At 40.7% G+C, this 288,358-nt stretch overlaps 1 protein-coding gene across 2 annotated transcripts; it reads left to right on the top strand.

Annotated features, from left to right (window-relative positions):
* The first annotated feature begins 60,721 nt into the window (after positions 1-60,721).
* On the top strand, positions 60,722-197,122 carry zfhx3 (zinc finger homeobox 3). 2 transcript variants are annotated; one of them, XM_039610654.1, is made up of 11 exons: positions 60,722-61,142; positions 106,042-108,555; positions 108,672-109,251; positions 111,880-112,373; positions 137,336-137,567; positions 169,346-169,453; positions 179,414-179,550; positions 180,122-180,322; positions 183,438-183,561; positions 183,938-189,469; positions 189,969-197,122. In XM_039610654.1, exons 2-11 carry the CDS (start codon positions 106,057-106,059, stop codon positions 191,711-191,713), a joined length of 11,652 nt encoding a protein of 3,883 aa, XP_039466588.1. In that variant the 5' UTR covers positions 60,722-61,142; positions 106,042-106,056; the 3' UTR covers positions 191,714-197,122. The 2 variants fall into 2 exon arrangements, with proteins under 2 accessions (XP_039466588.1, XP_031613926.2); XM_031758066.2 differs by having other exon boundaries at positions 111,877-112,373.
* Positions 197,123-288,358: the final 91,236 nt, after the last annotated feature.

Below are 288,358 nucleotides of genomic sequence, written 5' to 3'. Positions count from 1 at the left end.
AGATAGATTGTTTTCAAGACAGTCCCTGCAGACAGCGAGCAAACACTCTACAGCTTCATCAAACAGAACAATCTTCAACTTTCCCCTTCTGCAGTGTGCAGGGAAATGTGACTGAGAGGAACATCATAATGGAATATGATTGAAAATGATCGTCATAATTTTGCTGTCTGAGTCTGTAACAATATGCTAGCACTGGTTTTTAGAGGATTTATTTAGAACCGTGTGTAAGTGTACACTTACATGCACACACACACACAAACACGAAGCACACTGATGGATGAAAACATTTCATTTTCATGTGGCAAACATTTGCAAGTTGTGTTATTAATGGATACGGGCTTGTGTGATTGATTGTAGATATGTAGATGGATTGTTTTATTTCCTCACTAAAAAAGCTTCAGCAGACACTGGGCCACATAAAATTCAACCTGGGATACAGAGAGGAAGCTAAAACAAATCTTTGTGAGCTGTGAAGTGAGTTTAACCCCGTATGAAATGAGCTCTGAATTGAGTTCATTTCACATTTGTGACTCCTTTTTGTGCAAATGTGAACCTTTGAGGTTTGATGGTGGCACTGTTAAAAAAAAAAATTAAATACTTTTTTTTTAAACCAGAAATGTCATACTCAATAATGCATATTGATATTCAAAGCCTGGTTGGGACAGTCATGAACCTTTGCGGCTGTACTCATTAAAATACATGAAACCAAGCAAACACCAGCAAACACGCAAGCACATACAGTATGGGGACTGTGCCGTTGTCCCCTCTCCGTCTTTTCCCACCCTGCGTCTCTCATTGTCGTCTTCCTTCTATCTCTACTTTCCACCATCTTTTTGCTTGTAGCAGGCTTGATTAATATTTTCCACTGTTCCGTAACCATGGCAATAAGGTCACTGCATATGATACTTAATTGAATCTTCTCAGTGCTTTTGTGTGCTCCTCCAGTGTCCGGACAATAAAAATCTTGCACTGATGACTTCAAGCCCCTTCTTTTTGCTCCACTCCCCTCCATCTTTCTTTTCATTTTGTGCCCCATGAATTTATTCATTTGTTTCCTCTGCTACCTCTTTCTTGTACTCCCTTTCTTTCCTGGCCTCTCTTTGACCTAGTCTTCCTCGCCCTGTCATAGTGTTTTACTCAGTTTTTTTCTCAAACGTTGTTCTTTATGCTTTGTCCTTCAGCAGGATAGTGACATTGTTGTGGTGTAGAGCTAAATTCAGCTTTTTTCTTCCTCTCTCTCTCGCTCTCGTTTTTTTTTGTTGTTGTTCTTTCTTTTGTTTACACCCACGTGCTGGAACAATACTTGATGAATTCGTGCTTTTTAGTGCCGGAATAATGCACGGTCCTCTTTTCTTGGCCTTTTTGCCCCACTCTTATCTTCTTTCATTGTATATTGCTTTCTCCTTTTTTTCCCCGTGCGTCATTTGCATTCTCAAATCAGTCTCAGGCACAATCATTAAATTGATTTCAAATGACACTGATGGCTGAAGTGGGGAAACAAAAAGCCTGGCAGTCAGGGAACCACTGGGACACAAAGTGAGCCACTGACACAGGCAGCTCTCTGAGCAGGTGTTCTGATTAATGCCTAACAAATTGGGGTCCTCTAAGATCTGGACATAAGTGGGAGACACATTTCCTCTTCACACAACACATGGACCAACACATAAACACATGCTGACTGAGTCTTTGTTCATGCAAGTATGGAGGCTAATCCATGACAAGAGGGGATACAGGTTCGCAGGGAGAAAACACTGGAGTGGATAAAGAGTGGAGCGGTGAAGAGGAGGTGGTGCTCTGTTTGGGGAGCTGGCCTTTCAAAACACCACCGCGGACACAGAAACACACTTTATCGATGTTCGATTGCCCCGAATTCGCTGCGGTAGAATTTAATTTTTTTTGCACTTTATTATTCAGTTTTTTACACAGCTCAGTCTGGGACAAGAAGAATCATCCATTAGTTTTATGTCGCAGAGTGCAATAAATATTATGCCACTGCTAACTTGAATGAGTCATAATATATATTTTTTAAAAAAATCTGCGATCAGTAATATATTCAGGGACAAAAAGGATGTTTTTGCAGCTGTACTTCACAGGTCATTTTCCTGAAAGGTGTTTTTTTTTGTGAGTGTTACTGCATAGGAAGAATTCTTTAAATAAAAGTATAAAAGTGATCTTGAAGTAATAATTGCACTCAAATAAAACAGGAAAAGACACAGTGGGAGAGAGGACGAGAAAGAATGTGCACATCATACTGGACACATGCACCATAAAACAACCATTAGCAGTTACCTACAATCTGAAGAGACAGGCTATCAATAATGTCACTCTGAAAATTGGACAGGTTTGTTGCTGTGTTTAAATCACCAGAAACTCCATATAACAGACGAGCATGCAGGTATAAGAAAGGCACCATGGCTTGATGTTAATGGGTTTGGTGGGAGCAGTGGGACACCGGGGGCACAAGAGGACATTGCTCTCTTCTCAATGAGCTACCAGCCATCCGCGTGGTTGGTAGCTCGGTCAGCAAAGACAGTATCGACAATGACTGAACTCAGTTTATCCAGTAACGCTGTCATTTACAGTCTGCTTTGATAAAGATGTGTTTTCATCTCCAAACTCTCCAAAAATTAATCAGATTTACTCGGTTTAAAAGTGCTGTATCCCAAATAAGCTCAGAATGCACAGTATGAGCATGCTAACAAACAGCAGCGTAATCTCTGTAAAACTCTTAAAAAAATCTTCCATTAAATTTTCTTTTATCCCAACCCAATTTAAGTGTTCAATCTCCAAACTCAACTCAACCTAATACAATCCTTTTAAGCAGACGCAAAGCGAACGCTGTCACTTTCAAAGATATGCAAACACGTATGCAAACACTCGCAGGCAACTGCCCCCTTCCTCCCTAATGGGGCATTTGTGTACAATCAAACTTTGTGTTGCATATGAATGGCCCTATTAATGAATGGGACATGCACACAGTGTCTGCCAGTTTTGAAAGCTGAGAGCAGAACACGCTTCCTTTCTGCTTCCGTGTTTAATCTGGAAGCACGTGGAGACTATAGTATGCCCATCTGCTCCTCTCACACGCCCCTCGGCCGCCCCAGTTCTGCCATGTGCTGGCGTAACAGGCGAGCGTTATAGCAACAAGTGTCTCCACATTACCACGCTTGCCAGCTCCCCTCACTTGGCAGCGAGCCTGCTAAGCTGCCCGCCCCCTTATGAGAAAAAGACTTTATTGTGCCAGGGGAGAGAGCTTAGGGGGCAGAGTGGGGAGAGGTGGGGGATTTGATTTACATACTCCAGCTTATGTGACACTCATCTGATTTTAAACAGCTCCAGAGCAATTAAGGGTCATTAGTCCTATTGTTTTTTTGTTTTTTTTGTTGTGGTCCATGTAGCACTGACGGCATCTGAGGCGAAGGCCCCCCTGTGGAGGCTGCCTGTGGGAATGCCAGCGCTATACAAGGTCTGTCTTCCATCGTTCCTCCCCCGTTCGTGTCTGCTTTTCTGCCACCAGCACAGCGTTCCTGTGTGTAAACAAACATCTGCACCAGCCTGGTGCTGCGAGGAAAGCCACTTTGGCAAAGATCCAGCTCTGGAGTACGCAGCTGCCAATGGTGGAAACTCTGGGGGGCACAGGCTGCTTATCCTAATTGTTCTGATCATGACGACAATTTCTTTCATATGACATAATCAAAATAAATTTGCAGAATTCATTTTTTTTTCTCCACTAGAAAAAAAAGCACACAGAAGCACATTGTAAATGGGAACGTCTCTATTTGAATTTTTGCATGTTTTGGTTTTTCGAGCTACTTGCAGCATGTTGGGTAACGTACTACTAATCAATTGGACGCAAAAATAAGATTTAAATGCAAATATCTACACAATTTAACACAAATAATGATTTTGTTTCTCTACGTAGACGCAGCAATCATGTCTATTGTGATTGCTCTCTTTATGCTGACTATACGCTACCCTGACAAGTGTGTGAGAACGAATACTGTGAAATAATTCAAACTGTGTTCCTGGATATAATAGCGTTCCAAAGTGTGGATATAATGAAGCAGGTATTTTAAATAAGATATAGTGCAGAAAATAACATTGCCTCAAGGTCAATCGTGCAACTGTAATGAAGGCTGGGATGTATTCTTCAATATGTTTATGTCTCACCTGGCAGGCAGTGCTGTGTTAAGCACCCCCGCTACCGTGGAAAAGGCATCAAAGGCAGCAAAAACATGTATGGTATGGAATGTGAATGTTCACATGTCCATTTGTGGGGCTGTAAGACCCTCCTCAGTTGGTATAGAAAAACACTTACTGCTAATGTAAATAGCAAGGCAGCATAAATCAGAAGACACGTGCAGCCCGGGAGAATATCGTGTAATAGTTATTGCGAAATGAAGTGGCATTGGGATCAATATCCCACTATATCTCACTCTGGCGTAATGGCGCAGAGGGAAGCTGGAGGCCAAGGGAGTCTGGTCCCTCCACCCCACCATGGGCCCATAAATCTGACTGACCTGCAGCCTGCTTATTAAAGTACATACACAATCAGCAGCCGGCATCCAAAAATACAAGCTTACTTACTGACCTGGAGTCAGGGGAATGGATGCCTTTACCTTGTCTAAGGGCAAGGGTTAAAGGCTGATTGGCATCATCACACTGTACTATACATAGAAGAGGGCAAGTGTTAGTTCACTATTGATAATGTCTAATAACATTTAAACATTTCAAGTAAACTTTCAATGCCTCGACCGCAGGGAATTGTTTAGATTAGTTTATGACCGTTGTAAACTCAGCATGTCGTGTGTAACTTTTAATATTAAGTTTATTTATAAATTAATCTGTTTTTATTCATGGTATCTTAAGGCAAAAACTTCTGCTGCCAGAGAGTGTAGAGCAATTATGCTTTCTAAGCTCTGGCTTGTTCACCAAAATTAAACTATGGTGTACTGTTCACTGAGGAATCTGCTGTGCTGTCAGTAATTATTTCATAATAAATGAAAGGAGAAAGAAAATTGTTTTCAAGGTTGCGCTTCCAAGGTTGAGATTTCCCTGCTTGAAAACTGTCTTTTCAACCTCAAGCTTGAATTTCATGGCCACACAGACACAACTAGCAGGGTTTGCTTTTGGCACAGTGCTCGGGACGAAGGGCGCGTGTCATTCTCGCAATTACACAACACGAACACAAAGGGAAAGACATATAAAAGCATAATGAAGATGCAATTTCTCTGATACCAGTGGAGAAAAGGCTTTATTCGAAACTGTTTGCATTTGATTGCGCAGTGTTTTGTGGGTCCAATCGAGTACAGTATACACTATAGTATGCAGAGATGAGATTATTTTCTCTGCTCAGAATTGCTAATTACGAACGGTCTGAATAGGAGACCTACATTTTGGATGAGCAAGGAACAATGAGCTGGAGTGTGTTTGTGGTTTGGATGTTATAAGAAGGCGATTGGTGTATAAAAAGAAGAGTAGTTTTTTGTTTTCTCTTCTCTGAGACTTCCTCTTTTCTGAGAAAGTCTCTTAGATGGCTTTTTCTGTATTTTATGCAACACATGTTTGCATAGTGTCCTTTTCTTATCCCTCAGGTTGTAATATAATTTCTTAACAAACAGTACAGAGCCTGCAGACAAAAATGAGTGCAACATGACAATGTAATGATAATGGCTGTCTGTGATTTCCCAGATTATTCAGTTTTTTTTCCACTCGCATATAAGTTGCAAGCTTAGTACAGCCTTGGGCAGATAATATTGGTCAGTAAGAAGGATGCTGGCAAATGCTTATTGATAGTAATTGTAATAAACTAATGAGGACAGTGAACAGTGTGGTTAACGTTTGATCCTTTACAGATATCTGTTTGATTGGTACACAACTGAAGACTGTGAACAATGATGCATCTCTCTTCTGTTTTGCAGGACTGTGAAGGAAGCTTCTCTCTGCTTCACAGTTGGTAAGTGTTTCCTTCTAAAATTGTTTTTCTTCATTGTAGTTTCAGAGCATGTATGAGACTTTAGAGGGAGTACTTTCTTTGAGAAAAGTTTGAATTTTTGTTATATGAAATCTCAGAGTAACCCCTTTAAAACTTGAGCGAAAAAAGTATCAGATAAAGCTTTATGTGTTTAAACAATAAGAGAAGGTATGCAGACAATCTTGTTGACACACCCATTATAGCTACATCTTTAATTAATTCCAACATGTAATGTGTTCTTTTGTTATTGGAAATGATGTTACTTGCGTAAACTCTACTGTGCTCATAATAGATTATATTGTATGCAAAAGATTGATGAAACTACACATTTTGCAACCAATCCAGTAAAAAGACATACAACTGACAAAAAAGGAGAGAAAGAAAAGAAAAACTGAACAAATATGTGGCACATTTAGAAAGTTCAGACTCTTGTAAACTCAGACTTCATAAACTTGTCAGGCCTTATTTGACTCGTTAGGACTTGTAAGGCAGGTGAAGAGCTGTCCTTAGGAATTGTCAGCTGATGACAGTACAGAGCTTGATCAATTCTCTGACTCTTTAGACCTTGTGGTAACAGTCAACAACTATGGGCTCCTCTAAGCAACTGACTGAGGATCTGAAAATGAAGCTATTTGATGTCTACAAAGCAAAGGAAGGCTATAAAAAGATATCAAAGCACTTCCACCTTGCAATTTCCACTGTCCGAAATGTCATTAAGAAATTGCCGGAACTGTGGAAGTAGGAAGATCTTTAAGACCGAGAAAACTTTCAGATAAAACTGCGTTCCTGCTGGGCAGAAAGGGAAAGCAAAAACTTTGTATGATTGCAGAGGAACTGCTAAAAGGTGTAGCTCCTGACACGGGAGTAGTGATATGCAATTGTGCTATGGAGCAATGATACACAAATAGGGTCTACTAAATCTTAACAGCAACCTGTTCAAAAAAGGTATAATTTGAAATATGAAAAGCATCATGTGAAATAGCCAGAGTCATTTGAGAAATAACTGCTGGACAAAAGACCTTAAAACTTAGCTTTTTAATGACAATTACCAAACGTGTGTTTAAGGAAAGGAAATACTAAGCTTAATACTAAGCTAAATATAAAAACATGGCGCTTTTGGATAAAAATATCATGCAATTAGTTAAGAAACTGAAACTAACTCGGTGATCTAAAGTGTACCTCAAAATTCACCATGAACTACTTAAAAATTATAAGCAGAACCGTTTGGACTGGCCCTGACAGTACCATGACATGAGTATCATTAAAAATCTGTGGCTAGATCTTGAACATGCTGTGTGTGCCAGACAGTCTAAAAAATATGTCAGAGGTTGAACTGAACTGCGAGGAAGAGTGTTGAAAATTTCTAATTTTAGAATTGGAAGGTTCCTAGCTTGGCTCAAAAAAAAAATATTTGAATACTGCAGGCTTTCCATTTCCTTTTTTTCACTCCAAAAGTCAAGAAATCTACAGTTTGACCAAAGTTTTGCATAAAACTACCAACAGGTAAACTATATACATTCACCAGCTTCTTCATTAGGTACACCAGTTCAGTTGGTTGTTGATGCAAATATCTTATCAGTCAGTCAAATGGGAGAAACATATGTATGTATACATGGATGCATACATGGTCAAGATGACTGGCAGAAGTTTAACCAAGTGTCAGAAAGGAAAAATGATGATCCAAGTTACTTTAGACGTGGCACACTTGTTGGTGCTAGTCGGATTGATCTGAGAAACTGTTGACTGTTGACTCTATGTTAGAAACTGTTGATACACTTGGATTTTCCCACAAAACTATATGTAGGGTTTAGAGGAAATGGTCTGAAAAAGAGAAAATATGCAGTGAGTGGCAGTTCTCTGGGAAAAAATGCAAGAGGTTGATGCCAGAGGTTTGGGGCGAATAGCCAGACTGCTTTGAGGGAATAGGTAAGCAATAGCAACCCAAATATCAACTCGTTACAACCAAGGTAGGCAGAAGATGCATCTCTGAACACACAACACGTCAAACCTTACACCATGAGCTACTGCAGTAGAAAACCCCTCAGGGTGCACTCCTGTCAGCTAAGAACAGAAAAGTGAGGCTACATTTCACACAGGCTCACCAAAATCGGTCTGACGAGTCTGGATTTCTATTGGAGCAGACAGATGGTAGGGTCATAATTTGGTACAAACTGCATGAAACCTTGGATCCATAATTTCTTGTATAAGCGGTTCTGGCTGGTGGTAGTGGTGTAATGGTGTGATATTTTCTTGGCACAATTTAGGCATCGTTTAAACACCACCGTCTACCTGAGTGTCCATCCCTTTATGACCATCGTCTACCCATCTTCTGATGGCTGCTTCTAGCAGGAAAACTCAAATCATCTCTCTGGTTTCCTGAACATGTCAGTGAGATGACAATACGTGCTCCATTAGAACACCTTTGGGTTGACGGTGGAAAGGAGAATCACATCATTGATGTGCAGCTGACAAATGTGCAGCAACTGTGTGATGGTGTCATGTCAATATGGACCAAAATCTCTGAGGCATGTTTCCATTACCTTGTTGAATCAAAGGGAGCTCTGAAGGAAAAAAGGTACTGTTACAGTGTTACTAATGAAGTGATCGGTGAGTGTATCTGTCTGTATTTTTCCAAGTTTTGAAAAGAAACTAAGAAGCAATGAAACAACACAGGTAATGTATAGCCAATAAGATGCGAAGCTAAGTCTAAAAAAAGCCATTGTCCTCACAAATCCTAGATACATATTTATAACTTTAAATAACTCATTTCAGAACTGGACTGATGTTAAGGCAAGCTGATAATTATATTAAAACAACTTGTTGCTATGAGATTATATTATAGGGTTGTAATGTAAGTGGTGATTTAAACAGTTGCTTCTAATTCAACACCAGTAAAATTGTACTTAGTGTAATTCAATAATCTGCTCAAGTGTAATTTTATAGCTGGGAAGAAGACTTACTGTATTAACATGATCATTTGTTTTGTTGCACATGCATCATATAGATTGGTTCTTTGTACATGTGGATGAAAAACCATTACAGAGTTATTCGATCATCAGCATCTTCAAGTTTGCATGCAGTTCTTTAATAAACTTGACCTATTAAAAACACACACACACAAACACACACAGTACACCTCTCTTGAACCCTGAGTTCTATCACTGCCCTGAACTTGAACCTAGAAGGTTTACTGTAGCACTTCATTGGTCTGAAGGATGGTCTGATTGTATAGAACAGGGAAGAGGCTAATTTGCAAGTGTGACATCATGGAAAAGGTTGAGGAAATGACTGGAGCCAGATCGAACTCCACTACAAGTCTGTACCACAGGTGATACTATTAACAAGAGCCGATGTGTGTGAATAACATGTAAATGAGCAGCACAGACTGACCTTTGTCCTGTGTGTGTGAGGATCTGTGACCAGTGGCTGACCCGTAATCCTCTCCTAAATGATTTGACAATAGAGAGGTGTATTGATCTGGCGGGTCTTCAGGCAAGAGGGTCAAGAGCCTGACAGACAGCCTAAGTCTTCTTGTAGGCAGAGCGGCGCTCCTTTTCTTTTTCTACAGACTGTAGACATGTGCTGGTTCATGTGTGGATCAGTCTTCTCTTTCAGTTCCCAGGACAGACAGGCTTCGCACAGTACGTCGGATCCTACGTCACTTGCTTTACTACCTTAATTAGGATTACAAAGAGGCTATGTGTAAAAACAGAAAAAAATAACACATTTGGGGGTCATATGACAAGCTCAGGAAATAGTTTCAGTTTTTTTTCCTTTGAGACAGCACAAACTGTTTAAAGTAAAGCTTTATGCCTGAGAGCTTTGGTTACCTACACCATGAAATACTCCCCCCCCCTTTCAACAAAATAACACATGCCTGCAAACTCCCCCTCAGAGCCCCTGGATTTCCCCACTGTGCCTGGGCGGTTGCTGTCTTCTGGGTTCACCCAGAAAGGATTGGCCAGCTCCCACATCTGCACAGACACAAGAACAGAGAAAACAAAAGGAAATTCTCCTGCTGACCACTAGTCCCACCATCTTGCATAATCAAACCATCCCTCGCTCTCTCTCTCTCTCTCTCTCTCGGATTCTTTCGGAGTGACTGGTTTTAGAGCAACATCTGGAAGGAGCAGCAGTTTTCTTTCCCTGTATTTTTTTGGGGAGATTTAGGCCCCCGATAATCCGTCTCCCTGCTCATTAAAGGAGCTGAATAAACACAGGCCTCTTCCAGTTGTTCCTATGAATTTCCTCACCAGGCGTCAGGAGACCCAAGCAGGGGCTACTGGATCAAAGCAGCCGGCAGCCCCATGTGTGCAGAGAGTGAGAGTGCGTTCCGGGTTGGGCCCATTACCTTTCTCCCTTGGAACCTTGAAGGCTCCTAGGTCACTGCCTGTCAGCTCTTTGGCCCAAGCTCAGCAGAGGAGGAGAAAAGAGGAAAAGACAAGAAAAAAATGAGAGTCAACCAGAAGAGATCATTGTGTGCGTGTGTGTATATATAGATAGGATCAACACACAACAATATTTTTTTGTTGTCTCGGGTGAGCGGGTAAGCTTTTGGTTTCTGTTTTAATCTTTGCCTAACGGGGTTGTGCACTTGCAGTGTTAGTGAGACATATAGTCATTACAAGCGCCTATGTAAAGCTTTAGTCACAGGTTTTCCAGCAATATGAAAAGAGCAAGCCCATTTTGAGAGTATATGTGCATGCCACTCTGATGCAGTGACCCCTGTGTGACATTAATTTTCTAATTCCCTGCACTTCCTGGCAATCAACTTAGAGGGGCAGTGGTTCGCTAGAAAAGTTTGTAGTGGAAGCAATTAAAGACCGAAATCCGAAAAAAGTAGCAGGAACAAACAGCAGGAGCAAAATCAACGCAAGAAACAGGATGAAGCTATAATTGTTGCTCAGAAAGATGATAAAAAATTTATCAAATTGTACCGGTTGCTCACCAAATAAAAAAACAAAACAAAAAAACACCAATTTTAAATGGTTAGTGTAATTAACTTGCTAGGCTACTAGCTACATGATGGTTACAGCTGCGCCTGGAAATTGCCAGTGTTTGTGTTTGTATATGTGCACTGTGTGTGTATGTGTGTTTCTGTGTGTACACAAATGGCCCTGTGGTCGTCATCAGGCTCCCATCAGCCCCTCCATTAGTTACTGAGCTGTGGGTCCGTGCTGGAGCCTACCTGCCCTGAATACAGATTAGGGTAAGGGTGTATGGACAGCAAGCACAATGAAGACAAACACACATGCACGCACATGCTCACACAAAAGATTGCATTAGCGTATTATCTACTTTGACATACAGTGGCATATTTTGACACACACACACTTACAATCAAAGTCACTGCATTTCACACAGCTAAAGACTGAGCTTTTGGATCATATCCACAGAGTAATAGGAAAAGCATTAAAACATTTCAGTATATTTTTTTTTCCTTTGGCTGATAAAAGCATGATTTATATACTGGACACTGAAACACCAGCTCCTGTAGCGTACACTTCATCTGGTTCAGGCACATCATAGCTTAGACATTCTAAAATAACAGCACACACAGCAGAGTACACACACTGTCAGCCTAGCACAAAGGCAAATACGGTTGCATACGTCTCCTTCTCGAGTCGCAGACTCACGTGCTCATGACAAAAAGTCTGCAGTCAATCATTACAGCTGGCCAACCGAACACACAGCCGCCATGCTTAGTGATAATGTTTTCACATCTGCCACTGCTATCATAGAGACAATGACAGCCTGAAAAGATTTGGTTCTTTTACATTTATTTCAAATGAATTAATTTTGCTTTTATTGGTTTGTTTTGTGGTTAATATTTTTGTGTGATAAAATGTTAAAAACAATGTTAATTTAAAAAAAAAAAAATTCTTCTCACCTGTGAGATTTGGACAGAGAAAGACGTGATGGTTTAGCCACATTAGGAATGATGCTTGTGCTTTTAAAGAGAAAAATAAGAAGTGAGTTGTGCAGGTTGAGGTCACGGCTGAAGACCAGGCCAGTGCTTTGGAGTTAAAGCAGGAGCTGTAGGGCATAAAGGTTGAGGGTAGGGGAGCGGGTGTGTGATGGCTTCTGTGTGTCTCTCTGGCAGGGCAATGGGACTCTTGGGAGACCTGGGTCATGAGGCCTCCCTCCAGACCCCGCCCCATGCCCCCACCCCACCGCATTACTGTGCCATTTAAAGCCACCCAGCATCTATTTCCTCCAATAAAAACTAATAACCTTTTCTGTCGGAAATCACGGCAGCTCTTGAGTGCTGGAGCAGAGGCCTGACTGGATGGCCTGTAATTGCGGTCCAGTAGTCTCCCTTTAGTTTATTTTTTGCAGTGTTTTGGATTTGATTTTTTTTCCCCAGTCCTTTTGGTCCTCTGCGCTTTGCGGCTGATTGCCTGCGCAGCTCACCCCACACTCAGTAATCAGACAGGAGCTGGAGAGGGGGCAAAACAGCAACTCAAGGACCTTTTATAATTGGGAGGGATTTGGAGGGCAGTTGGACTTTACATTTGGTGTCAGAATAGGTTGTGATGGTGACTGTGCCAGATGAATAACAGAGGTGCCAAAGCCCCCACCGCAGTCAAGTGGTTCATTGTGAGGCGACTATGAATAGTCTGCATGTATATCTGCTCTGTTACTGTCCATTTGTCATCGGGAGTGTGGAATATTTTTGGAATTCAGCTTCTCCGTCCACCATATTTTTAAAATAGAGTTTCACATACATTTTCACAAGGGCTTGGATAAATATTCTTGCTGTGTTATTAGCTGTACCATGTAGAATATTTATCAGTCCAGTTTGGTTTTTTCATTTAAAAATTAATGGACTAAAATGTTCTTTGTCAACTGGAATAAACATTAAAAGTCTCTATTTTTTAGTGTAAAATATGGCATTTAAAATATTTTTCTTTCTAAATTACAATAACACTGAATGAAGGCATGTAGAAATGTCTCAAAGCATTAATTAATCTCTAAGAACATGTTTCAAGTGTAGAGTTTATGCAGTTTATCTAAAAACTGACAAATATGTTTTATTTCTTTTTTTTCTTTGCTGTAGACACAGCTGTAGACTATCAACCACAAAGTTACTCTCCTGTTGGGTCACTTACATGCACGTGGGTATTTGATACAATATTTTAGTGCAAATGTTAGATAAATCTAGGCCAGTAGCACAAACAAGAAGTTAGAGGTCATGGGGTCTTGGGAGGTAAAGAAACACTACATCTGGGACTGGTAAAAACTCAAAGGGTCTAATGTACTGATCAGTTTTGTAATTACATTAGGAGAAGTGTATGCTTCGGCAAGCTGCTGGATACTAATTTAAGACAGCCATAAACACCCTCAGGTTTACAGTTCTTCCTGTGGGTCTCTTCATGCACTCCACTGACAAAAAACAGCATGATATCTCTGCTACAGGGAGCCACTCCCCTTCAGGACACAGAGTCCAAACCCCAGGCTTGCTCTCTCACAGTACAAACAAATATCTCTTGTCCAAACGAACTAGCATACTTTTTTCTACAGTACGTGGCCTTGAATGTGCACGTCTTCTCATTTAAAAAGGGATGCTGCTGTTCATTTGTTTTACGATGTTTATTCTTCAAGATATTTCTGAGAATTAATAAAGTTACAAAACAGTGTTATACTTTGATCTCTTAAAGGCAAATAAGTAGAAATGGTGCATTCATCCTGCATATTAGCAGTTTATTATAAGTGAATGTGCCATCTGGAAACATTTGTTATGTTACAAAGCTAATGAAATAGTGTTGCACAAAGATAAAAATAAAGCAAATTATCAAAAGACCACTAAATATATGTGAACTTTCAAAACAGTCTTTTAAGACTGCATTTTTTTGTAGTTGTTTATTTTATCTGGACCACATAGACCATAATAACTGCCTGGAATATTTTCAAAGGTAAAACATTTTTAAAATATTTTATTTATTTATTTCTTTAAACAAATGAATGCCTGCTTTTATGGGTTTTTTTCTTTCTTGCAATAAGGCAGGAGGTGCTTGGGGTGGATGGCGAACACTTGTGGTTGAAGAATTGTGAAATTTTATTACTTCTCAAGTTTGTAGCATGTCTGTAGCAAACGAGTTTTTTAGAATCATTCCTTTATCAAAAGTAGCAATAAAATACTATAAACCCCTAACTACACATGAAACTGTATTATATATAGCACCTAACTATACATGAAACTGTATTATATATAGCACCTAACTATACATGAAACTGTATTATTGGCAAATTATAAATAAAGTATCAAAAGTTAAAATAATTTTTCTACAGAAAACTGTTGCCCATCAGTAAATAGATTACTATTACTGTTGAAGATGTTTAAACAATCACCGTTGAATTATAAGGCTTGAGCAGTGTGTAGCATGGTTATTTTATATGTTAATATAATACAGAAGGATTAAAAAACAGTGAAAAATTAAGGTGATGTATTAGTAAAACAGCTTGTTAAATTGAGTACATTTGGTCAGTTAAGTGATTTTGTACATGATGGTAGTGGCTTCACCTTTTCAGCTAGCCTGTTTTATTAAACAGGAGCTGACATCCCCTCTCCATCATCCCAGGCTTCATTGCTAATGTGATAAACGAAAGCTCTGTATATCACACATTAGGTGGTTAGCAAGAGAAAGCTCATCTTTTACAATGGTAAAAGAGAGTGCCCAATTGCTTGCTAATATTAGCGCTTTCCAGACAAAGCACAAATGGAAACTGATTTGAAAGCTTGTCCAGTATGCTAATGTCCTGTCAGAATAGCAGTTTATCCACATACACAAAGTGCAAAAAGTCTTTTGGACACTCAGCTTGACAAGCTCCAGCCACAGTTAAGAGGACACACCAATTAGAACGCATACTCCATAATGTTTATAGGGGCTCCATAATCAAGCAGTGTTAATTCTGTTTCCAGAGACAATAGTCAGCTGCAACCACAAGATGGGAGTAATGTAAAAGATGGACGTAAACAGGCATGAGAGAACACTGCTTCAGATTTATTTTGGTATGTTTTGGTTCTATTTTTATATTTCACTGAACAAGCACTGCTTGCCTTGCTTGCCCTGATTGTGGGCGTACAAAATAGATGACTCTCCCACCAGAATATCAGTAACATCTGCCGGTTAGGTTTAGACAGCAAAAGCACTTTGCCTTGAATTTGAAAAAAATGTCAAGCAAATGCGTTTGTAATGTCTCAGTTCACTGTGGACTTTTTCCGTACAGAACCAGATTATTGCTGTATCTCAAAACACATACTTCCCCAGATAAAGCCTTTTAATGGAATTTTCTGACTATCATTATGGCTTGTTGTGCGGCTCAGATAATCCAAGATTATTTCAAGTATTGAGGTAGCCTGTTTGTATCACTAATTAGATGATATCTGTGTCTGTGTACTGTACCTTTACAGTTTATGGATGCAGTGTCATAAACAAACTTACATCTTACCCTCAGTGGTCTCCATCTTGGCTTTGTGGCTGAAAGGGAGTGATCTCTAATTTTCAGCAAGTAAGAGGGACACACCCATGAGAGGTTGTCAGAACTGATGGCAGTGCCAAAGCTAGCCAGCAGTAGCAACACCTCTCGGGCACTTTATGTTTGCTACTTTGTTTGATGATTCTCCTCTTCCTCTACTCTTCAAAAGAATACATCAAATGTTGGCGATTGTTATTTCCAGTAACTTCTTGGTGTGTTTAATTTAAGACAATACTAGTCTATCAAAATTAAAGCACTATACAAGTAAAAAGTCTATCAAGTGTTTGCAGTGTACTAGCAAAATTATCCCAGCCTTCCCTAAAATAACCAAATTTTCCTTAACCATGTTTGAAAAATGTAATTTTGCAGTCACTAAATGTAGATTTTGTACTACATAGTTTACTTAGAGATTGGCTACATTTAACAAAAATATTTACAGTTTACCGTGTATAGTATGTCATTTGGCAAATTTCCATATTGGGCTCGTCATCCTGAATTACCTCTGATGGTATTTTTGATCATTAATGTACATCTGGATAATAACTATATGCTTTTGGTAACAAAGGGCAAAATTAAAATAAAGAAAGAAAAAATGATTAGGGACTGTCAACATGAAGATGACTATCAGGTACAATGTTCTTGTCAATACTGGAATTTGGATGTGAAAGCTTACGCTGTCCTTTGTGTACTGTGTAATCTATGTCCAATGGTGACAGACGGGCAGATTCGGTAAAATGGGACAAATTTGTTGTTTGTATGACTTGTAAGGCAATAAGCATGGCTAGAAACTTCGGTTGCTGAGTGTTACAATGTGTGCATACCATATATTTACCTGTGAGCTATATAACCAATGTAAATGCGATTGCATTCTTTTCCATTTTGAGCACATAAATCGTAATACTACATATTTGTCAGTTTCAGTGTTTTTGTTCATTATTATTATTATTATTATTATTATTTTAATTTGTTCCTGTGTTAGATTGTTTAACCTCCACTGACTGGGCAGCTTTTAGTCTGTTCTGGTTTGGGTTGACTTTGGTTTGCCATCCCACAAAATATTAATGAAGGTATTGGGAATATTAGCCTACCACACAAAGCGTAAGATCTAGAAAGCAGTGGAAAGTTATCCTAATATGTTCTCTAGCCCATCTCAGTAGGGATTGTAAAATAATCTTTGCTGCCTTAACTCAAATTAAAAGTCTCTGCTATCAAAATAAAAAGAAATAGGTGGAATTTACCCACAAATAACAAGGCAGCTGCACATGCAAAATGACTGTACAAACATAGGCTATTCACTTCTGAGCACGGTTTAAGTTTGCAGTGTTGTAATGAAGTCTTTCTTGATTTTAGATGATCATACCGTGCTTGCAATTACATACTATATGCCAGAGGCTTGGGGTTAAGTGTTGGAGCGTGACTGTTACACCGAAAATATCCCAGTGTGTCCAAAGGCCTGTCATTTTACCTTGTGAATCAGAGGCAGCGTGTGTCTGTTTTCATTTATACTTCAAGGTGTGTGTTGTTTATTACATCAAACTATTTCTCCCCACATGAAAAGAAAATTTCAGGCTTATTTGGGAATGGTGTTTCTACGTCTAACTATGGCACATGCCTGTAATAGTTTTATTCTTCCTGCTGTGCTCTATTCAAAGGTAAACACTCAAAAGTGGTTTGCATGTGCGTTTTTCCAGGCTAAGCCTAATAACTAAAGATTGGGAACTCTGCTTCCTAAGTATGCTTTAGACACAGAAAATGTACGTATATGTACATTTTGCTGTATTTACATTAAGATGCAAGGTTACAATCTGTAGTGAGAAAAGGGATTTCAGCCTTTTATGTTTATATTTTAAAATCTTAACATAAAATAATGGCACCAAAAGCTAGAGTATGAAATGGAATGGCATATATAAAACAACTAAGCTAAGAGCTTGCATTGCCTGATAATTTAATGTTTTCCACTTGCTTTTTTTCTCTGTTCTATGTGTTCCTGTTTTTGTGTTTCAGTCTGTTACTGTATGTTTGTGTGCACACTTCCTTAATTGCATTAAGAGGATGACGCACTTTCTTACTCTGTTTAAGCTCACTTTAATTGCCTCTGAATGGTGCACTAGGGAAGCAGGGACTGACGGTACAATGTGGACATGCAATTAGCTATCTTTCATAAGATGCTCAAGGGAAAAAGAGAGGGCTCCAATTCATAAAGGAATTTCACACAGAAGGCAACAAATGCTATTTTGTGTCACTGCTGTGGTGGCATCTTGATGGAATGGCATTTCATTCATTAAAGAATCAGACTTTCAGAGAAGGCAAGACAGAGATATCCATTCAAAGGGGAAAAGGAAGGATAAAAAAAAATCTGATGAAAGGGAAAAAATGTGCAGTGGTAGCTGGAGACACCAAGATATAGGTGAGGTGCAAATAAAAAATGAGAAGAGAAAGAAAGCATTACAGGAGACAGGAGGAGGGGTGAGGAAAGAGTGATTGTCAGAGATTGCACTAGAGACAGAGTGAGATATGTGTGCCCTGGTGACTTTTCACTTCAGAATGAGTGCACCACTGATGGCACAATGACAGTATGGCTCTAGAAACCAGAGACTGACACATTTCACATATAAGATGCCAAATGTTTTTAAAGCCAGTGTGAGGTAAGTCATTTACAGTATACGACATACAAAAAACATTATTTTTAAAGGAAATGCATTACTTATTATCAAGCAGACGATAAAAACCTTGCAACCTGGCTTTGTTCCAGAGAAAATGATCATAAATGTGACCTCCTTCTCTTCTTCTAACATGAACTTTTCACCAGTCATTATTGTGGGCCTCGGATCCATAAAGCTGTTATACATTGCAAATATTACTTTACGTCATTTTTGAGGTGTATCTGAAGTAGATTGACAATAATATGGTAAGCAGCTCTTAAAACGTGATATTAGTTTATGATCCTTTATCTCAGCGGAGACAGGCCGCACATGCATTTTTCATGTGTATAAATTTATAAGTGTAAGGCATTAAGTAAATTACGTCATGCATTAAGTTAATGGCATTGTTGCAACACATATCAGACGCATTTAATACCATGCAGTGCATAGGTAGCTCAAATAGCTCTATCTCTTCCTGCTGCCCCTCCTTTTCCTTCTCCCTCTCCTTCTACTCATTTTTCTATGTTTTTTTTTGTTTTTCCCCTCTTTTCATTTTTCTATGCCCCCCTCCCCCTACTACCCCACCTCTAATACCCCTTCTCCCATCTTGGACAATCTCTCCCTGTCTCTTCCCCTCTCTCCGGTTCTTCCTCTTTCTCGCTCTCTCTCTGTCTCTCTCTCTCTCATCCCAACTCCATTCTCCGTATCCCTCCCTCCACTCTTCTTCATTTAATAGTGGACCTCAGAGTGGTTGCCATGTCGACCAGCTGGCATATTACTATGGCAACCAGTCTGAGCGAGACGAGGCTGCTGATTAGGGAGAGATGTCTAGTGTAGCCAGGCCAGCGGAGGGTGGGGAAGAAAAGGGGGGAAATGGTGTTGGGGTGCTAGAGGGGGGTTGTATATTATAGGTCTGAGCACTGTGTGTATTTGGGTGTGTATGTATTTATATATATGTGTGTGTGTGTCATGTGCGTCTCAAGAAAATAATAATAATAATATGTTGTGCTTGGTCAGTTGTCTTGTAGTAAACCAAATGACATCCTACCCCAGATTTAAAACCACTGAAGGTCTCTACTGTCTGTCAGTCTTTTGTTTTATTTATTTATTTTTTTATTATTATTATTTTTTTTGACAATAAGTGTGAATTAGATAGGACTTTCGTAATCCTCTCCATGTACTCACCACCATTATGTAGGATTGAAACGTATAGTTTCTGACTTTCTTAGCTTGGAGATGGATACAGATTTTTTCGTCAAAAGATTAATCATGAAAAAAAAAAAGAGAGTACGTTTCCATGCATGTTATATGGGAACTACCTTTACATTTACCTCAAGGCCCACAGTCCTGAGCTACTTTGTTATGGCGTTTACATAGGCAAAACAGAACCAGGCTGAAAATGCTGCTCTTATTGTATTTGAGCAGAATCATATCTGGTGTTATGACATGTGAGGGACGAAGCAGGCAGAGCTTTTAAAAAGCTGCACCCTCCTCCAAGAACACTAATGAACGCTGTAGAGGATGCCTCAGACCTCCCAGATCCATCAGAGAAACTAATTACAAGATCCAATTAAAGAGAGAGAGGGAGAAGAAGGGAAAGAGAAGAAAAAGAGAGGGAGAGAGAGAGGGAGAGATGAGGAGGGGGGGAGTGGTGTTTTTGGGGGTGTCTCTCTTTACCGTTGACCTAGCCAAGCCGTCAGCTCATTCAAGACAGTAATTATAGCTTATTTATTATTCATCCTTGAGCTAAATAAGAGCGTGACATTTCAATAACAATAATAAGGGCAGAAAAAAGGCAGCACAAACTACAGACTTACTAATTGCAGTGCTCAGAGATTAAACGACTGGAAAAATGTTGTTATTTACTTATTCATAACATCTAGACCAGTCATAAGAGCACAGCAATTCACTTTGCTGTAAATGAGTCTAAGGGGCTCTTTCATGAGATCTCCCTGGTGGACGTAATCCTCAGCAAAATCAGGATGCCATGCTTCCCTTAACAAGTGTTTTTGGGGGTTTGTATTACAGGGCATGGCCATAATGACTGTCTCTGACTGTTTTTATTAGTGACTATGGCTCATTAGGATGACCAAAGATATGTAGTTGGTTGAGCTTAACGCTTTACACAACCAAGTAACTTATTCAGGTAGTAATTTAGAAAAAATTACATATATATATATATATCTTCATTTCTTAAAACTCCATTATTATCCAGCTATGGCCTAAATTCCTTTTCTTTCCATCATACCATCTTCCCACCTCTCCTCTCCCTAAGCTGAACTTTGAGGCACCTCATTAAGACTGCCAGCTCTTGGCCTCACTGGCTATGGCAGAGGTGAAGAATATCACATAATCATGAAGTGGAGATGGCATTACACTCATCACAAATTATAGATGAGTTTTACTGTGTGGTGTCCTGGCAGACTAGTGCTTAACTTAAGTGACTGTTACATGGGATCTACAGGCTGTGTTTCACCTCCTCTTTGAAACACTCCTTCCTCTTGGAAGTAACATTTATTGAGACTGTCTGTACTAGCATCTGGAATTTGTGTATTATATCACACATTACTGAATATTTTCTTTGATTTTTTTTCCTCTTCAAACTGCTCCTTCCTGCCTTGCTTCACAGAGGCTTAGCCAGATCAAAAGTCACAAGTGGTTTAGTGTATTAATACTGAGACTTAAAGATGAAGTGCTATTTTATCCAAGTCTGATCATTAAAGGGCACCTATCCTCGATACGCATGGATGTTTTTTAGCGGTATTGACCAGGCTCAATGAATATCCGTAAACAAAATCCATGACAGTTACAGCTGATTGGTTGATGTATACCTGTATCAACCATATTAGAGAATATTTTGTTGTCTTCTGTCATTTCCTTGCTTGCTCGGCACTAAGAATAACTGGCTTTCATCATACAATTCGTATGTTGGGCCTTATGTTAGGGCTATTCCATTTTGGCACTTAGCTGAGGAATAATAATAAAATTTACAGTGATTTGCCTTTGATTTTATCTATTTGCATTTATATGTTCCTCCAAGCCTCTCTTGAAGTCTTAAACCACTAACGGAGTAATGTATAATAGTACAATTTAACGTGAGCCTGCAGTTCACTCTTGAGTCCCTTGCTTCCTTTTCCTCTTAATGCCTTTGTCCTTGAATCCCTGAGGAGCCTTGTTAATATACTTCTGTTAGGTGAATCAGGCAGCCACAGACTTCAGTGTAGATGAATAGTCAATATTTAGAGTTTGGTAAAAGCATGTAAACAGACAAATTCATATGTGCAAATTGGTGTTTTAACTTACGGTGTTTCATCTCAGGTTTAATAAGAGCATGCTGCAATACCGTGTTCCTTATACTTTACATACGTGCTGTTGCACACAAGCAAAGCTGGGCAGAAACCTTGACCTTGCAGAATCGAAATAAGGGGATTGCAGCCCAGTGACCTGTGGAGGATGGGGGTTTTCATTCACATGGCTGGAAAGCTAAATCTCACCCCACCCGTCTTCGCGACTTTCCTCTTCTCCCTCTTCCACTTCCAGTCGTGTGCTTTTTTCTACCTTCCCTGTGTATGACTAAAACAAGCAGGGGGGAGGCTATACCACTTATCAGCTGATATAGGACATGTCCTCAGACAGTGCCATTGATTGTATTGACTGATTAATTTGTGATTTTCCCATACAGTTGACTGCTTGTAGCTTTAGATGACGGGACTGGGCTTATATGGAGTGATGAGATTTTCTCGAAGGGCTTGGCGTTTGCTGTAGTTCATAAATGAAAAAGTTAAGAAAGCCCAAGATTTTATCTTGTATATTTCTTTTCTTTTCTTTTTGTGTCACAACAGACTATTCAGGATTCACAAATAAAGAAGGTAAACATCAGTTCTTCTTATTCTTTATCATCATGACCTTCACTTTGACCTCTTTACCATGCAAATGATGCGGAAACTGTCCACATGATTACACACATAGACCATACTTACAGGCTCACATCAGATACACAGACAAATGCACTGCCCTCTTGCTCTCTCAACACACTAACAGAAACACATACACACTGACCAGATCACACCCCCTTGGGGGTGTGGGGCAGTGCTTGAGTGATGTCTCCCCAGGGGGCTGATATTTTATAGTTTGTGTCCATCAGTGCTGTAGCCTGGGGCACCAGGGTTGACAGTAAGTGCTCTCAACACCGGTGACACTGATTCATCTGAGCTATGACACAGATGAGAGGGGAGAGATGAGGGACAACCAGAAAATATTAAACACATAAAGTAAAGTTTCTGTCCTGTGTTTACATGAGTGCATACTCTGTGCGCTTAATCAGAATCCAGTACATTTCAGTGTTAGTGAACACCAGACTGACTTCTCCTTTGTGATCTTTGATTGCAGGTCGATCGCAACACACATGGCTGTACTATGATATGGCGGGCTAATACGGGCTAGACTAGGCTAGACTAGAGTTATTGGCTTGAGGAAGGGACGGCAATCTAACATGGCATTTCAATTTCTCATTCTCCCTCATGGCTGTGCTGTGCACTGCTGCACCTCTTCTACATATATATAGGGAGGACGCCTCTGAACCCCAGCCTTCTGGATGCGCATACTAAGCAATCAATGTGTCACCTCTTCCTGACAATCCTATTTTTTCATATGGGGGCCATGCTCATTTTTTCTTGTCAGCAGAAGGTAATTTGCTGTATTGTGATTCAGTCCTAAAACTTGGTGACGAGGTGTCTGATAAGTCTCTATCTCCCCTCTGTCTCCCCCATTCCCTCACAGCATTCCATGCATCACCCATGCTAAGGAAAAAAAAAGAAAACCAAAAGAAAGCACCCCCAACCCCCATTCTGTCTACACCCAACTGCACCCGCACAACCCCGTCCCTTCTTTCCACACCAAGCCGAACATAGTTGTATCTGAGGCGGGCTGCTAAATTAGATAAGCGGGGCTGTGGCGCAGCGCCCCTGATTAATAAAAGATGCAGTGCTCCCTAGGGATGGCCCCTCTGAGGGCCAAGCAGAATCTACCCACAGACAATGGAGTTTGCTGGCACACAATGAACAGGAAATGGAGAGAATAAACCAATCATGGAAATATAACATTTAAAGCAGGACTATCCTGTGACCCTCTCTAACATTATGCATGCATCATAATAGATAATAACAAATGTTGGAAGTGAAAAAAGAACAAAATATTAATATATTCATTTATTTTGAAAGCATATCCTTCAATTGACATATGTTGGATAGACAAGCAGAGGTCCTGCTGTTTTAGGATATTCAGGAGCGTTTCCAAGTCCTTTAGCAGAAATCCTGCATGGTCAGCGTTGCTCTTGCCACAAACAGTGCACATTTAAAAATATACTTTTTAAAAAATATTATTTTAAGATGACCAAACTATGAAATATGGGACAGAACCTTAAACGCTGTTGTCATTTGCCTTCAGACTCTTATTTGAACACTGATAACATTGCTTTTTTCTATGTGTAAATCACGAAAGACTCCTAATGAATTCTGAGACAATTCTGAAACAAGCTCAGATGTAGACAACTAGAACAAATGGTTACTTTATTTTTTACATTTTATTTTAAGATTGATGTTTAAAAAAAACACAGTCTAAATAAAGTCAGCCAATTAATGAATGTTTTAAAATCCTTTGTTTTTCAAGCCTTGTCTGCAGTTCACACTTGTCAATAGTTGGATATAGTTAAGTTAAATTTAAGCTAAATATTAAACGTGTTTTTCTTTCAGTCATATGAGGTTCTGGTTATTTTGCTACTTTTCAAAAGAGCAACATCTTTTGTAGCTCTAGTCATATCGTTGGATATGAAACAAGTGCCTGCCACATTCATATGTAGGGCTGTATTTTGATTAATTTACATGTATTTTAATTGTATTTAAACATATTTTTAAATATAGCAATTGATTGGGTGTGGTTAACAGTAAAAATAGTTATATTAAGTCTAGTTATTTTCATAGAATACATTTAGAGAATTTGCTAAATGAGAGAAAACAATTTATACTACTACATGTAGTTAGTTGCTACAGTTAATACTTAGTACATATATTTTCACATTTCATGGTTTAAAGAAAGACTCTCTTCTTGGATTTTAGTTTTTGCGCATACTGCTGGTCCACAGAAGTACTTCTTTATAACAGCACAAGAAAGATATGAATGCAAATGTTGTTTACCTGCAGGAGAGTGTGCAAAAAAAAGGCTAACACATGCTCAGCTACCTTTCACACCCACATCGTGTTATCATGTCATTTCAGTCTTACATCAATTCCATTCGCATTAGCCATCTAATCGCTTTGTTACCAGGAGAATATTATCCCTCTCACTACTCATGTTTATAAGACAGCCAGCAGTGATCCTGTTGCCTATGGAGACCACTGAAATCAAGGCTATATAGCTATCAGTGTTTCCTTTCAAAATTTGTCCTCTAAATTGTGCATTTAATGCTGTTCATAAGAATACTTACATAATAATACGAAAGCATCCCCTTAAACTCGCCTTTCTAACGCCGACAGACGGGTTTACCAGGCGAATGCGGGGCTACATCAGCACTAAACAATCAACATGAATTCATCAGCACATAGCCTCTTATGTGCGCATGTGCACTCCTGCAGCCACCGGGCTTTAGCAGACGTGTTTCTCCTTTGCTCTGTGTTAGTGGTGATCCATGTGATTGCAGCATGGATCATGAACACTAAAGCATTTATCTTTAAATAACCTCCATCACCCCCGTCGCTACTGAACAATAGCGGGACGCTTCTAATTTTCTGCACTGTAATGGTAGTCATATTGAGATGAAAAAGGTCAGGGGTTGGCTTGCGAGGTTCTGATTGGTTTGGCGTGTCACAGTTCCCCCGGAGGAAAAAAAAAGTGGAAAGTGATATTTCACTAATCGAACTGTCCTGCAAAAGACCGCTTTGCAATTTGAGGTGGTGAGTAGAACCAGTTCTGTAATGATCCACCAGTAAAAAAGACTAAACAAAAAAATTCGACTGTGAAGTCTTGTGTCAGCAGTTTGTGCTGCTTTTCCATGATCAGTGACACACAGCCTATAGTTTCCCACAAATTGTATTTTAAAGTTTAGTGATTCAAATGACCTCCCACCACCTAAAACCAGCATGGATTGATGGGTTTTCTTTGTGCATATGTATGTGAATGTGCAGTTTAACCTGCCTTTGACCTTCATGTGCTCACATGTATTCTCTGAGCTACTGTTATAACACTCTGCATTGGGCTGTTTTAAAAGGGAAAACTATTTCTTGTTGAAGTAGATAATGTAAGGTATTATGCACTGATTCTCCTCAATCCTCAAGCTGTTAGTGTGGCTGCTCCAGTCACATGCACCTAATTTAGGACATAACTCATGCATTTATATCCTGTTTGATATTATGTAAATTCCCAAAAAGGGTTATGGATCAGCAACAGTAAGGAAACTTGCATTTGTTTGTCATTTTTTTTGTTTTGTTTTTCCCTGCTTGTCAGCTTTTGCATAATCTATTTGGTGAGGTGTCTACATATTTTTTTTATTCCAGCCTGAAGACCAAATGCATCACACATTATGCACTGACCCAAACTGCATTTGCCAAACAGCGATTCAGCCAGTGGGAGTGGTCTGATCTTGTTGAGGAAGCTGCCCTTTAAGGTCATTACAATGGTCATGTGATAGGCTAGCAGAGCCCCCTGGGCCATATGACAAACCGAGCTGCCAGGCCGAGGTGTGTGTCAGGGGTGTTTTTCCACAAAGCATTCCATAAAAGTGTAACTGGGCTGTATTTGCCCTTTCCTCCTGCTATGCGTTCAGCCAACAGGCCCCTAAAGATCTCTTAAAAAGTGCTGATCCAGAGAGCTGGGTTGGTGCTCTTGTAATCCTTCTAGCTCTGCTCCACCTCCCTTCACATTCCCACCCTCTATAGCTCCTGCATCTTCCCTCACATTCCCTCACTGTCTCCTGTGGATGCATTGCTCTGGTGTGAGCGAAATAGGTGATTGGATGACGAGGCTTGCTTGGGCCCCAAGCTAATTACCACACATGAGAGCATGACTAAATAAATCTTAAGTGCTGCTAATTGCTTGGCAGTGAAAACAATAACTGTGGTACTTGCCCAGAGGCTCTGGGGTAGTGAGGGGCCGGGGCACTGGGGACCGGGGGCCCTGGCACCGGGCCAGTAGAAGACACCAGTCGAGCGCCTCACCCGCTCTGCCGTCATGTTAAAGTCACACACCACTTGGCACTGTCGCTACATGCGCCATCTGCCCCCACACCCACCACTGAGTCTAACACTAACACACTCCCTACAGCCCTCATCAGCAAAGAATAATGCATACATGACAGGCACAGACAAACTCAGTCTGTCTGTGGAGCCATCATACATCACTGCATTAATAAACATGAATTAGTAATGGCACAATTAGATGGGGTTGTTCTGACATTTACTGGTACAATAATGGCGTTCTCCTCTCTGCAACCCCCTTTAGCCTGTAGTGAAGCACCATCAGACGCAGACATTTAGATGTGAGGGGTTAAAAGGGTAGAAAGGTCCCTGCCTGTATTTTTTTTTTAATCAGAAAGATCTCTATCAATGTTGTGTGCTTATATTTTTATATTTATGGTCAGCTAATGATACTGGCAAAAAAACTGAATTCAAATCCTGCTTTGGTTTGGCCTTATTCTTTCTTGCTCTCTTGCCACATGTATATATGTATTTAAACAAGTAATTGTGTGTCTGTGTGTGTTTCCCTGTAGGTTGCATTCTGTGAGTGAAGAACACGTTTGGTGTGGCCCAAAGGTACGTTCAACACAGACATACTGCCAGACCTAAAATACCGAATGAGACATGACAAAGTTTTTAGCTTTGTCACACCACTCAGCAAAGATAAATGCCGCAGTTAGCACAGTTAATTTAGCAGATTCTCTGCACTTTCTGACAAATGTTGTGTGACTGTGTTTTGAAGTAGTCTTCATTTAAAGTCAGTAAATGTTAAAACGCTGTCCCCCATAAAGAGACTGAGCCAGTGCAGTCACTGAGCACCACTATATACTGTTAAATATGTACACTATCGAGCTGTTTGATAAAGCACTTTTCCAGGTTTGATACGTTTATTTAATTAAAAATTATAAAACTGACAAAACATAGCTTAACATGGATATTATGAGCAGTTAACATGTGTATGTGCAGAAGATAAATATGCCTTATTTTTTAAAACATTTCTGAAATAAAAATATTGCTTAGAAAGACCTGAAAATATACCAATCAAAACACGCAGTCGGTTGCAGATCTTGTAAGTTCGTAGGTATCCACATCTTTTTACATTTCCTTTGGTACTCTTTTTCTATGGACACTTTATTCCATTTTTAATTATTTAATTTGTTTTGCTCAAAGATGAATGGGGTTCATTGTGATTTTAGTGCCACATTTACCTTCTGCCACTTGCACATCCTCCTTTTCCCTGCTAAACAAGTCTCTTCTCATTTGTACTGTCACTCTTCTGCAGTGTTTTACAGCTTTCCCAGGGGACTCGTGCGCTTTTGTTGGCTTTTCTGTGTACACACACAGCCTAATTGGTTGATTAGTTCAGGTTGACTGCCTTGTTAATTGAATCGTAATTTAGATTTGATGTGTCTAATGAAGACCCTAATTTATTGTTTGGCATTCTTCCAAGGATTTGTTTTTGACAGTAGGAATCAAACGAAAAGGATAAAAGGAAACAAGGAAATGACTGCAGCACCCCAGTCCTGCTTTGATAGCGCATGAATTATATCTTTGAGAGAGTTGATAAGGCTTAAGTGTTTATCTTCCTGAAACTGAGCAGATGTGGACAAAAGGAGAGTAACAATATAAGCAAAAGATATTGGTTAATTGTTCTAACCAATAAAAGAAGATGGATGGATGGATAGATGTTTATGTAATTATGATGAAACATTGTTTAATGGGTAAAGCTCTCATTTTGAGGCTGTATCGATCAACTCCTGGCTTAAATCTCTTAGGTCTTAGGCTTTGTCGGTTTATGGCACAAACTGATTTATTTGACAAGTAGGTAATGCAAATGTAAGTGTGCAATTTATAACCTTTGCAACTGCTTTCTTTCGTCCACTTTTTTTTAGCCAGCCAAGGTTGTTGGCTAATCAACTTTAGCTTTGCATGGGCAAACAAGACTTTCATTCATTTGAACGGTGCCAGGATAGCGTTTCAGGAAGGATGCCAACATAACAGAACAGGGCTGTTTGCTGAATGACGACACAGTCATCCAACAAGGCATTGCACTGGCCAGTGAAACAAAGGCAAGCACACAGTCTTGTTGGAGTACTTCAAAACATGCAGCTTGTAACTGTACTGTAAAGCCTTTCTTTCCTGTACAGCGTTTTGCCACCTGATATGGTACACCACCTGCATTTGCTGTATTGTAGTTTCACGATTATATTAGTGCAGTAGTACCTTAAACATGCCCCAACCAGTGCAACCCCCAGTATTGTTCTAACACAGGTCCTGAATCTTTGCTGTTTGCCACTCACAAACTTCATGTTAAGAATATGGACGTTTATCTTGAATAAATAGATTATACTAGTTTGCACTGTAGCTTTATATTTCAGATTTATCTGCGTCTCATGATAATTAGTCACTGTAGGGACATTTGTTTATATTAACACATATGTCAGAGACCCGTGACTGCTTTTTTTGTTGTGTTTTTTTCACCCCTCAGCTGATCGAAACATTTTTACTCTAAGCACTATGCATGGCAGTGGCTAAAATTGCTTGCTGCTGCTGCTGCTGCTGGACATGTAATGTCTGCATTACGTATATTGACAAAGTCTGATACAAGTATCCTCATCCTGGTGTTGCTAACTTTCCTCTCATCATCTGAATGTCCTGGTTACCAATACTCCATTTACTTTTTGAAATCCAGTTCAAGTGTGATACAAGTAGTAACTCAGAACGAAACTCTGCCACAATATATAATCCCTTAATTGTGCTTGCCAAGAAGTGTAATCTGTTTAAAGTCATATAAAGTCAGCACAGTGAAAAAATGTATTCATTCATACATGAAAAGTATAAAAGTTTACAAAATATAAGTTTATACATTTGTGATTTAATTTTTTCCCTCATTAGAAAATGGCATAGATTCATTGAACTCTGTTGGCAGCCACCCTGCTAACCGATCCAGAGCAGCATACTGTTAAACAAATTTGTTTTAGTGTGAAGTGCTGCCACAGCTAAGGGGAAATAGTCCCACAAACATAGAGAGACTTATATTGTTTTCTATGTTTTTAAATTCCTTTTTGCAGTTTATTAACAAAATTACATGTGCCTTTTCCCTTGGTACATCACATTCATTTGTCAAGTCCAACTGATTTTTCACAAGGAGTGAACCTGTAGAGTGTAGAGGCCTCTTTCTGTTTTTCCACATCAGGACTCCAGTGTATAGTGAGTTCATGAGTATCAATGAGCATTTATCTCCTCTCAAATACTCAGTTATGTGCAAGATAGTCACATTTAAAACCAATCAATGGAAACTTAATTTCCCTTTAGACTTGGAGGGTGATCCCAAAAGCTTTTGGCTCCTCCTCCTGCGGCGCCGTTTGTGGCCTTAAATCGATCATTAATTTTCGCTGGTGAGCTCTGTCGACTAAGTCCTCTCTTCTGTAAAATTTCCACATAATTCAAATATTTAAAAAAGTCTATTTAATCCAATGATCTGTCAAAATGTGAAAACTAAAATCCCAAAGACCCAAATCCGTACCACTTAAAAATTGCGATACTGCAAACTGTTTTCCATAGCATACACTATCTTCATTCAGCCATTTTGATTTTTAGAACTGCATTGTTTCTTCCTATGTGGGTGTGTCCAAGTTGCAGACTTTTACTTTCCAAGAGGTCCAGGATTTCCCAGGAATATCCAGTTTTGATTTTGCTCTATCACCTGAATTCATGACAGCTCTGTGTGCTGGGCCTTCTTTGTCACCAAGGAAAAGTGCAGACCATTCCAAGTACTACTTTTTTAAAGAGGAAAAAAAGGTAGGGTGTTCCTGGAAAAAAACCAAAGAAAAAGAAAAGAAAAATACAGTTAGTAATAAATAAACTAAGCTCATCTTTTCTTTGTGGAACATCTAATTAACTTATCAGCAAGATTCCTCACTTCTCCACAAACTCAGTCTCTTTGAACCTCATGCAGTCATGCACACTTATACACATGCAACAACCTTAAAGTGCTACATACTACAGCAGGCCAAACTAGTGCAGACATTAGCCATCTCAGGTGTTGGAGTCACCCCCTTTCGTCCACGCATGTACACATTTCTTCACACTATTTCTACCCTTCCGTCACTTACCCGCAGTAGTCATTAGTCGCCCTTATCCCCTCCCTCCCTTCCCTTAATGAGAAAGCAATTACCATTGGTTTCTCCCCAATCCCAGCGGCCTGGCAGCGTTTTCCGAAATCTTCCTTCCACCTGCCTTCAGCTCTGCATCTGCTTCTCTCTCAGATTCCCTTCTCTTCCCTTGCACCTCTTCTCCCTTTCACTGTGGCTGCAGACTCTCTCTCTTTCTCCATCCTCTCTGCAGCCTCTCTCTTTCGCTCCTCCCATCTCTGAGCTCTAGGCTGCTCTGGGTTTTAGACGGATCACTCTCACAATGGTTGATCAATACAGGTATTGATCCACTGGCAAAATGTTTATAAAATCATTCTGGGCAGCTGCGGTGCAGCGGGGAGGGTAGGCGGGGCGACAAGAGGGCCAGCGTGCCATGCCATTCGTCTACAAGAGAACCAGCGTGGACCTGATTGGCTGTCTGTCTGATGCCTTGCCAGGAAGAAGGCTGGCATAGTGTGCATTTGTGTGATTGTTGCTTGGTATAACACAGCCTTCCCTAGCTTATGCTGCTAAACTTCCCAGACCACCAAAGGAGAGAAGAGCTGTTTAACCCGTTCGGCTTTTGATGTCGACTGCTTGGGAAGCATTGGCATCAGCAAAGAAATTAATTTGCATAAATTAGCAAGCTGCAGGCAACACCAGTCTAATGATCCACTGTCATCTCACTCTTCCATCCTCCCTGGGGAAAAGACTCTTTCTATTTAATACCACCCTGCTTGTCTGCATGTCCACATGCCCACTCTGGGAAATATGCCAACACAGAAGCCTTGTGTCTGTTTCCCTTACGCAGAGCAAAACACTTACAACGCCACAAATCCAAATATTAGTAAACACGAGGAACTAATAGGTTGCCGATGTGGGGAACACCTATTCACAGCATGTCCCTCTTCTACTGTGAAGAGCATGATGTAAGCCAGCCTGGGGACAGGACTTCCCCTTTGATTCCCTCCAGACTCTCACACTTTGATAAATAAAAAAAGTTTTCCACTCCTTGTCGATCTTTAGCAACATTAGCAGCGGTACGTCAACCATAGCAGGCTTCTGTGTTTTTGCATTTAAAAGCACGCTGTGACTCAACTGGGGAACACTATACCGTTAGACCGGCCAGCTCAAACACTTAAATACTTCAGCGCATTGCAACCGTAGATTCAAGTAGCATAGTTTATCAGTGACTTTGTAATCCAGGGAGGGGCTTTTGCTTATGTCTTGTTAAATGATGATATATGAGATGTTTCATTGCACAGAGAATAAAATTTGCAGTGGGGAGCACAGTGCGGTGTAACTTTTTCCAGAGTCGCAAATCTTGTTGAATCACACTAACATCTGTCAGCCATAAGACCAGGCAGTCGAAGTGACCGAGATTCAACCTCACATCTCTGGGTTGTGCGGCTTTGTCTGTCCCCCTCCCTCTCTGGCAATAACCCTGGACCCAGATACCCAAACACTGGCCCAGACCACAATGCCTGGGCCTGCCCAAACTCATCTTCTGGTGAGGAATGGTGTTAAAACTAATTGTGAGAGATTATTCTTGCCGCATTGCATTTTAATTAGCTCACTTCTATTTGGTTCAATGTGGAAAAGACCTCTTGGATATTTTTAGGCCATATCCAGTTGACTAACCATGGATTCCCGAGATTATGATGAGCACACATGCACATACAGACACATGGCGTTCGCAATCAAGTGTCACTCACACATATGCTGGAGAAGGGTAATTACTCTTAACACATCCACAACTAGCCACAGCCCATTCATTGCCATAACATGTTGTAATGAAGTTTAATCCCTCATCATGTTGTCTGTGGTCGGAGAGTGGTGTGTGGCTGTTATCCTCCACTCCAGATGTCTTCCAGGCTGTCTTTTTCAATGCTGTGCTAGACTTAAGACATGGCATTCAGTCCACCACCTTTAGACATTCCCTTCATTTTTATCTCAGCTCTTTCTTTCTTTCTTTTTTTTTTACCCCCTTTTACTGTAAATTCATTTTGACCTCATCCATCTTTGTTTCTTCCCTCCTCCGCAATCCCATTTTTCACCTTCTGTTCCTTCTTCCACATACCCTCCCATCTCTACGAGAGTGTGTTATTTATTTCATCTGAATGCAGGGGCTCTTTGGTGCATGCTTCTCACAGAAATCAATTTCAGCTCAGACAGCATAACCAAACAAAGCACTGCACTCATTTCAGCACGGGCATAGATGTAACCCATCTCTCTCATTTTCTCCCTCCTGCTCCTTTATTGGAAGACATTTTGTTCTCACTCTGATGCCATTATGTCAATCACTGCAGACATGTGGTGATGTGTGAATGCAGCTGCTAAATGAGTCATGGCAAGCAATGATCATTAGAGACTACAGAGTTTATATATGTGTTAATATATATGTCAATTTTGTTGCATATGATTGTCACCTTTCAGTCTATGTGAATAAATGCAGGTTTTCAGTTTTTATTTAGTTTTTATGACTTTTAGGGTGTGCGTATGGGATGGCGTAGCAGTGGATTCTTTTCATTCATCATTCTCAGAATCTCCTTGTTCATACCAGATGACAACGCCGAGTGTTGGTAATAAGCAGATTTCTCTCAGTGTTGTATGAATGAGAAAGACTTGAGCTGCCCGCTCTCCTGTTTCCTTTTCTCTGCCAGCCATCCTCTTTGTACAGCCGTTGAGACCACCAGTTAATGCAGCTGCTGGATTGGCCTCTTTCCTTGCTCTGCTTTTATTGATTTCAGCCAGGCACAGAGACAGACAGAAAGAAAGGGCCTTTTCAGGAAGAAGTTAAATGGTCAAGTAGCGGGTGGAGGGTGGCTTTCACCACTTTATTGACGAGGTGGAAAAATGTCACTATTATGGAGGCCCTTGCAGCAGATAGCGAGCTGATTGGATGAGTGCCCCCAGGTCAGAGTGGAGCACGTTCCCCCTGCAGCCAAACGAGAGCAAATAAAAGGGCAGAGGAATCCGCTTGAACTGGAGGTGAGGTTTCTCTCTACCAGGCCTCTCTTTAGGCAACGTTTCTCAGGGTGTATGAGGCAAAGTGCTTGGAATTTGGACTGAGGGCCGGTCTCTGGTGAACTTCTTGCCTCTGAACTCTCTTCTCAAAGCGTTGTGGGTTTGCAAGATTTTATAGCTCTTGGGAATTCCATGTTTTATGTGTTACACAAGGCCGTGATACGCACAGATGTTCAACCTGCACTACACTGCCAGGACTGCAGCTTCATAGCAGGAGTTTAGAAAAGAGTGAGAGGGATGAATTGATGAGAAATGCTTGACGATTACATGGGTCACACAGAGAGGCGGTGTGCGAGGGCAGCCGCATCCAAGACACTGAAATCAAAAAGAAATTTGGCACAGTTGCTTATGGGTGCCCTACTGGCCTGACGTGAGTCTATATTTGACCCAAAACTGAACATAGTTAAAGTTTTGCTTAACATACACGGGGGGCAGGAACACTAGACTCGCTGTATCACAAGAGAACAGGCAGGTGTCGCTCTTTTGACTGCCTCTCGTGTCAGACAAAAAGGATTATTCATGTATGAAAATTAAAGGGAAAAACGTGACGGGAGATTTAGAAAGAGTGACTTGGTGTACAGTAGTGCACTATACAAATGAAATTAGCTGTTGAATCTGACTTGTGACACTGAGAGCCCTTGACAGAGATGCGACTGTGAGTCCTGACAAATGGCCGAAGGTTCAAATACAAGCCACTTTCATGCCAAGGCCTGCTGACGTCAATCAGTCTAATTAGCCTAGCACATCATCTGGTTGGCTCCTCCTAGCAGCATAAGACAGACCTCTGGAAAGGTCAGCATGCCACAGCAGAGACAGAGCAGTGCTTAATCAGAGGTGAAATGGTTTCTTTCCAAATTGATTCCAGTTAGGATCAGACAAGAGTGTACTGTGTCGAGCCACTTAAAGACTTGAGGGAAAAGCGGCAGGCGCTTTTAAGGGGGCTTTTAAAACAAGACATTAACAAATAAAAACTGTTCTGGTGACATCTGGATCAGGGCCCAAAGAGCAGTGGGCCATATGAAAGATCTGTCTGTCTGTCTCTATCTTCATCTCTTTCTGGTCTCTTTCCCCTGTTTCACTCAGCTCTCTCTGTCTATCTCTTTATCGCCTTCTCTGCATGAGGCACAGTATACATTCACATGTGGGTGCACATACTCAGATGAACTGAGGAAACTCATTCAGACTCTGCAGGGAACTTTGTCCCGCTAAACTGTAAAACTTGCAAAATCACTTTTTCTAATGTTGACACAAATAGTATGGAATAAATATTTTGTCTTGGTGCTCACAAAGTAAACCAAGTACCATTAACGCTTCACCCCTGAGGCATTATAACTTTTTACACCCTCTTTAAAACTCTTTTTACAACAGGCATGTCACAGCCATGTATACATAGAGGGAAACATCCGAGCCTGCCCGCACCCACACACGCATCTGCACACTGCACATTCACCAGCTCTCTTATGCTGAATGCATAATACATGTAATGAAATAATGTTTCCAGTGGGGATGGCTGTGGCTGGGGGATGGAGATGCGCGTTGAATATCAATGTGACTACCCCCAGACTCGCTGGTTCAATTGGTGTGATGGTGGGGGGTAAATGAACATGTGGGAGTAGGAGAAGCTTTATCCCTTTGCCCAAAGCTAAAGTGAGAAGTCCACACAGAAAGAGGATGGTCTCTTCTCTGGCTCAGTCAGTCATTATGAACTTAAGATTCATATGTTCTAGCTGGTGGTCTGCATTGGGTGGGATTAGTCAGCTGGTCTAAAAGGTAACTACCAGCTCCTCCTGAGTATCCATTGCCAACTAATAGCACAAAGACAAATACACAAGCTAATGGCAGAGAGGAAGGTATTGTCCTTTATATCACGGTCAGTCCTTCCACATAACATATTCAAGCTACACGATTTTAACCTATTCTGAACCACATACTCTCCACAAAATCTCGATGAAAATCAACTGAGAGACAAATTACATTTTCCCCCGTGCCTCACCTTGACTGACTCAAGTGAGCTCATCTGTTCCAGCTTGTCAGAGTGAAGATGCTGTGTCTCTGTCAGCCACGGCTTTGATGTTTTAAACATTACCATTAATAATGTTTTCAGGATCAAAATTAATTTCTTCGCTACTATGTCCTGCTCTCTTCATTCTGCGTTGAAGCATGCATAAATCAAGACCAGCTACCTTTGTCTTGAAATTTTGAGGTCAGGAATTTGGGATGAGACCAATCCCGAATGTGGCCAAGTAGAGTATTCATTGTGCGCATCTCTCAGTGGCTTTGTGCGTTTGGGCTGTGCTTTTCGCAGCTTCATTACGGGACTTAAGTAGTCATGTTTTTGATACTTGCAGCACAGAGTGTTACTGCATAGTGCAACAGTCTGTGTGTGAGTTCATGTAAACTGTTGGTGCTTTGAGGTACTTTTCCGTGACCTTTCAGTGTAACGCTCAATTTTAAGGAGAGGCTGCTGTATGGTCTAGAAAGCATGAACCTTTGCCCAAATTACTCAAACGTCATTCAGAGATGTCTATGTTTTTTACTACAAAAGTTGTAATATTGGAACTGTCACTTAGTTGGCTTTGGGTTGTCGTTCAATGCAGGATGTGGCAGCTTTTGAATTAGTCTGGATTAGACGCTAGAGAAGTATTTTTGTGACTTCCAGATGTTCTGTTATCTATAATTCCCAGCTGTGTTCTGAGAAGTTAAATGAGCTGCAAAGTTCCTGTCCAAGTTCTGTTATACTCATCAAACTCAGGGAAATGTAATTAGTGCCTATTTGAGTTCCCATCGCCTAGCAACTCCCTCCTAAATAAACACAAAAAAATTCCCTTCCATTTTCATTTAGCCACACCTCTTATTTGCCAAGCACCTCCTCTCGAGTGGCTCTGGCCATACCCTTACTCTGGGGCCCTGCAATGTGAAGACAGGGTGAGGAATGTGTGAAGCATCCAAGGAAACATGAACTGCTATTTTCCCACAAGTATGAAAAAACAGAGGCTATGGTGGAATCTTTCTGACGCAGTCAGCTAGTGGGATGGCTGCTGTACATTTGGGATTTGGACAGAGGCTCAGGTCAGGGTGTTTTTAAAGCGGTAGTCTTAGGGCTTAAAGATCTAAGCTGAGACTGTGTAGGTGAGAGAGAGCTGCTGAAGAGGTTAAAACCTGATGAGTAAACCTGGATGGAAAGATAGCAGGAGTTGCTGGATGGCTTCTTTTGGGAGCACTCCTGCTATTTCATTTTTAACAGCCTCTGTGGGGCAGCCTATTAATTGTTTGTTGGCCAAACCATCATTAAAAAAGCAGACAGCAGGGTGGCTTTTACCGAGATGTGAGTGGGAGCAGAGAGCTAAAACAGGAGAGAGGATCACTGAAGAGGCCCCAAGAGGCCCTCATAGAGACCCACATGATTACCACGCTACCGTTGGCTCTGTAATTCCTCATACATTAAGACACAAGGTTGAAAGGAATTCCCAAACACAAAAACAGAGAAAACTTCAATGAGTTTTTCTTTCCTGATCTAATTATCGCTGCCCCCATAATCGCTGTTATATTCATCATAGTGCTCCGTATTTATGGGGTCTGTTTTCATCATAGTAATAATGTCACTCTGGAATTCCCATCCAAGGAGGGAGAAAGAGAGAGAGCGATAGAAAGAGATGCACATCAGAGTATGTAGTGGATGCAGCCAGATATCGTTTGATGTTAAGGAAGCCACAACAGGAGGACCACTCCACCTCCCTGCAAATGTCCCTTTATTTTGTCTGCACTGTCCCCCTGCTGTGGAGTCTACATATAATCTGTGTTGAGTTCAGCCACCACTGATCCCGGTCTGGGTGTAGACTGCATCCTGGAGCTGGCAATGAGCCTACTTGTGTGTCTAAGGCCCATTTGAGTTTGGAAGCCCACACAAACTCATTCGTCTTCCTTTCTTCTGTTCACGTTTTGCGATTTCACTACATCAAAAGCCAATTTCTTTCTTTCTTTCTTTCTTTCTTTCTTTCTTTCTTTCTTTCTTTCTTTCTTTCTTTCTTTCTTTCTTTCTTTCTTTCTTTCCCCACAAATCAGACTTGTTTTCCCAATCCCTCTCTCTCAGCTCTCCATCTCTCACTGCACCCCTCCACCCCCATCTCCCTCCAATTCCAACGGAGCCCACTACCTTCTGTTCTCTGCCCCCACAATGCTGCTCCCAGTATTTGGATATATATTTAACACCCACATGTGAGGCCTGGTGAAAGTGCCTGGGGAATGGAAAGGAAAACAAGCATGCCCTCTCTCCCGGCCTTTTAGTGCTGGCCTGCTATAAATACCTCCGGGTGGCGCGCCAGTTCCAGCACCAGTGGCATGGGAACCTCTCTCCCTCCTGTAGTCCATTGCTTGACCACTCAAGTCCAGTCTGGGAAGGCTTTAGTCGGTAGGCTGCCCCGAAGGGTGGGTGGGTGGGTGGATGGGTGGTGAGGTGTGTTGAGTGTGAACGGTGTAGGGAAACCGTATGGATCTCCGTATGTAGCAGTGATGGTCTTCCTGTTTGTTTTGTCTGCATCTCTGAGGAGTATCCCTGTGTCTCTTCCCTTTCTGCTGCACTGTCATCTTCCTTTTCAAAAGGCTTCATGTATACTGCATTTATGCTGTTTTGCCTTATGAAGATTGTATGAATATGTGCTTTTCAAACTGTTAAAAAAAGAGATCCCCTTTTCTTCACTGCGCTGAAGCGTTTGTTATGTTACTCCCCCAAAAATTGATTTAGACTTTTCAAAGGTTTGTTCTTCACAGTGCTGTCTCCCTGTGTCGATGCACGACAGGCTCAGCTCATATTTTCAGAGTTTGAGGTAATAGTTTTAAACTGACAGACTAAACATCTCTCTCCCCAGCTGTTCCACTTCTACAGAGTAAATAGTTTTAGGTGCACAAACGCACACGTGCACGAGCTGAATGACTGTCTCAGTCTAATGATTATTTATTTTTTTTGATTTGGGGGGTTTCTGGAGAATTTGCTGGATTTTCACTGAAAGGATATGAATGTGGGCGCTCACGGGTCACTTTCTTATCATTACAGCCTGTGCGTCTTTGAAAAGCAGTTAGCCATTATAGATGTATACAGTAGATGCAAACAGGGAAGCTGATACTGTGCTTGTGCTGTGCTAGTTCACATATTTTTGGGGGGGTGTTTAGGCCACTGAGAGCTCATGAATTCAGTTATCAATAAATGCCTGTGCTGACTTAGATTGGGCCTGTTCCAGCATCAACTAAAAAGAGGTACTTGAGATCAAAGCTTTTTGTTTGGTCATTTAGCATGCTGAGTCTACAGATTAAATGTCTCTGTTGTTCCTTTTTCCTCCTCACACCTCTTAACATTCTCCCCGTGTCTCTTTTTCTATCCCTCTCTTAATACTCTTCTTTTCTCTCTCTCTCACCCCTACAAGGCTCACTTGTTATTTTTTCGTACAAGGTCCTGTAATTAAGTTTGACATAAGCACAGGGATTAAATATGCGGTTGAGGAGGGAGAGAAAGGAGCTCTGTTACAATCTCAAGGCCAGCTGTAAAATGGAACCAGATTGCGACACTTGGAGTTGGAAAGTTTGGGAAAGGAGCTTCAGAGCACAGCCAAGAGACTACTGAACTCTGGCCAAAAAGGCTAATATTAAAAATCCTTAGGCAGAAGACTAACACTCAGTCCGATCCAATGATAATTTCTTTTTCAGCTAAAAGACTGCCATCACCTCCAGCTAAACCTTAACTGTTGTCTGTCCAACCAGATGACTGATAATTTCACCCCAGCCAAACTCTGCTGCCAAAATAACACCAGAAAACTAAATACTACCTAGTTAACTGCACATTTACGGCCTATGACCATAATGTATTGTTTCCCTTAACAACAAAACAACTAATTTGTCTGCCAGTTTATATTTAGTTATCAAAGCCAATAAACTACACATTGGTATTAAAACCAGATGGTATAGTCACATGTTTTTATAGGTGCATAAGCAGCCAAATGAATTTTACAAGTGAAGAAAAAGGAGCTCACCCGTTACCTTTTAATTGTAAGAACGGAAAAGTGATTGTAACTCTAAACCATAAATGCAGCGGGGGAAACTGTTTCACATGCTATCACTCAATCACTGACACCAAATATAGAAATATAGGCTAAGATCAGCCCCCAGTGCACCGAGCGTGTCAATAGGATTTTCTTCTGTTCTGAACTCTGAGAGGTCTCACATGGAACTTTGCATTCTTAAATAACTCTGGCAAAACGCTTTAATCTTAATGAGTCTGAACAGCAAATCTCTCATCTGCAGCAAAAAGGATTAGGAATGCAGAAAAAAAGACTGCCGTTCCACTTTGATGAATTGTGTTTAGAAAATCCCTGGGCATGAAGTTCCCCCAATGAACAAAGCGTTAGGCGAGAACGGATGCTTTTAAACAACACAACTTATCTGGGAAAAACAGAACATGTATTTAAGTGAAAATACAAAAGCAGAGCTGATTCGACTCCTCTGCAAATGATAAAAGTGACTAAGTTTTTTCTTTTCTTTTTTTCTCTGCTCAATCCACTCAGCTACTTTTGGAATCAAACCTGGAGTAGCTTTGCACAAATTACGTGTATTGTGTTTTCAGTGCTTCATCAGTGTTTATTTATTCCACGTGATGCCTTCTGACATTGTTAAGAGTAAATAAATGAATTCATAATTTTTCTTTTGCCTCTTGGTAAAAGTTCTTGAAAATGGCTGATGCGCTGATGAAAAAGGAAGCTGATGAACAAAGACAGTTAAGTGCCAAGAGGTATTGCTTCCAAAGCCGTGAGACTCTGCTGCTTCCACTGTAGTTTGCTGTGGTTTTCCTCATTTGTTAAACAACAGCAAACTTTTTGAGTTAAGCGTGGAAGCGTAGTTACTTAAGTATGCTATTATGCAGAGGTGTTTATTTGTACTTGATTAATACATTATTGATAATATGTTAATGTAATCCAAATCAAAGCAGTTCAGCGTTTACTTGATTAATTATTACTCTGTGGTGTAATTCCCCCAAACAGTCTCTCTGAGTGGTATGGGTTAGAGCAGTAAGCCTCTGGCTAGTTCAGACTGCTCAAACTACAAAGAGCCTTACTGCACTGGGACCTGCTCTGGGTTCCCCCTTTCCAACTCTCCACCCACCACCCCAAATGCCCCCAGGCCTTTGGAGATCTACCCTGGCTGATTTTTGCTGTATTTATTTTACCTTTCCGTCCAAATCAACGCCTCCCTTTGTTTCTTTTAATGGACGTAGGAAGGAGATATTGCTGATCCAGGTCAAACCTAAGCTCCATATTAATGAGAAAACACCAGATACAGTAAATAGGCTCTTGAAACAAACATATCAGAAGGCTGTGCTTTTTTATTTTATTTTATTTTATTTTATTCCAAGTGCATAGTTTTCTTCACAGCACAAGTCTCTCTGGTGTAGAGACATCAGCGCCTTGTGTGTGTGTGTGTGTGTGTGTGTGTGTGTGTGCGTGCAGCGTAGTGATAAATATTACCATGTACTTGACCTATATTGATCCCCCACTAGGATGTGTACCCACTCCACCACGATGAGCCTAAACATCTGGTCACCAGAGTGTTTCTTTGAATGACAGATAACATCTGGGAAGACTGCTGCTATCACAGGAAACAATGTTCCTATCTCCCCCTCCCCGCCCTTCTGCCTCTCCCCCCTGTCCCTCTTTCCCCTTGTCCTGCTCATAAGCACATCCCTCTCATTGATTTCCCATTAACCCCTTCTAGACTGTGAGTATCTGCCCACCCAGACAAGCAGACACCAGTGGATTGATTAACGACATAATGGCATCACTATTGCTGCCTGTTCTCATCAGTCTGACCAGGTCTGCAGACCGGCCCGGTCCATGTCCAGCTGTCTGTTGCAGTCATCCACGTTTTTCTCCTCTTGTTATATTTTACTTTCTTCAGTCCCACTTTCCTTTATTATTGCTCCCTTTATGTTCCCCTCACTTCTCATCCACCTCAATCCTTCTGTTGTTTTTCTTCCTTCTTCCTTTTTTTTTTTCATCTCTAACTTTGTCTCCTTGTGATCCTGCGTCCTATGCATCTTCTTCCCCTCACGCAGCTCGCTGTTAATATTCACCTGGCATTCAGCCTCAGGGCACATGTGTAGAACCACCGTTCGAAACACGGTACTCGACGCTCCCGTTTGCTTTCACGATAGCATGAAAAACACACGTGTGTCTGTGCACAATACATCTCATCCTATGAACTGGCAGTTACGTGCTGATTAGTGTCATTGAGGACAGTGTGTTGGAGCTCATTTGAAAGTCTGAGATGAACTGTGGCGCGCACATTTAGTGGCATCAAAAAATAACAGTACAGCTTTAGCTGTGTTCGCCGTAAAAATGGAACGCTGTTTAAAAATTGCCCACTGATGCGACTGCAACGGATGGGAAAATAAATCGTAATATGTGTGGGTGGGTGTTTTGAGATCTATGTATGTTTAGATTTTTTTCCTTTTGTTTTTAAATAGACTGTCTGCTATGATATGCACAGTATACATACATGAAAGGACGCAGTATCTGTTTCAGCATGTATTTCCTCCTTCGCTTTGGCAACTGCTTTGGTGGCAGAAATAAAGTAAATGTGTGTTTGTTAAATTGTGTTTGTGAGCCACAACGGAGGCAAGTTAGAAAAAGCCCTTCATTTAAGCATGGCGTGCCTCCATCAGTCCCAGCCTCTGATGTACAAAGAGCCCAGAGGAAGGAGCTTCACAGCTGTTTGTAAACTATGAGAACAGGAAAGGTCAACAAAGTAATGCTGTGCGTTTTTTGTAACGCATTTTCATCTCTCTCTGTTCCATAGTGAGACAGCAGGGCTGCGCCCTGCTTCAGTAGTACTGGTGCATTTAAATTACTGTTCTTGCCTGGAGAATAATGGTGAAAGCATAACCCCATTGTATTCTTTGATAAACTCTGGAAAATGCATGGTATAAGCTGAGGAAGAGGCGCGGTTTAAGGGCACAATTGCCTTGCAAATCTACCATGGCAAAGTTTTTCTGGGGGAGAGAGAAAGAGACGGGGAGGAAGAGAGTGGTGAGAGGAAGGGGAAATGTGGAATTGAGGGTTGAAGGAGAAAGAAAAGTGAGAGGGAGATGGTAGGATCCAGCACATGGGTAGAGTTGTAGTTGGAGGCGGGGGGGTCTGCATTGCAGGGACATGTGTTATCTCTGGGTGCAGAGGTCTTTGTTTGCAGGGCAGAGAGGTATAGATTTCCTCTCCATGTCAGCGCCTTTATTTAGGGCTCAGCACAGAGGGGACAATGGCAAACTAATCCACTACTGAATCAGGATTAATATTCAAGCTGCAAATATTAATTCACAGCCAAAAGGAGGAAATGCAGAATGTGTCAAAATACTCAAACAAACAAAGAACAAAAAAGCCAGAGATCCTTGACCAAAAATTCCATCTCGAGTGCATTATTTTACTGCGTCCTGCAGTCTCGTCTCAGCATTCTGTTTGATTTCTGTATTAATCTTCATAATGATTTTCTATAGAAGAGCGAGAGCTAGGGGAAGCTGAAGAGCTGCATGTTGTTTTTGGCTATTCTCCTCACTAAGCTCTGGATTTAAGATCTGGATTTGAATATTTATGATAGAAAATAATGGAGGTTATAAAAATAAGTCCCTGCAGAGCTGGGCTGTAAGTTATAGGGGTAAGCAATGCCTCCCACATCAAAGAAGCCTGGAGATGTTGGCCAGTAGTCTGCTGCCTGTTGAAGCCTATAGCTCTTCATCCCGACCAGCGGAGAGTCTGGTTCTGCTGAAGATGAAGGATCCAGAAGTGTCGCTCAGCATCAGAGTCCTCACAAGTCTCAAAACAACAAGAGAAAAGAAATCTGCCATTAGGGTGACATCATTTGACTTGCTTCAAATATAGTTTCACTTTTTTGGAGATTGGAAACAAGTGACAGCATTTTTTCAGCGGCAGGTTCTAGTTTCAACATAATATCACTTGATCCGAAAAGATGTTTTAAACATGCTGGTTTGCATTTGAAACAAGTGACATTTTGCCTTCCATTTCCAGTTTATCCTTTTTTGGGGGGAGGGGGGAAACTTAGATGTTAACATTGAACACTAATGACAACATTATTTCGGAGAACTGTGGAAATAAAATGTTCTCCATTGTTCTGTTTTTCAGTGTCTGTGCTTGAAAGCTTAGCATGAACATTCACAGGCTGGGTCTGAACTGTTTGACATAAACCGTATATTCAAAAACAGTTTATATACATTTTTTATATTTTATTTTTTATAGTCCTTTACATATACCCCGTAGAGTATTTTTGTATTGTTTTAGAACATTAACAGTTGTTATCCAAACCATAACCCAAACACACACACAGGCACAGTAATCCCACACTGGGGGGTAGAGGCCTGTTGTAAACCAGCCTAAAAAAACCATTGTGATGTTCAAAGGGACTTCACAGAGGCTCCAACCATTGATAAGGCCTAATGTAATGAGGCACTGTAAACTTCATCTTTTATACATGGCAACATAATGTGAAAGGTCATCTTATCTTAATCCTCAAATCTGCAGCATCCAGGCCCGTGGCCCCATTTCATGAAGTTAAAGAAATAATCTTAGAGACCACTCTGAAGACGGCCCTTATTATCTTCTCCGCAAGGTCCAATCAGAAGATGTCATTAGAGTGTACTATGAATGCACTGTAAGGAATGATTATTTCTTTTTTTTTTAATCGGCCCCAATCATATCATCGAATCAGCTGGACTGTGTGCTCATGGGGAGAAGCTTTATTATGTCCAGTGATTAATCATCAAGCACTACCTTATCCCCCTTAGACACACTTGCACACTGCTGGCGTGGTTCATAGAGGGAAGATGGGGATGCATCACCTTCATCAGCATCCTGCTTACCTGATTTTTCCGTTACTTTCAGTTCACCCTGTTCTAAAGTAGCATACCGTCATCTTTTGCCCAATTAATGCTTTTTTTTTTTACATGCCTTACAGTCGTGATTGGACTCTGGATTCTGGTTAACTTATTGATCTGTTTCGGGTTTTTTTCCCTTTTGATTAATCACCAACAGAAGTAACAATATGTCGTTAAATTCCAAACAAATTGAGGACCAATTACATACCCAGTCAAGCTGAAGTCACTATTGTGTGAATTAATTCAGGTCGAAAAGGTTATTGTCTCAAGACTAAGTTTGGGCAATTTGTTGTTTCAGAATCCTTTGTTCTCAAACTGAAAGTGTGTCAAATGTAGACAGATTGTGAAATATTTATTCCTTGACTGCAGATCATATTAGAGTGTTATTGTTTGTTTCGTTTTGTATTCCACCCCTAATTTGCCAGTGGTACAGTTTTTTGGCAAGTCTAACAAACACACATCAACTTTAACAAAGGTAGAGCCTATCCTGTAGCTTTAATTAGAAGGAAATTGTAAACAGACGCATGCCTTTCTTTTACGGATTATCTATACTTTATGACTGAATGTTTGAAGTTATGAGGGATTCTGAATCAGCAGTGCTCGAGTGGTGCTCTTATAGGACATTGTTGTCTTCAATTATTTTCAGTTATATTCCCGTCTGTAAGAGGCAGAAGATCATTTATTATTTAAAGATGCAATCGTTGCTGTTTATCTGGGATTTTTAAAACCGGGTTATCTTTTCACATAGTTTTTTTTTGATTAAATGGAACAAAGTGTAATAAAATGCAGTTTCAAATAGATGCTTGTCTCTCTAGTGCAAGAGCTCATCTGCCATTATTGTGATTTAATATGAACGGTGCCAAGCAGCTGCCGAGAGACGGGATCTAACGAGCATCAGGGATGCTTTAGTATGTACATAAAGGGTCTCACACAGACAAGCTGCCAAAGACATGCATGCAAATACACATATAGGTGCTGACTAACAATCTCATATATCTTCATCCATATGTAGTAGATAAACACGGCAAACTGAAAGACTTGCAGCTAACTTTTGCAGGTGGATTAGTTCATTTTCTTTGGAAAATAATAATGATTTGAACAAAGATTTTAACTTAAGCACACTGAGATCAAACAGCAGATTTTTTTTCCACATGCTGTCCATGTCTGTTTGTTTATCAGACAGCAAGAATTAACAGGCTGCAACACTACCCTACTGTAGTTGTACAATACATTTTCCTACTTAATTCATTACTCCATAAAATTGGCATTCGCAGAGCTTCATCCCCAAAGAGCAATGCAAAAATATAAACTTTTTCCCCATATTTTTTGCATACCATCACTGGTATCCAGTAGCTTCCCTCTTGTTACTTTTAGTACTTAACTTTACACTAAAGCCCCTGAGACCCTACTATCGGGAGATTAGGCTAGCGTCAGTTGAAGTAGACAATCTGCAATCAATACCTGTGATATAAGCAGTCTGCCTGGGTCAGGCGACCTTGCTGTACGGGACCCACAGCAAGTCTTGTAACGTCCTCATAGATTCTGGGTGACTGACCCCTGACGACCTGGGCAGATAAGGTCAGTCTGACCAGAGTGACCTAGAGCCAAGAGGCCAGTGTCCAGTCAGTCTGGCTGTCCTATAATGAAGTGGTCAGTATTGCTTTTCTGTCACTCAGCAATTACAGGAAGAGATATGGCGCCATAGATAGGTGCTGAATGCACATGGAGGCAGTAGCCACAGAATTACATTCACGAGGACCGGTAAAGTGACATGTAAACTACTCTAATATGGGCTGGTAATGACCGGGAGCAAGATGGATCAAAAGGAGTCTGACAATATCAGTACAGCTGCATTGCTTCCATGTACGCGGCTCAGGAAGCACATCTGTACAGCTTGTGGTTATTACCTGCTTTTAAATATCTAATGAGTTTTTGTTAAGAAGCATAAAAACTACAAGTTTTCTTCATTGGAACCAGTATTACTTACAATAGCATATATATAACAACCACTGCAAATAAATTATAAATTAATAGCTTAACTTTGGTAAATACTAAATTTACTGTCAACAAACAATAAAATTATAATTAAAATAGTTTGCTAAAATGACCCAAAGCTATAGTTAATTGTAGATTTTCTGAAAATAGTAACTTTTACTAAATATCTCAATGTATAATATCAGTGACCAGCCCTTGATTAAAGATGTTCCAGATTTATTAATGACACAGGTGTAGCTTGCCGAGTGAAGAGAAACCACAATGAAAGACAGACAAACATATGTCACAGTGTTTCAGCCCTGGCCTTTTGTGCTCTTCGACACAGGTCAGGGGCTAGGAAATCCCCAGCCATCCAGCAGCTGCCATCACAGACTCATAGCATTCTTCTGTGTGCTAACTATTTAGTTGTCAGTGATTTGGTTAAGTGGAATTGACTTTTATCTGCGGTGTGCTATGGGGCTGCCACTGGCAATTCAGAATCCCCCTTCCTCAGCTCCCATCTTATCCTGGTGTCACATCCAGCACATTGCTATTGGCAGCTGAGCCAAGCCTAATCAATAGCCCAGGTCAGGGATGGCCCGCGGCTCTGCTGTGGGTGGGCTATTGATCCGACACATACACTCCCACAGGTCGCCCTGACAAACCGGGAAGTCGTGGCGTTGGACGAAGTGAGAGAGCGGGGAAGAGGGAGATGACAAATTAACAGTGCTGCTTTCTGACTGCTGTAACCGCTGACAAAATCCTGTCATGAAAATAATTTATTTATTCCCTAGTAAGGAGTGCACTGTGTACTCTCGATTTAAGGTGGCTCGAAAGGATTATTATTGGATTTGATATTTCAAATGGAAGTGATTGGATGCCGTGAAAGGCTGACCGCACATTAAAATCAAGACCAGGAGCAAAAAAAAACCCCCGATAAAACATTTCAAATGCAAGCCCATCATAACCGCACAAGATGTCTGCCCCCGTCTCTCTTTCTTTCTCTTCTCTTCGCACCTTCATTTCTTTCTCTTTGCTTTGTGTATCCTCTGTTGACACTCTATCAGACCTGTGGCCAATGAGCAAGAGTCTAGTTATTTTTGTTGCAGTTTTAAATGTTGCTCCCCAAGCTCCTTATCAGCGCCACACTAAGAACTCTTGGGAACAATTAAACATGGGCTTTAACTCAAGTCTAACCACAGAGGTAAAAATAATCGCACAATGTTTCCAAATGGAAGCGGCTTCAAAAGAGCTATTCAGTTATCACAAGCTGTCTGCCTCTCCCGCCTGTATTCCCAAACTAAATCTCTGTCGCTGTGGAACTATTGGAACATATGACAAGCATATTTACTCAGCTTCACAAACCAGGCCCATGTGGAATTCAAAGGCATTTTTTTTTTAACATGTTCCTTTTTTTCATTGCTGGAATTGACAGTTGAATAAATATGTACTGTCTATGAGACTTTGTTGTCGTATACTGGAGATCCTCTGCAGAACAGGCAATTATATATGCTATTACAGGAATATGTCTTGTTCCGGTTACAGGGAAATTAAGTTTCTCAGGAAATCTTTTTCATTTTTCATTTTAAAAGTCTTCAGTGGTATGAGAACAGAAATTACTCACAGCAGTTCATTTGCTATTAAATGTAATCTTGAAGTCGTAAGAGGCTGTCCTGCAGTAGTAGCATCCAAATAATTATAGATTAATTTTGTTGACTCTAAAAACAGCTGATTAATTTTGAAGTCTTGATGGAAGTCATATTGCTCTGGTCTTTCTCTCTTGAAAGACATTTATTGCATGCTCATATTTCCGGGATGAGGTAAAGATATTGTCGCTGCTCTTAGAAGACTGCACTGGAACTCTTTCATGGTTGTTGTGATTTTTAATTGCGTTCAAAACATGCTTCTGATGTTGTCCTTTTTCTTCTTCTTCTTCTTTGTTTCACGTTCCAGGTGATGGCGTCATCGTGAATTGCTCTTCTTGTGACCCGGGAGTCCCTAAATCCCGAAATCCTATAGCTTTGGAAAACCCTGGAAATACCTGGAATTCTAGGAGTAAATCACCAAAACTTCTTCAGGTGCCCAGGCACCAGATCTATAGCTTTACATTCTCCTTTATTATTTTTGTGAATACAAAGAGAGAAAGCCTGAACATTAGCAATAGCGTCTGGCCATCCACCATTGCTTCGACAAACCTGCTGTGACCAAGAGGGTGTGACCTTTCTGCCTGCTGACTTCAAACGGACACTTGAAACGAAAACACAGTCAGAGAGGCTTCTGTGTGTTGGAAACTCAGACCAAAAACCCCATCAGGTAAGGCTGTGAAGTCCCCCTTGCTCCTGCTGTCCAAGCCCAAAGCCCTTTAACTTCTCCAGGGCTTTGAAGCTAACTTGTCCCCTCTGTATCCCCCACATGGTTAGCTCTCCCTCAGATTTGGGGTAAAGGAAAGTCTGGCTGATAAATGCCCCGCTTTCATGCTCTGCTCACCTGTTTATTCCTCTCAGATTAGAGGATCGGAATAGATTGTGGTTGTTTGGTTGATAGATGCTTATCCAAGGTTCTTCACCGGCCCCTTGCTGACTGGGCCAGTGATCAGCCAGAGCTTAGCGTGGGTGGCGTGGTTATGTGTCACACAGGCATGCTGTACAGATACATAAACTTGCAGACCAACATATGGAAATGTACAGGCCTGTGGACGGGAAATATACTTTATTTTTTACACTATGACACACCTACAGTATACTCTCTCTTGCTTTCGATTACAGTTATCAGTATTCCTGTCAGTAATGGGATGTGCAAATATTCCAAGATGTGGGTGTTTTGAAGTTTAAAGGGACAAAAGTGATTTTCAGGCTGATAAAATGTCACCGCTGTGTGTGTGTGTGTGTGTGTGTGTGTGTGTGTGTGTGTGTGTGTGTGTGTGTGTGTGTGTGTTTGTGCGTGTTTATTGGTGGTTGTATATTGTCTTTTACTGCATTAGACTAGGTGTGTGCAAAAAAGATATACAACATGCTTTTGAATCTTGTATCAGAAACATGCAACGGGGCACATTTGTAATGCATGTATGCATTTTTTGGGCTAAAGAAATAAGCATTTCTTTTTTTGATTGACTTTAAAAGAAGCTTTCCTCCCAGTTTCATAAGGGCTCGGTTTCCCAGTTGTTTTGTAGAACACGGACAACGGCTTCACACATTGATTAAGACCTGATCCCAGGTTATCTGGACTATATTAAGTTATTCTGCTTGATAAGAAAATATGCAAACTTCTCATTTTACCACTCAGTGGCTGAGGAGCATAGCATGAGTCAAATAGCGTCATATGTAAAGTAAAGATTAAGGTTAAGGTTTTGCACATATATAGCAAACAATTTCCTTACCATCGTGCAAAAGGCAAATATGTTCATCTTGGCTTGTCAACCAAAAATTAATGCATTATTTTGCACTCTGAAAACAAGCGAAATTGAGAATATAATTTGTTTATGCAATCAAGTGACTGTACTGGAGCAAACATAAAAGCAACAGGACACGCTGAGTGACATGAGTTATGTCTTAAAAGATCTCAAAAGATTTGTTTGAAAAGTTCAAAGTCATTTAGTAAAATTTGGGTCACTGAAATTGAATACTTAACAGCAAGTTGTTGTTTAAAAAAAATGAAGAAGGGGAAAAAAATAAATACATGAACATTTTTTTCTTCTCCTGCATCTTTAAATGATATTTTTAGTGCAGGCAAAAATAATACACTTGAAAGCTCATGAAACAATATTTATCATCTTGGACCTAATTAAGGACGTGATCTGAAATGTATTTTCTATAAAGTCTGATTTAGGACCCACAGGGTCAGCTGCCTCACAAATAGGGCAACAATAATACAGCAGGAGTCAGGAGTGGAAAGGGCTCCAGTCTGGGGGAAAGCAACTCCCCTCCCTGGTCTGTGTGCTGATGGAGCTGTGCTATTGCCCAGGGCTCCACAGCTCCAGGGCTCCGACACTAGACCTTATTTTTCAAGTGGGCAGCACACTGTTCTGCTACTGTTGGGGTTGCTCCCTTTGTGCCAGCCCTCCCCTTTTAGAGAAAAAGACATGCATGATTTCATACATGAAAGATATATGTAATTGGACGGCGGGGCCTATGCAATACATTTACAATTCTAAACAGCATATGTGAAAACCACCTTCCACTTTCTCTCCCCGTTTCTTCCTGAGGAAATGTATTTGAACGTATCAGAAATATAAGATCAGAAAACAGACGCGACACGGGTTACCATTCTTGTTACGTGCCTTGTATTGCATGTGAGTGCGCTTTGTCGGTGTGTGGCTCAGGGAATTGTCTCGTAGCTTTAAGAGAAACACAGCGTATTGGGGCATCTTTTGCAATAGATGCCTATTGTGACATCCTCAGTAGTAAATCCAAAGCTGCCATTAGTCGTTCGCTCTTTTTGGCTTGGGTTAGGGGTTAATATCAGCCTCGCAGTAATAGGGAACTCGTGTCAGGATGTGATCGTTTAGTTGACAATTTTTTTAAAAATGCAATCAGTCGATAAAAATATAGACATAAAATATACACAGAGTAATCATTTTAATCTATAACTGTAAAAGAAAAATGCAGTATATATGTAGAAAATGTGGGGGTTTATACATTGCTTAGATTCATGTTTTAGATGCTGGTTATGTTTTTTTAGTGAATGTATTCAAATGAACTCTTAAAATACAAAAAGAAAGGGAGTTGTAACACTGTGACATTTAAACATTTCATTGTGCAAAGCAGTCCATGCTTACTTTGGGATCTAAAAATAATTTTTAAACAGTTCACAGCCCCATTGTACAGAACTCAGTTGATTGGACTTAGTGAACACTCAAAGATGCAAAGATTTACTTCTATTGTTTAAAACTGGTCATTGAAATGTAAAAGGATTTATTATAAGCTTGAACTTTACTTTAATTGTAAAGTTCAAGCTTGATATAAGCCAGAGACTAACTTGGTGATTCCAAGATTAATTTACAAACAGCCATGAAGTGAATTAATATGTGTCTGTGATTCAACGCACTCATTTTATCCTCTAAGCTATGAAACAGAATATCACATCACTGTCGCTCATTTGACCACAGGGAAGGTATGACCTTTTGGAACACAAAGACAGTTTTTCATGTTGATATCTTTTTGCCCTTATAAGCAGCAAAACAACTGTTTAAGTGGATCAGATTCAGCTGATAACACCACAAAGTTGTAGTGATGCCCAGCGTTACAAATGATTTAGTAACTACTTATCTGACAGAATTAGAAGTGTTACTACATTGTTCCTACTTGGTGCTAACACATCTGTCACTCTCTTGTCACTGTTTGTGTTACTGCCTGAGTGTCTTTTAACACAGTAAAAAAAAAGGAAGAGCCCTTTCCTGCCATTGTTCAACCCCCCCCCCCAAAAAAACCTCCAGTGTCACATATGCAATAGACACACAACAAAAATAGAAGTGCTTGAATTAGGTAAAGGGCATTTCTGTCACCGCAACGTGGTCAGTTGATTGCTGCACAGGCACTAAAATACACAATACAGAAGTGATCTTAGCACGATGGCAGGGCATGTGAGATGTGTGCTCCTAGTAGCAGGGATACAGGTGTCATTACTGAGCATCATCCCTGTGCCATATGCAAGGCTTCTGACTGTCTGCGTGAGAAGCTCCCAGTCCAAGTTGAAAAGTTCAACTTGTGAAGTTGATTTTCCTCTGAGGAATTGCTTTTATAAGCCATCTTTATGGTCATTGCATTATTATACATATATATTTGCATTTATAGTAGTAACACGACACCGGTGACAATAGTGCTCGTGCAGACCTCCTGGTTTAAGGTCTCAGCCCCGTGCTCCTGTAATTTTTCTGTCACTGCAAAAAGTAAACACCTTTGCTATTAAATCCCTTAACAAGCTAACACCTAAAAAAAAAGGAACAGCGCCATTAATCACGGGTTTTTATTGGCTTCAGGAACACTCACCTCCGCTGAGGTATTTAGAGAACATGACCACAACCCTTCCAACTCACCACACACAGCATATAGGTGGGGCTGCCTGCCACCAAGACGAGGTTTAGGAGAGCTGATAGGGGTTAAGCATCCATAATTCTCCCTCTGTTGCTTTGACCAGCTTAAATTGCTTTCACACAACCAGAGGGCTTCTTCACAGTACTGGAGGTTTGATAGCGTGGGGTTTTGGATGAGCCTGTTGGCTTTGTTTCTTAACTAGATGCAGCACAGATGCTGTCTCTGCATCAGTAGGGCGTTGTGTGGAGAGGTATGATATGGGTAGTTGATTTCCATGCAAAATTCCCTACGATCCCAACCTTGTTTGTCTTCACTTCTCTCACTTGTCTGAGTAGCAGCCTGCTGACTGGGTGTAGTAAATAGGTCCTGAATAGCCGCTGAATATGTAAAGACAAATCAAAAGCTGTCTTTGTGTTCATTTTAGATTGAGCTACACCTGTGCATTATATCCGCTATGGATCATTATTCTTGAATTGCCATCAGTGTTGTTATTACCTGTCATTGATTTGAATTGATTAATTCTCACTTCAATAATCACCAATTGTGTGGTTAATTTGGCATATTTAAAGCCTTATAATATAAGCTGGTGCATGCTCTGTTATTTCAAACTCTGTTTACTAAGTCCTCCCTTGGTGCTTTTTAAAAAAAAATTTATGCATTCTACTGTTTCTGCAAGATGATTATTACTGTTTTTATTCTCGTGAATCAACGGTAGGCAAACTTGAAACTGTGTCTGTCCCGTGTGACCCAGGCCATTGTCTGCAGAAATATGGTGCAGCGTCCCAGAGGCTGCAGGTGACGCAGGATTTGGATTTGACCTCTGGCGACAGTCCTGGATCTGTGTGTTTGCCTTCCATGTCGCTTCCACCTGTCATATTTTATCTCGTTGTGTTGTTAGGGGGTACTGCTTTACATCAAGGAAAATTAACTCGAAGTTTCTCACGTTCGATTGAAAATTCAGCGAGCACCAAGTGGCATTTAAATAAGTTTTGCGCTGTGAGGATCTGCGAGTCTTCTGTTTGGGTCGGTTTACCATCAGCTAGAGTAGCTGTTGCCTGGAGTGGTCATATGGCTCTGATTTGGGATCCCTCTGTTTCAGTGAGCCTCTCTAAAGCGCGTAAAACCCCACGAGTCCCGCCTGTCTCACACCCAGTATCTGTGACAGCAGCTCTAAGGATTTCTCCACCATTCACTGTATCCCCCGATGTGAAATATGCATTATCAGAAGGCCTAGTCTGCGCTTATTTCCTTCCTCCGTTAACAGTGCGTTTCTTTAAAATGATCTCGACATTAAGTACGAAATTGATCACATTTGTCCTTAAAACTATGTAGATTGTAATATTAACACAAGCCTTTGCCTTATGTTTTGTTTTTAGCTCAACGCGTGTTCTTCCTCGGCTTTTTTTGTTTTGTTTTGTTTTTTTCAAATATATATTTCTGACTTGGAATTTATATCTGGCAACACTTGCAAGATGTTTAGATCCGCACAGAACGTGACATCTTCTTTAGAAAAATACGAAAAGAGAAAAACATATATGTATATCTATATATATATGTGTGTGTGTGTGTGTGTGAGTTTGTGTGTGTGTGTGTGTGTGTGTGAAGGCAAACATAACGTCGTTTTATGGAGTTGATCGCTAATATAAATCATTAGTTTAAAAGAAAGTGGCTGAAAATGATTTTATGTACTTGAAGGAGGTGAGGTGTGATGAGGCTGGACTGCCGAAGAATATCACTGCTCACACGCACTTTTGTGCTGTTGTTTTTACGGTGGTTTGTGAAACATTTGTACACTTGCAATTCGCCACTATGGCGATTACAACAACAACAACAATTATTATTATTATTATTATCATTATTATTATTTTTTAATTTTCTGCCTGTAAAATATGATGCGACAGAGTGATGCCCCCACTACCACCACACACATACACACACGCAGATACACACGCTCATGTAAACCATGCACAGAGGGGAAGGAGGCAGAGAAACAGGGAGAGTGAGACAAGGAGTCACGCTCGCTGATTTTTGGGGGAACGTACGTGTGTGTGCGTGTGTGCGTGTAAGTGTGTGTGTTTCTTGATGCGATTCAGTCGCAGTGGTCAGGGGGAAATAATCTGTACAATCAAGCAAAGACAGCAAAACATCGGGGATTTTTGAATGTTTTACGCCATTTTTCGAATATTGACAGAATAATTATGGGTTAACACGACCGTCTTTCCAAAATCCAAACGTCAAAACTGTTTCTGAATAATGCATTTGATCATTAATAAGGCAGTACTGGCAGGGCGAGTAAATGGATGAGAGAGAGGAATTGATATGCCTTCTTTTTTCTCATGTAAATGAGGCAGACTGACCAGACGGCCGCTCGTCATTTATTCTATCCCAAACTCTAAAATCACAACACCAGCAGCAGAAAGCAGGTCCTCTTTTTTTTTTTTTTACACTTCATGCTGCATTCAGAAATATGATGTAAGCTTTACCCCCGTGTTGCTGGTTTGCATGTATCTATCGTTAACATGTAGGTTAAAAAAATAAAAACAATTTTACATTGTCATCAGACATATTTCAGATAGAGCATGCAATCTTAAAAGAGGTAAAAAAGAAACGTGCAGAGCAAATTTGTCCAAGGGAATTTTTTTTAATATTAATATTTTATTTCAGAAGCATTGGATTAACAACCTAAAATAAAAGAGCAATATTTAAAAAAATAAATAATTAAATAAAACATCAAATCACATAAAATAAACAAGCAAATACAACAGCAGGTAGAATATCCCCTTATAAGACATTACAGAAAAATACACAAGCAAACAAATAGATCCATGAAAACACTCTAATAAACCTAGAAAGCATGTGAAATATGAATAAAATGATCCAACACACTATGTGATATGTGATAGGCAAGCGTGTAAGTGAAAGAGCAGGAAAGACGAGTCCAAACGTTGCATTTGATTTTGATAAACAAAAGATTCACCACAGTGATCAGCTGCATCCAGTCAGGAATATTCTGGGGGTGCCAAAAATGGAGGGGAAAAAGGGGGGAGGATGGGGGGCTAGAAAACTAGAGGTCACAGGTGTGTGTAGGTTTACCTTTTTTTAAATTGCTGGTTTAGAGAATAAAGCCGAGGAAATAAAATAGTTATAAGTAAAGGTTTGCAAAAATATGTTTTTCCCCTGTCCACAGGGCACGTGGCACACATCCTTCAAGGATAATGGTTGGAAATCATGTGTAGAGTGCAAAGCATGTTACATTTATACCCCCCAATTCAAAACGATTGTGAAAAGTTAATTTAGAAGCGGAATAGCTGCACTTTTAATTATTTATTTTTTCTTTTCTGAAGTTGTGTATCAGCAGATTTCTGCAGGACGCCCCGCTAATTAGGCCAAAATTTCGGTTTGATCCGAGCTGGGCATGTTGTTCTTTGTCGCTCCCGGTCAGTCAGAGGCTATTTCAAAACTAGGATAATTTTCGGAGTGCATCTCGTGTCCTTAATGATCGGTTAAAAAAACAAAACAAAACAAAAAACACGTTTGACTGAAATGTCTGTGATTTCCGACGTTGAAGTCCCTCGTCTATTTTGTCCACGCCATAACCTGAACGTGTTTGCGTGCTTCGTTTACATTCGAGTCCGTTTTTAACATGCAACCACAGACTCAAAGGCAAAGGTGCGCTTTTGCAAAGACCTGGGTCCGCAGGCGCTTGGCTTCTGTGAAAGAGCTGATGCGCTACTTGATCCCAGTGGTCAGGCTGAACATAAGAGGGCGCTCCCATTGCACCTGGCTGTGCTGCCCTATCCACCCTAGACACACGGAGAGCCGGACACCAGCCTCTCTCGTGGGGTCTGCAGCGGTAAACAGCGCAGGCTCAACTGTTACATTCGATTGATTATTGAGAGAGAGGAAAAAAGGGGGGAAAGAACGATAAACATGATTTTAAGAAAATTGTATTTTCTCGAAATTTCAAATTATTCCGCATCAGTAAGTTGTACCTTTTTATGAAAAATAAGAATCTATTGAAAAGTTTTTAAATGTCTGTATTTACAGTTAAGATGGGTAACCTGGGCTCCAGTCTTTCTAGCCTATTATCAGCCCAGCTGGGGTCACTGAGCGGAGAATCGAACCCGCGGGCCGTGCGTGTGGCGTCTTTTAAATGTGTCATTAACATCTTCACTTAAAAGCAAAATCAATTTGATTTTCGTCGTTAAAAAAATATTTGTGTTGTTTCCCTTTGTGTCTCAGCCTGAGCTTCGAGTCCACACGCAATTTTTATTTATATTTTCACAGCATAAGCTCGCTCAGGCGGTTTCCTTAAGAATTTCCTGATGCCCTTTTCATATCTGTTTACCATAGCCTGAACACATGACTGACACTCCTCTTGTTAATATTGCAGCCTATGAACATCTTAAATCCCCAAATCCTTCGGAATATAATGGTCGTTATCTCTTTATAAAGTTATATGACTTTTCTCGATAGCAGCTTTCATCTTTAAATACTTTCACCCCTGCTCATTTCCTCTGTTTCCCTTTGTGCTTTGTCTGGGATTCCGAGTGCATGGCGTACACGCGCGGGCACGCGTAACACGCGAGCACGGTAGCCGATCTGTTAAATAAAGTAAATGTAATTTAATTTGAACACATTAAAGTAAATATTTCTAAAAGCTGACAAGTGCTACACGTGGGTCTCTGACAACCATCACAGAGTTCCGGTCCAAGCACGTTAGTGACGATTATTGGGGGGAGGGGGGCTCTGCCCTCTGAATGCACAGTTTTGTTCCTTGCAGTCCTTCATATGGTCAAGCACTTTCATGTGCTCCGCATCTACGGAGAATTTTGCATTTTTAAGCTCCTCTGCCTTTCTTTGTCATATCCACGGGCTGTCATAGCCACAGGTTGTGTTGAATTTGCAATGCCACTCATCGATGTATGCCTATTGAGGCTGGCACGTGGACAGTTATCCTTCCCACTGAGAGGCGCAATTGAATGGTGGTAACACAAAAGCTTCAGACCCTGTCAGTTCCCCCTTTTTCTCTTTTCAGTGATGCATAGGCCCTAAAAGCATCAAGGCCTCTGCCTGGCTGCTCTGCCTTTGATTTAGCCTACACTATACTCAATATGGTCGCTGATGGAGTAATATCAATCAGGCCTTTGCATAAATTTGTAAACTGAAGTTTGCATTGTTAGGCTTTAGGCGACTGACTGGCTCAAAGCTGCCTCCTACAAGCCTCAAATTACACCACACTCTTTTATTATCTCGTAGCCCCTTTAACTCCTCTCGCACGCTGTTTTCAACCTATTCATTTTTACAATCTCTTCTTCCCGAGAGAGCAGACACGTCGCAAATCCTCGAGATTCCTGCAGACTGCCTCTCACACTGCAAAAATGCGAGCTGTTCGAAGGGGCGATGCAGTTGTCTTGTTTTTCTAAGAGGGGCATGCTATACAGGCGATGCCGCATTGCTTAAAAACAGGTATCAGTGCCTGCCGTGGCTTGTGGAAGGCAAGTGCTGAGGAAATGCCGTGTTACAGCACACCATATATTTTACCAGCAGAGAGAGAGAGAGGGGGGAGAGACAGACAGAGAGGGAGGGAGGGAGGGAGAGAAAGAGAGCGATGGAAGGGGGGAGTTGGGTCTTGGCCATATAGGATACAATGTAAGAAGTTTGATTTTCATAGGCTCTTCAAAGGAATATATGCTATTGGATCTGTAGAAACGCCGGGTCCCATGGGGGTTTCATAACCTTTCTAACCTTTAAGTCAAAGGCCCCTGGAAAATATAAAATATGGTCTGGCTATTTCATCTACCATCTTCGCCACTGCACCATCACAAAAGGCTAAACACATCGGCTGTGTGAGATCCTCGAAAAAAATAAATAAAAATGAAACAGATTAGATTTGTCTGTGCCATGCATTTCTATCCGACACACGCGAAAACAAGCAAACAAACAAATACATGTTCGGTAGATTTATTAACCCGGTTAAAAGTCGTTTCTTACCACAGCTTTGTATACTGGGTACTTTGAATCTGTATGATTGGGCAATGTTTCGACCGGGCTATGTTTGCCTTTTAACTGTTAACTCTGCGTCTGAATTCACCATATAGACCCAGACTAACAAATCCGTATTGTTTCAATAAACATGGCACGTTGTGTTATCAGGGAAAGCTACTGCTTGTATTCAGTGGACCAGGGACTCTATATGGAAGTGTTTGCACAGAAAGTGTGCACACTGAGAGTGAGGGATTGTCCATTTCCTCGGAGAATCAACAATAAAATTATCATAACAAAGAGCACTGAGAGACTCAAAGGTTGATTTTTTGCAATGCGGTCTTTTCATTCGGAGGAAACGATGGGACATCAGTTACAGAGGAGACGTGCTTTACGGAAATATTATTAAGACAAACAAACGTAGAACCTCAACAAATTCATGTTCGGATCGATCATAAAGGCTTTCAGAATTTCCTGAACACGAAACACCTCAGGATGAGATGAGACACTGACCACCTGGGCTTCCTGTCATAATATCAGTGTAATTATCACAGCATAGCAAATTCCATGCATACAGGCCGGAGTGGACCAAAAAAACAAAAAAAAAAAACGCCTGACACAACTCTGTCACCTTGTCACACATTTATAGTGTTATTATTATTATTTAAGAGAAGGTGCACTTATTGAACATGATGCTGCCAACAAACAAAATCAGTTTAGTAATAGATGTCTTGATAGCCTGTTTCCCCATCACTCCTCTGTGTTTCAGCAAGCCTTTCACTGATGTGCTGGGTAAGAAAAAATATATGTATATTTTTTAAATAGCTGCTGCAGGCTTATGCATATTATAAATATCCTTAAAAATTAAAATAGATATCATACACATGTATAGGATAGTTGTGGCTTCAACAAGTTCTTTATTTGGCTGGGTTTTTTTTAAGAAGCTGAATTTTCTTTGCATACTGTACGAATAAAAAGGAGCTCTCACGAGTTTGCCAGATTTACAGGAAAAAAGAAAAAATATTTAAACCTTTTATGGGGTTCTCCTAATATCTTAAATAACAAATTCTTTTATATTCCAATACTGCTATAAGATATTGTGCTGAATTTTATTTGGACTGCAATTTGGAGCTGGCTGTAACTGTAAGGACGACACGTCTTCTCCGTCAAACTTGCATTTTGCTCTGTCTTATTCTATAAAACCGAATTTGACAATTTCACATTTCCGTCAGGTGTCATGGCTTTGTTGCTTTATTTCACTTAAATATACGCACACATATTTTTATGCGACTTAAGAAACACCTCATTGCTCTAAAGTTGCAGTAGACTTTCATATACGTCTCACCATTAAGCCAGTCACCGTTGTTTTAATTTGATTTGATTTTTAATTGAGAAATAAACGCAAGAATTCAAAAGGATTCCCTTCCATGTTTTTGCAAGGGTCGATCTACACGAAGTTGATCAAAGTTTGACATTTTTGAAGGCGCGCAACACCGCAGTTTAATGCCAACTTCAGTCTCTGGGCAAGTGGCTTTCCTCTTAATGCTTCAAAATTTATAAATGTACACGTACATATAACCCGTTAGTTCTAATATCCAGGGAACTAAGCAAGCTCTTTTTTTCCCTTTGTTTTTTTGCGGGTTACAATAGTAAGCTATACCCTGGCATCCTGCATGCTGCTGTTACAGTACACTTTTGCATAGATGTGGAAATCGCTTTGAAAAAAATAATCATTTCCCCCCCGCAAATGTTTATTGTAGTTCTTTACAAACACGACAGCTCGCTGAATGGTTACAGGTACACTGTGCCGATGACTAGCAGGCGAACTTTTCTGGTCATTTCAGCTGCCGAGAGTCTGTTTTGGTTTTCAATAACTTCTTTAAACGTACAATCTAAACTCACTTTTTAAAAAAAAAAAGAAGAAACATAACCCTCTGTGCAGCTTTGACGAGACCAAATTGGCTCACATGGACTCAAAAGAGACGGAATAAAATAAAGCCGGGCTGCTTATGCGCTTTAAGTGACCGAAACATGTGCATATCTTTCATTTTAAAAAGCAAAAACCGCGACAAGAAAACGTTTCAAAAAAGTGGAGGAAAAAAAAAGAGCGGAAGAAAAGCTGCGTCCGTGGCACCGGGCTTTGCCTGCTACGGCTGCCTGCTCCACTATTAACTTTCGCTGCCTTTCCTCTAATCAAACTCTTACTTTCCGCTGTTCTTAATTCCATATTTTCAATTCCTGATCATTACTTTCCTCTTTTTTCTACTTGTATCTATCCATCCATCCCTCCCTCCCTCCTCTTTCTCCCTCCCTCCCTCCCTCTCTCTCCCGAGCTCTCTCCTTTGCTGAATCTTATTGATCCAGAAGGCGGCTAATTAGCCCTTCCCTTCGTGCCTGTGTAATGAAGCACATGCGCACTGAATTAATCACAGCCATTTTTTGCAGGAAACTAATTAGCAGGAATAAAGATCCAAAGAGTTTTTTCTTTTCAATCATCAGATCTCACTTTCACCTCTTCCTCGCTCCCTCTAACACAAGACTCATCGCCTGCTTTGCATCCAAATTATTTTTATATTGCCTTTAACAACTAATAGTACCTACTTCGTTTTTTACACTCCGCAACAACAATGATCTTTCTTTTGCCACCCTAAGCGCAAACTGACCAAAAGGGGACTGCCTTGATGGGATCTTTAGCTAAATCATCTCAATACTGGATTAAAAAGCGAGGATCACAAACCGGCAGCGAGAAATTGTAAGTTTCAACTTTGCGTTTGTCTCTTTTCCTCTCTGTTTCAGCGATCCTATTCTTTTCGCTGTCTGACTTATCTGAATCTCTCCTCTCCTATCTGTTCGTAGTTTTTTCGTGTAGCGGACCTGGCTATTCTCACGTTGTGAGAAAAGGCTGGCGATCACAAGTTCATTTCATGCAAGTAGTTTGGTTTATTCTCGATTTTTATTCGTATCGTTACCTGTGTTTACATCAGCGTCCGTCCTCTCCTCCTCATGAATGGAAGATAAGAAATAGGCAAGACAGCGATCCACTCCAAGCAGTTGATCGTGGAGAGAGGGGGGGGATAAAAAAAAGCACGGTTTTAAAACAAATGTGTGCTTTTCGGTGGGATCGGGGAAAGGTGTAGAGGGTTTGTGGTTGTCGAGAAACGTGTTTTGAGGCACAAATGCAATGAGAGAGGGCTGTGCTGAGCGGCGGACGAAGGGCAGCGGCAGCTCCACATGAGCGCTGCCCAGAAAAGGAGCTCCAAGTCCAGCTAGTGGGGTCCGTGTGTGTCCGGCAGATGGGAACATCTCTCGCTTTCTAAATTTTGACAGATTTGACACTTGCCACATCCACGGGGTTTCACCAACGTCGTGTGCTTATAAAATCCTCTTCTGGATAAAGACATTTTTGTTCTTCTCCGACACGTCTCTGTCTGAAATGGGCAATCCCTCCGCCCTGCCTTAGTTCCTCTAGCTACACTTTCCCCCCTTTCCCCCACTTTGTCCATCTTTTCTTTTTTATTTTTCATAGCGGTTTGCCTCTTTCAAGCGTTGTTTTTAAGTCGATTCTCGCTCATTCACTGACGGAGTCACATGCAAATCGATCGACGTGTGTTGTGTGTGTGCGTGCGTGCATGAGCGGGTTTGTGTTTGCGAGCGCGGTGTGTGCAATGAGAATGTGGTTTGTTGAGGGAAAAACGGAGCCCAGGGTCTCCTTCGTGACAGGAGCGGATCAGCAGGACCTTGTACACGGACAGCCTGAGAGTCTGAGCAGCGCTGCACAGAGCAGACATGCATTTTAGGGAAGACGGAGACAGCCTGCGACTTCTGCCTCGAACTACTTGGCTACCGTATCTTGACTTTCAAGAAAAGACTTTTCCCCGAGAAACGTTGACCAGAATGACAACAAAACATTGCCTTATTTGACTGACCTTAAGCAGACACTATCATTCCAAAGTTACTGCCGGGAACTTTAAGCGTGGTCCAGGCTAAACCTGCAGGTCACTGAATGCATTTAGTGGTCGCTTGTAGGAATTAAAAAAAAAAAAGAGTGATAGAGAGAGAAAAGAAAGTCAAACTGGATATCTTCAAAATACAGACTGCACTGTTGAGTGGAAAACACACGGCTTTAGAAAGAGATGGTCTCAGCTGAAGAGGCCTTTTTTTCCCAATACAGTTGATTATAGCTTTGATAGGCCAACTAATCTCCCCCTTCCCAAAAAACATGAATCTGATCGGAAAAAATAAAGAAATCGGAAATTCTGTTGCCTTGAGTGTAATTGAAAGATGAAAATTTCTGTAAATATCCTCAAACATAACGACTACTTTTCAGGAGGACTTGGTCTATATACGGCTATTTAAAAAGCGGCGAGAATGATTAGGTAATCTGCGATATATTTCGCGACACAGAGTCGGGAAAAGAAAGAGAGAAAAAGGTTTTTCCGAGCGAGCAGAGGCATTGATAGGATATGTGTACCGTTTGGGGAAGCAGAAAGGGGGGTGAGAGGCTGTGTGTGTCTGTCTGTGTGGGTGGGGGGGTAGGTCAGACAGCAAGAAACGGGGGGAACAGGGGTCATGGAGTGAGTGCAGAGATAAAAAAGACAGAGAGGAAACCCCCTCGCAAACAGCCGAGGGATAATGGGGAGAGAGTGGGTCTGGCTGGGAGAACAGGGTGATGGTAGGCTAGTTGTTGGCATGTTTTGGGAGTCACACAAAGCGCGTATGGTTGTCAGCATCTGCAGGATTAAGACTTATTTTAGGATGGGAGAAACGAAAATAGATCGGTAACGGGTTTAATAAAATTAAACGTTCATGCAGTCAAGAGGTTGCAAGAGAAAGCCACCCCCCCTTTTTTTTTGAGGTGGGGTGGAGGGGTGGGGTAGGTGCTGAGGGTAGGAGTGCAGAGGGGTCAGATAGCCATGGGCCATAGAGGAGCAATCAGAGGAAGAGGTCAGGTAAACAGATCCCTACCTTTCAGGCTTTAGAGGAGCAGGCAGAAAGAGATTAGCACTGCCAGAGAGAGGAGAGACCAGCATTCTTATTTTTCTTTGCATTTTTATTGGTAATCTGATTCACATTTAAGTCATTTTTTTCTTCTTCTGTACTTTGTATTCCAGTGTCTTTCTGCGACTGCAACAGTAACTTTTATGTGCTTCGAATTTTAAAGGTGTTAATATAGGACAGGTAGGCTGCTGTGCCAAAACATGAGTGATCTCCCTTCCTCCCCTGCCTGACAGTTAACGCTCCACATCCTCCTCCTCCCTCTCTCTCCCTCTTACCTTACAAAACAAAGACAGCAGAAATGTTTACTGTCATCTCACCTGTCTGATTTTCCTGTCTTGCCTCATTGTCATATTTATGTTTAATTATAACAGTTCTAGGAAAAGGTATAGGAATGTCACTGGTTTTATTTTGGTGTAATCTATTTCACAAATTGTCAGGAGCTGTGTTTGGTGTCGCTAACTGTAGTATCTCAAGCTCATCTCTGACTGTGATAGTGGAAGTATTCCGCTCAGGTTTAAAGTGCTACCAGAGAGATGTATTTACCACAGACAGCTTGTGTAAAAATATTTGAGGCCATCGTATTTATTTTGATTTCATTTCTTGTGATCAGAGTTATTTCTCCCTCTCCGTTAATATCTTTCTCAAGACTAGGTTATCATTTTTGTTTATAAGAGTGTTTTTTGCCAAAAACTCATTTTTAATATTTCCACAAATCCAAAACATTTAAACACAAATAGGTATGGCAAATCACCTAAGCAAAATATGAATGTAGTATATTATATATGTTGACAATAAAAGAAAAAAATAGCTTATGGATTTATTTCCCAAATTTAATTGTAATTATTTTTATCAGAATTTCATTAGTGTTATAATTTGATCTTTTCGACATCACACGGTGGTATTGTTATGTGAACGTGATGGACAAGTATCTAAATTCTTTTTCTTTTTTTGAAATCAGCTGGATTTGATTTTCTTCTCCACCCCAATAGTACTGTGGTGCATTTCGTTGTGAAGCGTGATTCTGGTTGTGATTTATCGTGTACTCGCACCTGGTTATTTCTGTGCTCTTTGTGTTGCGATTGTTATTCATAACATGAAGGCAATGTTTGGTGTCGTAAAGCTCTGATATGATGTCAGTATTTGCTGTGGAGATGTGCAGTTGCCATTGATCTTGCACGGCAACAAATCGGTTGTCCACTGTTTGCACTTAGCCACCCCCTCATCTTCCATTACAATATTTGATGACAGGTATATTCAGAGAATTCAGGTGTCACTTGACCGAATGAGTGGGAACAGCAGGTCCAGTTTTGTAAACGAGATAAAGGGGAGTTGCAGTCATCACAGATGGGCTTGTTCCATGGTTTGGGGGGGTAGCACAGAGAAAGGGGAGACAGCGCCTCTGGCTGTCGTAACCCCTTCTCCTCCTCTCCATCTCCCCTCTCTCTCTCACTCTCTCTCTCCTCCCTCTTTCACTTACCATCCTGTTCTCTGTGTTTTTGCGTTTCGCTCTCCTTAACTCCCACCTTCCCGTGCTTGGGCACCGGTGCCGTGGGAGAGCTCGCTGCCATGTCCTCTGTCGGAGAGAGCCCTCTTTGGGTTAACAGTAGGCTTGGGCCATGTAGGAGACATTCAGCACAGTTTCACTGGTGTGCCAGATAAAGTGTGTGTATGTACATATAGAAAACAACAATCCATACTGATTTATGCAAAAAAAAAAATCTCCATATTATTGTTATTATTATTATCATTGGACAGTTATTAAACAGTCACCAGACAGTTATTTCCTCCTTTCTGTGTATTGTCTGCATGTAAGTCAGATAGTACAATATATGTGACTGGGGGAGAGCAGTGATCACAGACGATGGCTTTTGAATTTGATGTGTGATTTTGATGCATGGTCGTGCAACAAAGACCAGTTTTTCCAGGTGTCCTGCAGCCGAGGCCAGTATTTGCAGTATTTGTGTCATGCTATCATAAAGAAGCGGGCAGGGGGAGGAGGGTGTCTTAGTTAAACACAGATAGTGAGAAAGTGGGATGGGAGAATAGAAGGGATGTCATACTCTAGTGTGTGTGTGTCTGTGTGTGTGTGTGTGTGTATAAGCATGCCTACAGTGTAGTGTGCATGAATTCTCTACCTGATCCCTAATCCCAGTGGCCCCCAGTGTCCAAAAAGAGTTCCTCTTTATCCTCAGAAAGCCATTCCTTTTTTCTTTAAAATTCTCTCCCTGTCCTTTTTTTCTTCCGAGCCTTTCTTCATCTTCAGTGTCATCCTTTTATCTTTAAGTGAAATTGGTTGGGTTTTTTTTTTTTTTTTGTGGTTTACTCTTTCACAATATGTTATCGTGTTAACAATCTTGGTTAAATCATTGTGGTAGACTAGATTTATGACTGAGAAAGAATTGCACGTGTCTGTGTGTGTGTGTGTGTGTGTGTGTGTGTGTGTGTGTGTGTGTGTGTGTGTGTGTGCGCGCACACCAGTGTTCAGATTTGTGGGCATACTGCCATTCTGAAAATCTAATATCTTTTGAGTGTTCCCCATCAAGGTCTTTATATGATACCCTTTTGTTTTTGTAGTCGATGCTTTTATTAATTTTAAACAGTTTCCAAAAATCTAAGCCAGCGTTCAAATCAGAGCAGACCTGTGTTGTGAGAACGCAACATCGCTCTCTTATCATACAGACATTAGAAAGACGGGGAGAAGGAGAAACATCCCCCCTATGTTTAACACCCCCCCTCCTCCCCCTATGTTTAGGAGCAAAGTGTGACGTCTAATTTGACTTTCTCCCCTTTAGTGAAGGGTATTCACTGTCTGCCATGGAACAGAGTACTAAACGTGTGACACAAATTTATACAAATTTTCATTCAATTCTAACAATAAATTAGTGCCGTGGAAGTCATGGAAAGGGGATTATAATGTGTTTGTGCATCTCCGTCCTTGACTAGAATCTCAGTATTGCTTCTGTAGTAAATGTACAATATCACTTTTGCAGCAAATAAGGCTGCTTGATAGATAGCAGTGTTGTAACAGTGATAAAGACTGTTTTATTTTTGGGTTGCTGTATCGACTGTGAGTGGAAAAGCTGTGTGATGCATGTCTGTCCCGGCAGTATACTGGCAGTATCGTAAAAGGTGTGTGTGTGAGTGTGTGTTGTGCATGTGTGTGTGGTAGCTATGACTGACTGTGCATCCTATCTGAGGCAGCAGCAGCTAGCTCTTGCATTTAGGGATGGGAGGAACATCGGTTTTGCGTCGGCATAAGGCTACATATGCCTACACGCGGGCAGGGCAGGGATGACAGGGAGGACTCAAAGGGTTGCAAAATTGAACTGAGCGGCACCCCAGCCCCCCATGAGCCCACCCTTCTCTTGGACCCTGGAGGCCAGCATTCCACCCTCCACGCTAGTGCTTATCATCACAAAGGGCAGAATGCATAAAACATGGAGGACGCTTAGACAGAGGCAGCCCAGGTTGCCTTTCTCTCTCTACACTGAGCCCTGGAACAATACATGGGCCCCTCTGGCCTGTGACTCTGACGACACACACGCCGTCTTTTTTGTCCTCCCCTATTTCTTTGTCATCCTCTTCCTCTTCCTCTGTGTTACTGTGCTCTGTGGAGTGATAACTGCCCTCGCATTGTTTATCTGTGTCTGTGAAATCTACTTTGTGTAACTGAAATGTAAGCGTGCGTGTGTGTGTGTGGGTGTGTGTGGGTGCATGAGGGAGAGGGAGTGACAGGTTCAGAAAAGTGACAGTGTATCAGCTGCATAGCTCCTGCTTTCAGTGCGTGTGTGCGTGTCTATATATGTCTAATAAATATACATATATATATTTTATTATTATGATATTATTATTATTATGTTATTCATATAATTTACCTATTGAATAGATGCTAGCATTTAATAATAAAAGAAATATTTTATATAAAAGAAGCCATCAGCACGCCATTTTTTCTTGTTGCTAATTTATAGCAGGGTCATCTAATGACCTAAAATCATGGCTTATATTAATACCAATTAAAGTGTGTGTGTTTTAAAATAACGGATCAAATACTATGTGAAAGTGATGCTAATATTTGTTCCTCCATGCAAGTCATTCTCCTCTGCTACTGTGCCCTGTGTTAACATTGCTGCACGTGCATAAACAAACTGTATTTGACTTTTTTTTGTATTTATTTACTGACTGATTCTCTAATACAATGAGGTGAAACTGCAATTCGAGTGTTTTTTCCTAATGCAGTGATATTCTATTTTTTTTTTTCACTTCCTGGTTGTAGCTTTAGTTTTGATTTCGGATTTAGGTCATAATGATTTTAATTCCCTTTCTGTGTTTTTGCATAGCATCTACTCTGCTCTGAGACTGTGACAAACAGTAGTTATGTCTGCCTAAGGAGGTATTAGTCTGTATCTGTCTATGCATTATGAGTGTCTGATAGCTGGGCGGTAGGAATGTACCGCTGGGATGTGCTGGACCCCAGCAGGTCTATGGCACTTCCTCTCTGTGTACCTCACAGCTTATCCTCCTCAGGATTACAGAGAGAAGAAAAGAAAAGAGTGATGGCAGGAGCACCCTTTCCCTCTCACACCCGCTTTCCTATTTTTACTCACACGCACACACACATACACACTCTCATACAAATCCCAACAAAAAGTGTAATTCACTTGCAAATGTGTAGTATCCCGACCATGTTGCACGTTGAGGGGAGGGGAGAGAGAGAGAAGGCGAGGGAGGGGCGGAGATGGAAAGACTGTAGTGTATTTCAGCATTAGACAAGGCTGAAGTGAAGCTACAGACTGCTGCTTCCTGTTCATAAAAAGCAGCCGGCTTCATCTGTTCGCCGATAGATTATTTAGGAGTTTGCGCACATCATCTGTTGTTTTGTCTGTGTGAATAACTAAATGTGGACATGTGTGCGCTACGAGATGTCGTACAGAAAGCATGCGAGTCGAAACTTGCCATTTGTCATTCCCCTGGTTTCTCCTGAGGTGGCCTGGTGTTGCTTGCTTGGTGCCCTAGGCGACTGATCTGCCAGCAGTGAAGGGGTTAAGAAGCAGGGATAGCCCTCTTTTGTCTCTGCGGCCCTCTTTGCCATTGTTGTGGTGGAATTGAGCTCAGTGCACCTCACTTGACCACAGCAAAGCAATAAAATGGCCTCTAAGTGCTGTAGCCTCCATAGTCTTCAGATGTCAGCTTTCTTTCAGCTTCTGCTTATAGTTTCCTTTTTTCCTCGGTGTTCACTGTACGGTGAATGCATACCTTCTGTGTATTATATTTTTAGCAATACATTTAACATAACATGCTGACGCATTTTATTACTCCTACATGACTATATTTTTTTTTACTGCGTAGTGAGAAGAACTTTATCTCTTTGTGTCTTTTTTGTTGGAAGGTGCATGTAAATCAGAAACTAAAGTCTTTAATTTTTTTAGTTGGTGATTTGATTGGTTGGATTATATAAAAGAAAATAGCTGTGATGGTCCTGTCCTGAAAACAATATTAAAATATATGTTTTCTTTATTAGCTTTCAGTGAATATAAAGCAGCATGGAGCTTTATTGTATGATGAATTTTTATGGAATTGTGCTTTTTTTTTTTAAATATATACAATCTGATCACCACCTAAGTCATTATCAAATGAAATGAATAAATTAAAGCACCAGCTGAATAAATGACAGCAGACTTGGATCCCTCAGTTTTTAAGCTATACACGTTATTTTATTTTATATCTTCAGTTATAAAACTAGTAATACTGAAACAAATGCAGGTCATGATATACATATTTCATTTGAGAATGTATTATTATAATGTGGTGTTATTGTGTTCGAATGCACAGATGATTGTTTATAGCAAAGTCCCACCTTGGCAGACGCTGTAATTAAAAAGAAGATATACTGCATGTGCGTCTGTCGCCGTCTCACCTCGTCAAATAAGCATCTACCTCTTGCAGTGAGCATGTCCATGGATTTATGAAAGATTTCTGATTGGCTCAATTATAATTGCCACTGTCCCGAGTTAAAACCATTTATGGCAGGTGTCACACACACAGGCAACGTTATATGTGACACCAACCTGCAATTAAACTAGCAGTTCTTCAAAACCACGATATTACTGCAAGCCTCTACGTTATTCTGAATGGTGTCTCTGTCTTGTGTGCCTTTGCCTCTCCCGTCTCCTCTCTTTGCTTTCCTCCTCCGAAGACACGTGTGGATTTCACTCTGGGTCTCACTGTACCAAAAACAAATGCTGTTTCTCATTTTCCCTGTGTTAAATGAACAAACATAAGGACTTCAGTGCCTCATAATAAATTGATTAGAGAGTGCAGACTCCCACACAGCAACACCGAAAACTGAAGATGTACAGTGTGTGTGTGTGTGTGTGTGTGTGTGTGTGTGTGTGGCCAGCAGAGGAGAAGGCATACTCTCGTTTCCTCCCTAAGCAACTATAAATGTATATTTATCCAGTTTCATGGCATTTGTTGTCTCGTATATACCTTATACTTCCACATATGCTTTCAGCGCTGTTTTGCACCCAGTAGCTGAGGTCTCGTTATGACAGTGCCGTGGCGTTTATGTATTTGATGTGTAAATCTGGTAGACTGTTTGGCTTTCATTCTGATGTTTGGTGTCACAGACCTGAGATCTGGCCTAAGCTGGAGGGGGTGGGGTAAGTCCCATGGGGCTGAGACAAGGCTACAGGGCCGTAACAGACCGGTGACCTCGGCTTTGTGACGTCATTCGCCTCGTCTGGTCACCATGGAATTCATTTTCCCCTCTGTTTAATGAATGAAGATGGGGGCCCCGGCTAGTTTATGGAGCTATTAGTTTTTCTGCTGAATATGGAGACCAATGTAAGAATAAGACAGCATAATGGCAATTTATAATAATGACTTTAGCTTAAAACATCCCTTTTATAACCTCTTCAGGAGCTCAGCGTCTGCAAGTCTGTTAGACTTTCATTTTGTTTTAATCAAAGTTTTCTTTTCCTCTTTTATTGAACTTGTGACTTTTCAGTTTTACTCAGGTGGCAACATGTTGCAAGCATTGTTGTACAAAAGAGTAAAACAAAACACACCCTGACCACATATAGGAAGTCAGGCTGAGGTAAGAGCTAGACTCAAAACGGATACTGACTGTTACAACAGTTTTTCTCCTCTTTACATGCTAGTGCCAATTCTCTGACAATAAAAGACTCTACTTTCCCCCTTTCATGCTACTGTTTTCTCCTTCCTCTGTGGAGCCTTAAAATGTCTTTTCCCCTATAACCACTCTATATCATGCAAATTTGACAGAGATTTTAAAAAGGCTTCATTTGTGTAATTTGGGCTGTATGTCTTATGTAAATCCAGCGCCGTCCCTGCAAATCAGACGAGGTATCTGTACGAGGACGAGGAAGGCTGTAAAAAAGGCTCCTCTTACTGCCTGCTTTTGTTAGAGCCAGGTGTTTCCTCATGTCGGATCATGCCCTGATGGGGAACAACAGGCCACATGGTAGGTGAGAACCAAGTGTTTAATGCTAGCGGATAGCTTTTCTTTCTGTGGTCTTCCTGTGCCACAAGCAATGCGCAGAAAAACTCTTGCAAACAAGCAGAGTAGACTGGTAAAACCGCTCTCTGTGCTGAGGATTAACACAGGAAGTAGCCCTTGTATGGTGCAGGAGCTGTGTGGATGAACTCTTTCCCTCCCAGCAGCACCAGGAGCAGGACAAGTGTGTAGATGACACAGCTTTTGTTTACACTGGAGAGAATATGGGTTTGGAGGAAGGAGAGAAAAGAGAGAGGCGGTGGTCAGGGCAGGGGGAGGGCAGACACCAGTCTCATCACTTCCTTCCTTTCTGTAGTTTTTCATATTTTTTTTTTATTTTTCATAAGTTGCCATTGTCAGAACAACAGCAGACAGAAGAGGAAGTGTACAACTGAAGCACATGTCCTGTTAAAACATTTTGCATGAAACATAATCATGGAACATAAATGCGTGAAAAGTTTTTTTTGTGTTTTCAGGCTCTGTCTTTGATCAGTCAGCTTGGTCTCTCCTGCTACATCTACTTTTTTTTCTCTACCAGACCGGGAACATTAAATAAGGCTGTAAGTTTTGACCCTGATCAAGACCAAACACTTGTTTCCTATGGGTTTTGTTTTTTTTAACAACTGCACAATCGTATGTGCAGATGTTCATGGCTGTTTAATTGTACATGGAATATCTATATGAGTTCTTTCCTGCCTTGTTATAACAAAACAGCAGATTGACACCTGCACTCTGTGTCTCGTTGAGCCCTGTGGTCAGGGTAAAATGTACTTTCACATGACAGATGGGTATGCGGGGCCTTCAACAGGAAGCCTGGCTTCAGTGTTTCACAATCTCGCCAGAAACAAGAACTGAGTACCCGCACTATGGTGAGCCGTCCGCCTTTTTTGTAATGGATGCCAGCTTGCCTGTAGTGGGTACAAGCACGGGGTGGAGGGAGGGGTACCCCAACATAAGTGGACCCCTGAGACCTCCTGGAGGGTAGAGGTGTGGCGAACGTCTGTTTTGGGCATGGCTTGTGTCAGCGTGTTTAGCGTTTGCCTGTGAGGGCATTTATATGCAAATGCTAAACAACCTATTGGGGTAGCTAATTACAGCAGGGCCTTTGTGTGTGCCTGGCAGTGAGAAGCAGGGAGTTTCTAGCACGCCAAGCCTGGACTTCCCCTGCTTGTTTACTCATTGTCTTTCCTTATTACCCCCTCATTGACACTCCCCTTTTGTGTGGCTGTGCCGTTTGCCTGCTTGCTGGCTCCTCCCCTTGTGGTGCTGGAGTTAATGTAGCAGATTAAAGAGGCAGCACTCTGGCCCTGTTTATTTCCTCTTTCATCTGGTGGCCCAGCTCTTCTTTACTCTGTAGCCATCCCTCCCATAGCTTTTGTTTAGCCACCACCCATTCAGAAAGGATTCAACCACATAACACTCTCGCTCTCCTACAACTAATGATCAGCTAATTACGTTGCGTGATAAAAATGCATTTAGGTCAGGTTTTAATGCAATGCAAATTTATGAGCAGGCAGAAGCAAATATTAACTTGTAGAGCCACTCATAGTCATTGGTTGGGGACAAAGGTACACCTCCCTTAACTGCCAAATATGAAGGTTTTTTGTGTGGTTTCACTGTCACTGCTGCTTTTTTTTTCTCTTCTTTTTTTTCTTTGTTGTCGGGGACTTTAGAGCAGCAGGATGCACAACAGATTTTCCAAATGCGGAGTCTCCTCCTAGACACCTGTGCAAAGATGTGCTTGCTGATAAAATCACAATGCCCCAAAGAATAATCAAGGGTAGTCCTGTTTGTATGACTGTATACAACTCAAGTTTCAAACATGAATAAAACAGCCTTCTGAGTCATTTGTTGCTATTTGTAGTAATGGGAGTACAACAAGTCCTTGAATTTAAAGGTAAATGCTGTGTAATTCACAATTAAAGAAAAAAAAATGCTAGACTTGAGGTAATTCTCACCAATTCATAAAAGTGTTGTGTGTGTGTGAGGACACACTTTAGGATCACTTGGTGTTTGTGACTTCACGGGATCATCATGTGCTCATGTGATTTAAGAGTTTTGAAAAGAGAGGCTTTATTTCCTCTGCTTTGTAGGTCCAGACATCTGGGTTTTCTGCAGTCATGATACTTTTATTTGCTTCAGAACACGATATGGGTTATTGTTTCTTTTGAAATAAAAATGTGTGCATTAGAATATCTTATTCACTTTTCTCCATACAGCATGCAGCTACATCAGACTGGCCTTGCTGCATTCATGTGAAAATGTTTTGTGCTAAAACGAAGAGAGAGGAAGAGAGTAAAAGACCTGGTTTAGAGCTGTGTCTCACTTCATTTTACTACCCAAGTTTCACTGTTCGTTGCACAGTTTGCCACCACCTGCACCCCTTACTCCCACTTTCATTTGCTGACATACACTTACTCTCACACATATATATATAATGATAAATACATGCATATTCAAGGGGGCTGCTTGGTTGGCGAAGGAAGTCAAAGTGGATCAAAGGCCATGTGTGAGGAAGCCGGACTACCTCATAGAAAGCAGCTGCCCCTTGCTGTCTCTGCCTCTCACCCTGACCTGACAGCAGCCAGAAATATGAGGCCTCTCCAGACCTCTGTCCTGGGAAAGAGGGACAGGACAGCACACATACACTCTGAAAAGCTTTTGTTTCTGCTCTCTCTCTCACTCTCACTCGCTCTCTCAGACATACAAAGAAGAAAGAAAGCCGTTTGTCTATGCTCATTCACTCATTCAGCCACAAATAGAAATCTTCGTTTCATATATACACTCCCTCTTCCATCCTCACAAAACCATTAAATTATCACATGCTTGATTTCTCTTTATTGTCTGTTTGTTAAACTGTTTCATTAGCTGTTTTAGTCAATTTGGCACAATTTGTCTGTCAATCTTCCTCTTCCTGCAACTGCCTTTCTTTCCAATTCTCTCCTGCCAGCAACATTGTGCCTGCTCTTTCTGTGAGCCGGGCCTTCCTCGACACTGTCTGAGAGTGCTTTTCTTCCCCTATGCTCTTGTCTCCACCTTTCATCACCGCATTTCTGGGATTTCTCTCTCTCCCTCTCTCTGCTTTTCTGCTGTGTTCAAACTCTGACTGAGTTGAGAAAGGCATTCAGCTCCCTAATCCGGGCTCCCTCTATCAGGAATGCTAATACGTGTGATTGTGTGACCCGCCGAAGCCCGGCAACATCTGCAGGAGCCAATGGCGAGCCCCTGCCCTCCCACACCCACTGTGCCCCCTGCCTTTGAGCGTTCACTCACTGCCATTATTTCATTGTTTCACTTCACGCCTGTGACTGGGCAGTGCGGTTAACCCTCTGCTGCTCAGACCAGGCTACATACAGTCCCTCACACAGGGCCAGAGGGGAACTGAGGGGGTGTATGGGTTTGGGAAAGCCCTTTCCCAGGACAAGTCCCCCTGTCAGCCCATCTGGTCTTCTACATACAGCCCTACCCCTCGCACTGTTTACTTACGCATTCCACTACTAGTCAGTGCACATTTGTGTGTTCATATGGTTTGTTTAAAAGTATGGTCACTTGTGAGTTGAGCCACAATGGCAGGAATTACCATTTGCGTCTCACTACACATTCTCCACGGGTCGATTTTGCTCTCTCAGAGACATCAGGAAATGGAAACTTACTCTTGATAGGGTGAGATCTGAAAGGATTGTGGTGTTAGCCAATAAAAACCTGTTATTAAATTTTCAGGCACCTCTTTGCCAGGTATCAGAGTTGAAAGAAATTATTGTTGAGATAGTGTCTGTTTTCAGAAAGATGAATTACTGGTAAAGCTCAACTGACAAAGTGAATCTGTGTCATGCAGGAATGTTGCTGATTGAATTACCCTTTTCTTCAGCCCTGGCTGTACTCCTGCATATGTATTCAAGCTACGCCGTACAATAGACAGGCAGAGCAGTAGATTGGATTTCTGTGTGCTTCATTCACATTCAAACATTTACCTGTTAAAGCTTTCAGACCGTCAGACCTGTCAGAATTCGGTCGATGTGACTTGTTTGTGCTAGATTCTAGTCAAAAAGTGCATGTGTACATCACACACAATGTAGTGTTAAGGCCGTAATACTAAAAAAAAGACAAAAGAAATATTTTATACTTGAATTAAACTTTAGCCATTAAGCTGCTTGTTAGCTTTAGTGCACACTTACTGATTTTAGGTGCTGCTCAAGTTTCTCAGTGTCAGTTTATTGATGAGTGTGATTATAGTGGACTTTTAGTTGTGGCTGTTTTTATTTTGGGTTAAAAAAAAAAAAAAAAAGCCACAGCAGTAGTAGTAAATAAATATTGCATTTGCAGAAGTCTATACCAAATGAGAGGTTTTAATTGTCTGTCAGCTAGTCCAGTGTGTTTGCTGTCTGAAACTGAAAAGCAGCTACAAATTGTTTCCAATTTAATAGAGAAAATCAACTTAACAAGTAAAAGAAGTACAGAAATAGTGTAAGCTTTGTACTGAGCTGCAGTATCCAGAAAAGACTGAAAAAACCACTTGAAAACACACATTAACATTGACACATGTTCAAGTTGCATCAATGATTTTGTCCTTTGTTATCAAAAGCATGATTAATCATTACATTTTTGCAAAACAGGGGTACTGTTACCATGGGGACATGAAATTGTCCATGCTGCTTTGCATATCAACTGAAAAGTTTGCGATTGTTGTACAACTCTGGGTGGCGTCTAAAGCTGCTGAAGGCTTGCATAGTTTTAAAAGAGAGTCCACTCTTTTGGCATTCTTTCACGCCTCCTGTGAGCTCTGTACTTTAGCTCAATGTGGTGCTTGTAGTGCACTTAAACACATTATTGAGCAATTCAGCAGGAATGGAGGTTTTGATGTTTTCCTGCATTTCCTTCGGCATTGAATGTCAGTGTAGATGTTCAGCCATCACTTTCATAAATAAGGGGAAAAAATTGTATCCGCATGAGTGTGTAAATCAACCAAAGTGCAAATGAGAGGAATCACTTTTTGTTTTCTATCAAATACCTGACATAATTATGATGATCAAATCAGAGCTCCAGAATGTTAAACACTGGGTCAAATTAAGTTTGCCGTCTTGCTCTTCACTGTTTCGGTTCCTGCAAAAATATTTAAAATGATTATAAGCCTTAAGGAAATACATGTGGGCCCGCTATTCCAGTTGTGATGGCTCACTGAAACCAAAGATGGAAGTGTGTCATCCATTTATAATATCAGAACTTCAGATCAACTGGGCCTTCCTTCCTGCCTTTATCTGAACCAACACCCTCCTCTTGAATGATCATCCACTTTTTGTACGTACATGTTTTATTTTTTAATTTTTTTTGTAACCCCTTTCATTTTATATCTATGTTGTATTCTACCCATCGAATATATAAATGTTTGACTGAACTAATTGTAGATTACAGCTCCCTTATTCCTTTGTTTACGGGCATGTTTCAGGGTTTCAAGACGGTTTAAAAGGAATGGGCTCTACAGAGCCAAATTGGATCTGGGTATGTAAATACTGCTCTGATGTTTAATGAGAAACAAAGTTAGCTAATTATAGCAGCTCGGAGAAACATGAGGAGGACAGTGGGAAATGTTTCCATCACTCCCTAGCTCTATAGATTACTGCCTAATTGCCTCAATCGAATCAGGCGGAGACATTAGCCAGAGAGGCAGAGAGTGAGAGAGAAAAACATGGGGATGGGGCTGATTACACATATCCGTCGGTGGCTCTTTAGATAATCCAGCAGAGGACCAGCAAACCGGGCTCTCTGACTTGGTATGAGCCCGTCTGTCTTCTTTAGTCTGCATGTCTCCCGTGTTCTGCTCCCCTCCCCCCGCTGCAGTTGTGAAGGTGAGGATAGCAGGGTACTGTGTTCTTTTCTTCCATGAAAGCCAGCTGCAGAGGTGATTCATGCTCCCATGCGGAAGTTTTTCAACTATAATTACGAGTAATTCTGACACATGTTTATGCCTGATTTTACCAGACAGCTTCTCCGCTAATGACAAAGTAGTACAGAACATCCGCCCAAACATTTGTTACAACAATATTTTTCTGCCTTATTATTGTATGTTGTCATTTTAAAAACACGAAAAACATGCGGCGCCCCATTGGCCAACCTGTTGACAAACCTGGAGAATGGTTTCGCACTCATTTTTTTTTTTAAACAATAACTCAATAATATCAGGAGTGTGAGAGTGTGAAACTTGAGCCAGATAGAAAATGAAGCCAGAGAGTTTTTAAGAAAGTCTTATTGTGGGAAGCCCAGTTTGCCTACTTGTGTTTATTTTATGTCTCACTGAAAATGATGAGGATGGAGGAAAATGGCCCGTTCGCCCTGTTTATGTTAATTCCGGTAATTCCAGTTAATTGTGGCGCAGGAATAAAACTGAATATGAACTGTGTCCCACTTATGTTTTGTAGGCAGGGTGAGCAGAATAAGGCGCTCCACTGGATCTGTTTCATCAGAGCACAGTGATATTGAGGTCAGCTGTCCAAAATGATCTCATGTTAAGGAATCGGCAAGTCAGCAGGGTCAGAGCAGAACCGCCATGACGACACTTTCTCCACGGTGATAACGCTGCCCTCCTTTCCCTCCCCTTCACTTCCTCTGCATGGGAACAGCAGAGAGGAGTCTGAACTGTATCTGTGCCCTTTAGCTCTGAGCCAGAATGGTACTACCATTGCCTTCTTACAAAACGTGCATCAAAAATCAAGTGAGGAGCGTTATGATTAACTGGATGTTTACACTTCTGATTATTCATCGCTTCAGCATGACAAATCTTTCTGTCCTTAAAGTCCTCAACAAATATCCCAGTACCCAAAAATAAAGAAAGGAAAATAGTTGTTTCTGGATGTTATAGGAGTGTAAACGGGTGCCTGTAAAATTCTTCCCTCAGTTTTCCCAGACAGGATGCTTAGCATAGAGAAAGCATGTAGGAATTCTGTGTGGGGAGCCCAGTCTCCAGCAGATTCCTTTTTAAAGTTCCTTTGGGAAAAGAGGCACTGTAAACAGATAACGGCACTCATGCAGAAAGGGTCGGAAGTGGGAGGTCTTACTTTTTCAGGCCTTTGATATGATCACTCTGGGTGCCGCTTTTTGGAAGGTCGTGTGAGAGTAGGTGAGCTGGGCATTTTTGCTTAAGCATTGCTGCTCATTTACAATCCACTCCTCAGCACATTAAGCCCAATGTTGTCAAAGCATATTAAGCTGAGTTCTAAGTGAGTTTGATCGGGTCTCAGGTGAGGTTGCAGCTCCTATCTTTATCCTGTCCTACAATTGGTCAAATATGACCTAGCTCTTTAAATTTCTCACTCACAGACTACTTTGGCACCCTTACTCTCTGTCTCCCCCTCTCTCACGCACACATGTTCCCATAATTTATGGCTGCCGGGTCCTTGATCAATTGATAGCAGGGAATCCTTTGGTAAATAGAGTTTTAGACACATTGCCAATAGACCTGGGCTATTGATTGGAGTGTAAATTAAAAACTTAATCAGGTCTCCGAGATAAGATTTATCTCCGCTCCAAGCAAATTACAGGGCTGACTTGGAGACATAAAGGCAGGCCGGTGGGCAGATGAGCATTGCCCCTTCATGGGTGCCACGTCTGGCCACAATTCTCTGTCGTCTTTCACTGCTAGTGCCACCCACCTCCACTTCTAGGCTCGCTCTTGTCTTGTGGAATAGAACATGTGCACTTTTGTGTTGACATAATGGATAAGTGCTATTCTTGAAGTCTTTAATTAGAACTAAGACTGGCTTGGGCTAACAGACTCTAAAGCGTACGGTGGACATATTTATCCAGCATGTCCTACTGTGCCATTATGCACTTGGGAAGTAGTTTTATTTCTTTATCATTTTGTTCTGTTTAGCAGTTTATCTTGTTCGCTCTTCTCAATACCGCCTCCCTTCCTCTCATGCTCTGTGTTTAATCACTCACTTTCATTGCTGCCTGTGATGAAATATGTAAATCATTACACCCAGCTTTTATTTCTTCAATAATATTCTCATCTTGTTGAGGTCATTTTACGCTACAATAAATTCATGCACATTCATACGCACACGTGGTGTTGTCTATATTTTATATGTATTAAGACAATCCTTGGGATTGCACATTGATCAGTCTATGGATTTCTGCGATAATTGCTGAGGGAAATTTTCTCAGTCTCTACTCTTGTTCATTATTAACAATGGGAAATGGGTATACAGTCAAAATGTCTCTGAGTATAATTTCATCTTAAAATAGCGAGTACTTCTAATTCATGCTGGCTAATGCAGAGCATAGTGCATACATGCAAGGTTTTCCTCAGGTTTCACAGATAAGACCTGCTCACTGAGGATCCTGGGATCGGTACCTCATAGGTATCTTTCTAGATCTTTTAGTCCGTAATTAAAACATATACTTTTTCCCCCTTGTGATTAAGGCTGGTATTAGGCTCCTCTCAGGGATTATAGCACTTCCCATTATCTCTGGTTATAGTCTTCATATATAGAACCCACAGAAATGACATTGACCCAGAGAGAGGCAGACAGTGGAAGAGAAAGATGGAGAGCAGATAGTTGAGGAGGTCATAAGTCCATTAGTAGATAACCGTAAATATACATAAATATAATAAAATGTGCAATACCCCTAAGGAGTATTATGCAGTGGTAATATGGACATCATTTTGGGTTTGCAAAGTGCTGGATAAGTGTTAGAGGTCTCCAAAAGTGCCATGTAACTAAACCCATCCAGTAGGTGCATAATGGTGGTCACCCTTCCTCTTTGTCTAGTTGTGGGGGAGGCTGAGACCATCAGTAATAGGCTTTTTGCCTGATAAGCCCGGAAAATACTCGTTTAGTTAGTGAAAGTGCAGAGGGATCCTGGCCTGATAAACCCACTGTTTCCTTCTGTAATACCCAACAGCTAAAATCAATAGTTGGGATAATTCTCCTGCTAGTCGTCCAGTCTCCTTTATCTGCAGCCTTCTTCAACCCATGTACATGGGGGTGGTGGTTAGCTGGAGTAAACCTCTGTGTATATAATAGGTTATATAGTTATACTTAAATATGACTTTGCTTTGTGAATATATATGTTTTTAAAAAGTCTCTTAACTGCCACATTCAGGAGTAGTAATGGAAGTAGTACTCCAAAGTGTTTGTCCATTCATGCTAAATGCTTTTAGTTAAATGCTTTTAGCAATTAACTACAGTTTTCAAGGCGTGACACTGGAGCATTGGGTACCTTATTTCTTAATTTTATTTGTGTAAGGCTTCTCATGATAAGGGTACAACTTTCAGCAATCACCTCAGGTGTTGTCTAAGCTTGAGTGCTCGTATAAATCTGGAGAGAGGAAGTGGCTGTCAGCACTAAATTCACCCCTGAGAAGAGCATTGTGCTCTGTCAACAGAGGCTCTATGTTCTGTCACAGGTGCTTGATTAGACTTAAAAATACAGCGCAGGTAGAGCATCAAACAAAGCCACAGGATTGAAAGGGTTCTGAAAAGTGGCAAGAGTTCTTATAATGCACAGTTCCTGGAATTTTCTTCTTCGGGACTGCCTCTCCTCTCCATGACGCTTGCTCGGCGGTGAAGTCGTGCCACAACATTTGATCAGAATTCCTAACGTGTCATTCCAGCGGCACACTTTTTTCAGCATTATCATTTCCTTGGCAGACTTTCCCAGAGTTAGTTTCTCAGTAATCTCACTGGCCATCACAGCACCGCTGTAAAATACTGCCTCAGGTGTTAGCAGCAAGGGTGGTTAGCCTGGGACACTGTTACCTAAAGTGCAGTGTATTAAAAAGCAGTCAGGGCCCTGGATCACAGTATATCACAAGGGAGAAGCAGTGATAAGGCCTGCCTGCCTGGCTGCAGATCAATGAAGGTTACTGACATCATATCACAAAGTGAAAGCAACTGCTGCACCCCTAGCTATTTATCAGCGGCGGATCGGACATGGGGGGGTGGAGGGGAGAGAGAGAGGATGACATGAGACTGCTCTGCCCCAATGTTCGGGGGGGGGGGGGAGTGTTGACTCCTCCTTTTCTACCCTGTCACTAAATCCTTTCCTGGTTCGCCGTGGCACATATGACATTTAGCCCATATGGTTAGGAGGGCAAAGAGAGAAGGTGAGTATGGTTGTAGTTAGACTGAGAATTGGTTTGTCTGATAAGCACAAGCTCAGGCAAAAGTTAGTTGTCGTCTGTGCTGAAACGTGAGAGAAAGTCATATCAGAGACTTTTGGGTGTGTTGTTCACTTACATTGTGTCTTATTTCTGTATTTTGGTTCATAAAAGTACTTCCTATGTCCTTGATTACCAGTTAAAATAATTTTTTATTTAAGAGTTTCCAAATTGTAGAATTCGGATAATCTGGTTGTCTGCGACCTTCTAAGGCACCAAAGGTTCGTGAACTTAAGTTCTTGTGTCACAGCTTATGAAGATTTAGACGCTGTAAAATTATTTGTAACCCCCCTTTCTTTTTCTCTTTATCCTTACACACATTTATTCGTCCATCGTAATGTGTGTCATAAAGCCCCTATAAAGCCCCCTATTCTCCTTAATTAGTGTAAGTGTGGTAGTAGTGCGCTGTTTGTATGCATAGATGCACTTTGTGTGTCCGTGTGTAGGAGATCATGCTTACAGGTACTGTATGAGTTCCATTTATCAGCTGCCTGGGGCACAATGTGGAGGATTTCCCCCAATGGGTTAGTGTGTAACTACTCTGTCAATACATGCTTGTCAAGGCTGGGAGAGTGTGGAGGAAAAAAGGCCCCTCACTCCAACGCACTGAAGCCACTTATTGAGCAGCCAATAGCTATTTACCTCTTGATGGTGGCAGGCAGAGAGAGGGGGTCCAGCCAGCAAGAGGAGCTCTGCGAGCGAGGAAGCAAAGCCAGTGGCTCAGACAGAAGACAGGGAGGTCTGTGTTTATATGGAGCAGGTTGTCCTCTCCTGGCTCCTGGTCTTTGCAGGTCCTGGCTGTGTGTACAGCTTGCTGCTGTAAAGCCCTGCTTCCTCTCTGGAATCTTGGTGTTGACAGAGAGCATCTGGGCCCTGGGAGAGCTTCCAGCCTGCTGGGCCGTGTGTGTGTGTGTATGTGTGTGTGTGTGTGTGTGTGTGGAGACGGTGAAAGAAAGAGGTATGTAGAGAGGGTATGTATATATACTCTATATTTCCCTGCGTATTCTAATTGGCTCTGCCCATTGAACTCCCATGGACTTATGTCTTCCCTGGTCTCTTCACCACAAGCACCTAAACGTGGTGAGTTTTATGAATGGGTGTTTTGATGAGTGTATCTTTTATTCATGCGTTCTTTGATTAGACAAAGAAAAGAATGTTGTAAAATACATGTGTTCATCTTTCCTCTTCTCATTTTGTTTTCTTAGACCTTCTTGCTCTGGTGAAAATAACCTTTTTTTGTGGGCTATGCGGTACGAGGCGCTCGATTTGTGAGTCGCCTGTTAGGACACGTCCCATGTACCTGAGTCACAGGCGGAAAAGTTAACCCTCACAGTACTATTTCGGAAGAGTTAGCCAAATCATGCACAGCTGAGGCTTAGCTGGGAGACGGAGGAAAAGGAAGGAATGAAGTCAGCCTTTACTGGGATACACACTGATTAAGTACCCTTGTTTATATCACAGAAGGTTCCCCCGTCACACCCAAATCTGTACATGTATTTCATGTATATCAAACTGAAATGAGATGTCAGTTTTGCACAAAGTAAGCCATACAAGAGCAAACCAGTGAGATGACCCGCTGTTGAAGAACAGCTGTACAAACAAAGAGAGGGGAAAAAAAGAACAAGAAAAACACATCATATCATCATTTAACAACAGTTGCTCTGTAATCTGGTATTACTTCCACAAGCAAAGGAGGGGCCTGTGTCAGGCCAAAATGAACTTGGATACTTTTGTGGCAGGACGAAGCCAAGTGCTTTTGAGAAGCTAGCCCGAGATGTGAAGGTTTACGGACTCATGTAAATCCACAGGGCTTGTACTTAATCGCGTTTGATGTGCATGTGAATATGACTGCTTCAGCATTCCAGCCTTGACCATACCAAGTTCAGAAGCACCAGGGCAAAGCTGAGCGGGGGGGGGGGGGAGGCATTGAGGGACGAAGGGTGGTAGGGCTGGTATCTTGTATTAATTGGCTGCTTTGCTTGTCTATACGGCCTGGGGCAAAAGGAGAACCCTGCCCTTAACCCCCGGAGTGTTTTCAAACCATCTTTGTCCAAACTTGTTCCCTTTTCCCGGCCCTCATGGGTCCCCATAATTTTGTATATTTCCGTGTGCGTACTTATTCGTGCACGTGCTACACCATATAAGCTGGCGCAATATTAAGGGGGAATTCCAGTGAAAGAGAGAAGTTGAACAGAGAAGGGTCTGTCTTATTGGTCTGTGGTGGGTGGCATCCTTGCATTCTTCTTTGTGTGTGATTTCTGCCCACAGTGGCCCTGTGTATTTCTCTGGTCCGGTCAGTGTTGTGTTATTCACTGATGGCACATAATACTCTTACAAGGAGCATGAGAACATCCATCTGTCTTATGTTCACTGAACATCTTGTGGGGGTTTGCGCAGACCTGGAACTGTTGTCAAACCAGACTTTCGACAACTAAGTTAGAAAGATTTGGCTGAGGCACGCTAGGGCTTTGCAGCCAGGCAGTCATCCAGAGTGACAGAGCACAAAGATGGAAAGGGATAGACAAGGGGTAATAGAAGCAACAGGGGATTAACAAATGAGAAGTCATGACTTGGCATCTGTGAGTGCAGTTCACACACACATGCACGCATGCATACATGCACACACACATGCACGCACACAGAGGCACACACACACACTCTTTGGTATATAGAGGAGAATAAGCTGGTAGACTGTAATGTCTTGCCAAAGTATTGGAGTAAAGTGCAGGCTGTGTGCATGCCTCTTCCTGTTTTGTCCCAGTGTGTGTGTGTGCTGTGGAGTGGTTCAGGTGCGGTTAATGTTGGCACCAGATCTTCACGCCGGCGGCAATAAACAACAGAGCAGGCAGGAGGCCAGATGCAACTCCACAAACTTTTAACCTCTCCCTCAGCTAATCCCTTGCCACACTAGTAACTCTTTCTTTTTTTAACTCATTCTTTCACCTCTTACTCTCTCTCTGTTCTTTATTTCTCCTCCCACTGCCTTTTCTTCTCTCTCTCTCTCTCTTTCTCTCTCTCTCTCTCTCTCTCTCTCCTTTAGTCCCACTCTCCTTTTAAGTGAAGTCAGCGTGCTGACCTCTAAATAAAGGCTGGAACACTACAGCTGTTGCCAACTTCAAACAGCCAATGGCTCAAAGTGGGGCCTGTGCGGGTGTTAGGGGTAGAAATAATGTGCCTATTAAAACTAACTTAGAGCCCTCTTTACTCTTACGGCTCCCTGTGTGTAAGTTAGCCACAGCAAACTAGACTTGATGCTTACTTAAGCTCAGCTGAGACAAAACCCACCCTATCCCAGCCTATTTGCACTCCCCCGTACCTGTATGGGATCAATTCTTTGATATGATGTTTTCATGTTGGAGAGCGGTAACAAAGGATCACCCACACTTCCTCGCTTTAGGTGCCAGTTACATCATTTGACTGGAAATCACCTAATCTGGCCTCATGCAAATCCGTTGAGGCCCCCAAATGGTACGCTTGTGTTTAGCTCTTTGTTCAACACTGTGCTTTTATATTTCTTTTTCCTGGCACTTATAATTAGTAAACTCAAAAGGAGTCGGGAACAGAGAGGTTCACCAGGCCACAGTAAAGTTTGTGAACAGATAAATGTGTACTGGTCATAGTTGTTAATTGGATAAATATTAATGGAAAAAGTTAAGGTTTGTATTCATGGAACAAGTAAGGCTGAGAAAATCCAGGTCTGGTTCACAATGAATCATCCACCTCAGGCTCATATTAATAGAACTTGTAAAAATGGAAGCTGTCGTTTATCCAAACACTCCCAGAATGTCTTTATGAAATAAAGACTGAGCCAGAACTAAAATGGAAAGCATCAGGATTAGTCACCCCTCTCCCATGTTTGTTGTTTCTTGTTACAGAGTAAAGGGTTTTGTGATTTGTATAAATGTACCTGGACAGATGGTTTTCATACCTTAACATAATCCCCTAAGATATCCTACAGTAAGTAACTTTTAAATTTAGTTCATTCTTCAGAGTGCCAAGGTACCCTGTGGGGATGACTAACCTTTTACTGGGTTAATGTGGTTTCAATAGATGCTTCCTAAATCCCAGTAAAGCTTGTTACTTACTTGGGGAAGAGACAGCATAAAAAAATAAGCAAATGAATATCAAAGGGCAGTTCAGTAAAGTTGCATAAGGCATATTTACACTTCTAATTTGCTTAAAACACAGCTTGAAGTGTAAGTCAATAATAAAATGACTATGTAGTACATTCAGAAGTAAACATTAACCCATGTTCAAAACAGCAAAAAAGTGGCATGCTTGTTTTAATTACGCAGCAGTGTTCCTGTGCAGTAAACCACACTCACTCTGCTTTAACATAAACAATATTTAAAACTAGTTGTTGTGATAATTGTATGTGACCAGTGTTGCATATTAGTTACTCCTCACCTTTTCTTTAATGCTGGGGTGTGTGTGTGTGTTTATAAGGTTTTTTTCTTTTTTTTTTCTTTGGCAGGTCGTCCTTTTGGTGTGCATCTCAGTGTTTGTCCTTTTGGGAAAAAATAATTATAAGTTGTAAGGGTTGTTATTACTAAACTGGTTGTCCAGTCTTGCCCCTAACTGCATGGCGGCAATAGGTTAATTACATGTCTGAAGTTGATGATGTCACTATGTTGGGAACTTTTCCTAGGCTTTTAGACACAGACTTTCTTAAACCCAACTGAACTCGCTTTAGTTTCTAATAATGCAAGTTTCTCCTTTTTTAAACCCCCCCCCCCCAAACTTCTTGCACAAATAGACCACCACAATCTAATGATGTGTTATGCATGGCTCATAGTGAATGCATTAGTACTATGCATGTAGTTATTTCAGTTTCCAGTTGCATGATTTTTTTTTAAATATTCCCTTGAATGGTACAGGTAATGTAAGACAGTGTTTCCTATTGAGTATAATAAAAACGTATGTGTTAATCTTGTTAGGAAGACAGATGAGTAGTATTTGTAAAGCAGAGGAAGTGCATGTATAATACATTCCAGCCTGAAGCAGGTGAAGTATAGCAGTAAGTATAGGAATGGGCATAGCATTCCTGCTGAAACACCTGAAAGGGTAAGCAGATGGTTGCTGCAAGCTAAGAGAATGTTGAGTGCAAATCTCTGTCGACAAGTTGTGCCCCCTGCTCTGCTCCAACTGGGGAATGTGTTACTTAATGGGCCACAAAACAGCCGGGAGACCGCAGCTCTCTTATCGCTGATATTAGATGACCCTAAAAAATCCGAGATAAAGAAAAAGATCCTGGAAAAAAAAGTAGAATTGAAAGCTTTTCTCTTTTTCTGTGGACAGAAGGAAAGAATGGTAGGTAATGTTATCTTGTTCACAGTTACAAGAATCCTGCTTGCAAAGGCTCTGGGTTTCGAGTTTCTAATATGTATATAAAGTTTCACTGCACAATGGATCTTTTGTCTAGAGCAAACTGAACACTCCCCCTCCTTCTTTTCCTCCCTTCTCTTGTAAAAAAAAAAAATGCATTCATGTGCTTGTGGGGCTGCGAGGACTCAGGTTTCTGCTATCTTTGTGTGCCATGTCGTCACTCGCCCCCGCGAGCTGAAATGTGCATCTTGCACAGACAGGCGCACTGCCAGGGCTGCTTCCAGCCATGGATTAGGGAGAATCCAGGAAACAACGAAGTCCTGACAAAACAGCAGCATGACAGGTAACTGAAGTTACACTGGGGAGAGAGGAGACAGACGATAATTACAGAGCTTTTTGTTTTCTGGGCACTCTTAGCTGGCTACTTAAGTGCCTGATCTGAAATCTGTGCCTTGTAATTACAGTAGTGGGCCCCATTAGGGCAGAGGTCTTGGTAGGGATTATTCTCCTTCTCTTCTTTCCTCTCTGTGTGTATATGTGTGTATGCATGTGTGTGTGAGAGAAAAAGACCTCCCCATCTCCTAATGCGTCATGTTCAAACCACAGCAGCCAGGGCAGAAGGAGGAGCAGGAATTAGCCTTCCCCTTGTCTGACTGTCCTGGGTGCACAACCACATTCACACTTGCTGCTTGATCCCAGAGCCGCTGAGACTGTATCATGACCTGTACTTAGTGTTACCGCCTTTCCTTCTACCTCCTCTCTCTCCCTTCTCTCCACCTCCATAATACCTTTACTCCTCATGCTGACGCTGAGAGATTTGTGTTGATTATGACAGGGTTGTCACAGTGATGACTGTGCAGGGTGGCGTGTGTCATGTCGAGTTGACAGGGACTTTTGGCATCGCATCTGCGGAGATGGGTTGTGGCTCTAGGTGAAGCTGGCCTAAACACCACAGGAACTGTGTCACTAGGTTGATGGAAGAATGCCAGGAGATTTGCTTGTCAAGTTCAGAGGATAAGCCAAGCACTGTCTTGCCAATACTTTGGCATGTGAATTTACTACTATATCACTCAACAGAATAAGACGGATATATGTGGGGAAGATAGGACTAGTAGATAGGGTAACCACGCAAAAGGAATCATCAAATGCATCCAACATCTAGGCACAAAAACAGAGATCTAGCAGTCAGCCATAGATAGATCCTGCCTCTTTAAGCTGCTAGCCCTCCTAATAGTTTCTTAAGCACTGGCTTTAGTGCATGTTAAACCAGGATTACCCAATCAATTATGGTCAGTACAAACAAGGATTACTTAAAACAGTACATTTTTCACATTGAGAGGCTAAAAGCAGGGTAAATGGAAGAAAGAGCACTCAGAATGGGGTCAGGGGGACCCCAGAAATGGGCACCACATGGAGATAATTCCTCACTTTTAGTTGATAGTTTAAGAGATCATTGTAGATGAGCTCCTTAATTTTTTCAGGCATTTTTTTTCCTAGTTAGGTAAACTTAGGCTTCCATTTCTTCATTTCCTGAACTTCGAACCGAAGTAAGGTCATTGTCTTTATTTTCCACTATGTGCTTGATGTCTTTCTGACACTGCCCAGCCATGCTGGCTAAGTGAAGAATAAGAGAATTTTAGAGGGCGTGGAGAACTGTGAGAGTTGATCAAGCTTCAAACTCACATACTCGCCCTTTCTCTGAACTCGGCCTATGTTTACATTTTAATCACAATCAACAGCTGTAACCTCCTTCACAATACCCAGCAAGTAAGGACATATATAGTTGCCAAACCAGATCCCTGCACTCATGTGTGTCTATGTTTACACATCTGATTCGCTCCTGCTGAACCACCACACACCCTTTAGATACAGAAAATACATGACCTTAGAAGCCGGCATTTTAGAGCAGTAGTTTGCATATGATTGGTTTACTAGCTGCCTGCCATCTGAGTCAGTGCTATTTTCGTGGAGTCCTGAGACAGCAGTAAATATGTGTCATTTGAAGGATATGGAAGGGCTATGAATTGGGTTATGTGTCATCATAACCTCCACGTGTGTTTGTCCATCTTTAGACAGCAGCAGCCCGGGATGTGGAGATTTCTGCGAGATCTTACACAGCCTGAACTTCCTGACCCTCTCTCTCTCTCTCTCGCTTTGTTTCTCTCTCTCTCTTTCTGTTTTTTTCTCTCTCTTGCTCTGTCTCTTTCTCTCTCCCAACATGTGTGCACACACACACACACACACACACACACACACACACACACACACACACACACACACACACACACTTATATCTCTCGTTCAGTTTTCCCCATGTTGTCAGTCAGTGCTGAGTGACTGGTGACTAACAGTCCTCTCCTGTGTAAAAGGTCAGCAGGCTCCTTGGAAAAAAAAGAAAAAAAGAAAAAACAGACTCAGCTGTCTTTTTGGAAAGCAACTGTTCCCACAGTATTCAGCGTGTCAGTCAGTCAGCAATTTCTAATCAGAATATGTTTTTAATGGTGGAGACGGATGTTAAAACATCAGGGTCTAGAGAGTGTTTTTGTCAAAGGAAGCACAAGGCTGGTAGTGACTGGAGCTTTTTAGAACAAATCGCTTTGTGGCCACAGATAAACTGGAAGAGCAAGGTTGCTTCTGGCAATACTGCTCGTATGCAAAGCTGTTGTTTAAAAGAACATTTCTTTCTCAATCTGAGCCTGTGTTCATATTTACGTTGAAGTCAGTCGTAAGTATTAGATCACTACTGAGCATGTGTTTGTTAAGTGTGGCGCAGCTAAGTGGCAGTTGTTTAGACATGCGAAGCAAACCTCAGCAAGTAAATTAATTCAAACAAAAGTCAAAGGCAAAGCTCTCCTTTCAAAAAATGACTGTCCCCATTTTGAAATGAATCTTACTTAATTAAGAAGCAATGAGAGTCCACAGATAGCATTCGTTAATTAGCTTAAGCTGGCTGCTGTAACCAGATCCACTGCATTAATGACAACACAGCCCCTGTGAAAAGCATCATTGTTCTCAAGATAATTGTCCTTTTAGTTAACGCGGCCCAGGAAGGGCTCTCCTTGTTAGAGGAGCTGGCTGGGACCAAGGACAGCCGGAGGCAGGGAGGGGACCAGGACTGGCCCGGTGCCCGTTGTGACAAGCCCACTTGTGCCCTCTGCTGAAATCCCCTTGGTATGCAGTGGAATTAGCTGTCCCCGGGGTGTGGCACCAGGGGGTTGGTCATTAATTATATGCCCTGAATCTTAACGAATGAGAGGCAATCAATAAAATAAAACAGATGTATGCAAATAGGATGCTGATTATACTGCCTAATGAGATGTCATGTTGTTGGCAGGAAAGAGCAGAGGGGGGAAAGGAAAGAAGGAATGAGATGGAGATAAGAAATGAGTCCAAATACCCGTCTCATGTTAAAAACATGTATGTGTTCAGACACTAACTTTTTACATTCTTCTATTACATTTTTAATCCAGCGCATTTGCTGAATAGTGGTGTTTGACTGTGAACATGCACCTTTTCATCTTCTTGTTAAGCTGTGTTTCAAATGTTACTGTAGTTTTATATTTCTTTATGAGAAAGGGCACACAGCCTGGCAATGGTGTGAGACTTAAGGGTTAAGGTGACTGGAACTTGAGAAAGAGTGGGTCAGCTCTGGTGGAGGTGTAGGGATGTTAGTGGCACTGCTGTTGATATGGCTGATAAGGCCTATAAGGCAAAGGAGGAGAGGTTAGTTCACCTGCTTGGAACTCTGCCTTTGCACTGAGATCTCCATTGTATCAAGCCAGCTGGAGCTGTTGGAAACTCTATACCTGCCTTTAAGCAAAGAGGGAGGGCAGCCAAGAATTAACTGCTGCCTCATCCTGGCAGGAGCCAAGGATGCTGTCTGTCTCCATTCATGGCAAGCGTGAGAGGCCAAAGAGGGAAGAACAGAGAGAGAGCAGTGCTGGCAATGTTTGTCACAAGACACTGAAAGAAAGTAAGATTAGCAGTATTAAGGAAAATGCATTCTGGCTAGTCACCATACAGTGTATGAGGAGGGTTTTTTTGCCAGTGCAATAGGAGTGCACTATAAAAAGGCATGTCTGCATTTTTTTAAAAGGATACAGTTCATGTTGGTGAGACGTGTCAATTTCATAGCCTAGCTCTGTCTCTGTTTAGGCTGGACTCTGGTAAAGCACATTTTATTCTCTACTAGAGGCATCCTGAAATGACTAGGTATTTGTTGGTGTGACGTAAAGTGTGACCTATAGACAAAGAAGATCCAGATTTGTTACCAAATGGATATTAACTGATAGCTGACTTAACTGCATGAACACGCAGTAAAATAATTACAACCAAACTATTCCAGTTGCTGTCTACTGAGAGCTTATACATTTGTCATGGTTTTATACCATAGTGCTTAACTATATCTGGGCTTTGATTATTCTCTGCACCAGACTTCCGCTTTTCCTTCAGGACAGTGAAATCCAAGATCTAGGCACTTCAGGAGGTCCAGGACAGTCCAAGGAGAGGCCAGGGAACAGGTGGTGACCCTCCACAGCCTGGGAGTATATTATTGACCAGGGTCCAGCGGCCAGATTGATTACTTTTATTGTATTGCCATGAACCTCAGTGGCCAGAGACCTCTGGTTGACCCCGACTCGGACAGACCATCGCAGTGACCCTCACCTTAGCTAAAGAGTTATGTGGCTTTGACCTGCTCCCTAATGGGGAGGTCTTGACCTGTTCAACCACTGGCCTGAGTACAGACCTAAAGTGGGCTCCTGACTCCTCCCCACCAGTGTCAGCCTAGGTAATTTAGAGGCTGGGGGTGGGCGAGGGTCTTGTGGAGGCCACCTTGTTTTTGGACCGATTGGGTCCTGACTTTAGACCTTCCTGTGACCCATCCCTGTTCATTGTGTCAGCAAGCTGAGCAGAGCAAGGCGAGATGTTAATTAATCTTCACCAAATTACACCAAAATGGTGGAAAATCAATATATCTCTATTGGATGTCCTCACTTCTAGCAAATAGCTCGGATAAGTGGCAACCATGTTGTTCATGGTGAAGAAGATCGACTGATACATGAATTTATACCGTTATAGTGCAAGTGGTAGCAGTTTCTTACTGATGTCAACGAAGGTAAAAAGAAAGCAATCTATTTTTGATTGTAGGTATGAGACACTTCCTGTAATAAGTGAAACTTCTGAGCTGTTTGTGTGGCGCAGCCCTTTTCTGGGATGCTACACTGACTAACCTCGAGACAACAGGCAACACAGGGGAAACAGTTTGTACTGGTGGAGGATGTTTCCCGTACCATCACTTCCTACTTCCATTTAGCTGACAGACAGAATATCTGTCGGGCAGGTTTTTCCTGTGCTCTACATATACTTTTTTTAGTTGTGAGCTTCTCATCAGAAATAAACAACCGTACACTAAACAAGCTGGGTAAACATTTGACTCTGTAATGCCTCCCTTACTCTCTTACTCCCCCCCCCCGTCTCGCTGCTTTTGTTTAATTGGAAGTTTCTCATGATTTCCATGAAAAGACACCTGGTGCCAAAAGCATGCTTAAATGTTTGAATATGCCAGTCTTATTTTTAACAATGTATGATGTACCACTTCTAAGCTGCTCTACCTATGAACCGCAAAAACAGCTTCCCACTTTACAATGCAGATTTGTTTTCATTGTCATCTTCACCCTCTCGGTTTTCACCCCAGTAAGTTTGCGGCATGGCTGTTGAGTGAAGAGAAGATGATCTGCTTTCTGCTTGAAGAGGATACTGTAGTTCTTTTTAAGAGCAGGATGTGAAGGGCACTTTTCTTTGGAGCGAGTGTCTTCTCGCAACTGAGCTCAAATCCATATGTTGGATTATTTCCTGTTTTTATCTGAACATTCACGAAAGTGGATAATGCAAACTATACTCAACTTTTACTAATTTTATTCGCATCCCAACTTCAGCCCTGTTTTGGGTTTGCCTCCGTTTTATCTATTCAAAGTAACTGCAGTTTAAAATGCAACCTTGAAGTAGAGAAAGTGATTCTTTGGCGAGGTGCTCTTCTAGAATGTAAATGTTAAAGAAGAGACTATAAACAGCAAAGTGTAGAGACAAGGTGGCAAGTTGAATGGGAGCTGTTTCTACCCAATAACAGGAATGTATGACCTCAGATACACAACTACAGGGGTTGGCTAATTACTGATAATCACAAGGTGATAGGCAAGACAAACAGATGTTCCCTCAACTACTTCCTTTTCTTTACTGCGCAGCACTTGAACGCACACTAACCGTTTCTATTTGTTATACAAAAATAGTTCTTAAGCAATCAATTAAACAAGCATGCTGACGACATTAAGCAGCTTTCTGCATGACCCTGTTCAGCATTTTTGATGCTTCTGCAAAAAGCACCATGTGCTCCATCACCCACCCTCCTCTTACTTTGTCCCAATTAACACTCAGCCCCCATTACATTGATTGCTAGAGGTGTATTATTGGCTAGGTGGACCATGAGCGCATTGATCCCATTGACCCACCATGCGAGCCATGAGAAAATGTTGAGCTGCAGATTTCTTACAGTCAACAGCGGACTAAAAAAACATTGCCGGTGGACATGAAGCTGTGATATAGTATGTACGTATACATTGTTTGGCTGTGTGTACTTTTATATGTGTGCCTGTTTGCCATGGGTGTGGTTGTGTTGTTTCAAGTTTCAGCTCATGGACTTTCATGTGGTTTTAAGGACCTAATAGGCACACGCCACACCTAACGCATATTCTTTGGGGACCCTTGCTGCAGAAGTGTCCCCCCCTCATCCCCCATCCCCTAACTCCAATCTTTGCTAACCCCGTGACATGCATGAACACGTACACAAACACACACGCAAACACACACACTCACAGTCAAAGGGCAAACCACTGCCCCACCTCCATAGTGTGCACCTGGCATCTGTGAGTCCACTCCAATTACTTCTCCACAATTACAGGTTATGAACCAATTAGGTGCCCTCTCGTTTTACACAGCCTCTATCACTCTCCTTCCCCAAATATGGGGGCATCTGCTAGACATGGGGCAGATGATCCTACCATAAGGAACATTGTTGGGGCGTTTGTTTTTTAGTAGGTTTGGAGGGATATTCTATACCGTTTTGGAAAAGAACAGACAGAATGAGAGTAGTAACATAAACTACAAATAATATAAAACAAATTTATAGTTTTGGGGGTTTTTTTCGTCCAAGCTTTAGAGAAAAATGTGCTCGCCATCATTACACTAAACCAATCTGAATATAGCTTGTTTACCTACTTTTTTTGTGTTCCTTCTTTTTTAAATGAAGAGATAATGGAGACATGTAAATATCTTATCCAGAACAGATGTCTAGAGGCACTTTCAGTAGCAAACTCCAACATGCATGTACGTTGTAAGAAACACATACCAGGGACAGTTAAAGCTGTCAACTTGTAATTTGTAGTGGCACTCAACTTGAACTTTCAGGGTGAGCCAGTTGGCCCTGCTCTAATTCTTGCCTCCATGCTAACATGTTTTTCTTTCTGTCGGTGTGAAAGGAGGGAAGCACAAATGTGGGTAAGCAAGCTGGCTCATGCACCCATGAATGAGTTGTTCTTTTGTTGTCGCCTTATGTCTTAGATGTAATGTTGTTGTCTTTTTGTCTTGTACTTTTATGACGTCTTTCTCTTTCTCGCTTTCCATATATAAATAATGTGTATGTGTAAAATATACGCTTGTATATGTGTGTAGTGTATACCTGTCTGTCTTGTTCTAATTGACATTGGCATGTGTAAGCACACTCAGCTATCTCCACCACGCTAGTGTTACGCAGTGGTGAAACTCGCTTCGCTACTGAGAGAATCCATTCACAATATTGCAGCGTGTCTGCCTGCTATTTAGTCCAACATACATGCATATGACCTTTACACATGAGTGCTAGTGAGTAAAATATTCTCTCATCATATGGAGGATTGAATGGAGTCAGCTAAGCACCCAGGGTTAAGATTCAAAGTGCTTTGAATGTGATCTCTCAGCTTTCTGTTTCCCTTAGTATTCTGATAGCACTCTTCCCAATGCTAGACCTTGTTTATCTTGTTTGCTGGCATGCACTTTCAATGTCAAAACAATGACATCATTAATTAAATGTGTATTAAATGTCCCATTCTCAAGGCAGTGTGGAATCTGCCGCCATGGACTGAGGTTTACTTTCCTATGAAAAAACAAATAATCTTAGGGGGGTTTTATTCCTTTATTCCTTCCTACATTTATGTTTAGCCTTATTAGCCTTATTTGTGAGACAACTCTGGTCCTTTTTCACTCGTTCCCTAAACTCTCACATTTTGATGTAATGTGCCTCTTATTTGTATTTGTATGCATGTTCGCATGGGTGCATGGGTGCACCAGGGCAAAGTAAACAATGTAACCAAATGAAGTTTTCACTTCACATAGCAACACCAATCAGAAGTCACATGTAAGACCCAGTTTTTTCTACCCCATATATGTTTTATCATTGTCTGTAGTGTACTCAACAGTCTTTGTCCCCTTTGCATACACTCCCTCCAACATGCTGAATTAATAAATGTTATGTGTCATAAACCAGTGTTATTGCTGCTGTTCACATACCTGTTTTTTTTTTCTTCCGTCAGGCATCTTTCTTTAGCTTGAGCCCCTCGATCGTGAAGATAATTAATTGTTAATGGAAATACTTGTTAAACTGGGTAGTTATGTAGTCCCCTCATTCTTTTCTCTGTCCATTTGTTTTTCTTTTTTTTTGTAGTCATCTTTTTGCACCACCTCAACACTTCATAGTGACTTATGGAAAATAAGAGCAGGATGTATCATCTATAAAAGCCCACAACCAAATCTCTAACAGATTTTTTCCCCCCCACACTCATTAGCCCCTTTTGTCACTTTGCACTCATTTTCATTTCTCTTTAAGCGCCCTGTCTCCATGTGCCGTGTGTGTGTGTGTTTGGAGTTATCCCATACATCTAAAGCTTGGTGGAGAATATTTAATATTCAAGTATAAATCTCTAGGGTATACGGGTGGAGTGGCGGAAAACTGGAGCTTTGGCTTCTTCAATATGCTTATGCATGCATGCATCGCAGTTGATGCAGACCTACAAATCTTCATGCACTGAAGATGTGTGCCTGTCCTCTGAGGAATGTGTGGGTTCTCTTACAGTCTTTGACCTTCAGCCTCTGCGATCACGTGACAAAAATTCCACTCAAACACACACACGCACATGTAAGGGTACATACAGTATGCTTGCAGGCGCTCAGCTACTTTTTATCTCCTTGCTCAGAAATAGATCCTAACCACTTAAAACCTGTAATAATACCCACAAGCCCACAGATAAGAAAGCCAAAAGATAAATGACAGCAATCAATGTCCATTGAAATTGTCACTTTTTTTAAAAACTATTGATGCCTTTAAAAAAGAAAAAAAGGATTCTTCACCATGAATACATGAATATATGTAATATGGGTGCTACAGGGTTTCTTGACATTAGCCTTACTTAGTTGGGCTACACTGTGCTCAGCAGGCTGCCCAGCTGGGGCCCAGATGTGGCAGCCATGTCATGCAGAGCTGTGAGGCAGAAGATAAGAGGCCGATGGTAGGCCTGCTTCTTGGTCTCGGGTCTGTTCTACAGCAGTTCAACTAGATGTTGCGGTCGGTGCGATCTGAACTTTGACAGCCCATGTCATGCTTAATGCCTCACTTCCCAAATACAGCTCAGTGAGCCTGATTTATATCTACCAGGTGCTACAGTGTGCAAGCAACTCTGAGATGAGAGGAGGCATGTGGCCATTTCATTAGGAAAGATGAACAAGGGCTGCAGTGTATATGCGGGGATGAGGGGCAAGGGGCTGGTCTTTCTCAAATATAGCTCCACAGCACTGTAGCTGTCACAACACTCAGACCAGGCCAGGCGAGGACAGGAAGAAGAGGAACTTATTAACACACTCCACATTTCTTAAAATATCACTCCAGTTTTTGCTTCTCCCTCTCCCTCTCATTTGTCTGTTTCCTCTGTCTCTTCTCTGTCCCCACAGGCGTAGGATATTTTAATGTCCTGTTACCACTGAGCATCTGCAACCTCAGCACCAAGTGAATGGACACTTGTACAGTAGATAGCAGCATGCCAGGTTTTGGTGCAAGCACTGTTCTATCACCCTTCAGATCATTTGTTAATTTTATTTCAGTAAGCTTTGTCTTTACCCCTTCTTCATCTTCTTCACAGCTTCAAACAGAGGGTTCATTTTACCACCCGATCCTTGCGTCTTTGGGTGTCACACACATACACCTTCTTGCTATTCCAATGGCAGTAGCTTTCCCTCATGTCAGATAGGTCTCCCAACATGCACTGGGTTCAGATTTAGTGCATATGAGCACTTATTACTATTGCAGAAGGAATTGTTGTCTTTTAGTCACATTTTGCCTGTTTATTTCCTGACAAACTGAAGTGTTTCTCTTCACACAAGGGCCCTCTGAACACTGTGGTCGGCTCTGTCAGTGCTCAGCGTTGTTACAGAAATGCTGTTTGATGTTCCCTGCACACTACAGAGTCAAGTGCTGAGGTGTCTTTCGGCATTGCCCTCCAGGCCACCTTGTTATACACTTAACAAGTTGTTTTTCTTTTGTTGTTTTTTTCTTCCCTTTTTCTCTGTTGACAGTTCCTCATCACAGCTTTACTCAGAAGAAATGCACATCACCTTGCAAGGTTTACCTTGGAAGCTGTCCTTGTAAACTGTAGGGCAAGCTCTGCTCTTCTTTTAAGATGACGATTACATCTAGATCTGATTAATGAGTGTTTTGTTTATAAACTGGCAGTGTAAAGATTAGACATCTCATCGGCATGGAAACCCTGCTCGGTGGGTTCACCCTTTATTTGTTTTTTGGGGTTTTTTTTTTTTAAATGCCGAATGATTTTGCTGCTGTATGCAGTGGAATTTAAAATGCACACTGGTGAGTGGATTTTCTTTTGTTGGGAATTCTACTTGTCAGATTCTCCCCCGCTTTGATTGATCCAGGTTAGCCACACAGCCCACTGAAGACGTGACACATGCGGTGACTAAGCATGAGGACTAACGGTGGATCAGTCAGTTTGTTCATTAGAGCATGGTTCGTTCTAATCTTGCATTCATAGCGGGCTTGTTATTACGCTCTTTTTTCATTCTGAAATATAAAAGTCTTTGTTGCTTTGATAATATTGTCTGCCGCATTGAAACATTTCTTGTCCACTTCCCCTTTTAAAACACAGGGCGCATTATTCTTTTAACTTAATCAACCCTCATAATTCAGTAGGGAATGGGGCAATAGAATTCACTTTTCCCTTGAGGTTTATTGTTTAAAACGCGTGCAGTTCTTTCCCAGGATAAGGGCTTCAGCTAAGCGGAGAGGAATTTGGGCCAGGCCTCATAAAAAAAAAAAAAAAAAAAAAAGTATTTGTGTACCAGAAAGATTTTCGCTTTTCCTTTCTAAATCTTTGTCATTAATGACTTTAGCAAATGTGAAGTGGGGAGTGAATGGTTCAGCTGTGCAAGGTCTTCAAAGCAACCCTCTAATTATTTATCCAGGATATCCTACTCTAGAATTAGAGGCCAGGTCGCCATTGGCTTTCATGCCTTTTTTTCTGCAAAGAAATAATTTCCACAGAATGGTTTCACTGGGACACTCTTTAATCCCTGCTTTGTGTGTGTGTGTGTGTGTGTGTGTGTGTGTGTGTGTGTGTGTGTGTGTGTGCACGTGCGTGTGTGTGTGTGTGTGTGTGTGCTTACACATGATATGGTATATGCACATACAAGCTTATGCGAATGGGACTTCAGTTCTTCTCAGTATGAGGTGTGTAAAAGAGATAGTAAGTTTCCATTTTCCACACATAACGCTGCATGACTTTCCACGTCTCTGCTCTCACCCCAGACAGCTTTCACCCACATTACTCGGGTTTCCTGGTCATTTGGCCTTCACATGTCTTCTAAAAGGGATCTTATCACCCTGCTCAGGTTTAGATACTTAACCGAACACTGGCCTCTAACTCGCGGGCTTGTGGCACTGGCTCAGTGTTTTACTTCTGGGCCTTTGTGTCATTTAACTCAACTGCTCATAGTCTTGCTCACTGTTTCATGTCCTAGCTTAGCCTTAATACTTACCAATATTTTAGCGGGAAATTACACATTTGCTGTTTCTCCTCTACATTTTATTTCTTTAAAAAAGCATCTTTACATCATATATTCATACCTTCTAAATTACCTTAAGTATTTTTGAGCATGTTGCTTTAAGAATGCTTAGTGAACAGATATTTGTCTAATTCCAGGTGCTGGTGAAGCCTGTGTTTTACCAGGTGCAGGACTGGGTCATTACTAAGGTATTTGTTTTCAAGATTAGACAGAAAGGCCCAGCATTATAGACATGTCATACCTGTCCCCGATCTGTCTGTCAGGGCGTGATCCTCGCATAGAGTCTGAGTCCTGTGCTCACCTGCATGCTTTGCCTTCAAAGTAACACCAGCCTGATGTCCCTTAGACTAGATCCCAGAGCTGCCAGGTTGTTCTAGGGGGCTAGATCCCTTTTCTCCTCTCTCAGTCAACAGAGGCTCAGTATGCTGATCAGTGTCAGTTCACCTTAATGGATGCAGAAGTAGTGGTAATGACAACTCCCTGTCCGCCCCAATCCCTCCAATCCCTCAGGTTTTAGATGGCAGGGTAAAAGAGCAGAGCTGAGTGGGTTGGAAGGTGTGTGTATGCGTGCACATGTGCCTATGTATATGCTTATGTGTGCGTGTGTGTGTGGTGGAAGGTTCATATTAAGCCAGTACATGGTGGATGAACATTTACATAAAGCCCCACAATTGTGATAATAAACCATTTTATCATTGGGTCCCAATCAATAATGTGGCTTCTTAAGGTTTAATATTTCAATGGTATTGATCACTTTAACAAGTCTGTTTGTGGTTTCCTTAGTTGAAAGCTGCAAGAAGGTGTGTCTTCACACATTTGTGCATACTGTATTTGGACCACATCTCTTTATAGCACCATGCAATGACAGATAACATTTCCACCACTGAAGAATAGCATTAATAAAGTATTTTTCAGTTTGCTCAGCCTTGCAGTCCACTATAAGGTCTATTCACAACATTTAGTTGTGCTCAGTGGTTCTCTTAGCTTCTACTGCCCTAATCCTGGTACCGTAGAACAAATGAAATGGAGTGAGTGCACATAGAAGCTTTGAAAGCACTGTAGTTTGCAGATTTCACTTCCATCCTCTCTTTAGAGACCGTCTGCTTCCCACAGATATAAATAGGGGCAGATTTGATAATTAGTAGAAATGAAGGTCCGGGGGCTCAAAGACTTTGATCAGCACATTTCCCCCTTGTCCCTGACCTTTCAGTGGACACGTGTCTTTAGCTCTCTCACTTTCTCCCTCTCTCCTTCTCTCTGTTGTGCTAAACTGCAGGAAACGCAGTTGTACATCTGCAAATATCTATCTGGGGCATTCTTTCTTTTTTTCTTTTTTTTAAACTTGCATCTTCCCCAATCTGATCAGCGTGTACAAATCTGATTGATTAAACCCTGAAAGACCAATGCACAAAGTGTTATCTGTCCTTTCAGCTTTTCTGCATTCCACACTATGGGAAAGTCAGATCGGCGTGCCAAAGTATGTGAGGTTGCATTTCAGACTGTTACAAATCATTCAATATCCATGTCTGTTAGTCTAAAATTGAGCAGAAATGGATAATGTATATCAAACTTATCAGATAAGTGTTTGGAAGATACTGCTGCAGAGCTTCACTCTGTCTCATTCTCACAGTCTTTCTTGCGATTTTAAAGACACCCTATTGCTCTGCGCACTGGGTTGCCTGGGGGTGAACATTAGTTTGTGCCCAATAGCCCTTCTCTTATTATACATCAATATCTTAATTCCAAGGATAATTTATGCGCTTATAAATTACAAAGCTTTCTTAACAAACCACGTGGGACATAACAGGAAAATAATGCAGTGCAGCCTTTCAAAATGAAGAATGATTTTGTTGCTGTAGGAAGTAGTTGCTTTTGCAGTAATTATAATATTTCCCACTCACTCTGTGGACTTAATGGCTGTTGTATTATTTGCATCACCTTGTCGTCTAAAATTCCAACGTACCTTGCCACTTTTTCTATCCCCCCCCCCAAAAAAAAGAAAAGTACTAAAATGTTTCTAACACCATGCAAATTTTATCTACCGTCGCTTTCTCTTCCCTTGCACAGAGGTTTGAATGAAATGATTCTTACACATTTGTACTCCGAGTGCACCAGAGAAGCTCCCCTCCCCATGCTGGTTGCTAATTGGTGGGAGACTGGGAGCTTCCTGCTGTGTGTTCGCTGCTTCTCTTTGCTTTGCCACCCCACCAGGTCTTTCACTATCGCTCTGCAGAACCCAGTAATTAACCCACAGCTAATTAACTACTTCTAATTACACCAGCATGCTGTTTCTATCACACCCTCCAAAACTGAGGAAACACTCTAGTACCATGTGTAAATCCCTACTGAGGGGTTTTGGAATTTAGCTGAGCTCAAGTCTGATCATTTAATCAGACTGCCCTGTGTATGATCAACATACCGTTCTGCGCTGTGATTTCACCGCTGATTTGTCTTAAATAACTTTTCTTCCGCTCTGCAACATGGAATGGATTAGCACGATTTGATGGTGTTGCATAAAGGGTAAAATCATTTTCAAGGTTCTATTTCAGGTCTATTAACAAAGGAGGCAATTGATACTACAAACAAATCAATTTTGCCTTCACTGGCCAGTTTTGCTAGTGCAAAATGATTACTAAAATTGAGTACTGTGAAACTAAAACAATCAGCATATCACCTCCTGGGTATTTGAGTTTGCTCATATTGTAATCAGCAAGGATTATTTTGGCTGTAACTTATACGTTTGGTCCAGCGCTAGATTAACGCATAAAGTACACAAAAAGAGCTACAGTAATAAAATCTGTGAGTTGTAAGCCTTGTCTAGCTGCATGCGTGACAGATCTACATGCCTCAGTTCTACTGCCTTTGAGAAATACTCCCAGACAGGCCAGTGATCAGCCTCCCTTACTCTCACACACTGATGTAAACACACAGCGCTGTTCTTCCCTGCCTTAGACTCAGCACAGCCATGGCTATTTCTGTTAGACAGACTGATAGCTCCTACTGAAGATCATTGATTTTACGGGAAGCCCTGTTTACAGGCCGAGTGCCATCGACCTGAGGTGACTTTTTGCCTCCTGCAGTTGGAGCAGTACTGGAGCACCTTTATGTCTGCATTAGCACAGGAGTACACTGAATATTTACAGCACATAATAAATTACTGTGTTTCATTGTTAATTGTTGCTAATTGAGTTAAAGTGATGGGGATCAAGGAGACCAAGACTTCACTTCCACACAGTTAACAATGAATATTGACTGTTGATGTTCACAGTGACAGTATGAAAGTAATCTTGGATTTTTTTAAATAAAGAATGACTAAAGTATAAGAGGTATATTTATATATTTGTTTATATTAATTGATGATTGGATCTTCTTCCTATGACAGTGTTAACCACTGCACCACAGTGCTGCTCTACTGATAATGCCATGTATTTATTTATTCTTGGTACCGTACAGTTAAGCTTCCTGTGACACCATATCAGTCATAAACTCACAGCTTGCCTTAGTGGAGTATAAGGTCTTTATATGGAAGCAAACATGCAGTTAAAAAACAAAACAAAATAGGAAAAAGGGGGAAGAGAAAAAGAAAAAAACACTTGTGAAGTTTTAAAAATATCAATTCAGTCACTAAAAGATGAGGGCTTTAAAACCAGACTTTTCTAAGCCATACCAGACATTAAAGTAGACATATGTTAAAAAGTGCAATGCATGCATGCCTTTATTGGTGATTAATTGAAACAAGCTTACAAGATAAACCCATGCGCCGCTCTGCCTGAGGACTACAATGGTTTCCCCATCAATGAGCATGTCCCTAGTGCAACATCAAAAGCCTTCCCTTGCTTTATCAATAAGAACCTTTCCTTCCCACATCTTCCTGTAACTTGCTTAGCGTTCATGCCATTGATTTTCCAATAACCGCCCCTTACCCTGCGGTGGCTAGCCAGGCTCTGTGATGGCGCAGAGACAAGACACAGACAAGGAACAACACTGATGTACGTTTGAAAATCAGAACTGGTGTATTGTGTGGGGTCTTTCTTGGCAGATTAACAAACTTGTGTGCCCTCACAACTCGTGAGTATGCGTATGTGCAGTAAGAGTAAGGGCACCTAAGTAGCATTATTTACAGTTTGGACAGAGTCTGAGCCAATTCCCCCAGGAAACCCTAGAGACCAGGGTCTTCTAAAGGCAAGACCAGGCCTTTGGGCAGGTGATCAGGCATGCTTATAATCAGATGCTTCTTTAGCCTTTAATTCCTGCCTCAGTTGGCCAGTAAATCCCACCTAATGAAAGGACCCATATCTTAAAACTTATCTCATTTTGCATCCCTACAAAATGACATCCAGACCCACTCTCTGACATTGTTCATTAAAACCAAGGCCTTTTCACAAGGTTCAGTCTTATCTGCTTTGTGGTTGGGAGGGGGTTGAGCATAACCTTTTTTTTTTTGCCACAGAGAAAATAGAAGAGCGAAGAGACTCTGGCATAAAGTCTTTGATGGCAGGTGGCAGTAGGGGGTGAATGCTGCAGTTAGGATCTGTGCATCATCATGCTTTCCCTGAGATCAACTCAGGAATCCAGCCTTTTCTTCCCTGTGATTATCTCTTATTGTCAACTAAGGCTTGTTTTGGCTGCGCACAGCCTGCTTATTGTCAACTCAGTGGACCCACATTCAGAATTACAAGGCAAAACAAGGGCAGACGCCATGACAGAATCACTTTTTGTAATGCCAGAATTCAAAAGGCAAGTTTTTTTGTTTCTAAATATTGCAATGTATAACAGTACATAAAGGTAACTAGTACATAATAACAGTACTAGTCACCTCTAGTGGTCTACTCCATCATTTTTATTTGTGGTTATTAACACAATCAACACACAAAGACACCAGCCTCCTCCACTTCCCCTCTACTTTGACCGCGTCTCTTTGTCTCCTGGACTCCTTTAGTGCCTCCTAGAGATTAAAGCTTTTCCTACTTTAAACAGGTGTCGCTGAGCCAAGCAGACCTCCTAGAGACAAACAGCATTATATCAGTTGGCCCATCTGCGACTTTCCGACTCCAGACAATCCCATTGCTCATCAGTAACCACTGCAGGTTATTGAATTACACCATCTTGATTTTAAAGGGCAATCCTGTTTTCTGTAAGCACTGGACACACCAAACTATCTCAGAGCTCCAGCACTGATCAAGAGTCATTGTTTTATCCTGTCTGTTGCTAATTGCTTGAGGAATCTTGAGCGGTAATGTGAATTGATGGGTACTGTACTCACCTTTTTTTTAAACCCAAGGAAAAGAGGAGACTAGAGAAGTTTAGAGGTCGTTGTTGGCCTTATCCCAGTCCCTCTGTTTTACACACTGTTGCTTGGCTAGGGTTTCTCCCTTCTTTGGGGGATCGAGGTTTACTGGTCATCTAGTTTACCAAATGAAGCATGGAAGATCATTTAGAGGGACCTCCACAAAACATGAAACACATGAAGGGTAGAGCCAGGTTGGGGGGGGGGGAGATTTGAGCCGGGTGCTTAAAAACTAGTTGTGCATGTGGTCCTAGTGTTCCCAGGCCTGGTTGAGACAGGCAGTGGAATCTGAAGGAGGGGCTTAATAGATTACAGGAACAAAGTGTGAAAAACTCCATGTTCTGACAGGACACATGGAGATGTTTTCCTATGAGACAGTCCATTTAAACGAGTCACTCCCCCCCCCCCATTTCATTTCGTACAGTTTATCCACTTGCTTTTAGTCTGAAGAATCACTGTCTGTTTGACATGTGGCGCGTTTTTTCTTGCATTACTCTCGCTGCCCTCAGTCCATTTGTGTGAAATGGCTGTTGAGCTCATAGCCTCTTATTAATGGAGCAGATAATAAATACAGACCAGTAAGGCTAGTATCCCCTCACTCAATATGGCAGCCATCGCTAAATCATGTCTGGCTGTATAAAGCAATCATGTTAATAAGCCAGCCAGTCTAATATCTTTCATTTTATATGCAAAGTAACTTAAGGGTCACTGAGGTTAGCTTTTGTTGAATGTAAACAAAATAATCAGACAGACCATGCTCGCAGAAATTTATTTGTGTATTTATGGTTCTCTATTTAATTTTACTTAATTTTACTTACTGCCCACAATTGACTCTTCATTTAACAGACCAAATACAAAAGCATCTCTTTAAAAATGAGGGTCCTTTATCGTGATTTTTTTGTTTTGTTTTGTTTTTTGGAGTTTGAGTGCACATAGGCTGGGGAGGTCTCAGGTATGTTGCGTGGGAAGCAAGCCTCATCAGACATTCATGAAGAGGCAGACAGACATTATCAATCTCTCCTCTCCTTCAGTGCTTTATATGTTAGGGTGTGGGGTAGACTCCATTCTGATCACAGCTGAAATTTGCATCCCTAAGTAAATAAGTAAATAAATCAAGTGCAAGCAGTGAATGTGCTAATCAACCAGGACATGGCAGTGAGCTCGGTGCCGGGAAACTTTGCTCATGTAATATTCAGTACTGTTGGGTTAAAGGGCAGCCCAGAGTTATTGGTTTCAGCGCGATTGCCCCCTTTAATCAATGTTGGCTGCATCCCTTTAATAAAATTATTAGCTCAGCAGTATCTTGCGCTATCATTTTATCTCTTCTGCGCTCTAAATTGCAGCCTGCGTTGAGTCTCTCAGATGCTCGGGGCATGGCCAGCTCCCGAAAGCTCAGCTCCCATTTATTATTTCAGAGGCAGAGGATGGCTGGAGTGTTTGAAACCAGGCTAAGCGTGGAGGTTATTGGATGCAAGATCTAAACACAGCTGCAGTGAAGTCCCAAACCAGCTTATGTGTTTTGGGTTCATAGAAAATACTGACTTTTATTGCTCATGTTAGCGTCCAGACGAATCTATCTCAATAATGCACATGAATTACATTCTTCTTCTATGTACACCACTGGAGATGGAGTGGTAACAGTATTACTGTTAAGAATGTCTTTCTTTTTTTAGATACAGTTTTCCCTTTTTTTTTTCTTCTAGTTATGTAAATGTACGACGTGCTGATGGGTGGCTTCTCAATGTCTAATTATCTCACAAGGAATCTATTTGATCCATTAAGTTAGACTGTTGCTGCATTTTTTCTGACTGCAAGTTAATTAAAAACGGATGTAGGATTTGCAGAATATAAGATTAGGGGTGTTGTTTGGAAGGTGAAGATAAAAGATGGTACCTTTGTGATATGGCAGGAAGATGAATCATGGAAGTCTTATTAGTGCTTGTCTCAGGTATTGTGTTTAAGTGCCTAATCTAGCGTAATGAGCATGGTGTCATTTTTCCAATTATATCTCAGACTTTTGTCTCTTACGATACATCGCCATACATTTGCTTGTTTTTTCTTTCACACTTTTTTTTTCCCCATTGTCTTCCTTTCATATTTATAAGTCTGATCTTTCCCTAATATGCATAGCAAATAAATTATGTGCTGTGTGTGTGCTTACTGTCCCAAATACAACTTTAACCTCTTATCGCAATCATTTTGTGTCTCTGCAGGCCTGGATGCGATGAATGCCTCATGTAGGCATCAGCATGGACAGCTGTGAGTCTCCCGTGGTTTCTGGGACAGACGATGGGCTCGGCTCCTCCCAGCAGCAGCAACCACCTCAGCCCTGGAACGATCACAATAGCTCACAGGTCACCTGCACCAACCAGGCACCTTCCCTGGACCCGCTGTCTCTCTCTGGTCCCTACCCCTCTCAGTCCCAAAACTCTATTGCACCTCATGACAGGGTAAGAGAACTACAGTCTCAGCAGCAGCAGCAGCCAAAACAGACATCACCGAAGACCCACCGTGATAGCTCTGCCACAGGCCAGCTGCATCCCAGAGGAGACGGTCTTGACGAAGAAGACCAAGAGGGAGTGAGCTGTGGAGAAGAGGAAGAATCTGAGGACTTAGATGAAATGGAGATTGACAACTGTTTCCCTAGTCTTCAACCTTTTCCTGGGATGCCAATAGCTTCAGGGGGAGGAGGTATGCCCACTCTTCTGCGGCATCAGCCCACACAACAGCAGGGACCACCTGAGAGTGGGAGTGAGGAAGGGGAGGAGGAAGAGGAAGAGGAGAGCAGTGATGTGGAGAACCTGGCTGGTGAGATAGTCTACCAACCAGATGGCTCAGCCTACATTGTGGAGAGCCTCAGTCAGTTGATCCAAAGTAGTGGAGGCATGGTACCCAGCCTGCTTCCTACAAACTCTCTCTCAAGTGGGGGGAAACCAGGGGAACCTGCTGGGACTTCGTCCTCAGTTTACCCACAGATCATCAACACGTTCCACATAGCCTCGTCCTTTGGAAAGTGGTTTGGTCATTCAGACCAAGGTTTCCCCAATACCTCAACAATGGCAGGCCTTAGCCCTGTCCTGCACAGTTTCCGTGTCTTCGATGTGCGGCACAAAAGCAACAAGGATTACCTGAACAGCGATGGGTCTGCCAAGAAGTCCTGTGTATCCAAAGATGTTCCCAACAATGTGGATTTCTCCAAATTTGATGGGCTAGCCCTATACGGCAAGGGTAAGCCCATTCTCATGTGTTTTCTCTGCAAGCTGTCCTTCGGCTATGCCCGTTCCTTTGCCACTCATGCTGTCCACGATCACCGCATGACACTGTGTGAAGATGAGCGGCGGCTGTTAGGAGATAAGCATGCATCTGCCATTATCCAGGGCATTGGGAAGGACAAAGAGCCCCTCATAAGTTTCCTGGAACCAAAAAATAAGAGCACTCCTCTGCCATCTACGCTGCTCCCTCTTAACTCTGGACAGAGCTTCTATGGCACATTTAGTGGTGTCCATCTAGAGCCTGGAAGCAGCAGTGGGGGCAGTGAGACCCTCCTGAACAAAGACTCTGACTCTGGCCTCCACCAACAGCAGCAGCAACAACCCCCATTAGGCTCAGTGCTTTCTCTTGGAGGGCTGAGCATTCCCAAAGTGTCCACTCTTACCTCATCCCCAGGCTCTGCCAAAGACTCCAGTGCCCTGCCCAAACAGGGAGGGAGAACAGAGGAGCCTGCTGGGAAAGAGTTGGCTTGCAAGGGAGAAGATGGGAACACTAAGGGACATGAAAGCAAGGCACACTTATCCAGCCAGACCGGGGGCTCTGAGGAGGACGAGGAACTGTTATTAGGGGCAGAGGAAGATGAGGCAGAAAGCACTGCAATGGCCTGTGGTGGTAACAGTAGCAGCGGTGGGGGTGAAGCGGGGGAACCAGCTGTCTCAAACCAAAGCATTTCCAAATCTCCTTTATTAATGCCTAGTAGCACTCTCCAGCCTTCTCCCTGCACCTCTGCAGTCAGTTCCACACTTAACAGCAAAGCCCTTGCTTCCATTTCCTCCTCTGTCAAGGAAGAGGGTTCAACTGCAGATGGTGGAGGGAGGACCTCAGAGCTCCCTCTGAGCTTTAACTGCCAGGGACCTACTGTTCCCATGGCACTGGTGACAGCTGCCGTCAGAAGGAGCGAGGATGAAACTTCTGGCACTTCCTCCTCGCCTCTGTCCACCAATGCTGCTGCTGATGAAAGTGCCAATCGAGATAGTGCCACAGCTCCAGAACCAAATGATTGCCCTGCAGAGGGAGAGGAGGAAAATGGAGCCCTTCTGCATCATCACCACGTGCACCACCATCATCATCACCTCCACCCTTCATCTCATGGTCACTCCCACCCCCTCCCAGGGGGTTCCTGTGACATAACAGGAATGGGTGAGTGTTCACAGAACCATGGGCCCAGTGGCAGTGGAGGTAGTGGGGTCGAATGCCCTAAATGTGACACTGTTCTGGGTTCCTCACGTTCTTTGGGTGGTCACATGACCATGATGCATTCGCGCAATTCATGCAAGACACTCAAGTGTCCCAAATGCAACTGGCATTACAAGTACCAGCAGACTCTGGAGGCCCACATGAAAGAGAAGCACCCAGACTCTGGAGGCTCTTGCGTATACTGCAGCAGTGGTCAGAGCCACCCTCGTCTGGCTCGTGGAGAAAGCTACACCTGTGGATACAAGCCCTTCCGGTGTGAGGTATGTAGATAACTTTTTGTTGATTTAGGTGCATGTTAGATAGCAGCTAAGGATATTAAATTCGTGTCTGTATGATTTTATCGAGGTTTAAGAAAAACTTATCTTGTATTTTGTAGGTTTGTAACTACTCCACCACCACAAAGGGAAACTTAAGCATCCACATGCAGTCAGACAAGCACCTGAACAATATGCAGACACTGCAGAATGGAGGCTCCATTGGTTCTGCACAGGACCAGGTGTTTGGACATACCCCAGGAGGAGTGGTGGCTGTCCCGTCAGTCACCCAGGCCAGTAGCCATCACCCTCCCCACCACCATCCTTCACAATCCTCCACTCATATGTCCGGACCTTGTGGGGTCCCCTCCCCAACCAAGCCGAAGAGCAAACCTTCTTGGAGGTGTGAGGTGTGTGACTACGAGACCAATGTGGCACGGAACCTACGTATTCACATGACTAGTGAAAAGCACATGCACAACATGATGCTGCTCCAGCAGAATGTGACTCAGATGCAGCACGGGCGACTTGGCTTGGGTGCTATGCCTTCGCCCTCTGAGGCTGAGCTCTACCAGTATTACCTGACGCAGAACATGAGCCTTCCACCAAGCCTCAAGATAGACCCAACTGGAGCTGAGGCCCAGTTCCTGATGGGGAGCTTTCACCTTGATCCAAACATGGCTGCCTTGGCTCCTGCACTTGGTATGTCCCATTTTGTTCTCAAAAGCATTTCCCCACAAAAAAGAAAAAACAATGAATAGACCTTTTAGCTGAACTCTATCTTGATTCCTAATTTATTCATTTACACGAACACAAGACAATAATGCAAACTTTTATCAAATGAAAAACAAACCAAAGCGATAAGCTGCAATACAATATGCTATACTCCGGCATATCACTGATTTGTACTTAGGCAGCTGCCTTGTTCTCATGCCATAAGATATGGGTTTACCAGCAATGCTAGAATGTTCTAGTGCACAAGGCCAGCATAACAATTTTTTTCTTATAATAAATGTGCCAGGCAGCATACAGAAAGCAAAAGATTATTTATTTCCCTACTCATACAATCTTTTACAGGGCACTCAAATGACAGTGTGTTGATATGATTTAACAGAATTTTGAAGCTCACTGTGTGATATCCATACAAGGTGATTTAGAAGGCCAAACTTGTATAATCTATGCTTTCCCCCCTCCTTTCCACACAGCCAACCAGCCTTAGCTTTTTACTTTCAAACTGCTGCTGAACTTCACCACTGGAGTTCTCCGTTTCTTCCAAGTCAGTAATTTCAGCTATAAATTTAATCTTGGTCAAAGAAGGGAGGTTAGAGGCCTCAGCAAGGGTAATTCAGCAGCATAGCAAAGTGTTTGTAGGACCAGTTACAACCACACAGTTTGTACAGACTTGTTTCAACTGTCACCAGTTTGAAGACACAAACAAGAATTTATTGCTGTGACTAATTTTTTTTTCCCTCTTCTGCCATCTGGTTCATTTTCCTGTGAGGTGAGTTGTAATAAGCATATTGCAAGAGAGGCAATAATTACACAGTCTGGGCCCATAAACTGCAGTAGTGTTATCCATGGTCACACTTTAAGGAACTCTTAACGCTATCATACACAAACACTCTGATATTAACGGTACCACCATATAATACATAAGGCTCAGTAAGGAGATCCCTAACCAAACAGACACAGAGGTGCACTTTTTATGCTCTCATTCTGGATTTCTTTTCCTTTTTTTTTTACTGTAGGGTGTATTTCTAAAGAGGTACAATTTATGGCAAGTGCTGACCTCAGGTTATATCAGCTTCTTTCTTATCCTCGCTCCCAAAACTCAGGACTACAGTCCTGATAAAGACAATACGAGATCAAGAGCAGGAGTTAAAGAGAGGTGCAACTTTTACTTCTCTGTCCTGAAATATGGTTACAGCACACTGTGGAGCAATACAACTGTCAAGTCAGATGGTTATTTAGCTAAAACATTTGTCTTAAAAACTGTCTGATCAAATGGAAAGATTCTGTCTTTTACCTTTTTTTCTTTTTCAAGAACCCCCTAGCACAAAAAAAGAATTTTAAAATAAAGGAAGAATATAGAATCATCACTCTATTTTCTGTTCATTTGTCTGCTCCAAGTCATGGGAGTAGCAGCACTCGTCTCCGTGTGTACATGTTCCCTGTTTGAACTTCTTGCAGAGAGATTCACATTAAAATAGTTTGAATATAAAGCAGCCTACATTAAACAAAAGCTTGGTCTGATGACATGCAATCAAAATTCAGTTGTGGACAAGAGGTCTATGGTAAATAATGAAATCTTGATAGTAACAGACAATGAGGGAAAAGGGAAGTGCAAGGTGCAAGAAAAAAAAGCAGATACAGAACAGTATAATGACATATGTGTGCATCTGTGGTTTTGTATGATTGAGCATAAAGAGCCATGACTGGGGAGCTGGGTCTGGGAGTGATTTCACAGGGCTTCTCAAAGGTCTCCCTCTCCTGGCTATAAAAACTCAGGTAATGGAGAAAAGTCCAAGAACAGGCTGCATACTGCAGCAATAAATAAAAAGGAGCTGCTGGAATTAATTTAGTGTAAAGCCAGGCAGGGTCAAGCCTGCATGCTCAGTCTGGCCAGTGAAAGATTAAAGATCAGCAAGCAAAGGCAAAAACACCGGCTCTTACCTCGTTTTTTTAGCATTCATTTTTAAAGCCAGCTTTCCCAGACTCTACAGACATCAATTATGTGGTTGGTGTCATAAGATATGTGCTTGCTGTGTTTTTTCCCCCTCTGCTCTATGGTTCGACTCGGTACCAAGCAGACTTAATCTGTTAGGTGTTAGAGGTAATCTGAAGAGAAAGGTGGAAAATAATCCAAGGAAAGTAGTGTAAATTAAAAAGAATAAAAAGCGTCATTATGTGAACAAGGGGAGTGGGGTTGATTCGCAGTATTTTGAGCTTGGAAAGTCTTTACTGTAATTAGAAAACATGTTGCTTTTTTCTGTTGACCTCATGGCTTTTAGAGTTGATTTACAGGCAGGAGATGAAAGAGCATCAGCTCAAACAGTGAAAATGTGCATGTTCATTTTCTGGCATTGGAAGGCTTTTGTAGAAATGTCCAGGCACTCTTGTTTTCTAGCTCAGAGCTATTTGTTGGCTAGAGACAAACAAAAATGAGCATTATCCTTCACATAATATCATACCTACCAGACACATTCTTTTAAGCATGTATTTACTTGAAATAGTGATCTAGACTGTATGCTTTGAATAGGTCTCAGCTGATGATACTGTTCTCTTCTCTTTGTTTTGTTTTCTCTTCGTGTGTTTGCTTTGTTCTAGTAGGTGGGGAAATCCCTATGGATGTGCGGCTAGGTGGTGGGCAGTTGGTGTCCGAAGAACTGATGACCCTGGGAGAAAGTTTATCGCAGACTACAGATCCCTCTCTCAAGCTCTTTCAGTGCGCTGTGTGCAACCGCTTCACCACTGATAACCTGGATGTGCTTGGCATGCATATGGGAGCTGAACGGAGCCTGCCGGAGGAGGAGTGGCGTGCCGTTGTTGGAGACTCGCATCAGTGCAAGTTGTGCCACTACACTACTCAGCTCAAGGCCAATTTCCAGCTGCACTGCAAAACAGACAAGCATGTGCAAAAGTACCAGCTTGTGGCCCACATCAAAGAAGGGGGCAAAGGCAACGAATGGCGCCTGAAATGTGTAGCCATAGGCAATCCGGTGCACCTAAAGTGCAACGCCTGCGACTACTACACTAATAGCCTGGAGAAGCTGAGGATGCACACTGTCAATTCCCGCCATGAGGCTAGCCTTAAACTGTACAAGGTCAGTGATCCACAAGTTTGTTTTTTATTTGTATTTTTTTATCAAACCCATTATTCAGCCTTGTCCTGTTCATGCAACACAACTGCCGACTTACAATTCTGTCATTAATGCATCATTTGAAGTGTTTTAATACAGACTCAGTGTCACATTTGACATTATTTTTAGTCTTTGAACTTCGGAACTTTGTTTTGCTAAAAATGCAAAAGAAATCTTAAAAACGAATCCCCGTTAAAGCAATGCTTCTCTGCAACACACAGTACATGTTTTAGCTTTGCACCGTTACTCGGTGCACTCCAGAGGCATGAATGAAAGCTTTGTCGTGTAGCTGTTGCCTTCCCAGTTGTCATATAGAAGCAGGGCCCCACTGCTGCAATGAGAAGAACATGCAGGACAGAACAGGCGTAGCTGTTTTGGAAGCTTGGGCCTGAATCACTTGGAGACGAATGAAGAAGTGTTAGGAGACAGAGGTTTGGTGCTAATACTCCTCGGAGCGGGAAAGGCTGAATTGTTCTCGACAGCCGTATTGATTTTTGCTGGACTTGGAGCTTCACCTTCTCCTCTAATCATTCCATAATAGCCAGTGGATGAACACTCTCCGAACAAATGGCCATAAATCTAACAGGCCTGATTCCACTTAGGTACCTATCCTGTGTGTCTGCGGCTTCGGCCACTCTGTGCTTAACCCAAACTGGCATAGTTGCACACACACGCACAGATAACAAAACACATACCAACACTGACCAAACATACTTGCTATAAGCATACACTACACACAGAACAGGATCCAACACAAAGCACTGAATGCTGCCTTCTAATAGATGTCATCCTTATTTGTAATCCAGCTTCAGCACCCTTGTTTGAGTATTTAAAGAACTCAGTTGACAGTGCAATGGAGGTATTAAAAGGTATGTGAAAAATGTGCTACTTCACGCATGGTGTTTTAACCGCATTAAAAACTAAGGTGAAGTGGTCATTTTGAACCTCTTCAAAAATCTTGTCCATCTGAAAATCATCCACCATTATGAATGTTGTGTCAGGCCAGCTGGAATGACAGCCCTGTTTCCTGCTCACAGCTTCTTTGTATTGAAATAACAGCAAAATAAAAAATCAATTTTCATTTTTTCTTAAAGGGGAAGGTGTGAAGTGAGGCTTCTGTCGCTACTTCTAAAGAGGTCAGGAGGTGTTTAGCTTGTCATTCTGTGGTTTGCACCATGACAAGAGAGATCACAGGGACATTTTTAGATTAGCGTTATAGCATTATAGCGTAATTTCCAGCTTCATATTTATATTCTTGCACTATATTAAGAATTATTTTAATCCCCTTCAGTATAATCCTTATTTATCTTAAGGGGGTTCTGTTGCAGCGTCCTCTCCCTTAAAGACCCTCCTTATTTTAAGCCACCTTTCTTCTGATTGGCTGCCCCTTGCAAACTCAAGGTTTAAACTGCAGGAAGGCAGTGCTGCTGTGCTCATAGCCAGAGCTGGCTACTTTAAGGAACTCTTAATGCTATCATACACAAACACTCTGATATTAACATTTTAATGTAAACACATAGTCTGTAAATTTGTCAGGTCAGTGCGTGTGTTTCCCAGTCTTTGGTCCTCCTCTCTTAACCTTAGCTTCTGGACTTACTGGGCCAATTTCCAATAACAGTCTCCCATTAGAACAATGGACCGGCTCTGGCTTACTTTCTCTCATCCTTACACCTTTTTGAGAGAGATCCATGTTTTGCTTTGCCGCATAGAGTTTAACTTCTTCTACATTGTCTTTGTGCTTCAACTGTAGTGCGAACCCCCCAAAATCTCCCCTATTTCTTTTTCTGTGCAAGTTTTAGGAGAGAAGAGACATATGTCACACTGCTCTTTGGGCTGTGGGGGATTAAATATGTACAACACATCCAGGCATGATCATTTTTTATGACTTAAGCCTCTTAAGATGGCTCCATATTTCTTAAAACCAATTGATCTTCTGACTGAGAGTATGTGCATTTGTCCAGAAATTACCTGCTCTCTCAACCAGAGAACATAGTGGTCTTTTTAAGCTCTTCTCATCCCAGACCTTACTCCAAAACATAGATGTTCATGAGTCAACAAGAATTAATACAGTGTTTTACGACTCATCGACGTTTAACGGACAAGCACATGGTTTTAAGGTTTTGTCACTGTACTGGCTCCCCACTTGACAATGTCAGTTTTCTTACCATTTTGGATTTACTGTCCTGGTAGAGATACTGACAGACAGAAAACCACAGCGCCCTAAAAGCCTGTAAAACCAACTTGGTATATTATGCATGGGCAAAAAAAGAAAAATCACCATTCATTTATGCTTCCCCAAAGAAATCTGATGCAAATAGCACCATTTTTAACCTTTTTGGGGAGAAAATAAATCATCAAGTCAGCATAAACAGGCTGTAAGATGTGGGAGATGCTTGGGACACTTCACCCAAATCAAACTGGTTTGCATTAAACAGGCCCTTTGTGTGCACAGCTCCATATAAATTGGAGCCTGTAATTACTGGAATTAAAAAGGAAGGTTTAAACTGAGGGCTAAGCTGGATGGGATAATTTGAGAGTCTGTGGTATGCGGCCCATATTAGGGCTTTCTAAAAATATCACCCCCACCACCCCATGTATTGGAATGTTCCAAAAGACCACAGAACGATCCAGCAAGTCATCCTGACCACTAGACCACCACACAGTGGGGGGTGATGCTCTTTTCCCCTGTGTACTGTGCTCTCAGTTCAGAGATACCAATTCTGAAGTCTGTGAGTTCTGCTTCAGTCCCCTGTGCACTGAAACGAACTTATACCTTCTCTTTTTCCCATGGATCATGGGGATTTTGGTGGCTCTGATGACAGCATGCTGATCGCCCATCTGCTCACAGGATGGTCACTCCTAGAGAACCCTCCACTTGCTAATGTGATATACATACAGCTCTCCACTCAGGCCTTGGGGCTTCACTGTGTTTTAGTGTGGAGGTGAGAGACTCATCTAGCTCCAGGCCCGACTGCTTTGGCCAGACAGAAAGGGTGGGGACTAACCAGGCCAAGCCACAGGCCTCAGCTTCCAGTCAAGGGTTGGGGGAAAGGGGAGGAGCATGGGGGGTTAGCTGGCTACCTTCCTTGTCTCGGGGGCCGGTGCAATCGGCGGTAATTGAGATTGATTGGATGTTATTTTTCCTCTTGCAAATGTAGTCCATTAGCTTGGCACATGCATAATCAGTTTAGAGCGCAGTTAGCCGAATGTAATCATGTTCCTCGGTGTCTGCTAGCACAAAATCCACTCCAGATGCCGCTTGGCCATGGAAAGACGGGGGGAAAGTGCCGTCACTATCAGATGGGGAATCTTTAACCAAGTAAGTCCTGAAATCCCTTCCTCTGTTCTGCTCCTTCCCTACTGAGCACAGAGGAGTGTTAAAAAATTCAACTCCCTCTTTTCTGCCTTACACAGCGGGTTGCAGGGACTGTCCCACGCCTTACCGTTAAGAACAGGGCTTTTGATCATATGTTCTGCCCATTAACGGACAGAAAACATCTGTAACTTGTGTAGAGTTACTGCTCTTATTTTACCCCTCAGTGCAATCCAAAAGAATCAGTGAAGACTGAGGAAAGAATATGTCCACACTCTGCAGAGAGCAAATAATCACGATGAAACATAATAGAGGTAAAGAGGCCGTAATGTAAATGAAGGGATTAGTGGTTACATGAAAAGGCATTAAGGTGTTTCACTGATGATGCTACTCAGCAGAAGCACTGGCTTCTCAGATGCGGGAATCCAAGCCATGATGACCGCTCCCTGTTAATGATCAGAACTACTGGGATTGACTCGAGTCTTCTTGGACTATGCATTGGAATGCAGTTGGAGAACAACCACAAATAGGTTATGGATTTGATTCCAACTCTGGAAAAATGTTGTAGTTTTGCAATCAAATAATGCTGATGTGTATTTTGGATGTGTACAGCAGTCTGGTTGATTTGGTCTTGGGCCAAGAGCTCTCTAGCGGAGAGTAAGGCAACTTATGGCATCCTACAGTAGGTAAGGTGGGTTTTTTGGGGGTTTTTAAAATTGTTGTTAAGTTCTCGCTTTACTTGCCGACTGGGCTTGTCGTGATTATATCTTTCTCCCAGCGTCTTAAACTTTTCTCACGAATCTGCCCAAATTCTTACTCTCATTGCCATTAAGACAAAATTATAACAGGTGATCTTAGGTGTCCAAAACTTGGGCGAGTGGGTGCCTCGCTTTACCCTCTCATGAATGACGCATTTCTCTATGAGGGGGACTGGTAGGTGGTGGATGGAGAGACAGACAGGAGTGAGGGTGGTGGATGGGGGTGGGGTGGAGTGGGGTGCTAGAGGATTGGAAGCATAGATACACTGCTAATTATCATGGCTAGCCTATGATTGTTCAGTAATAGTGCTCAGTGGGAAAGGTTGCAGCAGTTCCAGGAAGAGCTGAGCTCTGATTTACTGGTACTACCACTCTAATAAAGCGCTCACTGCACATCCTGGGAGACAGCCCATTCTCTCCTTTCACATGCACAAGTGTGTGAATGCACACACAAACAGACAGACGAACAGGCAGGCGCACACACAGAGCAGCCGTGTCATCTAAAATGCCATAGGGCACATGAAAGGTATCTTTTCAGTAGTTCATAGAGAAGTTCTGTGTCGGCCCCTGCCTCTGTTTACTCCCCAGTTAACATTGTTATGATCCAGAACCCTGGTTACACTCTTTGTTTCAGTAGTCACCTGCAGGGTCTTAAACTCTTGCATCTTACTTCAAACAAATCTCACTTACTCAGTGGTGGGTGAAACAAGGAAGGAGCATTACAGCACAGAGAACCAGGGTGGATTTAAGAGAGCGGCTGTTAGGCATGTAAGGGGGGCTAGCAGGGGTTAGTGTTTGGCTGTGTGCAAAAATTTCACAACTCTTCTAGCTCCCACCCCTTGAGAAGGCCAGAGAAAGGGTCAGGCTTTGACCCGTGGCACAGCTGTTGCTGCTGGTGGTGTTGATTGTATGTGCACAGGCCCTACTGTGGGTGTTTCTGGGGCTTACTCAGTGACAGTGAATTAAAGCAAAAAGGGAGGAAGGAGAAAGCTCCTTTGACAGGGGAGGATAGACTTTTCCCAGCTCTCAGCTTTTTTTCCGCAGTTGCGAGAGTTAAAAATCTGGTGGATTATAAACCAGGTGCTCAGTCTGGGGTTTGTTTTAGACATAGTGACACATTTTCTGTGTTCTTTGGTAATTTCCTGTTCCTAAAGCTCTTTGTGTTTTGATTGTCTGCCATTATGTTATTTTTTATTTGTTGTTATATGACTTTTTTTTTATGTGTGTGTTTTTGGGCAAGAGAGAAGTGCATAAAGTGTAGATTATGGGTTTGTTAAAGTAAACAGATATGAGACACAGGTTTCTGTGTCTAGGTTCATTGGTTTCAGACAGAGATAAGCTCCACTTTGCCTCACTGTAGATTTACACCACAAAGCACTTGCATAAAGTGACAAAACCGCTGTGCATCTCCTACCAAATTTGTAGGTTTTTTTTTTTCAATTAAATACTTGTTTAAAAAAAAATGTTGTTACATTTACTTTTCTTTCTTTCTTTCTTTTTTTTGCTTTTTTTTTTTCAATTCTACAGTGGAAATCTTTTTTCCAAAAATAGCCCAAAACATGGAGAGTGAAACTGTGGAAATGTGGATTTGCATAAGGTTTTATATGTGCTTTTATTTAATTTAAATTTTATTTTTGGGGGAATTCCCAGCTAAGTCCTCTTCCTGCCTGTTAGAAATTTCTTGAACCTCACTGCAGAGCTGTTAACATTATTACCAACACACTGATTCTCTCACTAAATCAAAAGGTCAGGCTCCCAAGCCCATAAAGCCTTCCCGGCTTCAATTTATTTTAAAATTTTCCAATTGTGACAGTAAAACAGTAAAATGAAGTTCTTAATTTGATCGTAGGAGATGGAGAGATTATTGAGCGAGCATTTACATCTTGGACAAACTTCTCGCCTGCTAAAGTTCTGTAAGGATGATATTTCAAGCGAGTTATGTTTCTGTCTTTCTTTACTAATTCCACAAAACCTTACTTCAAAGCTGCCTGGCAATGGTATAGCTTTTTGTTTTTAAAATGACCCCCTTATCAGTCTCTATAATCAGCAGTTTTTACAGTGTCTTTGAACATATATATTTGATAGTCATATTTTTTCTTCAAAAGGACCCTCATATCAGTCCATGTAATCAACAGCTTTTGCAGTGTCTTCGAATCTATAAATTTGATAGTCAAACTGCAGTAAAATGAGTTGCCATGTGGACCGACTGTCATCTGAAAATAAGTAAATTGCTGTAAATCCCCAGCTTGAAGTAAAGACTTTTCGCGTTATTCTCACAATCAGGATTCTGCAATAACCTGAAAGTATTTATGGTTTCCATCTGATTTCCACAAGACATTAATAGTAGTGCTGACATTAATTCTCTTCTATTTTTGGAAATATGACTAGCCTAGACAGCAGTTTAACTGAATTTCTTTTTCTTAAATGTTGCTGTGTGTGATTCAGAAACCAGAATTTCCTGCTCATATACTTATGATGTATTGTGAGTGCATGCAAAACTGCTATGTGGCTCTTAGCTCGACTCAGTTGAGTTTCAGACTTCAAGTTCATTAAGCCCAGTTGGTCAACAGATCAGGTGGTGTATAGCCACCACACCTGAAAGACCAACAGTGTCAGTTTACAGGTAAATGCTACTCTGGGGCGCCACACCAGGGCTTCTGTGAATCTCTGCAGTGTAGCTCCTAAGCTAAGGGGATGGAGAGACAGAAGCAGGCAAGCTTACTGACTCTGTGCCATCAATACATCAGTGGCTTAGCCACCAGATTAATGGCCTCCGTGTGGTCTGGGCCACAAAACTACTCAGTTTTGAGGTCTGTGTTTAGTGCAGCTGTACATTAAAGTGGGGTAAAGAGAGATGAGAGGAGGGGGAGGACTTAGGTGCCAGGATGAGCACACAGGGACTGGTATTCTGTTTGGGTTTGGCCAGCAGGGCAGAGTCATGGGACAGCTAAACTCTACAGAGGGATGTAATATTTCCCTTGCCTTGTAACCTTCCCGTTTTGACTAAAAAAAGATGTTTGAGTACCAAATGCATTGTTATTACTAAGTAAGTATTTTTTTTATACTTGATATTGATTTGTATACACTTCATAACATGTCTTGTGAGACCCTTGCTTTTTTTCCTGTAGAGCAATTGCTCCTAAGTTGTTTCCCAGTTTTTATTTGTCTTAACAAATCATACCCTAAGGTTTTTCCATTTTGCGATGCATTGATTACTGTTGGATTTTAGAACTTCAGCAGTGTGTCACCTGGATTTCTGACAGGTCATAGGGATAATGCTGATAGACGCTTTCCTCGAGGCATCCTATTTTGTATGGATTGTGTAACACAAAATTTGATGTGTTGTCCTCAGTGCATTGGAAAGTCCGTTTTACCCATCTGTGACTACTACTGAGGCTTCATTAAAAAAAAAAATCATCCACCAGTTTCCTGGGACTACAATTTTTATTTGGAACTGTGGGACCTCAGGGGTTTTTTTCCCTTGTGTCAAGAGAGAATAGCCATCTCTTCCTGAAGTTCATGGCTCTGGTTGTCCATCCATGTTTTGCCTAATTGCTGTGTGCTGGAGTCCAAGGTTAGAACTGGGAGCTGTAAATCCCTCAGTCTTATGCAGCCAATGTTTTCTCCAGATGTAGAAGAAAAGATTTCATCCTTTTGTAATTAAGCGGTGCAGCCCAGGGTGTAATGCGGTTTTTATTAGTGGTTCTGGAAAAGATCATTTTGCACCTTGTTTTCTCATTATGGCTTTTATTCTTGAATACAAAAGATGGATAAAATGATGGGATGAAAACGAAAGAAGCAGCAGAGAATAGAATCCCCTGTTTAAATTATTATATGGAAATTACAAGGTAGTGATGTAAGGGGTAGCTCTATGGGTGTGTGGGGGTGCAGACACAAAAGGAGACAAAGGCATAGTTTTGAAACTCAACTTAGTGCCTCAGATGAAAGATGCCAGAAAAAAAGTTTGTATTATTATTATTATTTTTTTAATCCCAGGAATTTTCCCAAACGTTATCTCTCCCATGGGTGCCATCTTCTACACCTGTGTTCCACTTTAAACTTACTTCTGAAATAAGAGCGAAGGGTGTGGGTAGTGAGTCGTTAAAAGTGATAGTAAGTGAAAGACAGCTTTAAGAGTTGGGGACAAGAATGCTCTTCAGCTTCTCAAGGGCACTGATATTTTATGGCCCTCACATTCCTTCATGACACACTGATGCCCAGAATAGACAGAGAGAGAGTGAGAGACAGAAAAAAGTTTAACTACCGTGCCTTTTAAACCCCGCCCCAGCATATCGTCTCTCTTGCCTATTCACCTTCACCTCACCCTGCTTCGTTTATGTGGCAAACCTCTGGGTCACCCTCACACTTTTCTGCTACTTGGCAAAGCTAATGAAAGCAAGAGATTCAAGTGCAGGCTTTTGTTCAGCATAAGTACTTTCACACGTTTGTGTTTTATAATTTTCTTTTCAGTCTTCACATGGATCTACAGAGCATTCTTTCCTCTGAGATCTCTGAGACAGCGGAGGAAGTCCTCATAGCCACTGAACTCTTAAACTCACAGATAATATACTATCATCCTTCACTGCCAGCCCCACAACTTTTTTTTTAATAATTTCACCACAGTCAACAGTACCCGTAAAATTAAGGCCTGCTGAATAATTCAAACTCTGATTCTTCCTTCAGATGGCCTATCTCTGTCACAAGATAGGAATTTACTTAATTTATGCTTGTTAGGTTGGAATAGTCATGTTAAAATAATTTGAACCATAAGGACTGTCTGTGTAGCTACTGTTAAAACGAGAACTCCGGGAGCCGTTAAAGTTTGGACATGAAATTGTGAGATCTGGAATGCAAATGATTATTCAAATGATCAGTGTATTAATTTGCATGCTGAAAGCATGAGGGAGAGAGAGAGCATCTTAATAAGTTATGTAAAGCAAAGTATTTTATTATTTGTTGATGTTTCAGGAGTGAGGGCATATTAATTTTGCAGTTGTAAGTCCCAGTGTGACCTAAATCTCTCTCTTTCACTCTCACTTTCTCTAACTCTCGCTCATTCACGTGCACAAAAGCAGATACACACACTGTTGTCATTATCATAATAATCACACACTCTTTCCTAACAAATTTACTCCCTACTCTATATATCAGAAAGCCTCCCTATTCTTCATAGACCCATCAAATAGACTGCATATAAAAGACCTAGCCAACATGATGTCACCAGTTGGTTTGCAAAGCCTCTGTGTTATTTTGACTGCTGCCATGCTGGGGTTTTTTGGAGCCAGAAGTGAACATATTGGTACAAGAGGGTGAAGTGCTACATTATTAGACAATGCTAAACCTACAAATTAATGCTATATGACCTCGGTCTCACAGCGCTGCAGACTGGTTTGTGCACATATGACAACTACTAGATGCTAGGGAAAAATGTCCATGGTGAGCTAGGTGACATCTGTGTGGCGCAACACACAGTGCTGCACCAAAAAAACTCCCTTGTGACTGCTTTGGTTGCTAGCAGATTGCTGCTGTCATCAGTAGTTTGCATGGAAGATGCAGACTTGCTTGGCAAGTGTTTGCAGGTAAGTTGGCATCATCCATGCATCCATCTACGAGCAAGTGCAGTAATTTCTTAGCAACCAAATCATTCGCAAGGATAATTTTCGTGCAGCACCATATATGCCCTTTGCACCCTTTGCAACCCAGTTTTACGTAGCGACTACGAGCAACTTCCAGCCACCGCTTGCCAACCAGTTGAGAATGACAGATTTCCCCAGCAACCTGTGGTTACTAATCATTAACTAGAGTGTCACTGTTTGTGCAATAAAGCACACAGCAAACTATATTATTGGTCAGATAATCGAATTAAAAATGCTCCAGATGTCACCGACAGCACTAGCATAGTGGAATTTCAATCACTGAGACTGAGAAGATGAATGGCAACTATGATCATAAGTGGCTACACCCCAAACTTTCAGCCCTAATCAAATGAAAGGGTTTAAAAACCAAATGCCTCAGTACAATTGAAATGAAGTTAAAAATTAACTATTGAGACTGTGTACATGGCTATTTCTGGTCAGTTTTAATATGGGAATTTTGGGGAATTGACTCACTTTTGGATCATTTTACGAGAACTGCTTTTTTTTGGGCACATCTCTCTTTTTTTTTTTTTAATGGGAGATAAAATGTCAAAGCATCTGGAGTTGTGTTAAATGGTCTTAAACCATAGAATTACACTTTAAGCAGTTCCACCTTGTTGAGTGAGGAGCTAAATAATGACAAACCCATCAGAACATGAGATTATGCTAAAAAAAAGAAAAGAGAGAGATTTCCGAACCTGCCGTTTGTACTTTCTTATGGTCTTCTCTTACACATCAAATAGAGCTTATCATTCAATTTTCCTCCATTTGCAACCTTTTCTCCTTATTCGTGGGCTCGATTTCTAGTCTGTGCCGTCATTACCGTCTAGTTGGGTGAAAGGACAGAATAATTTGGTAATAGACTTTATGATATTTAGGATTATCTTTGATCTTAGGGGATTTTTGAATTTCTTAGAGTCATCACATTAGATTATAAGTGTGTGAGTGAGGAGCCTGTGAGGATGTATTTTGTAAAATGAGACCAGGGACTAAAATGTCTGCATGATATGAAATGGAAAAAGCATGTGTGTTGTGAATTCAGTTCAAATAATTTATCACTGAAGGAATGAGTGGCTTATAGCAGAATACTAACCATTTGTGGTGCATGTTGTTAAGAGAGATCAGTCTTTACATCTGGAAGGGAGGTTAGGGCTTTTTAAATGAGAGAGCCAGCATTGGAGTATTCCCAGTATTCAACTTAACTTTTAAATCATTAAACATGATGAAGCCATCTCCACAAAGTCAGAGGTTTATATACGAAAATCAAACACCATCTGCCATCTCTGATCAGAAGCAACAGCCATCAGGCCAGGGTTACCAAGGCAGAACAGGAAAAGCCATTAACTGCCAATCACTGCATCGATCGACAAGCCAGTCCACCACTACCCCCCCCACCCCCTCACCCCCACCCCCTCGCCCTCACCCCCGCCTGCCCCTACCCACAGACACACACACATATGGTTCATCAGCTTTTTACTGTACAGTGGACACACGCACGGGCATAGTTTTGCTCAAACCTTGAACTTTTCATGCACTACATGATGGTAACATTTGGTCCAGTTTGTCTCTTCCCCGCTTTAGACCGCATTATCTTTCTAATGATCTCAAGTCTAGATTGCAGGATCAACATTCTGTTCAGTTTAGATAAAGGCAGTCTGACTATTTCCTTCTTTTTTTTTTGTATCAGATCGGTAAATCCAATGTGTTACGAGAAGGACAGAGGAGATGCTGTTCAAAAGATATTTCTTTCTGACCGTAGGTCTGTAATCTCCTCATTACTGAAATGCATCTCAGTAAAGTCCATTGCCCTGTCAAAGTGAGAGTGGACACTCCATTCTGCTCGATCTACCTCCACATTTTTTGGAGACAACCGATAAAAAAGGGAACTAATAGAGTCAGTGAAGGGCAAAAAGGAAAGAAGATTGATTTTTTTTTTCCCCCCCTCCTTCCATTTTTAATGGTGTCGCTAGAACTAAGGGTCATTAGAAAAATATTTACCTACTTCCCAATTTAATGGAGATACTGTATATCAGAGTAATCTGGATCAGGGGTCAGGGCTGGGGGGAGCAATTAAAGCATAAAGATCCAGAAGCTTAGGGCATGTTGTGTGAGTGTAAAACACACAAGCAGACAGGTTAGCTAAAAGGAAGCCAAAGGCAGCACAGATTGAACATGGTTGTATTAATTTATTGAGTTTTGTTACTGATGAACTAGCGAAGCGTAAGTTGGGGGCGCAACTTTGTCCACACAGCACAAAATCCACACACGCTGACATTCATTGTTTTGTTCATGGTTTGGCTCATACGACTCATTCAAACATAGCAGTTACAAGCCTGTGATAAGTGAGATATGTGCTACACGCTGCATTAGTCTCTTATTCATAGTAAATTTGCCATCTTTTCTTTTACCCAGTCTGGTTGGTTCAACCTTCTCTGGGGCCACACAATAGCCAGAGACAGAACAGATATGATGGATGTGGCCTGGGGCCTATATGCTCGCTCTGCGTCTGCGGTGGCCTCATCTACACATCAGCCACAGGGGGAGGGAGAGAACGCAGTAGGGAGGGAAGGAGGGCAGAGATACAAACCAGACCAGCCATTTTCCTCGTTCCGCTCATAAATATTTGTGTGGCTGATTTATAAACAGTGGAGCAAGAGAAGAGATCAAAGTGAACTGTAACGCTTATATATAAAACCAGAGGCTTTTTTTCATGACACTGTTCTACACACCATGCTCATACCTATTAAAGACAAAGCCATATATCACAAAGTATATTGGCAAGAGTACTGAATGGCCAGTCGCACTCTAGGGCTCAGGCTTCTTCTAGTTCAGACTCTAGTTCTTATAGCGTCGCCCTGCAAAACACCAGTGAATAGACTTCAGTGTGTGTTGTAGCTAAATTTCAACCTGATCCCAAACTGTATAAACTCTCTTGAAGTTAGTGACCTCTTAGAGGGAGTTTAAATGGCTGCAGTAATGCTGGGAAGCCATAAAAAAAAATCATAGCAATTCTGAAGACTCACAGTGTCTTGGTAATCATAAATAGCCTTCATTGGCTACATGTGCTGATTCAGGCAACCAGCTGGTTAGAAGCAACACAAAAGCCAAGTCTCCTGTTAGGCAGAGAGGACGGATTGGGGTGGGGCTGGGGCCCATATGTATACATTTGGTATATACATTGTGTATCTGTTTGCTGGGTTAGACTACAGACTTTGCGTAACTTCTTGTATTCAAGCGCTAGCAGAGACGGATAACTCCCCCTATACCCCCTACCCCCTTTGTGCAATCGTATATCTCCCGCCCTACCATAGTACCCACCCCCACCATTCATTCTTGGCCTAGTGCAAATGTGAAGGGCAAGAGGTGCTCTCTTCTGCCACAAGCTTTCTCCCTGATTAATAACTCTTCTAGCTGGCAGATGCAGAGGAGCACCATGTAGATGGCTGCTCTGTGACCTCTGTGGGAGGGAGAATACTATGGGTAATAGGATAGAATAGACAGCCCCCCCCCATTTGTTCACCAACAGGGAAAGATGTGCTCAATGTGGTGAATCTTGGGGATAGTTGTTGTGATATAGCCCGTCTCTCTGACAGTATGTCCGCATGTGAGTGCCTGAAGTCATCAGGCTTCTGTGTCTTTGGCAACACAGCAGCACTTTACCCAGTACTTGCATAAAACAGTTTCAAGTATGGAAGTGTTCTCTTTTTTAAAGACTCCTTGAACATTTTTACACTTGGTGTGTGTATTATGTAACGCTGTTTTGTGGAAGCTTTTTTTCTCTGTGTCTATAGCACTTCTGTGAAGTCACCTGGAAACTATATGAGGGTGATCTTTTCCCACCCAGTGCTGCTATCTTTAACAGCAGCTAGATAAAGAACACTTTTTCCTGTTCATCTACCTAAATTCTGTATATACACGCTTCTTATCAGGTAAGCACTGGAGGAGCCTATAGAGAGAGTATAGTGCAGAATGCTTTACCCCTGGTGTGTCTGAGTTTCTGTGTGGGGAGTTCAAAGTCCTGCTGAACATCAGATCAGAAGGCTGATGCTGAGTGAGGCTGACTAGCTACAGCCTGTGGTCTGGGAAGGGTTACTGAATTATTACTGATGGTTTCAGGGGTAACTGTCCAACCACAGGACTGGGGAATATTAATCATTTATTTGATTGTCCGCATGTGCTGATTAATCAATTTGAGTAGGATCTGCAGGATTAACTACCTTATTATTCCCCTGTAAGAACAGATAAGAGATAAGGCTTTAAAATATCATATTCCATTTATCATTTATTTTTAGATCCCTGCTGATGAGGGTGAAATAAAAACTGGGCTGAGATTAGGCAGAACAGCAACATGGGGAAACTGTTGGGAAGAGAATGAGAGAAGTAAGGGGAGGGAGAAAAAATCCGAACTGCAGCGTTGATTATTTTTGAAAATGGGTACGAGACGTGGCTTTGTATTACTTCAAAAACGGCACAGAAAAAAAGTTGTGCAGTGAGCGAGAGAGCAGAGAGAAAGAGGGGCGGAGAGACAAGAGGAACAGGAAGTTGATGGGAAAGTGATAGCTGTCTCCACCTGGGCTCTAGCCTGAGCTGTGTGGTAAGAGAGAAGGAAAAGCAAGAGAAAGGAGGGAGCTTCTGCAGTTGAAAGTGTGCTCTGGTCTAGGTAAGTTTCACTCTCATACCAAGTATTGTTAGCTAAGCTGATCCAATAAGGACACTATTCCTGTTTACCCCACTCAATATCTATTCAGCATATAAATTCTCAATCTGCCAACTGTTTAATGTGTTATGTCATGTGGTAATGCCTTTGATTCCAACATGCCTCCGTTTGTAAATACAAGAGGCACTCAAAAGGCTGTGGTTTTCCTTACAAGCATGGCGCCCCCGGCGCTTTGGTTGGGAATGCACTGAGAGGGAGAGGGACTGAAAGAGTAAAGGAGGGAGAGCGAGAGGTGGTTAGAAACTGTACACACTTCCCGTTGCTCTTCTGCCAACCCCTCTCCCTGCTGCCTCTGGTTGCACAGGCAGGCAGAGAGTGAGTGAGAAATGTGAGAGGGAGGAGAATATCCTCTCTCCTGGCTGCACACAGCACCATAATTATGCACTTTTCAGCAGGTTTTACCTTTAACACTTTCCTCCCGGGGTTGAGATTAGTGCGCACCATGCTTGATTTACTGCACAATTACTGAACAAGAGCTCTGTCTAATCAATAAACAGGAAGGGGAAAAGTGGTAGGCTTTGAAGTATAGTTTGAGATTTTTTTGCACGATTGAGCAGTGTATATGGTGTGGAAAGTAAGGACGGCTTGGCAGCGATGCCAGGCTGTGAAATATCAGTTATATCAGCCATGCCTCTTTGCTTTACCCAGTCTGCAAGGGTCTTTACAGTGCTCAGCTACTGCAGTGGGAAACAACTTTTTATGGCACAGGAGGTCAGCAGCAAATTGTGCTGGTATAATAAGAATGTGCTTCCAGAACAATATATCAAAATCAAGTCATCTCATAAACGTATGAACGATTTTCATTTTATACCCTATGTGCACACATGAGAAAGGAGATCTTGTGTGGTATCTGGCAATGCCCAGTATTAGATGTCTGTGAATGGGCAGCCAGCTCAGTGACCTCCATGATGACACTTGCTAATGGCACACGAAGTTATTTTGGGAAGCGCCAAAGACCGTTCATCATCAGGTCTTTCTGGGGCTTATAAAGCTTTCTTGCCAGCATGACCAAAGCAATAGGGCTCTCCCAATTAGTCTGGGCCTTGTTTGATTTTCAGTGATGACAACTATATCTCTGCTGTAATTATGCTGTGCTGAAAATGATGAAAGTTTAGGTTATTGATCCTCAATTGATCCCACTGATCGATGAGCACTTTTGTTTCTTTTTCATGGAAAATGGAGTTATTTTTCTCCCCCTCTCCCCTTTGGCTAATGAGCGGCAATAACAGTGACCCTGTTAAGAAGTCCGTCTTAGCAAGGCCACAGGAAGTACAGATGGCGCTGGCTGTGTCCTTGAGGTTGGGGAGTGGGGCCACCGTATTAAGCGCCACTTTGCTTAATATTTTCCTACTTTAAAAAGGTAACAGTTTAAGCACTGATTACTGAACAATGGAGAGGAAAGTTAAAAGGATGTATGTGGCGACTCTGTTAAACGCGTTTTATAAGTGCAACTGAGAAAGTAAATATCCCATATTATGGAAGTGATGGTATTGCCGTTTAGTGTTAAGCTTTCGAGTATCTACATGCAAAAAAAGTGAAATGTCAGGCTTTCTCTCATTAAAGTTTCAGCTTTTAGTTGGCAGGTGAAACTGGTGGGTGTTTGGTGTATGAATTGCTTGAAGAACACTCAACAGCAGTTTCACCGCAACAAGGTACTTCATGTTCCATGCAAATAGGCCCACATATAGAGCTATTCTGTATATTCACCTCCACTCAACCCCACTCATTAATTTTCATTTTAAGACGAGGACCTCTCAAAAGCCACATTGCTCCTTTTGTTAGTGCGGTGCTACTAATAAAGATAGCTGCATAAGACTGGGTTAAATATTGACACGGGCTGAGCACATCATCACTGTTCTTAATTAGCTGGTGTCTCTGCTGAGCTTGTGTGAGGGCAGTGCATGAACAACCAAACATTTCCCCTTACGAGATCTCAAACACCCTCTCCCCAAAACACATTTTCTATGAATTTTACATTAAAAAGGATACAGAGAAGCCAGATATATACAGTGTTACAGCTATCACAGCCTTATTGCGTAGCCTGAAGCTGCAACCAATTATGTGTTAATGAAATATTTACACTACCAAACTGAGAACGCCAGGGGTGAAAGCTAGATAATACAAGCCTGAGGAGACTTGATTCTGTGTCTCGTCTCTCCCATTACGTCAGTGCAAAGGTGCTAAAGGAGATCAGCTAATGACAATAGACTCGGCAAGAAGAATGTCGGCACACCTGCAATTTAGCGAGCATGGCCCTCGGTCACCTGTAATGCTGTGAGGATGTTTAAGGCTCTTTTTCTGAGTCACAATGGCCGACAAGTGGGAAAAAGGATACATCACTAACACTGACACGAGATGATGGCCGTGTTTAATTTCACCACCGGAGGTCTTTATTTCTGCTGGATACTCCCTCGCCAGATCTGCATACGCTGCAGAGTGTGATGTTTGTTCTCGAAGACTAATTGTATTTGGTACAATCCCATCCTGCTTCTCGCCATTTCCTTCATGTACTCATACAGGGTTCATTCTCCAAACTCTTTCATCCTTCATCTCCATCTAACAAGCTTTCTGCCTCTCGTGTTCAGAGCTGCTCCTCAAGGCCACGCTGCCATTGTCTGGCTGTCAAGTGACAAATGAGTAGCAGGGAGGTGTTTGAGACTTTTGTCAGCTGGACGGGTGCAGTCCTGCCTCTGCCTTTACGTACTAACACACCAGTGACCTACAGTACAGCAGAGTCCAGATCTACTGTAGTCAGTCATCTTGTTCTCATCTAGTATTCACACTCGCTTCCATTAATAGGTCTGTATAGCTCTCCTCAGACAACCTGAGCAGCACCTTTCATAAATTCCTGAGATATCCCTCTAAATCACACGGAACTCGTTCTATAGGAGTGCAAGGGGATTCTGTTTGATTGATGGCTTTGCTTGTCTGTAGCCTAGCTTCATCAGGTACTCCTGTGGTTTGCATTGCAAACATTCACAGGAAGCACTTGAAAAAGCTGTATACGCACGGGGGTCCAACACTTGTGTAAAGCTAGACATGATTCAGATAGAAGTCTTTCATGTTGGCCCATTTTCTTAGCCAGAAGATAGGGAGTGGTTTATAGTTTAATATTAGTGGCCTCAAGACGCAGTTATTACTGCTTGCGAAGAAAATTCAAAGACTGGGGTGGGGCATTAAGTTGTTGCTTTGGGTGCCGATAGCAGGTGTGTTTCTTTTTATTCAAAATACCTGCCTGTTTTCTGTCTCTCGTATGAAAATCACATCGCAGCCTTTTTGGGTTGCTTTAGAGATGAACATGTTCAGGTTTTGTCTCATCTTTTGTCTCACCGGCACCTGTCACAGTCAAAAGACTGAGATCAACACAAAACTATTTCTCTTCCACCCGAATGTCCTGAGTCTTTATTGTAAGAGAGTAACACTTTACGCAGTGAAACACAAAATCTGAATATTGCAGCCTGCTGTGTGCCTCCTGTTTTGCTTAAATGAAAATCAAAAACATGTTCTTCCGCAGCCCTGTACAAGTAATTATTCTCACCGCTGTCCAAAATGGAGGGTTGTTATGTTGACACAGTACTCTGGGTAATGGAGAGAAGGGCCAGGGCAGGTCCTGATTTGCCCCATTCAGCTTCCAGATGGTACCTTGCCAGTACACATGTCATCAAGTGGCTGTAACAGTTGTTTGGGTACCCCCGTAGCTCCACCCTGCTCTCGCCTCCTGCAGGCAGACTTATTGTACTGCAATTTTGGCAAGCTCCTCCCAGCATGGCTTTCATAAAAGCACCAGGAGGTTAAGCTGTTAATTAGCTACTGAAAGAGGAGGCCAACAGCTTGCTGTTAATTTGCTTTACTCTTTTTTTTTTTTTCTTATTTGGGGATTGACATCATTTCCTGCCTGTTTTGGAGTCATTGCTGTGTGTCACAAAAGCAGGACCCAGCTCATTAAGAGGGGGAGAAATGTGTTTATCTGCCTATGATTAGAAGTGCATATTATGTATGTATAGCCATGCTTATCCAAATGTTCTTAATGAGAGAGACCCTGGACGCCAGAGTGGGGCTCCTGTGGGCATAGGCCCAGGCTCGTTATCACCGCACAGGGCATTGATCTCTCTACTGCCTGCCTGCTTGCTTATCCTCCTCCTCCTCCTCCTCCTCCTTTTTCAAAGACAGTGAGTCGCACATGAATTATGTGGACACATTGATCAGCTGATTGAGAGCTATTGTTTAGAGCCCTGGGTCATTATTGAAGGAGGGATTACCCGACTCTTGTTTTGTGTGTGCATGTGGGAGAGTGTATTACTCAGCTCCTTGTCACAGCACATACTCCCCTTGGCTCACCTTAGATTTGCAATGGCTGCACAAAAGTGCACACACTCTTACACACAGAGCACATACAGCAGCCTACATAATCAACATGGCCCAAATGACTGCCTGCATTGATTGCCTTCCCTCTGCAATTATGTTCCCATTGTTTACTTTCTAGCATCTTACTCATTCAAATGGAATTCAATAATTATTGCTTTATTTAATGTTAAAGTAAGTAAGAGTGGTGGGTGTGGAACACCAGTAGCTGCATTGTCTTTAAGTGTCTCCATGACCCCTCCCAAGCTACTTTGTTTTATAGGCCCATGTTAAGTCATCCTCTCCAAGGACACCTACAGTGATCCATCTTTACTTTGCTGCCCCCACTTACGACACAGAGGTCCGTTTTGTTTCTCCCTTCCCTCCCAGAGACAAATATGCAGCCTGGTTTTATTCACCGGTAGTGATGGATCATTTCTACAGCAGGACAGTAGAGGAAGCAACTTAGCACATTATGGGCTTTGAGACAGAGGGACAGGATGCAGACGAGGGTTGGCAGGTATTAAAGAGTAAAGGAAAAGAAAGGACGAGGGTGGAGATGAGGTTCAGGAAGCAGTAGGTATGCAGTTTGGCCTGGAATATACAGTCCCCTTAAGCCACAACCTAACTCTTAGGCATGTTGCAACTTGCAGTGGCTAATTCAAAGCAGCCACCACACTTGGCACCCAGTGGGGCCTGTGGTTGGAGCTGTTGTTCGTGCTGCTGGCAGTCGGGGAATCACAGGCCAAACTACGAGCACTCGCTGACTCCAGTCACAGTCACTCTCCTTTTCTTTGCTGAATAACCTGCTTCTATTCTAGGGGAATCCCAGAATGCAGATTCATGAAGTTCCCAACAAATCTGCACATGTACAAGTATTCTTTGGCTTCATTTACATAATCCGTTTTAAATTTAAGTTAAATTAAACTTTAAGGTTCAGATGTCAGTTTTGGCCAACTGCTTTTTAACTAATCACTTCACATATTTACACATTGAGATGGCCTGAGAATATCTTGAAACACTCAGCCTTAAGTATTGTACAGCTACAAAAAACTGCTTTGTCTTTACACATTCTGACATGAAGCGGGATTTTGTCATTCCCAGACTTTGATATTAAGAAGCCCAAATGTTCAGTGATTCAATATTGTCAGCCTGCATTCATAAAAATGCAGGTAACAGTCTCCATTTTTCTGCCATTTACGCATTTCCAAGAGTTGCAGTTCAAGATGACATTTATAAACATTGTTTGACGTTTTAATATTGCCAGCTTGAGTTTATGTACATTGTTGTAAACACCATTTTTAAAACAGATTGCACCAGCAATGCTAAAACATTGAATGGCGGAGAAAGCGACATGAGTATTGACCTAATCGGCTTATACACTTGACATCCATATTGAAACTTTATGTATATTTTTCTTTTTCTTGTCTGCATTAGGCATACCAGATGCTAAGATTTAAAAAAAAATTAATGGTAATCACAAAGCTTTGCTTGGTCTGTTTGGACACAAAAATCCTACCTCCAGGCCCAGACCAGTTTTGAGTCCAGCAAAGTGTTTGTGCTGCTGTGCAACACTTTTTCTCACTAAGAGCAGATTCTTTGGTTGTCAAAACATGTGAAACTAGTTGAAGATTAGGCACAGGTTATCAAGTTGCCTCGATGAAGAAGCGATAGCACAAGGTGATTTTATCATCCCTTTGCCTTTAGTTGCTTTTTCAACCCAAGCGGCACATTTCATTGTCTCCATTCAGAGTGTAATACAATTACTTCACTGATTGGAATTTTTGCATTGATTTTGCTATATTTGAATAACAAAAAAAGCCCCCCAAAAAATAAAAAAATACCCCAATAACAACAAAAGTGCTGCCTCGGCTTATTGTAACACTTCTAAAGTGAGGAAGACAAAACCGAACCTCTACTTCTGTGATTTAAAGGACGTAATCTTATCATAGATCTGCTCTGTTGGAGTGCTGTGCACTGCATTGCTTCAGGTGTGAATTGCAGTTTAAGCCATGAAGCACGCACGCACACAATCATGCATACACACACACACACACACACACACACACACACACACACACACAGACAAGAGCTTTTAGTACAGAGAATCAGGGAGACAATTACAAAGCAATATCCAAGCAGATACTCACCAGCTCTCTCACAGAGGGAATTTGGCAGCTCTCTTAGAATTGATAGCTATTTAGCTCACAGATAGTCATCTGTTTTAATGCATTAATTTTGTATTAACAGCACTGCCAAATTTAATGTTGGAAATTAGGGTATGATCATAATGGTACACGGCTGTGTGTGTGTGTTTGTGTGTGCGTATTTGTGCGTGTTTGTATGCATACATTTTTGATTCTCTTTTTGTCTATACTTTTGTATGTGTTGTTACGTGTACATGTTGTATTATACGGCTCCTTTGGGAGCCATTCTTTGGAATTACCGGCTTTCTGTCTCCCTTCCACCCTTCCAGTAATGCCCACCTCCATCTTCTGCTAGCTGGACTCTCTCTGCAACCACACTGTTTTGTGTTAAAGGTCCACTTTTACTTTGCATTTAAGTGGATGGAAATGCAGATGTATGCAGTGCTCTGGGTGGGTGGTGAAACTGATACAGGCATGCGTTGCCCACTCAGAGGGCAAGGTGCACTGTAGAGTTGTGAGAGAGAGGATGGGGTGGTGCTCACACCGCCCCTGTCCCTCTTTACCTGAAAAAGCACTGAGCACTGCTTCAGCCTCCACAGCAAGAGGTAAGGTGCTCCATCGAAGAGAGAGGCTTAAAAAAACTATGACTGCATTTCATTTTTTACTGTAACAACTGCTACTGTACAATGTGAAGCTTCAGAAAGCTTGTTTATTTAGCTGTTTTATTAGTCGCAGTTTTGTAGCACTTTGATCGCCTTTAATTGTGTTTAAAAATCTCCCAGTCACTGCTGCAGTATTTTTAATATGTTATTATACAGGCAGCCACCAACACTCGCCCAGCTGAATCTCCTATATAACTGCTGTAAATTCCTAGACAGTTCAGTGGTATTGAATCCATGCCACTGACCCAGCCAGAGTCCCCCCATTATGCTCCACAGCTCCCCTGTAGTTGGGGCCTTGATAGGGCAGTTAGAAACCTAAGAGCCAGGCAGACCAACTCCTCCCAACCCAACATGACTTTTTCATTAAGCTGCCAAATTCCTGCACTCCAGTTGGAGGTGATTTATCAACTGGGGGCTTCATTGCAGGTTCATAGGAAACAGACATAGGCCCTGTCTCATACATTATTATGTTTCACATTCAGAGTGTATATGCATGTGTGCACACAATCGGAAAAGAAGCTGGCCCGCAAGCGCACTTTGTCCAAGCAGTTTGTACAGTTGGATAGGTCATAGTCTATCACATAATCAATATTAGAGAACGTGTGATATGATCAAATGCGCATTGTTGTTCATTGGTCAAGACTTTTTTCTTTTTTTTTTTTACACCATCGTCCTCTCCGTAATACTGAATGAGCGGCGACCACCTCACTCTCCTCTCTCATTCACTAGCTCTGTAAAGGGCTCCAGACTGCTTTGGGTCATGGCCAATATAAGAGATGGTGAAAGTGTTGGTTTACAGGTGTAACCATTTGACATTGTAGACAGAGCCACAAACACTGGGGCAAGCCAGATCTGGCCCTGTTGAGGACATCTTCCTGGCCAGTCGAGGTTTATAGTGAATTATGGCTGATTCTGGGGCAGGCAGTCTCAGGTTCGCTCCTATATAAACCCTGTGCTTTTTATGGGAAGCTGTAAAACTCCCAGGACTTTTTTTTCTGCCTCATGAGACTAGCTTTGAAGTCTTGGTCAGGTGCTGTCACTTTTTTTAAAAACTGGTTTTCTTGCAGATTTTTGGAGCCTTGAGTCATTTGCAGCAAGAGCTCCTTTTTTAAATTTCAAGACATCTGCTATGACTAAAAGAAATTTGATTGATTTGATGTCATCTATAACCAAATCTGTCTCTCAGATTTCTCTCTGCCTTAGTCCTGATGCAATATTTGTGCACAGAGGAAAAGGAGGAAAAGGAGGAGGGCTCCCCCAATATCCAGCAACACCTATTCATGACATCATGGATGGCTTAAAACGAGGCGAGAAAGGAGAGCACACAGAGCTTTTTACAATCACCTAATAACTCTATTACACTGAGCCGTGGGGCTCACAAAGAGGAAAAAAAAACTCCTATTCCTTTTCCTGGAAGCAGTGTCTTAATGCACATTTTAGGTGTAGAAGTGAGAAATATGAAGCCAAAGAGAATGAAACACAATAGCTCAGAAAACCCCATAGCAATATTAGAATATTGCCAGAAAATTAAACATTAGGAGAAAGGGACAAGAGCTTTTTAGGGAGGCATAATATTGTTATGACTTTTTTTTCACCAGCCTGTCAACACCTGATTTAGAAGTAATGTTGTTAAATGTGTAATGTTTCCATTGCTTTTATGTCTTCCAGCCAGCCAAACAGGCCGTCTAGTGCAGGAGAGGATAGCTCAGTGTCTTCTTGATGAATGGTTTATAAAGGCAAACTGACACATAGAAGATAATACTGTTTGAATGTATAAAAATTGTATAGGTCAACGTTAAGGTTAAGGTTCATTTTCTTCAGTGCATTTTGCCTTGTTAAAGGAACAATGTACAGGATTTTCTTTAAAAATATATATAAATAATCTCACTTGTGTGATGGTGGTGTTTTCTTGCAAGAAGAGATGCAACTAAAGCCAGTAAAAGAAGTATAAATGTTAAGCAATAGCAGTAAAAGAATCATTCCTATCTATCTGGGTCAGTGATTAGTTTTTACTAATACTTCTTCCCCTCTCATCCAGTTCCAAGCTTGTTCAAGGGAGTGTTGTGTTTACAAAGTAAATGACAATTGCTGCATATTATAGCTTTAAAAATGAGCAGAAATACCTTTCAGTGTATCCAGTAGTGTTTCATCCTTATTTTGGCTTTTGTCGAACAGCTGTTTCACTTGTACTGTATCTACAAAAAGGTATATATTCATCCACAATCTCTCCGCATAAGACAATCTGCATTTTACACTTATTTAGTCGTACTCTCTCAGCATGCCTCACAGGAGACACAGGGGCCAATAAGATCAGAGGAAAAAGAGGAAAACTTTTGGTGATTGACATCGATTGCAGCCACAGAAATCCACAGCGAGACTGCAGAGTCTGATATAAGAAACAGCACGTGACAGGCATGACACAAGTAGCCATGCCCGGTCTGGGGCTTTTATTGTAAACATCCACCAACAATCAGTGTGATGCTTTAGGATAATGGTCAATAACTCTGTTGCTCGCACCAGGTTCAGACATATTGTGTTGGCATTGCATCATTGATTGAGCCATGCAGGAGGTAATTAGACTGGAGCCTGGTGGTGTGACAAGAGGTTGTTGTGGCATGGTGTCACTATAGGGTGTTGTGCATGTTGTGACTCTGTGGAGAGTGGGTGAAAGCTGGACCAGGCGTGCTGTGGAGCCTTGGAGGAAGTGCTGGGGTTGACAGGTCAATACTGATGCTGATTTCCTGTCCTCTGAAGGTTGTCCTCCTGTTGTGGAATGTTCCATTTTCCCTCAGTCCCCCTCCTGCCTCACCACTGGCTGGCTTTGCCTCTCTTTTTCTATGAGAGAGTGAGGATTTAACTCACCATGATCAATATTTAGTATCCCATGCGTGAAACAGGCAGATGTTTGGAGTTTCCTTTTCAGAGACGGGAAGCTTCTGTTGAGTGAAGGGGATCAATGCTTCCTTCCGTCTGTGAGGCTGTAGACCCGCGGCTTCTGAAGGGTGGCTGATGCGATTCCTGCCCGCCCTTGGGCCCCTGAGATTTGCATGCCTCCCAGGCCTCTCCTGTCCTGTTAGCCCACTGATACAGACACTCACGCAGACAAGTGTGCAGTCCAAACAGTTGTCCTGAAGTGGAAGAGGTCTGGATGTTAAACAACAGGGCTGTGATTGGGAATTGATTTGTTCATTTGCCAACTGTGTGAGTGAAAGTGAGTCGGTGGTGCCTAGCCAGCTATCTGCCATCTACAATAACTTCTTTCTCTCTCTCTTTTCCTCTCGATCTCTCTCATTCCCTGTGTTCCTTTCCATCTCTATCTTTCCCCTCTCTCTCGCTCGTTCGCCTCCCACAGCACCTGCAGCAGCACGAAAACGCGGTGGAGGGTGATGCCTGCTACTACCATTGTGTGCTGTGCAACTACTCGACCAAGGCCAAGCTCAACCTGATCCAGCATGTGCGCTCTATGAAGCACCAACGCAGTGAGAGCCTCAGGAAGCTTCAGCGCTTGCAGAAGGGCCTGCCAGAGGAGGAGGAGGACCTCAGCTCCATCTTTACCATCCGCAAATGCCCTTCTTCAGATACAGGTCAGAACATGCCCCTGGGGCTTGCTTTTAGTGTCTCTTTATGGTACATATGTTTTGTTTGTTTTTTTTAGTTTCTTGATGTCTTTGCCTACGCAGCTGTGTCTCTTGCACACAATTACGCATTCGCATGCTCAATTGAGAAGCTTTATTTACCTGAGTCATTAAAACTTTGCATTCACAATTGTTCAAAGGCTTCCCACTTTCACGCAAACTTCATCATAGACTAAATGTGACCATTAATAGATATGTTTCCAAATTAAATGAAGTTTTGTTTGTTTGCCTTCTTGTTGCATATGCTCTTAGTTTACTCTGAAATGATGAAGACGCTCAGCCATAACTTATATGCATGGGCACTACACTTGTTTGTACATTTGGACTTTTTTACGTGTACAGAACTGTGTGACACAATACTCTATAACTTTTGTCTTCCGTTGTAGTTCTGATTTACTATGCTTTATGTAAAATGTTCCTACTAAGCCAATGTTGTGCAGCGAGAACAGAAACCATTAAAGACACATTGAGGCAAAGCATTAGGGCGAAGGAAGGAGGAGCTGAACAACAGGAGCAGATGCAACAACAAGAAGAACACCCCCCAAAAAAACACAGACTCCGCCACAACAACAGTTGCACGGCTGAAACAAAGTGCCTCAATTGGCCATTTATTATGGACTGATTAGGAAGAGTGAGCTGTGGTCAATTAACACTCTTTCTTAGTAGAGATTTGGTTTTCTAATCACTTTAACTCCTGTGCCCTGACAAAGGGGCTCTATTGTGTGTCCTTCCAAGAGGGAACCATTACTTCCCTCGCACACATACTCGCTGTCTGTGTTATGTAGGAGGAAAAAAAAAAGGCCAGCCTGTGAAGACGCTTTGTTCCAAGGAGGCAGGGATAATGAAGCCAGCAGCCGGGAAATTGCGCAAAAGGCAGTCACAGATCTGAAGCAAATCATTAGAGAACATATTTAGCCGAGCAATTAGGGACAATTAAGCTTTCTGCTCGCTGCACTCCAAATATGTTAATGACTACAGTACAGTGGACAAGCGAACATGCAAGGCAAGAGGAAGGGCCATTTAGGTTAAAAGGGGTGGGGGGTTGGGATCTTTTTTTCTTTCTTTTTTTTCCAGACAGGAGGAGTTGTTTTGCTCTTTGCAAATAAATGTGTTTTCTGTTTTTCAGTAGATGCAGTGTTTATGATTCGTATTTTTTTTCTTCGCCTCTTTTAAGCTTTCATGTTTCAGATGCCCGTGTTTGTGCCAGGATGAAGGATCTTAGGTTAGGCAAAGTGTCCCTGCAGCGGGGCTGTGTGTGCACGGTATCATTACATGTACACACACGTCAGCAGTGGTTGCCGCCTTGCAGAGCTTCATCAAATTACAGCAACTCTCACTTACTCAAAAAGACCACTGGTATTTAACAGAAGAATTGAAAAACAAGAGCAAGTTTTTAAAAAAGTTGTAGAGTGTGTTTTGGTGACGATGAAGCTTGATTATCGGGATGGATGTTAATGCAATTTCTTGTTATTATTTAGGCTCTAACGTTGTATAGTATTGTTGTTTAGCTTGTGGGATGTTACTCGTTCTATTCCTTGACAGCTAACCGTGTACAAACGAGATCTTTTAAGTGGAAGGCAGTGTGTAAAAACTGAGCATCTTGATCACATTACTACTTTAATGATCAGAGCTCTATGTCTATAATCGTTAACTCTAAAATTGCTGACTCCACACCCTTCACTTCTGCCGTTTCACACCGCAAAAGCATCAGCTGTGCTGGACCGCCAGCCCCACCTCTCAGCTAGGATTGAGCCATTCCCAGTGTAATATTTAATTTCCTCTTCTTTAGCTCTTCTGTAGCACAGGGCTCTTTTTGTGGTTGAGGCATACTTGCTAAAGTGGTGGAACATTCCCTGGTTTGTTAAAACAAAGTTGCCCCTGGATTTCTGGGTCACCTAGACAGTAATTCCCTGGCCTGCTGCTGTTCTGTGATCCTGCGAGGGCTTTCTCTGCTGTTAGGTGCTGGGCTTGTTGCGTTTCTGGGTTTGTTGCCAGAACATATGAAATTTGTCCCACCTCCCCCGTTTCAAAACAAACAAAAAAAACCCTCAGTTCTGTGATCAAAGACATGTCAGCGTTACACAAAGGTGGGATGCAACGGTAGTCTCACACAACTCTTACATAACAATTTCTTTTGGCTAATTATGTTGAAGTTGCCTGTTAAGTTGCTATGACAGCAGTGCAGTAAATTTAGGGTGCCCTCACATATGATCTGGAGTGTTTTACAACTTTGCATATCCATGTTCTTTATGAGGATGCAGCAAACACTGACTGCTGGGATTTATTGCCACAAATCTCCTCCGGGCTGAATGTCCAAGGAGAGCAAGGGCAGCAGAAATTAGGTTTCTTTTTAATTAGACTAACACGGGGATAAAAAGCCTGCATTGTTTTAATTCTTGCCCATACTATAAATGTGCTGCTTAGGCATTTTACTCTGTGGCCCCACCTCCATTTGTCTTCTTTAACCCTTTATGTATGGCGAAACAAAGAAGGTCTCAGAGGGACCCCAACCCCACACAGCTGCCCTGTGTGCAGAGAACAAAGCTCAGCACTGACTTGAACTGGTGCACTACTTTCTTTTTTGTAAGAGTAGCAGCTGGCATATTTACATAAAGATAAAATAGAAAAGATATAGGGATGAAACTGAAAACTGAAGATGTTTAAAATTCCAATCAAGTGTTCAGTTATGAGGAGAGTTATAACAGCAAATATATGTTATGATACTACAGAGAAAAAGGTGAAACCAAGTGTAGTTTGCAGGTGTTTATAGTGATTGTTGACAGCTGTCAGTGTAAAGAATCAGGTTGTACAAGTGTCCAGGAGAAACTAATACACAGAGGAAAGTCCCAAACGGATGCAGAGGAATTTGGGGAGCTTGTGTTGGAGAGACATGATGACCCTATTTCTTATGAATGATGTTCACCGGGGCATGTAACTCAGTGACACATTTAGGTTTCTCATTTTTAACAACTAAAATTATTTTTAAGCATAGAGCAAAATGAGATCATGCCTTTTAATAGGGGCAAAATTAAATTGAGCTGATGGGTAAATGTCCTTCTGTGCAAGGGGTTAGTGTTTGCTTAAGGTCTGTGCATGGATGGAAGAGATTCAGAAGAGAGTGTTTTATAAGGGTAAAAAGTGAGTGTTTCTCACTTGTAGAGAGTTTGCAGTGAGTTTATGTATGTGCATGGTGGAGGCAGAGATGGAAAACAAACGTAGCTGACAGTGTGGATTAGCTCCTGCTGTAAATCTGCTTCAGTCACAGATGGCGGGCCCTTGATCGCTGGGCTGTGACGGCTTGGCTCTCATCGCAGGAGGAAATCCCTGTCTGTGAGCCTAGGAGGCTGAGAAGGAGAAGGCTGGGGCTGGGGCCACCTGGGCAGCCACCAGTCATTGTCTCCTGTCTGTTTGGACACAGAGACCTGGGTATTCGAGGGCGAAGACTGGTTTGGGGAGGGGTTATCTCACTCTGACTCTGCGGTTGTTTTCTCTGCCACTTCATAACTGCTCGAAAATGGTACATAAACCTCCGGGCTGGATCAGCGTTACTTTCAATGACCAGTTTGAGAAACTGGACAGGGAGCTGTGTGCTTTAATAAATGGAAATGAGACGAGAGGATGCATACAAATTACTGCATAATAGTGGTATCCAGTATGAGATCCATTGCTTGTTTCGCTAAAAGGGGTGCACTTTCAGGGTCACACACCTAATAGCAAGGCCCATCCTGACAACAGAGGCATTTCTCTTCCCTCCCCACATGCCTCCCTTTCTACCTCATGCATAATTCTTGAGACAGTCAGAAAACGCTGGAAAATACACAATGGTGTGGAAAATGCTCTGATAGAGCAAAGTTGCTCATATTTTAGGGTTTGCCAAACACTGTGGAGCTCACCTTGAGATTTAATGATGGGAGATAGTGTGTTGCATCCTGTCTGTCAAATTACTACCATGTTTTCAGAATGCATATTACTGATCTTTATATATATATATGTATATATTTGTAATCGGATTTTATCATCTACTGCTATCAAACTATAACCATCTTCACGTCCAGCGGTGAAGTTACTGCTATTAAAGCTACGTAAAATCAGAGGTGAGCCCGGCCACGCTCTGATGGCATGCAATGGCTATGGTCAGAGCTCTTGCTCCCCACAGGCAAGAGCAAAACAGACGGTAGCCATTTCTGGAATGTCCTTCTTTATTCATACTTGTTAAAATGCAAAGTAAACCTTTCCAGAAACAGGATATTATAGCCCCTAACCACCAGACCCTTTCTACATGCCACATTATGGCCAATCTAAAAGTAAGTTGTATAGACAGACACTGCTGCAATGCGCTTTTAATAAAGGCTGTTATTGCCTGGTGATGCAGAGTGGATATGAGGATGAGGACTGTGCAGGCCTGGATGAGCAGGGCCCCAGAGGGCCCACAGCTCAGTCAGGCCTCTGTCAGTCGCCTGCCTTCTAATCCCTGTCCGAAGGGCATCTAGGCAGCAAAGGAAATTGTTTGCTGTCTGCAAAACGTGCCAGGAAATTCATAAATGCATTACTTTTCATTTTGAAAATATTACAAAAGACTAGACATTTATTAAAAAGCCAAAATGACGGCTTTATAGATTTTCCAGTTGTATTTTAGAATTCATGACCCTGCTGCTCAAACTAACACAAGCAAGTCCTTTCTTTCCCTGTGCCCCCTGCTTTACAGGCTTGGTATGAATTCCTCTCCTGGCTCATCCTGTAATAGCAAATTGACCAGAAAGCCGCCACTCTATTCTGGGATAGGCTGCGAATAAAAATGTCTGGTGACTGAACCATCGTTCGTGTAAATACTGGTTAGCTTTCCCCTCAGGCTGGAAGTTGGGTAAAGTCTGACTCCTGGTGTGCCACTCGGCCCAATACATCTGGCTTTGCGGCAGCATAAAGTTCAAAGATGAGCGTTTACATAAAAATGAGATTATCAGTAAAGTGATGAATCCTATTAGGACAGGCTGAGTCATGTTAAGACACCAAAAGCAAGTGGCCCTCAAAAGCGCAATGCAAACCTTTTAATGAAGCAGTCGTACTGTGAGACTTTCACACATTAGTTCACTTTAGTCCACCTTGTCTGTGCTGTGTATGTTTTGCACCCTGCATGTTAGTTATGTTACGTGAGTGTAACTATGCGCCAGATTTTATTTTGCAAACTTGCATACCCATAAACGAGCACACACATAGGTGTCCACACTGAAAGTCAGGCCGTGTGGGTGCAAGAGGCTCTCCCTGTCATCAAGCCCATTTTCAGAGCAGGCCGGCAGCACATTATAATATTGGTTTCCCTCTCTCTTGTCATTACCACACACTCTCCTTGAAAGCTGATCCAAAAGATAGACAGTCCATCAGGAGAGAGTCATCTCATTTGTACTTACTAAACGTGTTAATGAGTTCTATTTTCAGGCCTAGAGCCTTTGCTGCTGGATATTGGAGCAGAGGTGACGATCGGTGGTGTGAGGTGCTGGATTGCAGGATCAGAAGGCACTCAAAGGGAGGGGAAGGAGGTAATGCAGTAGCCTCGCTGCCCCTCGTGTCAGTCACACGGAGTGACCACAGCCTCCACAGGGTCTGTCAATCAGAGCTGAGGGCGAGAAGTCTGTGGTTACAGACAGACACACACGAAGGAGGAGGGAATAGATTAGGTGCCAAAGACATAATGGTTGTGATGGGTTTAATTATAGCACCAGTCATGTCGCTGCCATAGGTACATGAGATGAAGGAAAAACAGGTTTACACCCTTTAATGACCGAATTATATGAAATCTATTTGATTAAGTCTGTCTGGCTTTTATACAGAAATTATTTTTAGTGCAGCCAGAGGTAAATGTGAGATAGCGTGGGTGGATGACTTTTCTAATTAGACAATTTAAAAGAAACCTATACAGATAAACAGTATGATTTAACTGTTTTAAATGTGATCACAAGCTTTCTTTCATTGTTAAACCTTTTGATGGTAAATAGCATTTATCAAGAGATGCATATATAGTTAGTAAAATAACTTTTTGAAATTATTGGGCAATGTTAATACACTGAAAGCAATACAATACAAGCAGGTGTGAAATTAAAGGGAAAAAACAAATAAAATGAGTGGAGAAACACAACAAATGCAGACGCTTCCATGCAGCTGCAGAACATAGAACAATTAAGCAATTAGCATCCAATTATGCTTTGTGGTGTGTATAACAAAAATAACAAAAATGCAAAACAAACCCTGCTGATTTTGTATTGAGATACCAAGACAAAAAGATTAAAATGACTTTGTTCATTGATCATTGCTGTGGCAGAAATGGCTGGAGCTTCAGGAGTTTCAGTCACACAGACTGCTCACTGTAGGGACAGCGCATAAATTGACATCTGCATTTAAATCTATGTGAAAGGAATAAGTTAAAAGAATTGTGCACATTCGAAGGCCAAGATGCTTTTGCTTTAGTTAAAAAGAAACACAAGAGCAACTCTCATGAGCAGCTCTTTCTTAGGGGATTGAGAATGTCGATGCAGAACATTATCAGAGCATTTGAGCAAGAACAGAGAGAGGAATATTAGAATAGGACTGCAGTGTATAAGCCTGTCATTATAAAGATGAATACACATTTGAGTGTTTAGTGGTGCAAACCATTCTCTGTAGAGATCTGGGAATGAGTCATCCTTTAGCATGTTCTCAATAAGTCTGTAAGTGCATATGTGGGGAGAACGGTATAGGCCTGAATGCTTGACCCCTACTGGTAGGTGATCTGATAGCTCTGCTCTGCTGTAGGCGGCATTTGGCTGGGATGGTTTGGGTCCAGTTATCCCCTTGGAGGAAAGGGTCACTGCAAATCAATAGAAAGTTTTCACCTTTATCCTGTGATAAAACATTTCTATCCTAATGGGAGTGGTCTCTTCCAGGATGATTCAAAAGTAGTGGTTTGATGAGGATAGAAAAATGGTGCCAGGGCCTTTACGGTGACCAGACGTAGCTGAACACATGTTGGAGGTTTTGGATTGACGTGTTGAGCTCCATCCCTCCAGTAATGAATAAACTTGTAGAATCAATGAGTACAGACGATTGCTTGATAGGCACATGGTGGCCCAATAATTAACTACATCTACTACTACTCCTATATTTTTTTTTTACCTCTTTGTGTGTAATAGTTCTAATATTTAAGCTTCTTCCTAAGTTTCTGTTCACAGTCCTCACTTAAACGTTCCCCCTAAGGCTCGCATTATCGTCTTATACCCAACATTCTTTTGTCTGTGGTATTGATTGCAGTGCGAGTGTAATGCCAGGTAGTTTAGCAACTAAAGGCAATAAATTGTTAAAAACTTATATGGCTTCATTTGTTTCTGTGTTTTGGTATCGGGTGAACAGTGCGGCTCGCTGTCAGAATTAGGCTGCTCAATTTGACCATAGGCAGCATCAGAGAGGAAGCTGGGGTAAAGTTTGGGAACTATCGAGTTGAGGCTAGGAAAGTTTTATTTAGCCATTTTTAATAAGGCTGTTTGTGCCCCCCAGAGGGAGCTGGTGGATCAAAGGGCATGATCTGTGCTATGGATGAGCTCACCCTGGGTCCAGCAGAGACGATCAGCCTCGCTGACAGCAAAACAAAACCAGAGAGTGAAGGATGCCCTATCCAACAGCATGTTGCCCTCACACTCTGAAGGCTCCATTAGAATAAAGGCACATGAAACAAAGACTAGCTGAAAGCACAGATGTTGTGATTCATTATCTACTGTCTGATAGATAGGCATGAGTGGCGAACAGAGTGTGCATAATTGTGTGTGCGTGTGTGCACGGTCATGTGTGCAAAACTCATGTTATGTTAGTTACATGTGAAGAAAGCATCCTTACAAATAAACCAACATGCAGACTCACACGGGATACACACAAAAACGCACACATGCATTCATGTTTTGAGTGCATTAGTAAAAAGGGTCCCCTCCAGTGCCTTAACCGCATCAACTAAAAGCAGCCAGGCAGATGGCAGCAATGAGAGAAGTGCAGAAATAATTCAATAGTGAACCTTTCTAACCTTTACCTGTGGGCGTGAGCACCAGTCATTGATTCACGCTGTGCTTGACAGTACACTACACACCACCTGAGGAGGGGGGGAGGAGGGGGTAGAAGGGGGGGGTGGATGAAGAGAAATGGATGAGTTTGATGAAAAACACAAAAGGATATTATGTGTGGGAGGGAGGCTCTACTGTATATGTGTGTGTGTGTGTGTGTGTGTGTGTGTGTGTGTGTGTGTGTGTGTGTGTGTGTGTGTGTGTGTGACATTAGAGGGAACCTTCTACATACGGATATTGGGAATTGTGCTGGATTTGTCTAGTGTGCACAAATATCCCCCTCACCCCTTCCCCTCTGTAGCTGGCTATCGGCAGCAAACAGAAATTCTCACACCACTTTGAGTGTGATACCACCAGTGATGCTGTGGTAAGTTCCCATTGATTACAAAGCACGTTTAGGTCCAGAGCCTGTGGCTGCGTACTTTCAGGTGTTTTTCCCAACAGGCCCGATGCATGAAATAAGATCATGTTTTGAAGAACAATGCGATTGATTAGCAGAACACATACAGAAGAGTGTATGTTAGTGGGTGGTGTCTACTAGCTAAACAATAATTATTCTGTGAGAGCAACATTTGTTAAAGAAAGCTTCTATAGATTTCTCACATCCCAACTCTGCTTAACTAGATGTGAACACCTGCCGAGTACCAATCTGGAACAGAATGCTTTTTGTTTGCCTCAGTCATATTTATGGTGTTCCTCTTCCTCCAATAGATAGCCAGTCCCTCTCAGTTTCTCTTTATCTGGCTGGAAATGCTGCTCTGCCGCTGTTGTTTTGTGAGTTGACCGTAGATTTTCTTCCCACTGTCTGGAGCAAAGGATGGAAGAGCAGAGTAATGGATGATAAGTAAGAGACTGTAAATGAAAATCCTGGTATATACACAAATAAATACAAGCTGGTGAGAAAAGGTTCCACCATGACCCTTGACATGGAGAAGGAGTTACTGCAACAACAAGATTTCAGCTAATTACCAGTTAATCAATGCCTAACAACAACAAATTTATATATACTATAATTTGTGCTTAATTACTTACTTCTGGTGGAACTGTCAGTGTTCACCCTGTGACACAGACATGAATAATAAACAAGTTTGCACACTTGTGTCTCTTGCTGTCATATTTCACACTTTTTATTTTACCAACAGTAAAAATGGCGCAGCGCTAGGAAAAAGTCCGGCACGCTTTTTCTAAGCAAATTATTGGTCTATTTTTCTCATTTCATTTACACATAGCCTTCATTTACACATCATTTTACACAATAATGTTGATCATCTGTTCTTTAAAAACTTTGAGACTATGATTTTGGATTAATCTGTTATGTTAAACCAAGTTCTGCTATAGAGAGGGGAAGCTTTTTTCCCTAATATTATACGCAGTGTTCTAGATTGCAGTAGTACTTTAATACACACGCATATTAGTCAGTTTGTGCAATGTGTTGCAATTTCTCCACAAATACAAACTGTGTATATTCTAAAATTATTAAGTATATCACCATCGATTTCAAGTGAACATAGCATTCTCTAATGGTGAACTTTTTCCCCCCTTATGAAAATACATTGTTCATAAATCCCTGAAGTTATCATTAGCGACTCAAATCATTATACATATATAGGTGTTTGTTTTTATAGGACCAATCGATTAATTTTATATGTAAAATAAATGTGTTTGCTAATTACATTTGGCTGAACCTTGACAATTTCAGGACATCTGTGAGTTTTAAGCAATGGTGGTGGGATACTTTATGGATTTACCAACAGAAAGATCAATAGCAGTGTGGTGTCTGTTGTTTCTTGTAATTAGAAATGACCTCATCTATTAGGTTTAGCCTTGTGTGGTTTAACACTTGTCAGAAATGATAATTAAGTATGCTGTTCTAAGGGCTCTATATGTTTAGCCTCTAACAGTCCCTGTAAAGAATAAAACAAAAAACCCAGAGTTGATGGATCTGTTCAGTGATACAGATGTTTGTATGGAATAGAATTATGGTACTATTTGCAGCACAATATCGTACTGTTTTTAGATGAATTTGAGGGCCACGCTTCATCAGTTCATTTGTGTTTTTTACCCCAGTTTGTCATCTCTTTAGCAGAAATGCTGAGCAGTGACTATCTCAAGAGTACCTTTATATTCCAATCTGTGCAGAATGGAGGAAACACATCAATCTTTGGTTGCATCTAATCTAAGATCTAGAGAAGAAAAAAAATAGTTATTTTTCAGTTAAAAAATTAAAATGTATAAGCTTAGCAGCGCTTGGTGAGTGAGGTTTTTCTGGAAATCGGTCCCTCTCATGTATATGTTGAATATTTCACCTACCTGGGAAACCCGAGATGGGGCGCATATTTGTGTGTGAGATGTAGAACGGAGAACACAGTGGATGTGTTTGAATCCATGTCACAAGTTGCTGTCAGTCTAACAGATGGGGCCACATTCTGAGGTAGGACGAAGTTAAGGTAGGACAGGGGCCGGTGTAGCAACAGGAATTAGGAAAAATTGACTGCTTTTTGTCATGTTAAACCCGGCAAAAGAATCTAATTTGGTGGGGGAGAGTGAATGGCAATGCCTTCTTTGTTTAAGGGCCCTCTGCGGTCACTTTTCAAGACCATTGTGACTTGCCCACAATAGCATTAGTTTGTGCTCTTGTTCTGAGCTCTTCTTTTCTCTGACTCTTTGCGCTGAGCTCCTGTCCGTTCCACTATGTCTCCATGTTCACGTCTGTGCTCCGGCAATACTCAGGAAGGGGCCCAAAAAGCCACGCCCCCCATCAACACCCTTCACGATCCCCTACCATCAATTTCCTCAGCTCTTCTAATCTATCTTTCCTATCCAGACATTTAAAAAGAAAAATGTAGACAAGCTGCCCAGAATTTGATCAGTTTAAGAATTATCAAAATCAATAGCTAAACCAGTTAACAGTCCTGCCGCAAGGTCATTGCAACATGTGAGGAATGATTTGTAGTCATGAAAATACATTTCTTTTCTGACATCATCAAATATTAAGAGACGGTTAGTATTTAAGTTGTTTTTCTTATTCTGCTGCAAATTTGTCTGACTGATTAATCGGTAAATCTTAAAAGTAGTGTAGTATTGAAAATTCCATTCAGTAGGCAATCAGTGGAGTATACCCGACTACTTATAACGTTTCCTCTCAACCCAGAGTGCTTTTTTCATATTAATATTCCTAAAGATGGGGACCATCTTTAAATTAGTGTTTGAGCCACATTACGACAAAGTGCACTTACCTTTCATGATGCCTAAGAGCAAGCCAGAGCAGTTCTCATGTTGCTTGGTGACCAAACCTGCTACTTATAGCGGATTATAATGTGATAGGTATAAGTATGCGAGGCCTTGGTGTAATGCAGAAAGTGGATGTAGCTCTATGTGAAATATTTCTTATGTCATACGTCCTGAAGGATATCCAGGTAGGAGATTGAATTAATAAGGCAAGAACTTTGGCTTATAGTATTTTACTAACTCCAGTAAATTCATGTGTAAATTGTATAACAACTAGCCTCAGTATATTTAGTGCACTGTTAATGGCCCTGTGCCTTGCAAAGGTGTAATCATGGTGGTAGAAACCTGGGCCAAGTTACTAACCTAGGAGCAATCTTGTGTGCATTTAAGTGTCCTTTTTTGTTGCAGAGGTCATTCATAACTTGGTCGCACTGTTGATGTACAGTGAGAGATATTGATTGATTAATGCATTAAGTGCTCACAATCCATTAGGTTCTGTGAAAGGGACTGGAGAAAAGACTTCTCTCACTATGTATTTTCACCTCTCCCTGTTGTTCAAAGGGCATGATTTTTTGCTGGCAAAGTTTAAGGGACAAAAGCCTGAATATCTGCCAAGTAATGCATTTAAAAGAACATTGGTTCTCATAAGTGTCAGTTCAATTACTCTGAAAAGCTTGACAAGGAATTGCTCTTACATTAGCCTTCTGCTCATCCTGACCCAAAAGGAATATGTTGCTTCTGTTCTTCACCTATCGTAAAACAGCATACTTCAACAGTTAAAAAAAAAAGATTCACTGTCTTCTGTGTAATTCAAAGAAAGCGAAATGTTTATTTTCAACATCCAGTCGCTTCTCTGAAATTATGCTATCTGCCACTTCTCATTGTTATCACAGTGATTACCATTTAGTTGCGGAGCAGCAACAGACCACAAGTCACATTCAGGGATGATGAGTAAGATTATTTTCAACCTTGCCACTAGTTTGTACTGATTATGTCAATCCCTTCACCGAATCAGAGTTGATGCAGATGTGCTTTTTCCCCCTCACTAAAACCCCGTATACCTTCTTAGGATAGAGTATAAATGAGAGCACGGGCCGTGCCTGGGGTTTCTTCCTTACTGCTTAGTGACAAGGAATAAGAGACCTTTATCGCCCAGGCCTTAAGCAAGTAAGCCTATGAAAGGGGCCTGAGAGTCAGTCATTACCTTAGAAACATGGGCTGCATTAGAGATTCATAACAGTGTGCCATCTCTGCACCTTTCATCTCCACTAGGGCCAGCTCCATTAGGATCTTTTATCTTTGTGCTGATGGCTGCTCTTGATAATGGGGCTGCCGAGAAATCCCAAAAAGTAAAGACTCAACTCTGACACTATCGGCCCTCCTTTTCTTCAAGCAGAGTACATCAGCTTACAGTAGTAGATATATGTGCTCTCATTTGCAGTCACATAACCTGATTTGCTAGATTTCTTTCTTTCTTTCTTCTTTTTTTTATACTGTTTTCCTTAGAAAGCTGATATCCCATACTGAAGTTTATTAAATGCTCTGAAACTTCAGCATGCATAGAACTTGCTTTCTCTCTCACGTCCCACCGCCTTTGAAACTACAACGTAATGACGGTTACGATGATGTGTGCCTCTGCCACCCATTCAACTGGTAAAACCTTGTAAGGTTACAATTTAATAAAATAACCAGCATTGTTCCCGCTGATGCCCCCATGGAAGTGCATTAATGATATCCCATACAAGCTTCAATGAAAACTTTGCTTTTGGGCAGACAAACACAACTTCATAATGTTATAGTAATTCATGCAAGCCAATGTTTTTCAAATGTTACAGTAATTATGAAAAATATTCATACTTTCCTCTACATAGCCGCAGCATTGCAAATCTCATTTCCAAGGCAGAGCGGAGAAGGAATACACTGAATAATCATTGTGTTTAATGCTCTGGTCATAATCCCAGGTTTTATGATGGTTTTCTAATGATTTTCTAATGATGTTAAATATTAGTAGAGAGTACAGCCATAATTTGAACACAGCGGTCCCCCTTTTTTTTTTTCAGTGCTCCATCAGCACACCCAATTGCAACTACAATGAATATTGCACTGGGAATGAGATTTAAGAGCCATCCCTTTTGGTGTTTTATTTTGCCGTCTCCCCATCTGCCATAAATCCTCATTGCTGTGCTCTTGAAGCCTCCGCCCTTGCCTGCCTTCCCCAGGTGGGAATACAATTAGGTGCAGGGGCCATTTCATTCACTGCCACTGTCCGTCCACCGCAGTCATTCGTAAAAAAAAAAATGCTCTATCTGTCCCAGAGGAGAAAACAGCGGACTCTTGGGAAATTTAAAAAAAATGAGGAGAGAAGGAAAAAAATGGAGAAGAGAACGGCGGAGAGACGAGCAAAATTGCTGTGGGAAAAATCTCCAGAGTTGTTGTCAGAGGAGATACAAACTTAGCCTCTGATGAGTGACAATGTTGTGGAAAATATGTATTGGAGACAAAGGCTTTGTCTCCTTCCTGTGCCTTTTCAATGAATTACACCTCTCCACCCCCTACCCCCAGCTTTTTAATTAAATGGCTGCAGCTCCATCTCTCTATCCGTAGCTCCCCATTACAGAGGCTAGATAAGGGATTGCTATCTGTAGCATGTTAAGAAAGGCTGCTGGGCAGCCAAGCCTCATGAAATTTGTCACAAGATCTCATTTTCCTCATTGCCAGACGTGATGCTTATAATTGATGTGGAGGCAGCAGTAATTTATTGGCCGTCCGCAATTATCATCCCCTTCTAGCAGGGGGATGTGACTGCAATTTATAAGTGTATGTGTGTGTTGTTGTGTGTCTGGGGTGGGGGTGGGAGGGTGTCATTGTATCGTATAAATTAACGCAAAAACATGTTTCTCCTTATCGAATGGTAAGTGTGTATGTGCGCGTTGGCTCCTTCAGAATGCAAATTAATGACAGACTCCATGTCATAAACAATATGGGGCCTGTAATGCAGCTATCTTCAGCTGAGGTGTCGAGGCTGTCAGTCCACCAGCTGGACTTTCACACTCAGCTGGAGGAGGGGGGGGGGGCAGCCAAAACCCAGTGAGGTGTGTGGTGCTTTGGGGGTGTCACATATAGCGGGCTAACAGGGCAGAGTGCTGGTGCCACAACCCTTTGTCCACTGCCTCTCCTTATGTCTGTGTGGCTTCTTTTCACATAGAAAAAACAGAACGCCTTGGGCTACACTGTTAATAATGTGGCCTTCTGAATACTGAGAGCACCAGACTTAATTCAGTTAATCATTTAGTTTTGGATTTTAATCAGAAATATTTCTTTTTAACGTCTCACCTACATATTCAGAAAAGGAAAGGCACACATTGGGAACTGAAGTAATGGTGCACAAAAGAAAGCTTCTACATGTCTGTGAACCATCCAAAATGTTAAGTGTATAGTTCAAGGGCATGTGAATCTTTCTTTGCTGTTCATACAGTTAGTCTGAAATAATCAGAAAAAGAAAAAAGAGGTTAGCCATGCCATTGCTTCTTTGTCCTATGCAGTTAATAATGTGAATTCACCAGGCTGTGTACTATAACCACTGTTGTCCACCAGCGGTAATGGTGGCTGGCGTTCTTGTTTTGTGTGGGTCAGCCTGTTTCCCTTCATGCACGGTGAACTCTTTTACAGAATAAATATAAAACCCTTTACTTATACCCAAATAGATATTACAGTTCATATCATTTTCATCTTTACGTTCCCTGAGATCACCAGCATTTTAGCTTTACACAACTACTGTCTCATGCGTTGCACTCTTTACATGTTATATATTTTATCTGCACAAATAGGAGGCTTAATGGTACACAGATTTTCCTGTTGCACAGCGGTGAGCTCCATGGTCAGAGTGGATTGCTGTCATGCCGTGGCAGGGAAGAGAATGAGGGAGATGAGGGCTGTCACCAGTAGCCGCTCTGAGCATGCTCCGTCTGTCTAGGGGAATGGAATCTGTTTGTTTTGTCTACCTGCACGCCTGTTGTGTGCAGTTGCCAAATTAGACTTTCAAATCAAGAAGCCAGTGGGAGACCAAGACTGTAGTTTTCTCCTTCCCTTTAATAATCATCCCTGTTTACTCTTCAGGGAGTCATCTTTATATATTTTTTTTCTTAAACGCGCCCTCTAAGCACGGAGAGTGCCTTTAATAAAGCAAGACGGCAGAGCGCCATTCCAACATGTGAATTGCACAGGAGAGAATTGAGAGATGGAAGCAATAGAGGAACACCGGAGGAGGCGGGGTGGGGGGGCTGCTGCCGCTGCACCCTTCATGCTATTATCTTTATGGCATAGCAAAACATGCTTCAGGCAATCAGCATGAAATTGTTAATTGCTCAGCCCACTTGTGTGCCGCTCAGGGGACAGGGGCCTTCAGGAGGTCCGCGTCGAGCGAGCAGGGGCTGTCCGACCAACTGCCTGCGCATGTGGTCTCCCGCTTGACGCAAAACACTGTCCAACAAGCGTGTTGTCTTTTTTAAGTCACTGCAGAGGTGCAGTGGCAATCATCAGAGGCCCAGTCTGCATAGTGTATTTAAAAAATGATTACAGCTAGAATAGAATTTGTGCTTGTTGCAGTAGAGCAGGACATATTTAGCCTCTAATACGTGAACCGATGATTCTGTGTCATCATCCTGCCCATGTCTATATTCTTACATAAAGAGTTTGAGAATCTGTGGATCCTTTTAGAACCCAGCTAAAGATTTGTCTGTTTGGATAATAACGTCTGTTTTTGTGTATTTATTGCACAAGCTTAATTTTTCTATTGCTTTTTCTCCTGCTATGCTCTCTTTTAAACACCATGTTGCATTTACTCTTAAGTATTGTACGGTGTTTAATAGCTTTTGTAAAACACTTAAAAAAAGAACACACACACACAATATAGAGAAATTGTGTGCTTTGTATTTAGATACAAGTGTATATATATATTTTTTTTTTAAATCTTGTTTAGTCTGTTATCATTTTGCCAGTGGCTCCAGGTCACTATTGTCTTTGTGTGTCAACCGATATGTGGTTGTTATTGTCCATGTAATATGTGATTCAGGCTGGTAACACAGCTGTACAGGATAGTGTGAGTTACAGTTCAGAAATGAGGAAACCCTGGAAAAAAAAAACGGGCATTTTTTGTGATTAGACACAAACTAAATGCGCTTTGCTCTTTTTTTCCTGTTCGCTAAATTTCTCCCACCTTTAAAAAGGTGGCTCCACTTAGCTCAGAAAGAGGATATGCAAGATATCTTCTCAAACTGAACACCACCCCTCCTGTTACATGCTCAGTTGGTACATAATGCCCCTCCTCCTTGGCTATCAGTTTTGTTCCTGTTGGAAGAGAGGGAGAAAGAGCAAGGTTACACAGGGCGTCATATTAATGGGGCCTGTCATGCGCGTTGATCGTCTTAGGCGTGGAGGAGGATGAGCGCTCAAAAGGTGTTGTCTTCAAATAGGATTTCTGCAAGTGAGACATCCTCGTTGGGTGATATCCCCCTCCGAGCGCCACTTTCTTATAGAATGATCTGTTATTAAGCAAATGAAGTGCTGTGGGCCCAACGGTAAATCCCTCCACTTTGTCATGGTGTGCTCTCAGTTATCGCACCCTACTCTCTCATTCATTCCTTATGTTCTACCCATTTCACCATGTTATGCCAGGGCACGGCAGTCTCGTATTTGAAGTCAGTCGTCCCTTTGGAGCACACAAGGCACAGAGAGGATTCCGAGTTGTAATCAATGGCTCCTTAAAAGGCACATTGATCTTAAATAAGAAAAAGGAAGTAGGCTTTTCCCCCTGAGTAGAATAAAGTAAAATGGGCAGACCTACTACAAATCTGCCATCACTCTCATATTTGTTTAAAAAGGGGGCTTGGAACACAACAGAACTAAATCTAAGTCTTAATGTGCTCAAATCCATTTATTCTTAGTCATAATGTCTTCAGAAGCACACTAATGCTAATTTTCTTTAAAATTTTAATCCACACTTACCCTGCTGGACTTTTCAATTGAAGCTCAGCAAGAATATCAAGTCACTGCTGCTACAGCACTTATGTCAGATCAGTTAAAATGTCTTTTCCCAGTATTGTGTAGCTTGTATTTTGCACCTCTCATTTGTCAAAACACCCTAACATTAGTAATGTCAATCTGCTGTTAAATGACCTCAACCGTAGAAACAATTAGGAAATCTTTTAATGAACTTTTGTTTGGCATGGGTCTTTTGTCTCGGTCATCCAGATACTTGATAGAGGAAAAAAGAAGGGCCGATTGTAAGGGGGTGGGGTAGACGGGGGAATGGCAACTGCTAGACAGGAATTGATTGCATTAATTGATATGCCAATATGTAAGCTTGTTACATCCACCATTGCTTAGGATGATGGCTAACAGGTCCGGCTGATCAATGGAACCAATAAAGGCTTCATCCATTAATGAGCAATGTGGTAATTAATGTTATCCCTAAACCAATTACCTCAGGCAGTGCATCTACAGGAAAGAACACCAAATTGTCCGACCAGGTTATCTCTGTCATACTCTTGGCAATATTCTCATGCAGTCTTTACTGTTCTGTGGCTGTGAGGCTGTCCCAGAGTTTTCACAGGCCATGGAAAAAAAGAATAATTGTGTGGTCTTTCAAGAGGCTATCAAACAAATCTAAAATATTTAAAACATGTTTAGTAAGAAAATTTACTTCACCTTTTTTGTCGTCTTTTCTTAGTTAGTTAGTGTTCTTACCTTATCCATCATGTCTTGTTTCTTTATATGGACATTCAATAGCTGAATCTTTGAGCCTTTTTGAAAGAAAAAAAGTTTCATAATCTTTGGAATTAACAGGATATTTCTTACAACTTGGGCATTTCTTCATCTAAAGCAAAGTTATGGACAAACACAGAACTAAAAACACACAGCCTGTTGTACTTTTCACGTCTTGAATGCGCAACTGTAAATCTCTAGGTTTTCTCTAGTCTGTACTGTAAACAAAGGTGTTCAGAATCAGAGTAACATTTCAGATGCCTCTTCAGACATTCAAAGAATTAGCCGATACTGATGTTTTATGACTCATCCATTGGCCAGCAACTACAAAACCGTGCAATTATTAACTGTCTAACTGTGTGTGTGCGCGCACTGAGAATAATGCACGTACACACAATATAGAATTTGTCTATATTGCATGTAAATGGCCACAAAAGCCTGATTTTCTTCATGGTTACAAAGAGCAAGACAAAGAGTGAAATAACAAACTGCAGCTCTCTCTGAAATACGCAGACTCTGTACATAAATATAAGCAGCAGTCTTACAAATCAATATTTTCTGAGTTATAAAGTAAGATTTTTCTTACCTGGAATGCCATACCTCATTCTTTGCTCATCATTGAATTAATCTCATATTTGTTTGGCATAAATAAAACACACTTTTGTACATTTTACTGCGTGGTTATTGTTCAGGAATAAAAAGAAAAAGTATAGTGGTTGGAAAAGTCTGACTTTAAAAACATCAAAGTGTTGAACAGGTCATTCATGCTGAAATGCCTTATATTACTCATTTACAGTAAATGATTTTCACTCACTAAGCATTACATGGCTGCTACATCTGGCTTCAATTAATTATGGGGGGTTGTCCAAAAAGAATGCTAGTTGTGCCTTACAAGACTAAACAGTTACTTTAGCTTGTGATTTGTTATATATCAAATAGGTAAAATCAAAGTGTGAGAACTGTATACTGCAAGTGTAATGTCTGCATTCACAGCACTTGTTTACTTTTATGAACGCATAAATTGAAACTACCTAAAGTGATTTAACAAAACAAGAAGGAGAACTAAGTGTGAAATGATGACTTATTAGTTGGGACAAGCCCTTTAGACTAAAATCCTGTTTATGTAATGGGTGTTGCAGAAGTGCGGAAAGGCCCATCTGTCTCTCTGCCTATTATCTGAAGCCTTAATCGGGACTTACAGCAGGGCAGGGTAAATAAACAGTAAGTAAGTTGTCTTGGGTAGAGGAACGTCAATGCCTGCAACTTGCTCAAGCCTTTCCTCTGAATGGTTCTGTATTGACCCCTGAGGACCCCCCGAGAATTCCCTAATTGAAAATTAATATTGAATCAATGCCGCAGGCCATTTGCATATTGATTATAAACATCCAGGAAGGCACCAAGTATGTCTGGGATCAATAGGGCCCTTCTGCAGCAGGCCGAGTGCACTACATCACATGGCAGCTGCCTGCTCCTGAGGTTAATGACTGCTGCTTGTTAAGAAGCTCTTGTCAGGTAGAATCCAGCGGCAGGGTTTTTCTGCCAAAGCTGGCAGCAGGTGAACTGTAGAGGGAGGAAGAGGAGGTATACATGAAGGGGCGAAAGTGAGGTATTTAGGCATCCCCACTTATGTTTTAGGCAATATAAAATCCAATACAAACGTCAAAAAAAGTCTGACTTTAAATGCGTTAGCAACTTTTAAGTACCATTGTTGCCACTAAAGTTAACAGTCTGTTTGTGTACTCTGTTAGATGTATTTTTGGAGACTTGGCAACCTATTGTTGAACCCTGACCGCTCCATAAAACAGCCTATAAAATATGTGTGTGTTTGTACTGTATACGTGTGTGTGTGTGTGTGTGTGTGTGTGTGTGTGTGTGTGTGTGTGTGTGTGTGTGTGTGTGTGTGTGTGTGTGTGTGTGTGTGTGTGTGTGAGAGAGAGAGAGAGAGAGAGAGAGAGAATTGGGAAGGCAGGCTGATCAAAGATAACACAAACCATTTCCTGCCCCTAAAGGGAGAGAAAACAATATTAGGTAGATCAAAAAGGCCCCTTTTAATTTGAAATGAAACTTTCACAACATTACAAGACAAAGGAGACCCAGAATCTCCTACTTTAAGGCACCGATTAAGATTCAACACATGCATTCCTCTCCCAAACTCCCCATAATAGTTTCCACATGTTGAGGAGATGTTAAGAGGTGGAGGCAGGAGAGAAGGGAAGGGAGTGGAGACAATGGAATAAAAAGGGTTTGATGCAAATGGAGGAAGATGAAGAAAGAGATTTCCGTCAAACCACCTTCACGGGTAAATTAAGCGTACGATCCCACAGAAACCTGACTGGCTGGTTTTGTGGCGATATTGAAGCTTGGTTAAACTAATGGAGCTCTCTAAAACCGGATGATTCCCTAAACCCACGGGAGACAGCAGACCTGGTGTGAAGCACATGTGAGAGCAGCTTATTCTCCAGTCTATGAAAGACAAGGTCTTGAATTAATGCTTCCATGCAGTTTATGTCCATTCTCTACTCGTGATCGCCCCCAACCCACACCCTGCACTGGGAGCTAGAGTCTGGGAGCTGAGAATGGAGTGCCGGGCCCAGAGAACCAGGCTGCATCTGATTGCTTCATTACAGGCCCTTTCATTGACTTGGTTGCACTGAACTGATGAACTGAGGCAGTGGACAAGGGCACATAATAGGAAGAAATGAATTCTTATCACAGCCTTCTCAGGAGGCCACTGGTCCTGACTCCTGGCAGGGGCCAGCAGAAGCCATGGCTGAATAAAAAGGAAGGGGCTTTATCTAGGTCCATTCAAAAGCCTGAAGCAGGATGTAGACTGCGGACATGATGGAGCTTTAGGAGCTGGATCAGTACACAGGAGAGGAACCACAAATCCACAGAGAACCATATTATTGTAGGGAGCTTGTTTTAATGATTAGTTTGGTGATTAGTGTTTGCTTTCTCCCAGTAACTGACACCCACGGCATAAAATTCTTTCACTTGTTTATTCCAGCAGTCCTCCAGAGGCAGACCTCTGCTAGTTAGAGTCCCAGCTTTAGGCTCCATAGCTGCACCCAAACGCCAACAACTGAGATGAATAATTAATTTTGTACCTTATTGGGCTATAACCCCTAACTCTCCAACCTCCAGCTAATGAGTGAGAAGAGTCTTCTGCAGCGAGGACAATAACAGCACCCATTATAAAAACAAGTGCAACACTAACAACCACACATGCATACAATAGAAATGCAAGATGTGGTATAGCACAGTATCAATTTAGCAGCAGGCCAGGTCTCTATAGTGAAGAGGTTATTAATCCCTGACCATGCCTTAAGAGGCTAGAGACTCACACAGACCCACAACTCAGACCTTCTCATTTCCATAGTTATATGCAGAGTCAGCGTTACGCTGCGGAGGAGGCGGGTAGGGAAACCCGATGTTTTACAAATGCCGCTCTGTGATCTTTAAGGGGCACCCACACAGGAAGTGAGCAGAAGCGATCTGCCAACCAGAAATCATAGAAAGTCAATGTCATTCAGCGACTTCAAGTGAGGACAGGCTCGCTGCCTGGTGGGCGAGTCCAGAGTTAAACTTTTCGACAACTTCGTGGAGAGTGACTGTCAATGAGAGCACCAGATACTGTTGAGTGACATATGAAAGTGTGGTAAATACATTAGTGGGTTATCTAAGCAAACGGAGTCTGGAATGTCCACTAGCGACCAGCTGTCAGATGAAAAGCGGTGCGCGATGAGTGAATTGCTTCCTGTGTGGATTCCCATTTAGATCCTCATAAAAGTTAAGTCACCTGACTTTATGTGATATTGTGTCATCGAAGTATTCGTCAAACTTGAATATTGGCGAAGTTGGCTGATAGCAGGTCAAGACATCTTCCTGCCCCCCCTTCTCCCAGAAAGAAAAAATCATACCGGTTCTCCTGGCAGAAAATGGATACTAGGGAAAGCCATTTAACTCTCCTCCAATTCAGAATCCAAGGACATTTAAAATGACTGTTCTGTGACAGTGTTTGCTAAAGAACTGTCTTGTAGGCTATGGTCAGTCTGACAGCGCACATCCTAAACATCATTTGGCCTCAGTGATTGCTGCTGGGGTATTGCGGGTTTTCTTTTTTAGCATGTTACAAGAAAAGCATCAGACGCTACTAGTCACTCTGGTCATTTTAGAACAGCTGGCCCATGTTTTAGCCACATCATCAGTTTAATTTTTTTCCCTCTTTGCTGTCTCGTCTTCTCGCTCTCCTGTGGCTGAGCCAAAGATAACTGAGTAGCAGTGTTTGACTGTAATCACTCCAAGTCTCCTTCTCTGGAGAGCAGCACAGCGGGCAGCACAGATCCACCCTTCTAGGAGCTCTCAGCCCACTTTCTCAGTGCTATTGCATGTTCATGAAGAATCAGCCATTCCAACTTTGCATATGTAATGCATAAGCACACGCAAACACACCCATGCAAATTGTGTTTGTCTTTAGATAAATATATAGTGTAGTAATGCAGTTAGGAACACAGACCATCTGACCCTCTAAGAATTCATTCAAACTGAACCAGTAGCAGCAGCAGTCATTTGAATAAACTTTACAGTAAAGAAGCTTCCATCCAAGGTAAACTGTGTAGGCCTGTTCTGTCATTCCGAAACGTTGAATTTCGGATAAAATTGAAAGCCTAAAGCTGTTTGGCTTACTAAACAGAAACAGATTAATGTGAGCTAAACATACCAGTAAGATTAGAAGGACGAGTAGCTTAAATGATGGTTAAGTTAGTGCGTTGCATCTCATCAGCTGGCCACAGTTGTGTTTTGTAATTAAGGCTGTAAGGTGTGTTCATATTCAAATAAATAAAGAATGTTGCCTGCATTATGTGATTAATAAATTAATACATTACAGGAGGTGCATAAAGAAGCAACTAATTGCACAAGATGAGTCTTTCTCATTATGCTTTTGAGGGGAAATTTCATTATATGCTTCACAAGCCAGATGAAATCCTGTTTTTAAAGTATGCAAATAAGGATAATACCTTATGTTGGGAAAATCATATGAGTCATAACAAAGCATTTAAATAGACACAACGCTATGATTTTGTTGTCTAGTCTATAGCACAGTTTATAGAGCCTTCATTTATCCTCGTCTCACAGGAGCAGAACACGGTGGCATTGAGTATTTTAAGAGAAAAGTCGCATAACTCGTAGGAAGGTGCATTACCTGTGTAATAGGACTGAGCAGTTTCACTTTGTACTGAGAAATAACCATATGAAAATTTTCTGTGCGATAATTGCTAATCGCATATACAATATCGACATAGAAGGTTTATTACTTGCAAGATTTTGTGTACGTGCAATACAGCTTCCAAGATTAACATGCGGTCTCGTATTACCTAGTGCTACAAGCAAAGGAAAGAAATGCATCTCCCATCATTGTACTGCAAAGTTGGTAGATAATTTTGCACATAATTGCAGTGGAAAACAACCTGCCTATTAAGCATTTAATGGCAGTAATATAGAAAGCAATTACCGTTACTTTGCTGCTCACACTGAAAATAAAGATTTCTCTAAATTAAAAGGATCCTTAGACTACAGCTAAGGCTAATTGTGTGGGGTCTTGTGCAGGCATCTAGTTGTACATCATTTGTAAGGGCTAAATGCTGATCAGTTAGGAAGGCCTTTACACGCTGTGTCCTGAGTGTGTGTTTTTGGGACTGCTCTGCTGCCAGGGAGTCTGATAGCTCTTGAATTATTTATCTCTCAGGCTGCTGGACGGTAGTCACGGCGACCTAGGCCCCGTAGTGGTTGTCTGGCGACATCTCCCTTCAACAGTAGCCATTAACAGACAGGGTTTTGGGTGCTAATGAGCAGGGTGCAGTGTGCAAGGGACTGGAGTTTTCTTACCCTCAAACTCTTTCTAACATAAAGACTCGCTGCACGCTGAATAAAGACGTAGGAATGATTTACAAAGATGTGAGTGCAGAACTTTTTAATTAGGTAAAAAAAAAAAGAGGCAGAAAAAGATTGGGGGAAAAAGATAGGAACAACCACCCGTTTTCCTATTAAGGAGAAATGTCAAGCGCGGTGGTGAAGCAATAGTCTGTGTGCATCCCTTTGTTGTCCTCCCTGACATTGAAGGCTAATTTTTCATGGTTATTTGAACTGGAAAATGAAAGAGAGGTTTGTGATTATTTCCTATAAATGACAACACAATTGCATTACGCTTCAGTACAAACACAGAGAGGATATTGCCTTTTCATATTTCATGTGAAAGTAATGGATGGGCTATGCAAAGAGGAATAGAAAGAAAGACAAATGGTGAAAGAAAGCTCCCTATGTTTGATTTGTATTAGAAACTGAATGGATAGAGGTAGGGAAAGCTTTTTTTCAATAAGTGATCGCACTCTTGTGGATGTTTTAAAGTGCCTGCACAGCGTAATCATTGGTTTTCTTTAGCAATTAGCTTTGAGCAACCAGCTGGGTGGTTTTCGAGAGAACAAGTTACCCTGTGTATTCACTGTAATCTCTAGTAGAGAAATATAGATCAATGCTGAGCCCCCACACGGTGTCCCATGTATATCTGTACAGCTGCATGATGTAATAAATAAAAGTAAATGTAATAAATAGTAGGATAAAGCACACCACCCTCCCCTTATCAACTATCATGAAAGATCTGAACTTAGCAGGCCGTTAAAGCCTTTGAGAGCAAACACACATCAATGATGGCCTATATTTTATATTTTAAATAAAATTGATTAGCAAAATTGGTATTCATAACCTTGTCAGATTCTGTTTTATCTCTGCACACGCTTTCATAAACAAACAGACGGTCAAGCCCAGGGCGGTGGTTGGAGACAGGGAGGCAGAATGACCACAGAGGAGGAATGGCGAACCAGCCCACTCTAGAGGCGCATGCTGTGTTTGTGTACTTTAAGTTTCCAAAGATTGAAGAACTAGCAGGAAAGCCTCTGTCGGCAGGACTCATGTAAATAGGACCCATGTGGGAGCTCTGAGCCGGACTCCTAACACGCGCCGAGGTAGGGGCTACATACATCCAACCATGGCAACATTGATTTTCTGAGCTAATACCTCCACAGAACGGTCCACAGGCAGATGGAAGCACTACAAAGATATGCAAATGGTGCATTCGATAAATCGACAGACAGAGATCTTTTTCAGACAGTCCACTGTACCGGTCTGCAGTGCCTAAAAGGAGAGATAAACAGATAAGTACCTGTTAATGGACACACAAACACAAGTGTGTGCACTCAGACAAACATACAAGCACCTGCCCGTTACCTGGGAAAACTTAGATCGATAATAGAATTTCGTGTTAAGCAGAGGTGCTTCAGAAAAGCACATCAAATAAATGCTGGGACTAACCGTTGCTAGCTTTTAATATGAAAGTGCTATTTTTAATGTGGCACACAATATTTTTTAATTTCCAAGGTTTTTGCACTGTATCTTGTGTATAATAACAAAACAAACTGTGGGTATAGTCATATTCAGCACGCTTATTAGTCAGATATGAAACAAAAGCTGCTGGGTGTATGTCATATATAATAGATGTGGGCTGTCTTGTTAAGCCCAGCAGGCTGTATGTGGCTGTGTCTCTGTGGAGAATGGCTCTGAAGCTCACTGTACCTGGTAATTAAAGAGAGTTTGTGGCAAAAGCCAAACATCAGGAGAGATGAGCTATGAACAAAAGAGCTGTGACAGTTTCAGGTTATGTGATTTTTGTGTCCCTTTTTGCCAAATGAAAAATCAATACATTTTCCGGGTTATACATATTCAGAGTGTCCACCATGCTTCCGCCCTGATGGAGAAAGGGGCGGGGGACTGCGGGCTTGAGTGGGGGAGTCGCCTGTTCGCCTGTCATAACTGTACCATCGCATTTTCCAAGCCACTGGTGAATATTTCAGAGTTGATGTGATTGCCCTTCATGACAGCGGTGATGCTTTTTTCCCCCCCTTTCTTTATTTAAGGCACCCCTTCAGCCACCCCCACACTCCGCATCAACCCACCCCGGTTCTGTTTGGTCCTTTTCAATAGCTGCAAATAGGTGAAGGCATTGTGGTGTGAGCTGGAGGAAAAAGAAAAAAAGATGCATTAATAAAAAGGAGGCTGATTTAAGAGGAGGCAGCGGTGGAAGACGATAAGCATAAATGCATGGTGGGGGGTGGCAGTCGCAGCTAGGCAGAGTAACTCTTTGTGCAGGACATTGTCCCTGAGGCAGAGTAGATGGAAGAGCACAGCCCAGTGATGCTTTTGCCCCCATCCAGGCTTTTAGCCCTCTGTCCTAGCAGGGAAAAGTACAGCCTGCATCTTCCATTGTGGACATAATATGTGTTGGTTAGTAACCGTCATTTTGGGCATTCAAGGAACCCAGTGGTGTGTGTGGGGGGGGGGTGTGTGGGGGTGTATGTGTCAGATGGGGCAGAAGAGTGAGCAGTCCCTGAATGCTCAGTCCCTGTGTACCCACATTAACCCAGATCCTATTCTCCTTCATCACTCAAGAAAAACACAAAGAGAAAAGAAGTAGAGCAGCACTCACTTTATCCACTTTATTTGTAATGTATCTAAACATGCCATTATCATGAGAAGAACTTCTAATTAGTATGATTTCCCATGAGATAACACTTTAGGGAAAATATTTAATACATTACGTGGTCTCAATAACATTTCCTAATTTACTTTCATACCGAAAGCACAAAAAGCAAATTTTGAGCCTTTTCATGCATTTTTCTGTTCTTTTTTTCTGTTAGAAAACACTTTCGAAAAACCATGACCTGATTACCTGAAAATGGCCCGGGAGTTTGAAACGCAGGGTTTGGGGGTGGGTCAGATAAAATGCTCTGTGGAGGACCTATGGGCTGTTTTGATGAGCATGTACTAGGGAAGTTCTGGAAGGATGTAGGAGGGGTTGCTGTGATATAGCCGGAAGGCAGTATGAACTGTCACTCCTGTTTGTGATTAACTTGCTGTTTAAAGTTTCTTTAGTTGTTAGCTACCGATGTACCCCTCCTCCATCGCTCCTCCTTTCTGCTACCCCCCACCCCAGCCCTTCTTCCTCCTGCCCTCAGCCCTTTGGAGACACAAAGTATTCATTCACATTTAGATCCCGAGGTCACAGCAGGGCCAGCAGGGAGAGAGGCCAGCGAGTCCCCCCCCCATAGACAGGTCAGGAATCTAACATGTAACTCTGACCAGCAGCGCTGAGCTAGCTTACTCTTGCTTCCATGTGAAAAGGAAAGTGTGTGGGAGAGGAGGAGTGAGAGCATGAGTGAGAAGAGTACAGGGACAGATGAGCTTTCATTTTGTGCACAGTGCTTGGTGTATTTTCTGGCTTTTACTACATTGATTCTTTCGTGGATTAATGTATATTTTGGTACACTGATCTATTTTTGAATGCATGGCTAAATTTTAAATGCATTTCATAACTGAGGTCTATATGACTCATTACAACTGAAATACTACACAGAAATCAGTAAGAATATCTTGCAACTCACTTAAAAAGCAGTTGTTTTTTTTCCCCAGTATTGCATGTGTCCACATTTTAATTAAGCCCTATGTATTGTAGTGCAGAGGCCATTATGGTTACTGATAGTACCGTGTTGTGGTTTATTGGTCGTTCATGAGCAAAAGCCCCGCTTGTGTCTGACAGTGTTGTGGGCATGTTTTGCTCAGTTGTGGTTTTATGAGGTGTAGCTTCAGAGCTTCTGCAGTATGTGTTGAGAGGGGAGTTACGAGGGGTGGGAGTGTTTTCCTGTGTGTTGTGCTTTTTGGGGGGTGGGGGGGCGGTGTCTTGCGTATGGGGCACAGAGGTGCTGATATGAGGAGCGGACAATGCATGAAAGCCCTCAGCATGAGTCCTGTGTCTCATTGTCCCATGGTACCCTCCTGTCACTTTCATTTTGCGCCCTCTAGTCCAGAGTCAGGCTAACTTTGATATGAGGAAGGGGTGCAAGGGATGCTGGGGGAGCATGAGGGGGATTTTTAAAAGAAGGAGTAGGGGAGAAAGATAGAGTCTCTGAAGTGTGAAATAAGATTGCTTTTTATCCGACAGTGCAGCGCTAAAGAAAAGGAAGCTGTCCGGCTCTGGATAAAGCGGGGGAAGCACACCTCTCTGATTTACAGTGCAGTCCTGTGACACCTGGTTAAAATGATAACAACAGCCTCAATAATCATAATGAGAGTAATGAGAGCTTAGACGCACGGCTCCACACAAGAGCCCAGAGAGAAGCACAGCTCAGCCCTCGCTCCCAGTACTCGAGAGCCGGGGAGAGGGAGAAGCTGAGCTCTGCCCCCGCGCTGGTGCTCCATGACTTACGAAACCCAAGCGAGATAAATAAGACAGTGGAGTGACTGAGATGCTATATATGCAACTAAAAATGAGCAGACTGTCACTGCTGTTTGAGGAACACTGGAGCCGTTCTCAGGTAGGACTGGAATTCTGTACTTTAAGAAAGGCAGTTATCACAGCATTATATTCTGCTGAGGCCGAGGATGGAGGAGGAGCCTGACCTAGTGAAAGATATCTAGAGTGACTATTATTACTTGCTGCTGCTCTTCTCCACAGTCTGGGAAGAAATACTGGAAAGTGCAGTGGTTACCATCAATTATTTATTAGGCCGTTTGTGCTTGTCAGTCTGATTAGCATTAGTGTAATCACTGCTCTTCAGGGGAAAAGGAAGGCTGCTCTCTCTCATCTGAAGGTAATCTTGCCATTTTCAGTGTCTCATCTTCACCAGACAGCTTTTGCATAGCATCTGCTTTTGTCATCTCCACATATTTCTTCCCTTTCTGTTTCTGTCTGTTGCTGCTCGGCCCCTATCCCCCCACCACCACCCTCCCCTCACCTCATTAATGTGTGTGTGAGCAAGTTGCTCTCTCCCAGCTTGTATAGAGTGACACCTATGGGTCTGATTAAGCCTCTGCACTCACTGGCAAAACACAAGAGAGGAAGACGGCTAAGCACCTACACGGTGTAGGAGTGTGTGCGTGCGTCTGTCTGTGAGGGAGCCCATGAACTGTCCCCACTGAGTGACTGGGAGAGCAAAGCTGATATTTTTCATGCTCAGAACAGATGAGTGTAATCTCTGTGTCGGCAATGGGTTTATTCAGCTTGCATGATTAGATTAATGGAACTGTTTCATATCATTGTATTAGGATGGTTAATGAAGACAATTAATTAGAAGACAACCTTCAGGCTATTGTCCTTTACATCTCTCAGATTTGGGTTAGAAATGGCCTGCTGCCATAGCTTTGAGTGTTTCTCCTAATCTATTTTCTGAGTTAATCTATGGCTACAGTTTTAGTGTCTCTTCCATTTGCATCCTACTCTTAGGCCACTCGTGACCTTTCATTAATTATAGCTGGCCCTAGCTTTAATCATTCTGTAATACTTGTTGTAGATGAGATGAGAAATGGGCAAAGCCATTTGCCACTTAAAGATGTAACGGTACTCTTGGAATTAAATGTCTGCATTTCTGCATGAATTATAAATGTCTTCTGTGTGCCAAAAGTGATATGATCATTAAACATCTAAAAAGAAAGTGTGAAAAACATGAGTGGGGAAAAGGAAAAAAATCAGTACCAGCGTGCGCATGTATAGCATGTGTGCAGGAAGTTGGGAGTAGGTGGGGCGGTTACAGAGAAGCTTAGCATTAGAATGCTGGCTGCCTATCAGAGAAATGTTTAAGCACAAAGTGTGTATTAATGTGTAGGTGGGGAATTAGTCTCACTACAAGTGTCACATAGCTAAGAAATGACACCTTGCCCCGTTTTTAAAGGTGAAAAAAATTTACCTGGGGATTATTTTGTAATCTGAGCACCTATGCAGCTGTACAGTATCCTAATTCGCAGACTGTTGTAGAGATTTATGCAGGTAGGAGTTATAGGATTTTGGGACTCTGCAGCAGATCTCTGTTTTTTTGGGGGAATGTTTAAGGTCCAGCTCACCAGTACGGGATGGAATTCATAGAGTCCCTTGGAAGCATAATAGAAACACAGTAATGCAACTTTTTTGTTGTTTTGAGGTTTTTTTGCAGCTGATTTTGATTAAATAAAAGCTTATTCTTAACTGTGCATTTGTGCTTAGAATAATAAAATATCACAGTTGATATAAGCACACCCTTATGGTTTTGTAGCTATGGTGTATACTTAAGAGAACCGTAAAAAAATGGCGTTAAATATAAATACGCGATGAAGAAACGTGGCAAAAGCTCCTTAAGCAACTACCCAAAAAAAGAGGAAAAATGTCATATAACAAAACGATAATTTTTTTCTAATGTATTTTCCAGTTATAAATATGACTGATTTGCATAAGGAATTTCAAACCCCATTCAGCAGAATAAATTAAGATCTTTCTGACTATTTTATTTATGCGTCATTGTCATCAGTAAAGGAACAAGCCACATGGTTCAGAGATGTATGGTTATTAAGTGTGTCTCTAATAATGATACATAGTTTGAGTCGGAGAAATGTACCTGTTGTATATACAACATAGGCTCTGTTTCATAACTAACAGGCTAAACAGTGAGTGTTGGGGAAAATGTACTGTCATAAAAATGGTTTTGGCTGTGGGTACTCATGTGGTGAGCTTAGATTAGATGTGTGATGACTGCAGGGCTGAATACTTGAACAGGATATTTCAGTAGCTGTTGTAGCTTTGTCAATATATCAATAGCTCATAGAGTAGAGACCTATGCATGAAAGCATTTTCAAAAGAGCATTTAAGTACATTTGCTGAGAATTAGCTGACTTGTATAATAACTGATAGGGCCTATTGACTGCGGCCTAGTTTACTGTTGTCAAATCAATGCTATTCCATGCAAGTCACACTACTTTTAAACAAACTTAACAGGCAAAGGGGATGTTCAGGGGGCACTGGAGGGAAATAAACAAGATTGATGCCCTTTTTATTATCTGTTTTTGCTATCTTTTCCTCTGTGTGTTACTTACAAATGGCGTTATTGGATATCCATTGTTTGGACTTCGATGCTCTAAATGGCCTGATATATCGAGCTGAGGCTTTTAAGGTGGTTACAGGGGATTTCTGCCTTTGACTTGGCATAAAAATAAAATGAATTGTGGCTCTGAAAGTTTTAAATATTTATGATTTATTTTTTTTGCTATAGTGGGATAGCAGAAGTGAAATGAGGTTTGTATTGGTAAGTAACCTAACAGATTGCAGCAAGCGCGTGTGTGCGCGCGCGTGCATGTGTGTGCGTTATGAAAGGAAGCAAATGGGGGTCTTTTTCTTGAACTATACTGCTCAATTATTTTTCCATCTGGCCATTTGCACCCATGTGCTTGCTTTTAGTTTTATCTACACATTAAACAGAGAATTTTGCTTGTGTCTTTTGTTTTGAATACATACACACAACAATAGCAATAAAAAGAAAGAGTGGATATTCGACTTTCCTCCCCCCTTATAATTCAGCTCTGATATTTATTTATTTTTTATTCAAGTTGGAATTATTTTTTAACAGAGATAATCAGACAGCACAGGACAGAAAGCAGATTCTGCCCTCTTTGTCTGCTAGCCTTGCAACTGTGTGTCAGCAAATGTAATTGTTGCAAGCTCCTATAGAAAAAAAACGCTACCGCCCCTTTAAGTGCTTCCACCAATTCTGATGGCGTGGTGATTTACATATCCCGTTCTCCCTCCCCCTTCAGGAGAGCTGAGCGAGGATGTGGAGGCTGCTAGTGAGACCACCACAGACCAGGAGGACCAAACCAAAGACAGAGAAAGTGGGGGGGAGAAGGAGCTCACCAAAGGGACAGGTAAGGCTCATATTTACACACATTTAGGGACTACTACTCACATGATTCACGTGGCCATGCAGCTGAACATTGCTAAACAACATGCCTTTTGCCAAATTAAATTAAACATATTTTAACAAAGGTTTCAAAGCCTTTCTAAGCATTGAACATACTCTCAAAACTCCCTAATCTAGTTTTCAAAGGCTGCTCTTTCATGCTGCATGTTCCCAGGCATCTCATCAGCTACAGTTAGAATAAGCTGTCAATTTAAGTAATAAGTTCAGGTAACATGTGACCCATGTTTTGTCTTTGATCAGTGGGTGATGTGAAGAGCAGGGCCCGCATGTGTAATTCCCAGTGTGCCATGTGCACACACACATACACTTGAATAGCACTGCCCCCTTCTCAAATTTGCTGTACACACAGAAGAACATTGACACCACTTACCTGTGTTTTGCCTTATCAGATCAGGATGGTTTTATCTCTGGTCCTCTTTATTGATAGGTGCTGGCTCCTAAGCAGGGGGCTGGGTTTAGTGTGAGGGGAGGAGCTTTGGGCCTCAGCACTCTCTGATCAGGGGCAGGTTGCATTTATCTGCTAACTTTTCAAGATGCATTGGATGTTCTACTATAACAAATGTTTTCACATCAGAGGGCATTACTAGTGTAAATACAGTTCACGATAATGCATGTGCTTTTATTTACTTACCTACTTACTTATTTATTTAGTCGGACCACCAGTGATCATGCCGCATACTGAAAACAGCATTGAACCCTAAACTTTCCATCATGTAGAACTTGTGGTATAGTTGGAGGGATTTCTGGGAAGCACTATATTATTTTGACAGATTATTGACCATAACAGATGATAGCACTCATAACAGAAGAAGTTTATGTTCTTGTAGCGGTTTTGATTTTTGTTTTTTTAGTGCTGCAACTGGAAGAAATAGTTTACTGCTGAAAGTTACTGTAGCTGTACTGAATGCACTGCTATAGGTGCTGAATTAATGACACTTGGAGTGTGTGTGGAATTAGATTGGTTGAAATAAGAAATGACCGAAACACTGTCTCAAACACAAGTTTTATGACGAACAAGCTTAATGTAAAACTACACCCCCCATAGCGCGTTCTGTATGTGCATCACTGCATCTAATTATATATGAAAAGCTCTGTTTACTGATTCTGCTCCGGTTCCTGAGAAGAAAAAAAAATGGCCCGAGTTTTCTTTTTTATGCCCAGTTTATTTCACTTTAGTCGTCTGTGTTCAGAAAACAAGGCTGGCAGTCAAGACATCTCCTATTGAATAGAGAGATTTCTCATAATCGTGACACTGAGCAGTAACGGGCTTGGATAGATGCTTTTCACTTGTCTAACTTCTTGTGTTACTCCAGGATGTTTTGATTTACACTAGTCAGGTTAAAAGCTGGAAAACAATTCAGACCTTTTGCATACCTAAGTTTTTATAAGGTGCAGCAAAAAAAAAAGAAAAAGAAAAAGAAAAAAAAAACTCATCACAGTGTTTGAAGCCCAGGCTTTGTAAAATGTCTTTGATATTCGAACTTCTATTTTAAATGAGGCTGAGTTGTTTGTGCTCTTTGAAAGGGCGACACTCTTCTTTGATGGAAGAAATAATGATATGCATGCCTGACTGAATATGGCTAAAAGTATGTTTTAGCACATCAAAATAAAGCACTTTAAAAAGCATTAAAATGAGCTGGCCGATTAATAATTCACTCATACCTGTGGTGCACAGGAAGACGACTCCTCGCATTAGGATTCCTCCTTTTTGAAAGGCATGCAATTTGATACAAGCATATTCAGTTCCTTTCCTCCCCTCTGTCAGTCGCTAATCACCAAATAAGTGTGTTTCTGTGTTTTCACAAAGGAAATATGTGCTTGCATATGAAAAATTTACAGCTTCCCAGCAGCTTATTAGAAACGCTTAGTTAAAAATAGCATTGCATTAGGGAACCAGGTCTGAGGTTCTGTTTGATGTCAGTGAAAAGGTGGGTGGGTAGATTGGGATGCTGGGTTCAAGGCTGTGTTGTCAGCAAAAGGTAGACAGCTGTAGTTTAATGGAAGGGTCTCTTTTTGTGCTTCAAACTTTTTGTGATTGATGAATACAATGCCCATTCAAAGCGTGTGCAGAAAACCTATCTTGTTGGGGGGGGGGGGAGGAAGACCTCAGAATGCATTTGGTAAACACGGGAGCTCTTGTTTGGGCTGGTGATTGTCTAAAAATGTTGTGCAGCGCGTACGCAAGGGGGTGTATATGTTAAAATACGGCGTATGAGCATCTTGGCCAACCTGTTATTTATATGAAAGGTGCTCAGTCTCCCACTGTCTGAAGCTGAGCTGTTTCTAAAGTCCATCATTAGAACTACTGAAGTATTTCTTCTCATCGTTGTCATGTAGCTGTTGGAACAGAGCACAACATTGTTCCCTTACAAATGACAGTCACTGTCAGACAGACGGCATTAGCGAGCACAGAAAAAAGGCTTCCTCCTTTTTAAAGCCTCTGTCAATCTTATTTTTTCTTTCTTGTTCCACAGCTCCTCAGTATTCATTAAAATCATTTAGAGGTACATCAGAAGCCTTTGTAAAATGCATATGTATTCGGCATGTCATCTCTTGAAAGATGCCTTCATTATTCTGGTGTTTTATTTATTTATTTATTGCAGAGATAATTCATATATGTGCACGTGAATGCACATATGTAAATGCCATATGCTCGCGAACTCTGCATACATGGGGCAACTTTTAATGATTAAACAACTGACTGTTGATCGTGTACACGGAACTAATGCACATTTCAAAGTAAATCCAATTAATACATTTAATATATATATATATATATATATATATATATATATATATATATATATATATATATATATATTTCAATATGATGTTCACATTGGTGCCAGCTACAACTGAATCATCTGGCATGATTAGTAATTCAGAGGGTCATTTTTAATGCCAGGTATGAAATATGTATAAATGGATAGCCATGAGCCTCTTTCCTCTCTGTCTCTCCACACTTTCTTCACCTAGCTGAGACAGCACGAGCTAAAGGAAAGAGCTTCTGCATAGGAATGGTATCCTTACCTTCATTAAAGCAGGTGGTGTATTTATGCAGCAGCTGAATGTATAGGAATGCAGCAGGGCGGGAGGGTGGCAAGTATAGGGGAGACAGAAAGATGAAGAGAGCATGAAGGTGGGTGCAGGGTGGGGATTGGGGGGTGATAATACACCGGCCGACTTAGACACAATGTGGTTTGACAAATTTAACATAAATGTATGGGCAGGGCTGTGTCAAAGTGTGTGTGTGTGTGTGTTTGAGGGAAGGTGAGAGGGGTAGAAAAATAGATAATTCTGTCAATTCTGGGACAGTCTTCGAAAAAAACTCTGCTTGATAGTATTTTATTCTTCATATCTGTGCTTAAAAAAGTTTATAGGAGCCGGAGCAAGGTGGTGAAGGCAAGGGGTAAAAAACTATTTCAGCTGGATCATCCACATGCAAATACCTGTGACACAGAGAGCAGACACGCCTATGAAGGAAATGTTGAGCATGGAGATACACTGCACTTATTGCATTATATTGACATTTTGTAACCCATCGTTTGAAAAATTCTGGTTAATTCAGATAATTTAATGAAATTTTTGAATATATATATATTAATGTTTTCCTCAAACTTTCATCCTTGTCATCATTTTTAACAAGTGATGAATGAAATCTTGAATCTGTAAGTATTTGCAGACATTCTTCTAAGTTCTTTATTTCTCTTAACAAAGAGCCCAGTGAGTGATTTTGACACAGTTTATTGGAGCATTAATTAAAGGTGACATACAGGTTCCTACCAATTTGAACTTTCGCACGCTGTTTTTACACTACATTTGTACAAATAGTCACGGTATTTTATCACTTCATGATGCCCAAAAACCTACTTACTCGACTAGAAGCAACTCAGACATTAGTTTGTGCCTTTCTCTGTAGCATGTGCCAATCCTGTGTCATTTTTTTATCCTTAATGCTTCTCCAGCCAGTTTTCTCACATATGTGTTAAAAAAAAATTGCTCAAGCATTCTCAGTTAAACATTGACATTAAACCTGTGGAATCTGTCAAAACAAAGACTAAGCCGCTAGAGTTTCCTGTAATATGCATTTGTAAGTGCGTGAATCTGTGTGCGTTTTGAGCTCCGCATCCACCTGTTTTTATGTAAATGTGCAGCATGTGCGTGTGCACTCAGCTCTGCTGTGTGTAAGAGAAGCAGATGTTGTGTTCCGCACCGAGGCTGCTGCATTTGATCTGTATAATGAACTAGATGATTAGCATCCCCTAGACGCGGCACTGTGGCATTGCAGTCTGCTCTTCTTTTTTCTTCTTTTTTTTATTGAGCTCCATATAATGCTGTTAGTCTTGTGCTGTTGCTGCCTCACAAACAGACATGCTAAACGTTATGAATTGTTTCCCAAATAACACTGGAAACACATAGACTTAATGCTGGCTGTGGTTGAAAGTTGAAATTGCAGCCTTATGGTTAGTTGCAATCAAATTACTCACGTTTATGTTATTGTTACTCCAAACTGTGAGACGTTCAGTGCGGTGGTGATTTGTTATTGCTTTTAAACCTTGAGTAGCATGAGAAATCAGGAGACAGAGCAGCGGAAATGTTTACATATTCATAGCACATCCTTTCAGTGTTTGTCATCCCTGAAATTATAATTCCTTTTGTCTTTGAAGATAATAGGCCATAAATTGTCCTTGTTTGTGAGCCACCTCCCTGAAAGCTCAGTGTTTATGAGTTTTACCACAGGCTGTCTAATAGCCAAGCAGTACTGTGTCATTTAAAGGTGAACAACTCGTCATCCAGTTGTGCAGTGGTCTATAGATGAAAAGAGCCGCCGCTAATTAGCATCTCCTCTCAATTTAGACTGCACAACGCATGCTATTCTCACTCCTTCTTATACAGTTTGTTATAAGAGGGACTTTGTTTTGTTTTGTAAATGAAGAATGGTTTTATATATAAATCCAGGTGTAGCCTCAATGTCAGGTTTTTGTCGAAGGTCCCTGTGTCTCTCTCTTTTTCTTTTTTTTATTAATGCAGAATAATTATCTCGGAAATATAAGGTGAGATGGAACACTGCCCTTTATTGCTCTGTGCTCTGACGGGGGCCGTAGATTAAAAAACCAGGATAGAAATGGGGAAAGAGAAAAGACAATATTCAGGTATTGTTTGCATAGCGGTGAAAGAAAATGACTTGTAGCATGGGGAGTTGAATCATCTCCATATTAATGGCCAACTTGCTGAGGGAATAGAGGTGAGGATTTTCTGCGGTGCAAGAGGCAGAGAGCGGCGGGTGCATGAAGGTCCCGGCACTGTGAAGGTGAAAGGTTTCTGGGTGCTGGGGATCAGAAGAAACGGTGTTCGGCAAGAATCATTGAGTTTCACTATGCTGAGGAAATTGTCGACTGAGCTTAAGTTTAAAATGATTGGCAGACTCTGGCTGTTCCGGGCAAAGTGACAGTAAAGTTATATGACCTTGTTGGCATGGGCAGAATGGATAATAGGCTATGTTTTTTTATAACTGCTGCCTAAAACTGATGGCGAGAGAGGAGCTATGGTAATGGGAGAGGCTCTAGACATGATGTGGAGCTCGTCTCATTCCTCTCCTAAACACAAGAAACATTTTTCCTGTCTCCGACATCCTTACATACTGTTTACTGTAACTCACATTTTAGAATATGGATAACCTTTCACAAGGACAAAGATTAATGGCAGCTGTGATTGCACTCCTGCAAGAATTCAATGGCAGATGACCTGTTGTGGTTAATTTAGTCTGTGCTGTGTCAGTCACTCTGTCCGGCAGCCATCTTTTTTTTTTCTTTTTTTTTCCCCCTTGAAAGCACAACAAGGCTGTGATTGCTCCTGAGACTGGTGTAGTGTGCTGACAGCCCCTTTGCTGCTTGAATAATACAGTCCAGCTATGGGGGAAAGACAAGGTGCCAAAGTCCAATTCACTTACGGGACTCGACAGCACAAAAGCCTCTGGTTTACGGAAAAGGGGCATGAATTAATAATCACCTAATTGACTCTTAGTTTTTTTTTTTCTCTACTCTTGCTCTGGCTTTTGTGCTTTCAGACAAAAGCCCACTCTATGTATCTGTCAGAAGACGTTTGCTGCGGATGGGGGCACTGTGCCTAGAGACTGGGCAGAAGAGGTCAGGTTGGCAGGCAGACTCTCGGGTCACTGGCAGACGTGGACACTCTAGTTTTCTCTGTGTGAACAGGATGGACACTGATGATCTGAACGAACGCTGAGGTTGCATAAACGCACTGTAGTTTTAGGAGCTTTTAAAGCTTTTTACAGCTTTTAGAAGTTCCACCACAAGACATAGAGGGCCCAGTAATGAAGATGTAGCTCCACGACTGACTTTTTGTAATGACTGCAGTATTATCCTAGATGGAAATTTAGTTGGGGTTTTTTTTTCTGTGCTCCTATACCTACTATTTTAATACCACAAAGTAACACTAGACTTTACCTTCAACTGCCAGCTCCTTCTGACATCGGTAACATATCTCACCATGGACTGTAAATGCTCCATCGGGAGGCAATGTTTCGGTCATTAGTTCGGATCACCTGTTCACACTGCAGATACGTGTGTCACATGTGTGGGCTTCGGACAACAGTGTCCAATCTAACACGTCAGACTATACATGACCAAAAAAAAAAGTTTTATCTCTATTTCATACTAGTTTGTCAATGTTTCGCTCATTTTTTTTTTCATCACCCTTGAAGAGGAAAAAAATCTGATACAGTAGTTGGATGTTAGTCACGGTGCCCGTGAAGGTGTTGGGGTGTACTAGTCTTAAGAGAATGGTATTGATTTATGGAGTCCTAACTGGCCGTGACGAGAGACTGCATCACAGTAAGCCTCCCCTGCCCTCCATCTGTCCTGCTCTCACTTTTACACACTCATGAACATAAAGCACCTGAACTAGAAAGCGGCTGTGCTTTCAACATAAACTGCCACTTGTTTCACCACTCCGGTGCTAATTGAGCAATTAATGAAAGCAATGTGAAAGTGGAATTGACTTAGTTATGTTTGTCCTCTTAATGATAAGAGGGGGATGGATGCGTGATACTTTGTCCCTGCTTACTTGCTGTACTGTATGTATGTGCTTTGCTGCTAAGTTAACTGCTCTTAATGCTCGCGTGAGGTTTTTTTTTTTTCACACTTTCTAACTCTCCCTCAGTTAAAGAAGTTGGGTAATTCTCTGGGAATTTCAATTACATTATTATCTAAATTGTAAGAGTTGTTTTTATGTTTCTTTATCTGTCCTTGAGAAAAGTTATCTTGACGTATGAAAATTATGGTGGAATGCCAAGGAGCTGCCTATTGTATTAGGCCTTGGTGCAGAAATGGTGTTTATAAAATATGACATGCAGTGCTGTAGGAAATATAGATAGCTGTGTGTCCTTAAGGAAAAAGTATTACTATTAAATAAAATTATGAAGCCATTTCCTAAAATGTTGGGGTGCTGTGTAAAAAGGTTTATTTTAATTGAAAATAGTACAAAAGACAGTTTTTTAAAAATATTTTTATGCTTATTTAAAATTTGATGCCAGTGGGTTTGCTAAAAATATAGATAATTGAAATGTGAAGGTGACCGGAGACCATCACCCCCTTTTTTTTCTTCTTCTTTTTTCTCCTCGAGAGATGAGTTCAGGGGAAGTAGGAGTAGACTGAAGTGGAGTTGAGGATGAATTGGTGAGGACAGTGCCATGACTGAGAGGTTAATGTCAGGGAATGGGAGGTTCCTTTTGTTTAACATTCCCTTTGTTTATTGGCGGATGTGTTTAATAGGATTGACTGTGACTGGACCCTAATAGGGTCTCCTTTGCTGATCCCGGTGTCTCTGGGAGATCTTGCAGCCTGCTCTGGCCAAAACCAGGTCCCCCACTGGGTAATCAGCTCAACTGCCCTCGTCCTGATTGGAGCTGACATTTTAATGTCTGGAGCAGGAGCGTGGTCAGCCCTGCTTAACCTGACCCCCTGCCAAACTGACCCTCCCCTACCAATGCCCTCTGTTCTCAATTTGCCCTTCCAGGACTGTACAAATCAGGGCAAATTTAACTCTTTATGGGCTTGTTAGGGGTTCAGCAAGACAACTCCGATACTTTCACCATGAATTCTTTCCACTGGTGACAAAGTGGGGTGCGACTGCAGCTCCCCCTGTACAGGCTCTATGTGGATTTAGCTCCTCTCTGAGCCCACGCTAAACCGCTCGACTACAGTCGTGACTCTCTGTGCATCACCTCTAGTTTCTCCTTTCCTTCATGAAGTGAAGTAGTCTAAAGTGGTTTGCAGGCGATGTTGTGTGAGGCCTTGCTGTACAGAAATTGTATTTTGGTGATATTAGCGTTGTTTGCATTCAAAGTTTATATATGGATAGATAGGATTGCAGTGGAAATCACATGACATTTCTATACACCAACACGGAACAATCCAAAAACATACAATACATAAAAACATACAATACAGACAGACATTTTCATTGCGCCTTAGGGATGTTTTGGCGAGACTGTTTGGACCTATTTTTGTTGAGGGGAAAAAAAGGGCAATAGCACCGTGGAGATGGCAGCACTTTAAAAGAGGAGGAAAGCGGATGCCTGTCGCCACTCGCAATAGTGTTTGCTTTGCTCTTAACGCGGTCCCGATAAATGCATTCTAGACTTGGTAATGCAGTTCGCAACAATTTACTGTCTGTTGTTACTGTCTTTGTGTTTGGCTCGGAGGCATTTCCAAAACAACCAACAAGCCAACTTTGAACCAACATTCAAAGAATGCAGTAAGAAGAATTGCCAACCAATTCAGAATGGCTGTAGCACATTTTGTGAGCACCAAAGTGTAGTTTTATCTTGTAAACATACTTAGGTATGACTAATCATCAGTCTCATGCCGTCATTGTATCTAGCGGCAGGTTTTTTGTTTGGTTTTTTTTATCTTTGAAAGCTTTTTTGTTAAATGAGAGCTTGTTATCGTATGCATCTGAACTTTGGGCGTAGTATCAGGATTTTGTCAATGCTTTAAGAAAAGGTTTTCCAATGTTGCTGCTCCATTTTCCTCTTTGTCACAGACTAATCGCGCAACCTACAATGCACTGAAGACATTTGGTAGCAGAAATACAAAAAATCTTATTGGAACAAAACAGCTGATAAGATTTCCCGGCTTTGCCAAGCTGTAGAAATTGCTTGATTGAAATCTTCCATAAAATGGTGTGATCACTCCTTAAATACATTTTCATTTGAGGCAAAACTGTGACTTAATGGATAGGTACCTGAATTAAAACTCCCACCTCAGCTCTCTCTATGCAGTTTGTCTATGAAAGTGCAAAAAGTATAGTTTAAGCCAAAAAAAGATAAACGTGTTATTTTCTTGTTGCACTTGTTTTTTCACTATCCAAATATTGCAAAATTAAAGCCATATAATAAAAATCATACTATAATATATATTTTGCATTGCCTCAAATTTGATAGTCACATGTATGTTGCACATGAGCTCTCATGGACTGAAGCGTAATCACAGAAAGAGTCAATGTTTAGAGTAGTTTAATACTGATTTGGATCATCAGCCTTCTCTCTGTGGAAGAAAGACTTTGTATGTCTTGTCTCAGGTTTTGAACCTCATATGGACTGAAATTGTGGGGGTATGAAACCTAAATCTGCAACCTGCAGAAAGCTAATATTTTTATTAGCACTTTCCGGTGTTGTATAATATTCTTACAAGCCAACACTGAAGGAGACATTTATCGCTGAGCAGCAGCAGCAGCAGCAGCAGCAGATTTGAAAGACAAAATGTGAATAATTTTTGTTGTAACAACAACCCCTCTGCTCATTTACCATAAAATGCACTTATAGTATAATTAAAAACTCTCCTCCCTGTTTGCGTGTCTTTGTGAATGTGTCTCTCTTCAGCTTTGTCCGGCCACTTGGAACGGCACCAGTCAGGTTCCCCAATTCCTTCCAAAAGGCCCTCTTCACGGTCAGAGGCCTCAGATAGCCCACTCTCTTCGAAACGACCCAGGACAGCTGAGAAGGGTGCTGCGGAGCAGGTGAGAGTTCCACACCACAGTATTTTGTGAATATTGATGCCCTCAGATGTTCATAAAACTATTTTTCAGACTTTGAATTAGAGGTTTCTTGCTAAAGGTTATATCATCCTTAATTACCAAGCCCTCATTAAAGTCTAAAACTTGCACATCATTTAAAAAAAGTACAAAAATATACTGATAATTTTCAGTTGGTTATCTCACCAACCTCTTTTATATTATGCAGAAATTTTCTTTTCAAATATACTCAAAATTATATTAGGCTTCCTGCTGCAGTTGTGCTGCTAATTGTGTATAAGGTGGAAAATCAATATAGTATTTGACAGATGAGAGCACTTTGAAGTGGGTGCCAGGACTCAGTGGTGCTTGGTATTACACACTTGTCTGTGATCAGAGGGATCTGCCTGCTTCAGGGAAGAGGCCCCCACTCTATCCCTGATCCACCGCTTCTCTTCAAGCAGGCCCACCATGATCAGTGCACCCATTTCACCCCATTAACTCTTTGTGGATCTGTGTTTCCTCTCCTCTCGCCTCCCTGTCTCTCTTCCTCTGTTCTGTCTTTACTTTCACCCAGATGTACCAGTGCCCGTACTGCAAGTTTACCAACACGGATCTGAATCGCCTCAGAATGCACGTGATGACACAGCACTCTGTCCAGCCCATGTTACGTTGCCCGTTGTGCCAGGACATGCTCAACAACAAGATCCACCTGCAGTTTCACCTCACACATCTCCACAGCGTGGCACCCGACTGCGTTGATAAGCTCATTGCCACAGTGAGTTCTGTATTCGGTGTATTTTGCATGTGGTTGGACACAGCAGGGGTTTATTACCATGTCTCTCCTTGTTTCAGTAATCTTTATTTTTCCAGGTATATTGAAATTGGCTTCTCTTTTGTTAGGGTGGCATTCATTAGCTTGACTATAGGAGTGTTTTTTATTACTCTGGTCATTTAGCATTTAGCTCTGCCATAGCATTGGCATACAAGTTTACTACAGCAGCTGAGAAAAATAAGTGGATGAAAAAAAAATGTCCTTCCAACTTTCACAAGCTTTATTGCATGTATAGCACCTAATTTTATTCCAGTTTTCTATCCACACAGACCAATCTCTTGGAGTGTTATTATCTCCACATTCTTTTATACTTAGTGGTGAAGGCAAGAAAGCAACCACTAATCAAAGCTCTTGGTCGAGAGTATTGCTACCTACTTATATCATGGCCAGTCAGAGGACAAGCAGTGTCAGGTGAAGGACTGTGGTAAGGATTCATTATTGTCAAAAAGAATAGCAGCTCACTGCTAATGAATCCCCTTCCACTGAAATGCCTCTGTATCTGTGTCAGTCTTGCCCTCACTGCTCTAAATTGCGAGCACTCAGTCAACACAAAGAATGCTGTTAATTGTGTAATGGCTACAGGCAATCCCATTGGCTTGCTGCAAATCATCAAACCTTTTAAGATGCATACTTTTCTTCTGTTGTTTTTTTCTTTTCTTCTTCATTGTCTTAATGTACCCATCATCAGAAAGGCTTTTCCAGCTCTCTTCTAATCAAAGTCATCTGGGGAGGGGAGCTTGTAATCGGTTTTTGTGTTTTTTAATCATTTCAAGATGAGCGGGTCTCTTAGCTCGCAGTTCATTTATTAGTTCACTGACATTATTGCCATGTCTATGATCACCTGTGTGCCAGTCAAAACAAGGCCTTTTACAATTTGTGGTGAAACAAATGTGACACTGCTTAATCAAAATATAATGAACAGTCAAACCACTTCATGGAATTTTAATAAAACCAACTGAAATGTTGTTATTCACCACTAATCTGACTAAATTACAGCTTATGGAGTTCTTTTTGTTTTTGTTTTGTTTTGTTTTTTTAAGTGCAAGTGTGCACCCTCAGTAATATCAGAGAAAAGATTTGGCTGGTTTGTGCCATGAGCCCTGCGATCCTCACCTGCTGCAGTGCACTGGTACATAGTTTTGTACCTATGCAAAAATTTCCTCGCATCTTTTAATGCTCATCAAGGAGAAATAAAATTTTATTATCCCCGTTTTTATGTAAATCACTGAGCAAACCTTTTTTCTCTTCTATCTTGTGAAGCTAAATAGCTTGCTGGACAATCAGCGAATAAAACATTGCTCTGTCTGCTGCCTAACCATCTTCATCTCCCATCCAGAAAGTAAATGGCAAGCACATTAGTATGGTAGACGGCAGTATTTATTTCTTTTATAGAGGTAGTAATGTACTGAACCACTACAAGAAGAGATAGAACAGAGGTAATATAACACACATTAAAGCCAGCACCTTTTTATAACTAGTGAATGCAGATAGAAAGGTACTTTATCTTTTTCACATGTCTACTGAGAGGAGCCTGATTAATTTTGAAATAGGTGACTTTTATTTCTTGCCAAGCATGCATAATGATGCATTCACTCTAACAACCTTCATCCCTTCGTCCACTTATCGTCTTTCCTTTCCTTTCAGTTAATTTCCTTTCTTTTGCACGTCTGTCATGCTTTTCCCTGACATTCAGTGGATGGATGGATGGATGGATGGATGGATGGATGGATGGATGGATGTAAAGAGATGATAGATAGAAAACTATATGTATAATATATACATACTCCTCCAATCCTCCCTCTCTGATTTTATGTCTCATTTTCTGTCTGTGGAAGATAGGGGTAATGAAAATAATTGTGCTTCATTAATTCGGAGTCTGACTGGATGATAGCCATTTTGAACTATGTTTGGCAATTAGGCTGTCCAAATTAAAAGTGACCTTGGGATACTCTGCTCTTTCCTCTAATCGGCTAATGAAGCAGTTGTCTAGAAACAGTCCACTTTGTAATGTAAATTTTTTTTAAGCGTTTCCATGCTGGTTGCACTAATTTTCTATGTTTAATTTTTAAGAAATAAAGAGGTAACACAAACAAAGACGGGAATATTGTGGATGTCTTCTGGTAAATGTGTGACCACAGTTGTCATATAGTATTTGACTTTGGGATATAAAGGATTACACCAGACCTCAAATATCTTGTTGCTTCAGGGCAGATTCTGCTCTATTTCGATCTCACCCAGAGGTTATATGACATGCTACGGTACTTTCAGTTTTGTTCTCACTGTTATTAGAGGAGTAATTAGAAAGCATACAGAATATGTTCCGTGTATAGACCAACATTTATACTTGGGGCCCAGCAATATGCAAGATCCCTTTCCACTTTCGTGTCCCTTATGCAAGGCACCTTTAATTGGTATTACTTGAAAGAACTACCAATAAAAAGTCTTAATATAGAGGCAACACAGAAGGAAAAATGTGAGAGGTGATGTAAACTGAAATGCAACTCGTAGACTGAAGATTATTACTCTGTTTGTAAAGTTAATTGAAAAAAGGATGACAAAGGTAGAGTCTTATTACTAAATTAAACTCTCTGGAATATTGCTCAGTGGTGACCTGTTTAATGAGAATGTTTAATGAAGTGTCAGGTTTGGGGGTGATGAGGGGCAATCAGAGGGCGAAATATGAGCTAAGTTAGGGGAGAGCACCAAGAATAAACAGATGTTGTGCTATCAGTTACTCATGATTGACGATAACCCTCTGAGACCAGGGGGAACCAAGGTTCATCTTTCTACTTTATTAGTACGTGCTGTGTTTTGTTAAGTAATTAGCAAACAAAAACACTAGTACTCAAGAAATCTATCTCATTTCTTAAGGAATCACACAAAAGTAGCATTTCTTCTGTCATGGGGAATGTGTATGTGTATACGTATGTATGTAAGTAGCTAAGTAACGTCTTTGTGTGTCCTCTTGTTTGTGCCAGTATTCTTTCATGTAGTCGTTTAAAATAAGAGATGACATTACCTCACCTGTTTGCTCATTCCTTTACAACTGTTTTTCCAGGTGACGACAACTGAAGCACTACCAGCAAGCATGTTCATACCTGTGCCGAGTCCAGACAGAGAGCCGCAGAGCACCCCTCATGCTACATCCAACTCTAACGCTGAAGATACAAAGAAGCAAGCTGGTTAGTATCTGTTTGTTAAAAGCTATGTGTTCTGTAGTGAGCATATTAATGCACTTGGTATATATCAATGAGATTCAGCGACATTCTACAACCTTATACCTGTGTAGTTACACTTTGGAAAAGTCAGCTTTTATTGCATAGGCTGGAAAAAATTGTCATTTCACAATTTTGGCCTGCATTCACACCAACACATTATGAATGATTGTTGGTGTTTGCAGGTTTTGTAATTAGTCAGTGCGTGGCTTGTTTGTTTTTTTGGCACCTTTCCATGTCACTAACACACCGAGTGTCCTTTATTGATATTACTGGAAAAATTCCACTCAGCAAATGTGGAATCTGATGAATGGCTATCTTCTCTTGACTTATTTATTCACAGATGCATCAGATGCTGATCCAGAAAAAGGGGTGTCACTCCCTAGTGAAATAGCTGAAGCTCGCAAGTCACCTCTGGAAGATCAACAATCAGAACGGGAGGATGCCACAGGATTCCTGTGCTGGAAAAAAGGCTGCAATCAAGTGTTCAAGACCTCTAACTCCCTACAAATGCACTTCAATGAGGTTCACAACAAAAGGCACCAGTTGCCTGTTTCAGATCGGCATGTCTACAAGTACCGCTGCAACCAGTGTAGTCTGGCCTTCAAGACTGTGGAGAAATTACAACTCCATTCACAATATCATGTGATCAGGGCAGCCACCATGTGCTGTCTTTGCCAGCGAAGCTTCAGAACACTACAGGCGCTGAAGAAGCATTTAGAAACCAGCCACCTGGAACTGAGTGAAGCTGACATCCAGCAGCTGTATGGGGGATTATTGATGAATGGTGACATTATGGCAATGGGTGATCCAAGCCTTGGTGAAGAACATGGAAGTCTGGGAGAGGATGACAAAGATGGAGATGAAAGTGATCCAGAGGAAAAACAAAGCCCGACAGGCAGTGACTCTGGCTCACTGCAGGAAGATTCTGGATCTGAACCTAAACGTGCATTGCCATTCAGAAAGGGCCCTAACTTTACGATGGAGAAATTCCTAGATCCATCTCGTCCTTTTAAGTGCACTGTATGCAAAGAGTCTTTTACACAGAAGAACATCCTTCTGGTTCATTACAACTCTGTCTCCCACCTACACAAGGTGAAGAGGGCTCTTCAGGAGTCTACTACCGGTCAACCTGAGCCTACCAGCAGCCCTGACAACAAGCCATTCAAATGCAGCACTTGTAATGTGGCATATAGCCAGAGTTCAACTTTGGAAATCCACATGCGCTCTGTTCTACACCAGACCAAAGCTAGGGCAGCCAAACTTGAGGCAGCAGGGGGGATCACTAGCTCTGCAAGCGCTACTGGTTTAAGCAGTGGAGGATCCGGCATGAGCACATCAACATCGAGTCCAAGCCCAGCCAGCAACTCAAACACTAGCTCCACCAACCACAGCTCTTCTGGGAGTCAGGCAGCCCAGAATATTCTAGGAGGAAACCACACAAGCCAGACTCACAGCACTGAAAACCAGGGGAATTCCTCGATGAGCTGCCACTCCTCACCATCTGAGAACCACGAAGTGAAAAAGTCCAAATTTTCAGACATTCTCTCTGCAAGGGGGCAACAGCAACAGCAACAGCTTCAGCAGCAACAGCAATTGGCTCAGGCTCAAGCCCAAGCTCAAGCACAGCTTCAACAAGAGCTCCAGCAGCAAGCTGCTCTTCTACAATCGCAGCTGTTCAACCCAGCACTTCTGCAGCACTTCCCGATGACAACTGATGCACTTCTGCCTCTGCAGCAGCAGCAGTTGCTGTTTCCTTTCTATATCCCTGGAGCAGAATTTCAGCTAAATCCTGAGATCAACATCAGCAGCTCAGCACTTGGCTTAGCTGGATCCCCCAGCTCTTCTTTGCTTGAAGATCTTAAAAACTCAGCCCAACAGAGTTGCTTGCAGCAGCAATTGATGCACCACCACCTTCAGCAGCAACAGCAGCAGCAACAGCAACAACAACAACAGCAGCAGCAACAGCAGCAGCAACAACAATCACACTTGCAGGTTCAGAGCCAAATGGCGTTGCTGCAACAGAGTGCATCACTCCTCCAACAGGCTGAATTAAAGCAGAAACCTCCCTCCTCTCAGAATGACAAGGACAGAGAAATACAAAGGGAGAGGGATGCAAGCGAAAAAAATGAGGACTATGTAAATAAGGATTCTGCAGACAGCAAGCCAAAAGAAAGGGATAGTCAGCATATTTCAATAAACATAAACCATGATACTGGCTTGCCTCCACCAAGGATTGCTTCAGATGCTCGAGGAAATGCAACTAAAGCCCTGCTGGAAAATTTTGGGTTTGAGTTAGTAATTCAGTACAATGAAAATAAACAGAAAGCTCAGAAAAAGACAGCTGGACCTACTGGATCAAGTGGTCCAGGTGGAATAACAAGAGTCATAGATCCCATTGGGGGATTGGAGAAGCTGGAATGTGAAGCCTGTGGCAAGCTGTTTTCAAACATACTGATTCTGAAGAGTCACCAGGAGCATATCCACCAGGCTTTCTTTCCATTCCGATCCCTTGAGAGGTTTGCCAAGGAATACAGAGAACATTATGATAAGCTCTACCCACTGAGACCGCCTACACCAGAGGCTGCTCCAGCTCCACCACCTCCTCCTCCTCCACCCCCACCTCCTCCTCCACCCCAAAGAGCTCCCACACCAAATATACCTGTGTCTAATGCCTCACTCACACCTCCAACCGTGCCACCTCCACAGGCACCAGTTCCGATGACACAAATACCCATGCCAATGGATTTGCCACTCTTCTCCCCACTTATGATGCAGCCCATGTCTCTTCAGTCCCTGCCTACTCAGTTGCCTCCCCAGTTGCCGTCTGTTGAGCCAAGCCTGGCCTCAGACCTGGCCCAACTCTACCAACAGCAACTGACACCAGCCATGCTGCAGCAGAACAAGAGGCCACGGACACGCATCACCGACGACCAGCTTAGGGTCCTACGACAGTACTTTGATATCAACAATTCACCAAACGAGGACCAGATCAAAGAGATGGCAGACAAGTCAGGCCTTCCACAAAAAGTGATAAAGCACTGGTTCAGAAACACCCTTTTCAAAGAAAGGCAGCGCAACAAAGACTCGCCTTACAATTTCAACAATCCACCAACAACAACTCTGGAAGATACTAAAATTGATTCCAAACCTCCTTCTCCTGAACCTCAGAAACACGAATACTATGGAAGCAAGAGATCATCCAGGACTAGGTTTACTGACTACCAGCTAAGAGTTCTGCAAGATTTCTTTGATGCCAATGCTTATCCGAAAGATGATGAATTTGAACAGCTCTCAAACCTTTTGAGCCTCCCCACCCGTGTTATTGTTGTGTGGTTCCAAAATGCGCGTCAGAAAGCAAGGAAGAATTATGAAAATCAAGGTGATGGAGGGAAAGATGGTGAAAGAAGAGAACTGTCAAACGACCGATACATTCGCACATCTAACCTGAACTACCAGTGCAAGAAATGTAGTCTCGTTTTCCAGCGTATATTTGATTTAATAAAACACCAAAAGAAGCTGTGTTACAAAGATGAAGATGAGGATGGACAGTATGACAGCCAAAATGAGGATTCAATGGATCTTTCCCATGAATGTTACACTCCCTCTGGGTCTTCCTGTCACACCCCAATGCCCTCCTCTTCAAGTCTCTGCCCACTTCCACCCACGACTTCAGCATTCTCACACCTCCCTTCCACCGAGAAAGAGGAGGCATCACCAGCAACCACCTCAAACCTCTATGATGAGAAGCCCAAGCAGTTACCAGAAATAACCGCTGATCCGCGAGAAAACCAAATCTCCATTAAGCAGGAAATTGTGCACCAACCTCAATCTGAGGCACAACACCAGAGACCACAGAGAGAAGAGAAGATCCAAAATGTTTCTAAGCCCTCCAAGCATTCAACTCCTTCCTTTTCTCAGCAGCAACAGCAGAGTGGTCTGTCAGCCTCACAGACAAGCCAGCCTTCATCACAAAGCTCTCACATGGGCCTCAATCCACACTTGACCTCTGCCACACAACAACTGGCACAGCAGATGATCCCATACCAGTGTGAGCAGTGCAAAATTGGCTTCCCTTCCTTTGAGCACTGGCAGGAACACCAGCAATTACACTTCCTTTCTGTGCAAAATCAATTCATCCACCCGCAGTTCCTCGACCGTCCAATTGACATGCCTTTCATGCTTTTTGATCCTAGCAATCCTCTCCTGGCAACCCAGCTAATCTCTGGGATGCCACAAATTCCAAGCAGCTCTGCCACCTCTCCGTCCACCCCAACCTCCACTATGAACTCCCTGAAAAGGAAGTTAGAGGAGAAAGCTAGCACTAGTCCAGGAGAAAACGATAGCACAAATAGTGGAGAAGAGCCACAACGAGACAAGCGGCTTAGAACCACCATCACACCTGAACAGCTAGAGATCTTATATCAGAAGTATTTATTAGATTCTAATCCTACGCGTAAAATGCTTGACCACATTGCTGTTGAGGTGGGTTTGAAAAAGAGAGTTGTGCAAGTGTGGTTCCAGAATACCAGAGCCAGAGAGAGAAAAGGCCAGTTTAGAGCTGTTGGGCCAGCCCAAGCTCATCGTAGGTGTCCTTTTTGTCGAGCTCTTTTTAAAGCAAAGACTGCCCTTGAAGCACACATTCGCTCTCGTCACTGGCATGAAGCCAAACGTGCTGGATATAATTTAACTCTCAGCGGTATGTTACCTGAGCAGGAGAACCTGCAAATAAAAATGGATGCTCTTGATACATCAGGTTACTCCCAGCTACCCCCTACTACAAACAGTGATGGACAAAGCTCCTCCATGTCACCCGTGAACAAAGGCTTGGACTTGTCTCCAAGGGGTCTACTGAGCCCTTCGTCCATCAAAGTTGAAGGAATGGAAGACTTTGAGAGTGCCACCATGTCCTCTATGAACCTGAACTTTGATCAGAGCAAACTCGATAATGATGACTGCTCTTCTGTGAATACAGCCATTACAGACACAACCACAGGTGATGAGGCTAATGCTGATAATGACAGTGCTGATGCAAAGCACAGCCAAATTAGTGGCGATTACCTGTCTAAGTCTGGGGGCACCGCTCCCATCCTTGAAAATGATGACCAGATGTCCTCAGGGCTAGTAAGCCCTGCAACAAGCTTTTATGCTAAGGACTATGAAAATGAAAATATGATTGACCACAGTGAGACGTCCAGTCTGGCTGACCCCTGCTCACCAAGTCCTGGAGCCTCTGGTAGCAGGAGCCTTGAAGGTGGAGATAGACCTGGCCAAAAGCGCTTCCGAACCCAGATGACTAACCTCCAGCTGAAAGTGTTAAAATCCTGTTTTAACGACTACAGGACACCTACCATGCTGGAATGCGAGGTACTTGGCAATGAAATTGGACTGCCAAAGAGAGTGGTTCAGGTGTGGTTTCAAAATGCTCGTGCAAAGGAGAAAAAGGCAAAGCTCAATATGGCCAAGCACTTCGGAATAAATCAGACGTCTTACGAGGGGCCGAAGACTGAGTGCGCTTTGTGTGGTGTTAAATACAGCGCTCGCCTCTCTGTTCGTGATCACATTTTCTCCCAGCAACACATCTCTAAGGTGAAGGATACCATTGGCAGCCAGATCGATAAAGAGAAAGAGTACTTTGACCCAGCTACTGTCCGCCAACTTATGGCCCAGCAAGAAATGGACCGCATTAAGAAAGCCAATGAAGTTTTAGGATTGGCGCAGCAACAGGCCATGCAGCAGCAGGGGATGTTTGATAACCCTGCAATGCAGGCTTTAAATCTCCAGTCGGCCTATCCAAACCTGCAAGGCATCCCACCTGTCCTTTTACCAGGGGTTGGCAGCCCCTCTCTTTCCAGCTTTAACTCATCTAATTCAGGTACGTCACTATTTTTTTCACTACTAACATTTCAGGTTTAGAGTTGCAGATGGGTTTTCTCAACTGAACTAATTTAATAAATGATCATCCATTGCTGCAGGAAGTAGTGTGTATTTACAGGCATCAGATCTAACTATGAATCAGTCTTCCACATATATTCATTAACACTGATGCAAATATATATGACTTAATTTAATTGCCATTGTTGCCATTGTTGTGCTATTATGTACCCAACCTGTCTCAAATGCTAACACTTAAGCTTTAGACCAGAAAATACCACAAAGTACAAGGCATTGATTTTGTGATATTTGTAGTCATTTCACAAAGCTTTTTATGATTCACATAAAGATAATCGTTTGCCTCTTTTGCATCACCTTTCAGTATTGTTTAATTAATTAGTTTTGTTACAGCTGAATAATCTTTTAAAAAGGCACTGCACTACCATGAAATAAAAACCTATTAAGTCTTATTTTCTTGTCTGTATTTGACAAATTTCCAGCTTTAACTCCTCCAAAACCTTCAAACCTCCTGAACATGCCTGGTGCCAGTGTTCCCTCACCTAGCCTCCCCACGTCTGGATTGCCCAACAAGCCTCCCTCCTCATCGTCTCTCACTGCATCCAGCCCAGCCCAGACCAACACGTCTACTTCCCACTCAAACCCCACCTCCAACTCCACGTCCTCAACCAGTCAGTCGCGACCTGAACCCCCCAAAGAACGAGATGCTGAGAGAGTAAAAGAGAAGGAGAAGGCCAAGGAAAAGACAGACAAGCCCTCAACTCCATCATCAACTGGAAGCACCCCTGCCCCTTCCACTTCTGCTGCCAGCGCCAAAAAGGAGAAACCCGACACAGCTGTTCCTGCCACTTCTATGCCCACACCTGGAATGGAGTATGTGGTAGATCCTGCCCAGCTTCAGGCCCTCCAGGCTGCTTTGGCATCAGATCCCACAGCTCTCCTCACAAACCAGTTTCTACCCTACTTCATGCCTGGCTTTTCCCCATATTATACCCCTCAGATTCCTGGGGCTCTACAAGGGGGCTACCTGCAACCAATGTATGGTATGGAAAGTCTCTTCCCTTACAACCCAGCATTGTCACAAGCACTGATGGGCCTGTCTCCAGGGTCCCTACTGCAGCATTACCAGCAATATCAGCAGAGCTTGCAGGAGGCACTACAGCAGCAGCAGCGGCAGCTTCAGCAGATCCAGCAACCCAAGGCGAGCCAAACTTCAGTTCCCCCTCAAACCTTGGGGGATCGCAAAGATTCTGCCAAAGATTCAGCGAAATCAGAGGAGCAAAAGGGCAATCCACAAAGTGAACCTCCCACTTCCTCCTCGTCCTCTTCCTCCTCGTCCTCCTCCTCCTCTTCTCATACTACAGTACCCTCCGAGCAGAATGAGATGGATGGCAAAGCTGTGGACACCCATCTAGACCAGTATATCGTCCCCAAGGTGCAGTATAAACTGGCATGCCGCAAGTGTCAAGCTGTTTTCACCAAGGAAGAAGCGGCTATTACCCACCTTAAATCGAACTGCTTTTTCGGTCAGTCTGTGGCAAACCTGCAAGAGATGTTGCTGCGTGTCCCCGGTGGCGTAGGTGTAGGGGCTGGAAGTCTCTATGACTGCCTGGCTTGTGACACTACGTTGGATGGGGAGAAAGCACTCAGTCAACACCTAGAATCGGCATTGCACAAACACAGAACAATCAAGAGATCGGTCAGAAATGCCAAAGAGCACGCTACTAGTTTATTACCTCACTCTTCAGCCTGCTTCCCCAATCCTAACACCGCATCTACCTCGCAGTCTGCCACTCATCCCATCAGCAGCCCTCCTCCCCCGCCAACAACATCAGCCACCATGCCATCCTCTGCTGTCTCCTCATCTTTGTGCTCCTCCTCTACTACCCAACTCAACACCACAGCTGCCGGAAAACCCTGGCCCCAGGCCCCTTTCCCCAGAGCTTTAGCTGGGAAGCCCAATGCTAGTCCCTCCTCTTCTTCCTCCTCTTTTCCTCCAGTGTCCTCACCTTCAACGGTTACCTCAAGTTCATTGAGCACCTCAGGAGTTCAGACCTCGATACCAACAGACGTCTTTACCGACGAGTCTGACTCTGACAGCAGTCAGAAGTCAGCAAACAGGCTGGGCAGGACGGCGGAGGAGCCGCAGCAGCCTGGCTTTGTCAAAGACAGTAATAGTTGTAGTAGTAATCTTGCTAGTGTAGGAACAGACTCCATCAGATTGTAAAAGAGCTTTCAGTGATGGACGATATTTAAAAAAAACTCCCTAAAAGACAAAAAAAAAAAAATCCAAAAATTAAAAAAAACCATAAAAAGCAGCAATGTTAAAAATACATTAAAAGTATACAAACCAATTTCAGAAAAAGATGTGTAAAGACTAACTGCAATTCCAAAGCTTGTAACCAAAAATTTAAATGTTAGTGGATTGTTTTCCCATATCAACATGCTGGTTTTCATTTTTGTATTTCTTTGTTTTTCTTTTGTTTTTGTTTTAACTCAACCGAAGCGCACCGATCAGCCACAACATTAAAACCACCTGCATTAAATTGTGTATGTCCCCATTGTGCCAGCAAAATAGTTTATGACCCATCAGGGCACGGACACTTGACCCTTCGGTGTGTCCCGTGGTTTCTGGTACTGGGATGTCGGCTGCAGACTGGGATTGCGTTGAGGTCCAGGGAGGTTGAAGGAGGTTAACGCCTTAGGTTCTTTGTCGTGTTCCTTAATCCTGCTGTGCGGTTGGTCAAAATACCATCCGCATGAATGCCAAGGTTTCCCAGCATCACACTGTAACGAGGTGAACAATTTCTTTTTTTAATCACCTGTCAGTGTTTTTAATGTCGTGGCTAATCTGTGTACAGGCATACTAATATGTGAGAACAGAAAAAGATCGCTGCAGTTACGTTTTGGGTAATGGTGGAGGAATGCTGTACTGTATGGCAATGGACTGCCTCAAAGTTGACAGATGGCCCAAGAACCCTTTTGAAGAAATGCAAGTCAACGAGCTGTCCCTTTGTTTTGTAATAATTTCTACTTAATAGCACAGCCACAAAAAGCCAGTATGTACTGTATGGGAGAATAGTCTATCAGTTTTCTTGCTATTTAAGCATTCAGATACCAATGGCTTGCAAAAGTGAAAGAATAATGTAATGTCTATTTTATTCTCAGGTCAACAGCTCACAGATGTTTTTCTGTTACAGAAATTCATGTTTTCACGTTGTGTTTCCAACAGGAGATGAGCATTATTATTGTTTCCTTTCTGAACTTGATTTACTAATAGAAAGTTTAAGTTGAATTAAATCTTGATAAGGCATTGTTTCTGGGCATTCAAATAGGGTCAAACGATTTGCTGATTTCAATATCAGAATTCCTTTCAAAGTGGGGAAGTTACAGTCTCGATTATCCCATACAAGGAAAGCATTGCAGATGTGATAACGGGCGATGAATAGTTTTAATTAAAAAAGAAAAAAGAAAAAAAAGAATCAGCCTTCTGTATTTATGATAGATACAAGCATTTTTGGTGTTAAGTAGAATGTTGCATTGGAAACGAATTTAAACAGTATGGTAGGTTGGAGGGAAAAAAAACCTTTATGTACATTTAGCTTTTGTATTGTCCAATTTTATGACACTTCATTTGATGTTGTCTTGGTCATTCCGATAGTCTAGATTATGGACAGGTAATTTATCGAAACTTTATTTCTGTCTTATTCTTAACTTCTTGGGAAACGTGAACCCAAATGCCCCTCCTGACAAGGCAGGATCCTCTTTTAGCATTATTTAAATTTTATGATTTGGTTGGTATTGCTCTAACCAAAATGAAAAAGATAATGGGTGAAATATTGAAAGTTTTATTTAATTTAATTTTTGTGTTACCTTTGTGCACTTATCACTGTCTGACTCCTATTTTTCACTCTTCGTTTTCCTCTCTCAGCACTTATTTTTCTCTCTCGCTCTCCTGTGTTTGTAGATATGTATACAAAGCAGGTCTTTTGTTCTTCATGTAGTGTGGCTACGGTCTTTTTTTTTTTTTTTTTTTTGACATTTTTGTTGTCATAAGTGAAAATGAAAAAGAATACTAATAATAATTCTCACGCTTTAAGACAAAAAGAAAATCCAAAGACTAAACACTTTCACCATTGGTGCATAAAGATGAGAAAAGAGGGTTCTTTATACTTGAGAATTTGTTGCTGTTTTTAGAGGAAAGAAACAAAGTTTTAAAAGATAAAGGAGTACGCATCAGAGTTGCCGATTCTGCTTCTTTGCAAGCAAACAGGTGGCTTTTTTACGTAAATACCAAAAACCAAAAAGGGCCCTTGTCCTTGCATTGTGGAGTAGCACCGTTACAGAGCCATTGCAGTTTGTAAGATAGAGGTTATTAATCTTTGTTTGACTTTTGTCACATTCAAATGTCAATTTTTTTAAGAAAATGTATAAGGTCTGGTCTTCAAGGACATACGTTTTGCTGCTAATGTAGAATTTTGAGGAAAAAAAAAAAGAGTACCTAGATGCATGCTCATTTTGCTTTTGGCTAAGCTTTAAAACAAACAATAAACCAATTTCTTGCCTCTGCAACACCTTTTTTTTTTTCTTGTTGCAAAAACGGAACTTTGAAGACTGTGAATATATGTTCCAAAGGACATTTTGCCGATTTTCTTTTTTTTGAATAGACCAATGTTTAAAGCCAATGATCTATAACGTTTGTAAAGAACAGTGCATTCCAAATATCACAATGGATTTTTCTTAAGCAAGGACTGATCCTGTTTCATTTGATTGCTTTTAATTGTCACAATCTATTTTTTCCTCATTTTTGAAGTGACTGTAAACTGTTGTGTACATTTTTTGCATCATTGGTTGCTGAAGAAAGCGACCCCCATATGTCATTTTGTGCTGGCATGGAACGTTGCTGAAAATCCCTCCATCCAGTCAAGGTTGTTGCTCACTTGTTAAGCAAGTAATAGTGGTTACCAAAAAATGTATATAATACATCTGGTACTGATGCGTCTCATAGGTTTAGTAACATTTATACCAGTCGACCTACAACTAGTCTCAGAGGGGAATAACGGCCGTTTTGCTGAGGTGTTGTCGCTCAGTCACTTGTTGCATGTGTCTGCAGGGTGCCACTTCCACACATAGATTACAGGTAGAGACATCTTCATTCCAAAGCATTATGTCTGGAAAAAGTAGGAGGTTATTTTTGAAGATGTCTCTTGTTTTCAAATTGTTAGGATGTTTTCATGTCCAAAGAAGTCACTTACTTCATTTTGTTGCAATGGAAATGGATGTGCGTAGGTACCGCGCCCTTCTCCCTTATGATATGAACACATCATTTCAATTTTTCTTTTTTTTTTAAACCAAAACCAAGACATATTTAAATTTGTGGAGAACTACTTTTTTGGCCACTATTGTATAGTCAATATATTTTGCCCTAATGACTAAAAAGGCACAATCGCAAAGGTGTTTAAAAATGCTACATCTTGTAGAGAAATGGTATTTGGTGTTAATACTACAGCATGCTGTTGGAAGTCAGTAGATCTGGTCTGCAAGCTTGCTACTTCTCAAGTCCAGTTCCCTGAAATACTGTTCACGTGTGCTTTCTTGTGTTGGAAAAGAAAACAATCCCTAAGTTGTACAGTTTTTCCTCAAAATATGTTTGCTTTATTTTATTTTTCAGATAATGTCAGACATGTATTATTTTCTTAGAAGTATTTTATTTTATTTTCCGTGTATTACTTTTTTATCATAAATTAACACTAGCTTTAAATTGAATTGCTGAAACTGAGAGACAAAAACAAAACTTATGACCTGGCCACTTTATATTCATTGTCTCAATGATACTTTTTGCTCTTTTTTTCCAAAGTGTAATCTTTTGGGCTCTTTTGTGGAAGACACAGTTGAGGTCTTCACATTAGATTCAGCCAGCATGTACTCTGTATGGGTTTGTGTGTTTGTGTAAGTGTGCGTTGTACGTTTGTGCGCGTGTATGTGCGTGCGTTTCATAAGAGCCAGCATCAATTCAATTTTTTTTTTCTTCTTCTTTGCCTTTAATTATTATTATTTTTTGGGTTATATGTTACTCACCAAAACAAGCTGAACCACGAAGCTGGATTGTGAATAACTGAAATTCAGAAAATCAAATTTAAAAGATAACGATTGGAAATGAGAATGATGATACCGAAGCACTGAGCAGTTTTTACTTTGATTGAATATATGAATGTGGCCAAAGCTTTATGCAGTTGAAACACAAAGGAAAAAAAAAACGTGCCCCGGATAAGTGTATATTTTATTGCGGCACACAATGCTATTGTGGATACAGGGATCCACCTCCTTACATTTGGGATACTTGATTTTAATGGACAATTACAAGAGAGGGATAAAGACAAGGTCTTGCTGTAGAGGTCATCTTTTGCCCACTGTGAAAACGAAAGTGTACCTGTATACAGATATAGATATATTTAAAACCAAGACATCAACTGTTTTTTTTTTAATTTGTTTGTTTGTTTTTTGAGATGAAGAAGGAATAAAAAGAAATGATAAAGGACTCTGGGAAGCTTTGGAGATCTTGTTAGGAGGACAAGAGAGGCTCTGGGCACACAAAACTGGGCATGGGAGCCAAAGCTAGGCTCAAAACAGCTTTAAAAACCACCTCCTTATTTGATTACTGACAACTCTGTAATGCGAATGGACTCTGGAACCAATGGACGTGTGTCACACACAGAGGAAAGTCTTTAGAGGAAACTGAACTTAAGTGGCTCCAGCTGCCTCTTTCTCCTTTCTGTCTGTCCTTTATTTCTCCAGCTCTGCCTCCGCTTCTGCTCTTTGATGGACATTTTCCAAATTTCAGGACAGGATGGACAGAGATGCTTGCTTCATATCTTCCAGTTCATGTTGCTACCCGTTTCATTTCCCCGTGCTTGTCTCCGGTTGACAAGTAAAGCTCTCCAGTCAAATGGCGGCTCACCCCTCTCTCTGTTGGTTACATTATCTAAACAGAGAAATTAACAACACAGAGAGGGGATGGGTTCTCAAAGCTGTCATTCTTAAAGAGGCAGTTACACTAAGAAAAAGAAAAAAAAAAAGCATATTAACCAAAATTAACAACCAAACTAACAACCAAACAACCATTTGCTCCAACTTCAAAGATGAACTGTTACTTGGAGCTCTCTGTTCCTTTTGTGACTTCTGGTGCCACAATGTTTTTTTATCCTTTTATTTTTTTTTTCTTTTTTGTTTTTTTTTCTTTTTGTTTCCTTGAATTACTCCTCCTTCGAGCCTCATAAGCATGGCTCTGTGGCTCCAGGCAGCCCATCTGAGGGTAGAAAAAAACAGCCTTGCAATGTACAAAAAAGAGCAAGTTAAACCAAAAATGTTGTTCTTGATGTCTTTTCTATACTGTAGTCTTGTTAGCTTTTTTGTTACTGTAATTATATGAAGATTTCCAAACTGTACCAAATTACATGGAAACTAACATACATACAACCACATGGAACTTCAGACTTTTAAAGAAACTTTTGTCACAAAAACTTGTTGTCCTAGTTAAGTTGATTGTAGATGGTAATTGAATATACTCCTTTGAAAATATTTCATCAAGTATGTTTCTTGCTCATTGTGATACATTAAAAAAGTATGAGCATAAAAACGCACTCGTTTGGTCTCCTTTCTGATTGTTGTGGGATTTGATTGCTTTGCTTTCAGCGGACTGCTGTTCGGCAGACCTCGGCACAAGGTTGCAAACAATTTTCATTTTCTCTTGTGTACTGAAAAGATTTATGCATCCCTTAAAATACAGACTTTTTGTTGTTTAAGAGACCATATGGATTAGATATTAGCATGAATTTCATTAAAACATAATCATCTCCTTTTGATCCCTTTTACACCAAATGACCAAAGTTTCAGTTATTTCAATAACTGTGTGTGCGTGTGGGTGGATGTTACTAATTTAAAAGTGCCATCTAACCCTAAAGGATAAATCCACAAAAAAATCCCAAACATTAGGAGAAATGAACTTCAAATGCCTTTTGTAGAAGCCTTTTGTTTTTTACATGTTGTATTCTGTTTATTATTGTACTATTACTGTAGGGTCTTTACTTTACAATGTACCTTTAAGCGGCTGTTGTGATTTAGCGCCATATAAATAGAACTGAATTTATAGACATTGACCAGCAACAAAAGAACCTCAAATGTATTCTCATATTCATATTTGCAGTAATGAGCATCATCAAAAAGAGTTAAAGATTAATATTTCTGTTCAGCCACTCATTCACAATTTATATAGTGCCAAATCACAATAACTCGTTGTAATAATAGTACAATAATAAACACAATACAAAATGTATGTATTCAGAGAAAACCCCAACAATCAGATGACCCCTATGAGCAAGCACTTTAGTGACAGTAGGAAGGGAAAACTCCCTTTTAACAGGACGAAACCTCCAGCAGAACCAGGCTCAGGGAGGGGCGGGGTGACTTATAAAGAAACATTCAATGCATCATGGGAATCCCCCAGCAGCCTAGACCTATTGCAGTGTAACCAAGGGATGATTCAGGGTCACCTGATCCAGCCTTTCCTTTTTTGATAAAGCATATAGTTAAGTTTTAAACCTAATCTTAAAAGTAGAGATGCTGTCTGTCTGCCGAATCCCAACTTGAAGCTAGTTCCACAGAAGAGGGGCCTGAAAGCTGAAGGCTCTGCCTCCCATTCTACTTTTAAATACTCTAGGAACCACAAGTAAGCCAGCAGTCTGAGAGCAAAGTGCTCTAATGGGGTAATACGGTAGTAGAAGGTCATTAAGATAACATGGGGCCTGATTATTCAAGACCTTGTCTGTATTCATTGATTACATGTACAAACACACTGCATTTAGCACAAACTACAATGAAAGGCATCAGTGAATGATTCGCCACTGATGTTGATGAATGAAGTGATTGAAATACTGTTAACAGGCCTATGACATTAATCAGATGCTTCTACATATCACTGCAGTTTTATTATGCATAGTTTTATAAGGCAGTAGGCAAAGATAAAAAAGGTGCAACATCTGAGGCCTTGCCATTATACTGTCATATACACAACATTATAGTCAAGTGGACACATTATAAGAGTTTCACTATAGGTTTAACACTCAGTTCTATCTTGTGAAATAAAGCCTATTTTTTAATACAACATACATTTTCCTTATGAATTTAATTTTAGTTCTGCAAATATTGAGTCATTTTACTCCCCACTGACTAAAACAGGCGCCTTCTCTGAAAAGTTTTAATGTGAGCAAAATGGACGCGAACCTGTTGACGTCAACTATGCAACAGTTTGTTTTTCAGCGAGTGTCTCGTAGAGTAGTTAGCCAGCACAGCAGTGTTTTAAATTATAGTGTTCTATATTGTGCGTTCTTGTTTTGAATAATAATTGGTCTGGAGGGGAACTACACTCTTGCACCTTATGTCTGGCTTTAGAAAATCGAGACAAGGATCGGAGACTTTGGCCAGTCACACATCTTGTCTGACCAGATCAGGTGAGTAGTAAAAAGAAAAAAAAGTCTTCACAGAAAATAACATATGCGCCTTCAGAGTCAAGTATGAATCCATGTGTGTAAAGATAAAAGTCAGCAGTGTCTGTGGGTGATTATCTGGTGGGAGGGGCTTAGAAAAGATGAGAAAAGAAAGAGAGGAGCTTGTTGTAAGCATTATTCATGAATTATTAATTATTATAGTTCTCTATGATAGATTAACTTATCAAATAATAACCTCTACAACATTTTTATGCTCATTTCTGCATTTGTCATCTCATGTTTTCTGCTTTTTTTTTAAGCTGCATGATGTTTTTCCTAATTTTGCCACATAGTACACAGTATATTTTCTGACCCAGTATCTGTATTATATCGTCTTTTATCCTGTTAAAGTTGTAGCTTTATAAAGTTTCCCATCCTCCTTTTTAATCTCTTGCACCTTTTGAACCATTTAATTTTCAGCCTTTTCCCTTTCCCCATGTTAGCTTGGACTACTTTCAACGAAAGTTCAACTGTTTGAACTTTTAACTTGTTTCCAGGTGGTACAACTGAGTCCTGTGCTTTTATGAGTCTTGAGAGCAAACACATTGTGCAAGACTAGGCCCACTAAGAATACTTGTGGATATTCTGTATCAGCATATGAGCCGTGGATACATGAGCTGACATTTGTTATATCACACAAACAACCGAATTTAGACTCGGCAGCTAATATTCACAGCACTGCAGCTTATTTACCTGCCCAACAAATAAAAACTAAATTTCTCTTCCCTTTTCAATTTCTGCAACATATGATTTAAAAAAAAAAGAAAAAAGAAAGGCACAGTACTGAATGTGAGTGAAGTTGGCTGGGCGGGGATACTTCAGGAAGCCTGGGAAATTGGGACATTCCCAAAGAAGGCAGAGACAAGCTCTACTGTTTCAGGAAAGCTAAATTCTCAGCCAACAGAAACAAAGGCGCTACAATGATAAGCAACACTTGAGAGCCTCCACGCATGTGTTAGGTCAACATGTAGCAGTCAGTAAGGCATTTCTGACCGTAGCTCTAAAATTATCTGAGTTATAATTCTTATATCTTTCCAGTTTTTAATTAATTAATATTTTGAGTGATCTTGTCAGATTACTTTAGCCACTGAAAATCAGTGTGCCCACGCATTATATTAAGACTTGCTGTCGGGATTGTTAGTGCTCCAACCTAATTAGTGCGTGTTAAGTTACAACTGTGAACTTCTTCCTAATTAGAGGTGGCTCTGTGCTGCTAATGTGATCAGCCAATCAAGCCCAGAAATGTTTCCGAGATGCTCTGTAAGTAACGAGAATGAATGCAAGAGAAAACTGTTTTTAAATTATATCTATCAGTTAATTATGCATCAGAATTTGCATTTGTATGCCTGAAATAGTGTCTTCATGACAATGGCTCTGACAAATGTACATAAAGTGTTTTTCATGAACACCAAAATAAAAATAAAAAAATTCATTCATTCACTGAAAGCCCCTTTTTTTAGTCAGTAGTGAACAGTGGATTGCTACTAGCATTGTGCTCATCAACGACTGTTTGATGAGCAAATCAGTGCAGACTCTGATGGAAACAGTCTCATATTTTTATGCAAATTTTGCCACCTTGGCAATGAATTTAAGGCATCACACTGAGTTGAAGCATCCAGCCAGGAAATACCTGCCAGTGATAGATAATAGCAAGAAATTATTACCAAAGGGCAAGGCCATGAGCAAACAGTTCCTACTGAGCTAAATTACATCTGTGAACTGATCTGTTTTAAGCTGTCCAGCTTAGTGATTCTATAGTTCTAGTATAATTCATTTATACTAGAACCAAGTGGCAATGGTTCTGCTGTGTGGATGGTTAGTGCAGGTTCTTCTGAAGAGGATCTCAAAGCAGCTCATTTAAGACTGTCAGGAGTTCATTCTTGGGATTCTGACCTTGAAACTGTAAAATGCAGCTACTTTAGTTTAATGCAAACTGTGTTAAATGAAATTTTAGGCAACACTGTAGAAGGTCAAGTACTTTCTGTAACATGTTTCCAAAATTAACAAATAATATTTCACATTTACCTCTGAACTGCTAAATGGCTCAGACAGAATAACTAAATTGCTTTTTATACATTAAACATATTCTCAAAAACATTGTTAAAAACCTGCCTCTTCTTTGGGGGGAAAATAAATTCTAAGGAGAATCAAACCTCTAAAGTACGTTAAAAGACGAGGACATCCTGTAGCAGCAACAGGCGCGATTCATTGGCCATGTTGAGCCAATTAACACGCAAGGGCACATCTCGAATGAATTAAAAACACCCTAATCCGATCAGTGTGAAAAGCAAGGCCATTTCCTTCACAGCCCTGGACCAGATGGCACTCACACTCAGTTGCTGCATTGAAACAGGCCAGGCCCAGTCACACAGTGTGAAATTGGGTTAGCGCCTGATTCTAACATAGGCCCTGGGCAATGTGAGCTCGGAAACCCACTCTCGCCTGGCCCTAAGGTACAGGGGCCACCTTGCCAATCTTTGGCCCCATATTTAATTATCATTCTCAATGCACCTCACTAACTCAGTCATTTCAGTCCGAGGTGCAGCTGACAGCTTCCTAGAGTCATTTGTCTCTTTAGACGATTCAGCCTTTTACATGCAACATCCCAAATAGCCCCTGACATACCACAGAAATGTTCTCTTTTGTAGCACAGAAGACAAGCACTGCTCCACTGGATAGAATATCACAGGCTCAAATTGTATACTCTGACCCAAGCTGGGTGGTGTTACCATGCTGAGGTCCAAGTTCTTGCTTTGTTGGAATAATAGCTTGCTGGGGTTTCCAAAGCTCTTCAGTATCACCTTTCAACCTTTCCAGGCAGTAGATGGAACAAATGTTGGGTGATTCATGTCAGAAATGACTTTAAAAGCTGTGGTTATGCTGCGTCAACTCATGCATTGTTTTAAATTAGAAAAGAAAAAAAAAGCTCACCAAGTGAGGAGCATCCCACATTCCACCCTCTCTTTTCACTAAAACAGGACAATATGTTCTTTTACAGTTTTCACAAAGATCCTTAAATTACATTAAACTTTATACTAGCGTTATAGGATGTGAGGAAAAATTCGACGAGAAATGCCAAAGGCTGTAGGAAGTTTTTCAACATGAAATCAAGTGTAAACTGCATTAAAGTAGCAAATTTAAGTGTGTCAACAGCAGGCCGTGGAAATTTACAGCTAAGCCTATGAAAGACCTACCAAAGCTGAGCTGTTTTACACATGAGCAGTTTGCACTGACACTGTCAAGGGTTAACCCCTGACAGGCAGTCAGGTGAAATAACAGTTAACGGTGGCGAACAAGAATTTTAGAATTTAAACCCTGAAAGCAAGCCACATAAGCCACACCTACAGCCCTTTCTGGTTTTCCACCTCCGATGTGTACATCTGCCTTGTGACGTTGTCTTCATAGACAAATTAAACTACAGCCTTGAGGACAGGTCAGACTCATTCAGCCTGACTTGCCAGATAAAGTGAGTGAATATCAAAGCGAAATGAAATGCAATACAAAATTTCAATATAGCTAATTTTCTAATTTTCTTTGAAAAAGGGGGAAATTCTATATTAAAAATAGGTTGTTATATGTTTATATCACACTGTACACCCCAGGAAAAAAAGACTGTGTCTACTACACAGCATACACATCAGTGTTGACCCCCACCTGTCATGGTTTAGTCAGTGGCCTACAAACTTGCTGGCATTCAAACCCCTTGGGATTCATGATGGGGTAGGTGTGGAGGGTGTCTTGGCAGGCTCTAGGCATTTCTGAATCATTTCCCATTCCTGAACACAGGATCAGGTGTCGCCATTTTCACAGCACCTTCTGGTTCTGTTTAATGGGAAATGAGGTCCATCAGAAGGACTTTGACCAAAACTGAGCCCGAATGGGCCCTGACAGGCAGGAATATTAGCCTGTGACGGCAGTCAGTAATTGAATGATCGGCTCCCACCCCCCAACTGGTAATGAAGAGAATATGTGCTGGGAATGCGTTCGTCCTGCTCTATCCTTCATCTGCCCTTTGCCTTTCCTTGCCCCCCCACCCCCCCCCACCCCCCACCCCACCCTTTTTTCCCCTTACATGTTAATAAATCATTTGTTGGGGCAGAAATAAGGGATAATTTTACTTTACTTCAAAGTGCTTCTTGTAGTGTCATTTCTGTAACCTCAAAGTGATGATGCATTAAGAAGTCTTCGGGTGAGCTCTGCCTGAAAGTGTTTTCGTCTCGAAACAAAGCTGCTGTGATAGTATCGTGAGAGAGTGAGCCGGAGTACATGAGAGATCAATTATCACACCTCATTTTGTTCTCATATGCAAAATGATAATGGGTGGACCATGTCAGACCTGAACCATCAGGTGGTGTATTCTTTCTCCATAAATGTGTTTCGCAGATTGTCTGAGGGGGTCTGTTAAATCCTTTTAACAGTTGAATAGCTGAAGGAAAAGAATTTGGCTTCTCCTTGATCTGTCTTCAAATGTCCCTCTGCGGACAAGATTTAAGAGTGTTAAAGCAATAGAGTAAACCTAACACTCAGCATGATGTCACCACACACTTGTAAACACTGCTTTTATATTGAAAGGTTTGCTAGAGAAAAGGAAAGGGAAATAACAGGATCCTGTAGTCTTTCCGTTGTGTTTGTCAGCAAATAGTAGAACAGCTCTGTATGTGTGTGTGCTCCAGTGAGACAGAGTGCACCGACCACAAAGGAAGCTTGTGTTCAAGGCACGGGTGAAGGAAAGGCAACGCTTTGAGATGCAGCGTCACATTTCACGAATCACTGGGGAGAAAGTGTCAACTCTGAGGAGAATTCCTAATGTAATAATTGCTTTGAGATTTGTCATTAATATTTCTTTGGCTTTGGTTTGGTACTTTTTTGTTCTTAACCAAAGTCAGTTGTACTGTATTGCCGCTGGAATGCCTGTCAGACTGGGCCCTGACCCTGAGCTGGCTGCTATAATGATGGGAAGATGAAAGAGCCAGGCCCATTCCCAGGCTGCCCTGTTAGGGGGTGCGAGCCTGTGAAATGGAGAGATAATGGAGACCAGGTGTGCTGTAGATGCCTGAGACAGCCCTCAGTCAGTATGAGAGCTCCTCTCAGTGAGAGGGAGGGCACACTACCACTGCTGAAAATGGCCCGGGCCACATCTTCTTCACACCACATCTCACCTATACATACTATATCTACTGAATAATACATATGCAAAACAAAAGTGTAGTAATTACTCCAGTAGATAGGCATACGTTAGTGGAGCTGGACACCTACCAAGCAATGCACTTGTATTCAAATTGGTGCCTTTCTGTCTTTCTTCCAGCTCATAAAAAATACATTGCGGTTTGTATTCATAAAGCAAGAATGTTGGCTGAAAGTCAGTATTTTTGCATGAATTGTACGCTGGCCCGTGTCTCAGTGGTACTCATGAGCATGATAATTTGAACATTCAGAACAGCTTTTCTTGCGCATTCATTACTCGTGTCAATTCTTATGATAAAGAAGTTTTAAAAGAAAGGTCAGGCAAACTGGTGTTTCGCAGGCTCGCAATTTAATAAGATGCATGCTAATTAAATTAAAATTTAATCAGCAGGCATCTAGCAAAATCCAACAAGTCATGTGCCATTAACAATTTAACCCTTTTTCAAGAAACCCCCCGCCATGAACACATTTCAGAGATTCTAGCAGATCCAGTGGGAGGAACAGTCTGCCCCACGTCTGTCCTCTGCGGGAGGTCAGTAAATGTCAATTGGAGAAAGAGCTGAAAATGTTGAAGAGGGACTTACGTGAAGACAAGTCCTCATTAAAGCCTTCAGCACCAGAGCTTGTTGAGTGTTAAATATTAAACATTGATTACGTACAAATAGGAATGACTCTGTTCTCTTTGCCATATATTTTTGTCCTGTGATTATCCCATGATTAATATTCCATAATTACCGATGCGTCTTTTTTTAAATGACTGAAAAGCTCGCTGTTCCCACAGGAATAAGGGGCAACGACAGCCATAAGAACAAGCATGAGAGTTATTCTACAGAAAGGCATTTGAATGGCAATCACTCCAGACGGGTTATCTTCTAAATTAAATATTTTGGCTTTGTGTAAATTCAGCAGCTGTTATCATAACATGTTAGACTTGTAATGCTCCCAAATATTTAAAACGTACAAGAGACATTGAAAGAATGTGTATACTTCATGTTAGGGCAGTATGAACATAGACATCTTTACTTTGTTCTGTCACTTAAGTGGCTGGACTTTTACATTTGAATGTGCGCTGTGGTTGAATTCTTACAATTGTGAATCATTACCCAATTAATCTGCAGCATACTGCCCGAAGCCCATCGCTACCCCCAACGCTCACTAAAGCAAATACAGCCCATCTTTTGGTCTCTTTATCCGTCTCTCCGTCTTCCTCCTGGAGACACGACACTCTCAACGTACCAAGCCAAGGTCACTGAAAAGCCATTTCGGACTGTTGCCTGCTGCCGCAGCTTGAGATTAATAAGAGCAGCATTTAAATGGTACACTTATCAAACTCATATAATAAATGCTGGGCAATCTTCCCACAATGCACTCTTCTCCTCTCCCCTTCCCTTGATATCCAAACGTCCCCGCTTGACTATTGTAATAAGGTATGATGTATCGAGCCTTGGCTGTTGCCATGGAGACAGCAGTCCCCTTTTACTTGTCATTAAAGCACAAACAAGCACTGGCATCTAATGTCATTCCAGTCAACATAAGGCAGAGCCATGAGAAATGGAGAGATTGTGCCGGATCCTTTACTCTCTTTCCACCCAGTTTGAACTGTTTTGTTTTGTTTTGTGGACTGCTTGGAGTATGTGGGATGTTGCCGGGCCAGTTCACCCTCAGCAGGATCACTATTAGGTCATACATCTGGGAAAAGGCACATTTATTGTTACCCCTGTGTGATTATCACATCCCTGCAGTTTGAGCTTGGCCTGCAAGTGGAAATAGGTGTGTAGATGCTACGGAATAATTAACCAGCAAAGGAATGCCTCCTGCTTGCATTGTCTTTTCCTTCGTCTTGGCTTGCAAATAATTAGAAATTCAATTCAGTCTGGATTCATTCGACTGTGCTTTAGAAGGCACAGTGAGAAATGTTCATTTTTGTAAGATATTTATAATAAATATCCTTCTCAAAGGAAGTCAATTAGGACAGTATTGATGAAAAGTAAGATAACGTCCTGGGGATTCCCATTTTCTATGATAAAATTACAGGCTGATTGGGTTGGGAGAAAAGAAAGAAGACAAATTCACAACATCTTCAATACAGAAGAGGGGGGGGAAAGGAAAATGAAACAAATGAGTCTCATCATATTTGGGACAATGGAACACAGCTTTCTCTCTGCTAGTATCATTTTAAGCTGTGGTAAGATAATGACATTGTAACTGAGTAATAGTACTGCAGCAGCTTTGGAATATTCCAGTCTATTTTATTTCCATTTAAGATAAAGCTTTCTGCGTGTTGTCTCGGTATGAAAGCGTGCTTCATTTTCAGATGTTCTTTCTCCCCTCATTTCAGTTTTAATCAGTGACTACTTTCTAGTCCCGTTGTTTGAGGTGAAAGTGTAGCCGCATGCCTCCCTGTCTTTTCTCTGAACATAATCTCTTCCTCACACAGAACAATAATCCTACCTTATTTTCTCTCACAGTGTTGGTCTTTTATTACTTCCAGGTGTTAAGGCTCTGTCTCCTTTGCAAGCAGATGTGCTGGGAGAAAAAACTGCCCTTTGTTTCGAGTTGCGCTATTTCAAAACCAAATATTCAGCAGGCAATGCTCTCTAATGGAAGACGACATAAAAAAAAAAGACCAAAATAAAATCTTGGTGAATGAGATATTTGCATTAAAGAAAAGCAATGAAAGATGTGGGAGACTGAAAAAAACAAATGGAATACGAATCAAACCTGCGTGCTGTGTACAGAGAAAATATTCGCAAAAGAAGCCACGAATTGCCGGCAACTAAGTTAAAGAGAAGCAGCAAAACTTTTTTTTCTTGTTTTTTTTTCTTTCTTTCTTAAATCCTTATAAGATTCAGTGTCTGTTGTGTATTTAATGTATAGATATATGAGTTTCATCTGGTCTAATCTTCAGTTTATTTGAATATCTTCTTTTACTGTATTTGCTTTCCTACACTGACGATTTTGTTAGGCGCACAATAAGATCTTTAAACTGGTTGTTTTTTTTATAAAGTTGATGTGTGCTGAATAATAACAAGTGCCTGATGCCTTTTTTTTTCTTTATATGCAAAAAACAAAGCACATGAAAAAAACCCAAAAGGGTCTGCAGGAGTTGTCTTATAGACTCTGGAACTTTCTCCTTCTTCCTGCAAGCAGCTAAACTGAGATCACATGAAGTTGCAATAAAAAGTGACGGGAAATTGACTAAAGCATTGGAAATCAATGGAAAGTAAATGTGCTCCCTAAGTACAAGTGAACAGCTCAGAGCTGCTTTCTGTCTTCCTCTCTTCCTTTGCCTTTCTATCTCTCTCATCCTCTCCCCTTCTCTGTAACTTCTTACCTCCTTTTTTTCTTTTATTCATTATCTAATACCCCGTGTCTCTGTCTCTTGAGCCATTAAGTAAACACCAAGTAAATAATACATGCCAAAACTAATAAAATTTCCTTAGTTTTTTTTTCTTCTAAAGTTTGACGTTCACCAAGCTGTAATTTGTCTCTGTGTCTTGCAATAAAACCAAATTTTATATCACCAAGTGTCTCATATACAGACTATTAAAATCAGAAACATAGACTAGCCTTTGTTTTTCAAAGAGAGGGCTGGACTTGCTCTATAGCACATCATAATGTTTTACACAAAACAGAAAAAATATGCAGGACTGTCCAAATGTTTGGAGTCACCCCTAATTTTTTTATATTTTGCTTTGAAGGAGTTAGACTCTCATCATTTTTCAAAGTGGTCATGATCAGAAAACATCACACCTTTTTGGTTTTTCAATGTTTTGTTGGATTTTTCATTCATTTTCAGTCCGGTCCTTGTACCTGACCTTTTTTCTTTGGGATGAACCATTGTTGCCTATTCATGGGATACAAAAATAAATTGTATCATTAGGCACTCTATTAATATAACCTATCATATTTTGACGTGTGAAGTGTGGCCTAAAAGAAAACGAATGAAACAAGTTTTAGTTTAAACGGAACTAAGTTCTAGTTTAATTTATATTACAGAAGAAGAAGAAAAGAAGAAGTGGCAGGCCAGTAGATGATCCATCTACTGTTCACTGAAGCCTCATCTGAAATGGTTTGTGGAAGAGCTGCTATCAACGTTACATACTTAAACAAGATGCACAACAGTGTCTGAAGCCATCTGTAAAACATGGTGGAAGCTCTGTCATGGTTTGGAGCTCAGTTTCAGTCAGTGGAATTGATGGAATAATGAATGCAAAAAAAACTACTGTCAGATTTAGATCATGTGGAAACATCTGATTGGCAACAGCTTCATTTTTCAGTATGACAATGATCCCAAACACATTGCCAATACAGTAAAAGTAGAATTGGATAGAAAAACACAAAACAGGACTTTATTAGTCATAGACTGGCCTCCCAGAGGCTGGACCTCAGTGTAATTGAAGCAGTGTGGGATCATCTTTACAGACAACCAAAATTCAGAGAAGAGCTTTGAATTCTCCATTCAAAGCTCTTCAAAGCTCCTGGAGAAATATTACTGAAGGCTACATAAAGAAATTACATGAACGCTTGTCTAAAAGAGTTAAGTCTGTTTTGAAGAATAAAGGTGGTCAAACGAATATAATTCCTGGCAACAGTTTTTATTTGCTTAATTAGTATTTTCATCATCTAGTTTTTAAAGCAGACCACAGCACATCTGCTGTATCAGCACAGAGACATTTACTGTGGTGTATATGAATGAAATTGGGATGGCAATGGATATGGTAAAAGAGAAATATTGAATGCATTTTCATATGTTTGTATGTTTTGTTTGATCTCGTTTTTATGATTTTCTTGGTGAGGTTCATTGCTACGTTACACGCATTTTCCCTTAGTAATCCCTCTTTATTTTAGTTTTTGGAAGACTGGGAAATCAAGTTGGGGTAAAACACAAATGTATGAATACAAACAACAAACACAAAAACAAAAGCTTTTCTGTCTGTCTTTCCACCCACACCTCTCACCCACCCTCCTTCTGCATGCACAGGCTGGCGTGAGTGTGACCAGGCAGGGGTTAAATCCATTGCACCATAAAAAGGAGCTGTTCATAAAATGGTGGAATAAGAAGCAGAAATAATATTTCAAGTATGATTAGTTCATCCGCAGGGCACCTTGTGCGATTGAGAAAGGGGGTGAGAGTGGGAGGGGGCATTGTGCACGGCAAGCAGTAAATTATATCTAGCCTTTGAATGATTCCTGCAGATCCTATTACGACAGCGAGGGGGACGGGGGAATGGTGGGGGGGAATGGGGCAGTTGGGAGAGAGAAAAGCAGCAGAACGAATCGGATGAATTCTGTTTCCAGCTGTCCGAATGATGTGGGAGATGAGGAGGTGTGTGGTTGGGGTTGGGGGGCGGGGGGTGCAGATAAAGGACAATAAGACAATCATTCGTTCTGTGGGCTAAAACACGGTTATGTAGACATGCAAACATACAGATTCTGAACACTGCTTCTGTTTTTTTCTCCAACTTTTACTCCAACCATTTCTCTGAACACATTTTACACCATGTCCTTTCCCCAAATGGAGGAAAACACTATATCCCATTACCACCCCTGCACTACTCCACCCTGCCTGAATATTTGAGAGGCACTTGTCTACCATTTGTCACTTTGACTGGTGATATAGTAGCTGATAGTGGCATTAATGTGCTGCAGCAGCAGATAGTCCTCACAGGGGAAAAGAGATTCTGAATTTATTTACCCATCACCTCGTTTTTTGTCAGTGGATGCCAAATATTGTTCTTTTTTTCCATCCTTTGGTATATGTTGGAGGAAAAAATATATAAAATAATTTTCACAAGTTTATGCTATCATCATATTATCGAACATTTCAAAGCACAGGTTTAATGCAGGAAGTCATTTCTCTTTCTTTGTTGCTTTCTTTCTTTGAATTAATGTAATCGGAGGCGTGTCACCATTTAGATGGACACAAAGAAAACAGCTTTATCTGAACTGCTGAAACATTTAATTTAGCAAATCTTGCTTTATTTCTCAGTTGCATCTTAAATAAACCATTGTATAAGCAAGAAGAATGTGATGTGCAATATTACACCTGCAAACTATATAATCCATAGCAGGCGGGAGAGGTTTCACTTTATTGACACAAGTGTCGACATATGCCATCTAAAGTTTCATATTTCTTGGACATGAGCTATTCAAACAGGTGAAGTAAATAAACATTATTTCCAACAGTCACTCACTTATTGGCATTAACTTACAGTGACTGCCCTTCACCACTCAATTCAGCCTTCTTTAAAAAACAAGTTTCAAGACAAGAAATAATAAAAAGTAAATTCATCAATGATTACACATCTGAGGCCAGTTATATTCAAGCCAGAATGCTTTTTAATATTTTTTTCTCAACACAACGAGACGTTTCAGTGATCGCATGAAATAGCCATCTAGTCCTGCATGAAACATCCAGCTCGTCCAGCATTTCTACAAAGACAAAAAAAACTATTTGATTTACTGTATGTTTGAGTTCATTAATTAAGCCTCATTTTGGCAAACTGTGTTAGATAGTGGGTGAGTGCCGAAGGAGAGAGCCTGGACATTCAATGCAGAACATTACTAATAACAGGGGAGAAGGCAAGAGGGAATTAAAATGAAAGAATTCTGCACCCAGCCTCCCACTTTAATTGCAAATTTAAATTTCCTATAATGGATTCTGACATCTCAAGTCACCAAAATCCATCATTCTGAAGGGTATTATTCCTCAATTAACCTGTCACCCCCCCCCACCACCACCCTGTGTCTTTCTGCAGGGCTTCAAAAATGAAGAATTCTAATTACTTTCAAATATAAAGCAGATTGATAATCTACCCCTCTATCACACACACAGGCACGCACACACAAGAACATATCATCCTACAATATGTAAATTAGCACTAAGCACAAGCAGGCTGAAAGGACAGTCAATACAACTTTGAAAAAAAAATGTTTGCCTTGCTCTAATCCGATGTAGCATCTAATTAACGTATACGTGTGAACACAGGATGAGTAGCACTCAGGGTTCACCAAGTGGGACATTTTTCCTATAACTCCCAAATGTGTGTGCATGTGTGTGTTACTGGTGATGTGTCTTGGTCCAGCTCATGTCCTCGATCAGAGGACCAGGAAACAGAAGGATACGTGCAGCATCCACACTGTTTCTGGGACCTCTCTCCTCTGAACAGAGACCTCTGGTGCATTCTCAGGTCACTCTTCCAGTTTGAGGAACACAGCCTGTATACTAACATCACCACTGGGACTGCTTCGGGCTTTACTCTCCACATCTGTTCCGGATGTTCCTTCAGCGCCTTGATCTCCTCTTGCTTCTTTTTCTGTTACTCTTTGCTAGGACTGCTACAGCTATCACAACTGTCAGTCCAGCCAATGCTTTATTGAGTTTGTAAGTCAAGACTTGGCGTTCTGAAACTTAAAGTCCCACAGGAACTTAGAGAGAGTATAGGTGGTGACATCTAGCCATACCATCTATGTGCTGGCCCTGAGATACTTTGCATAGCATGCACCTTGATTACTTTCTCCCTGGGTTACACCCCTTTTCCTCTGGATCTGTTGCTTAAGACGCGTTACTCCACTTCTATCATCAGATCTCTGGCCTTTAGCCACTGGTAGGATTTCTTAACACCAGCCACTTCATCTAATCTCCTAATTTACAAAGCACAAGGGGGTTGTGATATTCCATAATGCCCCTCTAATGTCCCCCTCATCACGAATTTTACTGTTAATCAAATATTTGTGAGCTGGCTTTTGGAAGAACCCTCTGTTAAGTTTTGTGTCTTGACATGGGTAGCATCTTTTTCCTCCCACAGCAGCAAGTTAGGAAAACCTTCAGGATAAAGGTGTACATATATATCCATAATCAAAACAAAACTTCATAATGAGACTCTCAGAAGACTCGCTGTGGGATGCAAGGCCCTGTATGCAAAAAGAAGTGGCACATGAACAGTGTTGGGCAAGTTAGTTGAAAAAAGTAATCAGTCCAAAAAGTAATCCCGTTACTTTACTGATTACTTATTTTCAAAAGTAATTAATTACTTAGTTACTTAGTTACTTAATTACTTTTTAAAAACACAATGTACAACCTGAATAGGTGATAAAGCGATACATCTTTCAGCCCAATTCTACTTTTTCTGCATAATCCATCATACAAAATGTAATCAAATGGAAATGTCTCTTTTTAAAACTTGTTTTATTAGTTTTAATCTTTTAACTTTATGCATCAAGCAAAAATTAAATTATATGCAACATTCTCTGACTGGAAGAAATTTGTTTAACATTTAAACCTATTTTCTGCACATTCCAGCACATAAAATAAAATATTTTTTTGTGTTTACACTCACTCTTTCAAATAGATGCAAGTAAAACACAGTGGAAAATAAATAAAGTCAAAGGCTAGTTGCTCTATTTTCACCTGTAAAGCAGGACGGGGGTAGGCGGAGGTTTACCCTGGTGCAGGTGTGCCGCAGCGGTCAGTTGGAGACTCCGCGAGTTTCTCTGTGAATTTCCCATTACAGTCGTAGCGCACTTGGCGCTTGCTTGGAAGTTAAGGGGGTTTTTTTTGCTGTAAAAAGAAGTTTTCTTCCCACGCACAACGGACGCTAATGTTTTTGTCACTTTTTATGGAATCAAACTCAAAGTAAGGTCAGTACTTCCACGCTTTAAACGCTGCACGCTCATACTCTCTCCCGTACTTGATATATTATCCATTGTTGATCTGCAGACAGCTGTTGTCACGAACGTCGCACTCACTTATGTCACTATCATGAGACATTCTCGCAAAAAACTCACGGTTTTAGTAACGCAGTAACGCAGCGTTCCTACGGGAAAGTAACTGTAATCTAATTACCGTTTTTGCAATGGTAATCCCTTACATTACTCGTTACTTGAAAAAGTAATCGGATTACAGTAACGCGTTACAAGAAACGCGTTACTGCCCATCTCTGCACATGAATGTTTTAATATTTGTCCAAGGTGATATGATGAATGCAGAGATAAACTCGCAGACTCAGCCCAATCCATCGAAATCATTTAGACAACCTTTTATGACTGAGGTGGACAACACATGACCAGAGGTTTTAAGAGCTGAATAGAAGACATCTTCTTGAGTGACCAAGTCAGTCATCGGAATTTAATTTGACTTGAGTTACAGTCTACTTGCTCTCTCACAGCTTTTTCTTTCTCTCACTGAAGACTTTATTATTTCACTTAAAATCAAACATTCTGAAGGAAAAAGGCCAAAAAACAAAATACAGAGACAAGACCAAACTTCCTACAAATTGGACTTTCCAATCATGAAATGTCAGATTCGTGATAATGGCAGCTGCAACCACATTCCCAACTGTGACAACTGAAGCCACATCTAACACAGCTGCTGCTTATGTTGCACCCTTCAGCTGTGACTTATGTCATGCTCCTCTCTGCTCACCACAGCCCGATCTCTCTTATAAGCAGCCAGAGGTTTGTTTGTTATAGCTGACAAGCAGCAACCACCACAGCTGAGGGCTGCCAAAGTGCCCACAGATGCCGTTTCCCAATTGGCAGCCGGATGCTTGCTCTCAAAACAGTGACTATATTGAAGTCTAGGAGAGCAACCTAAAAACTTTTCTCCTTATCAAGAACATGAAGAAATCTTCCAGTGATGGCGTTTAAATTTGTTTTCCATCTTACTAATGGAACGATTTAGACAAAGATTTATTTTGGAGTCTGTTTAGAGGATTTGCAGGGTTTCTCTCTCTCTCAGCTGTAGTATATCTCAACTCACGATCTATCCCTGCTTCCAAAATATGGCCCATTTAAATGACTACAGTTATTGAGCATGTAGTCATGACAACGTAATTTTTAAACATTACAACAGCATTATAGGAGGTGTCACTATAGCAGGGCACTCCTTCCAAAACGTGTACTCTGTTACACAGCCTCATCCTTTTTCCCATATATTTAAATTCCCAAGCTAATTTCTGGGCCCTGTCAGGGATTGCTGTAATCGTTTTGTGGCACTCCACTCTATCACAAACCTGAACCTCAACAATCCTGCTACATGCCTGTGTGTATATGTATCTTCTCTTTTTTCACTTTACATTACCTCCCTCCCCAGAAATCAGGGAGGAAGCTGGGAGACAACTGTATTTTAAAAGTAGTGTGGACTGAAGAGAAATGTTCAAACCAATTTTCAAACCAATAAATCACCATGTAAACAAAAGGTAGTGGTGGAAAAGCAGTGTTTCGACAGAGGGTACCAACAGAGGGCAGATACTGACTGTGGCGTAGGAAGCTGTGTGAACAAGGTGGGCACAAAACTACAGCTGAGTGCATCTCATAATTGAGCATGACCCACAAAGTCACCTGCCTTCTACTTGTATCGCACTTTTTGACCATCGACAGAGCAAAACAGTTTCCCTCCTCATTAATGACACAAATGTAAGATTTTGCTTGATCTGAGTACAGATACTCCTTAATGTGGTAATTTCACAGGAATAATAGCCCACTTAAAACAGTATCAACTGTTAATTCTCTTAACTGTCCATGATTGCGATGGCCCAAGGGAACAAATGGCTTTCTTTATTGTACGGTGTCTGTAGCACCCCGTGTTCTATTCATTTATGGACAGAATGAGGAATATAAGAGCTTTTTATCATCTTAGCCACATACAAGCATATAGAGAGATGACATTGCAAAGCTCGGGGTCCACAATATGTCAGTGAAATGAAAATAAATTATGTGATTAAAATATATTTGTGAGATATAAATGACACATGTTATACAGTTTGCAATACAGTTACGAGATGTGGAATACAGAGGAAAGAGGACCTTAATCTAAATTTATAGTACAGGATTGTAATTTCTGAGAAGCTCATCCACTGCTTCAGATTTGTTTAAATAGTAAATCCTGTTTACTACCCAATGACCAGTGAGGTATGTTCACTATTTTTGCATATTAGATGAAGATGACCATTGTTGTGTCTGTCTTATACACACTGTTCCAGTGATCTCAGTAGAAGAAGAAGTAGAAAAATATCTACCTCTTTACATTATGCCACTGCACAGTTGAAGTTGAACAAGCAAAAAATATAAAATAAAATAAAAAAGTTTAAAAATGTAAAGAACAAGACTGGAAAAAGATTGGAAAATAATCAGTTCTGGTTCTCGTTGTTTCATAAATATGATCAATCTAAGTGTTCTGATTTTTCTAAATAAAAATAACCTTCAGAACTTTATTATTCTGGATAATCTTATGAAGCCTGAATGTGTTCCTGTGTGACTCATAGTTCATATAAAATAGGCATTTTGAGACTGAATGACACATGCACTGATGTTTGCACCCTTTTCCTTTAATGCCCAGCTCTAATTAACAAAAAGTGTTAAAATCCCTAATTAACTAATACTATAATTAGAGGGTTTTTGTTGTTGTTATTGTTTTCACTGCAGGAACTATTAACAGGAATTCCGTGGGAAGAACAACCTCCAACCTTGTCTTTTGTGACATTCTTTTCCTTATTATGGCAGTACAGCTGACACACTGACTTCTTTCCTAATTGGACTTACAGTTAACTTTTACATGTTAATAAATCAACATAACTGCATGCAATGAGCAGGCCTAGTTCTGTTGCATTGTAAAAAATAGTCCAGAGTTATGAATCTACAAATATCTATGTTATATCTTTTAAAAGACTTCCACCTTCATAAATTTCACAAAACACTTTTTGGAGAATCTGACTTATAAATGCATCTGAAAGACGTAGAGAAACTGAGGCACACATAAAGAATAACTTGAATACACAGAGAAGTAAATGTCAACATTATAAAGTCCAGGAAGCATGCCAAGGAGAGCTTAGAAAAAAATATATAAAACCGACAATAAGTCATCTGCCTGCTGGCACAACACAGTTCTAGCTCAAAGTCATGTAGCTGTTGACTGTTCTGTACTTTTGTAATAATTCAAATTTAATTAAAGGCTTAAGGAGAAAATGGCCTGAGCTGATGGTATAATGAGTTGCCAAGGGACATATTTTTAATAATCTTATTTTGTAACAAAGATGTTACCAAGTCACATTCGTATTATGAGAATTGCTTAGCCACTTTCACTGGACGGATAATTCACACCAGCCCCGAGGAGTTCAGTCTTTTCTACAAGATGTATGACTAAACTGATGATTTTAGTTCACTCATCAGTATTAATTAACATCAACAAATCAAACTGTTCTTAACATCATTATATCCTACTCTAGTTTGTCTCCTTACTTCTAAAAACAAATGTTTTAGAACTTCAGAAGCTTTATACTCAAACTAAAACTCAGACCAATACTATGTTTAGATAGTTCTTGCACTGATACAATGTAGATTTTATACAAGATATAGTATTACATTTACGAAATAATTCTTTAAATCATGAGAGATACTCAAAAAAATGTTGGATTCTTAAAATTTAGTCTCTGTGGGCTGTTTCTATTTAGTCTCTGTGGGCCAGTGGACTGGCTAACTTACATCTGATGATAACTGCCAAAGATGTGATCTTTGATTTAATTATGGATCCTCACAGATGTAGACTGTGATGTTAACATTGCCAACATTTGCGTAGATGTATTTATGTGTATTAAACCATTAAGCTGTCAACAAACCAGATCTGCTGCGCATTTCTAAAACATGAGATTAGCAACCGCCCTTTGGACATAATTTGCACTATTGAAAATTGCATGGTGCCAGGGCAAAGAAAAGGCCAAGAAAAGAAGGACTGCTGCGAAACCAACACAAATAAAGAAAATTGTCCTCTGAGTGATGATTACAGTCACTCTCTCAATCTTTTGCCACAAAACCCCACAAAAATAGTCCGCATTCCACATTCCATCTCTTGTTAATAAAGATTCATATTTTTAAATAAATGCTACATAATCACTCAGCCTTGAACAACTCAAGAAATGTTTCACATGATCTAAACGAAACATAATAAAATAAGTGATGTCTGGTGCATTCCAGTGACTTATTAAAATAGTTTTCACAGACTGTCATAATGTTTTAAATAAATACTTTCCATTAAAAGCTGATTTTGTATAAAATAAAACACTGTGTCATTCTGTGTAAATATAAGGAATAGCATCAGCAAAATCCACTTTTCTGGCAATTTTACTCTGTATTGATGATTAACGTAGTATTTCTTGAAAATGCACCATTGTGCAGCTTACCTATTCTTGAATACATACAATATATTATTCTAACTTTTCAATTAAAATAGAGAACAAATTTTACTGATGAAAGTTGCCCAACACTTCTTTAATATTAGAATACAAAGAACTTCAGGGACTCCTTAACAAGGCCTGTCATTGTTCCCCTACAAAAAGAGTGCTGTTTGAGTTTTTTCCAAATTGAATCCATCTCAGACAGCAATTATTAGCATTTTAACCCAACTGCTTTATACCCGCACAGTATCTTTATATTTATAATTTTTAAATCAAATTTCGTGTGGCAAAATCGTTAGAAAAAAGTAAATCAAAGTAATGATAATTTCATGTATTGTATATATGAAAGATTATTTCTGCTACTAGAGCCATTGGAGATTATGAAATCACTAAAGGATAGTGCTGTGAGATACATTTTAATGAACACCAACCAGACAGTGTTCACTCTTTCACTATGTACAATAACTAGCTAACACAGTAAAAAAAAAAAATCTTTCAACTTTTCTTGTATATTGACACGTTTTTTTAGTGACCTTCAATGGGATACATACTGGACTTTGAGAATAGAAATAAAGTATTGAGCGAATTGCATTAGTATGGATCCGATACTGATACCAGTGTTGGTATCGATACTATCGATATTCGGATCCATCTGCCCACCTCCACAAGTGTCAACCAATCACTTAAGAGTATCCCTAAGCTAGCGATAACTTGTCTCTAAAGCGACTTTCTCCACTGTTGGCTCATACAAGCATTAACCAAATAGCAGGTAAAAATATTGCATCTATTTTTATATTTGCTTATTCACCCATCATCTCCCAAGCACAGTTTTAATCTAAATCAAAGGCAATTGCAATTATGTGGCTAACATGTGCAGGGTAAGTCGAGCTAAGTTTTGTATGTTTTTTTTTTTTGTCCATCCACACATACAACTGACCTTGCAATACAAAGAAGGTATTTTGCAGGTTAATCAAAGGCTTTATGAGAAACTTTATTATTGCCATGTGTTTTGATTTTTTTATTTTTATAAAGGTACTTTTAATGGATTAAATTTTACTTGAGACATTTTGTTAGGTGATGGGTCCACCTGAAACTAGTTTGTCTGAAGTCTGCAAATGCAAACTCCATGATTAAATTTTACCTCTAACACATTAACATCTCTTCACTATATATCTACCAAATACTTATAACTAAGTGTCCCTGGAAGCCTGTGCTCTTCCTGTTACTATTTCAAAGGGCAGTTTCCAGATGTAGGCATGTTTGTAAAGATGTAGGCAGTCTTTGATTGAAGTTTGTAACTTCAGGCATGTTAGTTTATAGAATTGCAAAGTTAGTTTTCTAAAGTTAAATGCTTCCTTATAATGATCCTAAATTTTCCAAGGTTAGGTGCTGATGTGTTGTTGTTTGCATCAATTCTGTTGGTCTGCACACCTTGTCACCTGTCAGTACCTTCTTCTCTTACCCTCTCTCAGTGGGATCACTCTAATCCAATCCCAAATATATTACTTGGTCCTCACTGAGATAAGGCATTCTGGGGGAAGTTAGTGTATCCATATGAATTAAACAGACAGCAACTCTATCAAAATCAGGCAGTAGGTCAAGACTACTCTGCAAGAGGATATGATGCAGTCAAACAGATTTTTCCCCATATAGCCTCTTCTTTACCCCCAGCCTGGGTTATTATCACTCACCCACACCGAAGACAATAACAACACCAGACACCATCATCTGTGCTGTCTGCATCTCCATCTGCAGCTTTATAATGATAGTGGGTGATGAGCCTTTGTCCCCCCCCCCCTTTTTTTTTTTTTAAGTAATTCAGTGATTCTTTCACTTGAACACCACTCAGATGTCACCACAGTACTAAACATTCAGATAATTTGAACTTTAACCAATGTCACTACTGAACTTTTAAAACCTACCAATAAGAAACTGGGAAGCTGTACATGGATAACTTGGATGTGATTTTAGTGTATGCCCTTCTTCATGTGCTCATGGCAATGATTTGTCTAAACCAGAAGCTAGTAGAAATGTGGATATTACGTGGATAGTTTTAAAAGAATGTAAGCAGACCTCAATAAATTGTCAGATTTTCAGACTGTAGGTTTGGTGGTTTGGTTTATGATGTTTTCAGGAAAGTTGTGCCACACCTTAGATTAATTGTTGCCAGTAAAGAGGATGCCAAGTGAGCTTGGAGTGTGCATGGCTCTTAGAAGGTCTCGGCATGTAATTAAAAACAATGGCGTGTAGAATAATGGCTGAGGCGAAAGTGTGTTATTAAGGCCATTTATTGCAACAGATTCAGCTTCTTGGGACAGTTGAGAGTCCCAAAGAAAGATTCCTAAGCATTTTCACGCCTCTGTAAGTACTGCTATTGACAAAAATATGTTTCACATTTTAAAATATTAATGTTCACATGTGTGAGATGTTAATGGAAACATTTCTTTTTATTTCAGTAAACATCACTGATATCCTAACACTATTTTAGTGAGCCCCCATCAAAAAAAGCAACATCCTGTGCAGGATGGTCTTTGGCATGTTGACCATAATAACCACATAGATACTTCACAGTTAATCTCACACAGGAATACGGAAAGACTTCACACATGATTGATTGAGAGTTTGAGAGTAATATAGATTTGAGCTCAGCTTTCATTTGGAAAAGCATAAACCCAGACTTTCAGTGCTCCGTGCTTTAACACAAATTCCTATTAGAACGGTGATGAAACCTTAATGGCTCAGCTGGGGTTGTTGTTGTTGTGTGTGTGCTAACAGCATAAAAAGAAAAAAACCCTAAAAAGGGCCCTTTGCAACAAAGATTGGCATAAGAATGTAAAATAGTAGCGCTTTAACAAAAAACATAACAATGAAAGTTGACATATTTTTTTGCAAGATTAATGAAATAATGATGGTAGATTTCATAAAAAGTGGGCAAAAATACAATTGCGTAATGTTCTTTTGTCAAAATAAGCAAGTAAAGGCAGAGGAAGACGCTGCCATTCACTGCGATTTCTGCTAAATAATGCAGTGCATAGATAAAGCTGAGGTGACGAAATTGAGGCTGCAAAGGAGCTATGTGTACTTTCTGTTTTGTGTGGGATGCTGTGCTTGTCCACAGTGCTGCTCAAAGTCAGTGTGACACTGTGGTTGTTGCAGACTTTCTTTTTTTGGGGGGGGCAGTATTACTATGGTAGCTTTGAATTGGGTTTGAGGGTTATTCTGCCTCCAGAAACAGGGGCACGAGCATGGAAGAAAGTGCTGCCTTTCAAATATATTAATCTAGCACATGGTTACTAAAAGGTAGTGTCTCTTGAAAGCATGACAGTTTCATCAGTGTTGTTTTACGAATAAGCATTGCTACATCAAAAAGCTTTTTGCCATTAGGGAAAATTCATTAAATATTTTCAGCTGTGAGGAAAACGTCCATTTTACCAAGTGCTTATCGGGGGAAAAAATAGAAACATGAAATATTAGTGATGGCAAAAAAAAGTAATTTAAATTTATGTCTTCGATTTATTCATTATTACTTCTTCATATATAAATGTACAGACAGAGAGAGAGAGAGAGTAAAGATGTCTGATGGCTTGTGATTGTTTACAAACAAATGACGTCATAAATTGATAGACTTAAGTAATCGTGAAATGAAGCGATTTAATCTGTAATTACATTTGATCCCAAAATGAAAGCTTTGCTCAACATTATGTTTGTTGTTCTGTTTTTTTTTATTCATTTTTTGGCACATGTTTTGAGTACAGCCAGAGATGGCTAAGATGAGAAGCTGTCTGTTTGTGGTCAGAGGATGTGGTAGACTGCTTGTGTTGTTTGATACTTGATCTGATGTTAATGTGCTGCTGTGTGTGTGGGATGGAGTAAGTTGAAAGAGGCAGAGGGGAAGATGGGCAGATAATCCCGTCTGCCTGATGAGATTGAATGCTGAGATTGATTGATCGCCTAATCATAGGAGGAAATGGGCCTGAAAATGAATGGGACTCTGCCCCTGCCTTGCTGTGGAGCTGGGGAGTTGGGTTGGAGGGGATGTTAGCTGCAGAAAGACATGGCCTTAATGTGCATGAGACCTGATTTCATTTGTGTCTGATATACAGTTATATGATCCTGGCTAAATGATCAAATAAAAAAGGAAGAGGGAGAACAGTGAAGGGGATGTAAATCAAGCTTTATTGCTGGAATATTACTTTTTCATCTCATCTGAAATGGATGCATTGAGAAAAGAGCAAGAATAAAAATTCATCATCAATGTAGAATTGATGGAACTGTGTGTCGGTGTAGAAACCCACTGTTGTGGATCTAGTTGACTGGCTAGTAATAGGCATTAGATTATAGGATTATATGAGGACTATATGATTGGTTTTCAGTATTTTTGGCTTGGATTGAAGATTTGCCTGGTCGAGTTGTTTACAGCTGGATTGGAGGTTTTTAGAATATTTAAAAAGCTAACATGCTTCTGCATGTGTCACTCTCTCTTTGTCCTCACTGCCACTTACTAGCTCAATTGATGGCAAGACTACTTAAAAGTAGAAGTGGTCATTGTGTCTCTGCTTGAGAGCCTAATATGTACTAACCTACATTGCAGACACAAAGATAGCCACTTTAGATCAGGACAGAGTTATTAGCCCCCCTATGAAAAAATTAATTAAAAAATATTTCCTAAATGCTGTTAAACTAAGTAATGCATTTTTATGTTATTTTATTTATTTTGGATGTCAAAAACTACTAGGATTAAAATTATTAGCCACTATGATGCTAATAGTCAATTGTGTATCATTCATGCTGGATAACAGTCTGGAGTCCTTTGTTGTAGTTCCCAACAAGTCTCACAAATGTCTCCTGAGCAGTCCTAGCTCATTCTTCTTTGGTGAATCTCTCAAGGGTCTCCAGATTTTAGGATATTCTGGCATGGACCTTGGTCTTCAGTTCACCACACATATTTTTGATGGAATTCGACTCGTGACTTTGTGCAGGCCTCTCACTAACTTTCACTGTGGTCTTCTGGAGGTAGTTCTTCATCAGGAACGGAATATATTTTGGGTCGACCAAGTTTAGCTGCTGCCTGCTTGAGGATTTCTTTGAAAATCTTCACATATCCTCCTCCTTCATAATTGCTTCCACATTGACGAGATTTCCCTTTTACAGATACACTGAAGCATCCCCACAGCATAATACTCCCAGCACCATGTTTTACTGTGCTGACAGTGTGTTTTGGGTTATCCAACTCTCCCTTCTTTCTCCAAACATAATCAGCGCCTTTATGGTCAAAGAGGTCTAGTTTCATCTCATCTGACCAGAGGACGTGCTTCCAGTATGCATAACCTTTCTCCAGGTTGTTAAAATCTTTCTCTTCCTACCTCTGCCAGGCTTGTTCTATACTGTGTGGCTCTCTTTGAATTTCCTGATGATGTTTCTCTCTCCTGTTCTGGACACTTAGGAATGCTGTGCTAACTTTGTATATCCATCTCCTGCTTTGTGAGCATCCAAAAAAGTATAAACTGATATCTTGTTTTTTGGCCTGATGTTTTCTTAAGTGATACCTCAAAACCTTCCTGAGGTTTTAACACTATGTGCAAATTGGAAGATGACCCTCACTTTTAACTTTTAACTTAAAGTACATCCTTGCACAGCAGTGATTTCTGCTGTGGCTCCAAAAAAGGTCTTTTTGTTTTGTTTTGTTTTGTTTTTTTAGGGAGCTAATAATATTAATGCTGATCATATTTTTTGAGGTAATTGTTATTTTGTGCAAATTGAAATAACTTGTGTTTTCTTAAGAGAACTGGTATGTTTAGAAATCCTATGTTACTTGCTCTATTAAAAAAGCACTTAAACAAAAACTTACATCTCATAGGAAGGCTAATAATTTTATCCTCATCTGTATATAAAGGAAGAGTTTAGCTTTGTATTGTGAGGTTTCTTTTATTTTATGTAAGGCTGACATTTCAGAGTGAATACTGCTAGAATCTATCCATGTGCAATGCTTGATGTGTTAGATTAAGCCTGTCATTAAGGCAGAATCAAACCAACAAGTTTGCCTTGTTGTTTAAGTTTTACCAACTGTCAGTATGCTTGTCCACCCCTTTAGAGATGCTTTGTAAAGCAAATACCTCTCACAGTTGGAGCATTTGTGACAATTTTCCATCTCATTATCAAAAGAGCAGCAGTCATTTTCTTTCTTTTTTTGTAACTTAATTTAACACTTGAATGATAAATATGTTTTGCAGATAACAAAATCCTGCATTGGAATTATCAGTGTCATAAGTGTTTTTCAAAACCGTATAGGTGTAGCAGAATGTGACTGTTATTATGTCACTGTAGCTATAAATTGTTGTTCTTTTGTTCAGATTCATTACATGCTATATTTACCAGTCAATAAATCATGAAAGACAGCTTCCTATTGATGTAGCTTTACTCTGGAGCGCAAAACAGCACCAACTAGACAGGGCATAGCCACGAGACTGGTGCCAGGCATCACAATGTTGACGGAGCATGCTTTAGTGTGCCTGTAGGTGTTTAATAACATATTTGGGCTTACTAGTTTACAATGCTAATAAACACCCAAAGTTTCTGAAAACGACAGTTGAATTGAGATATGTAATGAGATGGTCAATGTTATTTGATTTTATCTATTTATCTATTTGATATCTTGAATTTCTAGCTGATTGTTGCAGATACTAGTTTAGTTACTTTAATTTGAGCAGGTGTTCTTTCTCTGAAGTGTTTTCTTTAATTTTATTTGCTTAGCTCTGTTTTGGTCTCCACCATCGTCTAAGGAAAATAAAGCAAAACATTTAGCTTTAAAATAACAAAACAAAATTAATTAGTGCTGAGAGCTAATCAGGGCAGAGATATAGCTCTAATCTGAAGGTTTTTTGTTTTTTAAAGATTAAATAATCAAGAATAAATGTCAATATAATGCTAAAATGCCAAAAAAGGAAAAAAAATAAGACAAAAAACAACTGACACAGGCAGCCAATAGGTTTGTTATGTTTGTGTTCTTATGCGTGTGTGCATGCGTGCTTTATTTTAATATATCTTAGCCAGGATCTCTAAGCTAAGCATAAACCTAGTTTTGACCCTCCTCTTTGTCTCCCTCTAGTGTGGTGGTTGCATTCTGTAGTGACTGATTAGTAAGTTGCTGTGATCCTGAGCTCGAAGCCTGATAGCAGGATGACAAACAGTAATATGAGCAGCCTACACAAAGAAGTAGAGAATCTGTGGACTACGTGATCAATGGCATTGATCAGCCAGTCAATCGTCAACTCTATATTCTACTGTGTTTACTTTCTCCCACTGCTGCTGTTAAACTGAGCATGCTCTAATCGGCCACCATAGAGACCCTCTAAAAGCTGGCCTCACACCCGTCATTGATTGACACACTGATTATCTTGGGAGCTGTTGACACCACACTTGTTAGCCATCTTAAACATTTATGATGATGGGGAGCGGTAGCTCTGTGTTACGCACTTTACTGGGCTAGAGGGAGAGACAGACATTAATTTTAAAGCTTTTAGTTTAATGTGGTTCGCTTTACTAACTTTTAATCAAAAAAACATCCAGATTGTTATTTGTGATGGACCAACACTTTGAGTTATATCTGTAGATAGTTTGTAAAAGTGATATCATGCGTTGACTTGTGTGTTTTTCTTGATTGCCAACATAGAAACTGAAGTATATTTTAAAATTTAAGCAATAGATGGACTGTGAATAAAGCCTTTTAGTCATCCCTTCAGGATTTTAGGAAATGTGCTTATTTTCAACGTTGATAAAAGCAAACTGAGTGATTTTGTGTCAGTTTAAGTAGGCATTAAGGTTTTGCAGTTGTGTGTCTGATTTGTTAATGTTTTCCTCTACTTTTGTCTTTGATATAAAATTCAAAGAGATTCTTTTGTCCTTTTACTTAAATTAGGCTTTTTCTCTTCCTATTTTTCTATGAAATTCAAACTTCATTATACAGAAACACACACAAAGCGATATTCTATTTGGTAGCCAAGCCGTACAATAAGACTGTACTAACTGAATGAGATATGCATAAGGTCACTTAATTCTGGCATTGTTTTAAGACAAGCAGACAATTTATACAGATGATTTATGATCAGACATCTCTGCCTAACCAGAATAATTCAGATTGTTTTGAATGTTTTTATATTTTTCTGTCAGTTGTCATTGGGGTTAATATTTTGAGGAATTGTTAACAGTGGATACCTAAACATATCATCTCATTCAGATGTCCAGAGTTCCCAGGATGAACTGCAGACCTGTTCTTCTGTCCTTATTTACTGTTGGTTAACATTTTGTACAATTTGTGCATTGTAATTAGTATATAGTTTCTGCAACTTCCTCGGGCTTAATTACACAAACTCTTTATCTTAGGCGTTCAGTAACTGTCTTTGCTGTACGGACAAGTGCCTCTGATAGAGATAACATCCCTGCTTGATTTTCCACATAGATGATTTTCTCATATCGGTTTGGCAGCCTCAAACAGACATAAGGTCTTTTTATGGGTCTGTGTTTTTAGTCATCATTGCTATTTTTACCTTCAGTTCCTTCATATTCCTTCCAGCTTCCCAAGGCCTCTTGTGGTTGGTCAGCACATTGAAAAGTGTGGTGCCTCTTTACAAGATTGTCCTTAATCTTTTGCCAACCATGTCACCTCGAAACATGTGGAGGCTGATATGATAATGATGTGGACCAGTCCAGGGTATTAGAGTTAAGCTGGGTGATTAGGCCTCACATCGATTACTCTATCATTCAGCACTGGCCTTGTCTGGGCATCTAGGAGAGAGGTGAATTGGGTAGTGGTGGGGTAGCAGGGGATTGACAGCCATCCTGGAATGAGTGAATCGCAAATGTACATCAAACCTGAATTTGTTTTAAACCATACATGCTGGGTATAAAACATTTTCTTCTTTTACTGTTACTGATTCCTTTCTTAGACAAATGTGTGTTTTTGGAACTTAAACTGCCTATTATTAAGAAATACCTTCTGCTATGTTTAAGTAGTAACTTAAGTAGGTTGCTATTCTCAAGAAGCTCCTCCTGTATTTTTATGCTTGTGTTAAATTTTCTGTATTTGCAGAATCAAACTAGATTAGTGAATGAAACATCACATTACATAACTTATGCAAATGGCATGACGTTATCGTATCATGTTTGACAGCGTTTTTATTATAGTGCATTAAATTATACTCCAGTACTTATACTCCAGCTCATCAAGCTTTCCTAGGAGCACGGAGTAGAGTTAACAGGGACAGGGATGTCAGTGTATTGAAATAGACAGTCAAACAGTAGAAATAAAAAGGGGGAAAATAAAGAATTTGTGGCTGTAGATGGAATTTATAAGAGAAATATGGGCAAGGAAGTGTTGAAACAGGAGAGATGGAACAGGAAGAAAAGGTTAGGACCCTTGCCTTGCCTGAACACTCTGAGGCTTTTAATCCCGGAACAAAGTCATTAGGGTTCGCAGCTACAGAAGAGGCCAATTAAAAGCAGAGTGTAGGCATAAGTCGGGAGAAAGGCATCATTTGCTGTAGAAACCCAAGCCTTTTATCAGACCAGTGGGAGCCTTCCCTTATTCACCCAGAGAATCAGAAGGCCTGTCAGACATTTCTTGGAGATGTTTTTACTTCAAATAATTCACTTAGAAATAGGGCAGTGGTGAGGAGAGGGAGATGGCTCAGATTATCTAAAGGCCACCAAAAATCATGGCATGACCGTGTTTATGTCCCATACAGTACTGATAATGTATATTAGAAGATGCTAAAAAAACAAAAAAACAAACAAAAATGATGCGATATTGATTAAAAAATTTGGATGTTTTCCTTTTTGTAATAACTGTGTTTTTAAATAAAATATATTTGGTCATTAAAAACTGTAATGCTATTATTCATGTAGTGCGATTAACAGTTGTGAAGATTTACACACCCCATTCCTCTTGTAAATTGACTGTGTACTTACAGGCACTACTACACATGGTAAAGAAATCCTCAATTATCCCTCACAAAGCTCCATTTTACTCCAATTAGCTGCTAAATCCATCTGTGTGGTGATTTAATGCAAGGATTGAGTGGAGGGTGAGGCCTTGATCTGGACTTCCTTGTTTACTGAAATAATTGATATTATCAGATTCTTGGTGATTAATGGGCTTACTTACATATACCAGGGCTTAGCAGCTCTGCTGTAATGTAAAGCTGGAAGAATTATAGTATTTATGTCCCTGGAGTCTGCTAATTATTGTACTAAGTTTGGCCTTCTTGTGGAGTGAAGACTAACGAAAGATTGGAGAATGTAAAAATTTTAACACTAAATTTCCCTTTTGTAATCTATCATTATTTGCAATCTACCCCTGAAATTTGCTACAGTGTGTTTACTTCGTCTTTCCAGAACTGCTTTTGAGCAGATGCTGGCCCAAACTCCACAAGTACTCGCTAAAATGTTACTGTTTACGGCCAGGCAGAACTGAAGTAACACTGGGTAGAAGTTGTAAACAGTATAAAAGATAGACATTCCTTCTGCGTCTGAAAAGTGAAGCAAATGCAATGGTTTAAAATGCTTTAAACATGCATTCTTTTTAATGGCCACTGGGGGCGATACATGTAGTTGCATAAAGACATCTGGTCCTGTAGAAATGTGTGGCAAAACAGCAGTCTGATTTGACCTCTATGAACGTTTCAGGTCAAAGTGAATTAATAATTAAGTCTGTTTTGACTGACCCACCTCTTCTCATCACGTCCAGTTTTGAAACACAAAGATGGCAACAATGGAAACACTAAATAAAATCAGAATGCAGTAAGTTGCAGATCGTTTAAAACTTACATTTAATTGAAAATAGTACAGAGATGTGACCAGAAACATGTTTCAAAAACACTGGAACAAGGACAACAAAAGACTGTACTGGTTAGCATTTGAGCAATGATAGTAACAGCTCTAATTGTAAAACTACCAAGATTTTAGGGATTTCATCATGTGTGGCACATAAAATCAATAAAAGACTCAGAGAAATCTCTGTGTGCATGGGTCACAGCTGAAAACCAACTGAATGGCTATTATTTTCACATCTTCATTTGCTACTGTATGGAAAAGGGATCTAATTCTGTAGAGGATATTAATGCATGGGCACACGAACATTTCTTAAAATCATTGTCAGCAATTATGGTCTCTGAAACAGACTGAATTTGTGATAGAAGTGTCCTAACTTTTTAAAATTCTTTGCTGTGTTTTTCTTTGTTTAAATTTTACACAGAATCCCAACTTTTTGGAAAATGCTACATACTCATTGACATAGAAGTCATATGTATTGACCACAAATGCATCAAAGCAAAGAGCAATCACTTGGCAGTATAAATTACACATTCCTATTTAATATTTTGTTAATACAGAGAAATTAATGTTGTTCAATAGAAACTTTTTTTTATCTTTGAAACCATGATTTATGATCTAGTTATAAATCATTTGAATTATTTGGTATCGTTTAGGATTGTGATATACTGTTGTGCAGCCCTTAAATTATTGAGTACGTTTCATTATTTAAAAGTGCACTGGATACAGCATTCGGCATCAGACCGCATATCATCATGTAGACATACTATACATTAAACCCTTTCTCTGGATGAAAGGCTTCGGGCTGAAGGGAGAGCAGGTTATAGGAGTTAAATGAATACATAAAAACTGCGTAAATTGCACCAGGTTCATACCAGCATGGGAGATACAGTATGAGGGTGGATGAGATGAGCCAACAGTCTTCCTCAGCTAGCAGATCCTCCTGAGAACTATTAATAATAAAACAACATGCTGGTTTATATAGATTCACATATCATAAAAATGGCTTTTTAGTACTTGTTACAAACCTTTACCTGTCTGTTTCGCTTATAGTTGTTCAGGATTTTGTGAAAGGCACAGTAGGGATGAGGGTAGGGTGGTTCTTTGACCTGAATGGGTAAATACTCCCCATGAGTTATTGGTGTTGGGTGTATACGATTGCTTATGTGTGGGAGTATATGGCATGCGGATTGGCAGTGCATTGGTCTGATCGTACTTGCAACACAGACCTAGTTGGATTGTTTTCCGCATGATGGACTGCTGAAGAATCTTTACATTCAGAATCTCTCTGGTGTTTTTTGGCACAGTGTAAGCATACAGTATGTAAAATAAGAAAACAAAGTTGGCACAGGATATGATGCATTGCAAATAATAATTTGTCTACTGAATACCGTAGAATGGTCGAGGTGAGAATATTTGACTTCATTTCAGGATATAAGAGGAAACTCTGTCTGAATTCTGCTAGCAAACCCTAAATAGAAGACTGAACCATCATTCTCTACCTTCCTGTCCATCCTCCATTAATTGCATTGCTGATTGATAGAGCATTCTGTAACTCCTCATCCCACACTGCGTCTGCCTCTTTTGCTGCTTCTTTTTTATGTCTCGTTTTGGTTCCTTTTCCTCTTCTGCTCAGCTTCTGTCGCTTTCTTTGTTTCTCTCTGTAGACTGTGAGCTGATATCATCCTTTGAAAAGGTAATGATCCCACTGTGTTGAGATTATGTATGTGTGCTGCACAGTGTAATGGCCTGGCTTTTTATTGCCTGCCGCATACTAATCCCACAACTGAAGGAATGAGATGACACCTGCAGTGAGCTGTGTGTGAGCAGCAGCCTCACATGAAAGAATGGCCATTAAAAATGATCAAAGAAATTACTGCACTCGGCTGCACAACATTGCTCTCACTCCTGGCTAGGTGTACATCTCTCTGCTCCAACATGCGCATGCACAGTCATGCACTCACATGCATACATGGACTCGCACTAATTAGTATCTCAGCCTGATGGATATTCTCCAAGTGATCCTCTGTGGAAATGTCTTGTGCATAGTTGCCTTAGGGTCTCTGTAGTTGATGCACCCACGCTTGCAGATAGGAAATGGAGGACATACAGGAGTTCAAACTGAGGAGTCTTTTCTTCATACCCTTACCACAAATTATTCATTGATCAACTCAAGTAATTTAACTAGATTTTAGCAGAGATTTGCCTGTGTGGTCTTTTGTTATAAGTTTAGTAATATTTTCTGTTTTACTCACTGTTGTTGGTGGTTCATAAGGAGTGAAATAATGTAATAGTTTTCAAGCAGATTGAAGTACTGAAATAGATTTGCAGAAGAATCGTTTGTCAGTAGGTGGGTGAGGCTAATTTGCTCATTGAAATATGTATGCTTGACCACATTAAGGATACTCCCACCCTATGACATCATAACAAATCCAAGGGTAGAATTAACTGTCAGAAAATAAGCATTAGAGTCTGAAGCCTGAGCTTTTGGCCCTCATACATATGCTGACTTAATATGCAATATATAATATATACACTTGCTGGACACTTTTTATTAGGTATATCTGTTCAACTCAAACATCTAATCAGCCAGTCACTTGGCTGCTCTGTGCATTTAGACATGTAAATGTGGTCAAGAGGACCAGCTAAACTTTAAACCAATCAGAATGGAGATGAAAGATGATTTAGGAGTCTTTGATGGTGGCGTGGTTGTTGGTGCCAGATGGGCATATTTCAGAAACTGCTGATCTACTGGGATTTTCCCCACACAACCATCTCTATAGTTTACAGAGTTGTCTGAAAAAGAAAATATACAGTTAGCATAAAAAATGCCTTGTTGATGCCAGAGATATGAGGAAAACTGCCAGAGTGCTTCAAGTAGAGAAGCCGGCAGTAACTGAGGTAACTACTTGTTACAACCAAGGTATGCAGAAGACCATCTCTGAATACACAATACGTCAAACTCTGAAGCAGATGGGTTACAGCAGCAGAAAATCAAAGTGGGTGGCACTCTCGTCAGCTAAGAACAAGAGAACTGAGACTACGGTTCACACGGACTTGCCTTGTCTTGCCTTGTCTAAACGAGTTTCTGCTGCAATGTTTGGATGGTGGGGTCAGAATTTAGTTTAAAAAACATAAAAGCATAGATCCATGTTGCTCTGTATCAATGGTTAAAGATGCTACTGGTGGTGTAACGGTGTGAAAGATGTTTTCTTAGCACACTTTAAACAATGCTGGTAATAAGAAGCTTAAACAACACAACCATGTTTATCTCTTTTACAAATGAACTTTTATTTATGACTAGAGAATTCGTTCCTTGCTGGCCAGTAGAAAGAATGCAGCTTTAACTTTTCTGACCTGTGCACTATTTCCATCCTTCACATACAGTCTATGGTTTGTACAGAGCATAAAGATTTTTGGCTTCAGATATATATGCATAATAAGTAATAGCATAAAAGCCTCACTGTAACTTTGTTAATAGTCTGCTCTTAAATAGAAACCTCCACTTAATGTGCTATTAAAATCGACACTTTTAGAAATGATAGGAAGGGTCTCACAAGTGGCAAGTAGTTTCCAAGAATTAAGAAACTGCCCTTGGAGACTTACAGAAAGAGTCAATTTTCATTGTAATTATGAATGATTATTGCAGTATATATGACTTTTTCCCCCCCCGCATTTAACATGGGTCTATCAGAGCAGAGAGAAAGTGGTTATCACAGGGATCCACTTTACTGAGAGATTCCTTTTCTCACTAGTCCTCCTTTCTTCCCATTAGCCCCTTCCTTTCTCTCCCTTAGCGGTCCATTTTAAACCACGCGGCTGCGGCATGTGGGTAATTTCACTGCCTATTCATGTGTTGGAGGGCAAGGATTCCTCCTCCATTAGGTAGTGTCATCTTGTGATGTATGATGTATGCACAGAAAGGCAGTCCAATGTTTATTCATGACTTTCAAGGCAATGCCTCAGCTAAGTCCTCTGATTTCCTTTTAAGGAACAAAACTACGTAAGATTGAGACTTCAGTTTAAAGGCATACAGACCATCCTGCAGTTCCTGTGTTTCTCTCTTCCCCTTTCTCTCTCGCTCGCTCTCTCTCTCTCTCTGTCACACACAGACGCATGCACTCTCTCTCATCTCTCGCCCACAGCTCCCATTTTTTTTTATCTCTTTTAAATTCTCCCTCGATATTTTTTCTGTCAGATTTAATTTATTTGACCCTTAGAAAAAAGATCACATGCAGTTATTTCCTTCTGATTTTACCAGACTGTCTCACCATCTTGCCTCTGTACTTAACTAAGAACTTTGATGAAGAGATGAATTTAGATCATTTTTTATAGTAGGCTGGCATGTTAATGAGACTAAAAGACCTTGTGAACACACACACACACACGCGCTCAGTATATTGGGTATGTGGAACAGATACGCTCCTATAGACTTTTATCCTACTAAGAACACCGCTACACAAAGAATAAAATCTGCAAGCTGTCACAAACACAGATTTAAAGCTTGTACATAACTCAAACTCCAGATTCAGTGTTTGATAAAGTAATCATAATTCAAAACTTGTTTTCCTATTTGCCTTGTAAATTATTCCTTAATGGTAATAAAAGCGCATCCATTGATCATACCAGGACAACTCCATGCAGGACTTTGATGGGACTCCTATGAGTAAATGGTATCTATTAATATTCTCAGTGACCATCGTTCCGAAAGCACATGATTCATAATGGTTGTATGTGGAAGCTGCTTTTCAAGAGGTCTCAGACACACATATTTGTGATGATTAGTCATGCAATTTAGTTGTGTGTTTGTATTTGAATTTTGTTTCAGGCTAAAATCCTATCAAGGATAGAGACTAGTGGCAACTGTCAAGTGGCTGCCGCCTGCATGATTTTGGTAAATTACTATCAGGTCTCCACACACAGAGGAGGTGGGAATGCAATATGTAGCCCGTGAACACTGCAGAACGTAGACCTGTTTACTTGGCTTTGAATGTTCAACATGCCCCATGGTTGATTAGCTAAAATGCAGTATTATCCTGTTACATTTTTGGGAATGCATTTCAGCAAGAGTGAGGCAAATGGCTGCAATTTGTATTGAACATTTGTTATATGGTACTAATAACCACACTCTTGCCTTGAGTTATGCATATTCTATCCTTTTATGATAAATAATGCAAATGTGGCAACCTCTGCAAATGCCTGAGAAAATGAGGTGGAAGGGAGGGAGAGGCCAAGGGAGTGAAGGAGAGAGTTGAGAATGAGAGAGCAGGGGCTAGCATAACTAACTGATTGTTGTGCTGTCAAATTGATTTGCATGAAAAAGGCTGGTCTAATTGCAACACTTAACTGTAGTGTATTGATAATACACTGCAGGATCACAAAAGGACACTGAGGAGCTTTTATTAAGATGGATTTCCAGGGTGTCTTTGAGAGGTGCACTACCAGCCTGTGTTTCTGTGGGGGCCATTCGAAACTTTATGTCCCCACCCGTGTCCTGCCTGACATTATATATCCATCATGCAGATGTGTACATATCGCTGCCTCAGCATCTATTGCCATATAAATCATCTTTATTTTTTAACTTATTAAGTAAACTTGAAGCTCAGAAATTATTTTTTTTATTAATTTTCCTTCAAAAGTGGCAGTTTTGTTATAGAAATGGTGCAGAAAGACCTTACAAGTATACAGCAACAATGATGGCTTTTGGTATTCATCAAATGTGCAGAGACGCCAAACCTTATGACCACCTGTGTAGTAAACTTGCTGAACTTGTTGATGCATGGAGTTGGCATGGAATTAGCATGCCGGTTTGGACCTACATAGGGAAATTTCAGTGCCACTGAGTATCTGTTGGATTCGCTTTTACTTCCAGCCATGTTTTCACCACAACAATAGGTAGGGTTTTAGCGAATGAATCTTCTGAAGCTAACTTCTTACTTCTGTGCTCACTTCAGTACTATTATAGTTCAGCTGAATTCACAGTGTGTCTATTCTCATTTACAGAATCTCCTCTCCTTCATGCGAGGCAACTCTACATGCATGAAATGATGACACAAAAGAGAGAAAAAAAGTTTTAGGTAATGTGGGGTTAAAGGTCTTAGGGGATACGAAATACTAACATTATATTTTCAAAAAAACAAGTTACTCTTGTTCTTTGAACTGCCAGCTTTCTGGGAAACAACGATAATACAGATTCAGTTTCAGACAGAAGGATAAAAGAACATCATGTAGAAATGCACAGAATAAACATTAATGTTTAACATTAAAGCAAGTAGCTTATTTTAGTAGCCTCTCAAAAATATAGTTATGAGTTTGTAAAGGGCTACTTCACCAGATGCTAAAAAGTTCTCACTACTGAGAAAGTTTGAAATCCTTTGAGAAGGAAGAGCTAAAAGTTTAAGATTTTTAACTGCAATTCTTTTGGCTCTGCAACTCATGCATAATACTCATATCTGGATGCCACCGCACATTAAAACACGCCTATGTGCTTTTACTGACCATTGCTAAATGGCAAACTTGCAACATTTAAACATTAAACACAGCTACTACGTCACACCACTTTTACCATCAGTTAACCACCCTTTAGTTAATAAAAGAAAACAGGCACAGGTCATATATTGTAGTTAAAAAAAGAAAGAAAAAAACCCCCATCGATTAAACACCCCAACATTTGGCACAAGCGTGTCTAGCTCACATCCAACCTGACCTGGGTTAAATATAAAGATTGGTGCATAAAGGAGCTTAATAGCAGCTTAATAGCAGCTTAATGCCATCACTGCTTTGGAAAAGATTTACCAGTAAGAGGAGACATCATCTTAAAACTAGCCATGGATCTGTCACAATGACTGAAATGTATCATGTCACATATTGTTGATGGGGATGCTGCATGGGTTATTAGTATAAAAATATACTAGTGGTCGCCTTCTGGTTCAAAGCAACTAAATGTAGTTATCTGGTAGTTTAAGACTGCATTGTTGCTTGGCATCAAGAATCCTCTTGTGTTTGTGTCACCCATGTGGTTGGCAGCAGGATATCCATTGAATGCACTGACTGAGAAGCTGTTTAAATGGTTTGCAATCTTGGTGCACAGCAGGTGTATGCCAGCATGGTAATGATGTGGACCCACAGTTATTTGTGTTTGAAAGGGTAAGGCTGTGGAGAAGTTGGGTGGTGTTTAGCACAGGGCTTCCTCGTGCTGCCAAAGGCAATACTTCCTTTTCTTCCCTTGATTTCCATCTTTAATAATAAATGATGGATGTTTCAAATTATGAAACTGCTGGGAAAATCCAATTTAATCCTGGGCCTTGTAGGCTTGTATCAAAGGCTCTTATTTAGCTTTAATATTTGCAATGGCGCCTCAAAGTGAATGATGTAATGTACCATTTCATAATGGTTTGTATGTGGTTTTAACAAACCGTGCTGTTGTTGATTTAAACTGTGTTCTAAATAAACTGTTTTATTTTTAATTATTTTAACTGATTCTTTTGTACATGTGTAGCTAGAGTGGAAATTGATACAATTTAGCTGTCTATTAACTGCCTAACATGTGAAAGTCACTGTCACATATTTTTGGCCGTAACTCAAAACAAATAAGATGCCAAGCTTTTATATTTTTGCAGCAAGTTATTACTTTATTAATTACATGGTATAAACTGTTAACCCTCATTAAAATATTAGTTTACTATAGTCATTATATACTACTATAGTCAGTTATTAACGAGCTGTAATGTATAATGCTACCAAAATAAAGGATAGAAGTCTCTTATTTATAAACCATTCAGGACCTTGGCTGTGACATTTGCAGTGAGGTGAATCTTCTTTATTTACTGAACTAATTGTGTATAGTTTTCAGGTTTGGTCAAGTCAGCACAAGCATAGATCTGATTTAAGGTTCATACTGCATTAAAAAAAAGTCCAAGGTGCTCACTTTGTGTCTTTATGCTAGCAGTGTGTCAAGGTATAGATTAAGGCAAGGTTGAAAGGCATTTTTTATGAAAAGGATAAAATCAATTTCTTAAACTCTGAGCACTTAGAAGGACTCTATGATCACCTTACAAGAAGTCCAGAGCAAGGAGAGCGTTGGAGGTGACCAATAACCTCACTCACTTAATTTCTGAAGCTATCTAAAGAATTGGGAAATTGTACTGGAAAGACCAACAATGATCCATTAATTGGGCCTAGTATCTCTTAATAAGAAGTTAATTACTTTCCCTTTGGAGCTGTTTTCACACGTGTATTGCGCACAGAGTCCAATTTGTTTTATTAAGAATTTGTTCTATGGAACAAAATCTTTGTGATATCCAGTACAATTACTTGTCTATCAGAAGAGTGACATAGATCTGTAAGAATGCAAACATACAAGATCGAAGAAGAGTCCTTTACACAAATATACCAGTAAAAAAAAGCTGGCAAAGGGCAGAAAAGTTCAAGCAAAAGCAAGAGACTTGCCTCTAGCTGTATGTCTTTGGACTGTGGGAGACGGAGTACCTAGAGAGAACCCACACAAACATTGGGGGGAACATGCAAACTTCACACAGAAAGATGGTGGATTCGAATCAGGAACTTCTTCGTGTGAGACAGCAGTGCCAACGACTGTTCCACCATGCTGCCCCGACCAGGTTCATAGTACTCCTTGTTTTGGTCTGATTTTGCACATCTTTCTTATTGTAAAGTATAAATATTACTAAAAGGCTTTGGCTAAGATGAGGTCCAGCTGTTGAGTTTCTGTGGAGGTTGACCAAACCATTCAGGACCATGTTATTGACCAAATTGTGAATTATATGGAAAAAAATTTCAATTTTAATCAATTGATTGAAACCTCCTCCCAGAGCTTAGACACAAGTAAGCAAATCTATGGAAGGTTATGAGAAGTAAAAGGCATAAAAGAATGTTAGCTTTAAAAGGCATATTTTCTCTTTTTGTTCTTGCCCTAACTGAAGCAATTCTACAGATTTGTACTGAAAACACTGGTTAATGACATTGGCTTGTGGGAATAAGAATGAAAATGGACCTCAAGGTCCCCATTATAAGCCTCTTGTGTCAGTTGTTTTCAAACAAGGCCCTCATCTACAGTATTTTCATTCCCTCTTTCTTTCCTTTGCAATCTTTATATAAGCTTGCCTCTACTGTATGTGAGGAACAGGCTTTGTGCTATAGTACTCTGCTCAGGTTTAGTGAGTTGCATGAACAATATATACTTTAAATATTTTTTTTAATATGAGTTACAAGAGACAATTAACCTTCCACTGCTCGTGTCAACTTCTAAACAGAAAGACTGTGTAAATGTTGACCTAATCAGTAATTTGCTGGAGAGCCATACACACATATATACTCTACATTCACTTGTCTGTTTTAAAAGCATTAGGATCAGACAGCTCTATTCAAAAATACTCTGCTTCACTGATATTAGTAAGTTGACTAATGTACTACTGTACTTACTCAGCTGCAGATTTATATGGTCTTGCTCAGGAAAAAAAATAGGTCCTACTTTTTTTTTGAGCTGTTCTCATAACCTTAGCACTAAGATTTGCCAAAAAGTCTTGAAGAAATGTCTTTTTCAGTCCAATTAAGTCTGTCATTGCCCTTTAGCCATAAAGTGTGGAGGCAGCAGATTTTTCCACTGCCAGCAGAGGTCATGTTCATGTGTGCTTGCCTAGCTCTATTCTTATAAGTGCTTTTTTGCCTTTTTCTCATCACATTCACAGGCTCAGCTCATTTTGAGTGGGAGGGACAGGGGAGATTTCAACCAGACAGGTTGTCTCTAGACAGTACAGTAAATTGTGAATAACATGTAATTTCTAAGGGTTCTCAGTGTCACAGGCTCATAGTGTTTCAGCTGGACTTCAGTGTTATTAGATGAGTATGGCGTGCCGAAAAGGGAACATCTCGTTCTAGCAAAACTACGGATGTCTATCCAACGTGCTGAGCTCAGGGAGATCTGCTTTCTAGACATAGCCTTATTCTGATGCATCAGAATGGATGGCGTCAAAGGGACAAATTTAACCGGGAATCAGTATATTTTACTGCTGACAGATAAATTGATACAAGAAAACTCAAGTAAAAGAGGTGGAGGAAGGGAAGGTACTGTAAACTCCGAGATACAGCTGTTTTAGGCCCAGAACAAATCATTTTAATCTGGGAATAAAAGGCAGTTTTAAGGCAAAGGTAAGCTGCAGTATTTGGCTGTTGTCATTGTCAAAATTCAGAATCATTATTATGAAAGTCACCTTATGTAATTTTATTATTTTCAGTATTTATGTCCTACTATATGTTTTCACTTGATTGGCCACTTGCAGTTGCTACACTTGACTGACACTCAGAATGCATATTTTAATCAATTTAACCCTTACCCTAATACTTAAAGACTGTGGTTTGGTTTTTTGTTTGTTTGTTTGTTTGTTTGTTTTTTTAATCTACCCAGGGGGTGGGAGCTCATTATTAAACTAACCCAACTTTACCATCTTTCTAAATCCTTGTTGGTACATGTAGTTTTGAACTTTGTTTGCAACCAAAGCTATACCTGCAAGTTTTTGTTTCAGTAGAAATGCCTCTGCCACAACATGGAAAGTCATCTTTAAGAAATGAACTAGAACTAAACCGCTTTACTTCTTAGCTCTAACTTCTTGAACCTAGTAAATGGGGAATCTTGATTGTACCACCTGGGATAACAGTTACACTAATTACACTATTAAAGTTGAAAGAATTTACACCCTTTTAACCCTCAGTGGTGTGACACTGTTTATTCCTGAGTTCTTAAAGAACATTTTGACCCTGAAACGGTTGTTATGTGACATGTAACAAGCAGATGTAATTTGTTGTTCTTTTTATATCTCTGGCCCCTGCTCTTTGCAGACTCCTCTGTCTGACATGGTTGTTATTTGCCTTTAGGTCTATGTAAAAGCATTTCAGTATATTAAAAGGTATTATTTTTTTTGAAAAAAAAAAAAAAAAGAAGAATGCTAGATTATTTATGTTGATACATAATTTCACTAGCATGAACATGTATGAACATACAATATCTAAGTTATGTTTAAAGGGAAAGTGATGGGGTTCATTTACTTTTCATGAATGTACTTTACTAATTACTTGGTAACTTGGTGTGAAACACTGTTTGATGCTGTTATATTATTTAAAAAAAAAAGTGATTCTTCTGAACAACCTACAATAATGTGAAAAAGAAGGTTTTCACAGGACTCGTAGAAAACGAAGTACACCCAGTGATTCAGTAGCTTGTATAACCTATAGCACCAAAACATGAGGTAATAGTTTTCTGTGTGAATTTATCAATCTCTCACATAATTCTAGAGAAATTTTGCCCAGTTCTTCTTTACAAAATTGTTTCAGGTCAGTGATATTTGCTGGCATATTTGTGCACAGCTCTCTTAAGATGATAAAACAGTATTTCAGCTAGGTTGAAATCAAGTCTGGAATTTAACAGGGCCAAACCACTGATTCTTTTTTTTCTCTATCCATTCACTAGAATGATATCTAATGAAATACATTTCACTGATGCGCTTATGAGCCTGTTGCATGACCAAGTTTCTGGTGGACAGATGGTGTTACATTTGACTGTAGAGTACTTTGGAGTGCAGAGAAATTTGTTGTTGACTCAGTGTCTGGAAGGTGCCCAGGTCCTGTGGCTGTGAAACAAGCCCAAATCCTAGTTGAACTGTTTTAACTAATACGCTCTGTTTGTTTTTCACCAAATGTGCTGCTTTGCACTATAACCAAACGTCTCCAAAATCGTGTTGTGTTCCAGAAGTCTTGTGATTTCTTCAGATGCACATTAAACCTAAGCTGTGCTGTTCTTTGTAGATAGAAGACGCTTTCCTGTGGAAACTCTTCCAAACAAGCCATTCTTCTTCAATCTTGATCTAATTGTACGGTCATGAACTTTAACATTCATGAACCTTTAACAAGTAACATGTTACATTGGGCCTATATAGTCTAAAACATTGCGCTTGTTTTTTTTTTTCGATTTCTATGTCTGTGGTGACATGTTTTCTATATAGCCCTACACGTTTTTGCGCCGTTATGTTCAACAAATACGTGGAGTCGCATACAATACATCTGACAATATATCTGACTCCTCTGTTTAGATATTGACAAACCTTCTGAATAATTAGCAGTATTAAATACAGTAGTGTATTTTGACTGAAGTAAAGCTCTATAACTCTCGTTGTGTCGTTAATTGTAATTAATTCGGAAAGATGTGTACATTCTGATAAACATGGTTTATTTTCTTTCTTCAGATCATTTAATTTATGTTGTGGGAACCAAGAGTGATGATAACTTAGTTTATCTGTTAGAAAACGCCCATGGCTACTCTAGTATTTTATGCCAAAGCAATACTTAAGTATGGTCCAGGCTTTAAGTGGTTCTTTAGAGCTCAAATTTAAAGTATCGTTCTTTATAAGTAGCTCTTAATGCACAGTGTATCAAAGTAGGCACTAAAACTATTAAAGTGTATTTGGGCGATGATATGGACTACATTACAAAGCTGGGGTGTAAGGATGGTGGTGTTAACTGTCTGCTAGCGTAATGAGAGAGTGAGCTGTCAGAGACATGCATGTAATGGCTCCCTTGCCAGCCGCCCAGTTCAGGCCCTGTGGGACACAGCACAGACAAACCATTTCTTTCACACTGTCTCATCTCATGCATTCACTTCAACTTCAGCTCACTGTCTTTTTCTCTCTGTCTCGTCTTGCCTCCTCACTTACTTCTTTCTCTTTCTTCTTTGTTAAACTCTGACCTGGACAGGGACTATGCCTGGTCTCTAATATCTTTCGTCGATTTCTGTTGCGCAGACAGTAAATTGTACACTTACTAACAATCACACACACACATACTGAATCTCATGGAGCATGCAGGACTCATGAAGGGCATTTAGTGACTGTATCCCATAGGATGGCCTACTCTTTTTAGTATCCAGTGGATTTCTCATGGGCAGTGAAGTCTGCCCTCTCTGAAACGGGCAGCTTCTCAGTAGACCGAGCAGAATAGTCACACTCAGATGGTACATCTTTATATCTCTGACAGCCATAGTATGGTTTAAGCACTGCTCAGTTAGTACAGTGAGTTCCCAGTCTTCTTTACACAGGACATGTCTGTCAAGTGCAAAGTAATTTTACTTCAGTTTGAAGGAAGAAGAGTTGGCCTTTAACATAAAATTGCTATATTGGTAATCACTTAAAAAGGTTACTAGATATGAACTAGTATCTAGTATGTGTTTTAGCTAGTTAAAGGTGTTGGTAATGCTACAGTCACATGTGTTGTCTCAAATACAGAATTTCACAAATGCAACATTCTTTCTGTGACTGAGATTCCTCTTTCCCTCTTTCCCAGCCAATCTATAAGCGTTCATCCCCGGAGGCTTGCTGTTATGACAGTTCTTTCGTTAGCCATTATAGCTGGTGTTAATGGCATGCTCGTTCTGACTTGACTGATTATCATATTGTGCATGCTGATTGACAGTTGACCTTCACACCACTTTATAAAGAACCCGCTAGATCCAGGGGGTCACCACGATTGCCTCCATGACAGCGTATTAATAATAATCTGATAGAATTACCAGGAACCAATTAATCTGCAGACTCCAGACAAGACAGTGGTTAAAGAGATGCTATTTCTAAGCTTGGCTGGGCCAATTCAGACATCTAGGTGGTTCATTCTTACTGACTACATGTCTATGTGATTCATAAAGGTAAGAATAATGGCTATGCAAATTCTTAGGTGAGGTTACACTGACCCACTGAGTTATATATGTAGCTGCCTTATAAATGAAAGATGGATAACAGGTAGGGTTCCTGTTATATAGCCTAATCCAGAACTTTGCAATGTGTATATTTTGTGGGAAACTTAGTGACACTTTTTTGTTGTATTCAAGGAAATGAAGGGTGATTAGCTCCAGTCTCTTACATTCAGATGCAGCTGTGCTTGATAACATTTTATATTTTGACAACCTTCAGTTTTGCTGAATTTTAGCACAGTAATTACACATGAAATTTTGGGAAACATTATATTTATCAAGTAAAAATGTACGGATGTAGTATATGCTATGTAGTTTGTTTCAATAATTTTTTGACTGAATGGATGTGACATATATAAATGTGACATCATATTTATTATACGCTGCATAAAAGTGAATATTTTTAAAGAAATAATAACTAACTGCATCTGCTACTTCCGCTATCAAATAAATGAATTCTGGATGCTAAAGGAAGCTGTGAAATTACATTTATAATATACAGACTGTATCATCTTACTGACAATTTAGTGTTGTCATCTTGCTTCCTCTCAGCGATGGGCCTTGTCATTTGAGATTCAGTTTCTTTTTCAAATTGGCTTCGATGGATATGATCTGTAATTAAACATTTTAATAGGAGGGAGAAGAAATGAGGGCTGTGTTTGTTCAGTGAGAGATAACATTCTAAGAGAGTAACTAAGGCATGGCAAGAACAGCCTAGCAATATTACTGCACGCTGAGCTGCATAATAAAGAGGGCCTGCATGCATATTAATATCAGCTCCCTGCATAATGTGTAGATCTTATGACAGGCTTGGAAATACACTGACACCTCGCTGGTATTGCTTAACCTCTCCCGCTTCGTTATTGGCATCCACATTCTCTCATACTGGGTGGGATCTCCCCTAAGCTTGGTCTCACCCATATCAGTACCTCTGGCCCTGGCTGCCAGCCTGATTCCCACACTCCACCAGTTTTCACTCATTAGAAACGCATGGTGGAGGTATGTGATGCCAAATAAATTCCTCGTTCCCACTCGGTTGGTAGAAGCTTTTGGAAGAACTATAGCGACATCTGCATGTGCCATGGTTACAAAGCGCCAGGCTTATACCCGCCCACTTCACTGGGCTTCCCCTGCCAACCTGCTTCCTCATCTGTGCCGCCCCTCCCCCTCATCCCTGCGGCACTCATTTCTCAAATTACTAAACATGGCTAATTGTGTGAGGCGTGAAGCTCAGTTCATTTGAATATTCTGGCTTGGGGGGGGGGGGATTTGCCTTGCGTAGGGGAAGAATTAAGCAAGGATGTACAAAATGGAAAAAGGGAAGATCCGCAGTTGCATACGCAGGTATCTGTGCAGTCACATTTTGACTGTCGCTGGAATTTTTTTTCCCAGCTGTTAATTTTGTAACTCACTGGGGTATTATTTTGTTATTTAAAAGCTATTTGATTAAAAAATAACCTGAACTTTAAATTGGTTGCATGCTTTATTTTCAAAAAGGTCGCATATTCCAAATCTTCTTTATGGGTCTTTATGATTTAAAAGAAGCTTTTTGCTTTGCTTGCTATTATTTAATCTTGATATAAGAACGATTGTGGTTCACATTTGATTACTTTTCTCTACCTGTGTCCTGTGTGGCTATAAAATATTGAAATTCACTGGATGTGGAGAAGGGGGTGGTGGTGAGGGGGCTCAGTTCCCACAAATTAATATACATATAATAGGCCTGATTCCAAAGCAATAACCAGTGTTAACTTTAGTTGTGTGAATATTTTAGGCATGTTTATGTGAGACGTAACCTGAAGTTTTCTGTTATGTTAGTGAATCATGGGAAAAAAAACATGCAACAGATTAGTATCAATTATTCTCTTCAAGTATGACAATGTTTTTAGTCCTCTCCCTGTCACTTAGACTGTGTCCAACTCACACCTGCTTTCACCTGCTCTCACTCATATAACACTTTTAAGCCCTTGCACAAGATCACATTAAATTCACAGCAAATTGCTTCTTTCAGTCCCCGCCTTTGCTGATCACAAGTCTGAGATCGCAATTAAAAATCTAATTTCTGTTCCATTCAAAAATCCACAAACATCCGTTAAGTTCTACATGAACAGACATTCACTCTATCTGCGTTGGCTTCTCGCACAGATTGCAAGGTGCTCAATTAATCCTCGCTAAAAAGGCTGAGCGGACTGACTTTTTTTTTTTTAATTAATGTTGAATTAAACGAATTGACAGGTTGCCAGAAACGAGGCGCAGAGCTTTGAAGATTGTTATCGCATAATGAGTTGCTTTTTTCCCCCTCTTTATATTTTATGCTTTTCTGTTTCCACTCCCTCGCTCGATGCTGCCATTTGCCCGTATGCCTTAGCGATTTAATGATATGCAAATGAAACATGCATAAAACCATTCTGCTGTAGAATGATTAAGCACAGAAGACATTAGCCAGTGCCTGCCACAGTGTCTGTTGTCTCTTCTGCATTCCGCTTCGACAGGGCACCAACACCACTCTTACAAAGATTAATGCCGCTAATGCACTAATCATTTGAATAACACGCATAGCATCCAGTTTGATTGAAATTAGATTCCAGGAGGGTTTCTTCTCACGCCAGTTTTGTAAGATCCAGAACCAGGGAAGGCAGATGTCTTCATATGTGAGAGTTGGTGCTCTAGAGAGCATGCAGAGAGCAAAGAGACCAGGTTTTTCCAAGAGGGAGCACTTAAACATCACTGGCAATGTTGGAGCTTTTCTCAGCTTGTTTGTGAGTACTGTGGCATTATTTGACTACTGGCATATAACGAAGGAAGAAAAATATCTCCGTTCTTGCTTACCCTCTCTCTCTCTCACACACATGTACACACACACACACACACACTCCACCCCCAATTCCATTCTGCTCTCTCGTGCAAGCCCTTTTTTTTTTTTTTTTTTTTTCTGTAATCCATTTGTGTGATGAAGACACTCCACAATTAACATCCCCCATGGAATTAAATAAAGGGGTGATTATCCAAAGTTCATTAGCACCGAAAGATTAGAATATCCATGTGTTTCCATGTGATGAATGGAGCGGAAATACGCCACCAATTATGAAATAAATTGCTAATCGCATTTCTTGCGATCATGATTGTTGCGTTTGCGATGCCCAAAAAGATGCCATCTTTCAAGCGGTCCTTTCTCAGTGGTGGTACTACAAGATTCAGACATCTTGGTAGTGCCACTGTTGGGTAGCAAGCACAAAGATGTTATAATCCCTTCCTTTGGATGACTTCCTTAATTATTCATATTGCACAACCATGCCCGTCTTCCAAATAAATCCCAGGGAAACAATTAACAATAATTGTTGGTGCCAGTGAATGAATATCCATGCGTTGCTAATTACTGTTTTAATTCCAATTGTGCATATTAATCGCGAAAACGAAGTTAACGAAATCCTCCGTTGTCTTCGGAGCGATGCCCATCCTTGGCTCTGTGCCCGATGCCAGCAGACCGCGCTGGAGCAACAGAAACGTTCCTTCCAACCCAGAGAGTCCCCCAAACTGTGATTCAAACCAGTTGGTAAGTCTGCGTTGCATCTGTTTATGATAGTTTAGTGCGGGAGGGTATATCCTCAAAGGGTGGAGTTTGTTCATTTCTTTTGGGTGGTGGGCAAGAAGGGGGCAAAAAAAAGTCGTGGAGCTGTGGAGTGTGGGTGTGGAAGATGTAATGAGTTCCCACGGCCTCACTACCCCCAGTGTGGCTGCAGCCAGGCCAGCACCTCCCCTTCGGTGTTTCTTGAACTCGGCTTGTCTTGTTGTTCCCATGCTTTCTGTGCCCATTCCAATAACTTCCAGTCATTTCCATGCCAACTCTCTCACTTGGCTCTCAGGCTGCCACGTATATCGAGCCTATAGGAATTAAAGTGTGTGTCAAATGTTGGGAATGTAGATGAATCGCTAGAATGACGGCATTGCTCTCTGCTATTGATTGACTTGCTACACATGAAAAAATTCTGATCTTTTTATGCAGATTTTTTTCTCTTAGAAGTAGTAAAATATTCAGTGGGGCACAGAATGTGTTATTACTTTTGATAACCACAAGTTGAAAACAAAGAGGAAAAGATGAATTGCTGTCTGGCTGCTGATTATAATTTGTTTTGGCAGTTCATTAGTATGCATCCTCGTGTTTGCATTTTTTGTCTCTCTTTTGTGTCTGTGACATTGTAAACAGCTGCTATTGAGCTTCAGGCATAGCCCCTTAGGTCTACTCTTTACCCCCTCCTCCTCTTGCAAGCGATTGGCAGATTGGTACTGTCTGTTGAAGTAGTAGTACTCTTTCAATGTGGCTGCCAACCAGTGCAATAAGAAATGGTAGTTTACAATGGAGAAAACATTGCATATAGAGCAAAGGGAGTTGGCACAAAAAGAGGCACTCTCTTCACGCCCTCTACTAATACTTGAACAGTTCTCTGCTTTCGTCTGGCTTCATCATGGTTGTGTTTTTCTTTTCTTTGATCCCCTGAGAAGTCGTTCCTTTGATTGAATGTGTGCCTAATTAACGTAGTAAATTTTACTCCAATTAGTCGTATCTGATACCGTAATTTCTCTGTTTGTTCTGTTCGCTATTGTTTTTGGCAGCCGGTACATGAAGGGTATCCGTTTGTGTCGACTTGGCTTTATCGTGGTATATTTCCTTCGTCCTTCGCTGGATTTCGTGCCAGATGCCATTACGTTCCCGCTGGCACACCACTTGAGACCCGTAAGTGCCATATTACTCCTTGGCAATCCTCCAAACACGTGACTTTTACCCAAGTCTTTAAATGCCAGCTGCGAGGTTGGTTTGCCATCTTCAAAAGATATATCCTTTACTGTTAAATGAATGAGTTGGCATAGCATCTCCTGCCCAGATGGCTGGCTGGCTGCCTGGCATAGAGAGCGGTGCCTCAGATGGTTAGAGGGAGAGAGCAAGAAGGAGCGTAAGGGAGGAGCTTTTTCTTGTGCCACCGCCACACCCCCCTTTATCACTAGAACAACAAAACATCCTTGAGTTCCTATTGTTTTTGTTTTCGATTTTACGTCTTCTTAATTAATCCCATGTGTCGCTGCCACCGTTTCCCACTCTTGTGCACCTGGCACCAATCGTCTCGAATGGACTTCCTGTCTTACGTAGTCTGTGATCTGCAGACTTTTTGCTGTGTTTCAGAGTACCTGATATCCACCCTTGTATTCTCATCAATGTGCCATCCTGCAACACCTAATCCATCTTATTGATAGCTCCCGGAGTTCTTTCAACTCGCATCTTCAGATCTTCATCAGATGTTCACAAGGTCCTCCTTGGGTATTCTTAACTAACGATGAATGTGTGTCTCAAGGCCGTTATCTTCACTCCAACTTTTAATATTGGCTAAACAGGCCATTATTTAAAATAAAAAGAACAATAATTTTAAAAAAAACTTTAAAAAAGAGCAACTAAAACCTTATGACACTACTAAAATGACAGCGGCATCCTTCCGTCTCCCTGGCTACATCTAACTACCTACCCTAGAGAGCGAACAGAAGTCCGCCTTGGTGCTACCACTGAATGGATGGCACTGTGCCAACTTCTCTCTGCCATCAACCGCATTCGCTCCTTGTTTCCCTTATTTGCCCATCCCCTTTCTATCTCAGTCCCTCTCTTACTCACCCTCCTCCTCTCCCTAGCTTTTCTTCCACATGCCCAGTACACCCACCTTCCCTCGCCCTCTTTTCTTCTGTGGCTAGACATTAATTAACATTTGAGTTAATTGATTCTAGAAGCCGAGTTTCGAATGCAGGTTTTGTGCCCTGCCGTGTAGCCCACGTGCCAGGCATCAGTGCTGCTTTGCCTTTCCTCTGCCCTGGTACTGAATGGTGATAGAGCTTCGAACAACAAATAGCAGCCCTAATGTAGTGCAACAAAACCAGGGCGAGCTGTGGCTATTTGTGTCACAGTGCACAGTGAAGAATCTCAGTCCCAGCTTATCAGCCTGTAGCTGATTGAAGTTGACATTAAACAGTTTGATCCTACAGGACTGTGTTGTCCTAGCATTTTATAAACAATCAGAGAGCCGTCTATCCCCCGTACCACCCTTTGGTTTTTCTTTCTTTGCTATATTTTCCTCAATTTTGTCTTCTTGCCTTTTCGCTCACGCTACACACTTCTCTCTTTCCTCTCTCGCTTGCTCGGTTTGTAATTTTCTTTAATTGCTTCCCGATCATTTATCCTGCCTCCTACCATCTGTTTTGCTGTTATTTTTGTCGGACACGAATAAGAAGCGTAACAGCCAAACGACTATGTATTCCGACATTTTTGATAAAGCACTGGTTTAACTAGCACTAATGATCTTTTCTCTCTTGTTTGTGATTAGCGTTTTCATCAGCAGCGCATATTTGATTAAATAATTATCTTGGACACAGCTGCTTTCTCTTTCGTCGCCTTTTATTCTAGTCGTTTGGTACGGCGCGGATGAGATTCAAAGGCGGGAGATAGAAATAGCTTAATTATTTAATAAAATGACCCTCCCTTCGAAGATGGTATGTTCGCTGCTCTTAATTAGCAATGCTGTGGCTTGCTTTAAGTGTTGAATAAGAATAGACTAATTAAGCGAGAAGTTTATGGATGCTTCGGGTGCTGTAACTTCATATGATTTTTATGTTAATTACATAGCCTCTATTTCTTTCGTCTTATATACTGGACACAATTTATCGTTGATAGTTACTTAGCTGTACGATCAAAGTTGAGTCTTTTCTAAATCTGATGTTTCAGGGAAGCAGTGCTAAAGTGATTCATAGGGCTCAAACATGCTGTTATTATTGTTTCACACTTTTTTTATTATTAAATAAAAAGCAGCAACTGGGCAATTGAGGCAACAAGAGGAATTCATTATGCAAATTGGCCAGTATTTGCATAATGTCTTATGCCAAGAATATGCAAATGAGCCGTATAATTTATGAGCGCCTGCGTCTGTCTCATAGTGTTCCCATAACTTACAAAGAGTTTTTTTTTTTTTTTTTTTTTTCACCTCGCTTCTCCTCCTATCCAGGCTGGCACGACACGCACCACTCTAACAGACCAGACCCACACTAAACAAGCACACCCACAAAAGGGGTTGCTGGCTGGGTACTATGACTGGGTGGGAAAAAACTTGTCTGGCAGACTGATGGGGGGATAAGAAGGCGAAGGGAGGGAATGGGTGGTATGGGAGAAATGTGTAGGGGGGCACATAAATCCCTCTACAAAGGCTCAGTACCAGATGCTAATTCTCTAAAACAACTGCGAAACTAAATAAAATGAGAGGCAAAAAACAAAGGCGGAAGACTTTGACTGGGCGGAGCGACAGCGATTTCTGACTATTCCTTTTGTCTTGTTGTGTGAGCGTTTGTTGTTCACTCTTTCCCTTTTCTTTGATGCCCGCTTTTGAGAATGCTTTTTTTTTGCCATTGGAGCTGGCAGCTTTTTCCTCTTGTGGAGGATTTCCTCATGACTCAGTTGGATGAAGGCAGCCGAGTGCTGGGTGGGATGGAGAGGAGAGAGAAACATAGGAGAGAGAGGCTGTATCTCAAGGCATGCGTGTGTGGGCTCCAGTCAGTCTCCACTAGTACCCTGGGATGCCACCACTCAGCCCAGCCAAGCCCAGCACAGAGCCATCCAGGCTGAATCCAGGGAGAGTAGGACCAGACATCCTCATGTGTGATATAAATTGCACGCCAATTGTTTGGGCTTCTCATTCCCCAGCAGGATCCTGCTTGCTGCAATTATTCTATTACGACTCGTTTGTAACGATTGGCCTGCTTTGCATATTTGATATGAGGCTAATGGCTAAAGAGACAATTCCGGAGGAAAAAAGCCACCAGGGACACCGTTGGATAAAAGGCATCCTTCCCTGCACTCCAACTCACTGAGGACTAGAATGTTTAAAAAAAACAAAAAGACAAAAAAAGATGTTTGTTTTCTGAACTCTTCTTCAGGCCCTGTAACAACAGAAATTCCAGATGTCATGTCGTCATATTTTTGCATCTGCTGCCTCTGGAAGTTGGAAGTTGGAATCTTTCTGTGTTTCCTCATGCTTGGACACAGCTGAGATTGTGATTGTAGAAAGGTGTTTATTCCAAGACTGCCCCATTGCACACAAGCACAGTGAGTGTGCCCACCTCTTCCTGAGCCTGAAGGGGCATCTGTTCCCTCCTTGGACAATTATTGTGTAGCAGGGGACATGTGTGTATGTGTGTGAGTCTGTATGCCCCTGTGTGTTTGTGTCCATTAGGGCACATGAGAAGCAGAAAAAGACAAAGGAGGTTGTGTTATGTAAGTCAGCATGTCGCTCTCCTTGCTTGTTTAACAAATGTACACAGATATATACACATGCTTTGATGAATGTCTCACCATCTCTGTTACTGTATGACGACTTTGGATTGATAGAAGATGAGAGAACCATCGTGTGAAAATACTGACTCTCCCATCGCATTATTTATTATTTTGTAATTTTACCTTTCGGCTGTTAAAATTCAGTCTTGCACGCTGTTATGGTTCGTTTCGCTGTTTCCAGCTTGCACGTTTCTTAATTAGACTTTCAGACGATTATCCATTGCTTTTTCATCTTGTAACGATTCTCATTTTGCATTTTTTTAAGTCAGAATTTCTGCTCCGTAATGAGGCTGTGAAATCGCCAAGGTTAGATTTCAATATGCATGGTATTCATGCGAGCAGTTAGTTGGACATGTAACTGTACTCACGGCTTTCTGGGATTACGCAGGACATTTAATCTATTGAATGACACATATAGCGGGGTAATATTTCCATTTAAATGCCGTAAGATGAATATGCATTAGAAAACTCGCGTTAATGTACAGCTGATTTCACAAACTGGTTGCTTTAATAAGCAAAGTGATCATGTTATAAAATTGTTTAAACATCACGATCCCTGCAGTTTGTGTTTGCATGAAATTATTTTATAAATTAGCCCTCTTAATTACAGGTTTGTGTGATTTATTATTAGTGAATGCAAATAGGTGCTGTTGATTACTGTTGATAAAAGGCACTAATGAAGAACGATTTGGCCATAAGAATGACCCAAAACACTGAGATTTCAGCAAAATGGTACATACAAGTACTGTAAGGTTTTTAACTCTTAGATCCGTATTATTATCCTAAGATAAAAAATGTGATTGTAATAGTTTGGATAGTTTGAACAAGTCTCATTGTCAGAAATATGAAACGCGTTAAAAATAAAATGTATTCCCATGAAGGTTTCCGTGACTATATATAACATGCAGGAATATACTGAAGTAACTCCTATTTTTTAATGATATTACATTTTCATGTAACTAACTTATAAACTAGCTTACAGTCATCCCCATAGATGCTAACCCTAACCCTAACCCTACCTACCCTGATGAAGCACCTTCCTCATTGGTGCAGTATGAGGTGTAGGATTAAATATCTCTATCCATCATTGGGGAAGTTAGTAACTTATGCCCCACCTCTACAATTGTACAGGCTATAATTTAAAGCAAACAAAAACCTTTATTCAATGCAGAATTTTATTTCGTAATAAAATAAATTGTCAAACATTTACACAAACTTGCGTAAGTTATAGGTCTTCTCTCAATGAGTCAGTTGAAAATAAAGTGCCTTGCTATTGGAAAATAATTACATGGAAAAAGTTGCTATACACCCACCTTTACCTGACTTATTTTACAGTTACATCAGATATATATAAAAAGCCAAAAGCCAGGTACTTACATCATTTTCCAATATTTTTATAACTTCTCCAGATAACAGGACATCAGCGTTAGTTTTTTTTTTTTTTTTTTTAAACTCATCTCCATAATTTTCCTCATAACTGTTTAGATGTTTTGCTAATACCGAGGCTACTAGTTTGTGGCTGGCTGTGAACTCTGGCTAGCTTTAGCTTAAGTCATTTCCCTTTGTTAGCTTATTAGGATACCTAATGAGATTTAAGTATCTCATTAGGTTTGTTACAAAAATGTTCATTGTGGTTTGCTTACACTTACTTTGGTGAATTTTGTGTATTTCTTGCTCACAATGAAGAAGTCACTAATAGCCAAAGCTACATGCTATCATGTATGAGCAACTATTTACCTGTGTTGTTGTATGCAGTCAAACAGCTCATACAGTCCCGATCAAAAGTTTAAGACCACTTGAAAAATGGCAAAAAAACCACATTTTTGCATGGTGGATCCTAACAAGGTTCCAAGTAGAGTTTCAACATGCAACAAAACACTTCAAAAATTCGTTGCGGCATGCTTGATGCAAGCGTTTCCATGAGGTGAGTAGGAACATTTCTCCAAGTGGTGAAGACGACCGCATGAACGGCATCTACTGTCTGGAACTGTTGTACATTTTTGTAAACGTTCCTTGCCATCCTTCGCCAAAGGTTCTCAATTGGATTTAGATCAGGGCAACACGCAGGGTGGTCCAATTCTTCTCCTGGAAGAAGCTCCTTGTCCTGCAGGCATTGTGTACTGTAGCGTTGTCCTGTTGAAAAACCCAGTCGTTACCACACAGACAAGGGCCCTCAGTCACGAGTCTTTCCAACATCTGGACATAGCCAGCGGCCGTTTGACACCCCTGCACCTCCTGAAACCCCATTGTTCCACTAAAGGAAAAAGAAAAAAGGAAAAGGCACCCCAGACCATTATGGCACCCCTCCACTGTGGCGTGTAGAAAACATCTCAGGTGGGATCTGCTTGTCATGGCAGTAATGTTAGAAACCATCAGGACCATAAAGGTCTCATCAGAGAATAAAACTTTCTTCCACCCTTCAGTGTCCCATGTTTGGTGCTCTCTTGCAAAGTCCAAACGGTCAGTTCTGTGGCATTCAAGGAGACGAGGCCTTTGAAGACATTTTTGTTTTTTAAACCCTCAGTCTCAGATGGTTATAGGGCTGCAGTTGGCATCAGGAACGGGTGTAATTTGGGTGGAGCATCATCCAGTGTCTTGACGGACAGCCGTTTGGATCCTCTAGCTCAGTGCTGGTGAAAAATTTTTGGGTCTTCCACTTGACTTGCTTGTTCCATAACCATTGCCATTTTTCAAGTGGTCTTAAACTTTTGATTGGGACTGTATTTGCACATTTGTGAGACTGACCGGCCAGTCACCACTCAGGGCCAAGAACATTGGAAATCAGCCAATTCCTGCTCCTAATTACTCAATCATTGTATTTCTAACAGTAAGTAAAAAGAGTTTGGCCTTTTAACTAGTGACCTGTTTTCACTGAACAGTTCTTGTGTGGTAATATGTGTGCAAGTCTGAGACATGTCGGCTTGTCATACAGGCCGAGTTGGTTGGGACCTTTATAGCCAAACCAAATGATGTATGGACTTGCCACCAGCATACTTTTTTGCCACTGGTGTGGCACTGCAGTAAAGAAAATGTTTTTCGCCTGTTATTGTTTACAGCCATAATGTTGTCATAGTCATATCAAGTTGTCATGGCAACTGTGCCCAGCTGAAACTCTATGCCCCTTCATTGCTGTTTGCGGCTATATACTCTGGAAATCTTTGTTTGTACTTGTTATAAACATGTTATGACTCATAATGGTAACAATAATGTCCTTGGATGAATAAAATCAAAATGGATTAGTCCATCTATTGAATGTATTATATAGTATAATGTATTATATAGTTTATAGTTATATAGTATTATATACTTTATATTTTTATTTTTTCATTGAGCAGCTTTATAGCTGAAAAGGAAAGTGTTTGTTCCATAAGAGTATTAAATATACTCCTAATAAAATCAACAAGGACAAGGCAAGGCATCAGATTATTTATCTAGGTCCGAGGAGTCAGTGGGTTTTTTCTGTATTTTCACGTAACTTTTCACACTTAGAACAAAAATGTTTGTTATATGTTTCCGTTTTGATGAACTAGTTTGGAGAGTAAAGAGTTTCAATAAGATAACAATAAACATCAGTATAAAACACAAAGATTAGATTAATTAAAAAGTGCCTGTTGTTGTTGTTGTTGTTGTTTCTTCTTCTTCTTCGTCTTCTTCGTTTTCTTCGTCTTCGTCTTCTGTTGTGTATTTATTTCTGCCAGATTTTTTCACTATAATTGTGATAAATCAGTTTTGGACTCAGAATATAGTGTTTGATTATATCTGTCTTTAAGAACAAGATAGTTTGTTGTCATGCGTTCTTTTAGATCGTACACAGTTAGGTTGGCTCTCTAAAATCTGTGTAAAATGATCTTTTAATACACGTAATTCCTAAAATATATGATTTTTGTGATGAAATTAAATGAATTTTGGGCACACTATAGTCCTGAATATTTATCAGTTTGGTGAATGTGATAGCATAGCTGTAGCCTACAACCACAGTATGATGGTACAGAGGGATTGTGTTTTAAAGGAAAAGCATAAATGAGAAGCAAGGCTAGATTGTTACTTTCATTGACAGCTCCCTCCACATTCAGTGCACCCCTTGATCTCTCAGCACACATTAGGAGGTGAGAATTTATTTCAGCACAAGACGTTCCCATAAAAGTGGCAATCTTGTTCCACTAACATGAAGGTTTTAGCATTCTGGTTAACAGCATCTGAAATCACAGAGACGCAAATGGATCTATCCACAAATCCAGCCATCCATGAATAATGTCACCCAGCCTATGTAAAAGCATCCATTGTTGGGAGGGGGGGAAAGTGTGCTCTCTCAATTTAAGGATATAATTGCATTTCGTCTGTGTTAAATATAGTTTAAATTTTAGCAATAAGACTTTTAGGATCTGGTGGGGGTTGAAAAGGTATCTGGTTCTACAAATGTTATAAGAGGTTGAATTTTGTTTTAGCAAAACGTGAGTAAGTAGTCCCCTGCTAGCCATTACCTCGTGTGTATGAATGTTTCACTGTGTTGGGCTTTCTCTGCTTTCATAAAGCCCACGCAGCATGTTTGCTAGTGTACTGATGCACTCTCTCTCTCTTGCTTACTCACTCATTCTCTCACTCAATCTGATCAGCATGCATGCACACATAAGTACATGCATACATGATAAAGAACGAATGCCTAAAAGTCCTGTCTTTTTGTAGCGTTTTTTGGTATTATTTTTAGTGTATAAGGAAAACCCTTATTGTGTGATGTAGTACCTGTGTAAATATAGGCTGATAGGCTGAAATGATATTTAACGTGGTCATGACACAGACGTCAACCGGGCAAAGAAAAAGAAAGATCTAATATAGTCTTATTGGAACTTGCTTTATATGAGTGTAGCTTCCACATTTTTACAGACATTGAGTGTAATTTCAGCATCTGGACATTGATATTGGAGGCTTAACAGAAGCCTTTATTTCAGTGTGTGAGTAGATCCTGCTGTGAAACACATACAGCCTCCTCCTCAACATCATCAGGTCAGAATTCAATGTGCCTTTCTTAACAGCAGAATTAAACTACCCTGTTGCTGTGGCAAGTAAAAAAAAAATGCCAAATTTGACATTTATATATGGCTACAACAAGTCAGATAGTTGAGTTTAGCCAACTTTAAATTTAAATCGCTGCTTCTTAGAATTTTTCTGTCAATGTTTAGTGAGATGTACAGTCGATAAGATCTCTGTCTGCCTGTGCCTGAATTGGCAGCTCAGAAAGTCTGCTTTGTCAACATGACAGCCAAGCTCTGTGTTATCTGTCATTGTCTAATTATATTTTCACATTCGTCGTGGCAGTTATTGCAGTGCAGGTATTTGCATGTGTCTGTGTGCATGTGTGGATGTATTTGTGCATGTCTTCTGCCTCATTGCACTTCCCTCTGCTCTTACCAGCAGATGCTACCACAGCCCCCCTGCCTTCTCACCCTCGATGAACCGGAGACAAGTGCCAGAGGGTAAACACGTCCACTGCCACATGTCTCTAAATGGTTGCATTTAGCATGCACCACATGCCACATTAGTAGAAGCATACTCATCTGTGTACTCGCACATGCACTCTGATGAGTCTAATCCTGAAATGCACACCTGTACAAAGGGGACTAACGCTGTGTTAAGCAGCTATGTTAACTACTGCATTCAGTGCACATTATCATAGTTGTAAGCAGAATCTTGCATTATTCAGACTGGGTAGAGGGAGTGCGGTAATTAAGACTCTTGTAGTCTTTTCATAATTCATCTGCATTAAAGCCTCAGCAGTTTTACTGGGATAAACACAGCTGGCACATGATGGGATGTATGACGAGACAACGTAGTACCTGCATGTAGACTTGCTGTCTTTTCTTTTGAGCACACAGCTAGTTAAGTTTGAAATTGGACATTAGTTTTAGTTGGTTTAGCTTTTGATTAAATAAATAGCTATTTTCCTTCATGATCTCTGCCAGTGTAGTCTCTTCTTATGTGCTAACACCAATTAGGTTTTAAAATCTGGAAAACTGCGACAAATTTACTGAGAGAATTTTAAGTAATCTGTTGAAGGATGTATTTGCTTGAAGAACATGCGATGTCTATGTATACATACATATACAAATAGGTTCTGACCTGTTTAATTGAATGGGCAGAATGAGGGACAGCAGCACTAAAGTATTGTAAAGTATTGACATTCAAATGTGTTAGCATTAACAAAAATGCCTCACTAAATAGAGCTTTAATTTGAACATGTCGCAAGAGTTTAAATACATTTGTTTCATGCTGACAGTAAGATGTATTCTGAGGGATAAACAGTGTAGCTCAAGGCTACTTAAAGACAAGTCATAGAAGACAAAGGAGGCATGTGAATGCATACCTTGTGAGTCTAAAGTGAGATGGTCCTTTGCTGAATACAGAAACATAAAGAAATGTACAAAGCAATCACAGATTAATGATAAATTCTTGTAATATTACTTCACTTTATTTCACACACAGTATCGTAATATTGTTTCACATTTGTTGTTTTTACAAAGAAATGTAATATTGCAGCAATAATTCTGTGTTCCTATACAGCTTTTTTAAAAACCTTTCTCTATGAATAGAAACAAGTGAGATGTATAAGCAATGCCGAGATGTTATTTCATCTTAAAATCATTCAAACTGTTATCTTCTAGTAATAACAACCTGAACCTCTTTGACAGTGCCTTAACAATAGTTTTTAGATTATTTATACATTATATATTGAAGTTATGCAGTCCTAATACTTGCTAGGTTAATAAGAAACACATAAATCAGATTGGACTTATGTATGAGGTTGTGAGAAACAGCCTTACAGGCTTAGTTGATCATTTAATAAATGGAAGCACACAATCTAGGAAATTAAGATACGTGTGACCTTTTGTAGTGTACTATGGTTGTCCTAGCTTTAGGGCGACATCAGTGTGCGTACGTGTGTGTGTGTGTGTGTGTGTGTGTGTGTGTGTGCACTCTGATAGCTCCTGCCTTTGCCTGTCTGATACACAGGAAGTGATCCCAGAGCTTTTTGAAAGGTCAGGACAGCTGTGCCTTTTGCAGCCATGACATTGGATTAGCAAATCTACAGACATATGTGTATTTAGGGATGAGGCAAGGCCGCCTCTGCATGATTCAAAAAAACAAAGGTGGTCATTCATTTTATGTGAATGGCCTCCATGAACCCCCCCACTTTAAATTATGATTCATGTAAGATGCGTTATATAGCACCGGTGTTAAGTTGTCACAAGAATTTCTTGCTATTCATGATTGAATGATTTTAATTAATCTTCTGGTATAATTAGCATTTGTATCACACCGAGGACTGTGAGCCACATGTAGTGGGTCATCCATGCCATACATTCAGATTGCCAGTCCCTCCTGCCTTAGCCCTCAACACACCTCTTCTCCCGGCAGTCTTGTGTGCAGCGTGCTCTGGTGGCTAAAGGTGCTCGTTAAAGTCCATAACTTATCTCACGTTTGAAGCTAATGGGAAGAATACTGGCTGCAGTGAAAAATAAATTACATTTTTCCCCCCTCTCTCTTACTGCCCTCCTAACCTGTAGCGTAATATAGCAGCGGTGAGACTATGCATTACAGATCTTAACCATTAGAATTTATCTGTGTTGCATGACGCTGACTGATGCATTTGGAAATAATGTACTGGAGTGGAGCATTACAGGAACCCTTGTAACTAATGGACAGCTCTCGCCTATGCCTGGCGATGTATATCATTCAGCTGGACGAGCTCATCAACTCGAGCAGTTCTTTGCAGGGTTTCCTAGCCGGGCAAGTGACTCGTGGTTTGCATTAAAGACTCTGGCAATAAAAGCTCCTCCTTTCCTCCACTGGTCATCATTCTGTCTCTTGCTCTTTTCCTACCTATGCTCTTGGCTGATTAAAGGCAGACTGCTGTCGGGTGAATTTTTATTAATTAATGTTTCAGACTTTTTTTTTTCTCTTTAAATTCTGACTTAATGAAATGTCCTTTAAAGGCTGCTAGTGGTTCCACAGCAATTAAAATGAATAACTTGTCTGTCAGTCTCTTTTGCAAATCTTAAACACAGAGAAAAACAATCTTGAGTCAACAATGTACACATACCGACTTAAAAATTTAAATCACTGAATTTATTTAATGTTGCAGTCTTTTAAATAGCTTGATTTTTTTTTTTTTTATGTATCTGAAATAAATAGTTACTTTCCCTTGGACAACAGCTTCAGGTCACTGAAACTAATAATTCTTCTAAAAATGTACAATTAAAATAATTTACTTTTTTGGGGGTGAAACACTCATCCTATAGTTTGCAAGTGTAGTTATAAATAATCCTTATAACCACAAGGATATGGGTGTTTAGTACCCAGTCCAGTTGAAAATTAGTGATTGGTGAGGATTGGAGAAGAATCGCAAAAAATTATGAAATCTAGCTCTCAGGGCCAAAGTTCAAAAATTCATAAATGGAAAAAGTCTTTTAGAGTGCAGAGTTTTAGAATTTTCCAAGGTCTCGTGGACTTAAAAGTTTGTACAAGATTTTTAAATTTATTTATTTAAATTTTTTTTACATTTTTTATTTTTTCCAAGAGAATCCATGACATGAACTTAGCCAAAGAGGTGAGCCAATATTGCATTGGGAATAATCCAGCTGATAGATTCTAAATATTTGCATTCAATATGTGTATCAGTGGAAGCTGTAAAAGCTCTCTTTCCTAACTTAGTAGTTCATACATAACATTACTTATTACAGAATAGACCGCAATTCAATTACACTGGACTATAAGCACAGCAGAAAGTCGTTTTTTTCTCTATGCTTCTCTTTGGCTCTTTCCACATCCCTCACTGCTCCACATTTTTATTTAATGGTGTTTATGTTTTAATAGCTGCACCAGACAGTAGCTGCTTGTCTCCACAGTAATGTAAAGAACAAGGGATAGGCCAGATGAATTCCATCCACACAGAGGTCAGAGATACAGAAAATGAATAGCAATGTGGATCCCCCAGCAGGCAGTAGGAGAGTCAGACTAATAAGAGCATAACAGAAGAAGAGAAGGGGGCCCCTGGGAACTAGCATAAAGGTTTTCAGTACATTTTTAAAGGAAAGTGGTCTGAAAATATAATGATGCCTGCTTTGAAATGCATCAGTAATCAGGGAAGGAATTTGTTCTAGGATATGAAATAGGATTGAAATTCCCCAGTTGTGTTGAAGAATGGGCTTTGTAGGTGGAGGGCTAGGTTAGTAGGGGCGAGAGGGGAAAGTATGGAATGAAATATGTGAGTGAGCAAAATGGATCCTTGTTTTTTTGAACTTTTTTGGCAGGTATTGAGCATAAAGGAGGAAACTCATTATTCTTATTCTGTTATCTCTTAGAAATTGTTGCTGATGGTCACAAGTATTTGTCAGTTAGCGTTGTCAAACAAATCAATTTTCAGATACCAATCGATACTAAATATTAGTGTCATGTTAGATGCTCATTTGCATCATTACTGATACTGTTATTGATCTTTACATCCTCCAGCTGACACACTATTTTATACAGCATTGCTGCAGGCAGACCCTCCCCTAACTTGCAACTGAAGTAGCTGACATTCACAATGCAAATGTTTTGTACATTTATAAAGGTTTTGTGCAGGCAGTTGCCTTTGTTCGTCTGGTGCTGTCGCATTTGAATCTTAGCATATTCCATGTTTTCCTGAATTCTAACTTACTCACTTCTACTCCTGAGACAGCGTGGATGTCATCAGTCTCTGAACACTGTGATGGATCTGTTAAACACTCAGGTAGCCATCTACTACCACTGCTACTCCGTAGCATGTGAAAAGGATATGTTGGGTACTCAAACTGGAGGCCAACAGACAGAAAGCTATTATCTAACAGCCTGCCATTAAAAGGTTGATTGTGCCAGTGCCGGAATAGAAATGCTCCATAGCCAGCCCATTTTCACATAATTGACATTGTCTGATTATTTATTGAAGTGCACATTTTCAGTGTACGTTCATCGTGGTTCCACTAGGTGTTATATTTTATTATTTCCTTTATGTCATTTTACCGTGTAGCTATCATTTCTAATCTAGCAAACTACATTATCCTATCTGCACTGGTATTCCTTCAACTGGGCTAATCAACCCCCAAAAAGTGCTTTTTCCTTTTGGGAATGGTTACCAATAATACATTTCAATTTCAGAGCAGTGAATTATCCCAATTGGAAAATGAGAATTTCTGTTGCCCCGTATTTATTTTTGCCACACGTGTTACAGTCCTAGTTCTCCATTGCATGTCCTCACAGAGGCTCCGGTTTGAGGTGAATTATCATGGAGCCTCATCTTTGCTCCCAGTCACCCTGTCAGCACTTTTTGATGGTTCCACTGTGCATTTGCAGATAGAATTTGTAACAAGGAATCATTATCATTTTGAGTTCTTGTTAAATGAAAGTAGTGACCCCTAGCAATTAGCCTAGAGAATCTCCTGTTGGAAGAACTGTTTGAGCTGCTATTAGTCAAAGGATTTGGTGAATTAGCAGCTAGATGTGGATGACGGACACAAAGCCCAAAATGTTTGTGATATATATTTCTAATAAATTAGCCTTACTGTAGCTAGTATGAGAATTATCCACCAATTTACCTTCATGCCTTCATGTTATTGTTGCTTTATACACAAATCAAACTGGATTATTCTTTTTTAAGATGAAAAATTAAAGTTCTTAATTATTTTTTTTTAGTCTTTTAAAATTCACTGAATTGTTACATTGAGATGTTTTTTCCAAATACTGCGAAGATTCAGTTTTTTTCATTTTAGAAAGTATTTGTAGGTCTCACAGTGTTGAAGACAGTAGTTTTATTCTAGATTTATTCTCCACAAAAAAGACCTTAAAAGATACTAAAAGTCTATATTTCTAAAGGTACCAAAAATTTGTCCCCCAAAGCCAGCTCTTTAGTTTAAAAAGAAAAGTTTTATTATCCAATTCCAGTCTTTTTGGGGAAGTATATAACTCAAAACTAAAAGTAAAATTGACTGGAGTTTCAGCCAGCACCATCAAGCTTACAATCTGAAAGGGGAAGCTTACAGCAATAATCTAAATTATGTTAAATCATTTAGCATTTAATTGGTTAATTTGTCCATTTATATTTTGCTTCTTATCTTATCTTTGGGCTGTACTGATTGAATATTGATATGATATGGTTTCTCATAGTGCTCTTATTTTTGGGTTTGTATGGAGTTATTATTCTTAAAGTACATTTTGTCTGGGTTAAAAGTCTTACATCTTACTTGGTAAATCTTGCAGGCCCCAGCTGCTTATTGGTAAGACTCAGGAAAGGCAAACCTAATGTGGGTTTTTTTGTTTGTTTTGTTTTGTTTGTTTCTTTTTGTAAAGGGTTGGCTGAATTCAGCTCTATGTCTGTAATTTGAGAGCTTATTACCTGTGATGAATCATGGTATCACAAAAAAGGCCTTTGGGCTCACTTCTCCTGTGTCCAGTGAACACCTGCACTACTTCACAACGCTTTGTACAGCCCGTATTTGGAGGATGTATTGTAATTTAGTTCAAAAAGCTTTTATCTCATATGTAATGTAGAGGTCTTTCAGGAACCTGGGCTGACAAAGACTTTCCATGTGCTTCTTTTAGGTCTGAAAAATCACTCAAGATTAGCATGCTAATGATTGGCAGTGAAACCTGTGAAGATCAAGACAATTGAAGTCTTTTCTGGGTGCCTGAAGATAACAAATAACCTTTAACAGATGAAATGCTCTACTTCCATTAAGTAAACTCCTAATTTTCAGAGCAATTTGTGAAAAATACTGAAGGTAGGCATTTCTTTTATGTTTTGGAGTCACACATCTGCCTCCAGCTCATTGTAGTTAATTATACTTAGGTCCTTTTTTGGGTGTGTTCCTAGAGGATCTGCATATTTTCTCCCCAGCTCTACTTGATGTTGTTGCGCGCTGCTTGAGTTCTGAGTGGTTCATTTAGGAGGCCTGGTGCTGCTGTTTTGTCACAGTGGAGAGAGATCAAAGAGGCTACTTAATACCAAGGTTTAGGAAGAGCTAGAACACCCATTTCAAGCAGTGTGCTGTGCCTGCTGTGGCTAGCATCAGGTCAGAAATAATGAGCATGGTATAATAACCCTTTAGAAATAAAAATCTCCTCAAACATGGACATCATACTGTGGAAACACAGCTTCAACAAGCTGTCCTCAGGGAAGCAAGAGATAAAGAGAAGCACAGGTATATGCGCGGCCAGGTCACATTGTGCACGCTGAACAAATAAAAAGTGTGGGTGGGAGGCCTTGGCAGAGGGCAGGCACCGACAGTGGCTTCATAAAGGGTGAACAGTGCTATGTGTTCAAGGATCCTGTTTTGAAGGTACTTGGGAGGGCTGCACTTTGTTAAACACATCTGCCCCACAGTTCACAGTAAAAGGAGGCAGAAGAAACATTCATTGATAAATGTGTGTCAGTAATTGTTACAGTAAAAACTAAGGGTCTGGTTTATTTCTTTTCTTAGATGTCCCCCGTTTCTTTTCTCTGTCTGCTGTTTTGGCTTCCTTTGCTGTTTTTTGGAAATACATTGTCGAAACGCACAGATAAACACACCAAACACTAGTAGGTTGTGACCCACTGTTCAACAAACCTAGCCTTGGTAGTTGTTAGAGGAGCCCCAACGTTTACAGACAATACCCTGCAGTGTGCACACCAGCTCATCTCTCTCCATGTACTGCCCTAGGCCACGGGTTCCAGACAACCCCTGCCTTGTTACACCACTTGTACACCTCACTTTTGCACTCTGTTTCTGCTTCTCTTTGTCTTTCCATGCATCTTTTTTCCCTTTATTTATGTTAGATCCGTCTGTGTGTAGTCAATCAGGATGTGTGCAAGACTAAATATGTGTTTCAGCAGTTGCTTTTACAATAAACTACATTAACAGGTCTTTAAAACCAATAAAACATCATACTGCGTTGCCATCTGAACAAGCAATGTATTTAGATGTACAGCACAAGTGGTGGTAATACTATCGATAAGGCAATAATCAATGAAACTTTATATTCAGAGTGTATAACATTAAAAATACTTTTAATGTCTTACTTATTTTGCAAACTTCCTGCCATGTTTAAAGAAATACTCCATTTATTTGTCAAGTCCGTCTCTGCATAAATACATGTTTCCATTGTAGGGGTGTCAAGTATAATATATGTATGAAGTTGTGAAAATGTATGTGAGCAATATTTGAACAAGGTTAAAGATGGTTTTCTGCTATTGAAACTTTTTTCTCTGTAATGCTGAGTCCAAGTTAATATCACATATTTGATTAAAACAAAACCCCTACAGTTGCTGTTCTTTATGCAGTGACAGGAGATTAACAAGTGCCTCGTGTAGCTAGCTGTTGCTAGCTACTAACCAAGCTGTTTGTAATCTTGATGGATGAACTATGAGCTATATATATATATGTTTGGCTTCAAAGAGCCATACTCTGTTGAAATTTTGGTCTTGTGGTCTTGAGCAACAGTTTTTCAATCTTTCTGGTGATATTTCAAGGTTTTTTTGTAATTGGCGGCTTCCCATTTCTTGTACCTGACCATTTTTAGAGTATTTGTTCCAGTTTCTTTAGTAGACTCTATGAAAAAGACAAAAATAAGACAGTTTGGCAGACATTAATTAGTATTTGCACCAACAAGGTGATTCCGAAAGAGGTGTTAGCCAAAAACTATGCATAGCTCGACATGGTCTGCAGTGTGTCTTTAACAAAAGTTTGAGGAAACAGACAAAAGAAGTAGAAGGTTTAAGAAAGTTATCTACAGCAGATGAACAGTATCTAAAATCCATGTCCTCAAAACCTTAAGAAATAGAAAATCCAGCCGAAGACCTTATAAAATACCCCAGAGATACATATAACAATAGGTCTTTACGGAGTGGTGAATCCAGAGTTGAAAATTTTGGTTCAAGTTAGTGTCAGCAGAGTGGTACAACAGTGTCTACAACCATCTGTGCTACAAGATGAAGACTTTGTCAGGGTTTGGGGCAGCATATTTCAGCAAGTGGTGTTGGGGATTTTGTCATAACTAGTGGAAGTATGAAAGCAGAAAAGATTTTATTCAACTATGTATTACTTCATCTGGAGCAGCTTCATTTTCCAGCACGACATTGATCCTAAACCTATCCAGGTGTGCTTACCTGGATAGAAAAACATACAGTGGAACAATATCAGTCATGGATTGGCCTCCCCAGAGCACAGACCTCAACATCATTGAATCAGTGTTGGATCATTTTAACAGAGAAGCAAACAAAACGCAGCCAACATCCAAATGAGAGTTTTGTATGCTCTTTAAGAAGCCTGATGAACTGTTTCTAAAGACTTCTTATGGACATTACAAGAAAGCTTGCCTAAGAGATGAAGGGTGACTCAAGAGTATTACAAAGTACGATAAATATAATCATTTGGATGCTGCTTATGGTCTTAAAAGGTCCAGTCCCATTGTGAGTTACTTTTGCTTTAGGATTGTTTCCATTGTGTGATGACTTTAAACTTGTGCTTTGTGTTATACTGTACCGCTATGTGTACAACTTTCTAAAACTTTCAATGTTAATTCCATACTTTCATGCATAATTCAAGTTATTCCCAGCCAAGAATGTAATTGCTGTGTCTCAGCACTTAATTGTGTTAAAGGCTTGCCTGTTAGATGGTTTTCTAATGATGGTGCATGTTAGACTCAGTGTGGGAGCCAAGGCCAAGTTGAATAGCAGTCTGTCTCTCTAGGCTTCACAGAAGACCCACTATCTCTGACATCGCCACACATCTGGCAGCCAGCCTAAAGACCATGGCATTTAATTAGCTCTAATGAATAATAATTTTGTGCATGAATCAGCTCTTAATTCTGCATAATTACGGTACAATTTGTAGACGAGTTTCATTAAGAATGCATCTATAACTAACTACTAGACTAGAGGGGTACGCAGATCTGCAAATAGAGCATCGTTCTTTCATTATTCTTGTTTTTATTTGAAAACAAAAATGTTTTTGCAAAAATGATGGGTCAACTTTGTATTCTCTGTCATTAAATTTGCAAGGTCAAACAGAATGACCAAGGCTGTAATAGCTGCTGAGACAGCAGATTGCCCAATTAGATGAGGCCCTTAAGCTGCTCTCTGCACTAAAGCGCTTTGACCTTCAAATCATTGTAAAGATTAGTTGGAGCTGTCCTGCCTAACAAGACTGGAATTTGCTTGTGTCTGTTTTCCTGGTAGGAGAATAGTCTGAATAGCATTCTGCATGATGGCAAGAGTTGAGCAAATTGGTAAATATGTTCTTATTACAAAAACATGCCTGTCACTTCTTTGTTTTTTAGGACTTAAGGAAATTGACTGCTAACGCTGAAAAGATTCTGTCATGCCCTGTGTAGACCTAACCTTACTCCCACATTCTTCACAGTTTGACTGTCTTCTTCCCATCCCCTTCTTTCTCACTATGCTGGTAATGCATTGGAAAGAAGAACCAAAGTCACACTACATTAGTTTGGTGGTGGCTGTTGCTACAGAGAGCCATTACTCTTCCCTGACAGTATCAAAGAGAGCAGGAGAGCTGTGCTGTGCCTAGCCCACTACTCACTCTCTCTCTCTCTCACCCTGCACCACTCGCAGGAAATTGCCTCATACTTCAGCAGGCAGGAGGTGAAACGGCAGCGACACCCATGCATGTGTCACTTTCTAGGCTCAGGGCTTGGGTGGGAGTGGGCTTTGGTGTCACACACAAATGCTGCCAGGGGAGCAGTAGAGGAACACTGCCCAGGGGATGTGCATCTAGGCAGAATACAATGATGACAATTCTTCAGGCTGTGTAGACTCAGCTGCATTGAACATAGCACTATTGTAGAGCTCAACTCACTGTGCTCTGCTGACCGATCTACTGTTCTGGGTTAATCATTTTTCCTACTTCCCTGTTAATGTGAATGGAATAACTGCTAAGTACTTTACACAAATCTTTTGACACAGTCTACATAGCCAAAACACTTTAGTGGTGACTAATTGAAGCAGGTGGAATATACTTTTAAAAGTGAAGAAGTAGTGAAGGTTGGAAAGGAGGTTAAAGTGTCTAGGACTGCTGCCTTTGGAACTTTTGGGTAAGAATAAGAGTAAAATAAGGCATTAAAGAAATTAAATTAAATCCTTTGTCATAAGGGATATTATTAGCTACTCTTAATACATTTTTGCTGGTTTCAAGAGACACTGACAGTGAATGAGCATATTTTGTTCCATATTTTCCCTCATAATGGTTCCATTTTTTTACACTGGATTTTTTTTATCACAATCTAATACTTGAGGTTCTGTTAAGTAAAGCTTAATTAGACTGTTAAATGTCAGGCATTTTATCAAAACACTACAAGCTGCAAACAAATGTGCGCCTCAGTGCTTGGTAGAGTATTGAAGTGTTTGATGTTTCCAGGGTAAAAAAACAAAACAAAACGCATGCAGCGCAATTTTAGATATAGAAGGACGACCTTTTTCAGGGTTTGGTAGGTTCTAACATTTTGATGATGTCGTTCCAGCTTTTCTTGCGTCTTACCACACCGTAGAATCAGTCTGTGCAGATGTCTCGAAAGGACAAATGTTTATTGCTATTATAAAGCAGCCTTTGTTGTGATTGTGTGTGCTCCGTGTCCCCCCTCTCCTTTCATTTTGTGCTGGGCTGGGGGGGATTGGTGCAACCCGCCGCCTCTGCAGCTCTGTGATTAGAATGGGAGGGAGGGAGAGTGCTTCTCAGCAGGACTCTCTGTTTTATATTCATCAAAAGAGCTGCCTTTGATTTGCTCCCTCTTTGACGTGTGACAGCATGGACTGCAGCACCACAATGCTGCTAAGGAAATCATGCACTTACCACCCCCTATTCCACACCACCCTGACACCCCCACCCTTTTCTCCCTTCTCTTCTTCCTGCCAGCCATGCCCCCCCCACCCCCGCAACCCGACTATTAAAGACAGCCACTGTCCCCCCACCACCTCCTGCAGCCGAACCCTCAGGCCAGCGCACCAGCTTATTAATTTCTTCATTATTATTGATATTGCTGCTCTCCACAAATCATCAGACTTTTGCCAAGGTCATCTTTGCTGAAGGTCTGCCCCCACGTGTTTCTTGCACCTCCTGTCTCGAGAAACGGACAGACAGGCTGAAAAGATGGCGAGCTCACAGGCAGACAGTGTGTCCAGTTGTAACAAAGAGACAATAGACGAAGAGCTAAAGCCTTGAATAGGGCGCGATGATAATGATACGATGTTGACGATGACCACAATAACGATGATGAGACCTTCATTAAGTCACTTTGTCATTAGTGCTCTACTTGTGTTCTTTACAGAGTGCCATTGATTCTGCTATTTGTCTGCAATATCATAAATGTTCAAGCGAACCTTCTGCTTATGATCGTGCGATGTGTGACCTTCAGCCTATTTGCTGTTGGAAGAAATCTGAGGTTTCCCCGGTGTTGACACAGAAGCCCACCCTATAACCACCCTAACTATCACATCAGTCAATTCTGCCTAGTCTGTGATAACTCATACTGCAATCACATACACATTCATACATACACCTTCACCTCACTGTTCAAACACTGTTTCCTTTCTCTATGCTGCACAGACACGCACACACACGCATAGCTGTGTTTGAACAGGACTGCTCTGTGCCATAGAGACTGTGCTGGTTATTAACAGCATGAATTATTTAAGAAATTTCCAACTCTGCAAACACTGGTCGGAAGAGACAAGACGCAGGAAAGAGAGAGTGAAAGGGAGAGAGTGGCTGTCTGCATGCGTGTTCGATCCATCAGGCATAAACTGAGGCTATTTGCTGTCGAAATCTGTATCTCCGAACTAGTGTAGCTAACAAGGTTGAACATGGCCAAGGTTGGCTTCCAAAGAAAGAATATGTCACATCATCTGTTTTGATTATAGAAGTTTCAAATTAATTGGATTGCATATTTTGTACCTAATACAAAAAAACGCATCGAGTCCATAGGATGGAGTGGTATGCAAATGTTTGACTATTATGTACAGTTAGGTCCAACATTTGTCGTACAAATACACTGATTTTGTATTTTTTTTCCTCTGTACACCATCATTGTAACTTTTGAAACAAACCTAATTATATGTTTCTGCAGTATTTTCTAGGTATGTAGAAAGTAGCAAAGTGCATATCTATTATACATGATATCTACAGGCCTTCAATTGTTGGTATTACAAAGGGAAGTTTTTCATTCAGTATTTAAAGCTTTGACATAGAAAACATCTGCATTACTTGTGTGTATGTTAACTTACCAGACATATAGACTCAGGCAAACTTTCATACATCAAACCCACTTTCCCTCCAAAATGTAAAAATCTATGTTACGGTGGTTCTGTGCCTGAATAAAAATGAGACAGCGGTGTACTTTAACTATAAAGATGTAATGTTTATGCTCATCTCTGCGTGCCACCTTTCTCACACTTTGTCTTGACCTTAAAGTGTCTCTTTTGACAAGCAGTCTTCAGTTCATCAGTTAGCTCTTGAAAGCTCTTTGCTTAGTTGCCCAATACAGGAATGCTAGCTGAAGTGAGAAGGCATCACAGTAATAGCTAGTCACTGTGCATGAATAATAACAGCATTGGGGGTCACAGCACCTTTTGGCATGTGTAGGCATCAGTTTGATTTTGCTTTCAGCTGTGATGGAGTTTGATTGGAGTTTGATGCTGGGCTCTCACTGTGTGATCGCCCTCCTCAGCACAAGATGACACCAGGCTGTTCAAGGTGAACATTCAGTAGCCCTGCATGCATGCATGCATCTTATCACTGTCTCCCTAATGGTCCTTCACTTAGCTCTGAGGCATCTTCTCCAGCACTCAAGCCAACGTCACCCTCTGTCATTTCAGATGTTCACTTGCCCCAGTAAGCAGACACAGACGTTCGGCTCGTTCGCTTCTGTGCCACTTGACAGAGAGGGACTGCAAAGAAGGCAAGAGTAGATGAGAGGAAAATAAACGAAGAGAGAGAACAATGTTAAAGTATGCAGCGCTGCACTTTGTGTCAGAAATTGTCCACCCCCACCCCTGCTACCTCCCTCTCCCTTGTAATCTCTGAAGCCATGGTACGGTTTGTCACTGTTAAGTTGATATCAAGCTTTGGTGCTCTGTCTGTGGACTCGTATATCTGAAGCTTCACTGTTGCACGTAAACCCCATAATCCTTCTCGAAAAGGACAGGTAAGTGTCTCTGTGCTAAAAACTCACTGCTCTCTTCTCTGAAAAAAGTAGCATTCTTCTTGGTTATTTTCTCCTACCACTCATTTCCTTGTGTAGCCAGACTGCTCTTTGGCCCCACAGGACAGCCTGAAGCCAATGGGTGATTCCAGCATTTATCCTTTCCGTCACAACAACTCTCACAGTGAAGATCAGAGCTCATTCACTTACAGTTTGGCTGGCTGCCAGTTCTAAACTCCACTGTCATAACAAAGTCTGCTTAGTGATGTTAAAAACCTATACTTTTACTTATAGTTGTGCGTTCTTGTTGTAACCAGAATGGAGCTGGCAGATACAATAATAATGAGTGGGCCAACACTCTATACAGTAGCTGTATTCATTATTTATTTTTTATTTTTTTTGTGGCACAGATTTGGCGGGTGAACATCTCCAGTGTTATCTTATGTCTCATTGATATGTCATCCATCTGCACTTATGCCAAACGCCTAACGCTCTATGCAAACTCCCCGCAAGATGTCTGTTTTTGTAAATGGGTTGAATTTTCTTCACTATCTGACAAATCCACTTATCAATATAACTGTAGCAAAGTAAATCATGTCAAAAGGAAGAGACAGAGGGTGCATTTGTTTGCTTTCTTTTTAAGGGCATCCTGTATTCTGTTTTATTTATGGTGTTTTTGTATTATAAAGTCAAGTTTGTTGTGCTCCACTATCTTGTCATTGGTTTATCTTTAGTGTGCTTTTCTATTGTCTGCTCTTCTCCTGCTGTAGTCAAGAGTATTTCATAGGGCTCTTGACACAACCGAGCCTTGGCAACTCACCTCCTTTGTTCTCTCAGGAAAGGATGCCAAATTCAATGGAAAGTAGAAAATAGGAAAATGCTTCAAAGTCAGTACTTCTTACCCATTGGAGCAATATATTTGTGCACTTGGCACACAGTAAAATTCTTTGCCCCCCAGATAGGATAGAAAAATAAACATTTAATATGTGTGTAAAGTTGGAGCTTTATCACAACTACAGCGTACCACAGCTGATCTAATCTTATCTGTAACATCTACCCAGGGCAATCTCTAAGTTTAGCAGAACCAAATAAATCACAAGGGAAAAAATGCTCCTAACATTCAGACACCTATTCTTGCATTACGAGAGCTTTTGGCAGGGCCAACTCCAAGCAATTACTTCCTAGTGGTCAGCATTTGGCCTATCTGTGTGGATTAACGGTGAGAATGCTGACCTAGGAACTGGTCAGCCGTGATGCTGTCACACCTGAGTGAGTGGACTCTGGGCTCGACTACAGCAGCGCCTAGACTGTCTAGAGGGATTGCGTATTAGGGGGGAAGGCTCAGTTCAGTTAGAGACGCATTTGGCTGATCCCTATATGCAACCAGAGTTCCTGTCTGTGTCTCCCATACCAATAACCTCCAACAGAGGTGAAGCTTTTGAAATGAACCACTGCATAATGGAGATAAACTCAAGTCACAGGTCATAGCTCAAGATAAGAGCCAGTATTTAACTGGGCAGTTTCATACATCATCTCTCCGCCTTGAAGCAGTGGATAGTTTGAAATAGGCTGAAGTTTGATTGCATGGAACAAAATGTGTTTGCCCATGTGTGACTACAAGTTAATGTTTTTTCTGTGAGTGTGTGAATGATTATGTGTACATTTGTTAAACAGTGTTTGTGTGAAAAGGATAGGGAGTGACTAGGACTTTGCTTGGGTGTGAATGTGTGTGGAGAGAATGAATGTATGGGTGCGGGCCTGTGTGCGTCTGTTCTGGCAGTGAATGTGATTGTGTTTTGATTAGGTCTCAGTGGTGCGCCAAGTTCAGGCCTTGTTGAGATTCTTGCCACTCCCACATCCCCATCGCTTTCTCAATTTGACAGCTGATGGGATCTCAGATGGAATGTGCATGTGTGAATTGCCAGCAATATACATAACAACCTAATTTCTTCTCTCCATCTCGTACACCTTTTCCCTCCCTCTCGCTTTCATTCACTCCTCTGCCTCCTCTCTTTTTATCTGCAGTCATTAAGCTGTCTGTTTCTGTCTGTCTTTCAATACACTTCTCATACAATATACAGAGTTCAGGAGCAGTGTCAGCCCCTGCATTTTGGGCTGTAGGATTTACCGTGTTGTTTTTGTTCTAGTGAAGAAAATCTGTAGCACAAAGTTAAGTCGTCAAAATGGTCTTAGTGATTGTATGCACAATTCTGAATTTTTACAGCATTAGCACTGTGGAGCTATCACTGTTGTTTATTGAATAAAAAATTGAATAGAGTACAAAGACATACAGTTTAGGTTAATTCACCATAGTTACACAATGCATTTTCTTATTATGTCACACTAGAGTTAGTAAGCCAATCTTATGTTTTCAAAACAATAAATGTTCCAGACTTCCAAGTCATATAGGTTTAATAAATAAGTGAAATTCTCTATCCTATTGATCATCAGCTGAAAAGACAAAATTCTTACCCCCAACTTTGTCAGATGCTGACATTTGGGCAGACTCATCATGATGTGACATTTCCATGCAACAGAACCTTTTCTGACGTCCATTGTACTAAAAAGTACCATTTTGGTGAACAAGGACATAAGAGAACTTAAAAATAAAAAAATAAAACATTGTTGAGGTGCAGAGTGAGGTCATGTTAACAATGCATTAAAATTTGCCTTAGATTCACCGAGGTCTTCAGGGTCAACTTAATGATTTATTGGTTAAAATTTACAAAAAGCCGTATACCTTAGAAACTGTGATTCTTACAAGTGTGTTGTGTATTGTCAACATAAAGGAAGTACAATAACAAATGTAACATATGAAGATTTAAAATATGTTACATTTGATCTCTGACCTCTCCTTCGACATCAATAGATTGATCTGAAGGTCAAAGTGGTAATAATGCTACAAAAAGCTATTTAACTGTATGTTTATTATTATTTGTAGGCATATAGGGAATGTTTTATGGGAATTCTAAATGTTATGTTACTTTGGACTTCTAACCTCTTCTTCAAGGTCAAATAAGGTCAAACCGTATCTTTAAAACCAAAATCTACTGCCTTTATTATGACTTTGTTATGTACATTACAGTAACAGCTTAACCATTTAATAGTGCATCCTCCGACAGAAAAGCACATTTGGCTATGGTTTACTGGGCTACCACCTTGCTACTTTGCTAGTGCTACTACTGAGCATCTAGGCGTTAGCACCAGCAAACCCACCTGACCAAGCATTACAGTACTTACCATCTAAGTAAAGTCTCACAAAATGAAATACATTATTTTACCTTTGGGGCAGTTGTCTCAAACCTGTAGCTCCAGGTTTGAGGCACCTGGAGTCACAGTGGGGTTGGATAGGCCAAATTGGATAAGCAGAAGAGGATGGGTAGATGGATGGATAGATGATATAAATGTCAGACACATTTTTGTCCAGGGTTTAGCCCACATCTTGCCTTACATTAGCTGAGGTGGACTCCAGCTCCCCTTGCAATCTTCTGAAGAATATATTGGAAAAGCAAATGGGTGGATTGATGTCAGCAAACATAACGTAATTCAGGAATAGGTGATTTTGTTTTGGGGTTTTTTTTTACCCAGGAGTGCCAATACTATAACAATCTTTCCTTTGTGTTGTAAAAGACAATTGTGTCCAGTGGTTAACATCAGCAAAGACTGGCCATCCTAATCTAAATCAAGCAGCTTCCCCAAACCTGCTTGATTTAGATTATATTTAATGAATATCACACTTCTTCCTCAGTGATCTTGAGCATTTATTCCTGGTACATCTGACCTTAATATACACACCCGTCTGTTTGATTCAAACAGAGATGTGCTTTGAACTGTGTAGGGGTATTTATTAGTTTCCTAGGTTTTCTGGCCATTGTTGGCTCAGTGTTGTGGGTTGATTATGTATGCACTATTCCAGGATTTTTATCTTCCATTTACATGAACTTTACTTTATTACTTTTACCATAATTAGCTAAGTGATTTCACCCGGGGGCATACTGTTGTTTTAATCCACTCCCACGTGCATGTACTTAGTGTAAAAACTTAATCTATGTGTGAGATCTTGCACATTCATTAAAGTGAATAGCAGGTGCCCTTTGTCCTTTATAATATGGCGATCACAAATTCCCTATTTAGTTATTTTTAGTTTTCTGTATGCAGTTATGAAATCTGCCCTTTTTGTCATACATTTATGTATTTGTTGTTGCATTTCTCCATATCAGCAGTAGTGCTAGTGAAACCAGTGCCAGGCTGCTGTTTCTCTGATAACCAGTTGAGGCTGCCTTAACTCGGGCATTTTAATGTGGGAGTCTACTGGGGAAAGTGAGTAGCTTTTGGAGCCAGCCTCCAGTGGCCACTCCAGGAACCACTTTTGGCACTTCTGTTCTTAGCTTCATTTTTCAGCCCCAGAGGTTTCTGTCTGCTCCCAGTCAAGAGTCATGTTATATTAGCTAACTTTTTTTTATTGCTAAAAAAAGAGAAAGACAAGTTGATGATATGTACAACAACCAGCTTGTAGAGATCTTTTTTTCTCAAATGATTTCTGTTGAATATCTGATTTGCTCTGACTAATTGATTCCAAAGGATATTTAAATTAACAATCAGTGTCCCAACTACATTTGAAGCAGCTGATATGTTCAACTGTTTGCCAAAACTGGGGCACACATAGTATGCACTTCAGAAATGAGTCACAGTGACATTCATAAACTATCTCATTTTAAGGAGCAGCACTTGAGCCTTGATTTCATCTTTACTGGAATTAAGCCTCCAAAATAAATTACATTTGCTTATTCTAACTTTAACTTAACAAAGTAAAGATGCTGTGTTATCTGCCAGTTCTGTCAGTTTTCTGAGGGCTTGATATTATTCAAGTGGTATGCAATTAATTTTTAAATAGACAGAGTGGGTAGACGGTATTATTGTTTCTCTGTATTTGTACATTATGTGCATGGTTGTCTTGCATATGCTGGGTACGTCTGTGCCCGTATGATAAGGACCATCTGACTTGGTGATGGTTTTCTAAATATGGTGATGGTCTGGGACAGGGTTATAGTAATGAGCCTTGGCAGTAGCTTGCTTTAGTATTAAATGTGCATCTCCCTCCCTTTAAAGGCAGTAAAGCATGTTGGGATGCAGTGAAATGTTTACAACACTGTGGTTGGCTCCTTCAACAGTCCTGACAGCAGAGGCCATTATTGCAGCTCACATTTCTAATCACTCATCCTTGGCAATCAATCAAGGCCCCACCCCCTACCTTTCTCGCCACTGCCATAGAAATTCAGAAGTCTGCATTACAAGGACACTCTAAACTGGCCTCACAGAATACTTACAATCATCAACTCAAGTTAAAGAGTTTTCTCATTCTTCTCATTGTGTGTTAGCGGGAATTCTGTGAATGTGTAGGATCTGGTGTTTTGTGGCCAGCTGAAACCTCAAGGTTTCAGTGCGTGGTTTAAGTGTCCAAGGGGACGTATTTTACCTCAGGCTCTTAAAAGCAAGCTCTTGGTGTCAAGTACAGCAACATGGGTGACTTTTTCTTTTTAAACACAATTGAAAATCTATTAACGGAGCAATTTTGTATCCTTTTTGCAGTTTATGCTAACTATATTAAACATTTTTAAAATTCACATTAATTTGTTTCTTTAAACCACCTTATTCAACATGATACTCCTACATGCCTTAAGAATATGTTACTGAGAGCTACTGCAGGAATCACCTTTGTTCACAGTTGTTCCTTTTTATTAAATCAAACTATTGATGTACTAATACAAACCTAGATTCTAAAACCACCAACACATGATTGTACATTGTAGCTTCACTTCACTTCCCTGGATATGCTGCAATTTCTTTGTATATCAAAAGATGCCCTTAAAAAAACAATGCACTGAATTCATGTTTTACTTATTTCATATACTTAAACATATATTCTAACTAGTGTCAGGAAGTTTTCTGTACCCAAGCTGAAAACTGAGGTTCTTTCACATTCAAACCATATCACATATGCAGACCTAGCCTTGACATCTTTCACAGATTTAATTTCCGCTTCTCCGCGAGCTATGAGGTTTTTCTTTATCATGAAAAGCAAAACAATGTGCAAGAGATGAATCTCACCTGAAAAAGGAGTAGTTGTTCTGCTCAGTAGTTTTTAGTTAGTGTTTTAGTTCATGATGATGAAAAAAGATTTGAGTTTTTATATTAGTAAGAAAGAATTACTGCTATGCTTTTGACTGTGTCAGGCTAAACTTTGCTTTATTGTTTAAATGCATTCTCATTAGTGTCATCATTGCAAATTCTTTGTTTACATGCAATGACTGTAGTAGATTATTAGTAAAAACTATGGCAGCACTACTATTGTCAAGGCTCTTTATATAATACAGCTACAGAAGTCCTTCTGAGTCCTTCTGACTGATAAATTGAGTATATGACTAGTGCAAAGTCTCATTTAATCCACTACTGTCTTGTCATTAAGGGTCTGTGTCTGTGCAAAAGCCTCCTTGTGTTATATTTATTTGTGTACATTTACACAGATGTATGACTACCCAGAGCCGACATACTCAATGTTTTTTGCAGTTCTTAAAAAAAAAACAAAAAACCCAACGCCATGTAGCTTGATGTGGATGACATCATTTTTAGGTTGAACCCTGACTGGTTGAAAAGTGGGGTGGAACAGGGGAAGGAGCAACAGTGGAGTTCACAGATAGTTGCTGCAGTGGAAACTTTTCAGTCTTTTTAGCACTTGTTTTTACTTGAGCTCTTTGTATGTTAGGACTCTTTTCTGGGACTAGCAAGAAGGACCAACGACTGGACAAGCAAGAGCAGCCCATCGACGCCTTGTTCGTCTCAGTTCCTCCTGGTTGCTACAGCTGAACCCTGCACCACATGCTCCTCTCTCAATGCTTTCACTTGAGAACAGTAGTCGGAGCAGTTGTAGCAAACGTAAAGCACACACCATAACAATGAGAAAGCATTGCTATGTTTAACTGGAGTTAATGCTAACAAGTGCAGTTCTTTTGTAAGAGTGGACGCACATGTTGACTCCTGACACTGCTAACTTAAAATTATATAATAATATAGAAAGCTTCAGTTTGTGACTGCGTTGCTTTCAGTGTATCACTTGTTGCATGTATGCTAGCAAAAAAACATTTAATTTAATTAAAAATGAACCAAGTAGGCGTCTTTTCATCGTACAACCTCTAATGGTCAAAGCAGTATTTTAATTGTCATTTGGAAAATCAGGGCTGCTCAATAAAAACACAATAAACTGCATATTTTTTACAAATAAAGTGAAAGGTACTGTGTCATCTAAAGGGTGTCCTTAAATAATATTTAAGCAATATTAATGCACATTTTGTCATAGAAAATATAAAAAACAACCCATTTTAACAGTGTCATTAAAATACTGGATCTATAAGCAGTATCAGTAATAGTAGGTGTACCATTAAAATCATAATGATTCCCATCCTTATTCAGCATGCACTGGGGAACATGTGTATTGGTTATTATTATAGAGATAATTGAGGGGGAGATTTAAAGGAAAGAATCCATGTTTTATGATGTTTACTGCAGTGATGTCTCAGAGCTAGAACACACACACACACACACACACACACACACACACACACACACACACACACACACACACACACACACACACTCTATATGCACAGATGTGAAAGGGAAGAAATAATTTGTGGCACTGCAGAAGACAGGTGTCACTGTGTCCTCTTCGCTGGCCATAAAAGTTAATTAAAGAAAAGGAATTTTTATTGTCCTCGGTTGCTCAAGCACAGGCAATGGGCTGCTGCTTAATAACAGCCGATACTGGAGTCCAAGAGCAGTCTATTCTACAGCTGCTGTCAAGAGATGTGTGCAGCCAGATAATAGCTGCCTATAGATATATGCACAGTACCTGCCTCTAACAACTGATGGCATGTTTTCTAGAATTCCAGTCTAGATGTTCACTCTGTATCAGGTGCCATATTTGGCTGTCTGTCTTGGTGATGCATGTGGCTATATGCAAATAATAAAAGTATAAAATGTCAAGTCCTGTGTTTCTGCGTATGCCTGTGACTCCAGCAGCTGAAACAAACACCCCTGATTTCTCTGGACTTTCATAACTTGCACCCATAGAGGGTTGGGCGATGGATTATTGATGACGGCAGCTGGAACAATCTTGTATTAGTGAGCTAGCTAACTTGAGCATATATTTTACCAAAATATGATGTCAAAGAAAGAAATGGTTAATATAGGTCACAGAAGGAGACCATATCATGATCTTTCCACTTATTTTTCTTTCATTGATGTATATGGTTTGGTTGGTTGCCACATTACTGCAGCTCGTTTCCAGTATGAACGCAGCTTAACTCATTAAAAATCTAGCAATTCACAAATGCAAGACCACCAGAACGTGTGTGTTTAGTTTTTTCTGTATGTTTCTGTATGCAGCAACTGTTTTTTACATATCTGCCAACACTCAAGTCTCTGGGTTCTCCTGGCTGTTTCTCCCAGGAGACTCCACGAATGTGTGTGACCTTTATTTTGAATAATTAGAATATACAGGTTAGTAAATTTGGTATGTTTGACTGTTGTTACCAAAGTTGCCAGATTGTCTGCACATGCAGCCCACACACTACAGTTTCTACATGTCTGTCAGCATGACTTGAATGTTTACTGTTAGTTTATCCCGTCCACAGCTGTCCCGTCTCATTACTGTCTGTGATTTTTGTATTTACTTTTAAATTGTTGATTTGACTTTCAGCTAGCATTTTGAGATTGATTTGAGATCATGTTGGAGAAGTGACATATATACTCACTCAACACTTTATTAGGTAAATCTTGCTAGTATCTTAATATTCTTTGTGACATTGTTTCAAGCACCTTGTTGAATCTTTCTTCAGAATGATGGCATCACAAAGTTGCAGGAGTTTGATGACTGCACATCCACGGATCTCTCCTATCCATCAGCATCACAAAGGTGATCTGTTGAATTGACAGTGGAAGCCACAAAAGTCACCCATCAGTATATGGGTGGCTTTTATGTTTAAATGATGCTTAAGAGACCCAAGTTGTGCTATTAAATATCCACCACACTATTACACCAACATCACCAGCAGCCTGAACCATTTATACAACCATGTTGAATCCTGCTTTCATGTTGCTTATGTCCAAGTCTGATACTACCGTTTGAATATCAGAGCCGAAACTGAAGCTTAACCAGCATGTAAATGGTTACAAATGGTCATATTTTGGTCTGAATTCTTGCCTCAAATTTTCTGACATGAGTGGTATCCAATGTTATCTTCTGCAGCTGAAGCCAAAAGTCGCAGGATTTTCACCAGAGACAAACCACTCCTGTTATAGTGTGAACCTTGCAGAAGACAGAACAAAACCAAGTTGCAGGTGAGATGTTATAAACTCCCAGCTGGCGTTAAAACTTAAATACAACACTACATTGGGCAGTTATTGGCTGATTGTGCCAATTTGCCACCCTGAAGCTAGAGACCTACATGTAGTTCAACTTTAATTACCAGGGTGAACTTGATAGTAAATGAGGTGGGAGTGGAAGGAGATGAGAAAGGGTGGAGGGGAGAAGGAAGGAATGATGAGGTGGAGGAGGAAACTGAGAGAAGTGGAGTGGTGCAGCAGTAAAGGATGCATTAACCAATTAAAGTTGGGGAGCAGAGGAATTACGTGATGCAGTGATTTTCTTTTTCTTGTCTCTTCTCTTGTAATTGTCATTGTTATTGCAATAAGAAGAGAGAGGAGCTAACAGCAACAGTATCGTCAGGATCATCATATCATACTTTGGCTGTATTTGTATGTGGTCGGTTTACAGTCAATGTAAAACACAACACACATGCACTTCTGTATCATGGCAAGATAATTAGATGTATCCCCTAGGTAATTAAGTCTAATACGATCCACCAGAATCAAATTTGCTTTCATAAAACCAATACTAAAAATGCCTTTTGCCACTGAGATATATTTACATATTCGCACAATCTGCACACTTATGCTTAAAAATAATTATGTATGCATCAATATTTGATGAACAACAAAGACGTTAGCGCCCTGCAGTATTTTCGAGCTTGAGCCATGGGATTATGTTAAGTGTTCACACAGCCTCATCTATGATTCATTTTATTGCCAGAACCCTGGCCACTGCTGTTTTACTCCTCAGAGCTTTGTTGAGTCTGTCTGTGGGAGATAGCCAGCGGAAAGACAGAGGCTAAGGTACAGAATGGAGAGATGAGCATAAAAAGAAAGATGGTGAAACGACAGAGAAATGTAACCTTTTGTGAGTGTTCAATTTGAAGCTGCATTTCTCTCCCTCTCTGCCCCATTCTGGCTTTGCTCCTTTCAGTCCGTTTCCTCCCTGCTTTTACTGCAGGTCTTTCCAGCTCTCATTAATGCTAATTTATGCAGCCTGGCTGGCACAAAACTAGCAGGGAGGGTCTTCTCCCTTGATTACCAGCAGTGAGAACGGGGGCGGTGGGGTGGTGTGGTGGGGGAGGCTGTGGTGAGGGTGACCTGGACAGACACCTCATTTAATTTAATACATTGGAGCATGCAGCAGCGGGGGAGTTGAGGCGAGGGAGGGAGATAATCAAGAGGCTGGGCCCTTATAAATGTGCTCTGAGATGACATGGAAGAGATTGGATTTGGAAACGAAGAGCAAAGAAGAGCAAAGCCAAGCGGAACACAATTGATTGATTCCATTCAAGTGATCGTACCCACTGATGAGGAATGAGTTTTTTTCTCAGGGAGAACGATCTGATGAGCTTTTTAAAAATTCTAGTGTTTTCATTGCCTGTCCCTTATTCAGCAAAGTCTTCCCATCTGCAGTCCCAGTTGCAGAATTAGTCACCATAAATGTCTCTTACGTAGCAATGCAAAACGGCAAGCTAAGAAGAATCAGAAACCTGGTTAAAAATCTGGTAGAATTCCTACAGAAATACAGTAAACTATATAAAGGTGCAAATCTTGAAGCTGCTTTGTATAAGTAACCGGTGTTGACAACAGCTCAAATAAAGAAATCCACAATGCAATTTCCTGGTTAATAAAATAGTTACCCTATAAATAAAGAGACTTGCAATATAGAGTTTTTCCAATACTCCTGCATCTACCATAGTGGCAATAAAAAATATAAACGTTAAGTAACAAAGTAAAGATTGTTCAGTGCAAGCATGTTTTGATGGTTAGAAATAACATGTAATGTAAAGGTTGTTTATTTCTTATGTAGTAAATCAATTTAGGAGTTTACTTTGAGCTGAAGATGGGAAAGTGACATGACAGAATTTAACAATATACAGATGTCTTCTGTCTCTGGCTCAAAACTCTGTAAAGATTGTTTTAGTATCCCGGCTCCAAAATGCAAAGCTAATATCCATGACAGCCAGTGGCCTGGCTCCAGTATTGAGTCCCTTTAGGGTAAAGTGATACCTGAACCTCCTCATCTTCTAAAGATGAGCAGTCCTATCATGAGGTTAGAGCACCTCTCTAAACACCAGCTAAGGGTCGAAACACTTCCCGCCCATCCGTCCACATACTGTGACGAATGGAAGGAAATCAGACGGTGGCAATGACAGGCAGATTATGAAATCCCTCTGTCTACATGATTTAGCCCCGTCTCTGCTTCTTAATCGCCATATGTGATTAAAGCAAACAAACGAAGCATTATTAGATTAGTCAGAAGGACATGGAGTCTTTGTTGGTGATTATCTTTTCCTTTTTAATGAAATGCTGCTTGAAATTAACATGGCTTTAACTAATTTGATTTAGCATTGCCCCAAGAAATACCAGACAGCTCTCATTTGCCTGCAGACAGTTTGAGATCCTTGTCAGGGGCTCGAGATCAAATGTTGGAGCAAGGCAAATATTTCCGTTCTTCTGCAAAGTTCACACGGCTTGATTGAGTCCCATGCATTGCACTGTTTGAGATGCAAAGATGAGTTACTAAGTCAAAAACACAAGAAATGATTTCTCAGTATGCAGTGGAACTATATCAACAAGAAATCTAAAAGTTACTGACACCATGAAAATATTGTGGTGGTCACTTTTATGGACACTGACCTGTCTTTGTACTGACAGGGTTTATTAAAGAACTGTTGTGTGCTTGGATTAAAGGGGGTCAGCAGTTGCATGAATAGCATCCATGTCTGTATTTGGCAGCGGGTGTGCATTGTTAGTGGAAATAAGCCTGTCAGTATAATCCTCCTTTGTGAGATTCATTAAAGATAGGATGCAATCTAGCTGATTCAGGTCTCGGTTTTGAGGCCACCTTTAGGTTCACAAAGCCCCCGTTGCTACAAAGGCTAAAGGTTTTGGGGAAAGGGTGCTTTTTATCTTTATCTACACTGCTTTTTCATTTAGATCTCTACTCAGAGCAGTGTGGCTCAGTGTTGTATGGCAAAATGAATTTAACAGCTAGCCATCTTCGAAGTGCAGCTGCTAATGTTGTTAAGCTTGAAACAGTAATGATTGGCTCTCATAGTAATATACCTATCAATCGAAATACAGTGTACATTAAATACAATGTATTGGAACTGCACCGTTACATTATAGGACGCTATAAACTGAAATTCTTCTGCTCCAGATAGCATTGAAATATCTAGTTTTGTAGAAGATTCACTCCAAATGTGTATATTCATATAATATCTCACTATCCACCCAAGTAAGTATTTGGGTGGAACGGTTGATTAAGATGCATTCCATATCTAATTTACCATGTTTCCTGAGTTTTTTGAACCATGGTAACCAATCAAGCCCTCCATAGAGAAACGGCAGGAATTTGGACGAACCTGAGGAGACCAGGGTGCATTCTTGCACAGGTTTGCCCATGAATAACTCTTCATTTATATTTTCCTGAATTAAACTTTAGGAAATCCATTTAGAGAATGGCCTCTGTGGCTTTGACTGTCAGATACAGAGCCACTTAAAACCAGGGGTCACCTCCATGCTTGTTTAATAGCTACTTAGAGCACTTGGTGAGTGTGTTTTTGCCCTCGCTGGCCATAAATACTTATGGACATAGCTGGGTTTACCCTTTTCAGTGTTTTAAAGGGATAACTCTTTTTTTTGAAGAAAGCACCATCAAACTCTCACCCAGGGAAGCCTTGTGCCTAAAAATGACAGTAGTTATATAGATAGTTTCAACGGTAATCCTCTAAAACAACTCGTGCGGTATAATTCACTATTCTCTTTGTTGACAATATGTTGTGCTAAAGAAGGTGGGATTCAAGTTAACACTAAGTGACGCTTATAAATCTCAGAGTGAGTCTTTGGCAGGACTAGTTTCAGTTTGGGGCTAGAATCAGAGACATCAAAAGAAAGAGAGATGGCCTCAAAGAATCCTGACATCTTAAGAAAAAACAATCCTAATTGCAGAGATTATGGTTATAAACAATCACAAGTTAAACAGGGAGGCAAGTGTACTTAACAGTTTTCTCTGATGACACTTTCTATAATGTTAATTAAGCTTGCAATTTTTAATGCTTTTTAAACACTACTTTGGGGAAAATCAAAATTTTTACATTTTTGTTTTATCAGATTTCTCTGCTGATTTTATAGTATATAGAATATAGTATTAATCATTTACTTTGACAGCTAGGCCCTTTGCCCATCCTAGTGCACTGCCATGGACAGCTGTCTCTTTGCTGGTGGTTTGCCATCAGTGTATTGTAGTAGTATTTATAGTGTTATTTGTATTAGTATTATAGAAGTATTTATGGTGTGGTTATTAGACTCAGGCCCAACCCACCTTTTCTCATCCTGGACTTTGGAAAAGGCAATGTCAGAGTTAATCATTTACATAAGGGCTTTAGAATAAATACTCAGGGGCCTTGCTTGTAGGACATAGTATCACTATACCTCCATACACAAGATTCTAACTTGTTTCTGAGGAAGTGATACTTTATAGGTGTGTACATAAATCAAAGACTATATAAAAGATGGAAGTAGTTTTGGGGTCTGAAAAGGTTTAATGTTGAAGTGCCTTAAACATGGATTATTTTAAAGGCCACCAGGGGGTTAAACAAATTCTTCTGGTCCTATAAAAGCCCAGGGGAAACCAGGGTTCCTGACACGATCTCTATAAATACTTTCCTGATGAGTTTATGGTCTCAGTCTTTTATTTTGGGCCATATTAAATAAAAAATTAACTCAGTTTTGTAAATCTCTGTCATACTATGTTTCAGAAAGGAGAATTATCCAAGGTGGGCTCAGTGGTGAACAACTTATGATTGATAAGAAACAAGATGAGGTACATAGGTGCTTTCCTATTTTCTTTAAAACTAATTTTGTTAAAGGTCCATTTAAAGAGTCATGAGCGGAACTATTTTATCCAAGACTTTTGCATAGTGTGAAAGTACAGTGGCTGTAGAAGAATAACACATGGTATGTTGGTTAGATTATTGTTTACTGAAGTGTTGATGACATGTATCATAGAACAAAGCAGCCTTTGGAATCTGTTTTCTTGATTCTCAACAGAAAGTTTTGCTCCGGTTACCCCTTGATTGGCCTTTTAGCCCCGTCCCTTAAAAATGTTCCTTTTGGACATCAGATCTCCAAGCAGCAACTCAAGTTTAAAATTTGTAAAATACTGTTCAGGGTGATATACTAGTTCTAGAGGTTAAACCTAGAGCTGGGACTCAACACACAATTTTAACCTTTTGCAAAAAGCTAAGCATAGCAATAAAAAATATTGTATTTTATTAGCTTTTTTTTAAACTGCAAATTATGTCTGCAAAGATGATCTTTGTCAATATCTGTTTTATCCAGTAAGATAAGGTTATTATCTTATAGTAGTTTCTTTTTTTTTGTTGCAGAATGAGATTGTTAAGCAGTCTGTGATCTGTGAATATCACCAGAATAGAACCAGCTGGCACCCAGGTGCGTCCCCTTGAGTTGTGCTGATTGATGAAGACTCATTCATTTTGATGGCAACTAGTTGGAAATTACTTGCAAACCATTGGCAATCTCTCTGAGATCGACTGCAGCCATATCGATATTTGGTATCATATTATTATGATATTAATTAACATATGGTATGAATATTTTATGCTATGCACAAATAAAATACCGATTAAATACCCTAAATTTATACAGGTTTACTCACACATTGCATACATATGTTTTCTTGTTTTTTTTTGAGGAAGTGTCTGATGATTATCCAGATGAGCTGGAAAAAAAAAATCAAAAATCAAAAGCACACACACAGTCACACAAAGCATAGCACTTATTGATATGAATGTTTCTGTGCTATTGTTATATCTTTTCTGAGCCACTTAATTTTGGTCTTTCAAGCATATCTATGTTTTTTTTTTTCTCAGATTTTTTTTCTTTCCTCTGGCTGGTGGCAGCAGGGAACTTACCATGCATTTCACGTTGAACTGAGAGTATGTTGCTATGGTGGTTGCTAGGGATTTAGCCTAGAGTGACGTTGAAAGTCCAAATATTAAAGGTGTCCTTCTGATGCAGAGGAAATGGAAGGTGTGAGGAATGAGCAATTGCCTCAGAGTTTTTTTATGTGCCCTTTCATTATCATGCCTCTCTCTTTTGAAATAGCGGAATTGATTTTCAAAAAGCAAGAAAGGAGTGCATATAAAGGCACACGCGACAACAAAAGAGGAAAACATTACCTCTGCATATAATGCTTGTTCATTCTGGCAAATATTTAACAACCACTCAGTATCATCTTCTTAATGAGCATGATAATCTTATCTGCCAAAAGGATAACAGAAACATTTGTATGACCATATTTTAGAATTATGTTTTTCAATTGTACCCCTCTTCCTAAAATACTCATTCTTAAAATCCAGTTCAGTAGTCTTGATTTGTCCTTGGCATTGAAGGATGTACAGATAGATGGATGGATAGATAGCTAGAAATAAATAATAAAATAATAAAGGCATCTAATAATATGGCTAAATCAAATGCCAAAAGAGAGGGATGGGTCAGCCTTTACAGACTTGTCATCTATTAAGAAGGGAAGTTGGACAGAAATGTGTTTTTGAAATCATTTCTTTCAATGTGTTTCCGAGTTCTTTGCAAGACATATATGGCAGTGAACAGGTTTATAATGCCCTGCTGCTGAAATTGTATCAGAAAGAAAAAACAAACTCAAGTGAGCAGGCAAAGTATGATTTTGTTTGACTTGAATGTAGTGAGTTAAAGTGCTTTGTGGTAATACAGCTATATGGGCTGAGCAAACGGAATTATCTTACTGTTGGATAGTGGTATTAGCTATAATACCATTAGCTCTAAGTTTGCATTGCTTAACAGCTTTGCTGATAAATTCTATTAAAAAATTAAGAAAGAAAAATATAAAAGACGCTCATACAGATAAATAAAAGCCAAAGTACCTGTGTCAGTGATTTTGTGCAGATGTTGCACGAATGTTTTGTTTTTGTTTTGCTTAGCAGTTAGCATACACAGTTAGCATACACTCAGAAGTTTTTGGACGATGACACTTTTTTTTGTCATTTTGTCTCCAATGGATTTTAGTCAAAGTCAAATTTATTTATATAGCACATTTAAAACAACAACCATTGACCAAGGTGCTGTACAATCAAGACAATTAAAAGAAATAAAAGCATAGGGAGATATGATAAGAGTTAAGAAAAAGAATCATAAAATTAGAAGATTCGAGTGAGAAATAAGATAAATAATAGTAATACAAACTCATTCTGATTTAAAAGCCAAGGAATAAAAGTGGGTTTTCAAACAGGTTTTAAAAGTGTGTCCAATGTTGGGGAGGTCCTGATGTGAAGGGGCGGTTCATTCCACAGTTTAGGAGCAGTCCCAGCAAAGGCCCGATCTCCTCTGTGCTTTAATCTGGACCTCGGGACAGCCAGGAGCAATTGATCCGCAGAACTCAGTGATCTTGCAGGAATGTACCAATTTAAAAGATCAGAAAGGTATGAGGGTGATGAGACTGATTTTAGGATCAGTAAGTCAAGATGGCCCAGAGTGTACCCCACCTCTCACCCTGGTAGCTGTGATATGGTCCAGCCCCGATTCAAGGGGTTTGAGAGCTTTATGGCAAGATATGACCTCATTATTCTGTTATGAATTAAGATACTAAAATATCTAGAGTTGATTCCAAGTGTTGAACTTGTTTTTCATAGCTTTACACTGGAACCCTCAGTAGGAGGTTAAAATAGATGTGGATGCAAGTTATGGCAGAGATGATTAGGCTGAAAACCCAAATCAACAATCTGGTACGTTCTTGAAAAGATATAGTGGAGAAAACAGAAAACAGCTAAAAACTAGATGATCGCAGAATTCTTTCCTTGATTAAGAAAAATCCCTTTACAACATCCGTCAAAGTATAGAACACTTTGAGGCATATAATTATCACAATTGTCTACAATTAGTAGATGTCTTCATTAATGTAAATAGAGAGGTTTTATAGCAAGTGCAAACTACTGGCGGAAATCCAGCATGGGTTCTAGACTTCAGGCAGTCACTGACTAAAAAAAAATTGTAACCTAGTTACTTAAAACAATCCTTATATTTTACTTTTGAGAAAATTAGAAACTCTAGGATTATATATAAAAATGTCTGTAGTTTTTTTTTTTTTTAACAGTTAATGTAATACTTTCATTAAACCCCTTTAATTAAAGCTAAAAGTGCACTTAAATCACATCTGACAATTTAATTTAAAATCCACTGTGGTGGTGTACAGAGGCCAAAATTGTATCATTGTTGAAATAGTTGAGATTCTATGTCATCTGTTTTTGTGGGAAAGCTCCAGTGATATTATAAATTTCGTAAAATACATTTACATCTTGCGGTGTTATCCAGAATGTGCTAAAGGTCTACTGTCATGTTATCAATTTGAAGCTAAGACTTTTGAAGGTAACTTATCAGAACCTACAGATCTTAAAATGCAACTTCTCTTCTGTTTCTTTACTTCCAACTTTAAGTATTGGGGAACTTCACTGTCTCCGGTTTCTTGACATAAATCTCTCTCATTATCCTGGAAATTAGAAACACAACACTCACAGTCTTAGCAAACTATCAGTGACAGTAGCTGTTTGCTTTCTATAATATCTTTGATTATATGTTTGGATTCTTCTAAGTGCCTTTTTTTTTTGTATGTGACTGCTTGATGCAAAGCCTTATTAAGCCTGTGGCAATCAATAGCAGTCTAAATGATTATGTCTGTTGTCTAACTCAAAGGCTTAAGGCCTGGGGAGAAAAAGACCTGCCCTGCCCTTCCTCCCACTTTCTCTTGTACTGTGTTTTTCTGTGTTGTAGTCCACATCTGTAGCAGCCATCACACAACCTCAGGCAGGCTAGTTAGCCCAGAGAAAAGAGCCTGAACCCCCGATCAATAACTTTAGTCTTGTCTACCTAATTGCTCATTGGTCAACATTGGCGCCAGACTATATGTAAGTGCTGTTCGCCTGAGTGATCGACTTTGGCTTTCTACCACATCCCGCCTAGTGTTGGGCTTACGGTATGCCTCTGTCTCTTCTCTTTCTTTCTTGTGTTCTCGGCTCTCTTCACCCATGTTCAGAATGGAGAAATCCGGATCTGGTCGTCCTCTGTTCAGCCACACAGCAGGGATGAGACTGTCCACAGACTGAAACAGCATGTGCTACTCCTATCATCAGGCCCGTGACTCCGAGGCTGCTCAGGTAAATATCCGGGTTTAATGACGCACAGGAAGATTAGCCAGTTGCTACGGCTCACAATTTCAGTGAGCGCCAGGAAATTAGTCAGTCTTGCTTGGGGTTTTGTGAACGGCTTATTATATGATCTAATGCAGACGCACTTTATGAGTGTGGTGCAGTATGGAAAGGGCAGTATTGATTGTGCTCATTGTGAATTATGTGAATAGATAAAA

Source organism: Oreochromis aureus, linkage group 1 (assembly GCF_013358895.1).
Source record: "Oreochromis aureus strain Israel breed Guangdong linkage group 1, ZZ_aureus, whole genome shotgun sequence".
NCBI lineage: Eukaryota > Metazoa > Chordata > Actinopteri > Cichliformes > Cichlidae > Oreochromis > Oreochromis aureus.
Note: the sequence above shows the minus strand (reverse complement) of the source record. Positions and strands in the feature narration are given on the sequence as shown.

Excerpts from the sequence above, each read along its gene's own strand:
- zfhx3 (XM_031758066.2), top strand. The coding sequence starts at position 106,057 with ATGCCTCATGTAGGCATCAGCATGGACAGCTGTGAGTCTCCCGTGGTT. Across the intron at positions 137,568-169,345 it reads ATGCCCTTCTTCAGATACAG|GAGAGCTGAGCGAGGATGTG; the intron begins GTCAGAACATGC and ends CTCCCCCTTCAG. Across the intron at positions 183,562-183,937 it reads AGATACAAAGAAGCAAGCTG|ATGCATCAGATGCTGATCCA; the intron begins GTTAGTATCTGT and ends ATTTATTCACAG.